Here is a 241,445-nt window from a genome sequence, read left to right on the forward strand (position 1 = left end):
TTTTTTTTTTTCGGTGAGGAGGATTGGCCCTGAGCTAACATCCATTGCCAATCTTCCTCTTTTTGGTGAGGAAGATCAGCCCTGAGCTAACATCTATGCCCATCTTCCTCTATTTTGTATGTGGGATGCCACCACAGCATGGCTTGATGAGCGGTGTGTAGGTGCACGCCTGGGATTTCAAACTTCGAACCCCAGTCTGCTAAAGCGGACCATGCAAACTTAACCACTACAACAGCCGGCCTGGGGACACTGCTCTTAATCTCCGTAGGCCGGGGGGCACTGGCTTAACTCAGCATAAGCCACCAACTACAGAGCTGGTTTGGGCTCCAGTGGAGACAGCCATGTAGGGGAGCCCCAGGAGAGATGCTCCACGGCCCACACTGGCTGAGTTGGGGAAAGCAGCTGACCTCGCAGGGAGGAGCTGACCCTGGACAGGCTTGCTCCCTGGTCCTCAGCTGGGAGAGTCTGTTCCCACAGGCTGGGATTCCCTAACTAACGTCTCTTCCTACCTGGATTGGCCTGGAGAGAGAGAATTACTGAGCATCCGCCTGGAGCCAGGTTGTGCTCAAGGATTCTGCCACAAGAGCACTTCACGCTGGCACATCTATGGCGAGTAAGCCGGGGCTTACTTATACTGAAAAAATTAATCCCTGTTTGTCTGAAATTCCAATTTAACTGGACGTCCTGTATTTTTATGTGCTAAATCTGGCAACCTTCGCTGGGGAGGGTTGGGCGGGGATAGCCCACTCTTCTCCCTCCTAGAGGGGTCTTGTCCGCAGGGACTTGGAGGCAAGATCCAGAGTGAGGGGCGTTCCCCAAATTTCATTAGCGCCCCCTCTTCCACCTCCCTGCGCTCAGGCACTCGCCACCCGCCGTCGCTGCGCCGGTCCCCGCCGCCCGCCTTCAGGGGCGCCGAGGCTGCGTGTCCGACCACCTCGCGGCCGCCCTGGGCGGGGGCAGCGCGGCCCTGGGCCGAGAGGGTCGTACCTGGCGGCGCAGACCCCCAGCCCGGGCGGCTAATCACGGACGGCCGCAGCCGCCGCCCCGCAGGCCCGCTCCTTCCCCCACCCGTGGTCGTCATGGCTCCGCAGCACCCCCCCCCCCCCCCCCCGCCCAGGTCTGCTCCCCACCCTCCCATCCCTCCTCCCGTGTCAGGGAAAAGAGCACAGCGCTGCCTCTTCCCTGAGCTCCCTGCTCTGCGGAAGCCGCATCCGCTCCGGAGCCTCAGTCTCCCCACCAACCCGAGGAGGGGGCGCCAAGGGATGGGTGAGATTCCAGCACCAAGCCTCCCCCAGAGCTACCAGCTGCCAGCTGTGCCACCTCGGGCAAGTCACGGAACCTCTCTGTGCCGCTGTTTCCCCATCCATAGAACGGGAACAATACGGTCTTTTGTGAGGGTTCAGGAATTAACCCGCATGCAGCGCTTGGGGACAGCGCCTGGCAGATACTGAGCTCTCAGAAATCTTGGCGGCTCTTTTCGTTCTTCCTCTTCTCTCTGCGCCCCGTGTTTCGGGCAGCGCGTTCTTAGGCGACCGGACTCCGAGCCTGACTTTGCGGGACAGTCTGTGGAATCTTTCTCTGGAGACCTTTCACATTAGGACTTGCCTTCTTCACCACCAGACGTTTATTAAACTGCAGAGTACGGTTGGCCCTTGTCCCAGGGTGGCTCCTTTTGCACACCGGCATCCTCTGAAAGTTTTGGAGTCAAGCAGCTTAATTCCTCCTTGGCACTTGGCGCCCTTTCTGTTCTGGCATCAGGGAGGGTGGAGTTTGCTTTTCTCGCAGACGCTCAGCTCGTGGAAGACGGAGCGCTGCCCTGCGCAGTCACCTTCTCGGCTGCGGCGTGTTTCACTCCCACCGGGCAGAGGAAACGTCATGGGTTGAGGGCTGAATAAAGGGCAGGATGGAGTCCAAGCGCATCTTCCCTTAAAATTGATCCCAGGTCAGGTCAGCCCCAAAGAACTGGGATTTTAGGGATGGATGAGAGAGTCCTGAGAGGCACATACGATGCGAGTTTCTCCTGGGGTTTGTTGTGCTCTGTTTTAGCAGCAGAATCTTTTACACAAACTCTAACCCAGAGCCCCGTGGGTAAGAGAGAGATGTGCAGGGCTGCTCTGGTTAGACCAGCCTCTGCCCCGCGGTGTATTTCTCTTCCTTCTCCCCCTCTCCCAGGGCGTCTCAGCCCTTGCCCTAAAAAACACGACCCTTGGTCCCTCTGCCTATTTTACAGATGAGAAAACAGAGGCCCGAGGAGATACAGGTCCTTTTCCAGGGCCACACGGGAGGTCAGTGTTTCAATTGATTCGACTGTGAGTTGGGCATAAGGCCAGTATCGGGCTGCAGGATGGCTGTAGGGACTACGTGGACCAGTGTATACAAAGGACACATCACCCTGGGTGACACCCATACTCTCAGTGACTGAAGGCTTTCTAGGGTCCCGGCGCTTTTTATTTTTAACTACTTTCCAACAGATGGAAAAGTTCCAAGAATAATTAAGAGAACTCCCACATACCCCCTCCTCAGATAAAACCATTTTTAGATATTTTGCCATATTTGTTTTCTGTCTCTTGGATTAGCCAAAATATGACACCTAAAGCACAGGCAACCGATGAAAAAAATGGGTAAGTTAGACTTCATCACAATTAAAATTTTTGTGCATCGAAGGACACTATCAAGAAAATGAAAAGAAAATCCACGTTTGAAAATATTTGTAAATCATGTATCTAAGTGTCCAGAATATATAATGAACTCTTACAGTCAAACAATAAAACCACAAACCCAATTTTAAAATGGGCAAAGGATTTGAATAGACTTTTCTCCAAAGAAAGATACAAGTGGCCAACGAGCACATGAAAAGATGCTCAACATCATTAGTCATTAGGGAAGTGCAAATCAAAACCACAATGAGACACCACTTTGTACACTAAGATGGCTATAATAAAAAAAAGGAAAATAACAGGTGTGGGTGACGATGTGGAGAAATTGGAACCTTCAGACATCACTAATGAGAATGTAAAATGGTGCAGCTGCTGTGGAAAGCACTTTTGCATTTCCTCAAAAAGTTTAACATAGAATTACCATACGACTCAGTAATTCTACTCCTAAGTATATACCCAAGAAAGAGGAAAACATATGTCCACACAAAAACTTGTCCACAAATGTTCATAGCAGCATTATTTATCATGGCTAAAAAGTGGACGCAACTCACATGTCCATCAACTGATGAGTGAATAATGAAAATACGGCATAGCTATATGATGGAATATTACTTAGTCATGAAAAGGATAATGTACTGATACACACTACAACATGGATGAACCTTGAAAACATTATGCTAAGTGAAAGAAGCCAGACACAAAAGACCATATGTTGTATGATTCCATTTATATAAAATGTTCAGAGTAGGCAAATCCATGGAGACAGAAAGCAGATTAGTGGTTGCCAGAGACTAGAGGGAGAGGAGAAACGGGGAGTGGAAGCTAGTGGGTACAGAGCTTCTTTTTGGAGTGATGAAAATGCTCTGGAATTGGTCATGATGGTCGCACAACCTTGTGAATATACTATAAGTATGATTAAAACAAGGGAGGTGAACTATGTCAATAAAAAAATTGGACAGCTTCCCTTAATTTTCTATGTTCTGAAACAATTAATGGAGCGGTGGGACTACCTGATTTTAAAACTGTGGTAGGATTTCCCCATGAAACCACCTGGGATGGGTTTTTTGTTTGTTTTGTTTTGGGTTTTTTTTTTTTTTTTTTTTTTTGCAGGAGTAGTTTCTGGAAAACTTTTCTGCCTCTTCTACAGAAATAGGTCTATTTAAATTTTCATTTTATCTCAGTTGCAGTTAATTTTGGAAAACCGTATTTCCCTAATAATTCATCTATTTGGTCTAGATTTTCACATTAATGTGCAGAGAGGTCTACAAAATAGTGTCTTTGGATATTTTAAACTTCCTCTCTGTCAATAGGTACAGCTTTCCCACCTCTATTCCCAACTTCATTCTAGTGTTTGCTCTGCATCTAAATACATTAAATACTCACCATCAGCCTTTTAACCTGCGTTTCCTCAATTCCCTCTTGGCTGGATCAAGCTCATCTTCTAGTCGATATCTCTGAAAAGGCACCTGTGAACAGTATTGCTTGAGTTCACACCTGTTCTTCAACACCCTTGACACTTGAAGGACAACTCAACTAGATAGAAAGTGTTTGGCTCACACTTCATTTCCTTGAGTCTCTTGAAGATGTTGCTCTGTCTGCTGTTGCCTTGGGATCTCTGATCGTAGCCTAATTTATTACCCTTATAAACAATTTGATGTATTTTTTTAGCTTGGGTGACCTGATTTCCTTCTAATAATTTTATCAGTATATGTCTTGGAGTTGATAGTTTCAAGTCAATTTCTCAGTTTTCTGGGAATTTGTTTTCTCTTGTTTCAGAAAGATTTTCTTGTGTTATAGTTTTAAATATTAATCACACCACATTGTTTTGTTTTTATTCTCCAGGGACTACAATGATCTCTGTGTTGGACTTTCTCTGCCTGCCTCTATTTCAACCACTTTTTTTCCTTTTTACCTCTTTGTTTCATTCTCTCTCTCCCTCCTTTCCTCGATATGCTTTTAAAATATTCGAGTCTATTCCTTCCTGGGCATCTTGTTATTTATTCTTCATTTCCAATATTATTTTGTATTTATATTCAACGTTTTTCCTGAATTCAAGCAACTTTCACTGCATTTCTTCCTGTTTTGTGTCCATTTTTCTTCTTAGTTTTAAAATTTCTGATTCTAGGATTTCAAAAAATTGTATAAACTAGGTTTGCTTTTTCATATTCCTGAGTATTACGTGGAGAAGATTCCTAGTTCAGGAACACCTCTTTCTGTCAGGATAGTGCAGTTTTTAAAGTGGATGATGTTGGGGGCCGGCCCCGGCCCTGTGGCTTAGCGGTTAAGTGTGCGCGCTCCGCTGCTGGCGGCCTGGGTTCGGATCCCGGGCGCACACCGGCACACTGCTTCTCTGGCCATGCTGAGACCACGTCCCACATACAGCAACTAGAAGGATGTGCAACTATGACATACAACTATCTACTGGGGCTTTGGGGGAAAATAAATAAATAAAAAAATAAAGTGGATGATGTTGGTATGGGGTAGGGGAAAGGGGAGGGGGTGGCACATCTTGTTTCTCTGCAGTTTTTCTGCAGGGTCCTGAATTTCCCCCACCCTCTATTAGTCTGCTAGGGCCGCCATAACAAAATACCACAGACTCAGTGGCTCAAACAACAGAAACTTATTGTCTCGCAGTTCTGGAAGCTGGAAGTCTGAGATCAAGGTGTGGGCAGGGTTGGTTTCTTCTGAGGCCTCTCCCCTTGGCTTGCAGATGGCCGTCCTCTCCCTGTGTCTTGGCCCCTTGTATCTAGGTGGCTCTGGGACTGTTTTAACTGGTAGAAAGTGATGGAGGATGCACAGTGCCAGTTCCAGGTCTGGGCTTTGAGAGGGCAGACAGCTCCCACTTGCTGTGGGAAAGCCGCCGCCACTGAGGAAGCTCGAGCTGGCCCAGAAGGAGAGAGATGTGATCGGCTGACCTCCATTGTTCCAGCCATCCCAGCCCAGGGAACAGGCAGGGGATGAAGAAGTTTCCAGACGTTCTTCAGTTCTCCAGTCTCAGCCACCATCTGATGACAGCCACATGAAGCTGCCCTCACCCCGAGTGAGAGCATGGCAGCTGAGCCTCCTCAACCCCTAGGACAGTGAGACACAATAAAATGATTGTTATTTAGGCCCCTAAGTTCTGGGGTGGTTTGTTATGTAGCAAAAGATAACAAAACAATAGAGAAGTCGTGCGGCTCCTTGGAGATGTGGCAGATAACAGAAAAAAGGAAGTGCGGGGGTGTTATGGGCTAAATTGGGTCCCTCTTAAAATTCATTATGCGGAAGTCCTAACCCCCAATACCTCAGTGTGTGACGTTACTTGGGAATAGGGTCTTGACAGAGATAAGCAAGTTAAAATGGAATCATTCGAGTGAGTCCTATGCCAATATGGGATATGGAAATATGGACACAGAGATGTGCGCAGAGAGAAGACAATGTGAAGAGATATGGGGAGATGACAGCCATGTACGAGCCAAGGAGAGAGGCCTGGAACAGATCCTTCCCTCACAGCCCTCAGAAGGAACGCTCCCTGCCAACACCTTGATCTTGGACTTCTAGTCTCCAGAACTGTGAGACAACGAATTTCATTGTTTAAGACAACTGGTCAGTGGTACTTGGTTACAGCAGCTCTAGCAAACCAGTACAACAGCAGAATGACGGGAATCTGTAAAAAGAGGAGGAACTGGAGGCCACCATCTTGGAGATAAGCCACCGTGTCTGTTGGGCTTCTCTCCCGGAAGCTTTATGGAGGCCGCCACCTTTGACCTACTCACTTGCAAGCCCCTTCCCTGGGGCTGGAGCTGTGAACTAGTGAGTCCCAGACCCGTGTTCAGTACATGGACACTTAGGTGGACGGACTCTTTCTGGGAATGACTTTGTCTATGACCTCTGGTTTCTCCTTCGCCTCCTTTCTTCCTTCTTCCTTCTCCTTCCTTCCTCCTCCTTCTTCTTCTTCTTCTTCTTCTCACTGAATCTTTTAAGCCTCCGCACCACAGACTCACCATGGCGGCGGCAGCTCTGTGGGAATCGGGTGTTTGGGGCTGACAGGTGTTGGCCGTCTGTTGTGTCCTCCATCTCCCAGCACGTTGAAGGCGCGGGTCACGTGTGGTTTCACTTGCATCCTTTGTTGACTTTGCATCTCTAGGAGAGGATGTGTGCAGAGATATGAATTCAGGTGGTCGACTTTATCCTCACCAGGACGCTTTAGGTGTATTAACTCAGTCCCTTGGATGGATACATTTCCTCGATAAATGGTGTTGCCTTTTGCGCTGGGAATCTTCAGTCTGCCCTTGCAAATCCACCCTTCATCCTTCACTCTGCTCAGTGCCCCAGAAGGCTGACTTTCATGGCTTATATGGCCTGGTTTATGGGCTCCCTGGTTTCACATTGGATTCGACCAATGGAGGCGGGAAGCAAAATATCGGAGGGGGTAAGAGAGAGGGGGGCCGGGGTGCTTTTTATGCCAGCTTGCCCTGCCCTGTCACTTGGGGTTGGCACCTGCCTCTTCCAGCCCTCTCTCTCTCAGGATGCTTCTGGCTCAGGAGAGATAGTAGAGTGGCTGCTGCTTTCCCTGGGCGCAACTCCCAGTGGTTTCTCTCTGTGCATGCCTTTATACTCTATGCCCACCTTCATAAACAGGCCCCTTCATTAAACTTCCTTGAATTATTCTGACGGTGCTGTTTTCTGCTACGACCCTCACTGATGCCCTCCATCTTCATCTTCGTCATCATTATAAAATGTTTTTGCGCGTGGGTGCTTATTCCTCCTGGTTACGGCTGAGGTGCCTGCTTTTCAGATGATTCTCATGGTTTGTCCAGGTCGGGGCTGGTTGAGCTGAGCCCTCTATGTGAGGAAGACAGGGGCATTCCGGGCCTGAAAATGGGGCAGGGAGGAGGCGGGACAGCGCTTCGGCCTGTCACCTGCTCTCAGCCACTATCTCCCACAAAGTTTCCAGGACCTGCAGGCTGGGAGGGTGACAGGTGCCGAGCTCTCCTCCCTGGCCCAGCTGGCTCCGGCCGGTGGCACTGGGGCTGGTCCATCAGGAAACCACACCCCTTTCCTGCTGGATGAGGCCGGAGGGGGCTTGGAGGCTCTAGGTGGCCACAGGTCAGGAGTGACTGGCCAGTCTCCAGTTCTGTCCAGGACAGAACAGCCCAGTGGTCTGCTCCCTGACAGGGACAGAGAGGGCAGGCCGGGCCATTCAGAGGTGAGCAACCATGGGCTCTTTTTCTAGTAGCTGCATTTAAGCTGGGAAAGGTTCTAATTCACTCATTCATTCAACAAACATTTATGGAATGCCTACTCTCTTCTAGGTTCTGAGGACCTAGAAATGGTCAAAAGAGAAAAAAATCCCTGTCTTTGGGGAGCTTGTGTTCTAGTGGAGGGGAGACAGACAACAAACCAAACAACTAAAATGTTTAATGTATTAGAAGGGGATGATGCTAAGGAGGAAAAATAAACCAGAGAAGAGGGAGGGGCGTGTAGGGGTTGTTGAGTTTTTAGCAGGAAGGTCAGAGAAGAACTCACTAGGGAGGTGATAATGGAGCAAAGATTCAAAGGAGGTGAGGAGGGTGCCTCAAAGATATCTAGGAGAAGAATGGGTCAGGCAAAGGGAACAGCCAGTGCAAAGGCCCTGTGGCACATCTGAAGTGTCCAGGAATGGCAAAGAGGCCAGCGTTGGGGAGCAGAGTGAGTGATGGGAAATGAACCCAGAGAGGTAGTGAGGGTCCCACAGAGCAGAGCCTTCTAGTCAGGACCCTGGCTAACTTTACCCCGAGTAAGCTGGGGGCCATTGGAGTGTTTAAGGCCCAAGAGGGATGTGATCTGACTTATGACTTGGCCTAAGTGTGGCCATGCCTGCTCTGGAGAGCTGGCCCCAGCCCTCTTCTGCTGCTTCTCCATCCTTCTCAGCAGTCTGGGTCCCAGCCCTGTGGGCTCCTCCTCCTGACTTCTAAGTTTTAATAGTTGCAACCTTGTCCCTTTGTTACCCCGGTCTGGGTAGCGGGGGAGTTACTTCTTGCGGTTTCTCCCTTCTTGACACCTACTGGTCTTTTTTTGTCTTTTCAGATTTTCAACACCAATTAACAATTTTATGGATTAAATTCTCTCAGTTAAAATAATTGGTACAGTTCCTGTCTCCAACACTCAGTGGTGGGCCTTCCGCTGTGAACAAGACCTGGTCCCCAGCGTCGAGGATGACCGGGAAGGTGATGGGAAAGAAAACGCCTTCCTTCCTATCCACCCCTACAGTAGTTCCCTGGGGCGACCATAACAAGTTCCCACAAACTTGGCTGCTTACAACAGCAGAAATTTATTCTCTCTCCGTTCCGGAGGCTAGAAGTCCAAAATTGCCTGTCTGGAGGCTCTAGGCAAGATTCCTTCACGGCCTCTTCCAGCTTCTGGTGGCTCCATGTGTTCCTTGGCTTGTAGATGCATCACTCCACTCTCTGCCTCTATCTTCACATCACGTTCTCCCCTCTGTGTCAGTCTCAAATCTCCTTCTCCCTTTCCTTTATAAGGACACCTGTCGTTGGATTTAGGGCTCACCCCATATCCAGGATGGCCTCATCTCAAGATCTTTAATTTAATTACATCTCCAAAGACCGTTCTTCCAAGTAAGATCACGTTTGTAGGTTCCAGGGGTTAGGCCATGGACCTAGGCTTCTGGAGGCCACCATCCCCCACTGCCAACTATTGGTCTTTATTGCTCCACATTCTCTGCTCATCTTAACCCAAACTTCCTAGCCAGCCTCACGAGGCCCTCCTGTGTCTCCGAGAGCACCTGTAGGAACCTCCACTGACAGTAGCGTAGTTATTCAGTGGCTTGTCTGTTTCCCCCGCTGCGGTGGGAGCTACTCAAGGGCAGGAGTCAGACTTCGTACCTGGAATGTCTGGTGCAGGCCTGATGCGTGGAGGGGGCCTCACCAGACGTGTATTGACTGAGCAATGCATAAATATGTTTACTTTTCTCTTTGCATTGACATCTTTTTTTTTTTTTTTTTTTTTTTTTTTTTGTGAGGAGATCAGCCCTGAGCTAACATCCGCCAATCCTCCTCTTTTTTTTTTTTGCTGAGGAAGACGGCCCTGGGCTAACATCGGTGCCCATCTTCCTCCACTTTATATGGGACGCCGCCACAGCATGGCTTACCAAGCAGTACTTCGGTGCGCGCCCGGGATCCGAACCAGCGAACCCCGGGCCGCCGCAGCGGAGCGCGCGCACTTAACCGCTTGCGCCACCGGGCCGGCCCCTGCATTGACATCTTTTAATCCATATATATATGCATTTTTAAAACAATTTTATTGAGATATAATTCACATACCATACATTTCATCCATTTAAAGTGTATGATTCAATAGCTTCTAGTATGTTCACAGATGTATGCAACCATCATCAGACCGTTTTGGAACATTTTCCTCCCCTCAAAGAACCCCCATGCCCTTTAGCCACTATCCCCTACCCCCATCATCACCTCCAGCCCTAAGCACCCACTAATCAGGGATCCTCAATCTTGGCCCTATGGACATTTGGAGCCAGATAAATCTTTACTGGGGCCAGGGGGACTGTGCTGTGTATTGTAGGACGCTAAGCAGCATCCCTGGCCTCTACTCACTGTATGCCAGGAACCCCCTCACCCAAATGTAGTAACCAAAAAAGTGTCCAGACATTGCCAGATGTCCTCTGGGGGAAAAATGCGCCTGGTTGAGAAGCACTGTTTTAGATATTTTACCCAGAATAAATGCCCAAGAGTGAGATTTACTGAATTAAAGGGTATGAGAGTGTTTACGGGTCTCAATGCTGATGCGTCGCTGGACCTCCAACAGACTGCAGCAGGTCAGCCTTTGTCACGGGGGTCAGGAGAAGGGAGTCAGGGACCCTCGTGGAAGCGGTGGGGGCGCCTGTGAAAGAGTGGACCTTACACACGGCGCAGAGAGTGCATTTCCACTGCTGCTGGCACACCTGCGGGGGCGCCGTTCACACCACAGACCCTGGGAGGGGCTGCGCAGAGCACGTCTCCAGGCAGACAGAGTTCATTCAGGCGACGCTGTGAACGCAGCCGCCTCCGCCTGGGTGGGGGTCGCTGTGAAGAATAAGCACATAGTGGCTGAGATCCTGTGGACTCTGGAAACGGAGTAGGGGAAGGAGGGAAGGAGCAGAGATCAGAGAGAGGGCACAGGAGTGGGGGAGCCAGCAAGCCTGGAGGGCCACACTCATGAATGGCTTGGAGTGGGGGACACACGTGAGGGCGAGCTCATGAATGGCTGTCCCAGAACGTCCGCATGAGGGATATTAATAGAGCTGTTGGAGAAGAGGACAGTCTGTGCCTGGGGAGGGTCAGCACAGGAGCAGGGCCGAGTGTGTGGGAAGCAGGCCCTGTGACCACCCCACCGCGGGAAGTGGGGGTGGCCTGGCAAGGCCCCGAAGGCCCCCGGCTGGCTCTTCTCCCCGGACGTTACTCCCCAGTGAAGGCGGCCATCCCACGTGGGCTCAGAGGTCTGTCTGCATCTCCTGGCGTGGTAGGGACCTGAGGCTGTGCTCCGTCATCTAAAAGGCTGTGTGGAACAGTGTGAGAGACTGGGAAGGTAGCCAGGGTGTGACAGGAAAACCAGAAAGGGGCGTTGTCCTGGGTTGAATAGTGTCCCCCCAAATTCATGTCCACCCAGAACCCCACAATGTGACCTCATTTGGAAATATTGTCTTTGCAGATATAATTAGTTAAGATGAGGTCATACTGGAGTAGGGTGGGCCCTAAATCCAATATGACTGGTGTCCCTATAGGCAGAGGAGAGACAGAGAGACAGACAGACGTACAGGTAGAAAGCCACGCAAAAACAGAGGCAGAGATTGGAGCGATGTGTCTACAAGCCAAGGAACGCCAAAGATTTCTGGCAACCGCCAGAAGCTGGAAGAGGCAAGAAAAGATCCTCCCCTAGAGCCATCAGAGGGAGCACGGCCCTGCCCACACCTTGATCTCAGCCTTCCAGCTTCCAGAACTGTGACAGAGGACATTTCTGTTGTTTTAAGCCCCTCGGTTTGCGGTGCTTTGTTACGGCAGGCACAGGAAAGAACATAGGCACCCTGCATTTGCAGAGCGTCTTTGGTCTGGGCCTTCCGTGTCCTTATGTTTACGCCTCAGGTCTCGGGGGGATTCAGCCTTTCATGGGGCAACACTGTGCAGTGAGGCAGAGATTGGGGTCCTGGGGTCAGCCTGCCTGGGTTCAAACTTCAGTCCCACCTCTTACTGGCTGTGGCAGACGAATCTCCAAAGATGGTCACAGGATCTCCCACCTGACTCTCTTCCTACAAGGGGTCTGTGACTCTCCTCCCATCAAAAAGCAGGTCCGCGTTCCCTCCTCTCGAATCTGGATGGGCTTGTGACTATGGCAGAAGTACATTCTGGAACTTCTCAGGCTAGGAGCTTCTGCTTTACTCACCAGAACACTTGCATTGAAGCCCTGAACCACCTTGTAAGGAGTCTGCCTGCCTTGAGGCCGCCATGCTGCAAGGAAGCCCAAACCAGCCACCTGGAGGAGTGCTGAGGCCACAGGAAGGGAGAGAAATGCCTGGCCAGCTCCTACATCTTCCAGCTCCAGCCACCGTCTGACGACAGTGGCACAGAAGACCCTGAGCCAGAAACCACATGAGCCATTCCCAAACTTCCTACCCGCAGAGATCATGAGAGAATAAAATGATTGCTGTTGTTCTTTTCAGCTACTAAGTTTTGGGCTGATTTGTTACACAGCAATTGATACCTGAATGCTAGCTGTGTTCCTTGGGCAAGCTACTGTAGCCTCTCTTTGCCTCATCTGTAATAACAGCACCCACCTCGTGGAGAAAGATTAAATGAGATAATATACACAAAGAATTTATCACGGGGCCTGGCACAAGTAAGTGCTCAAAACAAATTAGCAATCACGCCCATCATTACTACATATAACTATACAATATACAGTTATTAGATATAACTTCCACCAAGAAATCAGTTGTACCCATTTTGGGGGCCAGGAAAACTGATCCTCCACCCCAGTCAAGCCTTCAGAGATTGCAGGCCCTGTTGACACCCTGAGAGTGATCACCTGTGGAACCCTGCCCCAGAACCCCAGCTAAGCCACTCCCAGAGTCTTGATGCACACAGGTGGAGGTTGGAGTGGTGCAGCCCTCAGGAGCTGGAAGATGTGAGGAACGGGTTCTCCCCAGAGCCTCCAGAAGGAGTGTGGCCTCCGACATCAGTCAGCCCAGTGATACTGATTTTGGACTTCCGGCCTCCAGAACTGGGAGAGTTCTGTGGTTTGAAGCCAGCATGTTTTTGGAGATTTGTTCCAGCAGCTGCAGGACACTGACAGCGAGGGAAGGAGGAAAAGCACAGAGACGGGGCAGGGAGGCGGCGACGGAAGTGCGGAGTTCGGATTTTGCTCCTGGTGCATCTCTGCACCTCTTCTCTGGCTCACCCCCTCCCTTCTCCCTCTAATGTGCACCCCAACACTCCCCACCCCTTGTAAAATAATTTAACTTGTTGCAGTAAGCAGGCCTCCACTTTGAAACTGTAAACATATTTTTAAATCTTCGAAGGAAAGAAACATGGGAGAAAAGCAAGCCCGCGCTCCTCCCTTTCTCTCTCCTTCTCCCGGCCATCCTCTCCCCTCCTCAGATCTTCCTGCACCATGCGCCGCCTGCCTGCGGTGGGAACCGGGGGGCCCTGAGCAGAAGCTGCGCCCGGCCTGGCTCCTGGCTGTCAGCACCCGCGGCCAGCAGGATTGTTGCAAACTCTGTCACTCTAACGGCTGATAAAGCCCCAGGACCTGCTTGCCTGGAGCCTGGGCCTCTGGTCCTGATAAGCTGGGCCTGTCAGCACCGTGTCCACACCTGCTCCTGGCCGGGCCTCCCCGAGCCCACCCCTGCTCTGGGCTTCCGGCTGCCTGTTTTCAGCCAAGCCCCGGCCACCGTGCCTAGGCCAGGCCACAGTCACCTTGAGGTGACCCAGGGAGCCAGGCTCGCAGCAGCAGGACTGGGAAGGACAGTCCATTCAGGGTGTGGAGTGGGTCCACCGTGATGGAGAATTTCTGCTCCAAGTTCTGTTCAGGCCCCTATTTCCAGGTTCATCCATCTGAGGTTCCGATCGTACACGGAGGCTCAGCAGCACCCCGGCCCTTCCTAAGGCAGCAGCTAGACCAGGGCTGCGATCTTGACCCTTGGAGACACTTAGCAATGCCGAAGACATTCCTGGTTGTCATAACTAGGGAGAGAGTGGAGGCCAGGAACTGCTAACCATCCCACAATGCACAGGACAGCCCTACAGCAGAGAAGCTTCTGGCCCCAAATGTCAACAGGGCTGAGGCTGAGAAACCCCGAGCTGGACAGCACAGGAGGAAGCCTGAAAGTGAGGCCTCCAAATGCCCCACGCGGAGATGCAAAGCCAAGTCCAAGAACTGCCCAGGAGCCTGGGCATGGACCGGAGGTTGCCCTCAGCTCCAAACGGCTCGGGAAAGGCCAGACCATGCCAGCATCTCCCCCGGGCTGGCTCCCTATGCGCCCAGCAGGCTCTTCCCTTCCCTCGGGCATCAGATGCAGGTACTTCCTGACCAGGCAGCCTCTTGGCCAAGCTCATCCTAGGAATGACATGGGAAATAGCTGCTGTTTTCCTGAGCGCCAGCCGTGAGCTGGGCACCGTGCCGAGTGTTATTCTGCCTCCTAGTGTTTCTATATAGCAACTCCAGGAGGGAGGGATTGTTACCAACCCCATTTTACAGACTTGGAACTGAGGCTCAGAGCTGTTAACTGGCTTACCCAAGGTCACTGCTTTGGTCATGTTGAAACTCCAAACCCCAGGACCTCAGAAGTACCTTATTTGGAGATAGGGGCTTCACAGAGGTCATCAAATTTAAATGAGATCGTTAGGGTGGGTCCTAATCCAATATGATTGGTGTCCTTATACAAAGGGGAGATTTGGACACAGAGACATGCACACATGTGAACAGGAAGGCAGAAATGAGGGTGATGCTTCTACAAGCCAAGGAATGCCAAAGATTGCCAGCAAACTGCCAGAAGCTGGGAGAGATGCAATAGACTCTCCCTCGCAGTCCTTAGAAGGAAGCAACCCTGCTGACACTTTGATCTTGGACTTCCAGCCTCCAGACTGTGAGACAAGGAGTTTCTGTTGTTTGAGCCCCCAGTTTGTGGTCCTCTGTACAAGAGCCCCAGCAACTCACAGAGTCGCAAAGCTCTGAGGTTGGGCTCCAAGCGGAGCTCAGACCTTCCAACTCCAGACGGCCTCTGACCATGGTTCTGTTACTCCTTCTGGGGTAGGAATCCTAACACTTAACAGGTCCCTTCAAGTAAGGCTTCAGCTTCCAGAAGCTTCATTTGTTGCTGCTCATAATACCTAAAATAACGCTGCTAAATAACACACTTAATCAGTATAGGCAAGCACCATCCCAGGCTGTGTGGTGCTTGTCTAATGAATAATTTGGCTGGGCCCCATCATTAAGTAGCGTTGGTGAGTAGGTGAGTAGGTGAGTCCTTAGGAGTAGAACCTGGGCCCTGGAGGTCCAAATGGCAGACTCAGATTCAAATCCCGCACTACCACCCTTCAGTTGTGTGATCTTAGGCAAATTACTCAAGATCTTCCAGCCTCAGGTTTCCCAATCCATAAAATGGGTGTAACAATAGTGTCTAGCTCATGGGTTTTCATGGAGATTAAGTGACAAGATGCCTGTAAACTGCTCAGCACAACTCTTGGCACATTGTATCTCCTCAATTACTAGCTGTTATTATGATCATTGCTATTGTTGTGACTCTATCTTACGGTCCCAGGAAGATCGGTCGGGGGGGTGGCTATTGACGATCATTGAATTTCGTCTCCGGGGCCTCCCTGCCCTGTTTTTCGGCACCTGCTGTGTTTCTCAGAGCTGGCGCTAAGAGGACCTTGGAGATTCAGGAAAGGGGTGCTGGGGCCTGCCGGGCATACTTTTCTTCACGCGGTTCCCAGAGGAAGTCACATGGGCGGTCACACGCGGAGCATGAAGCGCTGTCAGCAGCCCTGCCACATTCCGGGAATTCTTCAACCCCTGCAGGACCAAGGGGAGTGTGCGAGCGTGCGACTGCAGTGCGAGCCTGAGCTGCCATCACGCAGGACGTCTTCGCCCTGGTGCAGAGCGACTGATACCCTACACGTGGCTCCATGGTCCTCCTATCCCGGTCCCAGCGGGCACTGCCAGCCACGCCTGGAGCCACTTCCACCAACCCACCAGAATCTGTCACAAGACTGGCCGTGTCTGTGCCCTGGTAGGAGAGCTAGAAAAACCGCTCAGAGAAGGGAGGCAGCCGAGGACGGACGCCCCTAAGAGATCCTCTGGGCCCTCCTGCTTCTGAGAGACAGGCTGGGTCTCCCCTGACTCCCCAGGACTCAGTGAACACCGACCATGAGCCTGACACTCTGCTGGGCAAAGGGGACCCCAAAATGTCCCTGCCCTCGAGGAATTTGCAGTGGAGAAGGAGGGAAAAACCAACACACTTTTTTGTTGTATTTTGCTTTGCTATGTTATTAATTACAAAGGCCAGACGTCACAAAGTTTTCCTCCAAAACCCAGAAATAAGTGATCATAAAGTAACAGAAGAGGGGCTGGCCCGGCAGCGCAAGCGGTTAAGTGCTCGCGCTCCGCTGCAGCGGCCCAGGGTTGGCAGGTTCCGATCCCAGCCGCGCACCGACGCACAGCTTGTCGAGCCATGCTGTGGCGGCATCCCATATAAAGCAGAGGAAGATGGGCACGGGTGTTAGTCCAGGGCCAGTCTTCCTCAGCAAAAAAAGAGGAGGATTGGCAGATGTTAGCTCAGGGCCAATCTTCCTCACAAAGAAAAAAAAGAAAGAAAAAAAGTAACAGAAGAGACAGTTTGAGCCATATAACAAAAACCTGCAAGTGCAGGCTAGGGGAAGGGGGTGGTAGATGACCAGCCTTCGGTTTCCTTTAATTTTATGTTTTGAGAAAAAGTAACACATGCTCACAGTAATGAAAAGGAAACTGAACTTTGAAGAGGGTGACCCATCCGGACCCCATGCCTCAGTCTGCTCGCCTCCCGACGCGCACCGATCCATTTCCGACACCTCCTTCCATGGGCCTCACGTCCACACACAAGCGCGTACGTGCCTGTGCCTGATGATGCATCCGGTATGTTGCATCTCTCACCTTTTTTACTTACGTTATTAAGCTATTCAATTACTAAAGTAAATTATCTTAGTGACAATTCTATGTGAACATGTATAGACCTAATAGCATAATCATGTAACACAAAGCCCAAACCAGGATGCTTCTGAGCGTGAAATGGGGGTGGTGTCAAAATCCGGGCAGCGGATATAAGCCAGGACCCCCGAGACACATGTGTCTTAGGAGGAGTTGGGAGGAAGTTGAACACAGCTCAACGATTGAGCACATCTTTTCTGAGTGTTCCACGCGTCTTCTAGGTGTGTGACAGGAGGCCTGGGCGTGAGAGACACCTTAGGCTGGGCTCTGAGCCCCCACAGGCTCTGAGCCATCCATCCTTACATCCAAGCGACTCCCAGGGAGACGGTCTGGGGTTCAGGGGGGCCGAATGCGCCAGGCTTTGGGGAAGACACGCACGTCATTTTCCTCAGGGCTTTCCCCTACTTCTGCTTCGAGAATTCCAGCAGGCTCCTCGTCTTTCAGAGTCTCCAGCAGGCCCGGCTACAGAGCAATGACAGGGGCGGGAAGCCCACTTGGGCTGGCCAGTAAGCAAGGAGTCACCTTGTGGGTAAGCACTATGGACACTGCCCCCAGGCCCTTTCCCGCTGCGCCCCTCCACCTCCCATCCTGCCTCCCTTGGTGGGCCCATCCTTCTTTGCCCAGGCGGCCCGTCTGCAGAGGGGCACTGCTACTACCCCGGGTGTCCAGGCCCCATTGCCCAAGAGTGACCAGGGCCCTGCCCTCACAGGTTCTGCCTCAGCTCCTCTCAAAGTGTGTTTTCGAGCACCTACTGTGTGCCAAGGCCTGGAGTTAGAGTAGTGAGGAGCTTCCATCCTAGTGGGGATCCACAGATACAGCGTGATGAGTATTAGCAAAGGGTCATACGGACACAGATGGAAGGAAACTTGACCTGGTGTCAGCCTGGGCAGGCCTTTCTGAGGAAGTGACGTTGAAGCTGAGTGAGTGGCGTGCAGCAGGGCAAGGAGGAGAGGGCAGCAGGTGGACAGGCCTTGGTCAAAGAACTTGGCATGTTGGAGACCCGGAGAGATGGTGTGTGGCTGGGGTGTGCGGTGAAAGGTAGGCAGGGCTGGACCTTGGGGGGCCTTCTGGGCTGGGACACCTGTCCCCTCACTGGCTCACACTCTCAGCCAGCCCCTGGAGCGCCAGGCCCCAAGACAGCAGCTTCTTCTGAGCATCCTCCTCCCTAAACACACACACACACACACCCAGAATGGAGCAGAAGGCACAGGAGACAAAACAACAGTCAAAAAAGGCAAAACGCAGCCGGGAAGGTCAGACCGCGTGGGGAATGGGTGGCTCTGCCCCCTGGCCTTCCCGCTCGCCTGGCGCAGACAGGAAGCGGCTGGAACCAGCTCCAGAATTTTGCAGGCGGGGCCAGCCCAGGGAGAGGTGCCCATGACCACCAGCCGTCGGGCAGCCCCATTGGTCTTGCAGGCTGACCTCACTGCCCAGGCCCGCGGGAGCCCTTCCTGGGGTCACATTCCGCGCTGAAGAGCCCCTCTCCAAGGCCTTGGTTGGCGCCAATGTCTTTTTAGGAACCAAGGGTTTAATTTTAGTGTTCCGGCCTTCGACACCTTCTCAAAATAGCTCCCTGTTTTCCCTCTTGTCCCTGCCCCTTCCTTGGAGAAGGTGAACCCCCTGCGTCCCCATGATCTGAGCTGGCGAGCACAGGCCCAAGGCCTTGTATGGGTTTCGGTGGAGGGACCCGTGTCCCTGCGTGTGTTCCGGGTGACCAGACCCAGAGGACTCAGCTCGGGAGAGGGCAGCGCACAGTGCCCGCCGTGCCAGGGGTCCCGCAGCAGCAGCAGCTGCCAGAGCTCGCCCCGCCTCCTCCCTGTCATCTGCCACGTTCAGGTCAGCACACACTCACGTGACTCTCATTCAGGTCCCCACACCCCGGGAAATCAGGCCCAACCCCAGCCTCCACTGTAGGAATCCCGGGTCAGCTGACACCTCGCCCCTGGGGAGCTGCTATTTTCCATTTTGCAGGTTCTGTGTCATTCTAGCATCAATAATAACAATTGCTAAGCTTTTTCTGAGCACTGAACATGGTGCCAGGTGCTTTTCATGCACGACTTCATTAAACTCTCTCAAGTGCCCTATGAGGTGGGAACTTGATTGGCCCCGTGGTTGTAGAGCCACCAAGGGGTGGAACTGGGATTTGGACTCAGGAAATCTGACCCGCAGCCTCTACTTCACTGTCCACACTGTGTCACCTGTGATCCTCACGCAGCCCTCTCTCCACAGCCTCTGTCCAGCGCCTTCCCCAGAGGACTCCTCTCAGATTCTTCTAGGCCTCCTAAGCAAGCAGGCCAGAGGGCTCGTCCTGCTTGCCTGAGGTCACACAGCACACTAGTGGCGGATGAAGACACCCAACAACGATGTCTTAAGATCCAGACGGCATTCCTGGAAGAAGGCTGCAGCTCTGCCTAGAAGTGATGAGTCTGAGGGACAGTCATGTGTCGGCCCACACCTAGACAAAGAAGGTGATTCCAGGAAACCGCCGGGCGTGTGCATCTGAGCCTGGGAAGGCTCGGCCAGCAGCCCTTTCCCTAATGGGCCGTGTACTCAGCAGCAGAAAACCTTTCTAAAGGGGCCACCAGCAGGCTGAGGGATTGGTGGCTGGGAAGCAGATTCGGCAGGCGCCCAGGGACACTGCCCATCGGGACTCATAGTCCTGCTGGGAAATGGACACATCACAAGGGAGAAAAGCCAGAGTGGGCCCTCCCGAGCCTCCTCTTGCTGCAGTCAGAGCCCGAACCCCACATCCAAGGGCTCCCTGGGGGGATTGTGAGTGGCAGGAGCTCCCTCCTGGTGCCCCGAGGCCTGGCTCCTGCGGTGGGCTCCTGGCCTGCACCCTGAGAGTCTGATCACGCTGACCACACTCGTCGGTGACCAGGGTGGGGTGGAGGGAAGGTAGAGACGGAGTGGATGGGGCAAGCAGTGCACTCAGTCAGATGGGACCGGCCTGCTGCGCCCACCCAGCCAGAGCATCAGGGCCTTGGGAAGCTCCTTCAAACCCCCAACTGTCTAGATTCGTCCAAGCAGCCTTTGACTGTCAGGATAGAAAAGTGCAATTTATTACCTGAGTGGATAAAGAGCCACTCTTCTGAAGGGAGCCAGAGACGGGCATCTTTCTTAAATGCTGCCACCTCCAGAGTCAGTGCTTGGTGCCAGGTGGGTGGGCACACATGTGGGGCTAGAGGGAGGAGCAGGAAGAAGAGGGGGCCTTTACTCAGCCAGAAGGGGTGCCAAGGCTTGAAATGACCAGAGGGACTAATGCTAATACTGTACTTCCCATGTAGACAATGCAGGAGCTGCGAACTCAGACACCTAGGGGGGCCACGTGGGTAGTGTAAGGAGCAAAGCAAGCCAGGTGACAAATAGCACCTGACCTTTGAACCAGGAGTTGGGGACATAACAGGGCATGCAGAGGGCTGTGGGGATCTGGAGACTTTGTCTGAAGGGAGCAGCTCGGTGTGCCTGAGTGTGGTCTTGGGGCAATGTATCTGTATTGTCAGATGCAGAAGTAAATTCAAAATCTTCTGTAAAAATCTGATTTTTTAATCTTGGCCAAAAATTTTAAAATATTTTTTTTACTGCTGAGAATTTCTAACAAAATGTGTCTGCTGGCAGTATCCAGCTGTGGAGGGGGCTGGGGAAGTCACATCTGCTGTGAGATTATGTTTTTCTTATTTACAAAGAACATTGTCTTGTATAATTGTCATCCCGACCCTGTGAGCAGACTGGGCAGGTGTGCTGCGTCCATCCGACAGATTAGGAAAACTGAGGCCCAGAGGAGTGGAGCACTTCGCAAGTGTCACAGAGCAGTGGCAGAGCAGGGACTTAAACTCAGGTCTCTCTGATTCCAAAGGGGTGCTCTTTCCGCTCAGCCATGGTAAGGCTGTATGGGGAGGGCAGGGGTGGGGCTGCCTGTGAGAATGGGAGCCACTGTCTGCACCTTTGCCCCAGGAGAGCAGACCCCACCCTGTTCCCTGAACTCCTAGCTCCCTGCTCTCAGCACCCCGAGAAAAGCTAAGGGTGGGGACAAGGTTGCTGAGGTGCTGATGGGGCATGTGACGCAAAGATTTTTGCAGCTCCAAAGACAGCCCCCACCCTCCCCAGGCCTGGCTGGTGGAATGCCGAGGAGAAACGTCCAGTGATGGACAGGGCGTCAGCGATGGACAGATTCCAGTCTCAATCCCAGGAGCCCCAGGCTGAGACCTGCCCCACCTCCACGTCCCCCTCCCCAGCCCTGGGCTTCCTGTGTCTCACTCGCCCTGGCTCCTCACCCTCCAAAGCATCCTCGCATCACTGGGGCCGGCCTGCCTCTTGGGGTCCTGCAGCCCTGAGATCTGAGATCCCCAGTGGGGGAAGGGCAGCCCAGATGCCTCCATGGGACTCATCTGTCCCATAGGGCAGGAGCAAACTGGTTTGCTGTGGCCCCTGCTTCGAGACTAGCCAGCATTCCTGGTGCCCTAACGGAGACGCAAGAGAAGCCTCTTGGGACCAAAGACACCTCCCCCCACCGGCTCAGCCCACTGATACAGCCTCTGAACACCCAGGACACACACACTTGGAAACACCTGTTTAGCGGCTTCCCTGACTCGACTCCTGGCTCTGCTGCCCACTCCCTCCCCTGGCTTAACTGCTGCTTCTGGGGTGTGAGCCCTGTCTCAGGTCCTGTCCCCGGTCCTGTCGCTCTCCCTGCTGGAGGCTCTGGCCGCCCATGACGTTTTGTTGCCCCTGCTCAGAAACAGATGCCCCAGGCACACACCTGTTTGCCGATGGGGCCAGACCCGGCCTTTCCAAGGGAACTAAACTGAAACCCCTCCCTGTAGGACTGGGTTTTGTTATTCTTTTAAAATCTTTGATCTTTTATATGTCCTAACGTCACTTATGAATATTATGATGTTTGCCTTGCCTGACTGTTTCTAGAAAAGCAATTATTTTTGAAGTAGAGTAGAATTTTCCCTCCAGCTCTGTTGTGAAAGCAGCAGGAGATATTGGAAATCGCGTGATGCATCCAAGTCCCCCCAAATGCAAGCAGGTACTAGTGTGGCTGTTAGTGGGCTTGAGGAGGGAGTTTCTGGGTCTTTCCTTGCCCCACCCCACCCCTCAGTTCTGTCTTACCAAGAGCCCAGTTCTGTCCTTGCTCAGAGAATGGTATAGACGGGCTAAGATATACAGCTGACAGGGACGCCAACACCAGGCCTGTGGATGAGGAGGAAACCAACACTGGCTGACCACCTGTTATGATTTGGTGCTTTTACATGCTGACTCATTTAGTCCTAACTTGGGCATTAGGAATCATTACCCCATTTTATTGGTGAGTAAACTGAGGCTCAGAGAGATGAAGCCACTTGCCCAAGGTCACACAGCCCTCAACAGGCAGAGCTGGGATTTGAATGGAGGTCTGTGTAACTGCAAAGTCTATGCCCTTTTTTGGGGCTGGCTCCGTGGCTTGGCGGTTAAGTGCGCGCCCTCCGCTGCTGGCGGCCCGGGTTCGGATCCCGGGTGTGCACCGACGCACCGCTTCTCCGGCCATGCTGAGGCCACGTCCCACGTACAGCAACTAGAAGGATGTGCAGCTACGACATACAACTATCCACTGGGGCTTTGGGGGAAAAATAAATAAATTAAAAAAAAAAAAAAGTCTATGCCCTTTTCAATGCACCAGGCACAACCCTCAGGGGAGATAGTGAGGTTGGCTCTGACCGCTGCGCAGCTGATCCCAGACAGAAGGGGGACAGGCCCTCCTTCACAGCCTAGGAATGCCCACACAAGGACCAGGATCTCTTACAAGGGTTCCCTTGCCTTGCCTGCTGGCCGCAGGCTGAGTCACTGCTGTTGTTCCAGTCTGAGCAGCCAGCTCCTTCCCAAAGCGAGGACAGAGCCAGCGTGTCACCCAGGTGAAGAGAGAGCCTTCAGCGCCACCTGCTGGAGATACAGTAGCAACATCTCCAGTGGACCCGGCATCCCCAGAGTAAGTCACCCCTGGCCACTGGAGAGAATGGGGGTGAGATAACGGAGGGCAGAGAGAGGGGCCAGCCTGCCTCTCGGGAGATTAGCTCCTATGCTTGACCCTATTAACAGCTGTGGATATTCCTCCTGCCAGACCTTAGAAAGTTGCAGCTGGAAGGTTTAAAGCAGGAGCCTGACCTCAAAAGGATAGATGGATGGATGGATGGATGGATGGATGGATGGATGGATGGATGGATGGATGGGTGGGTGGGTGGATGGGTGGGTGGATGGGTGGGTGGATGGGTGGACGGATGGGTGAATGGGGGGATGGATGAACAGGATGGATGGAAAGACGGATGGACAGATGGATGGAGGCGTGTCTGCTGCTGAGAGCCAGGCTAGGAGGAAGGCTGGCTAATTGCAGTAGCATGGAAACAAGGCAATTTTCTGCAATTTTCTGAACAATGCCCTGGCTGTTTGAGTCCAGAAAGGAGGAAGATCAGAGAGGCCAGCTGGGGCCTCATGTCATCCCTATTTCTGATCAGCCCGAAATTTTCATAACAATCATGACCATTAGTGAGCCTGTGGCCGCTGCCACTATAAACCTCCCCTATCAGGCCGGCCCCATGGCTTAGCGGTCTTAAGTGTGCGCACTCTGCTACTGGCAGCCCCGGTTCGGATCCTGGGCGCGCACCGACGCACCGCTTCTCCAGCCATGCTGAGGCGGCGTCCCACATACAGCAACTAGAAGGATGTGCAACTATGACATACAACTATCTACTGGGGCTTTGGGGGAAAAAAGGAGGAGGATTGGCAATAGATGTTAGCTCAGAGCCGGTCTTCCTCAGCAAAAGGAGGAGGATTAGCACGGATGTTAGCTCAGGGCTGATCTTCCTCACAAAAAAAAAAAAGAAAGAAAGAAAGAAAGAAACATACACAAAGTGTACAGCTTGATGGATTTTTACAATGAATCAGACAGATCAAGGTATAGAACATTCCCAGCCCCCAGAACCCTCCCTCATGCCCCACTGCCCCCCCGACCCCCGCCAAGGGTAACCGCCATTCTGACTTCTGATTAGTTTTGCCTGTTCGGGGAATTTACATAAATGGAATTACTCAGTACAGACTCTTTTGTGCCTGTCTTCTTATTCTCAAGATCAAGTTTGTAAGATTCGCCCACGTAATCGTGTGTACTGTGGTTCTACCTTCCTCGTTGCTGTTTATAAGATTGAATGTACCACAATTCATCCACTCTAATGTTGGTGGATGTTTGGGTTGTTTTCTGTTATAATTCTGCTGTGGACATTCTTGTCTGTGTCTTTTGGTGCCTAGGTACACACACTTATTTTTCTGGTTATGCACCTAGGAGTGGAGTTGCTGGATCACAGGGTATGTGCATGTTCAGCTTCAGTAGATGCTTCCACACAGGTTTTCAAAGTGACTGTTATCAACTGACACTCTCATCTGCAGCAGATGAGAGTTCCAGCTGCTCCACATTCTCACCAACACTTGGTATTGTCAGTTTTTCAACATTTTATCCATTCTGGTAGGTGCATAATGGTATCTCATTGTGGTCTTAATTTGCATATCCCAGATGACTAATAATGTTGAGCACTTTTCATACGCTTATTGGCCATTTGGATAGCCTCTTTTGTGAAATTTCAAGTTTTGTCCAGTTTTCTAGTAGATTGTCATTATCTTATTGATTGGTAGGAGTTCTTTATATATTCTGGATAGAAATCCTTTGTCTCATATATGTATTGCAAATATCTTTTCCTGCTTGGTGACTTACCTTTTAACTCTCTTAATAGTGTCTTAGGAGATCTTAATTTTAATGTAGTCCAGTTTATTAGTCTTTTCCTTTATGGAAAAGTGTTTTTAGACTCCTATTGAAGAAATCCCTCAAGATCATGAAATACTCTCCTAGTTTATCTTTTAGAAGGTTTGTTGTTTAACCCTTCACATTTAGGTCTATGATCCACTTGAAATTGGTCTGTGTGTATGGTGTAAGACAGGCGTCAAGGTTCTTTTTCTCCGTTTGGATATCAAATTGATACAGCACCATCTATTTAAAAATGCTTTAGTTGGGGTCCGGCCCTGTGGCCTAGTGGTTAAGTTCCGGCGCACTCCCCGTCAGTGGCCCAGGTTCGGTTCCCAGGCACAGACATACACCACCCGTCAGCAGGCACACTGTGGTGGCAAACCATATACAAAATAGAGGAAGATTGGCACAGATGTTAGCGCAGGGCAAATCTTCCTCAGCAAAAAAAAAAAAAAAAGCTTTAGTTACTAGCATATGTGTGGTTGTTGTATATCAGGTGACTACAAACATGTGGCTCTATTTCTGGACTTTCTACCTTTTCCATTTGTCTATTTGTCTGTCCTTGCACCATCCCACACTGTTTTAATTACAGTAGGTTATAGTAAGCTTTAACATAAACAGCTTTATTTTAGCCAATACCATACATCCTCACCAACATTTGTGGGAGTAAATATTTTTAATTTTAGCTCTTCTAGAGAGTATGAAATGGTAATTCCTTGTGGTTTTAGTTTCCACTTTTCTGATGAGAAATTATGTTGAGCACTTTCTATGTGCTTATTGGGCATTCATGTACCTTCTTTAGGGAAGTGTCCCTTCGAGTTTTTGCCCATTTTTTCTTGTGTTCTTTTTTCATCAATGGATTTGTAGGATTCCCTTATATATTGTGCATACAAGTCCTTTGCCAGACGCATATTTTGTGAATATTATCTCCCAGTCTGTGGCTTGTTTTTTCATTTTCTTGCTTTCATTTTCATTGACTTAATGAGCAGAAATTTTTACTGTTGGTGGAATGCAAAGTATAGATTTTCTATTATATGTAATTAATGCCTGTTGCTGTTCTCTATAAGTAAATTTTGTCTCCCGCAAGGTCATGAAGATATTCTCCTATGTTTTCTTCCAGAAGCTTTATGATTATAGCTTTGATGTTTATGTTTATAATCCATTTTAATCCCTACTTTGGAGTTAATTTGCTCTTCTTTTTCTAGCTTCTTAGGGTGGAAACTCAGAATATTTATTTTTAAATCTTTCATTTAAAGCTACAGACTTCCTTCTAAGGACTGCTTTAGCTGAATCTCACAATTTTTTTTTTTTTGTGAGGAAGATCAGCCCTGAGCTAACATCCGTGCTAATCCTCCTCCTTTTGCTGAGGAAGACTGGCCCTGAGCTAACATCTATTGCCAATCCTCCTCCTTTTTTTCTCCCCCCAAAGCCCCAGTAGATAGTTGTATGTCGTAGTTGCACATCTTTCTAGTTGCTGTATGTGGGACGCCGCCTCAGCATGGCCGGAGAAGCAGTGCGTCGGTGCGTGCCCGGGATCCGAACCCAGGCCGCCAGTAGCGGAGCGCATGCACTTAACCGCTAAGCCACAGGGCCAGCCCTGAATCTCACAATTTTTGATGTGCTAGTTTTTATTATCATTGAGTTTAAAATAGCTCCTAATTTCCCTTTTGATTTCTTCTTTGGACCATGGATTATTTAGAAGGGTGTTGTTTAATTGTTAAGTATTTAGGGCTTTTCTAGATAACTCGTTTTTTATTTCCATTTCGATTCTCTTGTGCTCAGACAATATACTCTGTAAGATTTTTGTGTTCTCCCTTTAGTTCTGTCAGTTTTTGCTTCATTGCATTTTGAAACTCCATTATTACATGAATAATCATGTAGGATTGTTATGTCTTCCCAATGAATTGACCCTTTTACCATTGTGAAATGTCCTTATTTATCTCTGGTGGTATTCCTTGTCTTCAAGTCTACGTGGTGTGATATTAAAATAACCACACAAGTTTTGTAATGATTGCTAGTGCGTGGTATATAATTTTCTACTCTTTTAGTGTCAACCTATTTGTGTCTTTATATTTAAAGTATATTGCTTGTAGCAGCATATAGTTGAGTCTTATTGTTTTTATCCTATTGGATAACCTCTGCCCTTTAATTAGAAGATTTCATTCATTTACATGTAATGTAATTATTGATACGGTTGGGGGTAAGTCTATCATCTTGCTATTTGTTTTCTATTTATCCTGTTTTTCTCTATTACTCCTTTCCTGACTTCTTTTAGGCTAATTGAATAATTTTACATTCCATTTTATTTCCTTTATCAGTTTTTTAACTATGCCTTTTTATATTGTTCTAGGGATTATAATAGACATTCTTAAGTTTCCCAGACCTTGAATTAATATTTTACCACTTCAGGTAAAAGGTAAATACTTTAAAACAGTATAATTCCATTTAACCTTCTTCTTGGTGCTATCAATGTTATATATTTCACTCTACCTAGGTTATAAACTCCCAAATACAAAATCATTAGTTTTGTTTTAAACAGCTGCCTGTTAAAGAAATTAAGAAAATAAAAGTTAGTTTTACCTTTAGCCACACGTTTACCCTTTCTGGTGTTCTCCATTCTCCCATGAAGATCGGTTTCCCCACTTGCATCATTTCCTTTCAACCTGAACTATTTCCTTAAGCATATCTTGTCATGCAGTTCTGCTGGAGACAGATTTTCTCAACTCTTTTTTTTGTCTGAAATAGTGTTTATTTCACCCTCATATGTGAAGGCTATCTTAGCTGAATATAGAATTCTGTGTTAATAGGTTTTTTCCCCAGCACTTTCATTCCATTGTCTTCTAGCCTCTGTTGTTTCTTCTAGTCATCAGTCTATATTCAAATTTCCCCAGTTGCCTCCAAAATGACTTTTCATCATTGGTTGGCTCAAATCAAGATCCAAAAAGGATCCTCATATTGCATTTGTTAATTATGTTTTTTTAGTCCCTTTTAATCTGAACAGCTCGTTTCCTGACACCTTGTGTGTGTGTGTGTGCACGTGTGTGCTTGTGTGTGATTGATTTTTTTTTAAGTCAAATTCTTTTTTTTCGTTTTAGTAAGATTGGCCCTGCGCTAATATCTGTTGCTACCAATCTTCCTCTTTTTCCTTTTTCTTCCCAAAGCCCCAGTACATGGTTGTATATCATAGTTGTAGAGTTGTAGCTCTTCTACGTGGGACGCCACCTCAGCATGGCTTGACAAGCAGTATGTAGGTCCGCGCCCAGGATCCAAACCGGCAAACCCCGGGGCGCTGAAGCAGAGCACATGAACTTAACTGCTACGCCACGGGGCCAGCCCTTCATTGATTTTTGAAGGACTGGGTCAGTTGTCCTAAGGATTGTCCCTCATCCTAAATTTGTCTGATTTTTTTCCCCATGGTAGGTACTTCTTCCTCCAAATTTAATTTATTCCTATATCCTCTAAACTTCCTGTAAACTAGACATCATCAGATCTGCAAGCCTGATTAGATTCAGGTTTGTCATTTTTGTATTTTATATCGTCTGACATTAAATGTATTGAAGACAGCTCTTCACCTACCTCAGAGGGTTGTCAGGGGGATCAAAGGGTCGTAAAGCATTCCTCAGCACCTGGCTTATGGCAAGTACACCTAAACCTAGCTTGTGTCATTATCATCATTCAGTCAGTTTTGCCAGAGATGACAAATGCACAGCCAACTGGTTGAATCCAGACTACCAGTGTGTCTGGTCTTGTTTTTTAGTTCTGAATTAATTCTCAACACTTAAAAAGCTGGAAATTTTATATAAAATTCTAGATTTCTGGCTTCTCTGGCAGCACTGGGTCCCTCTTTCTGCATGGCCTCAATCAGCCAGACCTGAGCTGCAGATGCTTCTCTCAGAGGGGACCCAATCGCTCCAGTTCGGTCTTTGCCCCCTCAGGCCACATGGGTTTGTAACTCCTGGTCCAGGCTCACCCGTGTCTTGTCTGAAGAGCAGGGACTATTTCTGGGGTCCTCTTCCTGTAGCTTCTGATCTTGGATCTTTAGAAAGGCCGTGCCTGCCACTGCTGAGAGGAGTCCATTTCAATTCAACCAATATTCACTGAGTCTTTACCCAATCAACTAAAACAACAAAGGCCATTCTCAGTAAGCATCCCGTCAGTATCCCAGGGCTCTCCAAAGGGTTCCATGGTTACTATTAAGGGCCAGGTGAACCAACACTTGGGAAGGAATTTTGACCAAATCACTGAAGACTTTAGTCTCTGTGGTAAGAAATGGACAAAGCTACCAGTTGGCCAGTGGTGGGGAAATAGGGCTCACTATGATTCACACAATTCATACTTGTATATAAAATAAGACCAAGATGTCTGTGTATCCTCATATCCCTACCAACACTGTTTCTCAAGAGGAAGGCTCACACATCAAAATTCAAACATTTGTGGATGAAAAACTCAATCCCCAGAGTAGGCAAGAGGTATCACTTGGGCAGTAACTCAAGCCTGATAATATTAATTAGTAATGAAGGAAAACCATATTGAAATGGTGTCAAGCTTAGCTGACTTGATCCAACAGGTCATGAGAGTTGAAAGAGAAGATGTTTTAAAATTTGAGGACATTATCTCTGCTTCTGAGAAAAGAAACCTACAACAGGCAGTAGATTCATGCACTGAAAAAATATTTTTTGAGCACTTATTGTGTGCTCAATTAGAACAGGTGTTGTTCGGGGCCCTTGGGGCATATCAGTGAACAAACTAGCCCCAAATCCCTGTCTTGGCACAGCTCATGTTCTAGGGAATAAAATCTGGGTGTTGCTCCATTGCCGAAATTAACTCTATGCAGAGGCTCAACACTGACTCTGATGTTATGAAAATACTGTATTGAAATTAACCATAAAAATCATATTAAATCCCATTATTTATAGAATTCCAGCTACAAGGCAGACACAGTAATGGACTCTGGTGACTGAGTGGGGCTCAGGACACACTGAGTCCCTTAGTCACACAGGGCAGACACATTACCTCAGGATAAATAGATGTGTGCCACAGAGACCGAGGGGGCTCCGGGAACTCATAACAGGCAGACAGACCACATCTGATCCAGGAAGGAAGTGGGCATGCAAGTTAGAGATGCACTGGAATGGGATCATATGTGGGCTGTTTGTAAGGCTCACTTGGCACAAGGGGAGGAGACAGCGAACTCACATGAACACATCCGCACCTGAGGTTGGGACTCTTGCAGGATGTATATATAAAGTAATCACAGAATCAACCTGAAGTGGACAGGTACCTACAGACTTTCCATTTCTCACCAGTCATAGCCACCACATTTTTCTTGCCTACTACCTATTTTGATAACTGCACTTCACTTTTCCTTCTGGGAAACCAATTCCTCCCCAACCCCAGTTCCTGTCTCTATGGTTTGGGTGGTGCTAACCACTCCAACAGCTTCTTTCCAGGCCAGGTCACAGAGATGGAACTTTTGCTGGGACTCCTGGGGAAAAGGCACCGTCTCTCCACTGGGATGAAATGGGATAAAAGGCTCTCAGGGAGCCATTCTCCCTCATGGAGTAATCCACATGCACAGGAAGCCCTCACGATGGAAGCATATGCAGGAGATGGAGAGACACAGAATCCCAATGACAGCACTTGAGCCCCTGGATCTAGCCATGCCTGAACCTGCCTAACACGTCTCAGTAACATGAGCCAATAAATCTCCTTTTCTGCTTAAGCCAACTTGAACTGGGTTTCTGTTACTATTCGGTAGAACCACGGTACCTATAAATGGTGCCCACTCCCTCCTCTCCATGGCCCAGGGTCGGAGTATGTCTTATAGTGACATTGGCACCCTCTCCATTCTCATGCCAAAAGGAGCTTCCCCTCCTCCCGGCTCTCCCCCTTTCTTGATGGCAGTTGCTTGCAGCCCCTCTTCCTCCTGAGCCAGCCTTGCCCCCCCTCCTTACCTGCTGATCAGGGACTGGGTGCCCCTGAGGGGCTTCAATCTGGGCTTGGGCTGGCCTCCAGTGACACGAGGCTGTCATCCTGGACACTGTAGTGCTTGTTCCCAAGCACCACGCTTAGGAAATACTCATGGAACCAACGAATGACCCACAGCGGGCTCTCAGGGCTCCCCACCAAACACGAGATGGGATGGCATGGACGATCCAGGGCCACAGATGATCCAAGAGTCTTCTAGATTTGTCTGGGCAACCTGTTACTATGTGTGCAGCCAATTGTCCGTCCCCACTGTTCTTGTCCTGTGTTATTACCCCAACCTAGTTCTCTGGGACACCCTGGCTGGGATTGGTAGGGGCATACGCTGAGGCAACCGGGGTTGATTGCATGAAAAAGAATGGTGGCCGAGAAAGAGAAACGCAGCCCCTGACCTTCAGGAGCTAACCAGGCACTCACAGTTGGGCCTTGGTGTCTCCAGTTGACCATAAACAATGTCACGGAACATCAACATCAGACAAGGTCCCTCTGGGACCACGTGGATCAATACCAAAAAAGATCCCCCCATAATCATGTCTGAACACAGATAAAACAGGAATATTGTCTAAGCCACAAATACAAACATCCCCCTCTCCTGACTAATGAGGAACTGCTATTCTTCACCAATGACAGCTTTAGCCTGGCTTTAGTCTCCCTCCCTACAGATAAAATGTGTTGAGACATCGAATCATTGAATTGTCCCTGCGTTCTGATAGCACCCAAGCCAGAGCAAGGCTCCACCTCCTCGGACCCTCCCCGCAATCACCCAGCCAAAGCCCCAATTCTCCAAGTCTTCTCTACCACCATCCTCCTGAAACCCCCACGTCCCCATGGGGTGCTCTCCTGCTCCACAGCGAGTAGGAAACCCAGCTTGTTCAATCCCGGTCTGTCCCTGGTTGTTTCTGGCTGGAGGGCCTTAATAGAAATGGAGGTTCCACTGGGGTCCCACAATGTACTCCACAGGAAATTGTGGAACAGCAGAGCGAGTTGCACAGCTTGTGAACTCTCTTCTGAAAAAGAATTAGCTTCAACCCACTGGGGTAGGAAAACAAAGGAAGAAGTCCAAGTATGAGGGTGTACCCTTCAAATGTCCCCCAAAAGTTTCTAGAAAGTTCCAGGAGACTTCTCTATGGAAGATGAGGACCCCACAGTCAAAGCAGGTCTTGCTTTTTGCCTACAACAAACCCTCACCTTGACCTCGATTTCCCTTCAGAGCTCAATCTCATAGGCATCATCTTTCATGAGGGTGTGGTATACGGCTGAGCTGATGTGTGTCTTCTGAGCAGGAGGGAGTAGAAGCTATTAGGAGGCTAGAACTCATCAAGAGGGAAGGGGCCTGGGGCAGAGAGGTGGTGTGCCTAGGGTGGCCTTCCTGGGCAGACTTCCCTCTGAACCTGGGAGGCAGACGACAGAGGAAAGATGAGGCGGGGTGCATCTGAGCTCACTGGGAAGGGGCAGCACCATGGACACCTGACAGCTGCCCCGTGAGCTCACACGTTCCTCACCGCAGCTCACGCTGCCCAGGGGCACTAAGCTGGTTTGAGAGGGGAGTCTGGGGAGAACTCTATCGGCTCCTGACCCTGGATTCAAACTCCAGTCTCAGACCCCAGAAGATCTGCTGGGCCGTCCGAGTAGGAATCAAGTCAGGAAATCTTGCTCAGTTATCTAGATCCGGCCTGGAGGACTGGGGGAGCTTTCCGGATGTGGAGCCCCAGGGCCAGGCCCTGTCAGCGCCCAGCCAGGACCCAGGTAGCAGGCTGGGGGGCAAAGTTCACAGACTGACCTCAACACTCATGCAGGCTGGTAGATTCCACCCGTGTGGATGTGTTGACCGTGTGGCTGAAGAGGCAGTAACAGGGCTTTTGTAACAACCACACCAGCAACACAGGGTCCTGGAAGAAACAAGTGGGAAGAGGAACCAGAGGAGGAGGGTAGGAGCTCCCAGAGCTTTCCCACAGGAGGCCACAAAAGAAGGGGTGGGGTTTGTGATAAGAGTGACCCAGAGGACATAAAGCTTGGACATCTACCAGGGCCCATCATCTCAGGGTGCAGAATGAGGTCTAGGGGAATGGGCTCTGACAGCAAGATGCCACCTGCAGCCACTACTCCTGAGTTCCCACTCTGTGGGGCATATTCTTAGTTCCCAGGGTACAAGATGAAAATGACATGGCTTCTGTCTTCCTCTCTGGGGAGACAGAACACAGCAGGAAAATATCAGGAATGCCAGGAAGCAGATGCTCCATGCCAAACTCAGTTCATGAAAAAGGGCATCTCAGCTGAAGTGCCAAGGAAGGCTTCCTGGAGGAGGAGACATTGAGCTGGGCCTCAGGGGAAGGGTGGAATTTAAATAGGAGCGAGGCAAGGGAGGGGCATTATGGGAAGGGAGAGCCGAGGCGGCAGGCAGGACCTGGAGCAGGCTGGTTTGGGGAAGAGCGCACAGTGCCATACACTAGCAGTGAAGAGGAGAGGGGACGAGAAGGCTGGGGTCTGCCGGGTGTGCATGTGGGAGCCCCGAGGACAAAGTGGAGCTCAGGAGAGATTTTTCTGGCAGTAGTGGCAGCACAGATCAGGATAGGCAGAGCAAGTGAGAAGGCCAGTGGAGACTGCCTGCTGGGGTTTAAGTTCTGTCTCCCCAGAAACGGAGCCATGCAGCTTAGGGAGGCACCGGTGAGAGCTTGAGGGCCTGTGTGAGTGTGGGTGGGAGTGGGAAGAACTGAGCAGAGGTCCCCGGGGTGGAAGTGGGCAGGTCAAGTCAGAGGAAGCCCCCCAGGAACTGTGTTCACAACTTCCATTAATTGAGGGTCTACTATATGTGAGATACTCTGCTGGGAGCTTTGGACGACTTTTCTCATTTAATCCCCGTATCAGACCCGTGAAATGGGCATTTTTATCCCAGATGAGGAGACTGAGGCTCAGAGAGGAGAAACAAGTTGTCCAAGGGTACACAGCACATGACAAAGTGGTTATTTTGCTGAAGTCTAAGGACTGTGGCTAGCAGGCGCAGGCCGGGGAGGGGGGACGCGCCGCGGCGGCAGGAGAGGTGGGAGCCCGCCTGACGGAGGCAGGGCTGCGCCACAGGAGCAGGGATGTGAGGAGGGCTGGCTGAGGTCCGAGCAAAAGGCCTCAGATCTCGGAGCACCTCGGGGAGTGTGGGTAAGATTGTCCCTTGCACTGTCAGGAAAGCCGCCTGCCCGGGTTCCCCACCTCGCCCCGCTCCCCATGCCCTCGCGCTCCGTTCCACCTGTGGGGATGCCCCTCCTCAGCTCCAGCCTCTCGCATGGCCTGTGGGGCACGGCGGCCACCAGATCCAGGACCGTCTTGGCGATCTCGTCAGCATGTCTCTCCCTGGTTCGCTCAGGCAGCCTGCTCACCATCACGTCCGCATAGCGGATGGCCTCCACCTGCGGCCGTGCAGGACAGGGCTCAGGAGGCCCTGCTGGGGCTTTGGTCCCCAGCACGCCCAGGCCCCTGTCCCCGCCTCAAGCCCCGCCTCTGGACCCAGCACCAGCCCCACCTAGTTCCCTAGCCCGGCCTCTGTCCCGCGCTCAGGCTCAAGCCCCGCCCTCAGGCCCAAGCCCCGCCCAGGTCCCTGGTCGCCTATGTAGGCCGGCCTCGGTTCCGTCCCCAGGGTCCGCCCCAGGCGGGCTCCCTTCCCCGCCCCGCTCACCTTGTACAGGTCGTAGGACCCGATGCTCTAGTCAGAGCACACGTACCGTGGAGCATCTCCACCAGCTGCAGGGATGTGCAGGGGGCCCACGATGTCAGAGAAGAAGATGGTCACTTGAGGAGAGACACGAGGCTGGACAGGACCTCACAGGCCCAACCCCTCTCAAAAATGGGGAACCTGAGACCCCACGAAAAACAGGAACATTTGCCCTAGGCCGCCCTGCAAATTATAGGCAGGCCTGGGACCAGAAACTGCGCGTCCAGACTCCCATTCCAGTGCTCGCTGGATTGGGCTCTGACTGGAGAGGCCAAGAGGAGAGACTTTGTCCGTTGTGCCCCCCAGGGACTTATGGGCTGAAGAAGCAGAAGTGAAACCTTTTAGATTATTGTTAAATTTTCGATTTTATGTGAATGTGGAGGAGTTTTAGCTTTCATTCACCTGTGCCAATCTTTTTTGTGTGTGTGTGAGGAAGATCGGCCCTGAGCTAACATCTGTCAATCCTCCTCTTTTTTTTTTTTCCCCCCCCTGAGAAAGACTGGCCCTGGACTAACATCCATGCCCGTCTTCCTCTGTTTTATATGAGACGCCTCCACAGCAGGGCTTGCCAAGTGGTGCGTCGGTGCGCGCCCGGGATCCGGGGCGGCGAACCCCAGGCCACCGAAGCAGAGCGCGCGCACTTAACCGCTTGCGCCACCGGGCCGGCTCCCTCGCCTGTGCCAATCTTTACAGCAAGGATTCATGGGAAAGTCAGGACGGTACGTGGGGGCCAGCCCCCTGCTGGCTGTCCAAGGGTTGCCCTGGCCAGGTTACATTTCCTCATCTACGAATCCCAAATGATAGCGTTTATCACATTGAGATGTGACAATTAAGGGAAAGGATCTGTGTAAAGGCCTTGGCCCATGGGAGGGGCTCCGCAAATGGGAATCTTTAGATTGTGAATGAGGCAGTGTAGTGTCATGGTTAGGGGCATGGACTCTGGAGAGAGACTCCTGGGTTCAAATTCAGGCTCTGCCACTTACTAGCTGTGGGCTTGCACTGCTCGGTGCCTCAGTTTCCTCATTTGTAAAGTGAGGATGGCAGTAATAGTGCCAAACTCCCAGGGTTTTTTAAAGGAGTTAACTAAAGATAGTTAACACTGATATGGTAATCCCAGTATTAGCTCTTATTCCCTCTTGATCTGAGAGTGATTACCAGCAGCCCCATCTCTTGAGGCATCTTCTGAGAAATGCAGAGGAATTCTCTTATCCGTTGCTAAACCAAATGTAAATAGGAAAGTAAATCTACTGCAGTCACGTCATGCACTTTCAAGTGAAGGCGACATGATTTAAATTCCCAGAGGTTAATGTTTTGCCCACTCTGTCCACATGGATGATGGAGAGTTAACTGGGTTAGCAGGTGGGAGTTGGGGTGGAGGGCGGGGAATGGAATGCAGAGGAGGAGAAGGAAGACGCCTTCTCCAGGATACCCAGTCGTCTGAGCCCAACCAGGAGAAGTGTAGGAGGAATGCCCACAGGACAACCCGAAGGAGCCATAGAGCGAGGAAGGAGCCCACTCGCCAGCCCGCGGCGCCCACACTCAGCTGCGCAAGGTCCAGGCCAGAGATTTGAATTTCGCCCGCTATTTAGGGGCCACCTGGGGCTGTGGCTGCATCTATTTATCTGTAGCTGGTCCATGGGAGGGCTGACTGGGGGAATCTGGGCTGTCCTGGTCCAGGTTCTGGCTCAGAGCGCTGTGGGGTGATGGAAACTGGGGAGAGCGTGGAATCTGGTCAGGGCTGCACTTGGGAAAGGGGACATCTCTGGAGAGGACTGTGCGTTTGGTGGCTCAAGGACTCCGTCCTCTCACCTGCTCTGGCCTCAGCTTGCCCTTAGGGTGTCCTTGCCGCCCTGCTGTCCCCTGGGCTCTTCCCTCCCCACCCTTCCCTGCGGGGAGTGGAGCCCCTCGCTTCTGTCTAGGCTTGGCCAAGCGTAGTGGGGAGACCAGGTCCATCATTGCCCCGACACCAGATCGCAGACCCCTCTTGGCTGTTTGGCTGGCACGTGGAGAGCAAGGACCTGCCTTGATCCGAGGGCGGCCCCTGTCCGCGGTGCTGGAACATGGCACCCGCAACAGGACAGGCCAAGGTCTCAGCTCTGGGCTCCCTGAGGCTCCCCATCTCCCCAGGAAGCCCCCATGTAGGATTTGTTTCAAGGGCTCAGACCCGCACGGAGCTCACAGCTCTTCTCTCAGCCTCTGTCCTTGGGTCATCAAACCTGCTTTCTGTTCCCTAAAATTGTCCCTGGTGCTTTCTGGGTTCCTTTCTGAGCAGACATCACAGGCTGCCCCACCGATGATCATTTGTACCCCTGTCTTATGCTCTATGAGGCCCCCCAGCTCTGCCCCTCGCTGTCTTTTTTGGGGGACACAAGTTTTTCAACCACAAGTGGGCTTTTTTTTCTGATTATAAAAATAATTCTTGTTTATCGCTGAGAATAAGTTGCTTATTATTGTTAATATTTTGATATTACTCTCAAGCTTTTTATATGCACATACATTTTTTCTACCTAATTGGAATATCTTTATACTTTTTTATCTTTCTTTTTTACTTAATGAGTTGTAAACATATTCATATGTCATTATACATTCTTTGGAGAAAAACATTTTAATGGCTTCAAAATATTCCATTTCATTGAGCTACCACAATTTAGTTAATTGTCTATCGCTAGATGTTCATATAGTTTCCAATTTTTACTTTCATTATAAAAAGCACATTTTTTGCACACAAATATTTTTCTGCATTTCTATTTCCTTAGACTATATTCCCAAATGTGAAATTGTTGGAAGTATATGAACTTTTATTTTACTCTTTTTAAAGCTCTAGTCACTTGCAGATTGTACCAATTTTTATTTCTACCTGCAGTATCTGAGTTCGTATTTCACTGTACCACCCCCATCTCTGAGTATTATAATTTTTTAAGTATTCGTTAATTTAATAGATGAGATGTGGCATTTCAGAGTTGGCTTATATACGGATTTCTCTGATTACTAGTAAGGCAAAACATGTTTTCACCTGTTTGTTAAACAAGTGTATTTCTTATGGAAATCATTCCTCTCCATTATCAGTTATTTTCTATTGCAGTTTTAGTGCTTATCTTATTAATTTGTAAGTGCTTTTTATATAGTACAATATTAACCCCTTGCTATCTTTATTGCAAGTATTGTTCTGGTTTGATGTTCACATTTTTGCTTTATTATTTTTGACATATAGAATTTTAAAATGTCAAATATGTTTACATATCTTTTTAGCTTAGAATGCTCTCTCAAGATCAGACATTCATCTATATTTTGTTATATGTTTGTGTGCATTTACATAGGTGTGGAATTTATATATTTAACTCGAATCTTTTTGGAGTTTTGATTTTGTCTCTGGTTCAGGGAAAACTGAAACTTAATGTTTGTCAAACATTAACCATCATTGTCAAACCCCATACCATTCACTGAACAAACCTTCCATTTCCCACAGACTTCTGGTGCCATGTTTATTTAAAAAATCAAACTCTTATATATACCATGGTTTGTTTTGGGTCTCTTTTTCTGAGGATTGTCATCTGTGAATTTTTGTGCCAGTACCTGTGCTTTATCAGTAGCCCGTTTTCTCTACCAGTTGTTGACTGTGTGGCCTTGAGTGAGCTACTTCATATCTCTGTTCAAATGCATTTTCTGCATCTCTTGATATGATGATGTGATTTTTCTTTTTTTAGCTGCTGGTGTGATGATGTGTTGTTGATGTGACGGATTACGTTCATTGATTTTTGAATATTGGACCATCCTTGCATACCTGGGATAAATCCCGCTGCACTGTGGTGTATAATTCTTTTTATATATTGTTGGATTCAATTTGCTAACATTTTTTTTGAGGATTTTTGCATCTATGTTCATAAGAGACATTTGTCTGTGGTTCTCTTTTCTTGTAATGTCTTTGTCTGGTTTTGATATTACGGTAATGCTAACCTCATAGAATGAGTTAGGAAGAATTCTCTCTTCTTCTATCCTCTGAAAGAGATTGTAGAGAATTGGTATAATTTGTTTCTTAAACGTTTGGAAGAAGTCACCAGAGAACTCATCCAGGCCTTGTGCTTTCTGTTTTGGCAGGTTATTAGTTATTGATTCAATTTCCTTAATAGATATAGGCCTATTCACATTGTCTATTTCTTCTTGTGTGAGTTTGACAGATTATGTCTTTCAAGGAATAGGTCCATTTCATCTAGGTTATTAAATCTGTGAGCATAGAGTTATTCATAATATTCCTTTATTATCCTTTTAATGTTCATGGGAACTACAGTGATGTCAAAATCCAACACTCATTCATTATAAAAAACTCTCAGCAAACTCGGAATGGAAAGGAACTTCCTCAACTTGATAAAGAACATCTATTTAAAAACCCAACAGCTAACATCATACTTAATGGTAGGAAACTTGAAGCTTTCCCACTAAGATCAGGAACAAGGCAAGTATATCTCCTCTCACCACTGCTTTTTAGTATTGTACTGGGAGTCCTGGCTAGTGCAATAAGACAAGAAAAGGAAATAAAAGGTATACAAATTATGAAGGAAGAAATAAAACTGTCTTTGCTCACAGATGACATGATTACCTACGTAGAAAATCCAAAAGAATTGACCAAAAAAAGAAAGAAAAAAACCCTCCTGGAACTGAAAAGGCATTATAACAAGGCTGCAGGATACAAGGTTAATATACAAAAGTTGATTTATTTCCTATATACCAGCAATGAAAAAAAAGTGGAATCTAAAATTAAAAACACATTACCATCAAGAGAATGAGGAGACAGGCCATAGACTGGGAAAAAATATTTGCCAAAGTACACATCTGATAAAGGCTTTTGATAAAGTTATCAAAGAACTCTTAAAACACAACAATAAGAAAACAAACAACTCCACTGGCAACAAAAGCAAAAGTAGACAAGTGGGACTACATCAACCTAAAATGTTTCTGCACAGCACAGGAAACAATCAATGGTGAAAAGGCAACCCAAGAATTGGAGAAAATATTTGCAAACCATCTATCTGATAAGGGATTAATATCCAAAATGTATAAGGAACTCCTACAACTCAACAGCGAAAAGAAAAATTTTAAAAATGGGCAAAGGACTTGAATAGAAATTTCTCCAAAGACATACCAATGACCAACAGGTACATAAAAGGTGCTCAACATCACTAATCATCAGGGAAATGCAAACGAAAACTACAATGAGATATCACCTCACACCTGCTAGGATGGCTACTATCAAAAAGACAAAAGATAGGGCTGGCCCTGTGGCTTGGTGGTTAAGTGCGCGCGCTGCGATGCTGGTGGCCCGGGTTCGGATCCCGGGTGCACATCGAGGCACCACTTCTCCGTCCATCCTGAGACTGAGTCCCACATACAGCAACTAGAAGGATGTGCAGCTATGACATACAACTATCTACTGGGGCTTTGGGGGGAAAAAATAAAAATAAATAAAATCTTAAAAAAAAAAAAAAGACAAAAGATAATAAATATTGGCAAGGAAAAATTGGAACCCTCATACACTGCTGATGGAAACATAAAATGGCGCAGCCACTGTGGAAAAGAGGATGGAGCTTCCTCAAAAAACTAAAAAGCAGGGCCCAGTCTGGTGGTGCAAGCAGTTAAGTGCACACACTCCGCTGCGGCAGCCTGGGGTTTGCTGGTCGGATCCCAGGTGGACACTGACACACTGCTTGTCGAGCCATACTATGGTGGCGTCCCATGTAAAGTAGAGGAAGATGGGCACAGATGTTAGCTCAGGGCCAATCTTCCTCAGCGAAAAAAAAAAAAAAGAGGAGGATTGGCATCAGATGTTAGTTTAGGACTGATCTTCTTCACAAAAAAAAAAAAAACACACTAAAAAGCAGAACTCCCATAAGATCCAGCAATCCCATTTCCAGGTATTTAACCAAAAGAATAGAAATCAAATTATCAAAGAGATATGTGCAGTCCCATGTTTATTGCAGCATTATTCACAATAGCCAAGATGTGGAAACAATCTAAACGTCCATTGATGGATGAATAGATAAAGATAATGTGGTATATCCATACAATGGAATATTATTCAGCCTTAAAAAAGAAGGAAATCCTGCCAAATGTGACAACACGGCTGAACCTTGAGGACATTATGCTAAGTGAAATGTCAGTCACAGAAGGACAAATATTGCATGATTCCTCTTACAAGAAGTATCTAATATAGTCAAATTCGTTGAAACAGAGAGTAGAATGGTGATTGCCAGGGGCTGGGGGGAGGAGGAAATAGGGAGTTGTTCAAGGGGTATAAAATTTCAATTATGCAAGATGAATAAGTTCTGGAGATCTGCTGGAGATCAGAGCATCGTGCCTATAGTTAACAATATTGTATTGTATACTTAAAAAAAAAATTTTTTTTTTTGTGAGGAGATCAGGCCTGTGCTAACATGTGCCAATCCTCCTCTTTTTTGGCTTAGGAAGACTGGCCCTGGGCTAACACCCGTGCCCATCTTCCTCCACTTTACATGGGACGCTCCTACAGCATGGCTTGACAAGTAGTGTGTCTATGCGTGCCGGGGATCGGAGCCAGCAAACCCCAGGCTGCCACAGCGGAGCACGCGCACTTAACCGCTTGCGCCACCGGGCCTGCCCCTTAAAAATTTTTAAGAGGGTATATCTCATGTTAATTGTTCTTACTGTAATTAAAAAAAGAAAAAAGAAAACAAACAACCAGATTAAAAAATTGTCAAAAGACTTGAACAGACACTTCACCAAAGAAGATATACAGATGGCAAGTAAACATATGAAAAGATGTTCAACATCATATGTCGTTAAAGAGCTGCAAATTGGGCCGGCCCCGTGGCTTAGCGGTTAAGTGCGCGCGCTCCACTGCTGGCGGCCCGGGTTCGGATCCCCGGGGGCGCACTGACGCACCACTTCTCTGGCCATGCTGAGGCCGTGTCCCACATACAGCAACTAGAAGGATGTGCAACTATGACATACAAGTATCTACCGGGGCTTTGGGGGAAAAATAAATAAATAAAAAATTAAAAAAAAAAAAAAAGAGCTGCATATTGAAGCAATGAGATACCACTGCAACCTATTAAAATGGTCAAAATCTGGAGACGACAACACCAAATGCTGGTGAGGATGTGGAGCCACAGGAACTCTCATTCATTGCTGGTGAGAATGCAAAATGGTACAGCCACTGTGCAAGGCAGTTTGCCAGTGTCTTACAAAACTAAATATGCTTTTGCCACATGATCCAACAATTGTGTTCCTTGGTTTACAATCAAAGGAGTTAAAAACTTATCTCCACACGAAAACCTGCACACAAATGTTTATAGCAGCTTTATTTATAATTGCCAAAATTTGGAAGTAACTGAGATGACCTTCAGTAGATGAGTGTATAAATAAACCATGGTACATCCAGACAATAGAATATTATTCAGCACTAAGAAATGAAGTATCAAGCCATGAAAAGATATGGAAGAAACTTAAATGCATATTACCAAGGAAAGAAGCCAATCCAAAAAGGCTACAACATACTGTATGATTCCAACTATGTGACATTCTGGAAAAGGCAAAACTTGGAGATAGTAGAAAGATTAGTGACTGCCAGAAGTTGAGGGGGAAGGAGGGATGAAGAGGCAGAGCATAGAGGATTTTTAGGGCAGTGAAACTATTCTGTATGATACTACAATGGTGGATATATGTCATTATACATTTGTCAAAACCATAGAATGTACAACACTAAGAGTGAACCCTGATGTAAACTATGGATTTTGGGTGATTATGATGTGTCAATGTATGTTCATGGATTGTAACAAATGTACCACTCTTATGGGGGATGTTGATAGTGGGGGAGGCTGTGCATGTGTGGGGGCAGGGGGTTACGGGAAATCTCTGTGCTTTCTGCTCAATTTTGCTGTGAACCTAAAACTGCTCTAAAAAATAATTTATTAATGTGAAAAAACCTAAAGAACAATTTCATACCAATAAATACAGGAACATAGTCAAAATGGATACATTTCTAGAAAAATATAAAAATGTCAAAACTGGCATAAGAAAAATAAATAAACTTTAGTAGATCAATAGCCAATAAAAAAATTGATATGATAATCAAAAAATTTCCATCCTCAGGGGCTGGCCCAGTGGCATAGTGGTGAAGTGCACGTGCCCCACTGCAGAGGCCCCAGGATTCGCAGGTTCAGATCCCGGGGCGCGCACTGACACATGGCTTGTCAAGCCATGCTGTGGCGGTGTCCCATATAAAGTAGAGGAAGATGGGCACGGATGTTAGCCCAGGGCCAGTCTTCCTCAGCAAAAAGAGGAGGATTGGCAACGGATGTTAGCTCAGGGCTGATCTTCCTCACAGGAAAAACAAGAAAAAAAATTTCCATCCTCAAAGCCTCAAGCCAAATGGTTAACGATAAATTTCACCAAACTTTCCAGGAATAATTATTCACCTGTCTTACACCAGCAATTCCAGCCATTTGGAAAAATATAAAATTAGATCCATAGCTGACATCATACACCAGAATAAACTTCAAACACACCAGAGATCTAAAGGTAAAAAAAAAATATATATATATATATATATATATAAGTATTAAGGAAAATATGAGTGAATTCTTTTTACAATATGTGTGAGGAAACTCTTCCTAACTATGATTGAAAATCTAGAAAAAATAAGTGATTGATAATTTGACTCTTCAAAAAATGCTTCTGCTTTGCAAAAATGAAAAACAGGGAGAAAATATTAGTGACTTACTTTGCAGATAAAGGATTAACATCCTTAATACATAAAGAGCTCTTTAAAATTCCAGGGAAAACCTTTCCTTTCTGCAATGTGCATCTGCAAGATGGTAATGCAGATTTCCAAGAAAAGTTGAGGGGAAATAAAAAGATGAAAACTCAACAGAAAAATGGGCAAAAGACATGAACTGAAAATGCACACAGAAAGAGGTATACGAATGGACTGTAAATATACGAAAAGATGTTCAACTTTACTTATAAGAAAGAGAAATGGAAATTAAAACTACGCTGAGGTACCATTTCTCACCTTTCAGGTAGGCAGAACTCCAAAGACTTGACAACCCCCTGTTGGCAGCTTCCAGTGGCCCCTTCCTCCATCCTCAAAGCTCATCACTGCCATCTCCGCTTCTGTGTTCTCATGTTCTGTGGTCAGATCTCGCCCTGATGCCCTCCTTACGAGGACCATCTCAAGATCCTTAATGTAATCACATCTGCAAAGTCTCTTCTGTCATATAAGGTACCGCTCACAGGCTCCGGAGGTTAGGACCTGGCCATCTTTGGGGGCTGTTATCAGTCTCCCACACCCACTACTATCCACGCTAGAACTGAAATCGGGGTCAGGGATCAGAATATGTCATAGAGACTGCTAATTCTCTACCTTGAGCTGTTTCCCCTGATTTTACCTGGGCACTGTGGTGTACTCAAAAAATGGGATGTTACACAGCAGATAAAATGCAGGAACTAGATCTACAAATATCAATACATATAAATCTTGAAAACATAATTTTGCATGAAAAAGGCGAGTTGCAGAAGGATGGATAAAATATGAGATTATAAACATTAATTAATGGGCCGGCCCAGTGGCTTAGCGGTTAAGTGCACATGCTCTGCTACTGGCGGTCCGGGTTTGGATCCCAGGCGCACACCGCCTCACTGCTTCTCTGGCTATGCTGAGGCCGCGTCCCACATACAGCAACTAGAAGGATGTGCAACTATGACGTACAGCTATCTACTGGGGCTTGGGGGGAAAGAAAGGGAGGAGGATTGGCAATAGATGTTAGCTCAGAGCCAGTCTTCCTCAGCAAAAGGAGGAGGATTAGCATGGATGTTAGCTCAGGGCTGATCTGCCTCACAAAAATTAAATAAATAAATAAATAAACAAACAAATAAATAAATAAATAAATAAACATTAATTAAAAAAACACAGGTGCCGGCCCAGTGGTGTAGTAGTTAAGTTCTGCCACTCTGCCTTGGCGGCCCAGGTTCACGGGTTCAGATCCCGGCCGTGGACCTACACATGGCTCATCAAGCCATGCTGTGGTGGTGTCCCACATACAAAATAGAGGGAGACTGGCACAGACATTAGCTCAGGGACAATCTTCCTCAAGCAAAAAGAGGAAAATTGGCAACAGACGTTAGCTCAGGGTGAATCTCCCTCACCAAAAAACAAAAACAAAAGACAAAAAAACCCCCACAAAATGAATGCCATTTGTGCATGACAGCAAATGAGATAGGGGAGGTGCAAATGCAGGCTTCAACTCTATGTATCAGATTTTATTTATTTTTAAAACAAACCTAAAGCACATCTGCAGAAATGTCAACACCTCTTAAATCTGGTTGTGGGGGGCAGGTTTGTTATACTTTTCTGTGGAATTAGAAATATCTCATGATGAATTTTTTAAATATTGACAGAAGTGAGAAAGTGGAGACAAAAAGAAAAATAAGAACCCTCTTTTACTATAGAGCTTTGTTTTATCTAATTAAAATTGCATATCAGGCCAGCCCCGTGGCTTAGCGGTTAAGTGCGTGCGCTCCGCTGCTGGTGGCCCGGGTTCGGATCCCAGGCGCGCACCGACACACCGCTTCTCCAGCCGTGCTGAGGCCGCGTCCCACATGCAGCAACTGGAAGGATGTGCAGCTATGACATACAACTATCTACTGGGGCTTTGGGGGGGGAAAAAACTGCATATTGAAGACTCTGGTGCTCGAATTAGCCTCAAGATTTGTTCAGTGTTGTTTAACTAAGTCATTTAGAAAAAGTCTTAGTGTGAGAATTAATTCAATATTGTACTAGTTGATGTAAATGTATTGACAGTAAAGGTTATTAAGCTTCTTTCTAAAGGGAAATCTCAGTGGAAAATAATCATTTAGAATGAATAGTTCCACTTGCTCTCTTGTGGCTTCAGGAAAGGTTTTTTTATTGTGGTAAAATATGTATAACAAAAATTTGCCATTTTAACCATCTTTTAGAATTATTTTATTGAGGTCACATTGGTTATAAAATTGTGTAAATTTCAGGGGTACATTATTATATTTCAGCTTCTGTACTGACTGCATCATGCTCACCACCAATAGTCTTGTTTTTATCCATCACCATATGTATATGCCCTTTCATTTCAACCATTTTTAAGTGTACAATTCAATGGCATTAAATACATTGAAAACGTTTAACCATCATCACTATCTATTTCCAACATTGTCATCACCCCAAACAGAAACTCTGCACCCCTTACCCAATCACTCCTTATTCCAGCCCTTGGCAGCCTCTAATCTACTTTCCACCTCTATGAATTGGCCTGTTCTGGATATTTCATATAAGTGGAGTCATACAATATATGTCCTCTTGTGTCTGGCTTCTTTCACTGAGTATGATGTTTCCAAGGTTCATCCATGTTGTGGCATGTGTCAGAACCTCATTCCTTTTTCAGGCTGAATAATATTCCGTTATACGACTACACCACATGGTGTTTATCCATTCACAGCTGATGGACACGGGTTGTTTCCACCTTTCGCCTCTTGTGAATAACGTCGCTGTGAACATTCGACTACAAGTATCTGTCGGAGTCCCTCTTTCCAAATCTTTTGGGCAGATACTTAGGAGAGCAGTTGCTGGGTCATAAGATAATTCTGCGCTTAATTTTTTGAGGAAGCGACAAATGGTTTTAGCAGCTGCACCATTTACATTCCCACCAACAGGGCACAAGGTTCTGATTTCTCCACATCTTTGCCAATACTTGCCATTTTCCTTTTTATTTTTACTGTGATTATGATTATTATGGCCATCCTAGCAGGTGTGAAGTGGCATAAGTTTGTTTTTAATAAAGCGATCTCTGACAGACTTTTTTTTCTGAAACAGAAATACAAAGTAAAGTTTTTTTCCTTTGTTGTGTTGATCATTATACACCATAAGAGAAAAGGGTGACGGGGTCTGGGGGGTTTTTCCTACTTCCCTTTCCGTCTCCTCCCTCCTTCTCCTTGGGAGATAAGGAAGCCCACTTGTAAGTCCAGGGGGATGACCCAGCAGGGTGGGGAGAGAGATGGTGCTGCTGAGGGGTCCACGTGGAAGGGGCAGAGTCTTCTTGGGGGTGGGGCGCAAAGCCCAAGTGGAGGGTCAGCCTTCCACGGGAGGAGGGCATTAGAAGGGGCAGATACCGGCAGGCTGGTAGATTTCGGGGTGGGAAAAGAAGGGCTTCTGCTCTCTCAAAGAAATCCCTTGGGAGGACCCGGCCTGAGAGTGAGTCAGGGAGGGGAGCATAGAAGCGAGGGGAGAAAGTTTAAAAGGGGCGTCTTGGGGGTGGGAAATGGAGCCAGTCAGAGAAATGTGAACAAATGTCGAGGGCCTCCTCCGAGGTTTGCTCAGTCGTCTGATTTTTCCAGCAGTTCAGCGCACAGGGCAGAGGGGCGGGGTCTTGCCCGCTGCGGAAGATGAGCGAGCTGAGCAGGGAGAGGGAGAGCCAGGCGAGAGCACAGAATGGGGGACGGCGCCCGACCCACCACCATCGTTGGGGTGGAGGACCACGTGCTCTCCCCCTTCCCCTCCTCTCCAGCTTCCTCGGAGTTGGGCGTCCCTCCTCTAACCGGAAGTCAGCATGGCCCCTCCCCATTTCCCATCCTACCCCCACTATTGCTTATTTCCTGTCACCTGCACCTTCATCCTCTCCCCTGCACTGCCTCCCCCATCAATGTTCACACCCCGTGGACACTCTCCTGATATCAAAGAAAGAAAAGCCCTCCTTGAGCCTCACGCCCCGTCCAGCTGGCCTGTCTTGAGCCTCCACTCTCCACCCCCACTCCTTCCCTCCCTCATCAGCGCCCCGCAGTGGGGCTTCCACCACCCCCACTTCCAGGAAACTCCCCTGGCCGAGGTCAGCGACTTCCCTACCGGGACATCCACTGGCCTTTGCCGTCCCCACCGCACTTGACCTCTCGTGCACGGTTAAGACGGTTAACACGACTGACGGCTCCTCCTCCTGCCCTTGATTCCCGTGCAGCCGCCACTCCTGGTTTTCCTCCTGCCTCCCCGGCGTCTTCCTAGTCTCCTTCACGTGCTCCTCGGGCTGCACCGCCCGCCTTGATTTTGGATAACAATCCTTTATCAGACGTGTCTTTTGCAAATATTTTCTCCCAGTCTGTGGCTTGCCAACATTCCCTAGGTGAGGTGGGGCCACTGAGTCGAGTCGAAAAAGAATTTTCGGACACGAGGCGCTCGTTCCTCCTTGCACCTTTATTTTGTGTTCAGCATGGGGACAGGACCCATGGGCAGTAAAGAGCTGCTTGGAAGTGTCTGTGTGGGGCCATTATATACGATTTTAGCTATTTTACTATTCTATAGAAGCGTCAAAGGAAAAAGTATTAGGTGGTCTGGTTAGTCTCAAAGATTAGGGCCTGGGGCAGATGAATGAGATGTGTCCTTGCATTCCAAGGTCCTGTATGCCTCAAGGAACACAGAGGCAGGAGATTAAAGTCATCGATCTCCTCCTGAGGTAAATTCCTTTGCTCCCAGCCAGAGGCGATTGAGTTAGTAGGGGCTAGTGAGACTGAGTGGAGTTCTCATGGAAACTGTAAAACGAGTCATAAGCAAGGTTTCGTCCACCACATCATAAGGATCTACCTAGACTTTTTTCTCTTCTCACTTCCCACCCTGTCCCAGGCTTTGCGCCCCCGCTCCTCCAGGCCGCCGTGTATTTCTCTCTGGTTTAAACGCTCAGCTTCCTAATTCGCCTCCCCAAACCTTGTCTCCTACGATCCCCACGTTTTGAACCAGAATGGACGTCCAGCAGTGGTTCTCAGCCCAGCCTGCACCAGAATCACCTGGAGGACTTGTTAAAACCCAGCAGCTGGGCGCCCCCCGCCCCCCAGGGTTTCAGCTCCAGGAGGTCTGGAGTGCGACCCGAGAATCTGCATCCCTAACTGGTACTCAGGTGATGTTGATCTGCCGGCCCCGGGGCCATGCGCCAGAACCACTGTATCCAAACACTGATCTGATCACCTTATTCTCCTTCACAACTCTTCCAAGCCTCCACTGCCCTCAAGGGAAGTCCAAGCTCTTAGCTCGGCATTGAAAGCCATCTGGCCCCTTACCCCCTCAGCACTATGCCTTCTGCCTAGAATGCCTCTCATCCCACTACTGCGGGTCCTGTAACGCTCTGCCCAGATGTCACGACCGCTCTGTTATCAGTGCTCATCACACACTCCTGGCTCACCCACCGCATAGAGAGCGCCTTGAAGATGACATTTTAGGGATGTCTCTCTATCCCTGGAGCCCAGCACAGGGTTTAACACGGTGCTCATTAATTTTTGTTGAATGAATGAATGAAGATAATTATTTTCAAGCTTTGTTTTTATTTTATTTTACTTTTTATTTTATTTTATTTTATATTTTATTAAGTCCAAAAGAAATTTTTATTTGGAAGGCCAATTATAAAACAGTCAGACTTTCTGATTAGATCAGGCTCGGGTCTATAGTCTGTAAATCTGGCCTTCACTCTGCCCCCTGGTGGTAGTCCCAATCCCAGCAGGAAAACGAGGGGACTATTTAAGGTATTTCCGGGAACCGGAGAGTGACAACGGAGGTCTCATTTGCATACCCACAATGCATTGCACACAGGACAATTTCTGACTTAAAAATGACTAGATTCTCATTTTTTTCCGAACTATTTTTTCCCAAAAATAACACTGCTCTCACAGAATTGTCTGGGGAAAAGACAGAAGTCACTAGTTCTTTCGGGTAAATAGTCGCCATTATAGAGTTAGGGGTAACAGTTACCCGAGGAATGTGTGCGAGGAAGATTGCTCATACTCTGGTTTCTCTTCAGATCGCATAAATCTTTCGCCTTTTACTAAAGATTTCCGTGGAGAGGAACAATTCTGAGTTTTTAACCAATTTTTTGAGGCCTTGCATCTCGCAAGGCTAATAATGGTGTTTAACAATAGACTTACTTTTCGGTGGTTTGGCGTTTTTATAGTTTGTCGTACTTACTGTGTTCTGTGACGTGATGGTGTTTGTCTCGTTGACGTGGGGTTTTTTTTTCTGTGCTGGTGTTTTTTTCTTTTTTTTTTGTATGTTGTGTCTAAGGCTGATGGCTCGCTAAAGAAAAGACTACGTTTCTGGGAGTCGGTTTTTTTCTCAGATCCGCTTCCCACGCCTGTGTTACCTGCTTTCTATCGCTCTTGACGACAATATCAGGGTACTGCTTTCATCACCAGTTTGGCTTCTGGCGCCAAGCTCTCTCCTGGGACAGAATAGGTTTGTCTGATGCAGGAGTGTAGGTTTACACGATGGAAAGAATCGTGGGCGATGCTCCACACTGCTTCCGGCCCCCGCCTCTCTGATATGGAAGCAGGCTGCCCACGGAGGGCGTCTCTGCCCAGCATTCCCACCTTCGGGGCAGTGTGGGGCGAGCACCTTGTCCTCCAACCCCGACGCAGAGCCGGGAAGGACGGGCCAGCTCGGAGGGGGCGCCCCTGCAGCCGCCGAGACGCCCTGTGCAAACCCAAGCCCTACTTGCTGAGCCACAACACAGTTAGAGGAAACTAGAACTTCATCGGGAAGTCTCCGAGTCTGTTGCTCCCAAAATGTTCGCAGCTGGGGACCACCTAGCCCCAAGCTGCGCTGCTCCCGGGCCTCGCGCGGGCCTGGCACAGATATTGCTAAATATAGACCACCCGGTTACCCTGGGTTTGCTAGGCTTCAGATAAAACTTTTTTAAAGACTCTTGGGCAGATCTATTCACAAACACTTTTCAAGGCAGTCAGTGTCAGGCAAGTCCCAGCACCTTTCTGGCTCCGGCTCTAAGTGTTGCACTTCCTGTAAGTTTTGACTGCTTTTTAAAATAACTTTAAAAAATTGATGTATAATTGGCTGCTTTTTATATATTTATAAATATTACTGTTTTTTCTGATGAGGTAATTTAGCTTTAAAACTAGAACTGGATCGTTTGTTAAAAAGAGGAAATTTGAGAAAGACATTGGATTTGATGCGACTCAAGAGGAAGTCAATTTTTTAGCCAATCCCATTGGGCAGAACTTAGCTGCGTGATGACGCGTAGCTGCAAGGTAGGCTGGGAAATGTAGTCTTTCCTCCAGGCAACCGTGAGGACTGTTAACGGTGCGAGATCCAGGAGGGAGAGATTGCGTACCGGGGGAGACGACTTGCAGTGTCCGTCCCAGTAAAGGAGGGAGGGAATCCATCCCGAAGTTCCCTCTCGGCTGCATTTCTCGGCCCCCCAGGATCCTCGCTGTGGCCAGCTGTCCCATCCCTGTGCAGGGCGCCTGGCCAAGGCTGGAACGGCAGCTGTGGGATAACCGCTTCCCAGGGCCTTTTGATGTTTTCCTGTGTAGATAACCATGACCCCAGGCTCAGGGAGCCTGAGGCCACCCCACGGTCCAGCCTGGCTCCATTGGTCCCGCACCCTGTGCAAGCCCTCGGAGGGTAATGTTCCTCTCCTTCCCCCAGGCAAGCTGCTCCTCGGTGACCAGCTCCGGTCGGTCAGAATTAAATGCTGGTGGCCGGTCCTTTCTCCCAGCTCTGAGGGCTGGGCGTGTATCTGAAGCAGAGGTTTTTAACTTGTTTATTCACCTTGGCAAACTGGTGACGCAAAAAAAAAAACAACCCAGGGTAATGAGCATGCCAAGCCCCCAGAGTAGTCTCCAAATACCATTCCCGTTCAAGGGAAGCGGGCTCCGGGAGAAACGGCTGACTCCAGGCCACAGCTGGGGACTACACCCCCTTGAAGAGGCTCCTGAGAGCCAAAGGTGGTATCATTGGACCATCAAGAAGATTCGTAAATTCAAAGGATCAAAACACATCAACTATGTTTAAATCTATGAGTTCATAAAAGTAATAAAACTAAACTAAACTAACTGGTCAGTGTGATGGTTAATTTTTGTTTTTCATCTTGACTGGGCTAAGGGATGCCCGGATAGCTGGTCAAACATTATTTCTGGGTGTGTCTGTGAGGGTGTTTCTGAAAGCATTTGAATAGGTAGACTGAGTAAAGAAGATGGCCCTCACCGAAGTGGGTAGGCATCATCTGATCCGTTGAAGGCCTGAATAGAGCAAAAAGGTAGAGAAAGGGCAAATTTGCTCTTTTTTTGCTTGAGCTGGGACATCCATCTTCTCCTGCCCTCAGACATCAGCACCCCCAGGTTCTCAGCTCTTCCGGCTCAGGCTGAATTACACCACCGGCTTTCCTGGGTCTCCAGCCTGCAGATGGTAGATGGTGGGACTTCTCGGCCTCCATAATCTCATGAGCCAATTCCCATAATCTCCTCTTATCTCTCTCTCTATATATATATATCCTATTGATTCTGTTTCTTTGGAGAACTCTGCCTAATACAGTCACATTACAGGAGGCTAGAGACAAGTTCATTATTTTGAAAACTGGTAAGTAAAGAAAAAGAATCAAGCATTTATCCTGCTTTTCTTATACAAACTGTACCACTTGGTGACCAAATAATAGGTGAGAGGGAAGCTTCTCATTACAGAAGAATTCTAGCTAAAAAATGAAAAAGGAATGATAGAATTAAAATGTCACCATTTTGTTACCCCTAATGCACTAAGAGATCTAGACATGAGCTGCTAACATCACAGAAAGAGAGAGAACTAGATATTGTATGCCTCCAGATGAAAAAACACACTACTCCTGTGAAGTAGTCTTGCCAGGAAAAATCAAACTTGAATTTGATCAAGCCTCTAGGGCTGACTCCCAGTTTACAGACGTGCAGAGCACAGGGGCGCTTATCAGCCACACCAAGAGGATGGAGGCAATCAGTGAAGTCCTGGCTTCGGGGAACACGTGATGACAAACCACCAGATTTCTTCAACAGATAAATTGCAAGAAAAAAAAGAGAGATAAAAAGGAAACCTATAGATTGAAAGAGACTTAAAAGACATATCAACTCACCTCACTGTGCAGAACTTATTGGGATCCTGGTTAAACAACTACTATTTTAAAAATTTATTACAGGGGGCCGGCCCTGTGGTTTAGCGGTTAAGTGCACGCGCTCCGCTACTGGCGGCCCGGGTTTGGATCCTGGGCGCGCACCCATGCACCGCTTGTTGGGCCATGCTGAGGCCGCGTCCCACATACAGCAACTAGAAGGATGTGCATCTATGACGTACAACTATCCACTGGGGCTTTGGGGAAAAAAAGGAGGAGGATTGGCAATAGATGTTAGCTCACAGCTAGTCTTCCTCAGCAAAAAGAGGAGGATTGGCATGGATGTTAGCTCAGGGCTGATCTTCCTCACACACACACAAAAATTTATTACATTTAAGAGACATCTTCATTTTTTAACCTGACTTGATATTTGATGATATTAAGGAAATATCGTTATTTTTTGATATCTATTATCATATTGTGGATATGTTTTTTTCTTACCTCCTTATATTTTGGAAGTACATACAGAAATATCTACAGATGAAATGATATTATGTCTTGGATTTGCTTCAAAATAATGTGAGTGCAAAAAAAAAAAACCCTCCAAAAAAAAAAACAAAAATAAAATTTTGTTCATGAAAAAAATAATGTGAGTGGGAGAGAAGTGGTTGATGGTTGTTGGGACTCAGTGACGGGCACATGGAGTTTCATTACATTATTAGGTCTACTTTTGTGTCTATAAAACATGATCCATAATTTAAAAGTTTTAAATATATTTTAAAAACAAATTTGTGATTGGCAACATATGTGCTTCTTTATTAATGGATTAAATGTTGGGATCTAGTGGCAAGTCTAATGACCACCACGTGGCCAAAGCCGTGTTGAACATGAGCGGTGTATCAAGACCTCTACAACACTGTCACCTGCCGTGAACATCTGTGATTTCTACTTGTGACAATGACACAAATGCCAAAGTGAATCGTGGAAGGAAATGCTAAATTTCAGTTAGAGGTTAATGATAATAAAGATGTTTTTCAACCCAAGTTTGCAGATCCCCTGCATTCTGTCCGTGGGCCCTGGTTTAGAAGCCCTGATCTGCATTCCTTTGCCTCCAGGTGTACGATACAAAGGATTCCCCTTGTGTGGGTAGAAGGTTTAAATTCATCAAAGCACATTCATACACAGTCATTTATTTCGTGGGACTCCTCACCACCTTGTGATGTTGGAAGGTGTTATTAGACCCATTTTACAGGTGGGAACCTTGAGTATTAATTCATCACTCACTAGTTTGAGGTTACACAATGATAACGACGGAGCTGGACGTGCTGCCCAGGTCCCCTGACTCCCAGCCCCGAGCTCACTCTTACATCCAGCTCCCTTCCCAGAAATGCTGCTTAGTTACGTTCCCCAAAGCTTTATTCTGAAAGAAGCCACAGCCTTTCTCATGAGCTCACCCGTCCTGTTTTGTCATCTCTCAGGATGCCCGCTGAGGGGTCACGTTGACTCCTGCGGTGCTTGCGGGCTTCCCGGAGCTATGATTTGTGTGGCTCTCCTTCACATATCAGCAGAGGTGAGAATTGACCTGCCACTGGGTGCCTGTCCTGCAAGGCCCTGAGTGAGCTCCCTGTGACCTTTGGCAGGTCACTCTCTTTCACTGGGTGTCAGTTTCTACTTTTGTAAAACGGTGATAAACTGTCCTCCCTTGGTTTTGGGGGAGGCTGTCAAGATTGGCTAAAATGATGACAGTGACCAGCAGGGAGGAAGAGATGTGTCTGTGGGAGGAATTATTACCTCTAATGCTATCATTGCCATGACTTAGGGCCAGAGCCCACCCACCCTCTGCCTTCAGAGGTCAATGATATGGATCCACAAACCCCAACCCTCTAACCTTGTCGCCCACTTCTTCCCTTCATGGATTCCACACTCCAGACAAACTGAAGTACTACCGCCCCCTTGCCCCCCTTAACTCTCCTACCTCTGTACGCTGGCTCACGCTCTGCCCACTGCCTTAGCCTGGCTGACACCCGTCACCCTCGAGGTTCCAGCTGGCAGGTTTCTGCTTCCTCCAGGAAGCCATACCTGGCCCTCCAGCGGAGGTTAGAGGTGCCAGCCCCATGCTCCCCCAGCCCCGATCGCTGTATAACTGTCCTATTTCTTATCCATCTGTCTCCCCTTTGGACTGTGCATTCCACGAGGTCAGGCACTGTGTCTGGGTTGTTCCCCCTTCCCAGTCAAAAAGATTACTAAAGGGGATTTGGTCAAATACAGGGGCTGAGAACCCACATCGGGGAAATGGGCTTGGAGGTAAGTACAGTCCACCATGTGTTCTGCCTGTCTCTTCAGAGGCTCCGCAAGCCTGCCCTGCCCAGAGAGACACCTGGATGAAAAAGCAACAACGTCTTCGCCCAGAAGAAATTGATACAGCTTCCAGGCAAATAGGCAAGTGGCTATTTCCAAAACGTGTCCACCATGACTTGGGCTAGGAGTAGGAGCATCTAGTTTTGAAGCTGGACCGACCTGGGAACATATCCCAGACTCCACAAATTGTGTGACTTGGGCCTAGTGCTCTATCGTCTCAGAGCCCCCACTTTCCTCATCTGTAAAATGGGAATGAAACTTACCTTGCAGGGTATACTGAAGACCTGCGATTTGCTGCCAAGCATCTATTCCTCCTCCCTCTTGATAAGAGCACCCCAAATTCCTTTGGGGAACCACCTCCTCCTATTATTCTATGTTCAGTGGTTTGAGATTGGCCCTATGCCCAGCTCTGAGGAGGTGGCCTGGCTGGCCTAACCTAATTAACATATCCCTTGCACCCTGACCAGAGTGATTGGCTCAGGGATGGGCTGTCCAGTGGGAGGTGAACTTCAGCACTTTGGCTAGGAGCACTGGGAATCAGACCCCACTGGCCTTGTGAGGAGGGCATCAGGCTCGTGATAACTGTGGCCATTTTTTTACCACAAGGGTAGCCAATCTGAAGATGGAAGCCAATCTACAGGAAGCAAAGCTAAGAGATGGATCCTACTGAAGTCACTTGAGTCCTAGATCAAGCCATTCCTGAAGCTGATACTGGGCTATACGGTTAAACGAACCAGTACTTTTCCTTTTGTTTAAGCCACTTATAATGAAGTTTTCTGTCACTTGCAACCTCAAAAGTCTTCATTGAAACACAAGGATTAAATGACATAATGCATACAAATGCAATTCAATGAGCATTCTTTGAACATCTTACCCTGCGCCAAGCATTATGCTAGTTTCTGGTCATCCAGAGGTGAAAAGACAGATACAGCCACTGCCTCACGGAACTGAAGCTAGTGGGGAAGTGCCAAGCACAGAGCAGATGTTCATCAAATGTAACCTTTCCCCCTTTGTCACCCAAGGACCAGAGGCATGGCCTGCTAGAAGATTCCCGCTGAACATTTACCGAACCAAATGATTTATCCGAAGCTTCCATGGCCCGAAGTCTAGAACAGAGGCTCCCAGGAACCAGGAGTGTCACTGTAGGGAGCTTGCTCAGGGTGAGGCTGTTTGCTCGGCCAGCGCCCAGCAGCTGTAATGACCCAACCTCCCGGAACCTCCCTTCTGTAGGGAGGACAACCGCCCCACAGAGAGTGGGGTGACCACCCAATCGCCAGACCCCTAACCAGACTCAGAAGCTCAGACCACTGCTGCTTCTTAGGGAGGGGTCCCTGAAAACAAGACCCCAAAGCGCAGGTTGTCTTGGTCTTAAGGTTTTTATAGTCAGGCATCCTTTCGAGAATCTGAGGAGAGCTACAGAACCTGTCCTCATGGGGAAAAAAACAAGTACATGCATTTTGCAATTCCAGTGGGTCACAGGTCCCTTGAAGCCAGATTACGAACACAAGCAAGAAAAGCTCTAGGGTTCCTTCTTCATCTGAGACCCTGTGAATCTCTGTATTCGTGGTTTGTTATCACCCCTGAAAAGTTCCATGCCTCCCCTGGAAGAAGAGCCCTGTCAGTCTGTTTTGGCTCCTGTAAGACCATCATAGACTGGGGGGTTACAAACAACAGAAGTGTACTTCTCATAGCTCTGGGGGCTGGAAGTCCAAGATCAGGGTGCCAGCGTGGTCAGGTTCCAGGGTGGGCCCTCCTTCAGGTTGCAGACCACGGTCTTCTCGTGTCCTCACGCGGCAGAACAAGGGCAAGGGAGCTCTGGGGGTGTCTTTTGTGAGGGCGCTGATCCTATTCAGGTGGCTCCACCCTCGTGACCTAATCACTTCCCAAAGGCCCCACCTCCTAACACCATCACACTGGGGGTTAGGATTTCAACATATGAATTTGGGGGGACACAAACATTCAGTCCACAGTGCCCCAGGGAGAAGCCAACTTCCTCTTGGAAAAATCATCCAGAGGAGCCCCGGCCTGTGGTTGGTGTCTCAGTCTGAGGCAGGAGCTGGATGCAGGTGGTCTACCCGGGAAGAGACCCCAGGACGGGAGTGGGAGACAGGGATGGTAAACCGGAGGACGGGCCACCACACCCAGGCTGCCTCATCTACCAAGGTCTTCCCCACTGTGGCGGCGCGGCCTGATCCCGCGGGGCCGTCTGAGGAACTGCAGAGAATGGCTCTCAGAATCGTCCACCCAGGGCCAGGGGAGGGGAGCACTGCCGCTGGCTCCGTCTCCCACAGCTGAGGGGCAGCGCCCAGCGGTTATCCTTTACCTGCTTCGAGGCTACACAGGCGCCGAGTGCCGAGCAGCTTCCTGAAGGTAGGAGAGAAGCGGAAGGAAGATGCTGTCGGGGACATCACCTGTGCAGAGCTGGTGGCTGCAGCCACGGCAGGGTAAACGTGGGCTGAGAGGAAGTAGACGGAGAACAAGGGGGATGCGGGGCAGGTAGGTGTTCAGGGAGTTAACGCACTTCCAAACCGACTTTCCAGCTGTTGGGAAGCGCAGGGTAGCATGTAATTAAATTTTCCATATCAGGTTTCCACCCCTGAAAAAGCAACTCGATAAAGCCTCTTTGTGCATCCAGCCCGAGAGGCTGAGAAAGCTCCTCCCAGTGCACTACTGGACTGCGCGAGGCCGACCCACTGGGTTAGTGCCCAGCTGCCTCCAGCCGACGCCCGCCAGCCTTTCCTCTCTGCGAGGGTGGCCGAACTGGAGGCCCTGCAGAGGTTCACGGCAGACACTGAGTCACCTTCAGAGTGGGCTGCTGATGCCATCCCTGTCTGAGGGGAGGGGAAAACGCTTGACCCCCATCCCATCTTTCTGAAGCCATCAGAGGAGTGGTGTGGGGAGAAATGAACCTTGTAGGGGCTCGGAGAGAGGCTGGGCCTACGCCAGTCCGAGCCGAGTTTGCATTCCAGCCCGGCACCGGATGGCTGCGTGGTCTTGGGCAGATTATTCAGTCAGACATCGAGGAGGTCGAGGAGGTCGTTTCCTCATTTGTCAAATTGGGATCTTAACACCCAGCAACCTCCTCCCCCAAGAGGCCACGTTCATGGAAGATACCTAACACATGTGCTCACTGAAATGCAAGCTGTAATTCACAAGTATTCGTTTATTGAAATTCCAGTCATTCAATGGGTGTTTCTCCGGCACCAGGTACTGGGTTCATTTTTACATTTATGAGAGCGGACAAGGTGCCTGGTTCCAAGTTAAACAGAGTGGGAACTATGAGATGCGGCTCTTGTTGTCAAGCACCTTCCAGCTTAATGCAGTAACTGGAGAGCATGCACACTGCACCCCATGAGGTCCCTGCTCCCCAAAATGGACAGGCCAGCCAACGGCAGGAAGGGGAAGGCATTTCTGAGCCCTGCACCATCCAGAGCAGGAAAGGAAGGTGCGTGGGACTGAAGCGACTGGAAAACCAGGGCCACTCGCAGCACAGCCTATGACATTTGTTTACTTCCTCTCCTGGCCATCTGCTGTGGGCCACTCAGCAACTTGGCAAGCAAATCAGGCTTGGTGAGTCATGCTGCTTAAAATGCTCATCTGGGAAGCCAGGGGAAGCCCCGAAACACTCAGGACGGCAGCCTCCCCCATCAGACTGCTGCGCCCAGCACTGCCCCTTTCTAGTCCCGGGGCCAGCCCCGCTCTACTCCCCACAAAGGTGGGCAAATTGAGGCTATTCAGGGCAGGCAGGGGGAGAGGGCGCTGTAGCACGGAGGGGACCAGGGTGATGCTCCTCAACCAGCCCACTTGGCCGGGCTACCCAGCAAAACCTCCAGGTGAGCAGAAAGGTGGCCACCTCCACATCTTCCGAGTGGCTTCCTCTGAAGACAACGTGTAGGAAAAGATTTACTGTCATTACAGCAGGGCTCAGGGGTTCACCCTTCTTCAGACACTGCCCAAGAGTCTGGTGACGGAGGAAGATATGACGTCTCCAGAGGTTTCAACCACACACAAACTGGTCATGGAAGTTTGAAAGAGATTTATTTAAAAACAGAACAAAAAAAAAGCTTTGGTATTTCAAAACCCGACAATCGTCAATCACTAGAAAGTTAAACACCTCCCCAAAGCCCAGAAGTACAAAACCCCAGCGTCCACAGGCTCAGGATAAGAAAGACAATGTGCAAACCCGAGGGCAGCCCAGACTTCGCCCTCCAAGCAGGCAGCATGGGGGCCTCCAAAAGCCACCGGGTGGGGCAGAGCAGAAATCACCACCAAGACTCACTGTTTAAAGTGGATGCAAAAGCCATCCAGCAAAATCTCAACAAAAATAAATTAAAAATTCATTCAAGAAAGAACACATTAAATTAGGAAAAGAACACAATTTTTCCTAGACGAGTCTTTTCAAAAGAGGATCTATTTCCTGGGACAGAAGAAAGGGGGAAAGTGGAAGGAGTGAGTTCAATTTCAAGTATTTTCCATATAGGTTCATTTTATTGAGTCGAAAGCTTACAAAAAGTCCACTGGCCCTCCCCTCCCGCTCCCCAATGCAAACTCCTGAACATCCACACGCACTTCTGCATCACTGGTGTCCCCAACAAGGCACAAAAGGGTGGCTGCTTTCAAAGGGCCCCTTGTTCGCAGCAGGACTCAGTGCTGGGTGTCTTGTGCAAATGGTGGCTGAAAGCAGGACTGTCGGTTCACTCAGACACTGGGATCTTCCTGTTCAATTAACAAAACAAGTCGTTATTGCTCACTGCCAACCCTCGTGGACAGCTCCAGAAATATTAAGGGAAGCAGGTGATGGAGATCACCCTGGTGGCACCCCACCCAGCCTCAGATCCGGCCTGGCAGACAGCTCCTGGCCCAGGGATGGGCTAGAACTACCATAGATTTAGTGGCCTGGGAGCCTCCCCAGGCTAATGCGGGGTGTTCACTCGGCTCTGCTCTGGGCGGGGCAGAGCTCGAGCATGAGTAAACTGAGGGACATGGGGCAGTATGGGGTGGCAGTTTGGCTTGTCCCCCTAAACTGCCAAGGGTGGCTGGGTATATGCCAGATTAAGAGCAGAGAAGCCCACCAAACAGTAGGGAAAAGCAGCCCACCTGCTAACAGAGACCGCAAACCCCATGCGTGTACACTGAGCATCTGTTCTAGCCCAGCTGGTCAAGAGATGGCTAACCCGGACAGCCGCCTGCACGTTTCTTTTTCGTCTGACTTTCCATTTGTTCTTCAGGCTTGAGGAGCTCACACCTTCCTCCCGCCCTTCTCCCACTGCTTCAGGTCAGTGCTACTTCCTTCTCTAGTCCTGCCCTCCAGCCAGAAACTAGACACCAGAAGTCACAAAGCCCTCTGGGGAGGTAAAGAGGCATTTCTCCTGAGTGGTCCCGGGCTCTTAACTTCTCAGGAGCACAGTCCCAGAGCTTAATATAGCTGTGTCCTCATGAAAGTGTGATGAGAGGAGAGGGAGACAAGCTCGGCTCCCTCTGCAGCCCTCTCCCCCGTGACTGCCCAGAATGGACTCTCGCCTGCTCTTTCTCCTGGAAGTCCTGGCAGTGAGGAAGCAGGAGCCTGGGCGGTAGGGCAGGGTAGCTGGCCTCTCCTGAGACACCAATCTTGAGCCCCGAGATATACCCCAGACGGGAGTCCCACAGCGACCGTGGTCAAAATCACAGCTTCCTGGGGCACAGAAATTTCCAGAAACAGGAGAGGAATAATCTTGCCCTGTGCTGACAAGATGACCGCCTTTGGCTGGCTAGCAAGGGACTGACCTCTGAACTGCAGTGAGCAGACCTCAGGGTGTGGGCAGGGGTCCCACCAGTCGTTTAGATAGAGGCTTTGGGTCAATCTAGGGGTTTGTTGCAGTTATTTTTAAACCCTGAGATTCATTTGCGGGGAGGGAGGGGACTGCCCACGGCCCTGGGAGGCCAGTGAACTCATCTACTCAGACCTGGACTTCCAGAGCTGGCCCTCCCTACGGTCTCCTTTCGGAAGGCACTTTCTGATGTCCTCTCCACACACACCTGCTCCCCTCTCTGTGTTGAGGGCTGGGAGCACTGGCTTAGGAGGACACCCCATTACTGCCCGGGCTTCACCCCGTCCTGGACAGGACAGACCACAAGGCCGGGCCTGGGGCTCTGAAGACACAGGGGCCTTATACCTTGCTCCTGAAGAAGGGCTTGGCTCCGGGCCCACAGTACTCGTTGTAGATGAGCTTGAAGAGGAAGAGGTGGAAGAGGGTGATGAGGGAGGCCACGCTGAACCAGAAGAGGAAGGGCAGCCCGGGGTCCTGCTGGGCCATGTGCTCGTCGTGGGCCAAGATGGCCTTGAGGTGCAGCGTGTGCCGCAGGTCCTGCAGGTGCGTGAGGTCGGTGGAGATGTAGAGCAGCGGCGTGATGGGCTGCGTCACCATGACTGAGAAGGTGTGGCCCTGCAGCGCCGCGGTCAGCTCCACGGGCTCGTGCAGGCAGCCCGCTTCGCAGGCGTAGATCTTGACGGGCTGGCCGCGGGACTCCACGGACACGTGCAGGTACGGCTTGCCCTCAGTGTCTGCGAGCACGGCCAGGTTGATGTGGTCGTTCTTGTAGCGGATGCCGTGCAAGGCGTAGCTGTTGTGCAGCACGTCGGGGTCGGCCTGGAACTGGAGGTGGTTCTCGGTGAACTGCAGCCCACCGAAGCTGAGCACCATGCCCTGCAGGATGCCTGGGGCACCCACCTTCACCAGCCCCTTGCAGCCGCGCTTCTGCAGGGTCAGCTTCCACAGGTCAGAGAGCTGCAGGATCTGCTGGACGGAGGACAGCCGGCCCGGCCAGAGGTTCTCGGCGTGCATGGTGGCGTGCCCGCTGAAGCAGTGATCTTCGTAGTTGAGCGTCGACTCCATCTGGTCTCGCTCCCTGTGGCTCAGGTTGGGGCTGAGCAGCGGGGCTGGTGAGCAGGAGAGCATGTAGTACAGCGTCAAGTTCACGGTCAGGCCAGACGGTGTATGGGTATCCGTGATCTTCTTCATTTCCACTCCTGTAACACCACAAAGGTCGCATGTTAAGGAGGAATGGCATGGCCAGGAGGCTGAGGTTACGAAACAGAGATCAAGAGCAGCAGAGACATGAAGCTTTTGTCCCTTGAGATGAAAACGGCAGTTCCAGTCTCCCTGAGTAAGGGAGAAAGTCAACTTGCCTGGCTTCCTCACGTGACCAACCAGAGCCCTGTGGGCCTGAAACCTAAAATCCTGTTAATGGGCAGTGGGGCCTCCTGCCAGAGCCCAGAACACAGTCCTAGCCAGGACCTGGTGCAAGTGAAAAGTCCAGTGCCCCCACACCAGAACACTGTCACCAATGCCCTGGCCAGTCCTGGGCTGCTTCTCCTCTCTGTCATCTCTCTCTCCAGTCCTGTAGCTTTAAATAACATCTGAACACAGGATCTCCAAATCTGTATGAACTCCAGACTCCAACAGCTAACCACCCACCTGGTGTCTCCACCTGATGTCTGACAGGCGTTTTGAACCTGACACGGTTTGAATTCTTCCAGCCCCAGACCAATCCCTCCTCAAATTATCTCCAGACACCTGCTCAAGCCCTCCCCCCAAATTCAGGAATCACCTCAAGTCCTCACTCCCCACAGCCAGTCCATGGAAAGTCCAGGTGGCTTCACTTCCACAAGTATCAGATGGCCACAACTCTGGTCCCGGCCACCCTCCTCTCTTACCTGGGCTCCTGCAAAAACTTCTCATCTGGTTTCCATGCTCCACTTTTGTCCTATAATCTATACTCTGCTAACAGCAGCCAGAGGGATCTTTAAAAACGTGCATCAGTTAGTGTCTCTGCCCTGCTTTCCATCTGCTTTAGAATAAAATTCACGGTCCTCAACAAGGTCTACAAGGCCCTTTAGGATCTGGCCTAGGATCTGGCCATCGCGACCCCCCCCTGAGCTCGCCTCCCACCACCCTGCCCTTGCTCACTCACAGCCACCCTGGCCACTCAACCACACTTGCTCCTGCCTCGGGGCCTCTGCCCTGCTGCCTCCCTCTAGGTCATCACATGGCTGGCTGCTTCCTGCTATTCAGGTCTCAGCTTAAGTGTCTCCTCCTCAGAGAGGCCTCCCTGACAACTGGAGCTAAATAGGGGCCCCACCCCCACACACTCTCACCCCCCACTCCAGTCACCCTCAATCACCTATTTTTAACTTTTCTCTTAGAAAACTTGAGAGTTCCTTAGTTCTTTAGTTCTAAAAAGCTATGTTGCTTTTTAGAATAAATTTGTGTTCCTCCCACACAGAATTTAAGCACCATGAGAACAGGAACTTTGTTCTGTTCACTTGCATATCACTCATGCAGAACACTCCCCAGCAGAAGCATTCAGTAAATACTGGTTGAATGAATTAAAGACTCTGAGCAACTAAACATGAGGATTCAGAAAACTAGAACCCTGGAAACCTAAATCTCTCTCTCATCTAGAATACGATTTTCTTTTCTGAAACAGTCAACGGGGGAAAGTTTTCATGTGACAAGAGCATTCCTGCTGAAGAAGAGACTCCACTCCCTCCCAGTGAAAAAGCTGCAGCCACAACAGTCAGGGCACACCTCAGCCTAGTGGCAGTCACGTCACGAAGCCCGTGCTTATCATCAGCCAGACTGTGGGGAACTGAGCAAAGAAGGGGGTGATTGGCCAGGCCTCTCTCTGCCTGCTGGTTTATCCTTTACAAATTGACCCTAAAAAGCACTCTGCTCAAACCAGGACTCACCTACAGGAACACATAACAACAAGACCTGCGCTTCACGCTCATTCTTTGATTAGAATCTCATAAGAGCCCACTGTGGCAGGTGCTACTGTTGGCACTGAATACAACTCCAAGGAGGTTAGGCGACTGTCCAAGGTCACTCAGAAACTAAGCGGTGGAGCAGAGTCAGCCTCCAGTCAAACGCCAAGCCCGAGTTTCCACCACCCCACTTCTCCCCTTTGGTGTCACCTCTGCAGACTCTGGAGGGGCATCTCCAGGGTGGATCGGGTTCACCCTGGTGCCAAGTGTGGACTGTGGACCAAGCACCGGCCAGGCCTCACCTGGGCTGAAGAGCTGAGCCCAGAGGCGCTGGTGGTCCTGAAGCAGCTCGGCCGCCGGCATCTCCAAGAGCTCCAGCATGTCCTTCCGTGCCAAGTCCTGGAGCACCTTGAGCTCCTTGGTTGCTTTGCTTTTGAGCACCTGGGGGTTAACAGGGCCTGAGACATGCACCACCCACAGCACCGTCTCGTCCAGCTGCGTCTTGGGAGCCACTTGGAGCCGGTTCACTAGCTTCTTGGCAGCCACCACCACCAGGTGCACCTGCCCCGTGGCACCCGGCGGGGATCGGCCGGAGTAGAGGAGGAACTGATGGTCTCCGACCTTCTCCAGGGTACTGGTGAAGGCCCCGGGGGGCGGGCCGGCAGTGGGCCCCACAGTCTGCAGCGCGGCCACGCGCTCCGTGGGGTTGTTGAGCTGGATGCGCTGCAGGTAGACGTGGGGCCGGCCCCGGTGCGCCAGAAAGTCTTCTTGCAGCAGTACGCAATCGCGGCTGGATCCCGTGACAAGGCCGGAGGCTGAGGCGAGTCCGGCGACGGCGGCCGCAGGGCCGGGCCCCGGGGTCCCGAGCTGCAGGCAACGCACCCGGCGCAGCAGCCCCTCCCGCAGCAGCAGCACTGACTCTCCAGCTTCGGAAAGCGCGCTCAGCGGGCGCAGCTGCACGAAGGGCAAGAAGTCCGGCGCCACGGTGGGCTCCCGTTCCCCAGGGGTCACCCACAGCCGGTTGGCAGCCACGTCCAGGGCCAGGAAGCCGTTGGCCACCAGGGCCGGCACTCCAGGGCCCAGCGGTACAGCCTCGCCGCGCTCCCGCAAGCCGCGCCAGGCGCGGGTGGCCGCCTCCAGGCAGGCAGCGCGCTCGGCGGCGCCCGGCTCGCCGCGGGCCCAGGGCAGCAGGTGCAGGCCGCCCGCCGCCCGCCGCGCCCCGGAGCCCGCGAACCACAGCAGCAGCAGCAGGAGGCCGAGCAGGCAGAGTAGGCGGCGGGCCCAGCTGCTCGACAGCAGTCCCGGCAGCCCCTTCAGCCGCTGCTGCAGCCACATCGGGCCGCCAGGCGCGGGCGCGGAGCGGGGGCGGCCGCCGGGCCCGCCGCCCAGCCCACCGGCCCGGCCGCCCGCGCCTCACTCCCCGGCCCGGACCGCGGCGCGCAGCCCGGCCTCCGCCGCAGCAGCCGCCACCGTCGCTTCCTCCTCCCTCTCGGTTGTCCCCGGCCGTCAAACGACGCCGGCCGTCAAGCGCTGCCCAGCCTTTTGCGACAGATGGAAAAGGAGAGGGCGGAGCGCGGAGAGGGGCGGGCCAGCTGGAAGGAGGCGGAGCCACAGCGAGGAAGGGACGGGAGCCGCCGGGGCCTGGGTCGCCCGTTCCCGGGCCAACGTATTGAAGTCCAAGGGAGGCCAGGGGTATGGGGAGGACAGGAAGCATCCAACTCACTTGTTAAAAAAAAAAAAAAAAAAAACTCCTCGAGGGGCCAGCCTGGTGGCGCAAGCGGTTAACTGTGCGTCCTGTGCTGCGGCAGGCCGCGGTTGCCCGGTTCGGAACCCCGGGCCGCACCATCGCACTGCTTGTAGAGCCATGCTGTGGTGGCGTCCCATATAAAGTGGAGGAAGATGGGCATGGATGTTAGCTCAGGGCCAGTCTTCCTCGGAAAAATTTAAAAAAAAAAAAAAAGAGGAGGATTGGCATCAGATCTTAGCTCAGGGCTGATCTTCCTCACACACACAAAAAAAAACCTGGAGCATGCCAAACTGAACACGTGTTGGGCCCCTTTGCTACTGATGGATTCAACAGCCCTAAGATTAAAAAAAAATAATAAACTTTTTTCTGTAAAAATGATCCTCACTGCAAAAAAACAGTACAGAAAAGTACACACACACAAAAAAAAACGAGAGAAAAAAGTAACCACTGTAAACCAGACGTCCTGGGATGTATTTTGTTGACAACTCTTCCAGACCTGTCTGGCTGCAGGTACAGTATACCAGACACAAAGCCTGGGACTGGCCAGTTCTCTACCACACCAAATTGTCTTTTGATGAGGACACTATAGTCTCACACTTTGAAAATGACTTTAAATTGTGAATCATCAATGCAAAAGAGAAATTGTGCTTTGTTTCTGGGGGAAAAATTCAGTATGAGCCTGGGGTTGGACAATGGGGCGATTGTTTCCACTTTGGTTTCAGGACATTCCAAAGCCAGACAGTGCTTCCCAGTTGTTGAAAATTAAACGGTCATTCAAGGTGGATTCTTGTGGGCTGAGAGCTGACACAGATGTGTTTGTTGAGTTCCAGGGCCAGCGCCCTGTGAAAAAGTGTCTGCCCAGCAGATCCTACAGTTTGCTTACCCTTCTTTTTTTCAAGGTTATTATCAAAACATAAACACAAAATTCTGAATTCCCAGCAGGAATTCACAAACCCCACAAAATATGTTCATGGATGCTCAAGAATCCTTGACCGACAGAGAGAGACAATCCATCTGACCACCTCAGGGAGGCAGAAATACTTGGGAGGCACATTGAGGTGAGAACAAAGGACCGGACCAGGCTTGATCCCACCTGTGAAAGGAGGATGATCAGACAACCTGCCTCGCGTGTTAATACAGGTAATGCAAGCAAAGTGCATGACACACAGTAAGTGCTCAGTAAATGTAAACCCACAGAATTATTTTTGGCCTTACAAACATCCAAGACATATATAATATATATAATAGACATATATCTTAGCCTACCTGTGTGAATGTTTCTGAGGGAGCAATTACCAGAAGCAGATTCCTAGGTCAAAGGGAAAGCTCATTATTCATGCTCTTAACTTCCTTGCCACTTTCAAATACCCCAGGGGGAGGGGACTCACAGCCAAAGGTCCCACATAGCCACAACAAAGCCAGGGGTCAAAATTAAGGACCGCCTGGGTTTTGAATCTTGGCCTTACCCCTTGGTAGAAGTCAACTAACTTCCCTGGGCCTCCGTTTCTCCATCCATAAAATGGGGATCATGAGACAGAGTAGGATTGCTCAAAGAAGCACGTGAAGCATTTTGCATCGTGCCTGGCTTAAAATAACCACTCGTCATTTAATTGATTTTTACTAGGAAACAGGAAACACGTACATGATACAAAATTTGAAATGTGCATGAGTGAAGATGGACAATTAAGTCTTCCTCTCTCCTGGGTCCCAGCCAATCTGTTCCTCTCCCTGGATGCAACCACTGCTACCCATTCCTTGGATACTTTTCCAGATATTCTATTCGCCTACAGATGTATAGACATATATCTACATTTTTCCTTTCACAGAAACTGTAGCACATGATGGACACTTGCATCTTGCTTTTTTCACTTAAGGGAACAGCTTGGAAATTCTATTAGTAGCAGCAGCAGCAGCAGCAGTAGTAGTAGTAGTAGTGTTAGCATTAACGGGGCCAAGTGCCAGTGGGACTAGCTGATGGGTGTAAAGAGGGAGGGGCTGAGGGCCGCTGACAGCCCATCTGGCCACACAGTGTGGCTGTCCACCGAGGCCAGGGCCAAGGCCGTTGCTCTTCCTCGGGCCAAGAAAGGAAACGGGTAAAAGAACATGCAAGTGAGAAAAGCCCCTTGTGGCACCGGATAACTGCCCTCCAGGCCAGCTGTCTTTTCTGCACCTTCCCAGGCAAGCAGAGTCCTGCGCCTTTAACTGTGCACAACACGTGCAGCACGTACCAGGAGTAACATCTGGGCGGCAGCCACCACCGGTTAAAGAGACAGGCCCTCCTTTTGGATGAAGTTTGAATTTGGACTGGGTTCAAATTCTAGCAGTTTAATGAAGGGAGCAGGAAATAAATACCAAAGGCGTGGAGGGCAGGCTTCCCTAGGGTGAATCCTTTCTCCACGGGAGGCCGGCAGCCTACAAGAATGATTCCCCCTCCTGATTTGCAATGACTCTGGGGACTTGGGCCCCGGGAACCTCACTGCCCAAGGATTTTTTCTGTCCACAGTATATAGCCATGGAGGTTCTCCTTGAGCCCTAGCAAACGGGGAGTTAGAACTGTGTTCCAAAGCTGCCTCCCCTACTGTGGTCCCACATCAGCTGTGTGACGTGCAGCAACCTGCCTCACGTCTCTGAGCCCCAGCATCCTCCATCCTCATTTCGCAAATGGGAGCCATACTGCCTAACTAGAAGGGTTGTTTTGAACATGGAATGAGACAGAGCTTTGAAAATTGAGCCAGCCCACATATGCTCATTCTCCTCCCCTCTGCTCATCCCTCCATTTCCTCCTGGAAGGATCTGGAATTTCAGTCTGCATCCTCCTGAATTCAAAAACATCCGGTGGATTCTGGCACCAAGTCCTGCCCCAGCTGTAGCAACTCCCCGCCCCGGGTCCCAGTTGGGTGGCTGAGGCCCTGGATTGGACTCAGGCCTCTTCCCTGTACTTGCCTTGTGACCTCGGGCTTGCCGCTGGTTCCTTCTGGGCCTCGCTTCTACCATCTGTACAGTGAATAAATCTCTGTACAATAAGATGGTCTCCCAGGTTCCCAGGGATTGTACCTGTCTTCTAAAAAATAACATGTGTTGATTTTGTTTGGTTTGTACAAATAGTATATATTCACTGTAAAAAAAATCCTAAAAGCACTGAAAAATATAAATAAGAAAAAAACTACCTGGCAATAATGTAGTATATAAAAATATAGATATAATAACATCATCCTACAACCTGGAAATAATCACTGTAAATATTTGGCTGTCATTTTCTTTTAGCATTGTGTCTGTGCACTGTATCTCTAAGAATATATTTTTACTGAATGGGGTCGTCCTGTATATACTGCTTTTGCGGCTTAACATCGTGTTGGTGGTGTATTTCCCCTGCCGAAGCAGTCTTAGAGGGCTGTTGGTTTCTTTTTTCCCAGCACCTCCGCATGGCCTGCTCTGGCTTCTTCACTGACATCATGATGTTCCTCCTCCCTCTGCCCTTTCCCTCTGTGGGGGGACCCCCACCCACCCAGGGTGGTGCCCACCACCCACTCCTCTGGAGCCTAATCTGCTGGAAAGAGGCTCCGTGATCTCTGTCTGAGGGTCTCTTCTAAGGAAGGGAAGGTTTTTTTTCCCATAGATGGATGCCGCTAGCTGACCTCTGCTCCGGGAGCCTGTTCTAGAGACCCTTGAGATGTTGGGCTTTGAGAAGACCCACGACTGTGAAGAGGCTCTTAACAATTTCTTTCATTCATTCATTTAACAATGCGACCTCTGGAGCAAGACCTTCCTCGGCTCAGAGGTTGGCCTCCCAGGGACATAGAGGCGGATTACGTGATGCACTGTCTGCATTTCCAGCAGCCAGGAGGGTCTGGGCAGGGGCGTGGATGCCTCCGAACACATTCCTGCTCCCCCCGCCCCCCACTCCGGGCTCAGACCCTCCCGCCTATGGGTTTGGGGAAGACTAATGAACTCCTGAGTGCTGTTCTAAGTGCACTACAGATAGCCAAGTCATCAACCCGGGCAAGACCCGATGACTAGATGCTGTCATCATCCCCACGTTTCAGGCGAGGACACTGAGGCTCACGGTTATTGACACCCTCAGGCCTCGGCGCGGAATCTAGGTATAGACGTTGTTGCCTCGCCCCCTCTCCCCCGCCTTCCTGGTCGCGGTGAAGCCCCCTCGAGGAGGGCGGAGGGCGGGCGGCGGAAGGACCCGGGAGCCGCGGGGACGGGCCGAGGGAGCTGCCCCGGCTCGCAGACGCCCCGGTCCGGGCAAGTCTGCAGGAAAACCCTTCCCCCGGGAGCGCCGCCGGGAAGGACGAGAGGGGCGGCGCGACACCGCCCCCGGGGCGGGCCCAGTGCGTGGCAGCGGGACTGCCGGGCCCCTCGCGAAGTTTCCAGCCTGCGAGCGCCGCCGGGCCGGCCGGACGTCCCAGACCTCGGCCATGCGGCCTCTGCTGCTCCTGGCCCCGCTGGGCTGGCTGCTCCTGGCCCAAGCGAAGGGCGACGCCAAGCCGGAGGGTGAGGGCGTGCGGATCGGGGCGGGAGGGCTGGTCTGGGGGCTGCCTTTCTAAGGATCAATCTGTGTGGGAGGCCTGGGCTTCCGAGGAGGTCTGGGTTCCGCTGCCTGACACTGACTCGCTGGTGACTTGGACAAATCACTTCCCCTCTTGGGGCTGCGGTGCCCACATTCGTGCAGCTGGGAGGGGAGGGACAGCCCAAGTCCCATTTAGCACTGAGAGGGTCGAGTGATAATAGCACTCACAATAATAATGACAATGCCTACTATTTATGAAGCACTTATGATGGGCCAGGCGTCTGTTAAGCATGATTGCAACCCTCGGAAGAGCATTCTGTTAAACCCGTTTTTCCGCTGGGCGAGCTGATGCTCCAAGGTTGATTCACTTGCCCAAGACCCACCAGGACCGACACCAGGTGTGTCTGGTTCCTGAGCCCAGCTTGGAGCCACTAGGCCTCACAACCATGGGGGTGATCAGCTGCTGGGCCGGGTCGGGGGTGGAGGTGGAATGAGTGGCTCACATTGCAGAGCCCTCTGCACTTTCACCTGTGTCCTCTGTGGTCTGCTCTGCCCCTGCCAGGTGGGCCTTAATCACTCCAGGTTGCACATGAGGAAACTGAGGCCCAGACAGGTGCCGTGACTGCCTAGGATTGTCTAGCCTTGGCGTGGTTGGTCTGAGGTCTGCTGGACTCCAGGTCTAGTGCTCCTTCTACATCCCCAAGGCAGACTGGATTTCAAAGTGGGCCCCACTATCCTGAGTGGGTGCTTCTCTTCTCCCTAGCCCTCCCTGGGCCGCCTCCAGGGCTGCCCGCTGAGCATCTGAGAGCACCAAAGAGGGCATAGACTGTAGGCAATCCCAGCGAAGCAGAGCTGAACTGGCCACACCTCCCATGGAGCCCTGTTCCCTTGGCCCACCCTCCAGGAGAACCTGGGAGCCTGAGGGGGCAGGGTGGCGGTATAGCAGACCCTTGGGCCTGGGGCAGGGGTGGGAACCATTTTTGAGTACCTCCTTTGTGCCAGGTTGTGCCCAAGGCCACACATCTCGCAGTGGTAAAGCCGGTGGTGCTTAATCTTCGTGAGGCTTGGTATTCTAGTCTGCAAAATGGTGCACTATACCTCACCCCTACAGCTCTTACAAGGAATCCATGGGATGAGGCCTGTTGGTGAGGCTTCAGCTCATTGCCTGGCTCATAAAGGCGTTTTCTGGGCCAGTGCTGCCAGCTTTTGGAGTATCCCAGCAGGGCAGTAAGACAGGTCAAAAATCCAGTGAGGGAGGTGCTGCGCTCAGGGCTGGGCTGGTGGTGTGTGCAAAGGGCCTGTGGCCTAGGTCCACTCACTGGCCAGGAGCCAGAAGTCCTGTTAATAGCCTGTTTTTTCCTGGGCCTCTCTTTCCCCTGCTTCTGCTGATGTGGGCTCCCTCCACCCCAGACCATCCCAGGAGAGAAACGCCAGCTGCCCATGACGAACCCCAGAGAGGTGAGTCAGGGAGGGACCAAGTTGATGACAAGGCTGCAGGTGCCCTGACACCCAGCAGGTGATGGGAGGGGGCCGAGTAGACACGAGGCAGGCCTCATGGAGGGTGCAGGATTCAGATGTTGCTGAGATAATCCAGCTAACGCACCTCGTAGACATAAGTAGATCGTTGATTGGTGGACGAGAGACAGCGGGTCCCCAGGCATGGGGCTAATGTCAGGAAGCTCTCATGTTGAGGCCCTGTGCTTCTCTTGCTCCATTCAGACCTTTTGATAAGTAAGGAATCATTAGCTCCATTTTGCAGATGGGAAGACTGAGGCCCTGAAAGGTTAAACACCTGGTCTCAGGTTGCCACAGCGGGTTGGAGGTGGAGTCATAGCCTGGGACTCAGACCCACTGATCCTTCCTGCTGACCCCCACTTCTGGATGGGGGTGGCTGTTGCCTGAAGGCGCTGCCTGGAGGAGCCTGCTCAACTCCCCCAGACTCAGCTGAGGAGGGACCCTCAGCCTGCTGGCTAGGAGGACAGAGTGGGATGGTAGTTTTTCCAGCAGGCCTTGCCCAAGCTGCCCACTGACTGGTGTCACCTCCCGCCAGCAGCCCCCGGAGAGGCCACCTCCCCTCCCTTCCCCTGCCGGGCGGGACGCCCAGTCCAGCACCAGGTGGCTGGGCTGGGGCAGCTGCTGAGGAGCGTTCCACTGGGGCAGGCGCGGGGACGGGGGCACGGCAAGGCCTTTGCTATGGGATTTGCTGTGGCGTCTTGGGGGGTGTGGTGGGTGGAGATGCTCGGCAGCTTGTCCCCCTCCGCACCTGAACACCTGTGGATTCGGCACATGGGGAGAAAGATGGAGTTTTCACTTTCAGGGGGTTCCCAGTCTGAGGGGGGACACAGAGCTCCTCACCTCAGTGGACACCCAATCTGATGGGGGAGACACACCCTCTGCTCCCAGAGAGCCCTGTGCCTGAGGAGGGAGACATTGCTCTGTCCTGGGGGAGCCCCCAGAGCAATGTGGGGGATGGAAAGGGCCTTCAACAAAAAAGCATCCAAATAAGCAAATTTCCGTCAAGCTGAGGTGGTGGGAGAGTCCAGATGCCCCACGTCCTTTTTCCCTTCTGCAGAGGCTTCTGGCTGATCCCTGTTCTCTCCCTGGGCTCACACCTTTCCCTGCAGGCCATGGTTTGGCCGTGGAGAGGGAAGGACCAGCCGGAGCCTGACAGCTGCTGAGATCCGAGGCTCCAGGGATGTGAGCTGGGCTCGGGTGGGGGTTCCAGGTCGTGCTGTTCCACAGTAGGAACTGGAAATGTCCCAGGAGTCAGGGAGGGCCCAGCTGGATGTGTGTGTGTCAGGAGGGGAGTCTGAGGAGACCGGAGGCAGCGGAATGAGTGGGAGGCCAGACCCAGGGGAGGCAGAGCTGGCTGCTGGGCACTGGGATCCACATCTGCCTTTCTGCCGGTCTCTGTTTCTGGCTTCTGTTCCAGCCCTGGGTGGGCTTGGAGGATGGGGGAGGGACTTCATTGATTCCCACCTCCCCAGAGAGCAGACCGGGTGTGTCATGACAATGCCTTGAGAGCCGAGGCCCCACACTGACTGTCCGCGCCCGTGCCTGGGCTGGCACTGCTTGGGATGGAGGGGTCGTCAGCCAGAGCACAGCTGAACCAGGCCTGAGTTCTGAGCCTTCTCTTCAGACCCCAGGGGGATGTCTGCACTCCCCACAAGCCCCCTAGCTCAGCCTCTCCACATCATTATTGCTCAGGAAGGCGGCTCCTCTCCATCCCCGACCACCAGGGGAGCACCTGCCTGCACAGCTCCCTCTCTTAGGGGAGGCTCCCTTTGACAAGAGCCCATGTGGCCGCCACGGCCAGGTACTGTGCTAGGCACTTGATGGACATTAGCTCATTTCATCCTCACGAGAGTCTCTGGAGGAAGGTACTATTATTGTTATTACTCCCATTTTACAGATGAGGAAACAGAGGCACAGAGAGGCTCAGATAGCGAGTGCCCAGCAATCTGTCTCTGCTATTCCCCTCTGCTGCCTTGTTTATCTCTGCTGACCCTGGGTCACGGGTCGTTGTCTGGGGAAACCACTGTTGGACTTGGGGTGGCAGGTCGGGAGGGCCGAGAGCGCTGCCCTCAGCCCGAGGCAGGCCGGCTGGACTGGACAAAGCAGGTGGGCAGGGCCCTGGTGCTCGGAAACCGAACCCTCCACGTTGTCACCCTGCTGTTGCCCAGAGCTCTGGCCCAGCCCGGCGGTGAGTCAGGGAAAGTCCTCACCCTGTGGTGGGAGCTGAGTGCCCACATTGGGAGGCTTGAGGAGGTGGCTGGAAATGCTGGACTGTCTGCATCCCGAGTCCCAGCATTCCAGGGTGGTGGACAGGGAAATGGGGAGGGTAGGAGCACGGGCATGTGGAATTCCAGCTCATTCCCTTCTCACTTCTAGGTTCCGTGACCTTAGGCAGGTTAGTTAGCCTCCCCGTGCCTCAGTTTCCTCACCTGTAGAAGGGGGGATGGAGGTATCACCTGCCACCTATGGTGTTGGTAGTTAAATGCGATAAGGAATGTATCATACCTCCCACAGCCCGTGGCATCTAGTGAGGGCTCAGCGATGGCAGGGCTTCTAGAATCACCTTCCCACGGTGCTCCCAAAGGCCAGGCAGTGTGCACCAGGCCAGAGTCTCACTCAGTCCCAGCCATGGTGAGGGAGAGGGAGACCAAGGAAATACAGCTGGGGGCCTGGCCTGGCGAAGGGAGAGGAGTAGGTTTGTACTGGTATATCATCTTCTGGACACACGGAGGCTGCACCAGCCGAGGACTGCCCAGATAAGAGATGAGATTAAGGAGGGCTTCCTGGAGGAGGTGGACTGGGGCCTCTCTAGGGGAAGGAGCGAGTTTTGCAGGCAGGACAAGGGAATGGGGTGCAGGCTGGGTTCACTGAGGCAGCTTTCGTGGGGGTGTTGAGAGGTAATGCCAAGGTCCCTTGGGGGCGGGGCCTGCCTTGAGTTCCCTTGCTGTGAACCATTCCCAGGCCCCTGCACTGTGGCCCAGAGTCAGGACCAGGTGATGAGGTGGATCAGAGGTTTCCAAATGCGGCTGACATCAGAAATCACCTGGGAAGTGAAGATTCAGACTCCTGGGCCCATCTCAGACCTCTGTGCCAGGGCCCGGAGTCTGGATTTCACAGCCTCCCTTGTGATGCTGATATGCAGGCAGGTTTGGGATCCTGTGGACTGGGTGATCTCGTGGGGTCCTTGGCCAGGGAGCAGGCGCTGTGTGGGCCAAGGAACCCAGGATTTGTTAAGGCCACAGTGGGGCACGTGGCGGCAGCCAGAACAACAGAGAAGAGACAGGCTGGGTGGGAAGAAGATGGGGTGTGGGGAGAGCCCTCCCCTCCACCTCAGCTAGACAGATGGAGAGACGGATGGCCTGGCCGCCGTCCCAGGCTGGGCAGTGCACGCAGAGGTTAAGAGAGGCGACTCTGGGTCCAGGCATCTGTGTCCAGATCTTGGCACTGCCACTTCCCGGCTCCCTTGGGCAAGTTACTTACCACATCTGAGCCTTGGTTCCTAACTGTAAAGGGGTGGGCTAGTATGTGTCAAGTGCTGAGAACAGAATCCAGCATGCCGAAGGTATTCAATAAAAGTGAGCCACAGTTTAGTGTTATTCAGAAGCAGGAACTCAAGAAAGGGGCCTCGAGACACACCACCCCATTCCCCGCTCCCTCGCCGCTGCCTGACTTCAGGAGCCCTGCTCCAATCAAGAATCCAGAATCTTACACAGACACACGCTGGCCTTTTCCATCATGAAATGTGACACTCTTCCCGTCCCTGGCAGCCCCTGTCTGTGACAAGAGGGCCTCAGAGCGGGTGGCTCTGGCTCTCCTCACCTAAGGGGAGACTTAACCATCCTGGCAGGAGTTGGGGGGAGCCCTTCCCCAAGTGTGAGCAGCACCCCTCTTTCCTGCATCCTAGGGTTGGGTGGTGAGGCCTCCTCTCTCCACACCTGCCTTCTGCCCCTGGGCCCGCCCCCAGTGGATTCCTGCCAGTCTCTGCTGGGCCGCCTGGCGCCAGCCCCCTGCTCTGGGGCCAGCAGCCTGGGCCTCTGCTCAGCCGGCTCTGCCAGGCTGGACCCCTTTGATCTTTTAGCCCAGGCTCCTCTGACGTCCTGGGTGGGAGTGTGGGAGGGCCTTACCTGCCTGTGCTGGCCTGGCCACTGGGTGGGTCTGTTCACCTGGAAAAGTGTTAAATCCTGGACCCCAGGGAAGTGAGGCTCGCCCCGTCAAACAGTGATGAGCGCTGCAAAGTGGGGTCCTGCCTCTGAGGGGAGAAGAGAGGTCGGGAGAAATCTGAGAATGCTTCAAAGAGGTGGTGCAGAGAAGGTGTCATCATCACTGGTCCTGGGACCTGGAGGGAGGTTAGAGAAAGGGCAGAGGGAGGGGTCCTGGCAGGAGGGAGGAGCCCAGCAAGGTGAGACTTCTGCCTAGAGCGGGGCCCACTCAGTGGAGGGAATGAGTGTGTCACCCGGCTGATGAGCGAGGGCCTTGAATGCCGGAGCAAGACGTTTGCCTCTCACTAATCAGCTCTTAGCACATGCCAGCGTCCCAACAAGGATCTCGTTTCATTAGTCCAGTAGCCTTGAGGAGCAGGTACTATTATTATTTCTGTTTTACTTTGGGAAACTGAAGCTCAGAAAGGTGACACAGCTGGTAAGGAGCAGAGCTAGGATTCTGACCAGGCAGGCCAGTTACAGAGCCTTCACTTCTGAGAAAACACAGCCTGAAAGTGTGGTCTGGGAGGGGCTTCCCCAGGGCTCCCAGAGATGCTGTCTGGGGAGTTGTTTCCAGCAGGTTCTATTGCAGAGGTGAAACCACACTACTGAGCCTGAGAGGTCCCTTGTTAAAAAGGTGGTACACCTGCTCTGGCCGAAGTCTGGAATTTCAAGTCGGTTTCCGCTCCAGGCTGACTCTCATTGGTTCTCACGGTGTTGGGAGAATCAAAGGCTGAGTGAGGCTCAGCAAGAAAGTCTGTTGGGATTGATTAGCAATGTCTGCCCTGAGTGCAGGCATGGAAAGTGGTGGCCATCTCTGGGCTAATGTCTGACATTGGCCAGAGAGGTCCTCCTGGTGTTCAGCATTCAGAGCGAATCCATCCCTCTACCCCTGTGCGAGGCCAGAGCCCCCTAAATCCAGAGAGACCCAGTCCCACAATGCAAGGTGCAGACACCTCTGCTCTGGACGCTTCCTGTCATGTTGGTCAGTTGCCAGGTGGACGGAGCCCTGGAGGAGAATCGGGACACCTAGGTTGTGTCCCAGCTCTGTCATTAACCAGCTGAGTGATCTTAGGTGCATCCCTCCCTGGGCCCTTGTCTGTAATGGGTTGACACGAAGACACATCCTACGGGGATTTGACAGGTCACTGGGAACGGCTCTCCTCATCCTCCGTTCCCACTCATTGCACCCTTCTCTGTCCCCAGACAACCTTTTAGTCCTCACAGTGGCCACGAAGGAGTCCGAGGGGTTCCGACGCTTCAAGCGCTCAGCACAGTTCTTCAACTACAAGATCCAGGTGAGGGCCCCCTGGGCAGGGCAGAGACAGCCGAGATTTCAGGAGCTGGGTGTCCGCCCTTCCCAGACTGACTTGGGGCCAGAGGGAAAGCTTCTGGAGCCTGGAAGATGACGAAGAGTTAGGAAAAGCCTGAGGGGGCAGAACGTGGGCAAAGTCTAGGAGGTGCTGGAGATGGAGAGCGTGTGGAGAGTGAGACTGGGGAGGGATGTGGTGGTGCTCACGTTAGTGTGCGAAACACTCACCTGGGGGGTGTGACTAGTGTAGAGGGCAGGGCCTGGGAATCTGCATTTCCACAAATTCCCCCCAGGTGATTTTGGGTTCGAGATCTTGCCTGTATAAACACTGCTCTAAAGAAACACGGGCTAATGCCCAGTCCTTCAGTGGCACGGGCTTGGTGTCCTCTGTGTGCAGTCCGTGGGGCTGAGCCCTGCAGGGAGACATTCCTCTATTCAGCTGAGTGTGTTGAGTGCCTCCTTGTGGCAGGCACAGTGGCAGGCACTGGGGATAGAATGATGGACAAGACAGACCATGGCACTGCCTACACAACTTGCAGTCTAGTGGCATTAAGCCAGAAAGAAAGTGTATCAGCTCACATGAATGAGGGTCAAAGCAGAGGGTGTCTTCAGGCACAGCTGTATCTAGAGGTTTGAGCAGCATGGTAAGGGCTTTGTCTTTCTATCTCTAGGCCCTGTTTTCATCTGCAGACATGCACTCTCTAAATGGTGGCAAGATGCCCACCAGCCACAGACTCACATGCCCTGGGTTCTTAACCTCAGCAGAACAAGACAGCCTTTCCTTAGTTTTAACAGAACAGTCCCAGGGAAGACTCTGATAGGCCGTGCTTGGGTCATGTGCTCAACCTTCTGGCTGTGGGAGGGATGGGACACTCTGATGGGCCAGGTGTGGTCACACGACCTCACCCATGTTGTAGGAGGTTTCCCCGCAAGGGAGGGAGGAGCTGGAGGACAGACAGAAGCAGAGATGATCACTGCCCAGGTGGGGGTGGGAATCTGCCTGGCCAGCTGGTTCTTTACCAGAAGCCCACGTTGAGGACCTTGCTCTGCAGGCGCTGGGCCTGGGGGAGGACTGGGACGGGGAGAAGGAAACGTCGGCAGGCGGAGGGCTGAAGGTTCGGCTGCTGAAGAAAGCTCTGGAGAAGCACGCAGACAAGGAGGACCTGGTCATTCTCTTCACAGACAGGTAGGTGGCTGGGAGCTTCCCTGGTGGGGCCCTCAGCAGAGAGATAGAAGACTGTTCTAGAATGAGGCCCTCCCAGGACATTGGGGATAAGGAGTGGGTCACTCTAGCTAAGGTTGCCTACAGTTTTAGGGGGTCTCTGGACCCCAAGAAAGACCCTGTGGTGTAGCCCATTCCCACTCTTGGTGAAAAGATGGGCAGGGGACCTGCCCAGGTGTGGCGAGCCATGTTTTGAGCCTGAGAAGGGCACGGCCTATGGGGACATCCCTGCCCAGGGTGGGATGGGAACAGGCGGGCAGGGCCAGAGACAACAGGGCAGATCCAGTCCCCAGATTGTGGGAGGAGGGGGATTCATGGGGAGCCTTGATCCAGGTCTCCTTCTGCCTGTGCCTCTGCTCACTTCTGCCCTTTCTTGTGTTCCCCCTGCTCCCCTCTGCCCTGCCGCATCTTCCCCCTGCTCCCCCTCCGCCCTGCCCTGTCTTCTGGCTCTGGCCACAGCTATGACGTGGTGTTTGCCTCGGGGCCCCGAGAGCTCCTGAAGAAGTTCCGGCAGGCCAGGAGCCAGGTGGTCTTCTCAGCCGAGGAGCTCATCTACCCAGACCGCAGGCTGGAGGCCAAGTACCCGGTGGTGTCTGATGGCAAGAGGTTCCTGGGCTCTGGAGGTGAGGAGCCCGGGTGCGGAGTGTGTGGCGGGGCCGGGCGGGCTCCAGAGGGGTCCATCCGCTGCTGTTGTGCGGATCCTCCCTTGCTTCGCATCCACGCAGACATCTCACAGGCCCCCAACACAAATGTCCTGAGTAGAACCCCGGATTTTTTAACCCTTAAACCTGCTCCCCTGCAGTCTTTCTCATCTCATGAACGGCCACCCATCTGCACAGGACAGGACTTGGAGTCACCCCTGATTCCTCCCTTGCCCTCCCCCACCTCAGTCTGTCGGCGAGTCACATCACTCCCGCCTGGAAAGATCTCTTGACTCTGCTCTCCGGTCCACACCCACTGCCACCTCCTCACCAGGCTCCTGGCCGTCTGCCGTAGACTGGGAACTGCTCTGCCGGCCTCCACGCTCACCCCCTTCCAGTCTGTTCTCTGCCAGCAGCCAGATGCAAATCCATACGCATCCCTCAATGGCTTCCCATTGAGTAGAGAATAAAATCCGTATTTTATTCTGGATTCGTCTGTCCAGCTATGGAAGGGGGATCTGCTCCCGGCAGCCACTTTTCCCCATTGGCCACGAGAGTTAGCACATCCAGATGGCCTGGCCTGGCCTTGGCCCAGGGGTGGAGGTGGCCCCTGGGGTGGGTGGCAGTGGGCCCTTTCTGGCTGTCTTCGCTTTTCCTCTTACCAGTCTGCACTCCAGCCAGGGAGCTGTGTGGGCTGTTCCCTCTAAGCCCCTGTGCACTGTGTGACCTTGGCCCAGCCTCTGCCCTTCTCTGGGCCAAGTTTCCCAGATAACTGTAGAAAAGGGGCTCCAAGCCTGTGCCCTGCCAGCTCTGCTCTCTAGGGCCTCCTGGTCTAATCCATTCATTCACCACCTATGTGGTGCCTAGCACCCAAGCTGGTGCCGTTAGGTGGGCACCATTGTCTTCCTCTCTGGGCTCAGGGGGAACTCCTCACCAAGTGGCATTAACTGGCAGGCCATTTCCAGCCTATAGACATCACCTCCTCTCAATCCAGGAGGACTTCTGAGAGGAGGCAGGGCTTGTGGGTAAAGCAGTGGGAGGTGGATGAGAGGGGAGGCTGGGAAGAGACCCCTGGCTTAGAGGACAAAAGCTAAGTGTCTATCTCTGTTTGTCCCCCCGCCGATCCCCAGGCTTCATCGGTTATGCCCCCAGCCTCAGCAAACTGGTGGCCGAGTGGGAGGGCCAGGACAGCGACAGTGACCAGCTCTTTTACACCAAGATCTTCTTGGACCCAGAGAAGAGGGTAAGAGGCAGCAGGCGGGGCTGGGAATCCTGGATCCCATGGGCCAGGCTGCACTGGAAGCAGCCCCCCGAGGCCTGAACCGCTGGGTTGGGCCTAACACCCCCATTTATCCATTCATCGATTCACTCATTAATTCAGCAGATATTTATTGAGAGCCGACTGTGTGGAAGACACTGTCAGGTGCAGGGCGGGGATATGGCAATGAACAAGACAGTCGAGGTCTCTGCCCTCATGGACCCTCGAGTCAGGGAGACAAGGAATTTACAACCGTGTGTCAGGTAGTGGTGATGAAAGGAACCGACAGGCTGAGCTGCCCCTCCCCCCTACCTGGGGAGGTTCCTGGGGGGCTGATGAGATCTTGACAGGCTTCTGAGCCTGTCTTGAAACAGGGATCATCGAGGGGAATGGAGGTGGCAGAACCAGGCCAGTGCAGCCCTAGACCCAGCCAGTGTCCCCTGGGCAGGCAGTAATCTTAGGGAGCCCTTGGAGGCCAGGATTCCTGGATTTTGCCCTATTTACCTCCCCAACCCCCATCCATACTGTGCTGTGTGACCTAGGGTAAGTTACTTCCCCTCTCTGGGCCTCGGTTTCTATCATCCATGAAATGATGAAATGAAGTGGTTGGACTTATGCAATGGAAAACTGTTAACTTGATCTTTCTGTTAACTCAGTCGTTCCTCCTTCCCCTTTGCCTCCAGTGACATTGCTTGCAGAAACACAGGGTCTAAAACGTAAGAGTGGAGCTGCTCTCGATGGAATGAGGGCCAAGCCTAGAGTGCCACTTGCCCTTCCTCAGCCTGGACTAGGGTTCCATGAGACAGTCATATCTTTTTTTTTTTTTTAATTTTATTTATTTATTTATTTTTCCCCCAAAGCCCCAGTAGATAGTTGTATGTCATAGCTGCACATCCTTCTAGTTGCTGCATGTGGGACGCGGCCTCAGCATGGCCGGAGAAGCTGCGCATCGGTGCACGCCAGGGATCTGAACCCGGGCCGCCAGCAGCAGAGCACATGCACTTAACCGCTAAGCCACGGGGCCGGCCTGAGACAGTCGTATCTTGAAGAGACAGCATTGTGCCGTGTACGGGGACTTCAGGGCCAAGCTGTCTGGGTTCAAATGCTGGCTTGGCCAATTACTAGCTGTGTGACCTTGGGCAAGTTACCCAACCTCTCTGTGCCTTGTTTTTTAACCTATAAAAGGCAATAATGATGGTATTTTTTCATAGGGATGTTGTCCAGATTAATTTAATTTATATATATGTATATATAAAATACTTAGAATAGTGATTGGCACAGAAAGTGCTAAACAAGCGTTTGTTATTATTATGGTTGTTGTTATTGTTGTGGAACCAGCTGTTTCCTTAGATTCCTTCCAGTTCTGAGAGTCTCTAGGTCTCTGTGAATGGAGCCAGTAGATCAGTAGATCCCAGGGGCTTGGCCACTGGCTGGCCTTCCCAGGGCTCCCAGCTGCCCTGATGTGACAGGGCAAAGCAGATGTGGGGAGAGGAAGTGGCAGAGGTGGGAGGGCAGGCTGCCCACACTGGGTGTGATGGAGCCTGTCCCTGCTGCAGCCTGGCACCCTCTTTCCTGCAGGAGCAGATCAATATCACCTTGGACCACCGCTGCCGTATCTTCCAGAACCTGGTTGGAGCCCTAGGTGAGCAGCCCCATGGGGAGGGGTGCTAAGAAGGAGGTGAGGATTCCAGGCAGGGCCTGAGCCCAAGGAGGAGAACTAGCTGGTTCCTCTCTGGCCATCGTGCTGGGAGGTCGCCCGCCCCATCCCCAGGTCCCCAGAGACCACCAGGACGTTCTGGGGCAGAGCTGTGTCTCTCTGGGGGTGGAGAAAGGAGGGCCACGAGGTCGGTCCACAGAGCCAGGGGCAGGGAGGCAACCGCTCAGCCTGGGAGGAGCTGGGTGATCCACACAGCAGATGCCCGACCCCTGCCCTGCGTCCCTGGTCCTTACAGGTGAGCCTGCTTCACCTCCTTCCCCTGCCTCCCACCTCCCGGGTGAAGGCTTCCTGGCCTGGGGGCGGACACGGAGCTGGCAGGGAGCTGATGGACCACTTGGGAAGCCAGAGGCTGCTTGGTTCTTGAAACCACAAATGCCGTTGGGCTGGCCCCAAGCCTGTGGCTGGTGGTGACATTGCTTTGCCACTCTCTTGCTGGGTGACCTCAGGCAAGTCACACACACACCCCTCGGGCCTCAGTTTTCCCATCTTTAGAAAAGAGAAGTTGGATCAGATCACTGCATGGTGATTTTATGGGGTAGATGAACCCCTTTGAGAATCTGCTAAAAGCTACGGCCCCTCTCCCGGGAAGGTGCAGAAACATTGCATCCTTTTGGCTGTGGTTTCTGTGAGTTCATGAGCATAGGTTAAGAAGCTGGGTCCAGATCACCTCCTGGGCAGGCCAGGAGCTTGCACAGAGGGGGTTCCCTCACAGGACCACCCACCACAAAGGCCTCCCTCCCCAGCATCTTCTCAGGCCTCTGAGAAGAAAAGGCCCCTCTGCATTTTGTAACTGTCGGACAAGGCAGCTTCCGCCCGTTGTCTTGAGTGCAACTAACAGGCTCAGAGCACGGGTAATAGGACCTGCCGCAGGGCTCTCTCCACCAGGACGGGATCTGTCCCCACCCTGCCCAGGCCTTCCGGTGTGGCTGGCTTATTCTCTGGGCTGCTCTGCACGCCTGTGAGAGCAGGCGCCTCCCAGGCCCTGCCCTTGGGGCTTCTCTGAGCTGTGTCTGGAGCTGGGATGGCTCAGGTCTTCACTTTCCCCCAGCCCCTGCTTCCGACTCTAACAAGTCATCACAATAAATTATAGGGGTTGCTGTGGATTCCATGTTCACGATGGGCTAGGCGTGGGGCTAAGAGCTTGCTGGACACGGAATCCTCCCACTCTTACCCCCATTTTACAGACAAGGGACTGAGGCTCAGTGAGGTGAAGTGACTAGCCCAGGGCCACCCCCTGGTCACTGGGGGAGAGCTAGGATTCGAGCCCAGCCCACGAGCCCCAAGCCTGGGCCTAATGCTGGACGGCTGTGCTTTCTAACCCCCAGATGAGGTCGTGCTCAAGTTTGAAATGGGCCATGTGAGAGCACGGAACCTGGCCTATGACACCCTCCCGGTCCTGATTCATGGCAACGGGCCCACCAAGGTAAGGAGGGGCCCTGGCCCCTGGGAGAGTGGGAGGGGGGCCGGAGCCCCGATTCTGCTCTCACTGTGACCTCACAGCTTCTGGGGTCAGGGCCACCCACCTGGGCCCCAGTGTGAGCTTGCCGCCTCTGACCTCACATCTGAGTTCAGTGTGGCGCCTTCCTTCCTTACTGTGGTGGTCGGTGATGCCCTGTCCATCCCTGCTGGACCACAGGACACATAGGAGGCCGCTGTCCCCATCCAGGCTTAGGCTGGGCTGCCCTGAGTCATCTGGACTTCATCACCCCAGGGCAGATTCATTTCTTCATTCAGCTAACATTTATTGAGTGTTTGCACAGGGCGTGAGGCATAGTCAGTCATGAACAGGACAGACTGGTCCCGGCACTCCTGGGGCTACAGAAGGGGCTGGGGTGCAGACCGGCCCGTGGGGAACTGGCCTCCATCTCACAGCACATTTCTCTGAGTGTGGTTCTCAACTACCCATGAATCATATGGACGGGAGAGGGAGGGGAGCGTGTTAAAAATGCAGATTTCCTGACCCCATCTAAGAGCTGCTCGATTGGAATCTCTGAGGGGGGTGGGGCCTAGGAATCTGCATTTTACAAGCTCCCAGGAGATGGAGAGATGAAGCACCAGAGCGTCGAGTCCTTCCTCTGCTCTCCCTCAGAGCAACTTTGGTGACCTCCGGGGGGACGAACACGCTCTCCAAGACCTGCCCAAGATAAAGTCACATTCCTGCCCCCTTAGGGGTGGTAGAGGGCTGGGGTGCGGGCCCACCAGGGGCCTGGGGAGATGTGACTCGGTGGTCCTGGGTGGGTGGGACTGGCCCGGCTTCTCTCAGACCTCTTGTCTCCCGGCAGCTGCAGCTGAACTACCTGGGCAACTATATCCCTCGCTTCTGGACCTTCGAGACGGGCTGCACTGTGTGTGACGAGGGCCTGCGCAGCCTCAAGGGCATCGGGGTAAGGCTGCCGGACACTGGGGGCTCCGTCCCCTGGGATGGGGGAGGACGGGTGATTCTAGAAGAGACTTGTCTTTGGTGGGAGGTAAAGGGGTCACCTCCCTGTTTGGGGTTGCTTCCTCCTCCTCACCCAGGCGCCTCCTCCTGGAAGCCTTCTCAGACTACACATGGCTCCAACTTCCCCCAGGTGCCTAAGTTCGGGTTTTTTCTGCCTGGTCCTTCAGGCTTTCCTGCAGCCCCCTCCCTCACCCCTCATTGTGAACCTTACCCTCATTCATGGTCCACTCCAAACCCTGTGCCAGCCAGGCTCTCGCGACAGCGTGCCATCCGTCACTCCAAGTCCAGGCTCATGCTGCTCCCCGTGCCCAGCAGGGACATCCTCCTGCTGCTCCCCTGCAGTCCCTGCCTCTGTCCACCTGCACATCCTGCTTGGAGCCCCTGGGCCAGGCCCCTTTCCTGCTAGTCCACACGCCTCTGCCTCTGGCTCTGGACCCCTCAGGCCACCCTTGGGGCTCAGCAGTGGCGGCACAGTGGCCGCCATCACTGGACTCTTGTGCCGCCCCTCCCCATGCAGGACGAAGCTCTGCCCGCAGTCCTGGTTGGCGTCTTCATCGAACAGCCCACGCCGTTCCTGTCCCTGTTCTTCCAGCGGCTCCTGCGCCTCCGCTACCCCCGGAAACAGATGCAGCTTTTTATTCACAACCACGTGAGGAGCAGGCACTTGGCGGGGTCGCTGTGTGGCATGGGTCAAGGGCCCAGCCTCACGAGGTGGCCTGAGATCCTGAGGAATTGACTGAACCAGGGTTATCTGGGCCAAATGGAAGTAGGCAGTGGGCTGTATCCCCCAATTCCTGAGTTGAATGGCCGGGTTTGAATTCCAGTGCCACTGCTTATATTGGCTGTGTGACCTTGGGCACGTTACTCAGCCTCTCTGTGCTTCAGTTTTCTCATTGATTAAATAGGGATATAACAGTGCTGACCACATAGAATTGCTGCGGGGGTTAGACAAGTTGACATGTGAAGTGCATAGAGTGCCTGGCGCATAGGAGACACATAGGAGGTGCTCTTAGCTGTTGTCATTGTTCTCCTCCCTGCCCCATCAGTCCTTCCTACTTTGATCTGGTGATAGTCAGATTGGTTTTGTTCCTTGAGGACCTTCTCGGGATTCGGGGAAGGCCCTGAGGGCTGCTGTTCTGTGGGGAGCAGGCCTGGAATCAGCATTCCTAGCTCCCTCCCTGTCCTGCCTCTCCTTCCTAGCCCCCCAAAGGCCCGCCTTTCAGCTTTTGCTTCTCCCGGTTTCCCTAACTGGGGTGCCAGATATACTCTCCAAATCCTACCTGTTCTCAAAGCTCTGGGTCTTCCTTAAAGTCTTCTCAGCTGCCCCATCTGGGGTCGTCCCTTTCTGAGACCTCTCAGCCCTGCAGTCTGCACCCCACCCCCCGGGACCCATGGCCCACACTCGACTCAGCTCTCTGCCTGTGTCACAGACATTCACTCGACTGTGCAGCGTGCCACATGGAAACGGGAAAGATATAGGCCCTGCCCTCGGGAGGCCCCCAGATTCCCTGGAGACATCAAACAGCATGCTTGTGAATTATGACTTTGTGTAGAAAGAGAAGTGTCACAGGCCGTGTTGGAGGACCTACTGTGTGCTCCGTCTGACTTGTCGACTTCTTATGGGGACCCTGTGTGGGAGGCATGATCGCCCTCCCATTTTACAAGGGAGGAAACGGAAGCTGAGACAGATGAAGAGACTTGTCCAAGGTCACACAGCCAATCACAGCAGAGCCGGGCTTCGCTCTAAATCCTGGGTTTTGTTCTAAAGACTCTGCTCTTTCCGCTTCCCCGTGCAGGCGGCCCTGGGTAGGGACTGTAGTTTTTCAAAGCGCAGTCCAAGGATCACCTGGAACGTTTTGTGCAAAGCGGGTGCCTGGGCCACACCCCAGACCAGGAGAATCAGCGATTCTGGATGTGGGACCTGCGGGGCAGGGGATGCTGTCCTGGTGACAGAGGCTCTTAAGAGGCCTGTGGGCCTGGTCTGGTCAGGGGAGGATGGTCAAAGGATAGTCAGGGAAGGGCACCCCGGGCAGACGGTCTGGCATAGGCAAAGGTCTGGAGGTAGGAAAGCAGAACCCAGCGATGTGCCGGGATGCGGGAGAGCAGCCTGCAGTGCCAGGAGTGCTGTGGTCTCTGATCTTCTGTCCTCATCCTCATCCTCCGTCCCCTCACCCCTCAGGAGCAACACCACAAGGTTCAAGTGGAGCAGTTCCTGGCAGAGCACGGCGGCGAGTACAAGTCTGTGAAACTGGTGGGCCCCGAGGTGCGGGTGGCAAACGCTGACGCCAGGAGCATGGGCGCGTGAGTTGGGGGCCAGGGCGCTGTCGTTATGTCTGCTGATGGTGGTGGGCGGAGGGGCACCAGGCCGGGAGACAGGCATGCAGAAGGCTGTGTCGTCTCCAGCAAGTTCCTGCCCCTTTCTGGGCCTCAGTGTTCCCATCTGTCAAAAGGGGAAATAGTCTCTGTCTGGCCAACCTAGGGGCTCCTGGGCTGGGCTAAGCAGCATCATTTGGGTTCAGGAAGCAAATCAGAGAAAGAGGAAGGACTGGAGAGCCAGAAGTAGATAACTGCTGACAATTCGAGAAACAACCTCTGATTTTTTTCCTTTATTAAAACAAACAAGTAGTTTTTGTTGACTGTAGACGCATTAGACAGTCCAGATCTGAGGTTGACAAACTTCCTATAAGGGCCCAGATAGTACATCTATGTAAATCGGCTTTGTGGGCTCTGCTGCGGCCGCTCGACTCTGCTGTTGCAGCACGAGTGAGCGTGGCTGGGCTCCAAAACGTTTTGTTTATGGACACTGAAATGTGAATTTCTTATGATTTTCACGTGACTTCTCTTGACTTTTTTCCCCAACCATTTAAAAATGTAAAACCATTCTTAGCTCAAGAGCTGTATGAAACCAGGCAGTGGGCCGGATTTGGACCATGGGCTGTAGTTTGGTGAGCCCTGAGCCAGATAAACAAAAAGAACATACATTTTTAAGGCTTTTGGTACAAGTTACCCAACTGCCTTCCAGAAAGGCAGAACCAGTTTACCACCACCACCACCCCCAGGTGTTGTAGGGACCTGTGTGTGGGTCATGCTCCCCAGGACCATGGGTTTCAGGGCACTTGACACTGATTGCCAAGGTCTGGGCTTTCATCTTGACAGCTTAGTGGCCCAGGATTTGGGTCTGAGAGTCGGGTGGGACCTTCCAGTCTGCTGGTCCCAACCTGCACTGGGCTGACCGTCTCTCTAAAGACCCTCTGCTGGTACCTGGTGATCATCAATATGGGCAAGGGAGGAGAGTGCACCCGCAGGGTGGCTCTGGGATCCTGGCAGGGAGGCTGGCACCAGAGCCCCAGCCCCGCTGACCCTGCATCCCCCTCCCTGCAGGGACTTATGCCGGCAGGACCGTGGCTGCACCTACTACTTCAGCGTGGATGCCGACGTGGCCCTGACCGAGCCCAAGACCCTGCGGCTGCTGATCGAGCAGAACAAGTGAGGTTGGGGGTGGGCTGCCGCAGGCTGGTGGGAAGGCCCTCAGAGCCAGGGCTCCCGGCCCAGCCCTGCTTACCATGGGCCTGGGCCCTAGGTGGGAGACCCTCTCCTGCCTCCTCCTCCTCCTCCTCGGCCTCACCTGTTACCCTGGGCCTGCCTCTGCCTGGCACCCTTGCCTTGGTCTGGGGTGTTCCCCACCTCCCTGCTACAAGCCCCAAGCTGCCCCTAGTCCCACCCTCTGTTCCTGGCTGCCCTGTGGGAAGGAGCATGTACCAGATGGGCCAGACCCCACTCCAGGCTCTGCCCTAGGGAGGTGCCTGTAGGTTGAAAGGCCTTCGCCCTGCTCTTCCCCATTCCTGGTTAGATCTGCCCCACACTCCCAGGGGGCAGAGGGACTCCCACTGAGGGCTCCCTTCCTCAGGAACGTCATCGCCCCGTTGATGACCCGCCACGGGAGGCTGTGGTCGAACTTCTGGGGGGCACTGAGTGCAGATGGCTACTACGCCCGCTCCGAGGACTACGTAGACATCGTGCAGCGACGCCGTGTGTAAGTACCTGCAGCATAGGGGGTACCCTCATCTCTCTTCCCCCTGGCCTTTCAGCACCGCCCTCCCCAGTATCCCTACCCTTATTGCCCTCAAATTCCTGCTGAACCCGAAGCGAGGAAGACTGCAGTCATACACACAGAAGGACTTCCTGACAATTATCCTGGGCCCATGTGCCCAGAGTAGGGGAATCAGATCAGCACTCTCGGGCCCTCCCAGCCTCTGACTTTCCTCTCCCCCTGGCCCTTGACCCCCAGCCTGTGACCCGTCACCACTGGCCTGCGGCCCCCTCCATCTTCTTCTCTCTCCTTTAGTGGCGTCTGGAATGTGCCCTACATCTCGAACATTTACCTGATCAAGGGCAGTGCCCTGCGGACTGAGCTGCAGCAGACAGATCTGTTCCACCACAGCAAGCTGGACCCCGACATGGCCTTCTGTGCCAATATCCGGCAGCAGGTCAGCCTGGGCTGGGCAGTCAGAAGACGCCCTGTTGACGGGGAGCCATAGGCCCTGGAGCTTCTGAGGTTCCCGCAGGGCTGCTCATAGGCTGCCAGGGCCCGGTGGGGGCACTTGGGGCACCGGGCATGAGTGCTGGTCCCCGGGGTCTGCAGGGATCATTGTAGTGGACCCAGTTTTTACACCATCTATTTTATTTACATTTTTGACAGAGCCTAAAGAAAACTAAACTTTCCACCTAAACATACTCCAAGTAATGTGCCCTTACCCTCTCCCAGTGCCCCACCCAATATTTTTTTGTGGCTATTTTTTAAATGTGACAGCAGGGTGATGTTTCCCCCCGTGCCCAAAACTTGAAGATTAGAACACCATCCTTTTCTTTTACACTTTCGTTCTTTCATTCCCATTCAGTCCTCCAGGAAGCCTTCCCTTCCCTGTCAGGCCTGGGCTGGCACTGGGGAGATGGGGTGACCTGCACTCTGTTCCCTGATCTTGTGAACTGGAACCTGGTGGGCAGAGGAGGCTGCAGTCCTGCCCTCCCGGGGCATGCAGGGTGGGGGAGGGTCTCGTACATCCTGTCCGCTCTCCGCAGGACGTGTTCCTGTTCCTGACCAACCGGCACGCCTTCGGCCACCTGCTCTCCCTGGACAGCTACCAGACCACCCACCTCCACAACGACCTCTGGGAGGTGTTTAGCAACCCGGAGGTGAGGCCCTGGGGGGTGGGCAGGGACCCCAGTGATCCTGTGGTCTGAGGTGCCTCCTTCTCAGAGCCTGACAATGGCTGGGACCCTGTGGGCCATCTGCCTACCTCTGCGCCCCCGGGCTTGTGGGGCAGGATTTGGGTCGCGAGAGGAGGGCGACTTGAGAGGCAGCGCCATCTAGTGGAGGAGGGACCGGGAGTCAGATCCTAGGTTTGTGGCCCATCGGCTGTGACTTCATTGAACCTCTCGACCTTTGGGGCCTCAGTTATCTTAGCTCTACAATGGGTATACTGTCCTAGCCTGACTCATCGCTGAGGGTGCTATGATGATCAGAGGAGGAGAAAGTTGTGAAGTGTTCCTAGATGTTGCGAGCTTGTGGCTGACCTGCACACAGACCTGTACACACATGCACACATGTGTACTGACACATGCAAACACCAGCTCCTGTGGGCACACTTGTGCACCCAGGCGGGCACACATTCACTCACATTGCACGGGGTCTGGGGGGAGGAACCTCTCTTGGAGCATCCATGGAGTTGAGCCAGGGGTGAGCCCCACCTGGCCTAGGCCAGGCCCGAGGACCCTAGCCCACTTCCCCTTCCCCACAGGACTGGAAGGAGAAGTACATCCACGAGAACTACACGAAGGCCCTGGCGGGGAAGCTGGTGGAGATGGTAAGGGCTGCGTGCCCTCTGGGAACGAAGCTGCTAGATTTCCACCCTGCACCTGCTCCGGGGATGGAGGGCGGAGGAACGAAACCAGCTGACCTGGGGGAGGAGGGGAGGCGCTTTTCTCTGCTCTGGCAGCGCTATGGGCAAGAGAATGGGCAGCAGGATGGCCCCTTCTGTTGGCACTTTCCAGCTGGAGTCTGCAGGGGCCTGAGGCTTCTTCCCTGGCCCAGGCAGGAAAGAAGAAAACATCCCCAAATGTGGTCTCAGCTGCGGACCATGGGCCAGGAGTGAGAAGCGGGTGCTTCTCTGCTTCCCCCGGAGCGTGGGGCCTCTGCTCCCTCAATATGCACATCCCTGCCCCCCTCCCACCACTGGCGCTGGGAGCTCTGTGACCTCGGCTGAGAAGGGCAGCTCTGACCTCTGCTTCCCTCTCCCTTAGCAGCTCGCTGAGCCCCTGCTCCATGGGGACACTCATGGGGACACTTGGAGGACTCACAGACCAGGGTGTAGGGCAGGGCATGGACCACATGAGGGGTCTTGCCTGCGGCGGGTTGCACAGAGGGCCGTGGGGGCAGAGGGAGGAGGCAGTGGTGGCACTGTGGACCCCCATGACTGAGTCCCCACCCTCCCCAGCCTTGCCCGGACGTCTACTGGTTCCCCATCTTCACGGAGACGGCCTGTGACGAGCTGGTGGAGGAGATGGAGCACTACGGCCAGTGGTCTCTGGGAGATAACAAGGTGGGGCCCCAGACGCCTAGGCTGGGGCTGCGGGAGGCTGCCCCTCCACTTGTGCCCACCCTCTGGGCTCTGTTCCTGGCCAGCTAGCCAACCTCTCTGGGACTCTTTAGATGGGAGTGCTGGCAGGGCTGACACTTAGGGGTAGAGGGATTGAGAAATGGGGTGGAGTGTTGGTCCCCAAACTGCCATTGCCGCTGGGTGACTTTGAGCTGCCTTAATCTTAAATTGCGAGGTTTCCAGTTCCTGGTTTGTTATTAGAATGATTTAGCTTCCTTCCCCAGATGGGCTTGGGGCGGGGGGAATGAGCAAGTGTGGGATGAGGAGGAATTAGGAAGTGATGTCAGTGCCCAGTTCACCAGACAGCAGAAGCAAGTGGCGTGGCAGATGTGAGAGGCTGTGTGTTCCCTGAAGGAGGAATCCCATATCTGCACTCATCTGGGAAAGTTCAGGAACCATTTTTAAAGGCACATGAGCCTCTGGGCCTGTGTGCCTCAGAGATAGGCTAACCTTTGACCTAGCAGCTGGACTAACCTGTGGTTTTGATTACCTGCTAATCCACATGCTTTGGTGGCTGAGCTAATCTCCAGAACCCAGTAGCTGGCCTAGCCCATGCGTTCTGAGGTCTGGCTAAGCCTTGTGCTCCAGCTGTCAGGCCAGCCCTGGGACTCCAATGCCTGAGCTAACCTGTGGCCCTCCGCATTGGTTTTCTATGCTGTGTAACAAATTAACACAAAGCTTAACAGCTTAAAACAACACCCATTTATTATCTCTGGGTTTCTGTGTGTCGGGAATCTGGGTGTGGTTTATCCAGGTCCTCTGCTCAGCGTCTCACAAGGCTGCAATTGAGATGTCAGCTAGGGGGTTAGGGTCTCATCTGAGGTGTCAGGTGGGGTTAGGGTTTCATCTGAGGCTCAGGGTTCTATTCTAAGCTCTTGTGGCAGAATTCATTTCCCCACAGCTGGAGACCTCACGGTGACTTGCTTCTTCTGGGCCAGCAGGAGACAGAGTCTCTCTCTTCAAGATTCTCATTTAAAGGCCCACCCAGGATAATCTCCCTTTTGATTAACCCAAAGTCAACTGACTAGTTATCTTCATTATATCTGCAAAACCCCTCACCTTTGCCCTATAACCTAACCTTATCCCTTGTATCCACAGGTCAGGGGGAGGGGATTAGACAATGTACACCAGGCAGTGGGCACCTGGGGGCCCATCTCAGAATTCTGCTTACCACACTCTCCTTGGTCCCTTCCAGGACAACCGCATCCAGGGTGGCTACGAAAACGTGCCGACCATCGACATCCACATGAACCAGATCAGCTTCGAGCGGGAGTGGCACAAGTTCCTGGTGGAGTACATCGCCCCCATGACGGAGAAGCTCTACCCCGGCTACTACACCAGGGTGGGCACGCCTGGGGGGCAGCCAGGACGAGGGCCAGGGGGGAGTGACTAAGGAGAGGAGAGGGGCAAAGGGGAGAGAAGCATTCCCAGCTTGGGGCAGAGGCCTAAATATTTGGTCTCCAGGCAGGAGTGAAGTCTCCCATCAGGAAGCGGGGCCTCTGGTGGCAAGAGTCTGGAGTAGGGGGAGGCCACTCAGCCTGGAACCTCTGACACCACCCCTTTGAATCTTTCCTCCATGTCCTCAGTGACTTGTGTGCCAGCTCACCAAACAAGCCCCCAGCTAGCTGGCCGGCATGCGCGTTCCTTCCCTCAGTTTCTCGGTAGCGCCGTCACCCGTGTCTGTTGACTGCCTGTTGTCTTTCATACTCCTTCCCTCGCTCGGTCACTTCCTCGTTCACAAGGATTTTCCTCAAACACCTGCTTCGAGTATGCCTGGGCCCTGCCTCAAGGAATCACCAGCCTAGATGGTTGCCAGAAAGGGCTTTGAGGGTTAGATTCATTCCTTCCGCCCTTCCTTCCCTTCCCTCTCTCCCTCTCTCCTTTCTCTCTTCTCCTCCTTTCCTCCACTTCCTCCCCTTCTTTCCCTTTCCTTCTCTTCCTTCCCTCCCCTCTGTCCTTCCCTCCCTCCCCACATTTTTTTTTTTTTGTGAGGAAGATCAGCCCTGAGCTAACATCCATGCCAATCCTCCTCTTTTTGCTGAGGAAGACTGGCCCTGGGCTAGCATCTGTGCCCATCTTCCTCCTTTATATGGGACGCCGCCACAGCATGGCCTGACAAGCGGTGCATGGGTGCGCGCCCAGGATCCGAACCCGGGCCGCCAGCAGCGGAGCGCGCGCACTTAACTGCTACACCACCAGGCCGGCCCCGCCCACATTTTTATTGGGAACCTTTCCTGTGCCAGGCGCTGTTCCAGGCACTGGAAACACAGCGTAAACAAGCCTGCCCTCGCGGAGCCGACACTCCAGCAGACTGGATGAGGGGCCCTTCTGTCCGCCCCGCCCGTCCCGGCCGTGGGTGGCCTCTCCTGATGCCGGTTCCCTGTCCCCCTCCTTGCCGCAGGCGCAGTTCGACCTGGCCTTCGTCGTCCGCTACAAGCCTGACGAGCAGCCCTCGCTGATGCCACACCACGACGCCTCCACCTTCACCATCAACATCGCCCTGAACCGGGTCGGGGTGGATTACGAGGTGAGCAGGGGCCGCCTCAGCCCAGGGGGCAGGCGGGAGGGCGGGCTGACTGGTGAGCAGCTTACAGGTTGGTCGAGGCAGAGGGGCCCAGCGGACGTCAGCGCCAGAGAACCAGAGAGAAAGGGCTCCAGGCCGTGGGGAAGGCTGCCTGTAAGGGGTGGGTTCAGAGCACAATTTGGTGGGAGGGAGGAGGCTTTAGGCGCAATAGAGCACGGGCCCAGGAGGTCTGAGGCCAGACTGCCAGACCTGGGTCCTGCCTCCGCCCTTACCAGCTCGGTGGCTTCAGGATGTTTCTTAGCCTCTCAGTTTCCTCGTATGTTAGATGGGAAAACTTAGAGCACCCTCCATAGACTCGTGAGAATTAAATGAGCTCCTCCAGGTAGTGGCTTACCTGGACCCACAGTAAGGACTCAGGGACTGATGGCTAGTAGTAATCAGGAGTTGAGGGTTTTCATCCTCGGAAGTAAGGGGGCTGCTTTGGGAATGGTGGGATGGACAGGGTGAGTCCGGGTGTGGAGGGGAAAGCTGGGGAAACCAGGGAGACATGAGGGTGGGGAGGGAGCAGGTCTGGGGGCCTCAGGGCCCCAACGGAGGCCTCTAGGTGTGATCACTTAGGGAGCCAGCCATTCGTTCACTCATTCACTTCTTAGGCTACTATTTTCTAAGAGGTTTTAGGGACCCAGTCCTGGGGCTGGGCACTGTGAAGGACAGCCATAAAAACACCTGTCATTTTTTTGGGAGTTTACAGTGTACCAGGAGTTCTCATAGGGAACGATTTTGCCCCCCCAGGGGACATTGGCAAGATCTGAAGGTGTTTTCAGTTGTCACAACTATGGGGGTGACACTGACATCTAGTGAGTAGAGGCCAGGGCTGCTCAGGACAGTCCCCAGAAAAAAGAATTATCTGGCCCATGGTGGTGATGGCTGTACAACAGTATGAATGTACTTATACCAATGAACTGTACGCTTAAAAATGGTTATGATGGTAAAGTTTATGTTGTGTCTTTTTTACCACAGTTTAAAAAAAAAAGAATTGTCTGGCCCATAATATCCACGGTGCTAAGGTTGAGAGGCTCTAAGTTCTTATTTGTATCATTTCATTTAATTCTCACAATCCTGTGCAGTTTAATGCCCATTTTCCAGAAAGGGAAACTGAGGCTCAGGTTGGTCACAAAGTTAGTGAAGGGGGTAGCCGACATTTGCCCAGGGCTGCCTGACTCCAAGGCCAGTGCTCTTGATCCCTGGGTCTTTGCTGAGTGTCTTCCTTAGGAAGCTTATGGCTGTCACTCCACAGGCCTCCCAGGCAGGCTGTGCTGAGGGCTGCTTGGCTGTGGTGGCTCCGATGGGAGAAGAGGGGGCAGTAGGGAAGGGCCCAGTTTCCATTTGGGAAACTGATGCTTCCTGTTGGAAAATTGACACTTCTTGTCTCCCAGGGTGGGGGCTGTCGGTTCCTGCGCTACAACTGCTCCATCCGAGCCCCCCGGAAGGGCTGGACCCTCATGCACCCCGGACGACTCACGCACTACCACGAGGGACTCCCCACCACCAAGGGCACCCGCTACATCGCCGTCTCCTTCGTTGATCCCTAACTGGCCTGGCCTGGCCACCTCGGACCTTTTCCTCTTTGCCAACAACCACTGCCCAGCAGCCTCTGGGGCCTCGGGGTCCCAGGGAACCCAGTCCAGCCTCCAGGCTCTTGACCTTCCATTGCTCTTGGAGCCGCCGTTGGAGAGATTGGGCCACAGGCCGGAGGCAGAGCACACCTCCTTGGCCGGGGCTTTCCTGGTGCTCTGGACCCAGCCCTGGGAGATGCTCTTCACTTTGGCTGCATTGTAACAACTCATCCTCTCCCACCCATCTTCCTGAAAAACTCAGTCCCCCTTCCTCTGCCTCATCCACGGGGCGAGACCTGTGCAGAAGCGGGGCTCACCCAGCTGCCCAGAGAGACTCTAGGGGTGGGAAGCCATGCCCCAGAGCTTCTCCCAGGCAGAGCTGCCGCCCCAGGGACTTCTGCTTCAAGCTTCAGGGTGGACACAGAGACCTGGATCAGACTCCTGTCCCCGCCTGGCCCCTGGGAATGCTGAAGCCCCTTCTTCCATGGCTCCTGTCATGAGAACAAAGCGTTGTCCCCTGGAGACGGTGACTGAGAAAACCTCCTGGGAGACAGGAAAAGCATTGATGCCACAGCTGCGTCCTCTACTTGACCTTTGCTGGGGGTGGGGGGGTGATATGTCCACACACTGCACTGCGTCACCCTGTCCTGGATGCCTCCGGAGAGAGGGCAGACAGTCAGAAACAGGGGAGTTTCTATTAAAGGTCATCCAAACCACTGAGTGGGAGATGCTTGGGTGGCGAGTGTGCATGTGTCGGGCAGTGTCCACAGGCAGAGGCTGTAAGAGCCCATGGTTGGCGAGAAAGGCTATGTCAGCAGACTCGGTGACTTGTGTCACACATGATCTCCATGTCATCTGTATATTCCGTAAATCCTTACTGTGACCCAGGCTCTGGTTGCCTGGGGCACACTTCCTATCTCTCAAGATCTGCATCAGGTGTCACCTCCTCTCTGAAGCCTTTGCTGACCACCCTCCCTATGAACATGAACATCAGAGAACAGACAACCTCTGGTGGCCCCTGCCATACCCTGGACAGATTCTTCTTGTAGCACTGATAACACATCAGGGCATTTATTAATAATAAGAGCTCACATCCCTCCATCCATTGCTGCGGGCTGGGCATTGTGCATGCCAGGCACTCAGCACACAGCCCTCTAGGGTAGGGACTATTATTTCCTTTTTATAGATGAGGAAGCAGGCTCAGAGAGGCCGAGTAATTGGCCTAAGGTCATGCAACATGTAAGTGATAGGGTCAGGAATTTGAGTATGATATTAGCAGGAAGCTGGTCCCTGACCCTGAGGCACCCTTGAGTCCAGTAAAGAACCCAGTGCGGTTCACTGTGGCCCAGTGTGATAAAGGCACAATGGCTGTAAGAACTGCTGTGGGCAGCGGGAGGGACCAGCCGGCTTGTGTAACACAGTGCTTCTCAATTGAGGATGACTTTGCTCCCCAGAGGACATTTGGCAATGTCTGAAGGCATTTGTCACAACCCGGGAGGGGGAAGTGGAATACTATTAGTACTACTGAGTAGAGACCAGGGATGCTCGTAAACATCCTACAGTGCACAGCACCCCCACCCCCGCACCCCTCCCCAGCCCCCGGCAACAGAGAATTACCCAGCCCCAAATATCAGTAGTGCTGAGACTGAGAAACCTGATAGCAGATGCTGTTTAAGGTGGGCCTTGGAGGGGGAGTTGGTTTCCAGTAGGCAGAGAGACTCTCCAGGTCAGATGGCTGGAGCCAACAAGGCACAGACAGGTGGGATCAGAGAAAGCGGGTCAGCTGGGGTGGGTGCGGTGGAGGGGGTCAGATTGTAAAAGCCCATTTTCCCAGGCTGAGGAGAGTGGGATTTTATCTAGGAGGAGTTGGGTTTTATTTAATAGGAGTCATTTGGGGGTTTTGCAGATGCATTCTAAAGATAATTTTAAGTTTTTGTTTTTTAAATTGGCCCACAGTATTCAGATAGCACAGATCTTAATCCCTTTCTCATCTCTCCCCGGCAGCCCAGTTCTCCCCAGAAGCGACCATACCTCATCTGTGTCCTGGCGTCCTGGGTGTCCTTTCTGAGCTGATCTGTGCACATACAAGCGTGTGTGCATGTGTCTTAGGGTTGTTTTTAACTGTTACTTTTTTCCGATTACAAATGCAATTCCTGTCCACCGTGAAAAAACCCATCAAAATAGAAATAGCTAATGTAGAAAAAAAAAGATGTCCTGCAATGTCACACCAACCCTGCTCCGCACCCCTCCCCGATGACGCTGTCAGCTGAACTGGAGGAGTCTTGTCATCAAGGGCTTGAAGTTGTATTTCAGAGAGAAGCCCCAGTGCTGGGTGGAGGGCCAGACCAGAAGGCTGGGAATGGAGGCCCAGGCTCCTGCAGCAGGCCAGGCAAGTGGCCAGGGCCTAGGCCAGAACTTGCGGGAGGGAATGGACAGGACAGATGTTTACGAAGGAGAACTTCCAGGCTTCCACCTGACTTGGGCAAGATTCTGCCAAAGAAGGGAAAGGAAATGGAATTCACTTCCTGCCCTTGGAGAACTGACAGTCCCCTTAGGGAGGCTAGGGAGCTTTGAGGAGGCAGTGAGTAACAGGACCCTGTGTGTGCTGTCCCAGAGGCCTGGCCATACCCCGAGGCAGCTGGGTGCGGTCTACAGTCCAGAGTCTGACTCGCAGGACACGAGGCTGCTCGTCCACTCAGGGCAGCACAGACAGGTCTGCTCCCTCTGACCAACCGCGCTGGGAACTGATATGCTGGCCAGTCCCTGGGTATCGATGTGCCTCTTGAGGTATCCTTGGCAAGATTCTATCACGGTTATAGAGCAATGCTGTCCAGCAGAAATATAATGTGATTACAGAGAAAAACTCTATTGTTTTCCTTTACACTCCATACAATACTCCACTTCTGGTCACCAAATGTGTGTGGGGGTTTCCCACACCAAGCAATTCAATTCTCAGCAGACACTGAAAGGGTGGTCTACAAATTTAACTCAATTCTGACACAATCTACTTGGAGATAGCGTCAGATCCCAAAGGTTAAGGACTCAGTCTTACAAGACTACCACCCCACCCCCACATTAAACACCATTGCCAGTCCACGTTGTCACCTATGCCACTGACCGACCAGTTATAAATTGGAGATTCCCCTCCTTCCTCTGGTTCCATTGATTTACTAGAGTGGCTCACAGAATTCAGGAAAACAGTTTACTTACTAGATTACCAGTTTATTTATTTATTTTTGGTGAGGAAGTTTGGCCCTGAGCTAACATTTTTTTTTTTTTAAAGATTTTATTTATTTATTTTTTCCCTCCAAAGCCCCAGTAGATAGCTGTATGTCATAGCTGCACATCCTTCCAGTTGCTGTATGTGGGACGCGGCCTCAGCATGGCCGGAGAAGCAGTGCGTCGGTGCGTGCCCAGGATCGGAACCCGGGCCACCAGCAGCGGAGCGCACGCACTTAACCGCTAAGCCACGGGGCCGGCCCACCTGAGCTAACATTTGTTGCCAATCTTCCTCTTTTTGCTTGAGGAAGATTATCTCTGAATTAACATCTGTGCCAATCTCCCTCTATTTTGTATGTGGGACGCCACCATAGCATGGCTTGATGAGCAGCGTGTAGGTCTGCACCCAGGATCGGAACTCAGGAACCCCGGGCCACTGAAGTGTAGCGTGCGAACTTAACCACTACACCACCAGGCCAGCCCCACCAGATTATTATAAAAGGATACAATTTAGGAACAGCTAGATAGAAGAGATGTATAGTGCAAGGTGTGTGGGAAGGGGTGAGGGGCTTCCACGCTTTCTCTGGGCCTGCCACGTTTCCTGAATTTCTACATGTTGACCAGCCCAGAAGCTCTTTGAACCCTGTAGTTTAGAGATTTTTATGGAGGCTTCATTATGTAGGCATGATTGATTAACTCATTGGCCATTGTGATCAAGTCAATCTCCAGTCCCTCTCCCCTCCCAGGAGGTTGAGGAGGTGGTGAGGGTGAAATTTCCAACCCTCCAATCACACTGTTGGTTCTCCTGGAAACCAGCCCCCATCCTTAGGGGCTTTCCAAAAGTTACCTCATTAACGTAAACTCAGGTGTGGTTGACAGGGGCTTGTTACGAATAACAAAAGACATTCATTTTGTTATCAAGCAAGGGCTCACTGCCGGATGCTCACAGAAGCCAATACTATGGCACCAGCTTTTAAGAAAAGCAAGAGCTTTATTTCGAGGTTGACCGGCAAGTCAACAAGGAGACAGAAGGCAAAGCTCTCAAATCTGTCTCCCGGATCCAAGGTTCAGGGAGAAATTTAAGGAGTTTGGGGCTACTAAGCTGTAGCTGGGCCCATGTAAGGTGACTGGCTAGTCTTGAATCAGTAATCAAGCTACTTGGGCTACTGGAAGCCAGATTTTTACTTTGTGTGTATGTGTGTGTGTGTGTGTGAGGAAGATTAGCCCTGAGCTAACATCTGATGCCAACCCTCCTCTTTTTTTCTGAGGCAGATTGGCCTTGGGCTAATATCCATGCCCATCTTCCTCTACTTTATATGGGACGCCACCACAGTATGGCTTGACAAGCAGTGCATCAGTGCACGCCCCGAATCTGAACCTTCGAACCCCAGGCCACCAAAGTGGAGCATGATCACTTAACCGCTATACCACCAGGCCAGCCCCTAGATTTTTCCTTATTGAAGGACTTCTTGCTTCTGGTGGCAACATTTCTGAAGATTCTTGGTTCCAGGGGTCATCCTGAGGCTATGGGTTCCCACCTGGCACATATGCGTGCTGTCTCTGTTATTGAGCAAGGTTTGATTAATCAAAAAATTTGTTTTAAGGATACAAAACTAGTTTAAGCTGGTCAATGTTTTATGTGCTGTTCAATTTCACAGGAACAGTGAATGAAGACCAAAGATATATTTATTACAACCCACAATATCTTAGCTAGCCACTTATGTAATTTTAGATTTTTTAGTAGCCATATTTTAAACAGCAAAATGAAACAGGTGAACTTAATTTTAGTAATATATTTTATTTAACTCAATTTATCCAAAATATTATCACTTTAACACATAATCAATATAAAAATATTAACGAGATCGTTTGCATTCTTTTCTCATACTAAGTCTTACAGCGCATCTCAGTGTGCACTAGCCACGTTTCAGGGGCTCCCTAGCCACAAGGGGCTGGGGGCTCCCTACTGGAGAGTGCAGGCTTGGAGCCTCCCCTGCTGTGGCTGACCATCAGGAGACCTGTTTACTGCTGTATCCTAGTGCCTGGCACGTAATGAGGCCTAGCAATCTGCCATATGTGAGCTGGGGTAGTCTCCCCTCCGAGCCTCCTGGGACTGTTGTGAAGGTTAAACAAAACGATGTATGTTAGGTATCCTGCTCAGTGACCTTTGTTGCTGTTCTTACCTCCTCAAAGTCAATTGAAGGGCAGCAGGCCCAAGTTTGCTTCCTGTCTTCCTCTTGAAAGCTATCTTCTAAAATTACAAAACGCAAGCTTAGATACCAGAGGGGCCTTGGGATCTGGCTCTGGGGCAACAAACCAAAGAGCGGAAACCCCTAATCCACGCCCTTATTTTTTTGCCCCTTGACAGCTCGAGGCCCCGCCCAGCCCTGACGGGCGCCCGGCGGAACTACAGCTCCCATGATGCCTCGGGAATGCCGAGGCTTACGCCATCGGCTTGGGTCGCCACCGCGGTGAGCGAGAGCGCTGAGACGCCCTCTAGGCGCTGAGCCGGCGGACCCCTGACCCATAAGTAGTGGTAGGGTCGTACCAGCTGAGCTCCGAGTCCACCGACTCGCCGGGGCCAGAGCGGCAGACCTGCGGCGGCTGGTGACGCGCGCGTCCTCCTTCCTCCTCTCGCCTCTCCCCAGGGTGGCGCTCGCTGGTGACGTCGGGGGTGTGATGGCCGCCGCAAGGCCGGGAAGGTGAAGGTGAGAGGGCGAGCGCGCCGGGGTGGTGGGGACAGGCCCGACCCAGCCCCGCGAGTCCTGAGCAGCCCGGCGTGTGCTGGTGGGACGCTGGGGCCCCGGGGGTTCGGGGTCCAGGCAGGCTGGCGGCCCCACGCTCCGGCCTCTCCGCGGCCCTGAGTGGAGGGGGCGGGACGCGGTAGTCGGGACTGGGGGGTAGGGTCCCCTCAGGCTCCTCGTCGCCCCCGCCTTCCCAGCCGCATCCCACCACTGCTCTTTCCCGTTCTCATCCGGTCCTCTATTTGCCGGCGTTCAGTCAGCACCTGACAGGTGCTCACGTTCGCCACCATCGCGCTGTGCTCTGACCTCCCTTTGGGCCCTTACTGCTCTGGTACAGGCGTCTGTTTACTTGTTTGACTTCTCACCGGTCGTTGAGCCCCTTGAGGGCAGGGACTGTTTTTGTCCATCCCTAACTCAAGCGCCTAGCACACACACAGACAAACAGAAGATACTGAATAATTAGCTGTTTGGATGCATGAAGCCAGAACTGCCTATCCCCCTCTGTTGTAATCCTTCACTGCCCTATTTCTTTAATTTCTCTATGTTCGCGTTTTCCCTCCTCCCAGAAAGGGCTCTGAGATCGCTCCTTCCCACCCCCACTGGTGGAGTAAGGCAACTTCACCTAATTGAAAACAAATGAGATTTACAGTCAGCGGGAGGTGGTATCTCAGTTCCCAGCTTGGTCACTTAACTAGCAGTGTGTAAGTCTTTTAAGTATTCCAAGCCTCTGTTTGCACCATAGAATTGAGAATTAAGTAAGATACCATAGAGCATCTGGCACATGTAGGCTTTCAATAATTTCCATTTCTCTTCCTCGCCCCCACCTGTCCTTGGTTCCACACTCCTGGAACCCAGTCCTTGTCCTGCTCCTTCCTGTCACTCCTCTGGATGTGCCTTTACCAGGGCCCCTGCCACTCACCAGCACGTGGCTGAACACGTGGGTGCACACCCAGGGTTGGCCGCACACCTGTGTGTTGTGTTTCTCCCCAGGGCACTTCCTCACATACCACCCCAGTAACTCACTGAGTCAGCTTCCCTCAGGGATGAGTTTGTTTGCCTTTTAAACCTGCTTAGACATGTTTGGCACACCAGTTTTTTTGCTGCCTGTTGACATGTCTCTTTTTTTTTTTCCCCTCAGTAAGTCAGAATTGGTGGAGTCAACACAATTAGTAACCAACTTCAACCTATATTGAAGAGGAGAACTCAAATTCTTTACGTCTTTTTGACTCCAGCCATGTCCATGATGCCCACCCTGTGAAGGTCTCTCACCATCCAAAAAGTAAGTGGTGGGTGTGACATGTGGCACCTTGGATCTGGGTTGAGTGAAAAGGTGTGTGCTCCTCTGGCTGTCCAGTGGCAGGTCTCTTGGATGGGGTCATCTTTGCACAGAGTCCGAGTTTTCCAGCCTGTGTTGAAAAAAACTGTGTCTCCTTTCTGCTTCCATGGAGGATTTCACTGGTTGCTGAGAGAGCCTGTTTAAAGGTTGATAGTTCAGAAAGTGGTGGGATCTCTGGGCTCCCTGAAGAATGTCTCTACCTCCCTTGTTTGTTCTCTGCTGTGCTGGTTCCTCCCTTCCCCTCTCTGCCTGGCAGAGGTTGGCTCCTTACCACAGCTCTTCCAAGTCTGCTCTGCCCCCTTTATCCTGTATACTCTTTTGTTTCAATCTCTCAGCTTCTCCTCTGTTCCAGTTGTGCCAGCAGACGATCCGTGGATCCATTTTATTTTCCCTGCTAGGAGTTGCTGTGCATAAAACTGGGTAAGGAGGTGGTGTGGATTCAGGGACTGTGCTTGGGATCCAAACACACCTTGCAGTGAACTTTGCTATTGCTATCCCTACTCCCAAGACACCTAATCCTCCTCAACTAATAGCCTAGGTTGAGGCAAAGCTGTTGATTACTTTGGAGTGCTAATAGCAGTTTCAGTTTAGAATTGGGTTTGATTCTGGTCTTAGGTTAATATCTGTTAATACTGTGCCCCCAGCACTTTTTTGGGGTGGGAGTAGGAGACTACCGGGATGAATGAGGCTTTTCCCAAAGTATGACCTTCAGGATTTTAAAAACTGTTACACAGAAGAAGAGTTTTTTCAGGTAAATTTGCCAAGTGGTACATTAAATACAGTTAAACTAATGTCTTTACAACAGGCCTTCCTTCCCAAAGTCTTTGCTGTGCTCATGTGCTCCAGTGGAGGGGGACCATAGCATATAGTGTTTTAAAAATTGATTCTACAGTGGAACCCTTTTTACATGGAACATTGGGTGCACTAGAGTCCTGGTGACCACACTTTGGCAAGTGCTGCCATAAACTATCTGAAACCGTAACTTCAAGAGCACTTTCTGGCAGTTACAACAGCTCGAAGCATGCTGCTTAGTGTATGACTGATATTAGAGCTGGACTCTGGCCCAGCTATGCCTGGAGGAGCGGCCCCACATGCCTGTGGTGAGGCCTGCAGAGAAGTAAGGACTATCAGAGCTTTCCAGAGGAGGAACAGGAACCCAGCTGCTTCTACCACTCTGTAGAGTAGGAAGCCAGCAGGTGAAGCCTCAAGATAGTGGGGGCCCTGTCTTGGCTTGTGTGCGTGTATTTTGCAACTTTGGTTTGTTTGCGCATGTATGTATGTCCAGCTTACTCTTTAGAAGGATTAAATTCTGGAATCTGAAGAGTTTATTCAACTCTCTTGACTCACTGAGCTCCAAATACTAAGAAACAGATGCTTAGCCAAAAGTTGCTTTTTAAGAAAAAACTAGGTTTGTGTATTCCAGGACTGGAAGTGTAAGAAGTCGTCTCCTTAAGGGTCATTCACTGACTCAAACCATGTCTCAGTTGTGGAGGAGGAAAGTAGAAATGGAAATAGGTAGTGACCAGAGACTGGCTTTCCAGAAGCTCATAGACTAGATGAGGAGACAGAGTGTGGTAAAAATGCTTGCGTGTCCTCCATGGAGACGTGAGGGAGGGCTGACGTTAGTGTTGGGTCTAGAAGGACAGTAGGAGTATGCCAAATGGGTGAAAAAGGAAAGAAGATTCCAGGCTGAGAGCAGCACGCGCAACACAAACACAGACTCGCAGCTCGGGAATGGACAGAGCCAGAGAAATCAGCCAGAGCTTAGAGGGGTTGGCGGTAGGTTCCACGCGAGAGGTTTGGGGCATGCAGCTGCCGGGCGGGGAATGGTGAGAGCAGGTCAGCTCCTGGACCCGCTGACCTCCGAGCAGACCTTGTAACCTTGACCCACTAAGTTTTTACTAGTGTGCATGCCTTTGAGTCTTGCACTTACTGAACACTAATGCTTTTGGTTTCATACCTTTGGGCTTGCAAACAATGACCAGAACTTGAAAACACTTGCTTCTAAAAGCTCAGCTGATCTCAGGGAACTTGCTGCCTGCAAGCCAGTCCCTTCTGGGGCCAGGCAGCGCTGCTCCTCACCCCTGAGCGGATCCACACGGCAGGGCTGGAAGAGCTGTGGCTGTGTTGTGGAGTTGCCTCTGCCCTTGCCTGAAGTCTGGGTGTTCGTGGGGAGAGTCTTGATCTTGCTGGTTTATTACTGTTGTTGCTTCATAACAGGTGAAGCTACCTTTGAGCTTGTACTATGTCTTCTTAGTCTCTGTGGTATCATGCTTGTTGTACACATGAAGAATCCAAGGCTCTGAGATTAAATAACTTGCTCAAGTTTATACAGCCCAGAAATAGTACAAGGACGATTTGAACCCAGCTCCATCTGATTCCAGAATCTACCATCTGCATCACTATTTCACACCTCATCCCAGACTCCTTTTCTTCTCCTTCCGATGGCTTTCCTCTTCTGCTTGTGTGCGTCCCCTATCTCTAAGGATCTTACTTGCTGGGCCACAGTAAGCCCGATTTCAGTGCACTCTCCTTTTCTGCTTTGGAGGAGCCGGTGGTATTTTCTTCCCAGTGCCCCTTCTCAGAGCTCAACTGTCTTTCTTATTTAAGCCCTTAACCTGTGGCCTCCATGCTAAGGAAATCTCTCTCACAGTTGTGGCGTTTTACTGAAGAGGAAGGTAGAAATGGATGTACAGTCACTTCTCTCTCTCATCTCTCTAGAAATCATTAACATCGCAAAATAATATGTAGGTTTAGGCAGAACATGTGGGTTCCCATTTCCCTGTGGGTCTGTCTATCTTTCTGCCCACTCTTTGGGATGGTTAGTTCCCAGGAGCCACTTTTCAGTTATGATGCACTTTTTCTAGATGTTCTTTCTGCTTCTCAGGAACTTGCTCAACACCCCTTGGCACCCTTTGCAAGTTTCTCCTGTATTTTGCTCATGAGCAGTGCCTTCTCAGTTCCCAGATAGAGCAGGTGCTGGGTCGGGTGGAGAGCTGTGATTAGGGTGTTGGGGAGGGAGTGGCTGACAAGAATTTGCTGGGTGTGGGAGAGGGTAGAACCAGGCACACACAGCTGTGCACGCTATCCATCCTCCTTGGAGGGGCCTTTTTTTTAATTGATGTCATAATAGTTTATAGCATTGTGAACTTTTACATTATTGTTTGTCAGTCACCATATAAATGCGTGCCTTCACCCCTGGTGCCCACCCCCTAACCCCCTTCCCCCTGGGAACCACCAAACTGTTCTGTCTGTCCATGTGTTAGTTTTCGGAGAGGCCTTTTTTTTTTTTTTTTTTTTTGACTTCCCAGGATCTGAGGGCTCTGCTGGTAAGGTAGTTCTGTGCATGGTGGGAACTCTGAGGAGCATTCACTCTTGGGACCAGAGATTCCTAGCCACCTCTGGGCACCACGTTCTCTGGTCTCTCAGCCTCTTTTGACTTCGACCAAAGATCTCTAGGACTTGGGAGTTAAGCCTCATGGCTCCTAACATGCTATTGCTATGTGAAAAAAATAGGCTACAAAGATGTGTGTGATTGAGAGCAAGAGAGCTGCCCACACAGAGACAGACTGGGATGATAAGCAGATGTAACAGTGCTTACCACAGAATGGTGGGGCTATGGAGTTTTTTTTCTTTTAGTTTCCACATTTTTTACAGTGCACACATTTATAGTGAAAGAGATCAATAAATGTTTTTAAGTAAATTGTAGAAGTAGACTTCTCTCATTTGAGGATCACCCTTCCTTGTCCACCCCCCAGCCGAAAATAAAAACACAAAAAAACACACAGATCTGTTAGGGGCATCGGGACCCGAGCAGCAGAGCGGCCAGGGGCAGGTGGCGGAGTCACTGACCCTGAGCGTCACCCCGCTTTCAACACTCAGTGCTTCTCCTTAGGTGTGTTACGTATAGGAGATACGTGAGGTTTCTGTTGTGCTTTTCTGCCTGAGGCTCAGAGGAGGGCTTCTCCGGGTGTCACCTCGTGATTCCTGCCCATCTCTTTCCCAGCGGACAAGGCAGGGCCTGTCACTGCTCAATAGGCAAGGGATGGCCAGTGTGGGGCCTGAACTCAGGGCCCTGGCTCCCGGCGTCTGAGCGCCCACACTGTATGTCAGGGAGACTGGCCTGAGTGTCCTGAGAGGTTGCTTCCTACTCTTGAGCTGCTGTTCTTATCTCACCATCCCTGACCTAGTCCTGGAGGGCCCCGGGTTCTTGATGGACCCCAGAGCTGGTCCCAGGTCCCCGTGCCGCACCCTGCCATACCCCTAGCAGAGCCTCCCGAGCTGGGTGTCCCTGGATTCACTCACGTTGTCTTCTCTTGCAGCGCAATGTCCCTGCTCTTCTCTCGATGCAACTCCATCGTCACAGTTAAGAAGGATAAGAGACACATGGCTGAGGTGAATGCTTCCCCACTCAAGCACTTTGTCACTGCCAAGAAGAAGATCAATGGCATTTTTGAGCAGCTGGGAGCCTACATCCAGGAGAGCGCCACCTTCCTCGAAGGTAAGACAGGCAACCTGCTCAGCCAGGCCCACTCCTACCAGTTTCGATATTGAGGTGGTGGGTCTTGGGGTGAGGAGGTATGGCCCTGCCTTTGGGCTGTCAGATGGGTTGTCACCTTCAGCAGTGCTCTGCTCTCAGAATCATGTGGAACTGGGCTCCAGGGAGATTAGGCCAGGAAAACAAGGGACCTGTCATTTAAGAATTTTATGTATTCTATTTCATTTAATTACAAGGGGTAGGTGAATCTTATCCCCGTCCAGAAGACAAGCAGATTGAGGTTTTGAGATTTGTTTGATACCTTGTAAGTGACATGGCGGGCCTTTACCCAGGTGTCTCTGACTCCAAAGCCCAGGTGTTTTCCTTGGCCAGGTTCTGGCCACCTTAGTACCAGGCACTGTCTGGCTGTTGATTGTCCCTGACTGGGGTGTTCTTTCTCTCGGATATTTTTAGATGACAGGACTATGGATAGGAAACTTGCGTCACTGACACCTTTTCCACTAGTTACTAATTTGAGCCCAACCTCTAGTTCCTGCTCTATCAGCAGAGAAGGTCTGGTTCCTGGGGCCCTACTCAGTCTGAGTACCAACTCCAGCCACTAGCTTTCTCAGGCTGCAGCTCACCTTTGCTCCAGGTCCTGGGATTGTCAGTGAAGACCCAGTATCTGAGTCTTATTTGCCCCTGGTTTTGTCATTTGTGAAAGAGTGGCTTAGGTGAGACCAGGGTTTTTCAAATTCTAGTCTGTGGAACCCTAGAAGTTCAGTGGAAGTGCCCCAGGGACACACTTCTCTCCACTCTCTGCTTTCCACTAGAGTGGCTTGCCTTCTGGTTGGTTTACATGTCAGGCTGCTACTTAAGGCGCCTTTTTAAGAAAGGGAGTATGTCCAGTACTATGGGCTGAATGTTTGTGTCCCCTTAGTCACATGTGGGAATCCTAAGGCCTGACGTGATGGTATTAGGAGGTGGGGGCCTTTGGGAGGTGATTAGGTCATAAGGGTGGAGCCCTCATGAATGAGATTAGTGCTCTTAGAAGAGAGACCCCACAAAGCTCCCTGGCTTCATTCTGCCATGTGAGGATACAATGAGAAGTCTGCAGCCTGGAAGAGGGCCCTCACCCAACCAGGCTGGCACCCTGATCTGAGACTTCCAGCCGCCAGAACTGTGAGCAATATACTTCTGTTGTGTATAAGTCACCCAGTCTATAGTATTTTCTTATAGCAGCCCGAACAGACTAAGACTAAGAATGGACTGTTTATGCCCTGCCCTTAGCATGGTGCTTGATGCAAAAGAAGTTGTTCCCTAAATGTTTGTTAAATTTAAAAATCTGAATGTTGTAAGATTGGTGGTTGACATTATTCTAGTTCATTACCCGTTTATTTAGCAGTAGTTGTGGTGTGCCTGGTTCTGTGCATGCAGAGATGGGGCAGAGCAGGCCACTGTCCTCCCAGAGCCCAGACTAACCCTCCGTGGTGCTCTGAGTCACTTACTCACGTGGTGCTGTGGACGAACACGTGCTTAATGAAGGCGTTTATGTGGTGGCATCAGGAATGGGTGTTTTGATTTCTCTTTTTATGAAAATATGAGGTGTTCCTGTTGGTGGACGGGAAGGGAAAGAACTAGAGTGATCCTGAGATGTGTTTGGGATTGCCCTGGCTAGGGGAGGGGATGGTTACTGCCTTGGGACTGTTCTCTTAAGAGCAGGTAGAGAGCTTGTCGGTCTACTGGCTGTTTCTTTCATTCATTCATTCATTCACTCATTCATTTATTTATTTATTTATGAACAGCATAGGATTATTAAGAATCTTTTCTTAAATGCAATCTTTATCACTCACAGTCTCTGAAAAATCATGGCTAGGAGATGTTTTCCTTCTGGGGTGCCCACTGATAAACTCTGCAGTATCCCCTGCTGCTCCCTGAACACATGCTTGGCTTGTCCTCGTCCGTGTGCTCTGTTTACTGGACTCTTTCTAGTGAACTGGGTATAACTTTTGCATTGGAAGAACCTGGAAGAGTCCACCTCTATGTTACTTCTCCTCTGCTACACCTCTTTGTTGTTGTTGTTGTTTTTGGTTTTTCATCCAAGCTCACTATCTGATATCTAGTCCAAATGCCCCCTAGAAGCACTTTGAATAATTCTTATTGATGCCAGGTCACAGTGCATTCTGAAAATAGAAAGGGCTTCTCAATGCAGAGATAGGGACTGTTGTATTATATAGAAAGATGCTCATGAGTAAACTTCTGAGGGGAACAAGCACACTTATTTATTTATTTTTTTTAATTTTTATTTATTTTTACCCCCAAAGCCCCAGTAGATAGTTGCATGTCATAGCTGCACTTCCTTCTAGTTGCTGTATGTGGGATGAGGCCCCAGCATGGCCGGAGAAGCGGTGCATCGGTGCGCACCCGGGACCCGAACTGGGGCCGCCAGCAGCAAGCGTGCACACTTAACCGCTAAGCCACGGGGTCGCCCATGTTTCTTTTAAATTTAGCGAAACATTCCCAACTTCCTCCGAGGTGTATTCCAACGGCCACGCCCACATATGCCCAAATAAGGGAGGAATGTTGATGGGTGGGGGTGCGTGTCACCAGTGGACATGGGGAGGCCTTGTTGGTTTGGTCACTTCTTTTCATGGCACCCGCTGCAGGGGAGCCTCACTGGGCAGTCACTGGAATGCCACTTATGCTCCGATGCTGTGGGAGTGTTCTCAGTGCTGGGGTCTGTCAGCCCAGTGGTTCAGAAGTGTCTTAGTCTGTTTGGGCTGCTATAACAGAAATACCATAGACTGGGTAGCTTAGAAAGAACAGAAATATATTTCTCACAGTTCTGGATGCTGGAAAGTCCAACGAAAAGGCACCAGCAGATTTGGTGTTTGGTGAGGGCTGGCTCCCTAGGTTGATGTCTTTTCTCTGTAGCATCACATGTAACCGCATGGCAGAAGGGGCTAGATGGCTCTCTGGGGTCTCTTTTTTAAGAGCACTAATCCCAGTCATGAGGGCTCCACTGTCATGACCTAAGCACCTCCCAAAGGCCCCGCCTCCATATACCATCATACCCTATACCATCGCATGGGGAGACATACACATAACTAGATGAGATGGGGGCAGGATCTTGCTCAGTTACCCCCTTCTGTCATAATTTGTTTTCCATCTGCCTGTCAAGGGCACTGGGAAAAAGCCGTGCAGCGATCCCAGTGTCCGTTCGCTTAGCAGACATTGTGCACCTGCTGAGCATTGGGTGCTGGCAGCAGACGGTTTGGCCCTCACACGGTACATGATGCAGTCAGGTGAGCTAGGCAGTTACACTATGGTGAGGGCAGTTACACTATGGTGAGGTCGGTGCTAAGATGAGAGAAGTACAGGGTGCTGTGGGAGCACAAACAAGGGGACCTGACTGAGGTTGGGGGGGTCGGGGAAGGCTTCCTGGGGGCCGTGCAGTCCAAGCTAGACCTGAGGCTGAGTGGAAGGGGCCAGAGCACCTGAAGGCAGTGCAGTTCTTCAGAGTGGGGGCAGGGGCTTCGGGGCGGCATCGAGCAAAGCCCAGGGTAATGGTGAGGCAGCATGGCGGTGTGGGGATATGGCGAGGTGACGTGGGAAGCAGGGGGGTGGCAAGAGACCCGGCGGGAGCAGCAGACAGGGCCAGATCAGGAAGGGCCTCGGGAAGGTGCACAGGGTGCTTAAGAGCCCGGACTCTGGAGCCAGGCTGCCTGCTCCCTATCCCGGCTCTGCCGTTTGCTAACTCTGTGACTGGTAAATGACGAGGAGTAAGTGAGACTGTGTTTGAAAAGTGATCAGAACAGTGCCTGGCATGTAGTGAGAACTTTGTCAGTTATTTGTTAAGTAAAAAGCATGTAAGTAAATGATGGCAGTTAACATTCGAGAATTCGTCGTGTCCCAGCCACCATTCTTAGCACTGTTTGTGTTTTAATTCATTTAATCCTTGCAGCCATCACATGAGGTGCATACTGTTGTTATCTCCATTTTAAGGGTGAGGAAACTAAGACCCAGAAAAGTTCGTTTGCCTGGGGTCACAAAGCTGGGAAGAGGTAGGAACCAGCACTTTCTTGTCCTGGAACCCAGGCAGCCTTGCTCCCAAGCCCTGCTCCTAAGTGCCACACTCCGGCCGCAGTAGGGAATCGGAACCTTCAGCCCGGCGATAGCAGGGAGCCGTGGTGGTGGACTCTGGCCCTCTCAGACTTGTGACTGTGGAACTCCTTTGACCATTTGGTGCCCCTTTTTCCATCTCCACCGCCAGACACCTACAGGAATGCGGAATTGGACCCTGTCACGACAGAAGAACAGGTTCTGGATGTGAAAGGTTACCTCTCCAAAGTGAGGGGCATCAGCGAGGTGCTGGCCCGGCGGCACATGAAAGTGGCTTTTTTTGGCCGGTGAGTCCTTGGAGCCCTCACGCCTTCTTTCTTCCCGGTGGGAGGGGTGGAGGGAGGGAGCGCCTTGTGCAGGATCACAGTCTGAGCCCCAAGGCAGGGAGCAGCTGGCGTGCCTCAGAGTTCATCGCTCTCCTTTGTTTTTTTAATTTTTAAATGTGGTAAAATACCCATAACAGACAATTTACCGTCATCACCATTCTGTTTTTTTTTTTGTGTGAGGAAGGTCAGCCCTGAGCTAACATCCATGCTAATCCTCCTCTTTTTGCTGAGGAAGACCGGCTCTGAGCTAACATCTAATGCCAATCCGCCTCCTTTTTTTTTTTTCCCCCCAAAGCCCCAGTAGATAGTTGTATGTCATAGCTGCACATCTATTCTAGTTGCTGCATGTGGGACGCAGCCTCAGCATGGCTGGAGAAGCGGTGCGTCGGTGCGCGCCCGGGATCGAACCGAGGTCGCCAGTAGCGGAGCTCACACCCTTAACCGCTAAGCCACGGGGCCGGCCCCCATCATCACCATTCTTAAGTGTACAGTTCAGTAGTGTTAAATACATTCACATTGTCGTGCAGCCATCACCACCATCCATCTCTAGAACTTCTTTATCTTGCAAAACTGAAACTCTGTCCGTTAAATGACAACTCTTGTTCCCTTCTCCCAGCCCCTGGCAACCACCATTCTGTGTCTATGAATTTGACTACTCTAAGGGCCTCATATAAGTGGAATCATACAGTATTTTGTCCTTTTGTGACTGGCGTATTTCACTTAGCATAATATCCTCAAGGTTCATCCAACTTGTAGCATTTGTCAGAATCCCCTTCCTTTTTAAGGCTGAATAATATTCCTTTATGTATAGATACCATATCTTGTTTATCCATGCATCCATGATGGACACTTGGGTTGCTTCCACTTTTTGGCTATTGTGGATAATGCTGCTGTGAACATAGGTATACAAATATCTGTTCAAAACCCTACTTTCAATCCTTTTGGATATATATTCAGAAGTGGAATTGCTGGATCATATGGTAATTTTATTTTTAATTTTTTGAGGAACCATATTGTTTTCCATAGCTACTGTACCATTTTATATTCCCACCAGCAGTGTACAGGGTTCCAGTTTCTTCACACCCTCCCAACACTTGTTTTCTGTTTCTTTGATAGTAGCCACGCTCATGCGTGTGAAGTGGTATCTCATTGTAGTTTTGATTTGCATTTCCCTAATGAATAGTGATGTTGAACATCTTCTCATGTGCTTGTTGACCATTCTTATACCTTTGGAGAAATGTCTATTCAAGTCCTTTGCTCATTTTTAAATTAGGTTGTTTTTGTTGTTGTTGACTTGTGGGAATTCTTTATGTATTCTGAATATTAATCCCTTATCAGATGTATGATTTGTAAATATTTTCTCTCATTCTGTGAGTTGCCTTTTCATTCTGTTGACTATGTCCTTTGCACAGAAGTTTTTTATTTTGATATAGTCCATTTTATCTGTTTATACTTTTGTTTCCTATACTTTTGGTGTCACATCCAAGAAGTTGCTGAATCCAATGTCGTTAGGCTTTTCCCCTATGTTTTCTTCTAAGTTTTATAGTTTTAGCCATCAGATCTCCTTCTTATTCCCCTTTGAGGTCTAGTAGGCACCTCTGAAATGTTTTCCACACCACTACCAATTGTCCAGTTCTCAGTGGACACTGACTGGGTGTCCTACAAATTGAACTCACTTCTGCACTATCTGCCTGGAAGTAGTGTCAGCTCCTGCAGGTTAAGGGCTCAGTCCCACAAGACTGCCCTCACTTCAGATGCCATTTGGAAACCTGAGCTTCTGACCGACTGACCATAAATCGGAGGTTCCCACGACCTGCCCCTCGAGTTTGATTAATTTGCTGGAGTGGCTAACAAAGCTCGGGGAAACATTTACTGACGTTTACCAGTGTACTATAAAGGATGTGATAAAGGGTACAGATGAACAGCCAGATGAAGAGGTCCACAGGGTGAGGTCCAGGAGGGTCCCGGGTGCAGGAGCATCTGTCCTCATGGACCTCAGTTGCAGCACCCTCCAGGCATGTGGATGCGTCATCTACCCTGAAGCTCATCACATCTCATTGTTCAGGAGTTCTTAGGGAGCTTACTCCACAGCCCCACTTCTTCTTTTCCCCCGAGGTTGGGGATGGGGCTCAAAGTTCCAGCCCTCTGATCACCTGGTCTTTCTGGTGACTGGCCCATCCTGAGGCGATCTAGGGGCCTCACCCTGAGTCACCTCAGCAGCATAAACAAGTGTGCTCAAGAGGGGCTCCTTATAAATGACAACAGACACTCCCATCACTCAGAAAATTCCAAGGGTTGTAGGAGCTCTGTGCCAAGAACTAGGGACAAAGACCAAATATGTTTCTTCTTATACCATAGCACCTTTAAAAAAATTAAAATCCAGTACAGGAAAAAAGGCATGGGGGCAGGTCGGATGCTCTGTACTCTGTGGGACCCTGAGGGGTAGGCGGTGTGCCTTGAGTCCTGCCCCTAGTGACCTGTGAGGTGTGGCCATCTGGGCTGTCCTTTCTTCATCCTCGTCTCAGAGGTGTGGCCCTCACTTTGCTGAGTCTGCTGAGTAGAGCTGTTTTCAAGAACTGGGATACAGAAAGGGGCCAGAGGGGCTGGCCCCATGGCGTAGCGGTTAAACGCTCACGCTCCACTGCTGGCGGCCTGGGTTCAGATCCCGGGCGTGCACCGACACACCGCTTGTCAAGCCATGCTGTGGCAGCGTCCCATATAAAGTGGAGGAAGATCAGCACGGATGTTAGCCCAGGGCCAGTCTTCCCTCGGCAAAAAGAGGAGGATTGGCATGGATGTTAGCTCAGGGCTGATCTTCCTCATGCACGCGCGCACACACACACACCACACACACACACACACACACACACACACAATAAATAAATAAATAAATAAATATTAAAAAAAAGGGGGGGGGGCCGGAAGGCAACAGTAATCTCCCCGGTAGCCAGCAGTTACCAGCTGGTTCTGCTGGGGTGAGAAGGAGCATGGTGGGAGAAGAGCAGCAAAACAGGCCTTTTGTGCAAAACCAAGGACATTGGGGTCATCCAGCTGTGGTCGCACCCTGGGGGTGAGTCAGTGGTTTCAAGTAGAAGAGGAGTGGGTTATCCTTCAGAGACAGACAGGTGGTCTCCATAGTGATGCTGAGAGGCTTGCGATCAGGGGCGGGCCTACTTGAGGACAGGTTAAGTGTCTGCGTGCTGGCACGGCGCTGTGTGAGCCCCTTACAAGTTCGTTTGCAGTGATGAACCAGGAGCACATGACAGGCACGGGCCAGTGGCGTTTGTCCATCCGTTTTCATAAACAGAGTGTCCACTCTGCCTGTCTGGGCACTGGTGTCACTGCAGAGAACAAGACTCTGGACTTCCAGCCGGTTACCTCGTCAGGAAAACCCGGAATGCGGGTGTGGGTAGCCTCACTGACAGCCAGTATCTGCTCATAGGACAAGCAATGGGAAGAGCACCGTGATCAACGCCATGCTCTGGGACAAAGTTCTGCCCTCTGGGATCGGCCACACCACCAATTGCTTCCTGCGGGTAGAGGGCACGGATGGCCACGAGGCCTTCCTCCTCACAGAGGGCTCCGAGGAGAAGAGGAGCGTCAAGGTGAGGTGCCGTGGCGGGAGCGTGGTGGGACGGTGCCCGTGTTGCATGTTGGCCTGACCTTCAGCCCTTCCGGGTTGGGTCCGGGCTTAGACCAGCCAGCATGCCTGTTGTGACAGGACCGGCAGGAGAGGGCAGTGCCCCTGCAGTGGATACAGGAAGCCCTGTTCTAGCCTAGCTGTTGAGGAGAGGCGAGTTCCAGGGAGGGTCTGAAACCCGGAGCATCAGCAGTCAGGAGTCTTGAGCTCTGTGTGTTGCAAAGCAGGCTGCCTAACTTCTCTTGGCAATGAAGGGAGTATGTGCCTCGTTCTTTTCTGGGATGTTGCCAGAGAGCGATTCCTGCATTTGCTCTGTGAGTCTGACATGTCAGCTAGGGGCTGGTACATTTTTATTTTACTGAGAGCCAGTTGCATTCTTGTTTGGGGCCAGATGCTCATTTTGGTCATAAAGAATTAATGCAGAACACCCTCAGCTTTAGGATGACATCCAAGAAAGACACTTAAAGGAGGAGTGAAGAATAGTTGGTTCTTATTGACAACTCCCAGTTCTTGACTTTTTATGTGTGAAATGAAAGAAAAAGGGGTAGCAGATTGGGCAGCACTCTTGGGCCACTGTGCCGCAGCCAGGCAGCACGGGCAATCTCCTGGCTGGTGGCTCTTCCTCAGCCCTGATCTGTCTTTCCCTCCTCCCCATCAGACTGTGAACCAGCTGGCGCATGCCCTCCACCAGGACGAGCAGCTGCATGCCGGCAGCCTGGTGAGTGTGATGTGGCCCAACTCCAAGTGCCCACTGCTGAAGGATGACCTCGTGCTGATGGACAGGTGAGAGGGAAAGTGCCTCCCTAGGAGGTCCAAACTGGGAGGGCACCAGGTTTCCATTTCTGGATCATCCAGGCCAGGGTCCCCCAGGCCCTGTCGCTGCTCTGCTTAAGTATTACTGCCTTTCAGTCTGGCTCAACCAAACCCTCCTGCCTCTTGGGTTTCCTCTAGGGTCCGTACTGTACCCATTGGCATCAGTGCCCTGAAAATGTCCCAGTGATGGTCTCTAGAGGGGTAGGAGGGACACTCAGAAGTTGGGAAGGTTCTCAGCCTCAGCCCACTGTTAGTATGTGTGTTGGCGGTGGGAGCTTATGGTGGTGGGGTCCGTGGGCTACATGTTGGGTTTTATTTCTCTTGAAGGAGCACTTTGCCCCTGCTTTGTGCACAAGTTATAACTATACTAAGAAATACAGTACTGTAATGTTTACTGGACTCACATAAATACAAATGTGATATCCCCTTAATCGTGTATCCCCAAAGTAAAATGACAAATCATTATGTTTTTATAAAAGTGATAGATGCATGTGGCAAAAAACACATTTTCAGACAATCTGGAAGGTTATGAAATAAAAAGTAAAAATTCCTCTGATAAGGACCAGGCCCAATTTCTGTCCCCTCTCTGGCTTTCTCCTCCTTTGCCTGGCTGCATCAGGTCTGTCAGAGCAAGAAAGGTAGGGCCCGTGCTCTGTGTGCCTGATGATGGTTTACCCTGTCCCCTAGCCCTGGCATCGATGTCACCACAGAGCTAGACAGCTGGATTGACAAGTTTTGCCTGGACGCTGATGTGTTTGTGCTGGTGGCCAACTCGGAGTCCACCCTGATGCAGACGGTAACCCCTCCTCCGCCTTTCCTCACACTCCTGGGGCCTCGGCTGGCACTGCGCCTCCTCCACTGAGGTCTTTCCCCTTGTCCAGGAAAAGCAGTTCTTCCACAAGGTGAGCGAGCGCCTGTCCCGCCCCAACATCTTCATCCTGAACAACCGCTGGGACGCATCCGCCTCGGAGCCCGAGTACATGGAGGAGGTTGGTGCCTCTCTTTTCAGGGCTTTGGGGATGTCGCCGCCTGTGAGCACCATCTACCCAGGGCCACTTCATCTACTCCCAGGCCACACGAGGTCTGTGACTCCCTGGAGGAATTTCATCGCCAGAGGTTTCCCAAGTGTTCCCTGGGGTCACTGTGGTTCTTCTGGTGGCTTTACAAACACTCTCTTCTCTTCTCCCATTCATTTTGCCGGACGCCTCTGCTCTTTGAGAGGCTTTCATCTGGGTCTGAAAAGCGTCCCCACCGCGTTAGCTTCACCTTTGTTTGGGGCCAGTGCTCGCTTTGGTTCATAAAGTACTAGTCATTAAGGAATAGGCTTGGCTTTAGGAAGCCATCCAAGAAAGATGCTTAAAAGAGGAGCAGAGAGTAATTCGTTCTTACTGACAACTCACAATTCTTAATGTTTTATGTGTGAAATGAAAGAAAAAGGAATAACAGATTGGTAGTATTGGATGCTAAAGTCTGCAGTCAGCAGGCTGACGCTGGGCATTGTGACTTTGGTAGATTCTTAACCTTTCTGGAAATTCGGTTTCTTCACCTGTGAGATGGATGTAATAAATAGAGTTGCTGAGAGGGTGAAATCTGTTAACATGGAGAAAAGCGCCTGGCACACGGTGGGTGTCCACAGCAGGCTGTTACCATTTGTAAGTTCTAACGGTAGAACCCTAGGGCTTCAGAGCTAAAGGATTGTCTGGTGGCCCCCACTCATTTTATAAACGAGGCCCTGGGAGGACTCGACTTGTCAGTATAGAGCCCAGGTTTAGGTTTCTTTCTTTCTGGGGCACCAAAATGAGACACTCTATAGGCTCTAACAAGAGGCAATTTGGGGCATGTTTAAGCATTTTTGCTTGTATATGCATGAAATATCTTTGGCAGGCTATAACCCAGAAAACCCCAGATATTGATTCTGGGGAGCTTCGTGGCTAGAGAACAGAGATGGTGGAGATGGTTTGTGTGTTTGTACCTTGTGAATACTGAACAATGTGAATATATCACCTTATTTTAGAAAAGAGGCAGTTGGGGGCTGTGGGCTCCATCAGGAGGGGCCCACCCACATGCCACCTGGTCACATGCACCTGTCTGCTTGGGCTCCAGGTGCGGCGGCAGCACATGGAGCGTTGTACCAGCTTCCTGGTGGATGAGTTGGGCGTGGTGGATCGAGGCCAGGCTGGAGACCGCATCTTCTTTGTGTCTGCCAAGGAGGTGCTCAACGCCAGGATCCAGAAGGCCCAGGGCATGCCCGAAGGAGGTGACGCTGGAATAAACTTCTCTTTTCCCTGATGTTTGAGACGTTTGGTCTAATGCTAAGTCAGCTGGTAGAAAATCGTTCTGAGATTGAGATGATGAGAAGGGCCTTGAGTGAGCAGCTCTTTGCTTCCTAGCCAGTGTTTAGCCAGGTGCCCAGTAGTCTTGGCTTTGGGGATTTTCACCATTTTCCTTCACTGCCAAGTTATTTCCAGACTAATGCGGTGCAATTCTCCTAGGGGGCGCTCTTGCAGAAGGCTTTCAAGTGAGGATGTTTGAGTTTCAGAATTTTGAGAGGAGGTTTGAGGTGAGTCCTTTGATTCTGGTATCTGGCGATTCTGTGCCTCCCCAGCTCTCACTGGCCATGAGCCTGGCCCTTTGCTGGGGACCTCTGGTGGCCTCGGCATCCCTCAGCGCCTCTTGTCTGTTCCAGGAGTGCATCTCCCAGTCTGCAGTGAAGACCAAATTTGAGCAGCACACGGTCCGGGCCAAGCAGATTGCGGAGGCAGTTCGCCTCATCATGGACTCTCTGCACATCGCGGCCCAGGAGCAGCGGTAAGGACCCGAGACCACGGACAGGCGGAGGGGAGTGCTGAGAAGTGCTGGCCGCATCCCTACCGGGGCTGTGCCCAGGTCAGAGCCCTGCCTGCTGAGCTGGGTTTCTGGGTTCCCACCAGGCCGCGTTAGGTCCACGTGGAGCAGCCTATTGATCAGGGCCGTTGGGTGCCTGTCCATCTCACCTGGCCTGTGCAGTGTGCTTCAAAAATGCCACCCCCACAAGCCCGCGTCGGAGGCCTCAGTCCAGCACCACATGGCAGCCCTTCTCAGAGCCTAAAGCAAAACACGTTTTTTTAAAAATAACTTTTTTTTGGAGAAATTAAAATAGAGGAAAGTACAAAGAATAATATAAAAATGCTTTGCTTCCACCACACGGAATTGATGTCAGTGTTTGCTCTACATTAAAGTTAAAATAGGGGCCGGCCTGGTGGCGCAGTGGTTAAATGCATGTGCTCCGCTTTGGCGGCCCATGGTTCGCAGGTTTGGATCCTGGGCGCACACCAACGCACCGCTTGTCAAGCCGTGCTGTGGCGGTGTCCCATATAAAAAAAATGTAGAGGAAGATGGGCAGAGATGTTAGCCTAGGGCCAATCTTCCTCGGCAAAAAGAGGAGGATTGGCATTGGATGTTAGCTCAGGGCTGATGTTCCTCACACACAAAAAAAATAAAGTTAAAATAAAACACAAGTGTTAAATACCCTTTGATTCTTCAGCGTCTGTCCCAGTGTCACTCTGCCCCTTCCTCAGAGGCAACTATGATCATGAATTTGGCATGTAGTCTTCTTTTTATTGATTTTTTTTTTTTGAGGAAGATTGGCCCTGTGCAAACATCTGTTTCCCATCTTCCTCTTTTTTCTTTTTTCTCCGCAAAGCCCCGGTACGTAGTTGTGTGTCATAGTTGTAGAGTTGTAGCTCTTCTATGTGGGACGCCGCCTCAGTATGGCTTGATGAGCAGTGAGGAGGTCTGCGCCCAGGATCTGAGCTAGCCAACCCCAGGCTGCCAAAGTGGAATGCTCGAACTTAACCATGACGCCACTGGGCCGGCCCCTGGTGTGTAGTCCTATCATCTCTTTTAAAAAGGACTTTTTATGTAAATCCTGAAGATTACATAATGTTGCTCTGTACGTGCTTTAAATGTACAGGTGGAGCATCATGCTGTATGTGCTTCTGCGCCTGGCTTTCCAGTCAGGGTCGTTTTTGCCCTTTATCCTTGCTGATACGTGTAGTTGGAGTTTATGGCTATTAACCACTATAGAGTGTTCCACTGTAAATATTTCTCTTTTTCCCATTGATGGATTTTTAGATTTCATTTTTTTTGCTATTGCAAACCCTGCTGTAGGGGACAGCAGTTTACGTGTCCCCTTGTGCACATTTGTGAGAGTTTCTAGGATTAATTCCTGGAGGTGGTACTGTTTCGTCTCAGAGGATATGTGTTTTCAGTTTTACCCACTTTGCTTTGTTGCTTTCTGAAACATCTGAACCCATTCCTAGTCCCACCAGCTGTGGGTATATAGCTGGAGCTCCCTTTCCCCAGCCCTCACTGCTACTTCAGACTCAGTGATGTTTGCCAGGCGTCTGGGCAGGGAAGTACCTCTTTTTAATTTCATTTTCCTGATTACTGGTGAGGCTGAGCTTTTTTCCCTATGTTAATTGGCAGAACTTGTTCTAAACCCCCTGAAAGCACCCTCCACCTCTGTCACCACCACATCTTCCAAAAGGAAGACCTAAGGGTGAGTGGTTGGCGCCACCTTTCCCTCCTGCCTGGGACGGGGAAGAGCACGCCTCTGCGTATATGTGTGGAGCTGCCAGGCCCCCCTGGGCTCGCCATGGCCAGGATCACAGCAGGGGCCCACGAGGGCTTTCTGGTGTCCCCTCTAGCTCCTCTGTAAGCAGCGCCCTTCCTCTCAGGGTTTACTGCCTGGAAACGCGAGAAGAGCGGCAAGAGCGGCTGAGGTTTATTGACAAACAGCTGGAGCTCTTGGCGCAGGACTACAGACTGCGGATTAAACAGATCACGGAGGAAGTCGAAAGGCAGGTGAGAAGCAGGAAGGAAGCACTTTGGGGAGATTTGGACTCAGGGTAGAGTCCAGGGTGCTGGGAAAGTGAAAAGCAGACATCCCCATCTTAGGGGGCTTCTCAGCCTTCCGGAAGGAAGTTGGGGCCCTGATTGAAGAATGTAGAGCCTGCTCTGCGTTCCTCGTTCCGTTGTGTGACCCTGGGCAAGTCCCCGCTCTGGACCTCCTCCTCCATATCATAGATGAGTGTTGGGCCAGCCAGTCTGATGTCCCTTCTGCCTCAAAAGGTTTAATTCCACAGCTGAGCTGAGGAAACTGCTGGTTTGAGAGGAAGGATATACCGTCTGTTAGAATCTATGAGACATTCTCCAGGTGCTGCAGAACTGAACCACATTCTTCCTTGATATTTAACAGCCTGCTTGCTTCTGCTATAGGTGTCCACTGCGATGGCGGAGGAGATCAGGCGCCTCTCTGTGCTGGTGGACGAGTACCAGATGGATTTCCACCCTTCTCCAGTAGTCCTCAAGGTTTATAAGAACGTGAGTCATTAAGCAGCAGGTGCTCTGGGCAGGGACCCCTCTTAATTCCTTTTGGCTACTGGATGGAATCACTGAGCAGACAGTGATTTAGCCCTTGCTGGTCCGTGTCAGGGTCCCTCACCGAGGGAGACGAGACCCAGACCTCATGCAGCCTTCTGCAGTCACCTGGTGGGCATGGGCTGCCCAGCCTCAGATTTCCTTGTCCGTTGGCTTCCCAGAAGGAACCCCTGATGGGGGATGCTGCTTTTCTTAACCTCTCTCTTCTGGTTGCAGGAACTACACCGCCATATAGAGGAAGGACTGGGCCGAAATATGTCCGACCGCTGCTCCACGGCCATCACCAGCTCCCTGCAAACCATGCAGCAGGAGATGATAGGTCAGTGGCGCAGGGGGACTCAGAACCTGGGGCTCTGGGCTGGCCAAATGGTGAGTCAACTCGATACCTTTGGGTTCTGGGTGTATGTTGTGAGTTCATCCCATATGTAGACTCCAGGAGCTGTGAGGCTATCATAGGCTGAGAGTTTGGCCTGGTCCTTAAATCTACACGAGGCTTAAATGTTAGCAGGTGTGGCGCCTCTGTCTGCATACCCCTGGGGAGAGCTGGGCAAGGCTGTTCTTGGGGCCCAGGAACCTATTCACTAGTGTGGTCTGAGCGAGGCACTCCCAGCCCCACAGGCCCTCTCATCCAGGCCTGGTTGGGCAGAACCACAGCGTCCTTGGCGCTAGCTGGCTTGGCGCTGGTGTGACACAGGGCTGAGCTGATGAGCATTCTCCGTTTTTGTTCCTGACAGATGGTCTGAAACCCCTCCTTCCTGTGTCTGTGCGGAGTCAGATAGACATGCTGGTCCCTCGGCAGTGCTTCTCCCTCAGCTACGACCTGAACTGTGACAAGCTGTGTGCTGACTTTCAGGAGGACATCGAGTTCCATTTTTCTCTCGGGTGGACCATGCTGGTGAATAGGTTCCTGGGCCCCAAGAACAGTCGCCGGGCCCTGATGGGCTACAACGACCAGGCAAGCAGAGTCCCTCCCCGTGGGCATTGTGGGAGGTCAGTCTGCTCTCTGCCTCCAGACACATAGCCGTTCTCGAGGTCAATAGCCGTGGCATGTGTGCCACCACGTAGACACCACATTCAAGGTTTTTTGCCACAAATCAACCTAGCCTTATCCTAAGAGCTAATATTTGTGAAATTACAAATGCTAGCTGTGTTTTTTCCTAATATATGTTAAAATATGTAACTGTTAAATATAGATGACTTACATCTATCCATATAGCACTGTTTTAAAATGTAGATTTTAAAACCCCCATCTCTATGCCTCTTGAATTATCACATGTACTGTTCTTGGCACACGTCCCACACTTTGGGGAACTGTGCTGAAGCTTTCCAGGATGGCCGCTGCTTGTATTTTGTGGTATCCCACAATGCTCACCATTCAGCTGGCAGGTCTGTTCTGAAGCTTAAATCCTTCTTTGCTTCGTGTGAAACTCATTTTCCCTCTTTTTGCCTTTTGGAAATTGAAAAGCCGTTCTCTGTGTCCCTGTTCTAGGACTCACAGCCTTGAGGGTTACTGAGGGTCGAAGGAGAGACCTGCCACATTCTTCTTACCCCTCCCCTTGTTTCTTTCTTCAGGTGCAGCGTCCTGTCCCTCTGACGCCAGCCAACCCCAGCATGCCCCCACTGCCGCAGGGCTCCCTCACCCAAGAGGAGCTCATGGTTTCCATGGTCACTGGCCTGGCCTCCCTGACGTCCAGGACCTCCATGGGCATTCTCGTAGTTGGAGGAGTGGTCAGTGACAAGCCCTGCTCGGGAAGGGGGCGGTGGGGTGGAGGACAGGCGAGTGGGGCCTGAAGGGCACAGTTCTGCATTGGCCCAGCGCTTCATAGTGGACATGGCCTTTCCATGGCCATCAGTGACTTTTCTCTTCACTGTGATCTCGTGGGGAGCTGTGCCACCTCAGCCCTTTAACATGTATTTATTGACTTAAGTCCCACTCAACTAACATGATGTTTAAATAGCACTATTCCCATTTTACAGATGAGGAACATCTGGGGATGGTTTGCCAAAGACACACAGCTAGGATTTGAACTCTGGCCCCGTCTGACTCTAAGGCTGTGTTCTTTCCTCTGTAGGGCGTGCACTACATGATGGGTAGGGAAGTGACCTGAGAAATTGATAAACCTGGGTTCTAGAGAGGCAGGCATGCCCAGGAGTTTCCTATTTGTAGGTGAGGAAACTGAGAGCAAAACTTACAAGGGTTTAAGACAAAGGAGGCCAGGCCGGGCCTTGAACCCTCATTTCTCCATCTCCTGGTTTTATGGCCCTTTCGTTTCCACCCCAAGGCCTGAGGTCGCAGGCTGCCTTGATAACTGGGGTACTCCCCTCGTCCTGCCTCAAGACACACTGCAGCCAGTGTCATTTATACCTCGAATTTTCTCGAGGATGTGGGCAAGTTCTCTCTATCATGGACGTTTGAGTTGTGGAGTGGTGGCAGAAAGTAACTGTAACAGAGGCGAGGAACTGCATTCCCAGCTGTGACTAGGGTGGTACAGAGCCAAGCCCCTCTGCCTCCCGGTCTGCAGGTAGAACGTGCTCTGGTTCTTTCTTTGTAGACAGTGACCTGGTGGAGGGTGATTAGCTGAGACGCTGACGCTTGGTGGTTGTGTAGCCCTTGCACAATATCTCGTTTTACCCAGACAACCCTGTGAATTGGGTGGAGACCGTTATGCCCATTTTGTGAGGAAACAGGTGTATAGAAACTCGCCCAAGGTCACACAGCCTGGATGGCAAGCAGCACCCGAGCCTCGATTTCCAGCTCTGAGTCCAGTGCTCTTTGACTATGACCACACTGCCTCGAACCAAAGTATCCAACCCAGACCAAAAGAAGCCGTCTGCTGAGGAATGCTGTGTGGAATTCTGCTTGTTGTCAGTGTCATCAGAATGGGGTGTTGCTTTAAGAATTCTGTATGCCTGGATCTGTGCTTCTGGTCCCAACCCCCATGCTTTGCACAAGTCCCGTCATGGAGCCAACGCTAAGTTTTCCTCATTTTCAAACTAGCGACAGTCCCTGCCCTTCTGGCCTCAGTGGGATCAAAGGTGTTCTGAGTAGAAACATAAGGGCTCCTAGACTGGGGGTCTTGGGAAAGTCCTGGCAGCCACAGGCCCAGGGGCTGGGCACTGGGATGGATGGCAGAGAGGCGGCGCCGGGTGACCGCTGTGCCTCTGCAGGTGTGGAAGGCGGTGGGCTGGCGGCTCATCGCCCTCTCCTTTGGGCTCTATGGCCTCCTCTACGTCTACGAGCGTCTGACCTGGACCACGAAGGCCAAGGAGAGGGCCTTCAAGCGCCAGTTTGTGGAGTATGCCAGCGAGAAGCTGCAGCTTGTCATCAGCTACACCGGCTCCAACTGCAGCCACCAAGTCCAGCAGTGAGTGGCCCCATTAGCCCGAGGGGCCAGCACCGGCTCCCAGGGTTCAGGGCTTCCCTCTAGGTTCCCTTCTTACCTGGCCTGGAAACCACTGGGTCCTGAGTATCGTTTGACCATGGCCTTCAGGCTGCAGTGCCAACTTGAGGCTAGGGATGGGGCGGGGCATCTTTCCAGAGACACCTATGTCCTGGGCTGGGACCAGGTAGGCCTCTGGTCCCTGAATGAAGGAAGACATGGGAAGACAAGGGACATTCCTGGTAGGAGTTTTTAAAGCTTGCCTTGCAGGGCCCGGGTAGTGGATGTAGCTTTGAAATTCTAAGCCACAGCCCGTTCCTCATGGCACAGCTTAGGTCCAGTGGGAATGGATCCTGTGATCTCGGTGGTGGGGCACGAATTCTAGCTGCCTGCCTTCTGTTGCCATGTGGCAGGCCCTTTGCTAGGCATTTTGCACCTAATTTTTCATTTTCTTTTCCAACCCTTTGAGGTGAACATTGTTTTTATTGGCATCTCCTTTTTCAAAATGAGGACATTGAGACTTGAAGACTTGAAGTCCTTGTCCCCTGCCACTCGGCTGATTAGCAGCAGAGCCAGGATCTGAGTCTTGGTCTCTTGTGCCCAAGCCAGGGCACACTGTTCTGTGCTCCTGGTTCTCACACTATAGTGATGCTGAGTGTGTGGGGTGGTTGTAATGTCCATGGTCTCAGCAAGGGTAGGGAAGATTGTGCCAAACCAGGACTGGCACAGGGCTGAGCCACCAGCAGGGGACAGATGGGCCGGCGGCTGCCCTGCGTAGGGCAGATTTAGCTACCGACCACCATGGTTGGTCCCGACTCTCTCCCCCCCAGGGAACTGTCTGGGACCTTTGCTCATCTGTGCCAGCAAGTTGATGTCACCCGGGAGAACCTGGAGCAGGAAATTGCCGCCATGAACAAGAAAATTGAGGTTCTTGATTCACTTCAGAGCAAAGCAAAGCTGCTCAGGTGAGGCTGGCCTGGGCGGCAGGAGGCGGTGGGCTCTGGTGTGCGGCCCAGGCACATGGGGAGCTCAGCCGCTTGTCTGCGTCTTGGGCGTGGACACCAATATCTCCGGGGGGGGGGTTTAGCTCACTCGTTTGTTGGACGTTTGCCAAGCACCTACTGGATGCCAGATGTGGTGCCAAGCGCTGGAGGTTCAACAGCACAGAGTCACTGCCCCCAAGGTGCTTGCAGTCAGGGGCGTGGTAGCAGCAGAGGAACCAGGCGGTGCGGTACTGGGAGGGTTACAGCTCACAGGCACCTTCTGCTTAACTGCAGTGTCTCAGGCACTTGACACGAGCTGTCCCACTCAACCTTCAACATCCCTTCCGAGTTGTCTCATCATCTCCACTTTATAAAAAGGAAAATTGGGGCCTGCAGAGGTTAAGTAACTTGTCTGGAATCCCGCAGTAAATGGTCAAGCCAGAAGCAGAAGAATCCAGGTGTGCTTGGCTGCAGCGCCCTCTGACACTGCTGATTGTCCCTTCTTGTCTTCTGTGTGCCGGGGACACTGGTTAGACCCACCATACACATCTTACTCCATTTCTCTTTGAGCTCAGAGGAGGAGGCATACCAGCATTTTTACCCACAGGGAAGCTGGTTAGGCAGCAGGTAACTGGCAGAGCCCACGTTAGAAGGCAGATCTGTGTGGGTCTCTGTTGAAACTCCGAGTTTGCGGGAGAGACTGTCCATCTCGGGAGTCAGGAGTCCTGGCTGCTGGTCCAGGCACTCGTGTTCGGTAAATTGCTGAGCTTTCCTGTGTCTCCTTGTTTTCCTCTGTGAAATGGAGTAAGATTTCATGACGCAGCCGCAGAGCTGAGTGTAGAAGTCCTCGGCCTGCTCAGCCGAGATAACACCAGTACACGGGGACCCTGCGCTTCCTGCCCTTGCCCCTGACGTGAGCACCAAAGAGGAGCTGCATCCGAGGGCAGCAGCCCCTCAGCTGCTGAGTGGACTTTCCCTTCCCCTCCCAGGCTGCAGATCTGCCCTCCCCGCCCACCTCCCTGGGACAGCCATTTTCTGGGGCCACACACACTGCTCATCTTCTGGGAAGTCTCGAGGTGTTGGGGGTGTCTGTGCTGCTTGTCAGCCACAGGGACAGAGTGAACCTGAAAAGGGCTGAGTGTCAGCAGCCCAACCCCTTTCTTGACAGGCAGGAAAACTGGGTTCCTGACAGTTCAGGGGCTTGTCCGTGGTCCTGGGGTAAAGCCGACCCGGAGCTTGAGGGTCAGAAAAGCCTGCCTTTCGGCTCCACCGCTGATTAATCGTGTGACTGTAGGAAGTTATTTACCCACTCAGGGCCTCATTTTCCTCCTCTGTAAGATGGGGGTTATCGGGGGAGTAAAGGAGCTACACATCAAGTGTTCTAGCACAGCCCTTGGCATATAATGCAGATGTTACCTATTATCAGTTATTACCGTCATGAACCATTTCTCTGCAGGAATAAAGCGGGTTGGTTGGACAGCGAACTCAACATGTTCACGCACCAGTACCTGCAGCCCAGCAGATAGTGGGCGGCCCGCAGCCCAAGCGAGCCTGCATGGAGAAGGGGCGGCACGGCCAGCCGCGGGGGGGGCCTCCCACCAGGGCCCCACGTAGCGCCTGTCTGTTGCTGCCACTGTGAGAGTTGAAAGCACCCACTGTCTCGTACTGTTTTGAGCCCTTAAATGCTAGTTATTTTTCCTCCTCCTTTCCCTGCTGTTGCAGGAAGATCCTCAGCTCATAACCCTAAAGGAGACTTTTTTTAAACGATGACTATGGACAGCGTGGTACTAAGGAGTTCAGTCGCATCTTTTCTCTGCTGTTTCAGGTTCACTTGATTGATGAGGTGGTGGGACCTGCCAGCATTGCAGAATGCCTGGTGGGAGCCTTTAAGGGTATCGGGCAGACACCTCCTCCTCTGGCCAACACTAACACCGATCCGTGCACACGTGCCCTCCTTGCACCCCAGCACACCCTCCAGAAAGGCCGCCTTAGGGGATGCTTGGATTTTCTTCCCAGATTACATCAGAAATAGTCCCAGGAAGGCCGAGTCCATCTCAGGAGGACTTGTGGCTTGTGTGGCAGTTTGATCCTTCAGCTTTCCTGCTTCACCCCTTTTGCAGAGCCTTCCCGACACGTCTTTGTGGTGGGGCTCAGCATGCCTGGGGTTTTCTGCTAAGGCAGGTGCTGTGCCACGAGGGCTAGGAGAGATGCTGCAGAGGCAACTGGAGTAGTGAGAACAGCTTAAGGGGGACGGTTGTGGAGGGGTGCGTCCTGACGTCCTGCTGTCAGGGCCGGTGGCCCGTACTGTGATGAGGAGGGACTTGTCTCCCTTCTCGTCATTGTGTCGCTTGTTCTAGTTTTGGTCCTGGGCCTCTGTAGTCTGTTGTTGTTATTGGTGAAAGATGGTTTGGTCCAGATGGATAAAGGACGTGGTAGAAGGAAAGGTGGTGGCAGGCTGAGCAGAGGGGCCAAGATGGCTGGAGAATGTGGAGTCGACGCAGAACAGGGTCCTCCATTTGACCTTGCTCTGTGAGGGGCTCGTGAGGTCTGAGAACTCCTGTCCCACTAGCTGGACTGCATCCCTGTTATGGGAACAGACGTGTTCCCACCCTTCACCCCCGCGGTGGCCCAAGCTGCCATCGGCCACCCGTCCTCTGGACTGTCTCCTGGCCAGTGACGCTGCAGTTGGCTAGGAGACAGTGTGGGCACCCCAGCCCCTGTCCTCTCACCCTTCCCGATCCCCAGAGCCTCCAGCTGACACTCATTTGGCCTGATGTTGACTTTGAGAAATGTTTCCCGTTGTTGAGTTTGGGGATTGTTACTGGTTGAAGTGGGGGCAGGTTTCTGTCTCCAAGGTGTTAAGTCTGGGGCAAGCAGCATTTGGGTAACAGTTTTTGCAGCGCAGGTCAGAGAACTTCCTAGAAACAAGCAGCACCTCTCTCCCAGAAAGAGGTGGGGCTCAGACCGAGAGGTGGGGCTTGTCCTACTCTTGAATCTACCCCCTTCGGCTTCAGGGAAGTGAGTTGGTGGCCTCCGCTCACTGGTGGGTGGCCGCGCAGGTGGCATCCTCTCCAGGCACCCGCTGTCCTTCACGCCCTGTCTACCCTGTTGTGTGGAACACAGTGACGGGCTTTGCCGAGGTCGGGTGTGGTAGGAGGATGCTCTGAGCATTTTGCCAGGCCTGGATGGTAGTCCCCACACACAGCGTGTCAGGAGAAATCAGCGTCACACAATTCCAATGAATTTTGTGCTTTTTGGGGGAAAAAATTACTTAGAATAACTAAACATATGAATTTTTTGAATGTAGCCCCTGGGCAATGAATGGAATTTTGAGCTTCTTATACAATAAGTAAAATTAAATTTATACCACCGAGAGAGAGACTCTGAAAGAAGTGTGGCAAAAAGCACTTTAATTTAATGCTGCTAACTTTGTTCTCTGTTTTTATGTTCATTTGCTGGAGTGCAAGACATGCTTGACACAGTGAGTTTTTTCTCCGATGTATTTAAGGTGATATATTTGCCTGAATTACTCCTGTATCATTGCTGATAATATGGGGATCTAAAATAAAACCTCATTGGAAACCCTTTGTAGGAGCTCCTCAGTTTACTGTTCTTGTGCAGACTCTCTTTGACAAAAGCAAGCCTGCAGGCTATAGCTCGCGATGACCTTAACTTTGTTTAGGGGAAGTTTCCGCTGTAATCTGCTTGTGGGTTCTTCCTGTGGGTTCCTCTTACTCTTGGAAGGAATCTGATACTCTTAGAAGAACAAAAGGCGCAACTGATCTTTAAGGACCAGGAAACCTAGAGTGATTTCTTTACAGATTTCACTATAACTCTAAACCATTCATTTTTCACTTAAAAAGTAATGACTCAGACTAGTCCACCCTAGTTTGCCTTCTGAGAACTTGGTTGTAACCTTTTCTTTCTTTCTCTTTTTTTTTTTTCAAGGGCCCTGGCTGCAGGCAGGACTAGTCAGTTTCCCTGGCCAGGGCTCTGATGCCGCCGGCGCCTGCACTGTTCATCCATTTCAGAGGCCTCCGCTTCTCGGTGGATGGCAATTGCATCCTTCCTGATTTCCAGGCCACAAACTTGGGGCATCATCTTGGACTCCACTGTTACATGCTGCATCTAACTTGTCAGTTTCTGTCTTCAAAAGATATCTAGGGGCCGGCCCAGTGGCGTGGCATTTAGGTGCGCGCGCTCCACTGCGGCGGCCCGGGGTTCGGATCCCGGGCGCGCACCGACGCACCGCTTGTCAGGCCATGCTGTGGCGGCGTCCCATATGAAGTGGAGGAAGGTGGGCACGATGTTAGCCCAGGGCCAGTCTTCCTCAACAAAAAAAGAGGAGGATTGGCAGATGTTAGCTCAGGGCTGATCTTCCTCAAAAGAAAAAATATATACCTAGACCCTGACCGCTTTCCCCTCCATCACAACCTCGGCTCCGACCCAGGTTACTGCCCCTGACTCAGCCCCTTCTCCCACCCTTGCCCTCTTGTGCTTGTTTCAAGGCAGCAGCCAGAGTGACCTGGACATAGCTTTGAAAAAGAACTCAGCTTATGTACTTCTCCACTCAAAACTGCTCTGAGTCCCACCTCGACTCACCCACTGAGTCGAGAACCCAGTCCTGGCAGTGGCCTTTGGGGTCTGTACTGCCCCTGACTGCCCCTCGCTTCCTGGCTCCCTCGGCTTTGGGCACATGGGTTCCTTGCTGCTTCTTGAGATGGCTAAGCACACACCTCCTTAAGTCTTGGCCCTGCTGATCCTCTGCCGGTTCCTCAGATGTCACCACGGCTAACTAACTCCTTAACCTTCAAGTCTGCTAAGTGTCATCTCATTGTCGGGGTCTGCCCAGACCCCCCACTTAAACCCCTCTCTGCTTCCCTGCTCCCTGGGGCTTCTGAGTACCCTAACCCTGCAACGTACGTAACAGATGTGATTTCCTAACAGTCATCCTGTAACACATGATGTTTGTTTTGGGTCTCCACCTGCTGGACCATGAGCTCTGAAAGGCCTGGAGTTTTTGTTCTGTTTGTAGACCAGTACCAGGTGCAGAATCAGAACCCAGTAAATACTTGCTGAATTAACGAATCCTGTCATGATAACAGTCCACACATTCATCAGCTCTCTAGCGTTGGAGAAGAGAACTTACAGATGCTACTAGAAACTTCCTATGGGCAGGCATGGCACTAGGACCCTTCAAATGCTCAAATCCAGCAGCTGGAGGGGTGATGGAGCCTGGCTTGGAGCCTAAGCCCTAATTTCCTAAAGCCCAGTGGCTTTCAAACTTATTCATTTAACCCTGACCTACAATTGGAAACATATCATGATCCAGTACACACACGTATGTGTAAGTGAAACCAAAAATTTTAAATCAGCTATTACCGTTTTTCTGCATACACCGGCATTTTCTCGTGAAGAAGCTATTTGCAACCCACTAAGTTGTTCACCAGCTTGTCTGGGGTGGTGACTTGTAGTTTGAAAAAGGCTGTTCTACCCCCTGTTGCCTCGCTCAGCACCACCCAGTGCTTTGTTCCCAGTCAAGGCCAGACTCATTCCTGTGGTTTCTCGACCTGCCTCATCCACCCACTGAGAGTTCTGGGGAATCCGCGAGGCTGGGATTTCTGGCCTCCAGTGACAGAGTCCCCATTTAATCACCAAGAGTGTGTAGCCAGGAACGTACCTCTCTGTTCCCAGCGCTGAGCACTCCAGGATGTCAGCTAAGTTCACTGTGTTGTCCAGGACAGGGTTGTTTGTCTCTGAGTGAGACTCAGGCTTGAGATTAGAACAGCCAGCTTTTGAGAGCTTAGCATGTGCCAGACATTTCTATGCGTGAACCCAAGTCCCCTCAAAAACTCAGTGATCTCTTTTCCTCTGTACAAATGAGAAAGTTCATTAATTCCACAAAATATTTGAGGGCCTACTATGTGCTATTAAGCGTGGTTCTAAGCATTGGAGGTACAGCAGTGAATACGGTGGATAAAAGTCCCTGCCTTTGTGGAGCTTGTATGCTTGTCGGGGAGGATGGACAACAGGCAAAACCAATTGAGTAAAAGACAGTGTGTGTCAGCAGGTAAGGCCTATGGAGAGAATGGTGGGGGAGAAGAGTGGGGGAGGCCTCACTGAAAGGATAACATTTCAATGAAGCCCTGTGGGTATCTGGGCCCGGCATTCCAGGCAGAGGGAACAGCATGTGCAAAGCCCCTGAGGTGGGAGCATGCCCAATATCTTCAGGGAACAAAATGAGACTAGTGTGGCTGGAGCAGAGGGAGGGAGATGGAGAGTAGTAGGAGGTTAGGTGTGAAAAGGAACTGGGGGCAGACTGGGATCTTGCAGGCCACTGTGAGGACTGGCTTTACTGTGAGTGAGGTAGATGTCATTGGAGAGCTTTGAGCAGAGGAGTCACAAGAGCTGACTTATAGCTTTTTTTTTTTTCTTTTTTTTGGTGAGGATGATTCACCCTGAGCTAACATCCATACCAATCTTCCTCTATTTTTTTTTTTTGGTATGTGGGCTGCCAGCACAGCATGGCTGCTAACACAGCAGTGTAGGCCTGTACCTGGGAACAAAACCTGGGCCGCCAAAGTGGAACGTGCTGAACCTAACCACTAGGCCACGGGGGCTGCCCCTGACGTACATCTTAATGGGGTCCTAGGCTGCTGTGTGGAGAGTAGACAGCAGAGAATAAAGATGGAAGCAGGGAGACAGGCAGGAGGCGACTACAGTGTTCTAGGGAGGAGGGGATGGTGCCTTGGACCTGGGGGTTCTGATGGAGGTGGTGAAGAGTGGTCAGGTTCTGGAGACCTTTGGAAGGTAGATGCCGGGTGCCGACAGACTGGCTGAGTCGTGGGTGGCTGAGGTTTTGTCCTGGGCACTTGGTGCGAGGAGGGAAGCTGTGGAGGAGCTGGTTTGGGGGATCAGGAGTTCCACGTTGGACATGTTAACTTCAAGGTCCCTCTTGTGTAGTTGGATATGCGAACTTGGGGCTCAAGGGAAGTCTGGCCAGGAGATACACACTTGGGAGTCAGCACGTGGATGGTGCCTTGGCTGGGGCTCCCCAGAAAGCAGCCTAAAGCAGAGGCTCATGCGCCCTCGTTTTATTCTGCAGAACAGCCCCAGAGAGGACTGGTGAGGGGGGGAGCGAGAAGTGGGAAGGAGGGAGAGCCAGCAGCAGGATGCATTATGGAGTTGGCCACCACTAAATGTGACTGTGGAATCAACAGACTGTGGCCCTGAGAAGCCACGTAAAGGAGTCTCGGTGCCATTTCTTGGTGGGGAGAGGGGGAGGAATTTATCCTGTTTTCCTCTTCCCACTGGTTGAAGATTTGCCCCGGGGGGCATTGACTCTGCATTTCTGGGTTGCACACATAAACGCCTGGGCGCCAAGTTGGGGCCCATGGTGGACGGTGGAGGTGATGGGGAGGGTGCAGGGGCAGGGGCGTGGTGCGGGCAGGCTGTGCTTGCATCAGATCCCTCGGCCCACGCAGAACTGGAAGAAAAGGCGAGTAAGGCCGAGAGGGTCTGAAGGGGAGCAGAAGGCTTGCGTGAAATAATCCACCCCTCCAACCGCGCAGAGCTGCTCTTGCCCTTCTCTCTCTTCCCCGAGAGGGGAGGACGAAGTCCAGTGGAGCAGAGTCCTCTTCAGGGTGGTAGCCAGCACGATCTCAGCCTCAGAGGACTAGTGGCCCAGGCTGCAGACCCTGCTGCTGCAGCCAGTCCCTCATCCACCCCTATTCTAGATTTCCCTTATCCCAGTCTGATGCCGCAGCTGCTCTGGTTGTTTCCTGGTGGGGTGAGCCAGACCTTCATCCCCCCGTCCGAGCCCTTGGTTGTCTTGCCCTGGTTGGGCTGTGATTGCCACAGTTGCCATTTACTGCTATCAGTGGGTGTGGAGACACCAAGAGACGCCCAAGGGGGTTCTCAGCAAGGCCCCGCCCCATTGCAGAGCAGCAGCCCTGACTCCTCAAGGGGATCGGAATCTATTCCCCCGGCAATAAGGCAACTCTCTGCCTGCTGGTCCACCAGCAGGAGGGGCCCAAAGACCAGGTGTTGGTGACACCTTCAAGTTTGCTGGGACCCTGGGACCCTATTGTGTCCCCTGGCAGAAGCTTCCTGCCCCCAGGCACTGGAACCTCCAACCTGGCAGAGACAGGAAACACATTCCACAAGTGGGTCACTAGGAGTAATGGGGAGAGGGGCCTCTACTTCCACCCTCTGCCTCCTGTACCCACGCATTTTAGCCATAGGGGACACTGCAGCAGAGGGTCGGTTTCCCGGAGAACAGAGCTGCGGGGTATGGCCTCTGAGCTCCGCCTTTGGCAGGCCATGCCACTTGGGTGCTGGGGTCCCTGGTAAGATCAGTGGATCTTCTACTCAGACGCCCATTGTCCCACCTGTTTTGCCAAAAACTGGGTCCTTGGTGTGACGCCGTGTGGTGTGGCATACCATGTTGCTACCTCAGGCGACCTAAAGCCCTCAGATGGTGGTGCGGGTGAAGGCCCTGCCGGCGGGTCAGGCGAGCCCATATCTGGAGGAGTGTCAGTGTCACTAAGTACAAATCGCTCCTCTCCAGGCTGGAAGAGGGTCTGATGCAATCGACCTGCCACCAGTAGCTGGCCGGTCTCGTGGAGATGGCACGTTGAGGGCTCAGCTTTGGTCCTGCTGTTGGCAGACCAGACGTTCAGCAGCAGCAGGCCCTCCCTGAGTCTTCAGGAGAGGAGCCCAGGCCACTTCACCCCCGTCATCAAGGCTGCTCTGTCCTTGGGCCCATTGCACCCACACTAGGGTGGGGAGGAGAGAGTCAGGCTGACATCTACCAGCTGTGTCATCCGTTCCAGCTGGCTGTTGACTGTCTCCCCAGCAGCGGGCATTCTCTGATGGACTTGAAACGTGAGACACAAGGATTTAATCCCTTGTGCCCCCTTCCGTTGTTTATCTTTGGTTCATCTTCCTGCCTTTTCCCCGGTTCCCCTTGGCCCCAGTCTTCCAAACTTTTTCTCCTAGGCTCCTGACCGCCAGCCAGCTCATTTGCCAACGCCCAAGAGATTGTGTGTATCTGTTCCTCAGAGCGTTCTTCCCTCCTTATGGCTGGATGACTGAGTGTACAACTCACAGCTCTGTCCACTGGGACGATCAGCCTTCGTCCTTGTTCTTCAGGGCCGCCCCTGAGAGGGTGTCATGACACAGAGTGACAGCAGTCCATTTCCAGCTAGGCAAACGTACTGCACCCAACTAGGCCAGGTTCTTGTTTGTTTGTTTACTTGCTTCACACACTTCATTGAGATATAATTTATACACAATAAACTGCACATGTTTGAAGTGTACAATTTGATAAGTTTGGACGTATGTATGCACCTGTGAAACCATCACCAGAATCAAGACGGTGAGCATATCCATCAGCCCCCAAAGTTTCCTCAGGCCCCTTCGTCATCCCTCCCTCCCACCTCACCTCCAAGCAATCACTGAACTTTCCATCACTATGGATTACAGTCATGTGCTGCATAACAACGTTTCAGTCAAGGACAGACCACATACGTGACGGTGGTCCCAGAGCCTCGGTGTGTAGTAGGCTACACCATCTAGGTTTGTGTAAGTACCATGGGGAGGAAGAAATTTTCCTCCACTCTTCTAGGTTCTTCCAGCTGGTCTAAGAATTAAATTGACAGACAGATTAACAGGAGAAAAACAAACAAAAGTTTAATAACATGTAAACATGAGAGAAATCCAAGAAAACTGAGTAGCTTGCCCAAATCCCCAAAGTCCTCACCTTAAATACCATCCTCAACTAAAGACAAAAGATGATGTTGGGAGTGGGGAGAGTCAGGGACTTCGAAAGGAAGAAAGGCAATTCACAGGTAGGTGAAAAGGAGCAAATGTTTGGAAAACAAGTGTCTGGCCACACAGAAACAGAAGAACACAGAGGGGAGCCCACAAACGGGCTTTTCTAGGTTCCTCTCTGTCCACCACCCAGTTCATCTGATGCTAAGGTGATAGCTCACTTCCTGAGACAGGTTTTTTTACCTGAATTCTTTTAGGCAGTTAAGAGGGGGGTAACAAAAAAACTTTCTAAGTCTTTTGTTTCTTCTAAATAATCAGCCTAAAATAATCCTCATGTTAAAGAGACAAATTTTGGGGTGGCAAATTTGTTCCGCTTCAGTTCTCTGATGTTCCCACAATGACAAAATTGACTAATGACACATTTCTCAGAACATATCCCTGTCATTAAAAGATGCAAAACTGCAGTTTACATCTTCTAGGGTTTTATGGAGATGGAAGCATACAGTATGTACTCTTCTTTTCCACTTGGCATAATTATTTTGAGATGCATCTGTATTGTATATATCAATAGTTCATCCATTTTTATTGCTGAGTAGTATCCATTGTATGGATATACCACAATTTGTTTATCCATTCACCTCTTGGTGGGACATTTAGATTTACAATATGGCTGCTATGAACATTCATATACAAGTCTTTGGACAATTTTTCTCCCCTTGGATAAACGTCTAGGAGTAGAATGACTAGATCGTATAGTGGGTGTATGTTTAACTTTTTAAAAAAACAGCTTTAGTGAGGTGTAATTTCCAAACCATAAAATTCACTCGTTTTTTTTTTTTTTTTTTTTTTTTTTTTTGTGAGGAGATCAGCCCTGAGCTAACATCCGCCAATCCTCCTCTTTTTTTGCTGAGGAAGACGGCCCTGGGCTAACATCCGTGCCCATCTTCCTCCACTTTATATGGGACGCCGCCACAGCATGGCTTGCCAAGCAGTGCGTCGGTGCGCGCCCGGGATCCGAACCAGCGAACCCCGGGCCGCCGCAGCGGAGCGCGCGCACTTAACCGCTTGCGCCACCGGGCCGGCCCCAAAATTCACTCGTTTTAAGTGTACAATTCAATCATTTTAGCAAATTTACAAAGCTGTGCAGTCATCACCACAATCCAATTTTAGGACATTTCCATCACCTCAAAATGATCTCTAGTGCCCATTTGTAGTAACTCCCTGTTCCCCACTCCAGACCCACGGAACCACTAACCTATTTTCTGTCTCTCTAGATTTGCCTTTTCCGGGCATTTCATGTAATTGGAATCATACAATATGGTCTATGTCTGGCTTCTTTCACTTAGCATCATGTTTATGAGACTCCTCTGTGTTGTGGCATGTATCAGTACTTCATTCTGCCAAATAGTTTCCACTGTATAGATACCATATTTAGTTTATCCATTTGTAAGTTGATGGACGTTTGGATTGTTTCCATTTTTTTGTGGCTATTATGAGTAATGTTACCAGGAACATTGTTGTATAAGTCCTTGTGTGGACATATGTCTTCATTTCTCTTGGGTAGACTGGAGTTGCTAGATCTTATGGTAAATTTATATTTAAGTTTTTTTATTGAGATCACATTGCTTTATAACATTATGTAAATTTCAGGTGTACATCATTATATTTCAGCTTCTGAATAGACTGCATTGTGTTCACCACCAAAAATCTAGTTTCCATATGTATGTGCCCCTTTACCCCTTTTGCCCTCCCCTCACCCCACCCCTTTTATATTTAACTTTTTAAGATACTGCCAAACTGTTTTCTGAAGAGGTTGTACCATTTTACATTCCCACCAGCAGTGCATGTGGGTTCCAGTTTTTCCTCATCCTCACCAACACTTGGTGTAATGAGTCTTTAATTTTCCATACCATCATTTGAGACATATAGATAATTATGTAGTGGCATCTGATCCTAGTTTTACTTTTCATTTGCCTGGTGAATGGAGCTGGGAGCAAGAGGGTACTCTGTGGAAAGCCAGACTGGGATGGAAGCTGGTGCTAGAGGTTCATGATGGATAAGGATGCTGTGTGGAGTCTCTGACAAGCCTCAATAGGAAAGTTTTATAATGTTGAGCATCTTTTCATGTGTGATTTGCCATCTGTGTCTCTTCTTCAGTGAAAAGCCCATTCAATTCTTTTACTCATTTTTAAAATTGAGTTGTTTGCTTTGAGAGTTCTTTATACAATATGGATACAAATTCTTTATTAGGTATGTGACCTGCAAATATTTTCTCAATCTTGTGGCTTGTTCTTCCATTAACAATGTCTTTCAAAGAGCATAAGTTATTACTTTTCATAAAGTCCAATATATCAATTTTTTCTTTTATAGATCATGTTTTTGGTGTCATATCTAAGAAATTTCTGCTTGATCCAAAGTCATAAAGATTTTCTCCTTGGTTTTCTTCTAGAAGTTTTATAGTTTTAGGTTTTACAATTAGGTCTGTGATCCATTTTGAATTAATTTTTACCTATAGTACAAACATACAGAGAGAGGGTTTTTAAAAATTTGTTTTGTTTTGTGCTGTGTGTGTTTTTGGCTTATGGATATCTAATTGTTCCCGCACCATTTGCTGAAAAGACTGTCCTTTCTCCACTGAATTGCTGTTGCATCTTTGTCAAAAATTAATTGGTCATATGTACATGAGACTATTTCTGGACTTTATATTCTGTTCCATTGATCTATTTGACTACCTTGATGTCAATACTACACTCTTTTGATTATAATAAGTCCTGAAGCAGGTAGTGTAGGTCGTCTGATTTTGTTCTTTGTTTTCAAAATAGTTTTGGCTACCGAGGTCCTTTGCATTTCCATATGAATTTTAGAAATTGTCAGTTTCTACAAAGAAACTTACTGGAATTTTTATTGGGATTGCATTGAGTCTACAGATCATTCTAGGGGAGAATCGATATCTTAAATATTTTGAGTCTTTCAATTTATGAACACAGTGTATCTCTCCAATTATTTAGTCTTTAATTTCTCTCAACAACATTTTATAATTTTTAATGTGCAGGTCTTGTACATTTTTTGTCAGATTTGCCCCTAAGTATTTCATTTTCATAGTTCTTGATGCTGTTTTAAATGGCATTTTTATTTGATTTTTATTTATTTATTTTATTTATTTTATTTTTTTCCCCCAAAGCCCCAGTAGATAGTTGTATGTCATAGCTGCACATCCTTCTAGTTGCTGTATGTGGGACGTGGCCTCAGCATGGCCAGACAAGTGGTGCGTCAGTGCGCGCCCGGGATCCGAACCTGGGTCACCAGCAGCGGAGCACACGCACTTAACCGCTAAGCCACAGGGCTGGCCCTAAATGGCATTTTTTTAAAAGTTCAATTTCTGATGGCTTATTGCTAATATATAGAAATACAAATGATTTGTATATTGATCTTGTATCCTGCAACTTTGCAAAATTCGTTAACAATTCTAGTAGATTTTTGTAGATTCCATGAAATTTTCTATCATCATGCTGTCTGTTAATAAAGACAGTTTTACTTCTTCTTTTCCAGTCTAGATGCCTGTATTTTTCTTTCCTTACTGCACCGGCTAGAACTCTAGTATAATGTTGAAGTGCTGGGAGCAGACATCCTTACCTTTTCCCGATCTTACGGGGAAAGCATTGTTTTTTGTCATGAAATATGCTGTTAACTGTAGGTGTAGCCTTTTATTCAGGATGAGGAAGTTCCCTTCCAGTCCTAGTTTGCTGAAAGATTTTTAAAAGTCAGAAAGGAACACTGGAATTTGTCAAATGCTGGAACATCTAAGGTAAAAGACAGATTGTGGGACTTCCACTTCCAGCCACTAAGAAAAAGGGACAATGCTTGATGGATTTTTCTGCATCTATTGAGATAGCTTTTCTTTCTTTCTTTTTATCTGTTAATTTGGGAATTACATTGATTTTAAAATGTTCTGGGCAAGTCGCTTCATCTCTGATGGCCTCGTTTTTTGTTTGGCCTGTAAAATGGGACAATAATACTCATCTTAAAGCACATTTACGAGGCTGGCATGCACTGGCATATGGAAAATACCTGGCGCATAGAAGGCACTCCTTATAAACTGCTCATATTTTACAGACTGGATTAAAGGCATCCGTGTTCCTATCTTCCCCACTGCCTCCTCTCCCGCTCCTCCGGGCAGGGACCCCCCCTTAATTCTTTCCTGCCTCCCAGTGCCTAGTACAGTGCCTCTTGACACAAAGTAGGCACAATAACTACTTGAAAGAAAGTATGAAAGAATGGGTCCTACCCGCCTCCGACTCGGGTCCCCACGCATCACACAGCTGCGTCCCACTGCTTGGAAGCAGCCTCAGACACAGACTCTGAAACTGCCGCCGCCGAAAGCGGCGTAGCCCGTGGACCCGTCCTGACCAATCGGAACCTGCCCTCCAGGGGCCCGCCCCATTCCGGAAATCGACCTTCCGCACGGCCTCCGGAGTTGACCAATCAGCTGTTGAGCCCCGCTGTTAGGCCCGCCCCAATGTTGAAACTGCCGCTTCTGAATGCGGAGTAACGCCCGCAAGAGCGTCCCGGTCCCGCCCCGCATCTGACCAATCAGGACGGCCGGATCGGGCCCCGCCCCCGGCCGGCGACGCGCGGGCTGGGCCGGGCGGAACTCCGGGCAGCGAGGGCTGCGACGGGCTGCGCGGTTCGGGGGCTTCCGGGCGGTGAGTGCGGCAGCTGCGGGGCCGGGGATGGCAGGAAGGGCTCGGCGGGAGGCCCCGCGTGCACCCCCGCGGAGGGTTCGGGGCCCGCGGTGGGAAAGGAGGGGGAGGCCGAGTCTCCCCTTCCCGGGGTCCGGCCCTGCGTCCTCCGGCGCTGCCTCTGTGCTCTTGCTGCCCCCTCTTTTGAACGTCGCCTGCCCGTTGCATTTGCGCAGCTTTTAGCTTTCTAAGCGGGAGCTGGAGGAGGGAGTGCAGGCTGTTCTCTTTAACCCCGTCCGAAAACGGAGACCCTCGGACTGTACGTAGGGCCGAGTCGCTGGATCAGATAAGGGCGGAGGCCGGGTCTCCCGGGTCTGCGGATCAGGCTGTTTGCCCCCCTTGTGTGCACCCCCACGGAGTCGTCTGTACTCGCGTCTTCACTGTCCGCCTTCCCTGAGGGGCGTACGTGAGGGGGTCCGGTGTAGTCTGACTTCTCTGCTTTAGCCCCTGCAGCCGGGCCCTAAGGCGGGGCCCCCGGTGTGGGCGGTCCACAGGTGGGGAGTGTGGGTGGCAGGGCTGGGGGCAGGGCAGGGCTGGGTTTCTGAGAGTAGGTTGTCTGATTGGACCAGGTGTTAAAAAGGGGTAGTGTGTGTCCAGGGAGACTGAGTTTGTGGTTGGAGGAGTCTAGGCCTGGGGCTCTGAGGGAGGTGGGAAGCCCCTTCCCCTAGCCTGCAGAAATCCCTGCCAGGGGCATCTGTGTGTGCTGAGCCTGGATCCCTGGGTGGCTGAAGGCTAAGAAAAGGAGGAGGCAGCTTCCCAGGACCCTCTCCACGCTGCTGGGGAAGGGCTGATGGGACCTTGGCCCCTGGAGCCAGATTCTGATTCAGATCCTGGCTTTGCCACTTACTAGCTGTGTGGCTTGGAGCAAGTTGCTTAACTTCTCTGAACTTTGGTTTCTTCATTTGTAAAAAAAAAAAAAAAAAGGGAAGAAGAAGGGAGGACAAGGGAGAGGGAAGAGTCCCTTCAGAAGCCTGGTTTGTGTTGGATTCACAAGTTGTAATGCTTTACATTTGTAGACTTGCCCTAATTGTTTTCTATAAATTAAATTAGTCTAATTCCATTGTTAAGGTTGTCAAAGGGAGAGTGCTCTCTTTTGGCACGTTAGGAAACACACCCTGGGCCAGTTGAATAATAGACATTTATTGAATGCTTACTGTGTGCCAGCCACTGTACTCAGATTTAACCTGCATTACCTTGTTTAATTCTTACAACAACCTTATGAGGTAGATACTGTTATCATCTCCGGCAGATGAGGAAACTGAGGCACAGAGATGTTAAATAACTTGCTGAAGGCTGCACACTTAGGGAGTATCAGAATGGGGATTTGAACCCAGGCCTCTGGCTCCACAGGGCAGCCTCCTCAGCCTGATGTCACACTGTCTCAGCTTCAGTTAGCAGAGCTGGGCCTGGAACCACCCCAGAGGGCGCTCTGCGGCCCAGGAGTCAGCAACACCACGGTGGGAAGCCAGAGGCTACGCCCGGGATGGTGGAGACCAGGGACCTGGTGCAGCTGCGTCAGCTCAGCCTGGAGCTCCTGGGGCAGCTGTGGGCTGGGCAGGAGGCCGTGCGGCGGTCGGTGGCCAAGGCGGCCTCAGCGGTGAGCGCCCACCTTGGGAACTCCAGCGGGGGGAGGAAGGGGCCGCCTGTCCCTCAGGCCAGAATCCAGGCCTCCAGCATCATCTCGTGCAGCGTGCCCATTTTACTGATGATGAGAAGACCGAGGCCCAGCGAGGGAAGGTCCAGCAGAGGCTGGAGCAGGGATGAGGAACCAGGCCTTCATGCCTCGTGCAGGCCAGCTGGGTGGGTGGCTGGGCTGCTCCCTGGGTGACCTGGCCTCTCTGTTCCAGTCAAACCTGGACTCCAGCAGCAGCTATGAGTCAGAGACGCCATCGTCCCAAGAGATGTCCTCAGCGGCCCCGAGAACCTCCTGTCCAGAGGATGCCCACCAAGGTGACCCCTGTGATAGATCCGGGCCTGGAGGGGCCAGCTCTGGGGTGATCTCTCTCCCACCTGCCAAGTGCCACCACCAGGAGGCCCTGGGCCCACTGAGGCCCCACTCGGCGCCCTTGCTGTCTACTTCAGACTCGAATGACCCGGAGCTTTCAGTAGAGCTGGACGGTCTGCCTCAGGAGGTGCAGGCCCTGAGGTCCGTCCCGGATCAACAAAGCAAGCTGCCCAAGGTAACATGGGAGAGTAAGGCATCCGTTCTTGGGAGTTTCCTTGAGCCTCAGTTTCCCTATCTGACAAATGTACTCATGGGCAGCCCCCCTTGCAGGGTGAGAGGCTTCCAGGAGGTACCCTGAGTCATGTCCCGCTCAGCCTGAGTGCCTGATGAGTGGTGGCCATTAGTTTCTCAAACAGCACTTTGGGAAGAAGGTGATGAGCCCCATTACACAGATGGGAAGACCGAGGCTCAGAGGCCAGACTTGTTCCAAGTCATACATAGAGGGGACAGGGGCCAAACTCTTGTGTTCCAGCTCCTATGCCCTCGGCTGAGCCCTGGGGCCCATGTCAGGGTGTAAGTTAAGACATAGCCCTCTCCTTTCCCCCAAAGTGGGGCCTCCTTTGGGCCGGGCCTGCTGGCCTAGCCCTTACTCCTCTTTACCTCCCTCCTCAGCCGAGAGTGACCTTCAAGAAGGAGTCTCCAGTGCCTGAGGGGGTCTGGCGCTTCCGACCGTACCTGGGCTACGACTGGATTGCAGGTGTGGCCCGCCCCCTGCACGAGCCTTGCCTGGGAGTGGGGGGTGGGGACCCCAGCTTGCTTATGCACCTGCCGGCGCCCCCACTGGGTGCTCTCTGTTTCTCTGACCATTCCACTTCCTCTGTTGGCCCCTGGCACAGTGACAGGCACGGAGATGGTGCTTGCTGAGCATTTGGAATTTTTTTTGTTTTTTTCCCCCCAAAGCCCCAGTAGATAGTTGTATGTCATAGCTGCACATCCTTCTAGTTGCTGTATGTGGGACGCGGCCTCAGCATGGCCGGAGAAGAGGTGCGTCGGTGTGCGCGCGGGATCCCAACCCGGGCCGCCAGCAGCGGAGCACACGCAGTTAACCGCCAAGCCACAGGGCTGGCCTGAGCATTTGTTGAATGAATGAGAGAACTGTCATATTGTGAGCATTTATCGTACGCGAGGTTCCTGCAGAGCTCTGTATGGGTATCATCTCTTTACATTTTACTTCCCATACCTGCCTCCCCTCAGCAACCTCAGTGGCCTCCTGGCTGGTCTCCCTCTGGCCTCTTTTGCCTCAATTACTGTCTATTTTTGACGTAGCAATCAGGATGAGTTTTAAACATGAGAGTAGATCATGTCACTCAGAGTGCTTAGCACTTAGAGTCAAATCCAAAATCCTTATCCAGACTTCTGAGGTGTGACCTGGCCTCTGCTGGCCCCGTGACATGACCTCTGACAGCCTCCCCCCGGCTCTTGGCTCCAATCTGCTGGCCTCTTCTGGTCCTGGAAGCTCCCATGCTCATGGCCACCTCAGGCCCTTTGCACTTGTTCTTCCCTCTGCTTGGAAGGCATTTCCCCAGTTCACACCTGCTGGTTCTTTTTCATCATGGAGGACTCAGCTGGAATGACAGGCCTTCCGTGAGCATAATGTCCTGGGGCCACACCCCCTGATCATTGCCTACGGCATCAGCCATTGGACTGTTCTTCGTGTCATTCATTCTCAGCAGTCGTCTTCTCTGCTTGTTTCCTGTCTGGCTCCTCCAGTAGAACATAAGCTCCCTAGCCCGGGGCCTAGCTGTCTTTTCGCCGCTGTGTTCCCCGAGCCTGAGCCTGGCACGGTTCCTCGCATAGTGGGCCCCCAGCCGACACTTGTCGAATGAAGGAGTGAGCGGTCCTGAGAGGTCGGTGCTGCTCGGATCCTCACGTCACAGAGGAGGAAACTGAGGCACAGGGAGGTTGAGTTACTGCCCAAAGGCAGGTGCTCCATGGGGTCCCTGGGACCAGTCGGGGGAGACAGGCCCTGTCCGAGGACTTCCCAGACTGCCTGCTCACTCTTTCTGGGAGAATGGAGGCTCCTGCCTCCTGTCCGCTCCCTCCTTTCCCCGGTGGACGTCTGTGCGCCCCGCCCGCCCGCCTGGCTCCCGAGGGTTTCTCTCCTTCCTCCGTCGTCCTCCTGCGCCGTCAGCACGTGAGCGCCCTGCGGTGGTAACAACCGACTTGACTGAGTGCTGTTGTGTGCCGGGCGCTGTGCCGGGCGCTTCCCTCCCCTAGCTCCTCTACTCTTCCAGTCATCGTGTTAGGCAGCTGCCGTCATTGTCCCGTCGACAGATGAGAAGGCTGAGGCGCAAGGGACGGAGAAGCGGCCCAGCCTCACGTGCGGTCCGCGGTGACGCCGCCCTCTGTTCTTTCCCTTCCCGAGGAAGCGTTCTCCCTTCATCCCGCGTTTGCTTCTAGTTACTAGTTACTGCCCATTTTCCCCGCTTTCCCGTATAGCAAAACTCCTCAAAAGGGTTGTCTCGACTCGCCCTCTCCAGTTTCTCTCCCCCACTTTTTCCAGATCGGGCTTCAGCCCCGACACTGTCTTCACCGGGTGCTCGGTGGCGGCCGCGTTGCCAGCTCCGGGCTCAGTTCTCAGTCAGCGAGGGCACGGCCGCCCTCCCTGCTCCCGCAACTCTGCCTTCCGTGACTTGCAGGGCCGGCAGCCCCCTCTCCCCCATCTCCCGGCTGCTCCTTCCAGTCTCCTCTGCGGGAGCCGCTTCCTTGTTCCGACCTCCAGACACCAGACGCCCCCGGCTCAGTCTCCCGGTTCTTCTCCGTCTGCCCTCTCGCTCTGACACCCCAGGGCAGAGGCTGTCAATGCTCTCTCTACCCCTGTTTTTATCTCTGGCCCCTGCCACGCCTCCAAATTCCAGATTTGTTTATCCGGCCGTCTTCTCTACATCGCTCACTAGGTGTCTTGGGTTAAACTCAACGTCCAGAATCAAGGTCTTGATTTCCACCCCACCTGCTCCTCCCGGGTCTTTCTGATCTCTGTAAATGGCAGCTCCGTTATGGAGTTAATGGTCATGACCTTGGGATCAACCTTGAGATTCCTTCTCTTCTTTTTGTGTCTTCCTCTTTCAGTCCATTAGCACATCCTGTTAGCCCTGCCTTTAAGGTATTTCTAGAATCCGACTACTTCTCTCCACCAGGATGCCTGCAGTAGCCCCCTAACTGGTACCTCTGCTTCCCTCATCTTGCAGTAGCCAGAGGGGGAATCCTGTAAAAATACATGGCCGATCTGACTGCATCACTGCTTGTCCCCAACCCTCCACCAGCTTCCTAGCTTCATCTCCTCCACTCTAGTTCCTCACTCCCCTCTAGCCACTTTCACCTCCTGGCTGTTCCTCAGACACACTGAGTGCACACCTGCCCCAGGGCCTTTGCGCTTACTCTTCCATCTGCCTGGGATGTCCACGTGGCTCCCTCCCTCTCTTCATCAGGTCTCTGCTCAGGTGTCACCTCCTCAGAGAGTTCTCCCCAGCACTCTTGCCCTATCAAGCTCAGTTCCCTGCCTCTGCTCTCTTACTTCCCAGCAGGTGTTACCAGTCCCCGTTGTGTCACAGGTGTCTCTGGTGACTAGTTTGTCTGTGACCACACATTAGAATGTAAGCCTCTCAAGGGCAGGGGCCTTGGCTAGGTCACTGCTCTCTTCCCAGCACACTGAATAGTGTCTGGCCCGTAGCAGGGGCTCTAAATATATTTGCATGGACAGTTGGATATGCGTCAGAGTAGACAGACACCGAGACACAACCAGCAGGGAGTGGAGGCCCTCCAGTCTGGGAGGCACGGTGAGGGCAGAGCGGGTGGACTGGGGCTGGCGCCGAGCATCCCCTCAGCCTTGGCCAGTGGCCGCACAGCAGCTCCCCTGGGCTTTGCTCACTCCAGGGTCTCTGGACAGCAGCTCTCCCGTCACCAGCAAGCCCGAGGCCTTCTTCTCGAAGCTGCAGAAGTTCCGGGAAGCCAACAAGGAGGAGTGTATTTGCAGTGAGCCCGAGTGAGCAGGGTGGGCGAGAGCTGGGCAGGGCGGCTCAAGACCCCGTCGCCCTGGCCTGCTCACCCCTCTCGCCCTCACAGCCCCCAGGTCCTGAGCCTGCATGAGAACGGTGGTGTCGAGGGAGACCACGAATGTGAGTGTGAACCCTCGCAGGCCGCGCCCCACAGCCCAGCTGAGGGCCTGGGGGCCTGAGGAGGCAGCTGGGGTGTTGGGGACTCAGGGAGGGAGGCCTGGGGTCTGGACAAGGTAGGGGGAGGCTTGGGTGGGGGGTAGGGTGCACTGAGGCCTGGCCTCCTGGGGATTAGGGCCAGCCCTGTGTCACGGCCTCACCCCTCCCCAGCAGCCTTCGTTTTCTTCCCAGCTGCCTCATTTTCCCACGTGGCCCCCCACTCCCACCCCCTCCTCTGCACGTGTCATCTCAGTCACGTGAGCACCTGAGTCTGCTGTGGGTTTGCATGTGCAGCACGCTGTGTGTCCATATGTGTACATGCATGTGGCTGTGTGAGGGTATTTGTGTGACATACGTGTGTGTGCACCCTGTGTGTGATTACAGATACAGGCATGTGCATGTGTGTCCACGAATGTGACTGTGTAAAGCTGTGCTTTGTGTTTGCGCACATGACATTTGCACGTGTGAAGATGCCAGTATGTGTCTGCACACACGTTCTTGTGTAGAAGCGTGTGCTCAGTGTTGTAGGTGAGCGCGTGTACGTGTGTGTACACGCGTGCGTGCCTGTGAGCGTGCCCATTGGGGGTGTGGGGGTTGGCGGCCTGTCCGGTGGGGGTGGGGGGGGCCCGGGCTCTAGGTGCGCGGCTGAGGGGGAACAGTGACTGCTACTGGGTCTCGCAGGCGTCTACTGTTACCGTGTCAGTCGGCGCCTGTTCCTGGTGCCTTCGGATCCCGGCAGCCCCTGCCGCCTGTGCAGGGTGCCCCGGGGCCAGCGGGGCCCTGAGACCCTGGCAGAGCCAGCGCAGGTCAGGTGAGTGGCGGGAGCGGACAGGACACCCGGGGTGGGGGTGGTCGTGGGGGCGGCCGCAGAGGCTGAGGCCTGCCAGTTCTGAGGGCGGGAAAGCTGCGCCTGGGGCTGGGTCCACAGCAGCGGGAAGCGCCAGCAGCAGTGTCCCCACTGTCACCCCCACCAGGGTGAGCGTCCCACTGTCCATCCTGGACCCCCCACACCAGTACCGCATCCACCGGCGGAAGAGCTTCGACGCCTCCGACACGCTGGCCCTGCCCCGGGTGAGCAGCCACGTGGGGCCAGGCTGGGGGCGGGCACGGGGCTGCCCCCAGCTGGCCCAGGTCTGCAGATGGATCCTGGGGCCCAGAGAGGGTCAGGGACGGTCCCAGGGCCACACAGTGGGGCTGCGCTCAAGGAGGGCGAGTCTGGAGTTCAGGCTGGGCCCCTTCTGTCACCTGTTCTCTGCTTGCTCCCCGAGGGAGGTGGGGCACCCCACCCACCCCAGGCTTCTGGGATAAATGTTGCCTGCATGTTGGCGTAACACGAATGGCCCTGGTTATCAAGGTCGTGTGTGCCTCGTGAGCAGTCCTTGGGAGGATTATCTCACGGAGCCCCCCAGCAACCAAAGGCACAGGTGCTGCTGCTGTCCCATTTTACAGATGCAGAGACTGAGGCGGAGGGGAGGTGACTTGTCCAGGGTCAGCCAGCTGGAGGAGCTGGGATATGAACCCACGCCCTTATGCTTCTGTGGTGCCTCCCACAGAGACAGCCTTGTGTCTCCTGGGGAGGACGGGGCTCGCTGGGGACCCCACTCACTCCCACTTGAGGCTGAGGTAGTTGGGGGTGGGGAGAGGAGAAGGGATGCAGAGGAAAGTTGGTTTGCTCGTCTATAAAATGGGTACAACATGCCTTCCTCAGGCTTGTGGGGCAGTTCAGTGAATCAATACCTGTCGGGCGTGGGGCAGAGCCCGGCGTGCAGGAAGTGCTCTGTTAGTGTCCACGGCCTTCCCTCTGCCCGTCTCAGGTCAGGCCCCGGGGCCTGGGTCAGCAGGGTTAGGAAAGGGAGGCCCAGGGGTGACCCTATGCGTGGACACAAGGCTCCTGCCCTGGGGGAGCCTCAGTTTGAGGGGGATACTGTGACTGTTTGGGGGGGCCCCGCCACTCTCGTGGGGGACACAGCCCCGTCTTAGCAGATGCTGCCAGTCCACGAGGAGAGGCACAGCCCCTGCCTGGGTGTGCCCAGTCCAGAGAGGCCTGCCCCAGGCCAGGCGCCTGAACCCCTTGTTCTCCACAGCACTGCCTGCTGGGCTGGGACATTCTCCCGCCGAAGGCTGAGAAAAGCTCAGCCCCTGAGAGCCTGGGTCTCTGGTCCTGTGTCTCCTCCAAGGCCCAGCACCGGAAGCTGTCAGCTGCCAGCCCTTCCTGCCTGGTGTGGTCCAGGCTGCCCCGGAGCAGGCCTGGGGACTGCAGAGTCCCCGGGAGCGGGATGGGGGTGGGGAGTGCAGGGCCTCAAAGCATCTCTTCACAGGGGCCCGTCCCCCCAGCCCTGACCCAAGGCACTCTTCCAGGGTCCACCACTCCCTGCTAGCTACCTCACCCCACCCAGGAGGGTGACCGTAACTCTAAGGTCCAGAAGGGGATGAGGCTGGAACTGGGGGCGACATGCTCCCAAAGTGGTCCCCTCTGACACCTCCTCATTCACCATCCAGGCCCTGCCAACACGAGTCCCGCCCCCCACCCCGATCTGGTCAGAATCCCAGGTCCCCCGGCCCTGCACCCCCGAGCTAAAGCCCTGAGGACTGGCCACCTGGAGGAGGACAGTGCCTCTGCCATCGTCTCTAGCCTCTCCCCTCTGGCAGGGGCACCCACGAGAGGGGATCCCAGCCCTGCCTCAGCTGGAGGTGAACTCAGGCCTCCCTTCCTATGTTGGGCAGGTGGGTGAGCCCAGGCTTGTCTCCTTGCTGGGGACGGGGCGGGGGACTCTGGCCTGAGGAGATTCTGTGACATGTTTGTAAATAAAGCTCGTGCGCGCTCTGCAGCTCCAGGTTCCCACGTGTCCTGGGTCTGTCCTGTGGATGCCCTCAGTGCTGAGGAGATGCCCCGGCTCAGCCTGCCCTCCCCTCACCTGGGGAAAGACTCTGACAACCTGCCCTGGGCGGGGTGGATCCAACGGCCTGAGTGTGGCTCTTTGCACAGCTCCCAGCTCTGGGTAGGTGGCCTCCCGGGGCGGGGCTGAGCGTCCCTGAGACAGGCTGAGGCCAAGGCCAGTGTTAAAAAGCGTTTCAGCGAGGGGCTGGGGCTCAGGCTGTCCGCCGTGGATGAGGGCAAAGCTGTGACAGCAGGGAGTGAGTGAGCTTCCCCTTCCTCTGGTCCCTGAAACCGGGGTCCATTGATAGAGGGGCTCTCTTGAAGTCCCTGGGCCAGGGGCTCCTCTATGCCCCTCTCTAGCCCAGCCCTAGAAGCCATGGTGATCCTGAGCTTCAGCAGGGACCGATGGGGAAACTGAGGACCAGGCTGTGAATCGGAGGCAAGGTTGGCAGAGAGCCCAGATCTCCCCTCCTGGATTAATAAGCAGTACCTGTCCTTTCCTCCATGGGTTAAACAGTATGAAATTCCTGTTTCTGTAGTAGAAAAATGGACTAGATTTTTCTGTGCTGCCACAATGGTGTGCATGAATGTCCTGGCTGTTGCTCTCAAGAGTATCCGCAATGCCGAAGAGAGAGAGGCAAACGCCAGGTTCTCATTAGGCCGTGCTCCAGAGTCATCATCTGGTTTCTAACTGTGATGGTGAAGTGTGGTTACTTTGGCGAATTTGAAATCATTGATGACCACAGAGCTGGGGCGGTTGTCGTGACCCTCAGCAGCAGATTAAGCAAGTGTGGAGTGATCAGCCCCAGATCTGATGTGCAGCTGAAAGATCTAGAAAAATGCAGAATAACTTGCTCCCGTCCCGTCAGTTTGGTTTCACTGCACTGACAATCTCAGCTGGCATCTTGGACCATGAAGACGCAAGACAAAAATGCGCAGGAGGGAAAATCCTGGGATTCTTTTTCTAGGGATGTAATGCATATGTGCAAATAAAATGTCTCAATGGACGATGGTGCTTCAAAAAATAGAATAGAGGCGGAACCAAAGCCCAGAGAAGGCGCGTGCCTTTTCTGAAGTTTCTCAGCTTAGAGGGGAGAACTAGGGCTGTGGTCTCCTGTGGCTCCACCTAGAGCTCGTGAAGCCAGGAACATCTTTCTCTTCCCGTTGTTCACAGCATGTGTATTAGTCAGGATAAGCGAGGTTATGCTGCAGTAACAAATTAACCCCCAAATCTCAGTGGTTTGACATAAAGACTTGTTTCTTGCTGACTTGCTCATGTTATCCATCATGGGTCACGTGGAGCCTCTGCTTATGACATCATCTCTCGGGGGCCCAGGCCAACAGAGGCTCCACCATGGGGGACGTCACTAGTTGCTTCAGCCCAGAATTGACACACAGGTCCCTCTGCTCATGATTCATTGGCTAGAACTAGTCACATGAGTATCCTGCCTGACAGCAGGGGGTCGGGGTGTGGAGGGGGCTCATGGGATATTTGGTGAGCATTGCAGTCCTCCATGTCCTGTTACCTTTCTTCCCCAGCTGTGTGCATGCAGGGCAGGCCCGCAGAGCTCCCGGGCTCTGGGCCGCAGAGGCCGTTAGCGAAATAACAGGCACTACGAATTCTTGCCTAAAGTCTTCCCTCACTTTACCTGGGATTCCACCCTCAAATGCCTTCAGTGGCCAGGCAGCTAAGGTGACCGGGAGAGGTGGGGCTCAGAGCCGCCTGGCGAGCACACGGCGCCTCCAAAGGCTTTCAAGTTCAAAGGCCTCTGATTCAAACTACCATGTCTGTGGGCAGATTCCGCAGCAGGTTGTGCTTTGCCACTTGATTCCAGGACCCGGAGAAACCAAGTCCCTTCCGCATGTAATTTTTTTTGATTAATTTTTAAAAATTTATTTTAATTGTGTAAATTATACGTGACAAAGTTTACCCTTTTACCGTTTTTAAGTGTACAGTTCAGTGGCATTAAGTACATTCCCCCTGTTGTGTGACCGTCACCACCATCAATTCTAGAATTTTTTTCAGCTTGCAAAACTGGAACTCCATACCAGTTAACAACTCCCCTTCCCCTCCTCAGAGCCCCTGGCAACCACAGTTCTTTCTGTCTCTGAATTTGACTGCTCTTGGTGCCTTATATGAGTGGAATCATACAGTGTGTGTCTCTTTTATAACTGGCTTATTTCATTTAGCATAATGTCCTCAAGGTTCATTTATGTTCTAACGTGTCAGAAGTTTCTTCCTTTTTAAGGCTGGATGTGTATACCCTCCTTTTCAGTGTGTGTGTACACCACATCTTGTTTATCCATTCATTGTCGATGGACACTTCGGTTGCATCCACCTTTTGGTTGTTGTGCATAATGCTGCTGTGAACATGGGTGTACAAATATCTGAGTCCCTGCTTTTAATTCTTTTGAGACTGTACCTACAAGTGGAATGGCTGGATCAGATGGCAATTGTATGTCTAATTTTTTGAGGAACCACCATACTGTATTCCATAGGAGCTGCACCATTTTCCATTCCCACCAGCAATGTAAAAGGGTTCCAGTTTCTCCACATCCTCACCAACACTTATTTTCTGCTTTTTTGATAATAGCCATCCTAATAGGTGTGAAGTGGTATCTTATAGGTTTTTTGTGTGTGTGTGTGTGAGGAAAGTCAGCCCTGAGCTAACATCCATGCCAATCCTCCTCTTTTTGCTGAGGAAGACCGGCCCTGAGCTAACATCTATTGCCAGTCCTCCTCCTTTTTCTCCCCAAAGCCCCAGTAGATCGTTGTATGTCATAGTTGCACATCCTTCTAGTTCCTGTATGTGGGATGCCGTCTCAGTGTGGCCCCACAAGCGGTGCGTCGGTGCGCGCCCGGGATCCGAACCCAGGCCGCCAGTAGCGGAGTGTGCACTTAACCTCTACGCCATGGGGCCAGACCCCCTTCTTATAGGAGTTTTGATCTGCTTTTCCCTAATGATTAGTGATGTTGAGCATCTTTTCATGTACTTATATGCCATTCCTATATCTTTTTTGGAGAAATGTGTGTTCAAGTCTTTTGCCCATTTTTGAACTGGGATTTTTTGTTTCACACGTAATCTTAAGTCAAAGAGCCTGTAAGAGTCAGTGGTTTTGTTAGAAATTCTTTGGCCAGAGGGAGAAGAGAATCAGGAAGCCATCTGTCAAACAAAGTTACAAAATTTACAGCTGAGATCAACTTATAAATTCAGCTGACACAGAATAGCAACAGTTGGAACAAGAACAGTTGTGACCAATGTTTCTTTTCCATAAAAGTCCAGGCTGCAGTCCTGGGTCCATTAAATCATCAAAGCAAGTGGTTTCCCTGGAAAGACAGTTCTGATGAAAATTTAGAAGGTTTCCGGCCTGTTTGCTTCCAGCTTCCAATTAGTTCCACGTGCAAGAAACCACACCCCAAGGTCTCCCAACACTGTTTCATCAAACCTGTGACACCCTGATCAAAAGACTCACCCTAACTTTGTACCACCAGGAAAAATGGTCCTTAACTCTGACACACACTGGCTATGAGATAGTGCTAATTTCAGAGATGTTAAAATGTGAGAGAATTTGCATCTTAGATTAATGAGATAAAAGAAGTCGTAAGCCTAAGAACTCTGGTCTTTTCTATATACTGACTTCTGGGCTCTGCACCCCCCGGCTAGCTCAACTGTGGTCTCCTTGGGGCCATCTGGAACAATCGGCTGGGGTGGGAAGACAGCAGCCTTGTCCTGATCTCTGCTGCTGGTCTGCCTGTGAACACTGCTAGGAGGTGCTTGAGAAAGTCTGGGGCCATGGGCTTCTGTCTTGCCCAGCCACCTCTCCAGAGCCAGTCTGTATGACTGCTTTGGTTTGGGGAATAGGCTTCCTCAAACCTAAGGGGCCCAAGAATGATGGTCACAGGCAGAGAGGCCCCTGAACAGAGCTTCATGTCTCCCAACCCTGCCTCACTCGACTCACGCCCCCCACTGTCCATGAATGTCACCGCTGCCCTCCCAGGCAGCTGCAAGCCCTTCCTCATTCTTCAGGGTCCTTCCCACCCTGTCACTCAGGATCGCCCACATCTCGTCTTGTACCCCACCTTCCTGCCTTCCAGCTCCAGCGTGCCTTCCACATCCCAGCTGGAGTGTCTCTTCTTTCAAGAGGCTTCCCTGCACCCCTGGACCCCTCAGATGAGCCCACCCCGTCACACAGTTACCTCCCTGCCCTTCTCCATCGCAGCCCTTAAAACGTATTATTAAGTTACTAATAGGCCATTGCTTACCATCTCTCTCCGCCGCTAGAATTTAAGCTCCATGAGAGCAGAGATGCTATTTTTGTTTTAGTTGGAATTTTTTTTTTCTGTTTTCTCAAAAGTAGTGGCTAAATTGTATTTCTGGATTTGGCTTTTTCCCCTAGCCTGGTTTCCCACCTGTGTCATGAAGGTGGTGGGAAGGATGCTCTAATTTCTCTGAACCAAAGGGGCCTTGTGGTTGGGCACACACCCTAATATGCCTTGCATGCTTCTTCCCCTCCCTCAAATTAATAGTGCTCTTTTTTTTGGTCCCCTCCAAGTATGTAGCATCAATCCCAAGGGAAGAAAGCAAGATCACCTACTTCTTCCAAAATTGATGTCTTGTGTTAGTCATTTAGAAATAACAACAGAGGGTCTGACTCCCGGTCGCCTGTATCACAGCATAGACACATGGACCCGCGCAGGTCATTCATTCATTCATTTATTCACCACATGTACATGGGGCTCCTACAGTGTGCCAGGTACTGTTCTGGACTCTGCAGACGCAGTGGTGAACCAGACAACAGTGACAATGGGACCTCTCCCCCCAGAACCCCCATGCCAGTGCTGGGGGGAGATCTGAAAGAAGCCAGCACGGCAAGTGTGTCAGGTGGTGGTAAGAGCTGGGCAGAAAGCCAGAGCAGGGCCTGCCCACCGCCTCCCTTTCCTGCATGCGTCTTTCACCTCCTCGCCCCTCACAGGCGAGGCTCCAGCCCTGCTGAAGCTTTTTCCTGGTTCTTAAACCTGCTGGCTCCCCCAGGCCTCCGGGTCTTCGTCCACGCTGTTCCCTTTGCCTAGAGCTCTCTTCCTCCTACCAAAGTCCTACTCAGGCCTCAGCTTCCCTATCCACTCCTCAGAGGCCGTCCTTGATCCCACAGAACTCGCTGAGGCCCCCTAAGTCTGAGGCCCCACCTCTGCTTACCCATCACATCCTCCGTTACACTCCACTGTAAGATCCTTGAGGGCAGGTGCCGAGCCTGTCTTGTCCTCAGCTCTGTCCTATTACAGCACATGGCATATGATCTGTGTTCCAGAAATAGATGTTGGACGCATGATTGAGTGAAGGAGCCCCAGGTCTTGGGAAGATAGAGGCCACACAGCCCTGGGAGCTGAAGTGAGTGTGTCCCAGGAATTTGGCCCCAGCGGTGAACACAGCTGCTGTAGCTGCTGTTGGTTTTCAGTACATCACGTTGTCCCACGTCTCAGGCAGATCACGAGGGTCTGGCCTTCTGGGACGGGAGGAGAGGAGTGACGGGACAGCTGTGACATCTCCGTCTTGGAAACTTCCTACACCAGCAGCTGTGGGTCCCAGTCCCTTGGCGTGCCACGGAGAGTGTGTGGAGACAGACGAACACCAGCTGGTCCCCCAAGGGACCCTTCCAACCTCCCTAAGAACAGAAGTGTCTCCTGATGGCCATCTTGGAGGGTGAGTCTCCCTGGAGGGGGTGAGTGGCCACTCATCTCCTACGTCTCTGTCCTCATGGAGGTGAGCCATGCATGGCCCAGAAGACACAAAACACTGGGTCTTCCAGAATTGTTTCCCCATGTGCCTTTTGAATGTAGTGTTCTGATGTTCTGAGAGTTTACAACATTTTGGTGCAATGAGAGTTCCCACTCAGCACCAGCCTTGGTGTTAGGCTCACCCCAAGCTTCCTGGCCCAAATGGGGAGCTGCTACGGAAGCCTGATCTGGGTGATGGGCACAGAGCGTGGCTTCAAAGAGACCTGGGTTCAGACCCCCTCCTTCACCGATTGGCTGCTTCCTGACTGTGTGACTTGGGCACGTCATCTGACCTCTCTGTTTCATCGTCTGTAAAGGGTGATATGCCAGCAAGAGGTAAGCAAGATCAGGCAGGCAGGGGCCTGCACGTGGGCTGACCCAAGAGGAGAGCGTTAAGTGATAAGACATCAAGATTGTCGTCAGCTGTCCCTGTCCAGCCCACCCCCACCCTGGCATAAGATCAACATCGCCTGGGTGTGCAGTGGCCTGCCCTCTCTGAATTCAGTCTTCCTCGCGTCTTCCCTGGAAATAGAGTAAGAAGTAAATGGATTGAAGACTTGCTCTCCCAGCCCCTTCGGGCAGGGGCTCTTGCTAAGAGCACGTGCAGGGAGCCAGAGCAGCCTTCTCACCAGGTTTATTGCTGGGAGGCTCTGCCCACAGGGCGGAGGAGGGGTCACATCGGCAGGCAGGGCTGTGGGTGACCAGGGCCCTCCCCGTGACCAGCACCTTGGGGGTGTGAGGGTGGATGGGTGGAGCTGTGCAGGAAATTGTGAGGGGGTGCCTGGGCCCCACGGGATCGTGCTGTGGCCAGTGGGGGTGGCATGAGGTTGAGCCTCAGTGGCTGGGCGCTTGATGGTGGTGTGTGTGGCCTTTGGGGAGATCCCCCTGTCGTGGCACCAAGCTGAGCCCTGGCCACAGGGTCCTCTCTCTCAGGCTCTCTTTGTCTGTGGCTAGAGGCCACAGGCCTTCTCTCTCCATCCCCAGAAGCCCCCAATAGCCTCTGAAATTCAACCAAAACCCCTCTGCCTTCTTCAGAAGGCAGGGCTTTTATGGCCTGCTTTTATGGCAGGGCACCAGAGGGACCCAGGTATTCTGGGCCCCAGCTCCTGAGGCGAAGAGACCATTCTTAGCCAGCCAGGGGTGGGGACACATGGAGTCTCAGCCCGGAGATAAGGGGGGGATGAGCTTTGAGAATTTTCCAGGTCTCAGATCTGGTGCAGGGGATCCTTCTTGCCCCCAGGGCTGGGGGATCAGAAAACCCCACCCCAGAGGGAGACCCAGCTGTCCCTCCTTCCCACTCCCCACAAATTCTGGCAAACTTCCCCTGGCTCCTCTTGCCAAGTCTGCTGGGTGAGGGAGAAGCAGCATGAAGGAACACCCTCCTGGATCTGTGTGGGGTCAATGCCAGCTGGGTGGGCCGAGCACTGGACCTAGAGCTGCGGGCCTGGGGTTCAGGGCAAGTCAGTGGGCCTCTCTGAACCTCGGTTTCCTCATCTGTAAAATGGAGATTATAATGCTACCTACCTTATAGTGGTGTTTTGAGGATTAAATGAGATGATCAGGTAATGAAATGCTTACTGTAGTAACTGGTGCTTAGTAAGTGCTTAATAAATACGCGATATTATTATTTGAAAACAAGGGCCCATGTGTGTGTTGAGAGATGGGGGTCCTGTCTTTGGGGAGGTCTACACACCTGTCCTGAAACACAGTAAGAAATGAAAGAGGGTGAAAGGGAAAGTTCTAGGTGATTTCTGCAGTAAATGATTGATGAAGGACTCTGTTCCCATGTCCCTGCTGGAATGGGCCTGCATGTCTGGGACAGTGGGGTAGGTGGGTGAGAACAATTCCTGCTGGGCTGGGGTGGGCGGGTGCGAGGCCTGGAAACCACTCTGGCCCTTCCAGGAATCCTTGGGTTCCAACTCTGGGGCGGGGACAGCACGTGACACAGCATGGGAGAATGGCAGGCTGTGGGCGTGGGGCTTACACAAGCCTCCATCTGTCCGCCTCCTCTTTCAGGGACTGTTCAAACCTTCCCTTGGTCCCGCTGCCTGGCCATGTGCACTCCCCCCATCACTTCTGGACGCCGTCCCCTACTGGGCCACGGTGTCGGCCTGCATCTTCCTGTGTCTCTTGAGCAGCCGGGTGGGCCCATTAGATCCTCTCGCCTTGCTGGGCTGGGGGCCTTCTGAAGGGCAGGGGTGCCCCAGGGACTGCTCGGTCCTGCAGGCCCCAGCTTGTCGGTGCTCTCAGAGGACTCCATGTCCACCAGCTTCGGGGAGAGCCAGCATCGCCTCTGGGTTCAAGAAGTGAGTTCAATGGTGGCCCCCACATATGTTCACCCAGAACCTCAGAATGTGACCTTATTTGGAATAAGGGTCTTTGCAGATGTAATTGAGGTAAAGATCTCGAGAGGAGATCATCCCGGATGAGGGAAGGCCTTAACTCCAGTAATGGTGTCCTTATAAGAACAGAAAAGGAGAGGCACACAGACACACAGAGGAGGGGCTGTGACGGTGGAGGCAGAGCCTGGAGCGATGCATCTACAAGCCAAGGAGCAGGAAGGACTGCTCAGGCTGCCGGAAGCCAGGAGGGAGGCTCGGAGCAGACTCCCCTCAGAGCCTTCAGAGGAACAAACCCTGCCGACACCTGGACTTCGGACTTCCAGCTTCCAGAACTGGGAGAGAGTCCATTTCAGTGGCTTTCAGCTCCCAGTTTGTGCTAATCGTATGGCAGCTGTAGGAAACTAACACAGGTCGTGGGGCGCTCGCCGACGGTGAGCACAGCCCCGTGCTGGGGCGGCCTGGGCTGTGACGGCTTCAATCCTGCCCAAGTCCCCAGTTTGGATCTTAGCTTCAGGAATTTGTTTTTGTGGGAAAGCAAAAACCTCAGTGTTCTGGGCTGAGTGTGCCCCCAAAATCCGTATGTTGAACAGTAACGCAAGTACCTCAGAACGTAACGGTATTAGGGGATAAGGCCTTTAAAGAGGCCGTTAAGTTAAAATGAGGTCTTTATAATCCAGTATGACTGATGTCCTTATAAAAAGGGAGGAAATTTGGACACAGATACGCACATGTACAGAGGAAAGGGCAGCGAGTGAGGAGGTCCATCTGAAAGCCCCTCACCCTGCCCACGCCTTGATCTCGGACTTCCAGCCTCCAGGACTGTGTGACAGTAAACTTCTGTTGTTTAGTCTGCTCAGTTTGTAGCACGTTGTTATGGCAGCCTGAGCAGATGAATACACTCTTCATGCCAGAAAGTTCCTCGTGGGGCTTGAGGAGGTGGAAGGGAGCTGGGGGTAGAGAACCTGTACAGGCCCCCTACCCGTGAACCCCGAACCCCAAAGCTGTCCTGGTCTGGACCTCGTTTTTTCTGCCTGTAAATTCGGTTTGTCTTCCCAGCCAAACCTGCCTCTCACAGACGACGCGGGGAGGAGACGGGGCCCCGGGCAGATGGGCGGGGGTGGGCAGCAGACTGGCCTGGGGATAGGGCCCCCACCCACACCTGCCTCTGCCCCCAGTCACCACCAAGCTGGGACTCAGCCTAGCCGCTCCTGGTGCTGGTCATTCCAGCATCTGGTTCATCCTGGGATTTTATAATCCTGGGGATTCACCTGTCCCGGAGTCTGTCCCATCCAGGAGCTCATTGCTCACCAACATCACTCATCGTGATCATGACAAGGATGACTTATGTCATGCTTATTATGTGCCAGGTGCTGTTCTAAGAGCTTTGGAGCTCTGAACTCTCTAGTCCTCAAAACCACCTGTGAGGTAAGGCTATTGTCCCCATTTTACAGGTGGAGAAGTTGAGGCACAGAGAGGTTAAGTGACTTCCCTAAGGCCACACCGCTAGCACATGACCAAACAGGGATTTGAACTCAGACCACATGAACTCCAGAGTCCATGTGTCTAACCCCTACCATGCACCCTCAGAGACAACCATCCTGGTATTTCTTCCTCCTGAGGCCAGCTTCAGGTTGGACTCCTGTTTCCCTTGGGCGGCAGCTCAGCGGGGAGCAGGGGCACAGCCTGGGCCTTGTCTGTGGTCCCCACACCAGGTCCACTGGCAGGTCACCCCCTGGCCTGAGCTGTTCTTTCCTCCCCTGGCAATGGGAGCATTTCTGCCCAGGCCGCTGTGAAGCTAGGGAGGGTCCTTACTGCTCTGCTGACCACACACACGTGCACACCTACACACCTTTACACACACACAGCCTCAAGCACACACCCCCTCACACCCGCACACATCCACCCTCACATACTTGCACGCACACCATCTCTCACATACACCCTTATGTACACACACCCTTGTATACCCATGTGCACACACACAATCGTGAGGGCACACCCCTCTCACATGCGCACACACACCCCCTCACACACTTGTGGGCACACAGCCTCGTGCTCACCCTTCTTCACTTGGGTGCACACACGCGTGCTGCCGGCGGGCCTGTCACTGCCACCGCGGCCCCAGCACTGAGTCATCTAACAACCCCGGGGCTGCGCGTCTTTCATGGAAGGTGGCGCCTGGCGTTTCTTTCACCGAGATCTTCTCACTCCATTTCTCTGTCTCACTTCTCACTCTGACTGGGGAGGACTTTTTTCGCTCTCTCTCTCGTGGTTTTCACAGCGCCGGCAGCTGTAGCTCAAACCCCTCGCCTCCCGAGTCACTCCTGCCTCTGCGAGGTGTCCACTCTGGGGGGACAGGCCCAGGACGGCCCTGCTTGTCTGCTTGTCAGCCCTGCCACCGTCCAGCCGTTTGCGAGACGGGGGGGTAGGGTAGAGAGGAAGGATGTGAGGATGAGGAGTGACGTCACCGTGGGGGCTGGGGTTGTGCACAGACCCCAGGAGTACAGCTGGGAGTTTCTGTGAGCCATCCGAGAGGCGCTTGGGCAAAGAGAACTCTGACGTCACAGCTAGGGCCCCGTCAGGGGACTGGGGGTCACCAGCTGATCACAGAGCTTCCCCGGGGGTGCTGACATCTGCCTGCCCCAGATGTGCTGCCCTCTCCCAGCTGTCACACTTGGGGGCTCCAACCTGGCATTCCACCCCCTTCCCTCAGACTCTGCTCGAGTCTAGCTTTGCCATCACTAGTGGAGTAACCCTGGCCTAGGCGCTCCATGCCCTCATGGACTCAGAGTTGTTACGTATGGAAAGTCTAGAACAATCCCTGGGAGAAAGCAGCCTCTTCCCGCTTCGAGACTTTTCAGACCCCAAATCCCATGACTCCCCTCTTCCTTTCCAAGTTATTTTGGAGTTGGGGAAGGGGGCACCAAGAAATGCGTTATTCACTGGAGTAGATGGACGTTGTGCTTTTTTTCTTTTTTCTGACGTGATGTCGGACAATTCACCTCCCAACTCAATTTTGTGTCTATAAATTAGCTATTATAATGCCTACCTGGGTGCGGGGGAGAATGGATGAGCTCAGGCAGATGAGGGCTGTTATAGACTGAGCTGTGTTCTCCCCAAATCTGTATGTTGAAGTCCTAACCCCTAATGCAGCTGTATTTGGGGACAGGCTATAGGGTCACACTTGCCCGGCACTGGCCTACGTGCCCTGTCTTAACCATGTGTCCTCTGGCCCCTTCTGGCCAGGATGCCAACCATCCGGTATTGTAGCTGTTTTTATCAAGGAACATCACATTCTGAGGGAACACAGAGCCCTTCCACGTGAGCTGCTGATCCTTGGGACGCTGGCTATACAAGGACGTCGTCTTGGCCAGCACATAGCCTTTGTTCTCCTGCCTGTATGAGCAACCCCTCCCTGTTCACGGCAGTGGTGCAGGTGCGCAACTCCGTCCAGCCAGCCGCTCCTGGACACTCCCCGTAAGTAAGACCCGATAGATCTCTATGTCTTGTACGCCGTCTCTGGGTGTTTTCTTCAGTCTCTCTGTAACCTATCCTGGGCGTGGGGCCTTTGAAGTGTAATAAGGTTAAATGAGGTCATGAGAGTGGGCCCTAATCCACTAGCACTGGTGTCCTTAAAAGAAGAGGAAAGGACCCCAGGGGTGCGTGCACCCAGAGAAGAGGCCCTGTGATGACACAGCGCCCAGGTGGTCGTCTACAAGCCAAGGGAGAAGACGCTAAGCCTCAGGAGACGCTTAACCTGCTGGCACGTTGACCTTGGACTTCCAGTCTGTGGCATTTTGTTACAGCGGCAGTAGCAAACGAGTGCAAGGGCTCTGACTGCAATCGCTGGCGTGCACACAGTCACTGCTCAATAGAGGGGAGTCGATACTAGTGTGGAGAGATCATTCTCCCTGGTGTTTCTACGTGTCTATGTCTGCTTGCGTCCTGGACAATCTTTTCAAGGATGTTTGCACAGGAAACAGCCTGGGGAGCTAGAGACACCGTCTCCCTGTGGGTCAGGGCACAGGTTTACTTACCGTCCAGCACGGCGGGGTCTCCCCCCGCCCCCACAGAGATGTGCTTCCATTCCAGGGTAATAAAGATAATGTCTTCTCAGGGCATATGTTGAGCAGGTGTGCCTTAGGAGGTTGGGGGTCTCCTAAAGTGTGACCCAGACAACTGTATGCTCAGCACTCACCAAGGCCCCAGCCACGTCACCCTAGGGGCCTTGAGGGCAAGGGCCCCCTGCCTGCTGCGCCTGCAGCAGGAAACCGTTGAAATCCTCCTGGGCTCCTCGTCTCCTTAGCAACTGAACCTATGGAACTGTGGCACCAAACTATGTGCTTGACGATGATTAATATTATTAACTCAGGAAGGCTCTATTCATTAATTCAACACAGATTAATTGTGTCAAGCCCTGGGGAATGAGGCACTGAAGACATTAGACAGAATTGCCTGCCCTCAGGGACCTTGCCTTCCAGCAGGGGCTCCTGAGACTCCAGGGGCAAGCGGGACCTGGGGGCCTGCAGAGAGAACGGTAGCCTCCTCTGTCGTGTGGCTGGGCCCTGTCTGCGGGCCGCATGCTTAGAATAGACCCCTGTCTTCGTAGTAGTGGGCAGTGAGTGTGTGAGAGCTTCCTGTGCACCCAGCACCGTGCTAAGATTTATCATCTCCTTTCATCTTCGCACAGCCCTCTGAAGTGGGTGAAACAGACGCCTGGGAGGTTAACCAGCTTGCTCCAAGTTGCTCAGTTTCGGCAGCGACAGAGGTGGGATTTGAACTTGGCTTCATCTGACTTTTCCAAATACTTTCTCTTTTTTAACAACACCTGGATACCTCCATTTACATTATATGAGTGCAAGGCTTTTTCTTTTTTTTTAAACGGAAGCACGTGGAAAAGGGTTTCTATGTGCTCTTTATTTTTATCTGAGGCCTGGGGAGTGATGAGGACCAGTTGCTGCAAGATAAAGTTGCCTCGCCACCTGGGGTTTTGCAAGGGTGAGCTCCTGGCACGGGGGCCCCGGGGGCTGAGCTCTGCCTGACCTGGTCATTCTGAAATCAGGGCCCCTCTGGGGAAGGATGCGGGCCGGGGAGAGCTGTGGGGCAGGCTCAGAATTGGCGCTTGAGATGACTCATCTGTGGCTATTTATTACCCGTCTCCATTTCTTGGTCTGATTGGGCTGCTCAAGGGCCAGGCCTCCCTCCTCCTGGGTGCTGAGTAAGCAGCCTGGACCAGCTCTGCCCATCTTGTGGCCTCGTCTGGAGCTCTCCTCGCCCTCAGCAACACTCGGGCCCCTTGGGGCTGCTGGAACTTCCCCCTAGCTGCCCTCATCAAGGCTTCCCAGCAGGTGGTTCTCATCCTTTTTCCCCAGTCTGCTCTTCCTCTGGGTCTCAGCTTAAATGTCACCTCCTCAGGGAAGCCCTCTCTGACCACCGTGCCCATGCTGTCGCAATCTGGTTAGGTGGCCCTTGCCATGTGCTTCTGCAGCACCCACCCCCACCAACAGTCAACAGTGGGTAATTAATTAATCACCCCATCCTCCCATCCCAGCTGAAGGCAACCCCATCCTTCCAGTTTCCCAGGCTGAACCCTTTGAGTTATCCTTGACTCCTCTGTCAGCAAATCCTGTCGGTTCCACCTTCAACGTTCACCCAGAGTCCGGCCCCTTTGCATCTCCCCTACTGCTCCCTCCTGGTCCGAGCCACCATCACCTCTCCCCTGAATGCTGCATCAGCCTCCTACCTGGTCCTCCTGCTTCCACCTCTCCCCCCTCCCCAGGCCTTCTATTTTCAATGAAGCAGCCAGAGTGATCTCGGAAAAACCTAAGTCAGGTCATGCTTCTCCTCTGCTCAAATCTCCTGAGCAGCCCCATCTCCTTCAAGGTAAAAGCCGAAGTCCTTACAGTGACCACAGGCCTTGCACAACCCTCCATCTTCCTCTGACCTCACTCCTGCCAGCTGCCAGGGCTGGCTCACCTCAGGGTCTTTGCACTGGCTGTTCTGTGCTCCCGTCTCTGTCTCCCCGGCTCACTCCCTCCCTCTCTTTCTTCACGTCTTTGCTCAAGAGTCACTTTCTCTGTGAGGCCTTTCCTGACCATTTTATTTAAATTTGCACCCCTCCACCCAGCACACCCCACCTCCCTTCTCTTCCCCTATTTTACTCTATAGCATCTCTCCCATTCTAATACACCTCGTACTTTACTCATTTATTTTATTTGTTGTCTGCCTTCCCTTCACTAGAATAGAAACTCTTCAAAGGCAAGGAGTTTTGACTCTTGAGTTCACTGATCCCCAGCACCTAGCCTGAGGCCTGGTACCCACACACCCATAATAAGGGTTTGTTGAATGAATGAATGAATAACAATTCCCGCCACTCACCGCTCAAACAGGTGGCGATGTGTTTTTTATCCAAACGTTCTTGTTCCTGCAGGCACCTTAGGTGCTGCAGCATGGGTAGGGCCCATGGGAAGCAGGCCTGGCAGAGTTTCGGGTCTTGGTGGGCACCCAGCACTCCTTGACATGGCATGCAGGCCTGGATGGCCAAGCTCTGGACCGTGGAGCACAGCAAGGAGGGGGCCTCAGGGGCTGGGAACATGGTGGCGGCCAATGGTTCCTATAGGTGTTAACAGTTTCTATACTTGGCTCAGTTCAGTGGCTCCTACAGAGCTGGAAGGCGGTGGCTCAGAAAGGCCCCTGGTACCTTGTGCAGGGTCCCTCCAAGCCTGTGCTGCTCTGGTTGCTACCAAGCACCAGCGTGGGATGCTGGCAAGTGACGGGATTTCAGGCCTCAAGGAAATACAAGGACGGGCTTCTGCTTTTGGGACACTGCAGCCAACCCGTGGGCATTTGAAATGCAAGTATCAGCCCACAACACCCAGACTCCCAGGAGGATGGTGCAGGGCAGATAACACCCCCATTTCTTATCCTCGCCAAGGCGTTTATCTCCCCAGTATCTCTTTGGCCAGATAACAGGACCGTTTCCAGACAGTGGGTGGCTAAGCTGTCCCGGGTGTTTGGGATGGCAGGCGCCTGGCTGGGGGGTGCAAGTGTGCTGGCATAGATGTGTGCGCGTGCATTCGTGCATGCAGCATTTAAACCAGCCGACTGCTCCCCGACCCCTGACATTCCATCAGTCTCTGCAGTCACAGCCAAGCAGACCCTCCGGCTCCCTGCCCGCCTCCCTTGCAGGGTCTGAAACTCTGGGGTCAAACCTTTGCTCTCTTGGAGAAGAAATAAGCATGATTAAGCAGGCGGTGGCAAAGGGGCTGGGTGGGGGTCAGAAGCCTGGGGCCTGGGGCTGTCCCTGTGCTAACATGCTGCATGACTTTGGCCTCAGGGTCAGCGTGAATCGGGTGGGGAAGGGGTTGTCAGTGGGGAACGGACTCTACTCTCCAGATGCCTCTCAGCTCTCCCACTCTGGGCCACCTTCTAATGCAAACCAGAAGCTAGTTAACGACGTAGCTGGCGGTTGTGGATGATAACTGTTGGTTTTCTCTTAGCCCAGACCATGGTCCCTGTCTCCAGCCGGGACCCCATGAGTCCCCAGACCTAGCTGAGGCCTGAGTTGGGGCCATGACACAGTTTTCCCAGATCTCCAGGATTTCATGCCTGGTGAGCCCCAGGCCCCACCAGGCCTTAAGGCCTCATGGCTCCTACTTGGAGGGAGGGAAGGTCTAGCTGCAGGGCTGACCCTCCCCCAGTGGCGTGGAGGGACGGAGGGGGAAAACCCAGAGGGATTTTCTGAATGAACTCCACACAGTGGTGGGCGGTTCCTGCTGGGAACAGGGTGCCTCCTTGCTGGGAGCACGGCCCCCCTCCCGCTTGCAGTGACAGCACGGATGATGGTGTGGACGGGGGGCAGCAGCTCTGTTCAGGGCCTCCCTTTCAGAGCAGCGTCTGCCCTTCCAGCCTCCGCACCGTGTCCCTGGAGGGAGCCCCGGGAGGCAGGGCTGACGTCCACCGTGCCGCCCAGGGCCCCTGGCCTTGGTCACTCAGTCATCCAAAAGATACGCATTAGGCCCAGCCCTGTTCACGTCAGTGGACAAGAAGTCCCTGCTTCTGTGAGCTTCCATCCAGGGGGAAGTCAGGCTACGGGCAAATTAACAGTTTCAGATGGCGGTGTGACGGGTCCCTTGAAGAGAATAAACAGCGTGAGGTGACAGAGAGTGGCAACAACAGCGGGGGTGGTCAGGGATGGCCTCTTTGAGGATGTTTCATCCAAGCCAGGACTCAGAGGATGAGAAGAGGCAGCAATTTTGAAATTTACTTTTTTACGGCCTTATTGAGGTGTAATTGACATATGATAAACTTTACCTATTTAAAGCGTACAATTTGTTAAGTTTGGGCATATGTGTGCCTCCATCACCACAACCAAGGCAATGAACGTAGCCATCGCCCCAAAAGTCCCCATGAAGGGGCAGCATTTTGAAGAGCTGGGGAAGTAGGGCTTCAGGCTGAGGGCCTGGCAAGTGCAGAGGCCCTGTGGCAGGGACAAGCTTGGTGGCCCCAGGAGCAGAAAGGAGGCCAGTGGGGGATGGGACAGGGGAGAAGGTCGAGGGGGGAGGGCAGGAGCCCCACAGGGAGCCTTTTTGGCCGAGGGGAGAAGCTCGGGTCTGAATCTAAGCGCTTCCTCGACTCTCCCTTGACTGGTGCGCGAGTGGCCACGTTACACTTGGCCGTCAGCCCCTCTGGCCCTGTTCTCCACCGAGGCTCTTCTGAGAAAACAGGCCATCTGGGGCGGTGACACCCGCTCATGACTTAGTAAGTAAGTGGTTTCCCCTAGAAATGATTTACATTTTAACTGGGGCCTTCAGTATCTCAACCCAGAGGAGTGAGTAATGGTGGACTCGCAGGCAGAGGGGAGGCCGGTGCATGGAGACTCGATCAGGCCCTCCTCGGGTCTCTAAGTTCTCAGTCTTCAGGAAAGAGAAGATGGTTTCTTGAATGTTCCGAGTTGTAAGTCATGATTTAAGGAACGGGTGTCTTGGGCCCCCTCAGATCCTCCAGGGCTGGTCCTCGGGAGCCGCCCCCCGGCCCACGTGGGAAAGCAGGGGAGGGGTGACAGGAAACACAAAGCCAATCCCTGTAGAGAACATTCCTGTACAGCTGACAGCTGAGAGCCGAGAGCAGGTTCCAGGGTGACCAGTGTGCAGGTTTCCCCTTGGCCTCAGGACAATAGGACTTGAGGACCCAAGTTACAGCAAAGGCAACCGCCACCCTAGAGAGGGGAACGGCTCCCCCTCCAGTCACGGACTTGGGTTTGAATTGTGGCTCTAGAACCGACTGACTGGGTGGCCTGGGCCGATTACTTCTCTGAGCATCCGTTTTCCCATGGACTTTTTTTTTAAAGATTTTATTTATTTATTTTTCCCCCCCAGAGCCCCAGTAGATAGTTGTATGTCATAGCTGCACATCCTTCCAGTTGCTGTATGTGGGACACGGCCTCAGCATGGCCGGAGAAGCGGCGCCTCGGTGCGCGCCCGGGATCCGAACCCGGGCCGCCAGCAGCGGAGCGCGCACAGTTAACCGCTAAGCCACGGGGCCGGCCTCCCATGGACTTTTTAAAAATTGTCAGTTTGCAAGGCTAATGTGCCAGGTACCCTGTAAGCACCTTGATTCATTCATTCTGCATTTCCACTGGACACCTGCCTTGTGCGGGCACCGAACATGATGGGCAAGACTCCTCCCCAGGTGGATTCTTCTCCTCCTGAGAAGTCAAGAGAACTTGGCCTCGATTTTTCCATCTGTAGGGTGGGGACAGTGCTCCCTGGAAGGGACTGTGGCTCCTCGGGATAGGAAGGGCCCTGTGAGGACTGGTCCTCTCCTTCCTGCGGAGCTGGCCCAAGCCCTTCCGTCGGGCACACAGCATCAGGACCCTGTTGCACGGACACGCCTGTGGGCACACATGCTCACCGCCGCCATCAGTTGCTTCTGTTTCCTTTTTACACCCAAGGCCTCTGATTCCGTGATTAATACTGGACTAGGCTTGGTTTCCTGAGTCTAAATGACTCACCCCCATTCAAAACGGCCTTGCTGTGCAGGAAGGTCTCGGGGAGACGGGGACTCCGTGACGGGGAGTCGCGGCCCATGGGGTCATCCCTGCTATGCTGTAGGCCTTGGCCAAGTCTCTTTCCCTCTCTGCTCTTGGCCTCCTCCCCCGTCTCTCTGGAAGGGGGAAGGAAGCATTGGACACTGGAAAGAACAGCGGGACTCCTCCCCCGCTACCAGTCCCAGGAGCTCTTGAGGATTAACAGCCTCCTGGGGCTCGGACTGGGAGAGCAGGGTCTCCCCATGGTGCTAGCCACACTAACCTATTTCATCCTCACTACCACCCTTCCCAGTAGATATCATTGCTCCCATGTCATGGATGCAGAAATTGAGGCTCAGAGAGGGTGAGTAACCTGCCTAAATCTGCACAGCTAGTAAGTGGCAGAGACAGGATTTGACCAAGGCTATCTGGTTCGAGGATCTATGCCAGCCTAGAAGACGGAGCCCAGATGGGACCCAGGCCTCCTGTCTCCCTCACTCTCTCTGGAGCCTCAGAACAAGGGGACTTTTAAGCAGATCATTGAATCCCGGCCCCTCATTTTACAAATAAACGTGCAGAGGCCCAGAGAGGGGAAGTCACGTGGCCAGATGCAGACCTGGGCTCGAACCTGGGCTCCAACTCTCTGTCTAGTCTTCCTACGCCTCTAGCTGCCACCTATCAAGATGGAGCCAAGCCCAAGCCCAAGCCCAGACCTGGGGGCCAGAGGCCTGGGGAGGCGTCCCTTCAGCAGCTGTGTGCCCAGGATGGCCTGTGCTGAGGCACAGGAGATGGTTGCCTGCCTGGCATCACTTGAGGGGCAAGGAAAGACCTCTGACCCCCAAGGTTCTCACCTGGTGGCCTGCCACAGTGCCCGAAAGCCCCGCCTGTGTCACCTCTCAGCTGGAATGGTGAATGCCATGGTAAACTCGTCCCCTGGGAAGGGGAACATCAGGCCATGAGCATTCCAGCTGTGGTCCGGTGTGGAGAGGTCTGGGGCCATAGCAGGGGCCTGGGCACCCAGTGGGAGTGGGGCCAAGGGCAGCGAAGCCCTTTGCATTCCTTCTCTTGTGTTCCAAAGAGCTGTCTGTGTTGGCTGTTTATTCAGGGCTCGTTGCAACCCTCAGGAGGTGCCTGGTCGTGTTAAAATCCACACCTGGCAGAGAAAGTAACATACAGCCCCATGATCCCCACCTGCCTCCTGGTACTCACTTTCTTGTGCGGTCCCCTCCCACACTGGGGAGAGCCAGCCTGTGTAGCCAATAACAGAGCTTGGAAATGATGAAGCGTGACTTCTGAGGCTAGATCATAAAAGACATTGTGGCTTCCATCTTGCTCTCTGGGATCACTTGCTCTGGAGGAAGCCAGCAGCCATGTTGTGAGGACACTCAAGCAGCCCCTGGGAGTGATGCCTCCTGCCCAGAGCCATGCGAGAGGATCATTTTGGAAGCAGGTCCTCCAGCCCCAGTCAAGCCTTCAGATGATGCAGCCCCAGCCGACCTCTTCACTGCAGCCTCATGAGAGACCTGGAGCCAGAATCACCCTGTCAATCTCTCCTGAATTGCTGACCCACAGAAACTGTGATACGATGTTTATTGTTGTTTTAAGCTGCTAAGTTTTGAGGTACACAGCAACAGATAACTAATACACTCAGAGAAAAGAAATGACTCGCCCACAGTCATATGGCCAGACCAGGACTCCCATGCCAGTGCTCTTTCTCCTGGGGAAAGCAAGAGCGACAGGGTCCTAGAGAGGGAAAAGAAGGCAGCTGAGGCTTGAGAGTCAGACAGGTTTGGAGCCAAATTCCAGCCCTGCCACTCTTAAGCTGTGTGACCTCAGGCAGGTTATTTATCTACTCTGAGCCTCAGTGTGTTCATCTATGAAGTGGGGATAGCAACACTGACTTGAAATCTTGTTGCCAGGATTAAATGTCTGGCCAAGGGCCTGGTATCCTGCTTGTGGGTGTGTGTTGCTGGGGTTCACCCAGGCCACTAGGACCCCCTAGTATTTGTTCCTTCCCAACACTGAGGAATGAACTCCCTGCCTTCAGCTCTCAGTGGCGGCTTCTCACCATCCTCTGAGTGACCAGGATCCAGCTAGTGTCCTGGGCCTTGAGACGGGGAGAGCTCTGGGGGCTTGAGTCGGAGGCAGCCTGAGGCGTAGGTCCTGCCACAGAGGCCCCCAAATGTAGAGACCTGCCTTCATCAAGGCTCTCGAGAAAGACACTCAGAAAAGTACCTTTGCCAATCAGAGGAGAAAGGTTCAGGCTTTCCCCTGCTGGTTTTCAGCCTCCTACCTGCCCGCTGCTGCCTGCGGCAGAAAGAATCCCTTTATTCGCTGAGGGTATTTTGGGGCCATTTGGGGCTGAGGTTCCCAGCTGTTGGGGAAGTCCCTGAATTTCCTGAACCATGTCGGAACTGTGTGTCTTGCTCAGCGTCCCTTTGGTGACACAGGTTCCCAGTTCCCTTCGGAGGGCTTCCTGCTGCACCCGCCTCCCGCCCCCTTCCCCAGAGACCAGGTGGTGCGGGGCCAGCACTGCTCGCCCTTCTGCCTCCCTCCTGCAGGCCTGGCACTTTGCTTCCACAGCTCGCTCTGGCAGCCGGGAGGCCCCCTGCCATCCCACAAGAGGGCTTGCTGCCGTGCCTCGCGCGGGGCCCAGGGACTTCCCCTCCAGCTCTTCAAAGCACTTTCACACGCGTTCAGGGGGTTCACGAACCGCCTGAAACCTGCAGAAGGCGCAGATGAGGCTCTGTCCAGTGCCTGCTGTGTACAGTCCCATGAGCTGCCATTTTCCTAGGCTGCTGCAATGTCTGCAGTAGAAGCCAAACTCGCCCGGGATCCGGCCCGTCCCCTGGAGCAGAACATGCCCTTCTCTCGCCGTCACTGGCTCGCAGCCATGTGCCGGCACTGTCTCAGGCTCCCGGCATCCTGGTTCTCCGGGAGCCCACAGCTTCCTGGGGCAGATGGATACATGAGCCAGTCATTACAGTCATGACACGATGAGATCAGTTCTAGAATTGAGGTACAGAAAACGACAGAAACGGCCTCTCTGACTGGGAAGACGACTGGAGGGGGAGGGCAGAGTGCCAGGAAAGCAACGAAGAGGAGGTGGCGTTGGAGCAGGTTCTGAAGATAAGCAGGAGTCTGGGGAGCGTTCCAGTGGAGGACCAGCATGGGCAAACGCACGCGGGGGTCAGCGGGCGTGGGTGGCTGGAGTGTGGGAAAGGGGGAGGAGCCGAAAGTGAAGCTAGAGACCAGGACCGAGCCAGGCTGGGAAGGGCCTGGAGCATCACTGGCTCTGGGGAACCCCAAGCCTAGTGGATTCACTGCTCTGTGCCTCAGTTCCTTGCCTGCAGAATGGGCACAAAAATAGGATCTTCTTCATGGGTTTCCCTGAGGATTCAAGGAACCAGTGCCTGAAAACTCTCAGCACAAAGTAATCACTCAAAGGTGGCTGTCATTACCATTAAGCAAATGATACCATTTTTCAGGAGATGAGAACCCCCACCCCCACCGGACCTCTGCAAGGGTTCTGTGCAGAGGAGGCTTGGTGAGGGTCCCTTGAGAAGCCCATGGCGGGGAAAGACAGGAGGGAGAAAGAGGTTTCCATGGCATAATTGTAATGTTCATTTTTAATGGATGTGTAGTATTCCATTAAATGGATGCACCAAAATTTACTTCACTATTCTCTGTAGTGATTCTTAGGGTATTTCCAAAATCTAGAAATAATGTTTTAGGAAACATTACTGTGTTTATATTTTTCTTTTTCCAGTTGAACTATTGCCTTAGTTATTCTTGACTAGGGTGAAATTACTGAGCCACTAGTTGTAAACATTTTTTGCTGGGGGGCTTTTGCTAAGAATTGACATATTGTTTTCTGAAAGGCGTTGTAACATTTACCAGCAGAGTATGAATGCATATTCTAGTTTCACCACAACTTTGGAGTGGATTTTACCAAAATTGTTTTTATAAAGGAAAAAAAAACCCTGGTGATTTAATAAGTCTAAAAGGGTATCAACGGTTGCCTTAATTTGCATCTCTTCAATTGCTAGAAAGGTGGAACTTCTAAAACTTGTAATTAATGTTATTTGTATTTCCCCTTGTGTCAGCTGTTTTGATGTTGTTGGGTTGTGCCTGTGTGTTTAATAAACAGTTATTTATTCAGAGCACCAGCAATTCTCTCGTAGAAAGCTCTGGACTGGGAGGCAGGCATCCTGGATGGCTCTTGGCCCTGCCTGGTTCTGTGAACATCATGGGGGGGTCATGTCCATAATAACTTACTTAATGGTTTAACATGGTCCCAGCTCAAACATCCCAGGACGCTGGGCCTGGTGCATCCAGGGGGGAATCCAGAAGTGGGTGTCCAGGGAGAGTGAACAATGTGGGCAGTTTTTCCAAGTGGAATCTGGGAACTCAAGGAGGGATGGGCAGCGGGTGGTCAGTTGTGGACCAAGTCTTGATGGGAGACTATTGTTGGTGGGCCAAGGAGATGGAGGTATTTCTGGAAGATGGGGCTTCACACCTTGCGGGAGAGAGGTGCAGAATCCTGAGGGTTGTTGGGCCATTCTGGGTTCAGGGAAAACAGCTGGCCATCTTTAATCAGAGCACCTAGGACTGGCTGCCTGTTTCTCGGTTTCCACATTTGAAAAATACAAACACAAGACAACAAATGAACCCTTGACCTGCAGCCTCCCGGTGGATGCTGAATAAATAAGTATGGAATGTAGAAGGAAAGGAGCAGAGAACCCGTGGGATGGAGAAGCACTGGAAGGAAAAATCACCCCCCTGCAAATGAGAACGTAATTAAAATGAGACTTGTATAGTTTCTTTCTTTTAGGTAAGAGCGCTAGGCTCCTCCTCTAGGCAGAAAACTCTCAGGGAGCAGGGAAATACCTGTAGATTGATAGCAAAATGCTTTATTCTTCTGTCCATCAGTGGCTGGAACAGTCAGTCCATCCACCTATCCACCCATCTACCCACATGCCCACCCATCCGTCCATCCGTCCACCCATCCACCTGTCCACCCATCCATCCTCCCATCCACCCATCCATCCATCTACTCAACCACCCTTCCACCCACCTATCAGTCCTTCCATCTAGCCACCCACCCATCCATCCATCATCCATCTACTGATTCATTTTACAGCAAGTATTTATGAATGGGAGTGAGTGGTTGGTGGTGGCTTTCTCTGCAGTCTCCTGACTCCAGCTGTCCCTCCCAAAGAATCTCCAGGACAGGAGAGAATATCTGGGTTGATGAGAGTGTCAGGAGCAGGAACCTACTCAGGTCTCTCCCTTCCTTGGGGCGGGGGTGGGGTGGGACCGTTGGGACCCGCTGGAGCCTCCCGATCTCCCCTGAAGCCCCCACCTGCAGCAGCCGAGCTGCCTTCCCGCTCCTCAGCCCAGCTGGGCGGGGCGGCAAACTCCCAGGAGCTGGGGACGACCCGTTCTGTCAAATACGGGGCGGGCCATTCAAACAGCGAAAGGGGAGCGTGGCTTGTCCTGAGTCATCTCTGCACGTGTTTGTCCCCTCTTTTTTTTTCGCTGCTAGTAGCCGCGGTCCTGGCAACAGTGCTGGGTACCCAGTGCGCCTCAGGGTGGTGGGGGAAGGGAAGAGTTAAGGCTGAACCTTCGGAGAAGGAGCAGCCACTTTTGAAGTGACTTGACAGCGTGCGGCTGGGGCGCCAGCGAGGTGCGCCGCGAGGTGCGCGGCGGAAGGTCTGCCGGCGCCTGAGGTCTACCCACGCGCGGCTCTGGGCCGCTGGCGCCGCACGTGGGCGCAGCGCGCTTCCCAGGCCGCATAGGTGGGCGCGGGCTGTGAACCCAGCCCTCCGCCCTGGCCGGCCGGGATGCGCGCCCTCCGCGCCGTGCTGGGACTGCTGCTCCTGGGGGCGCTCCCAGCCTCCTCGCAGGTAAGGGGGTGACAGAAGCCCGCGGTCCAGAGCCCCCTTATTCCCGCCGCTGCCCTGAGCCCGGGACAGTGTCGGGTGCATGGAGGACAGGGATGCTCCTCGCCTCATTCCCTGCCCAGCCGGGGTGCGGAAGCGCAGGTGACAAGCAGGGGGACCGGAATATGCAAGTATTTACAGGTGGGAGATTGGCTGATGGGCTAGTGGGGGCGCCCCCTCGCCGCCCTCGCAGAAGGCTATGGTTAGTCCTTCGTTCAACATTAACTGAGCAGAGGGGCCTGCCTGCAGGAGATAGGCTGTTTGTGGGTGGGCGTCATGGGCTGATCAAGGGAGGCGTAGGGGTCTGGGCAGGCCAGGTGGTCCTCCTTTGGTGAGTGCAGGCCCTCCGTGTGCACTGTCCCTGCTGCTCGCCCCTCTTCCCAGGCCAGGGGGGGCCTCCCTTGGCCAGAGGAGGTTGGTGTTGGGTCTCTCCCTGCCGCTTGCCCCTGGCCGGCTGAGGATCCAGGGAGGGAGAGTTGGGTGTGGGTGAGAAGCAGGGGTGAGGGTGCTGGATGAGACAGATTAAGACAGATTAGCTTCCGCCATCCCTGTCCAGCCAACCAACACATGGATTTCAAGCCCTGGAGCACATGGTGAGTGTCTGCCTCTGGAAGAAGTCAGCGGGGGACTGACCTCTGTTGTGGGAAGCCCCAGAACCTAATTTGGGGACTGCTTTAGGAAAACTGAGCACTTACAGTGGCCAGCACCGAGCGAGGCACAGGGTGGGGAGAACTCAGATTCATCAGACATGTCTACTGTAAGTGCTGGGCGCAGGGTCTGAAGGGGAAACCGTAATGCCCAGTGGACCCCTGCCTAGAACACAGTAGGTGCCGGTGAGTGCCTGCTGGATGTCGGTCCAGAGGGCAAAGGCGGGAACAGCAGTCTGTTGCGGGGAGGGGCAGGGCCCACTCCCTTTAATCCTACAGGAAGGGGGGCCCACACTGCGGAGTTCAGTCCTATTTATGACAAACTTAGGGCAGGGGGAGAAGGGAAGGGGAGTGGGCTTCAGGCAGGAGGAGGGAGAGTCTGGGTGGGAGAGGGGACAAGCTGATGTCCCCTTCCATCTTCAATGGGACAACATGAGACCCTCCCCACACAGAGGGCGGAGGGGGGCAGCTGACAGTACTACACCACAGAGACCCTGGCTTAGGGACCCCCTCCCAGCCCTCCAAGCCCTCTGCTGATGACCTGGGGGAGGGTGAGAGTTTGGGGTGCCAAGGTCTCGGGGAGATAAAGGGAAGGAAGGCATGTGAGAGGGGCTTGCGGGGTTTCGCTAGTGTTTGGTGGCTGGAGCTTTCGTGCTCCCTTTCTATTGAGTGAAACACCTCTTTAAATTAAAAAACAATATGTACTTAATTACCCAAGAAATATATCCTCAATGCAAAAAATTGAAACCTTACAGACAAAGCCAAACCTTTGGATATCTCCTCATCCTGATTTCTTTGAAAATATAGGTGCCATTATTGCTTTAGTGTTTCCTTTGCCAACCTTCATAAATGCATGTCCATGTTTATGTCGGTTTTATAAAACTATATAGGGTTTTCCATATACTATACTATACTATCCTGTATGGGACATGCAGTTCTCCATTGGCTTCTATAATGTCTGCAGCACGTCTTGGAGAGCTTTCTATGTTGATACTTACAGATCCCTCACATACCTCTAAAAATGCTATATAGTGTTCCACCAAATGGGGGTTCCATAGTTTATTTATTCATGTTCCTGACAGGGGTAGGTGATAAGCTTCCTAACATTGCTTGTCTGCTATCAAAATGTACACCCTGTATGGATGCTTTTGGGAATGTGTGTGCTTCTTTCCCAGAGAAGAAGCTGAGAAGAGAGCATCGAGGTGCAGGGTTAAAATGCATTCAAATTAAAAGATGCCACCGACTTGCCCTCCAGGGTGGCTGGACATTTACCCTCCCACCTGCAGTGCATGAGAGTAGCGACTTCCCCACATCCTAACCAACTTCTGATCTTATCAAAGTTTTTATTTTTGTCAATGTGACCCGTGGAAAGGGCCATAGCCCTGTTGCCTTAATTTGCATCTCCGCCTACTAGAGAGGCTGAGCGTCATGTGGGCTCAGCCACGGGGTCATTTCTTGGCAGAGATCTGCCTGCCCGGCTTGGTACTCCCTCTGACCCTTTGAGTCTTCTTCCACTTCTGTTGTCCCAGTAAAGATTTGGGAAGCTCATTATTAAAAATGAACAAACAAATCCCAAACCAGGGCTTGAATTGTAAATCCTTTCTTCATCACCATCTGATTTTAGGAGACACCATCATTTTGTGGTTGACGCCCTGAGGCAAGAATGCTTTCTTGCTGTGTGTCATCTTCTGAGAAAGAGATCTGGCCTCTGATGCCTCATACCGCAGTCTCCCCAAGAGTGGTTTTTACAATGTGACCCAGGATTACTCTGAGAGAAGGATTTGTGGCCCTAACAGCTCCCCCACACCTCCAACTTTCTCATCCAGGCACCCCGGGTGGAGGTGGTGGGGCAGGGAGGCCCAAGGCCTTTCCCTGAGCTCTGCAGATTAAGAATCTCCATAGTCATCGGCTTCAAGGCCAGTGCTACAGCTACAACAAGCCTCCCTCCCAGATCCATGGCCCCCCGCCCCCAATTCCAGCTCATGTTCCTCCAGGCAGATGTAGACCTCTGCTCTGAGTTAGTGCCCCTGCTGGGAGGTCCCATGGATGAATCGTTGCTGGGGTGACAAATACGTTCTATGTGTCACTCTTCCCACCGGGGTTAGCTAGTGACCCCATAGAGTGGTGTGCTCATGGTGGAATTTTAGGTACTGGGAGAGACTTTCTGGTTTCTTTGGAAAAGGGGGCTTTTCCAGGACTGCTCAAATCCTGCCTGGGGGCAGAATTTCGCCTTATGCACCAGGATGAGGGGACCCAGAGAGGGGGGCCCTTGATGTGAAAGGGGGATGGAGGTGCGGGCTGGTCTTCATCAAGGCCTGCCCTTCCTCGGAGAGGAGCCAGGGCAACTAGGAGAGCTCGGCGGGTAGGGGGCATTACTCAGTGTGAGAGCAGTCAGTGCTGGAAGGAGGCAGCGTTTACTGTAAGTTTCTGCCTCTGCTCCCAGTCATATCTGCCCTAGACTTGTTTCTTGACTTGATTGTGATTCATCCTTAGGCTCATAAGCACCTTCCCCAACGCCCCACTTCACCTCAGGAGCATCATCAGAGGGCAGATGAAGCTGAGGGAAGTCTGTGTCCGGACCTGGGGAGCCCCGGGAGGCGGGGGGTCCTCGGCACAGATAGTTCAGCCTGGCCGGGGCCAGCATGGCCTGGTCAGGCCCGTGCACTGACCCTGGGGGTGGCCCGACTGGGATCGTTGTCCCCATTTTCCAGACGAGGATGCGGCGGCTCAGAGGTGGGGGAGGATCCTGCCCACAGTCCCGGGACTGGTCAGAGGCAGAGCAGCACCAGAGCCCCAGACCCGTTGGACAGAAGTCAAAAAAGGCGGCTCCGGGCAGAGCCAGTTCTTCAGCTTCTCTCTCTCCTCCCCCTGCCCCCCGGGGGCTGTCGGCGTGGGGGTAGGAAGACCTCATTCTGGAGTCTTTGCTGCCTATGGTCAAAAACCATGGGGCGTCCTCAGTGGCCTCGATGGTGGGGAGGGACTTTTTGTACACCATGCCGTCCAGTTACTCATCGAGTGCCTAGATCTTCGAGGACATTCATCCAAATATTCATTCATTCATTCAGAAAATCTTATAGGAGCAGCTGCTCTGCTCTGGGCACCACTCCAGGGGCTTTCATTCCAGGCTGCTCCAGGTAATCACTCAGCCTCTGCTTGTAGGCCTCTGGGGACGGGGCACTCACTCCCTCCTGAGGCTGCTCATGCCGCCCTGGGTTAGCTTTGACATTTAGAAGTCTTTACGATGCACTGAAATCTATCTCCTCGAAGCTTCTACCCATTGGTCCTGGTTCTGGAAGCGGGGGTCATGTAAGCAAGTCATCTCCATCCTCCCCAGAAATGCCTCCTGGTGATGTAAAGACTGCTACCTGGGCCCCCGAAGTCTCCCAGCCAATCACACCACCCAGGGCCTCCAACATTTATTTGTCACGTGGCGTGGGCTCAAAGCCTGTTCTAACCAATTCATTCACCCCACAAACATTTAACAAGCACCTTCTCTGTCCCAGAGAGAGTTCTGGATGCTGCAGGTACATCCATGCACTGCACAGCCAGGTCCCTGCCTCGGTCCATCCACCTATCCACCTATCCACCATGTTGACAGACAGACAGTAAACAGACTCTTACAGTGGAGTGGGTTATAACTGGCTAGTGTGAGAGGGACGGGCGGCTTCCCTGGGTCGGGAAAACAGGCCGGCCTCTCCTCTGGGAGGTGGCCACATACGCATGAATGAAGTGAGAGGTTAGCAGAAGAGCAGTGGGGGTCCTGAGGAGCTGGAGGAACAGGAAGGAGGCCCGTGTGGCCAGGTGGAGTGGGAGAGGTGGGGAGGGGTGCGAGACAGAGGCAAGGAAGTAGGGGATAACGCAGACCTTTGTGGACTGCGGGGAGAGGGTTTGGGCACGGGAGCAACATCACCTGATATGTTGTAAATGTCCTTCTGTCTGTTGGGTGGTGGGGAGCAGGCGGGATGGGAGCAGGAGGCCAGGCTATTGCCGGGGTCCAGGGAAGGGGTGAGTGGAGATGGGAATATACTTTGGAGCTAGAATCAATAGGACTTGGGGAAGGATTGGGTGTGAACGCAGAGGGCAAGATGGGAATCGGGGATCCTGTCCAGATTTGGGGTCTCTGCATTTGGTTGAATGGTGGTATCATTTATGGAGGTGGGAAAACTAGGCACGGGACAGACAGGTGTTTTGGAGAAAAACTCTGTTCTGTTTTGCCCAAGTTCAAGTGTCGGTGGGGGATTGAATGGTGGCGTATGGAGCTCCCTACAGAACTCAGGCCCCAGATGTGGGTCTCTGGGACCAGAGGCGACTGCAGAATTCCTGGTGATGCCTGGGCCTGGGCCGAGGAGCATCAACACCTCTCTCACTAGAGCCACCTTACTTCTGTTGATGTGGCCCAAGACCCCATGTTTTTTTGGCCACCACATTATCCTGTCGATTCATTCCAGCCCAAAGGTGGGAACTTGCTTTCATCCTGGTTACATTTTATATTAGTATTCTCTTGCTGCTGAAACAAATTATCACAATTTGGTGGCTCAGAACAATACAAATTTCTTATCTCGTGCCTCTGGAGGTTAGAAGTCGACAATAAGTCAGCCGGACTGCCTTTCTTCTGGATGCTCTGGGGAAATATGTTCCCTTCACTTTTCTAGCTTCCTGAGGCTGCCCGCATTCCTTAGCTCATGGCCCCAAATCCCTCTGACGTCTGCTTCCGTTGTCACGTCTCCTCCTCTGACTGCCTCTCCCGCCTCCCTCTTGTAAGGAGCCCTGTGACTACATTGGGACCCACAGGGATAATCGAGGATGATCTCCCCATCTCAAGATCCTAAACTTAGTCACATCAGCACAGTCCCTATTGCCGCATAAGGTGACATATTCACAAGTTCCGGGGATTGGGACATGGACGTCTCTGGGGCCATCACTCCACCTAACCACACACTTCATCTTGTGGATTCTGGCCCATGGCTTTTGTCGAGTCTTTTGTGGGGGATGTAGAGCATCATGGTTAAGAGTATGGGCTTTTCGGTCAGCCTGCCAAGTTTATACCCTGGTGCTCTTGGGCAAGTTAAGTCACTTCTCTGTGCCTTGGTTTCCCCATCCATAGAATGGGGGTACTAACAGTCGCCACCTTGTAGGGCTGTTAGGAGGATTGTACACGATAATATGTGAAAAGTGCTGAGAGCAGCTCCTGGCACGTGGCAAGTGCTGGGTAAAGGTAAGCCGTTATTAAGCACCTGTTGTATGCCAGGATGTGGATGCAGGATGAAAGTGAACCAGTTACAGTCCTTGCCCCCGAGGCTGCAGCACGGGAAGAGGGATGTGGAGGACAGTGTGACCAGTACTGTGTGGGGAACTGTCCCAGTCTGCGGGAGCCCACAGGGGCCCGTCCTCACCTCCGCCTGGGTTGGTGGGGAAAGGCTTACGGAGGGCGGAGAGGAGGTGGCCAGGCTGCAGAGTTTGTAACAACAGATGCTGCACCACGGAAGGTGCCAAGGCCTCACCAATGTCTGTTCAAACAGCATGTCAGTGAGGGGGCTCTGGGCGGCCTGGCGCTTGCTCTTGAGCCCCAGTCAGCAGGTTTCACGCAGGGTCTCTGGGCCTCCAGGGGGCTGCGAACTCCTGGAATGCACAGTCTGTTGAAATGGTTCCAATCCTTCAGGACCAAGAGACTCCTAAAGCAAGCCTTCCCCTTCCCAGCTGGGACATGTGCTTTCTCTGTGCCAAGTCAGGAGAGGGGCCACGAGTTCTCTGTTCAAACAGTCCTGGGGGCTGGGTCTCTGGCCTCCCCAACGTGTGGGCTGGGAGGACGGAGATGTCAAGGAAACACACTGGCCCCTTCTAGCAAGTGGGCTGATGCTGGCGGAGGAGTCCAAGGCACCTCCAAGAGGGGACCTCCCTATTTTTCTTTTTTTTTGCTTGAGGAAGATTAGCCCTGAGCTAACTAACATCTGTGCCAGTCTTCCTCTACTTTGTATGTGGGTCGCTGCCACAGCACGGCTTGATGAGTGGCATAGGTCTGCACCTGTAATCCGAACCCGTGAACCTGGGCTGCTGACGTGGAGCATGCAAACAACCACTACGCTACAGGGCCAGCCCCTCTCCTTGTTCTTTAACGCCATCAAATTTTCCTCGGCAGCTGCAGGTGTCCCTCGGTGGCTATTGCTGCTGGGCTCTGTATTTCTAGGGCTGGGGGGGATTTTACCATGTCTGAGATATAGCTGAGTGTGCGCCCCGGACACTTGCTGCAGCCCCAAACTTTCAGGAAGACTATAATCTGGACGCCCGGCTCACGCAGCCAGCCCGGGATTTCTCTAGGGCAGGAGGGGGGTCAGTGGGAAGTGAGGAGTGAGCAGTTGCAGAATTTGGACTCTAGGCCAGACCTTGGTATTATTGACTTACTTGCCTCCATCCCGTCCATCTCCTCTCACATAAGTTACTCTACAAACTTTAGTGGCTCCCCATTGCCAAAGGCAACATTTCCCAAAGTGGCTTCCAGGGAATAGTAGTTCTAGGAGGAAAGGGTTCTATGGCCAACTAAGTTTGAGAAACATTTTGTCTCTCTGTTCCCCAACCTTTCCTTGGAGAATCAGTGAGCAAGTAAGCACATAAAAGGCTCTGAGAGGCCCTATGATTTAAGATGAAAACCTCTCAAATGGAATCCAGTGGTCCTTTGCTTGTATTTTGTTTTGCTTGACACCTGGTGACATCCTGCAGAGCCAGCAGTTGATGGAACCTATGTGGGAAACGACAAGTAAGTGCAGACTGTCTGGCCCTGAGTCCTGGGCCTCATCTCCTTCTGCTCCCACTGTCCAGCCCATCAAACCACTGAACTCCTGCCTCTGGACCTTTCCTTCTGCGGCCTTCTTCCTGGGATGCCCTCCCCTCATTTCCCCCAGTCAAGATCTTACCCATTCTTCCAGAATCAACGGAAGTGCTCCTCCTCTGAGAAGCTGTCGTGAATCCCCCAAGTTCGTTCTCTTTCCCTGCTTATTTCATGATAGTTATGTTACTCTGCTTTGCGTTAGTGATTCGTGTATTTTTCTGATCTCACCTACAGGGTTCCCATTCATTCATTCGTTCATTCATTCATTCCTTCCATAGATTGCTATTTTTAGTGTCTCCCACCCGCCTCCTCTGGGAGCTGTCTTCATGAGGCTTAACCATCTAGAATTGGCCTCTGCGTCGTCCCCAGCATCTGGCCCAGCATCTGGTTCGCGCTGGGCCTTCAGTGAATGCATGGCAGAAGGGGACTGGGGATTATTTCTTGTCTTCTCAGCCGGGACCTTGTTTTAGTTTCCTATTGTGGCTATCATTACACACCCTTAGTAGCTTAAAACAACACGAATTATTATCTTTCAGTTCTGTAGTTCCTGAGTCCAAAATGGTTGTCACTACGCTGGAATCAGGCATGGGCAGGGCTGCATCCTCTGGAGGCTCAGGGGAAAATCTGTTCCCTTGCCTTTCCAGCTTCTAGATGCCACCTGCATTCCTTGGCTCGTGGCCCCTTCCTCCATCTTCACGCCAGCTGCGTAGCGTCTCTCTGACCCTGCTTCCATCGCCGTCACTTCTCTTTCTCTGACTCTCTGACTCAGACTCTTCTCTCTCTCTCTTGCACTTTTAAGGATGCTTGTGATGACACTGGGACCATCTGGATCACCCAGGATCCTCTCCCCTCTCAAGGTCCTGATTAGCGGTCTTAGTGCCACCTTTGCCACGTAAAGTGACATAGTCATAGGTTCTGGAGATTAGGATATGGACATCTTTGGAGGGGACTGTTCTGCTGAGCACCGACCCCTTCTCACCTCCTTCTTCCCCCTGACATGGGAGATACTCAGCAAGGACGGCTACTATTCTCGTAAACTTCATCTCAGAGAAGGTGCTCACCTGTTCCTGGGGCTCCCTCCAGCCAGGGGCTCCAGGCTCCATCCTTCGTGGTTCTTTCTATGTCTGCTCTCTTTGGGTTTTATCTCCAGCCACGGGGCAGGGCTGCGCGGAGCCATGCACACTGCCCCTCAGCTCGCTGGAGCCCAGAGGTGGGAACTGGAGGAAGCTCCACCTGGCTCCTGCGCATGGGTGTGGCAGCCATGAGGGGTACAGCCTGCGGCCAGGGTCGACTGTGTGCCTGTGGCTGTGTTAAGGTCAGGGAGGAGGATGACTTCGATTTCGGGATGGTCTCTTGGTCTGGAGCTCAGGTGAGTGCTTGGGGTGGAGAGCAGGATTCAGATGTCCATCTCTAGGACTAGGAGATGACGAAGCCCAGCCTGTTGGCAGAATAGCCTAGTGGTTACTTACAAGCAGGGCTGTGGTCAGCAGAATAATGGTCCCTAAAATTTCCACATCCTAATCCCTGGAACCTGTGAACATGTCATCTTAACATGGAAAAGGGGAATTCATAGATGTGATTAAAGGTACAGACCTTGAGATGTGGACAGTGGCCTGGATGATCCAGGTCGGCCCACCATCCTCACGAGACCTTAAAAGCAGAGAAGCTTTCCTGGCTGTGTTAGAGAGAGATGACACAGAAGAAGAGGGAGACATGACAGGACAAGAACTCGACCCACTGTTGTGGGCTTTGCAGATGGAGGAAGGGGGCCGTAAGCCAAGCAATGTGAGCCCAGGAGTGCGGCAGCCTCTAGAAGCTGGGAAGGACCTTAGCTGACCCTCAGCAAAGAGACGGGACCTCAGCCTTGACCACAAGGAAATGGATTCTCCCCCAGAGCCTCCGGCAAGGACGTGGCCCCGCCCACACCTTCATTTTAGCTGGCTATGACCTGACCTGGACCAGGGTGATCAGGGAGGGGGGGCCCTAGGAAGTGGCGTGTGTGAGTGAGGTCCGAAGGCTGAGTTGGGGTGTGCTGGACGAGGGGAATGGGGTGGTAGGGGGAACAGCGTGCGCAATGTCGTTGGAGGGAGGGAGGGAGTGGGTGCGAGTGGAGAATGGGGTGCAAGTGGGAAGGGGAAGAAGGCTGGTGGGAGAGGACACACAGGCCAGCCGGGCCACTGTCAGGACTTGGGGCTTGACTCAGAGTTTAACTGGAAGCCATCTGAGCGTCTTCAACAGGGTGGAGGCAGGAGACTAGATCCACGTTTTGAAAAGATCCCTCTGGCATCCCTCTGGCAGCGGCACTGTGAATGGGGTATGGGGGACGGGTTGGATGTGAGGAGACCCTCAGGCAGCCACTGTCAAGTCTAGATGGCAGGGGTGGGGTAGGGGGTAAGGAAGAGCTGGCAGTTGTGAGGGTAGAACTGGAGGTTAAACAGACAGGACTAGTGACACAGAGCCTGGTGGATAAGAGCCTGTGCAAGACGGCTCTGGCCAAATCCTGTCTCTAACCCTGCCTAGCTGTGTGACTTTAGGCAAATTTCTTAACCTTGCTGTGCCTCAGTTTCCCCATTTGTAAAATGGGATAGATAGTAGGTCTATGGTGGGGCCTGGGATTCTGCATTTTTGAGCAAGTTCCCAAGTGGTGCCAATGCTGCTAGCCCAGGCAGCTCACCTTGAGTAATAGAGGTGGGGAATCCCTGGGGTGGGGGTGGGGCGCATGGCCCATCTCTGGCCCCTTTGGGTATTTTGCATTGGATCTGACTCTGCCCTCCGCCCCCAGCTCTGGACTCCGCGTCCACAGGTGTGGTGAGCTCCTATCCCTCTACGCTGCTGAGGCCAGGTGGGACTTTTTGAAAGTGAAATTTACCAGGTTTTGCAGGGAAAACCAAACCAACCTGAAAATAGAGAGGTTTAGAAATGGGAAGGTTTCAGGCCACTCTCTCTTTATCTTGATGCGCTAAGACTGGGCCAAGGGCCCCTGGTTGCATGGCTCGTCACCCTGTGGACACCTCGCTCTGCCTCGAACCTGTGGGGAACCCCACCCAAAAGCCCCCCTCCTAGTCCTCGGGCTTCCCCCTCCCACTCTCCCCTTCCTGACCCCTGTCCCTCCCAAGCCAGGAGCCAGAGCACGGCCCAGCTGTCTCTCTTTGCCCTGGGGCAGCAGGAGCTGATGGGCCATCCAGGGTCTGGGCCCATGGCCAAGGGGAATTGGTGGGACCCTGGCAATTCGGAGGGTCAGACTTCTAGGGGCTGCTGTGGATGCCGAGGCTGCCTTCTCTGCCAGGAGCGGGGATGGGCGGAGGGCCCATGTGAGTGGGCGGGGGTGGGGCGTACAGCAGGGTGATTGGGGAGATGGCAGAGGGAGAGCACGGATTGGGGCAGGGGTGGTGATGGCTGTGCCTGGGGCCTGAGTCGGGGCCATCCTTTGGGGACCACAGACAGTGCAGCACAGGTGAAGCTCAGGGCCCCGCATGCTGCCTCCCCCCAGGTTATGGGCTGGGAAGACCCTGGGAAGGTGGGGTTGTCTCCCCCATGGAGCAACAGCTCCTGGAGGGTGTTCTGGGGCCTGTTCAGCTCTCTAGCACACAGTAGGCGCTTGATGCCCTCGTGTACTGGTCAAGAGTCAGCAGACCTGCCACAGTGTGATCTTGGGCAGGTCTCTGACCTTCCAGAGACTAGTTTCCACGGTAACAGGGTCTCACAGGGCTGTTGGGTTCAGTAACTGCTGTTGTTACTTCTACAACAACATGTGTGCATTGCCTTGACCCCGTTTTCTGGGCGCTTATAAAACTATGACATCATAGGCAAAAAAAGAAAAAAAAATCCCCAGTGTCTCTGCCAGAGAAGGTCATCCACAGCGCCGGGGGCGTCGGGGGCGGATGCTGGGGGATGGGGCTGAGCTGTGCCCCACCTGGACTCCACCTACGTGTTTGGAAATGGCAGGGGTCAGCTGGGGTCCCGCATCTCCATCGGATTAGGGGGGCTAGCCTCTGCCCCCATAAGCCCCACGTGGGAACAGGGGACCCTACTCCTGTACTCCCTCCATGGGGCTCTGATGGGTTCGCGCTGGACATCCGGGCTGAGAGCCCGACCCCCTCCGGACAGCAAGAAGACAGCGCCCCCTGGTGGCAAATCACGGATTTACACAGATTTATTGAAAAGTTGCAGCTCCTTCCTGAGCGCTTAGGAGTCCTTGAGGTGCTGTTACTGACGTCTGTGGTTTTGTACCATTGCTTTATTTCTCCCTCTCTTTATGTATACACATATTGTTATTATTTTTTTAATTATTTTTTTTCTTGAGGAAGATCAGCCCTGAGCTAACATCTGTTGCCAATCCTCCTCTTTTTTGCTGAGGAAGATGGGCCCTGGGCTAACATCTGTGGCCATCTTCCTCTACTGTATAAGGGACACCGCCACAGCGTGGCTTGACAAGCGGTGCGTAGGTCCCTGCCGAGAATCTGAACGTGCGAACCCCAGGCCGCCCGAAACAGAGTGTGTGCACTTAACTGCTACGCCACCGGGCTGGCCCCTATACACATATTATTATTATTTTTATTATTACTATTTTCTTTTGCTGAACCGTTTGCAAGTTAGTTGCAGACATTTTGGTCCTTCACCCCTAAATATTCCGGCGTCTTTCCTTTACAACAAAGACATCTCTCCCATAAACAATTTACCAGATTCAGGCGTGGCACCTGGGTAGACATAATCCAATAGCAAGTCTGTATTCAGATTTCACCAGCTGTCTCAATATCTCCTCCACAGCAATACCCCCCCACCCTGATTCAGGATCCAATCCAGGCACGCCTCCAGTTGTCTTGTGTCTCTAGTCTCCTTTATTCTGGAACCTTCCACAGCTCTTCTTTGTCTTACATGCACTGGCATATTTAAAGAGTCCAGACCAGTTGTTTTGTAGAAAGTCCTTCAGTTTGGGTTTATCTGGCATTTCCTTATGATTTCATTCAGATTATGGACTTTTGGTAGGAAGACCACAGATGTGAGATGGTGTCTTTCTCAGCACCCTGGACCTTTTTTATTTTACAGATGGGCAGCCTGCGGCTCAGAGAGGGGGAGAGAACTGGAGACACAGTGACACTCAAATCTCCTCTCTACGCTTAGTTGCTGTGTGACCTTTGGTGGGTGACTGCACCTCTCTGAGCTGCAGTTTCCTCGTCTGTAACATGTGGTGGTGATCTGGCCCCAAAGGGCTGGGGATGGCGTACAGGAAGAGATATGTGACTCAAGGGGAGTGATACGCAATACCATGGGCTCCCTATTCTTCTCTGCACCTCCCACCCCTCCATTGGCCCAGGGTGTGGTGGCAGGAGGTGAAGGGTAAGCCCCCCTCAGCTGTCCCCCTAGGCCCCAGCAGAGTGAGCAGGGTCTGAGGCCATGGCCCCCGCAGCGTCCGTAGCTATCAATGGGATGCACACAGGCCAGGAAGGGAAAACGCAGGCCAAGACCAGAATTTCCCCCACACGCAGCAGGCCTAGCAGGGCTGAACCCCCGCACTCCCAGCACACCCGCCCATGGGCTTCCAAGCTCATTTGGTGAGATGCTGCGGGACAGGGAGAACCTCGGGGTGTCTTGACAGGTCTCTGCCCCTAGAGAGGCTCCCGGGAGCCCCTGGTTTACTTGAGAAGGACGAGATCCTGCTGGAGGGAGGAGGCTGGGCATGGGTAGGGGAAGAGAATGTCCTCAAGGCCCGGGCTCTGGATTAAATGAGAAAGGAGACACACAAGTGCCATGTGACTGGTGTTGTGCACATGTCAGGTTATGTTTATTATTTCAAATGTATACGGGGACGCTTCAGATGTGCAAAAAAAGGAAAAAAGAAGAATGGACCCAACACTCCGCGTATCCATTTCCAGCCACACTGGCCTCCTTGCTGCTCTCTGACAGTGATGGAAGTGTCTGTTGATTAGTTTTCATTGTTCCCTTGAGTGGAGAGAACAGAGGGAAGCCCCTTAAGCCAGCCAGGCCTCTCCTCGGGGCGTGTGTGTGTGTGTGTGTGTGTGTGTGTGTGTGTGTGTGTCTGCCCCATTCATCCCACAAGTGGCTACCTCTTGTCTGTGCGCCGTCTTGATGCTGAAGACAGAGAGGTGGGACACAGCTCCCTCCTGCCCTGTCTCCTCCCCTCCCTCCCGCCCTCCCTTCCTGGAGCTCCTCGTTAGGGGTCTGCCCAAAAATCTGCTTCCTGCTCTGCTTTCACTCTACCAGAAATTTCCTTCCCCAGGATCTCAGCAGACTTTCCTCTCTTGAACCTCCCATAAGAGGGGGCTTAACTTCCAAAGACCCCTGGAAACATGTGGGAGAGCTTGTTAAAAAAGCATATTCCTGAAGAAAGTGGGTCTTGCACGTATTTCCCACCATGCACCAAAATGAAACCTAATTGTGCCAGGCGAAGCCGGGTCATCTAGAAGGTAACGTGGGAGAATATCTAAATGACATTGGGCAGCAAATATTTCTTAAATAGGACATTAACCATAAAAGGAAAGATTGATAAATTGTACTTCATTAAAACTAAGAACTTCTGTTCATCAAAAGACTCCATTAAAGTGAAATGGGAGAAGATATTTGCAGCACATTTATTCAACAAAAATCTTGTATCCAGGGCCGGCCCCGTGGCTTAGCGGTTAAGTGTGCGTGCTCTGCTACTGGCGGCCCGGGTTCGGATCCTGGGCGCGCGCTGACGCACCGCTTCTCCGGCCATGCTGAGGCTGCGTCCCGCATACAGCAACTAGAAGGATGTGTAACTATGACATACAACTATCTACTGGGGCTGTGGGGAAAAAAAAGGAGGAGGATTGGCAATGGATGTTAGCTCAGAGCTGGTCTTCCTCAGCAAAAAGAGGAGGATTAGCACGGATGTTAGCTCAGGGCTGATCTCCCTCACCAAAAAAAAAAAAAAAGCTTGTATCCAGAATATCTAAAGAACTCCCACACATCAATAAGAAAGGCCAGACAATCCAATTTTTCAAAAAAATAGACAAAAGACTTGCATAGGCATCTTACAAGAGAGAATATCCAAATGGTTAATGAAGATGGGAAAAGGTACCCAACACGATTACTCATCAGAGAAATGCAAATAAAATACACAATGAAATACCACTACACGCACACCAAAATGGCTGAGATTTTAAAAACTGATAATGCCAAGTGTTGGCAAGCATGTGGAGCAGTTGGAACACTCATACTCTGCTGTGAAGTGTCAATTAGTGCAGTTTAGGAAACTGTATGGAGAAACTATCAAGGCTGAGCATGCACATACTTTACGACCCAGCAATTCCACTCCTGGATATATACCCAACAGGAATGTGTACATTTGTGCACCAAAATGTACGTACAGGAATGTTCCTAGCAGCATTATTCGTAATGACCAAGAAGTAGAAACAGCCCAAAGGTCCATCAAGAGTGGAATAGTTACATAACTTGTGAGTATTCAATGTGATGCCATACTGCAAAGCAATGAATTTGAATGAATGGTCACTATTTGCAACAATGTGGATGATTCTCATAATATAATGTTGAGTTAAAGAAGCCAGTTGCAAGAGAACAGAGTGTGTAATTCTACATATGTCAAGTTCAAAAGCAGACAAAGCGAATCTATGGTGTAGATGTCAGGTTAGCGGGGTCCTTTCTTGGGTAGCCGGTGGGAAGGGCCATGAGGGAGGGTGCTGGGGTGCTGGCAATGTCCTGTTTCTTGATCTGGGTGCTGGTGGCAAGATGTGTTCACACTGTAAAAATTCAGTGGGTATATACTTGAGATCTATTAGACTTCAACAAACAAGTTTACCAGAAATTCTCATTGCTGGGTCCACTCCAGAGGCTGGGTAGGAGGCAGCTGAATTAATGCAGGGGAGGGGGGACTTGGGGCTGGGACCAGGTAGAGGAGGTGGGGGTAATGGTCCAAAGAGAATTTGTTGATGGGTTGGATGTGAGCACAGAGGAGGAGAGAGTTAAGGGCGACCCCAGGGTTTTGGGCCTGAGGTGTGGAAGGCTGGAGCTGCCATCGCCCCTGGGGGAAGCCCAAGGGCAGAGTGGGTTTGGGGTGTGTGTCACAGATGTGACATCAGGAGTTTCTGTCCTGATTTCTCTTCTATGACATGAGGCCTGGCCGTGACCGCAAGTGGAGACCAGGCCTCCTGGGACTGAGTGGCAGGAGGGAGGATGGGTGTCTGGGACCCGCCTGGCCTCACCAGTTTGTCCCGCCCTCCAGGATGGAGCCCCCACGGACGCCTCTGCTAGAGACCCCAGCCAATTCTACGACGAGGCCACCGGGAGGTGGTGTTACCGGTGCCCCGAGGGTAAGTGGGGTGCTGTGGGGGACAAGGCGGGTTTTCATCCTCAAGTTACAGCGCTCGGGGGGATTGGGGAGTGGGAAAGACGGGAGCCAGCATCGTCATTGTCATATTGGCTCCACGTTTCTGAAGGCCATCCCTCTTCGAGTTTTTGTTTTTAATTAATAGCCGCCCCTCATTGGACACTTACTGTGGACACACTAGTCTGAGACCTTCACCTGCGTTGCATCATCTCCTCGGATCCTCACAATTGTCCCTTAGGAGTCTCATTTGGCAGATGAGGCTTTTGGGGCGCTGCAAGGTTAAGTAACTTGCCCAAGGTCACAGAGCCGGCTGAGGCTGGAGCCCAGGTTCCGTGACCCCAGAGCCTGGGCTGTGACACCCCGCTGACTGCCCCTCATTTCTGGGCCTGCAAGCCCTTCACAGTCCTCACGTTCTCCGACCCAGAGCATGCGTTCGTCCCAAGGCTGCCTGGACTACAGATCTCTCCGGAACCAGTCTCCCTGGTCAGAGGTCGCGTCCTGGAAGGCTTGCCCACCCCCAGCACAAAGATTGGCTCCTAGTAGATTATCAGGAAGTCCTTCCAGAACAAGGATGAGCCTTGGTCTTTCCACTTTGCAGCAGATGCTCAGGCCAGAGGAGGTGAGCAACTAGCACAGGCTCAGGAGGCACTGCCATCCTCTGTGGCTGTTATTGAAAGTCCCGAGTCACATCTAGTCGCCTTGACTGGGTGGGGCATGAGATAAAACTGAACTGTGGTCTCTGACCTCCGGAAACAGAGACTCGTGGGGGAAGAACGATATTAGTTACGCCAGCAGAGGCTGTGAGGACTCTACGTGACTGTGCATCATAACAAGCCATGGGGGTGGGTGGGGGTCTTCAGGATAGTCAGGGGCCCAGCTGCCCATCCTCTAAGGCTCCCAGCATTGCTGTCTGGAGGGTGGTGATGGGCCACGAGGTGCAAAGTCACCAAGAGTATGTGGCTGGAGCTGGGCGAAAACCCGGGTCAGCCTGTTCCGAGACCACAGGGGCAGACCGAGCCGTGCTCAGGCCACCAGGGGGCCGAGAGAAACATTTTTGGAAAGAATTTGATATTTTCTATTTCCAAAAATGGTTCAAAGTCGTCACTGTAGGGGAAAAGTAGAATTTTATTGGACTTTCGCACCTTTATTTTGTGGTTTAGTGTTGATTTTAAAGTGTATATCGGGGGGTCCCTGTGCTTTTTTCACTGCTTGGGACTCCAGTGCCTAACAGGCTGGCCACCTCCCACCCATGTACCTGCCGTCCAGTGGCCTATCCTTTCACCCACTCACTAACCATCCATGCTCCCCCCAACCCCCCACCCCTGTGTCCTCCCAGCCCCCTCCTCCCCCCTCCTCACCCCTCCATCCCCTTCCTTCCTCTCCCTCCCTTTCCTCCATCCCTCCTCCACCCCCCTCCTCCCCATCCCCCCTCAACCCCCGCCCCTCCCCCCTCCCCCCCACCCCCATCCAGTCCCCTCCTCCCCCTCTTCCATCCCCCTCCTCCCCCTCTATCCCCTCTCATCCTCCTCCATCCCCCTCCTCCATCCCCCTCCTCCCCCTCTATCCCCTCTCATCCTCCTCCATCCCCCTCCTCCCTCTCTATCCCCTCTCATCCTCCTCCATCCCCCTCCTCCCCCTCCACTCTCCATCCGTCTACCCATCTGTCACAGTCTGCTGGCGTCACCATAACAAACTACCAGAGACTGGGGGGCTCGAACAACAGGCATTATTTTCTCGCATTCTGGAAGCTAGAAAGTCCAAGTCAAGATTCCAGCAGGGTTCGGTTTCTGGTGAGAAACCTCTTCTTGGCTTGCAGACAGCTGCCTTCTCATGGCCGAGAGAGAGAGAGAGAGAGAGAGAGAGAGAGAGAGAGAGAGAGAGAGAGAGACAGAGAGAGACAGAGAGACAGAGAGAGAGAGAGACAGAGAGAGAGAGAGATCTCTCTTTCTCTTCTTCTAAGGCCACCAATCCTATCGGATCAGGCTCCACCCTTATGACCTCATTTGATTTCCTCCTAAAAGCCCCATCCCCAAATACAGTCACACTGGAGTTGGGGCTTTGACATATGCGTTTGGGGGGACACAGTTCAGTCCCTAGCACCCTACCCCTCCCATCCGTGCCCATCCCTCCCCCACCCCCTTCCATCCCCTTTTCATCCACTCGTCCACCCAACAACCATTTATTGCTCGTTCTTGTAGTGAGGTCACTTGTCACCTTTCCAGCTTTTTCTCCCTTGGCCTTTCTACAGGAACTGCTGTGCTTGGCGTCCTCTGAACCTACTGTGCACTTTCGAGTCTCTGGGCCTTTGTCTGCACCTGGGATGCCCTCCCCTACTGACTCCACCTGCTGCAGTCCTGGCACCCCTTCCTCCCTGAAGCCCTCCCTCACTGCCCAGTGCTGTGTGGCTGGTGCACACTGCCTCTCCCCAGGCCCACTGCAGCCAGGGTTCTGCAGTGGTGTGGCCCATGGTGCTCTGTGACTTTCCATGGGACCCACAATCCCAGCCTCGGGGAGAAAGACAGATACTTCCTTCCCGTGTCCTCTGGAGGAGCCTTAACGGGGAGCGGGTGGAGAGAGAGTGACATCCAGTCCCAGGCTCCCTCCACTTAGATGCTGTGACTGGGGAAGAGGGGGCCCCTCTCCAAGGCCCAGTGACTGGGGGTGGCACCTCATGCTGGTGTAGTGGGCGGGGCATTTTACTGGAGTTTTATTGACCCTGTGCTTCCGGGCAAGCAAGAGAGGAAAAATGAAAAACCCACAAAAACCCCTTCCTCGGTCTCTCGGGGAAATTTCTGACATTTTGCCCGCCCTCTGCAATCAGCGCTCAGCTGTGTGGCAGGGTTTGCACGGGGGCGGGTTGGTGGAGGAAGGAAACGGAGACCTTTGAGATTGAGAAGTTTAGATGTCATCAGATGCCTCCTCTTGCCCAGGCCTGAAATGCCCTTTCTAGCATGCTTGACAGCTGATCTGCAGCCCTCTGCTTACACACCCTCAGTGACGGGGAGCTCACTCATTGCTTCATAACAACGGCAAGGATTAACATTGGTGGAGCAGGCTCTGTGCCAGCCACAGTGCTGAGCCCTCTACCTACATCAGCTCATTGCACCGTGATAGGAAACCAGAGAGGAGACTCGGACAGGGTGGGGTTCAGGGGTTTCCCCATGGTCACTGCTAGTAAGTGGCTCGGCAGGGCTCATACATAGCCATCTAACGCAATTTGGGGAGGCAGCAGAGCATGTCAGTGAAGAGCCCGTGTGGGGGCTACAACCCCCTTCCCATTCTGCACCCTGCTTCCTGAACCACCCTCCCCTGAGTGTGCAGACTCATTCCTCCTAGGAAGGGGTCTCCCCTGGGGGTATGTGAGGCCTGCCCAGGTGTGGGGGGATGAGGTGAAGCCAGGCGCCGTGTTAGGTGGAGAGCATGGTTTGTTTGTGGCCAGACGGGTGTACCCCATCTTGTCCCAAGAGCTGAGGGTTTCTCCAAGGGCTGTGAGCAGGAGGGAAGAGGGGGTGGCCTCCCCTGCCCGCCCTGCCCTTGGCCAAGCTTGGCTGGCCCACAGTTCCCTTCCCAGTCTGCAGTTCTCCGTCAGGGCAACGGGAGGGACACTTGACAAACATCCCTCAGCCCCAATCTCAAAGCACAACATGAAAGCATCTGATGACTCCGATGAATCCAGATGTCCACCCCTGCTCTGGTTCCCCAGGGCCAGGATTGCCCTGGACCACTGCTAGACGGGGAGGGGTGAGATAAGCAGTTCTCCAAGAAAGGCAGCCTGTGGGCTGGAAAGCCCTTCTGGAATATGTCTGCTGCAACAGGCTGTCACAATCTGGGGTGTGCTGCTGGGAGCCATGGGAACACACTCCTGGGGACTGACCTGGTTGGAACATTCAGGGGGCTCTTCCTTGAGGAGGTGGCATCTAAAGGATCATGAGGATGAATGAGTTGGCCAGGCCAAAGTGGGAAGAGTGTGCTCCGGTTAGAGGACACAGAATGTGCCAAGGCCTGGAGTGAGCAAGGATGGGCCATTCCAGAACTGGCAGGGGTTCCATTTGGCCAAAGCACAGGGTGGGAAGGGGGAGCGTAGGAGGGGAGGCTGGAGGGGCTGGCGGCCCAGACTGAGTGGGGAGAGTTTCTGGGGCCAAAGCAGCTGGGGCCGGGTCTCCTGACAGCCCTGACTCTGAGCCAGAGGTGAGAGGCAGTGACGGGAATGTTCGGACAAACTCTGAGAACATCTGGAAAGGCGCTGATCAGAGACGGGGAGTGGAGTGCGGCTGGAGGCAGATAGGGTGGAGGGACTCTTGGGAACCAATTCTGAGAACAACACCACAACTCCAGGGGCTTTCTTGACCATTTTTGTTTCTGATTACAAAAGAGATACTCAGTGGAGAAGATCTCTGTGGAAAATGGGGAAAGAAGAAACTGGAAAGGAATAAACACTCATAATTCTTCTGCTCCCTCTGTGCCAGCCCTGGGGCCTGTCTGCTCTTTGCACAAGCCATGCTTGTTCCTCCTCAGGGCCTTTGCACCAGCGCTTCCCTCTGCCTGGAACGCTCGCCCCCAGCTGTCTGCACGGCTTCAGTCCTTCAGTCCTTCCAACGCGGAGAGGGCTCCGACCACGCTCTCTAGAGCCCCCACTCCACACCCCACCGCCTTTCTCTTGTAGCTCCTGATTCATTTTCTTCAGAGTTTGTATCCACATTGGAATACACTGAGGGGTGATCTTAAAGGGACCAGAGAGGGAATCTGGAGTGGGTCAGATGATCAGGAAAGTTCCTTGAGTGAATGGTATTCAGTCTGACCTGGCTGGATACGAGGGGTTCCCAGCAGCTGGGAGTGGAGATGGAGGGCCATCTTAGCCTGGGCAAGAGGATCTGTGTTAGTGAGCTCGGGCTGCGGTAACAAAGTAACGCAAGCTGAGCGGCTTAAACAACAGAAATTGGTTTCTCACAGTTCTGGTAGCTAGAAGTCCAAGATCAATGTGTTGGCAGGGCAGTGCTCCCTCTGAAGGCTCTAGGGAAGGTTTGGCCTCTCTCCTAGGTTCCTTGGCTTGTGGCAGCATGACTCCAGCCTTCAGATGGCCGTCTCCCTGGGTGTGTGTCTGTCTCCGTATCCAAATTTCCCCCTTTTTATCAGGACGCTGGATTAGGGCCCACCCTAATGACTTCATTTTAACTTGTTGACCTCTGTAAAGACACTGTCTCCAAATAAGGTCACATTCGGAGATACTGGGTGTTTGGAGTTCAGCATATCTTTTTAAGGAGGACATAATTCAACCCATAACAACATTCCAGGACATAGGAGCGGTGCTAGAAAAAAGACTGAGATGCCCAGATTGGCTGAAGTAGAGGGTGCACGAAGTGAGCTATGTACAATAATGCCAGCCCAGGAGTCTGGAGACAGAGAGAGGCCTGGGAATGCCAGGCTGAGGAGTCTGTGTTGATTAGGTTGTCAGAACACGTATTGATCAAATATGTGCCACGCCCTGCGATAGGGGAATCATTGGTGAGCAGAAATGGAAAAACCCATCCTTGAGGAGCTGACATTCATGTGGGGAATTCAGACACCAAGACAATTTATCCCACAAATAAGTGTGAGATTATAATAGGGTTAGGCGTAGGAGGGTGAGGTACATGGGTCTCTGATGGTTTGTAACAGGGGTCCTGACCAAGTTGTTGAGGAAGTGATGCCTGGACTATGATGTGAAGGCTGAGTGGGAGTTCATTAGGGGAAGGGGAGAGGAGCATTCCTGGCACAGGACCAGCTTGTGCAAAGGCCCTGGGGCAGAAGGGAGCATGGCCTCTTTGGGGAACAGGGAGACTCCAGTGTGGCTAGAGATTAGACAGCAAGGGGCAGAACCTCATTAACCATGGTAGGGACCTAGGCCTCTATCCTGGGAGCCTTGAGAAGACTTTGAAAGTTTTAGACAAGGGGTGATGGGATCAGATTTTAACCTCTAAACAACCACTGGGGAGCTACTGAAGTCTTTTGAGCTAAAGGGTGCCAGCCATCAAGCTAGTATTTTAGAGAAGCTCTTGCATGTTATTCTAGAGCAGGGCTCTTACCTTGGGGTCCATTGACCCCCAAGGGTCCACAGGTAGATTTCAGGGGGGCCGTGAACCTGAGTGAGTTCACTTGTTTCATTAGCCTCTAGCTAAAGTTCTCTTTGTGAACTCCTTCCAATATGGATTAAGGCAGCAAAGCACAGTAGTAATATAGTATCTGCAGCTTTTGCATCAGCAATCACATATTCTCATATTATATTACAACTGTATTAGTTGTTGCAGATAGGACCAAATGTTGTTTATGTCATCATTACTTTGCAACTGTGGTAGTTATGAGATCTTATTTAACGAGTTTACAGAGAATCACAGATATTACTATATCTTAATTTTGTTTAATGCTTTGATAACTGTATTTCAACATGGCTGGATTCCTTTGTAATCCTATGTATTTTATTTAATGCACTTAAAAACATGATTCTGAGCAGTGTCCACAGGCTTCCCCAGCATGACTAAGAGGCACATGAAATGTTGAGAACCACCCCCCCCCGCCCCGATTCTTTTGGTTGCAACTAACAGAAGCCTAACTCGCTTAGGCCCAAACAAGACAAAAGAGAAATAATTGGCTCAATAACGGAGAAGTCCATGGTGCCATAAATTCAGGTTTGAGCGATGTCCTCAGGTGGCCATTTCTCTCCATCTCTGGGCTCTGCTCGCCTCTGAATCGCCTTCTTCTCAGGCAGGCCCTGCCCCTGGTGCAGCAGCCACGACTCGCCAGCTCTGGGCTTAACTCGCCCTTTCCACTGGAAATCCAACAGCCAAGACAGGCTCTTCCCTGGCAGCTTTTGTGAAACTCTCAGAGATGCAGCTCATTGGCTGGCGTGGGTCACGTGGCCATGAACCAATCACAGTGGTGAAGAAGATGCACTCTGATTGGCCAGCCTGGGTCATGTGCTCCTCCCGGAAGCCAGCTGTGGGAGGCATGCTGGCTAGACCATCACTGGACAGAGAGTGGGGCGGGGCAGGTCAACACTTGTGCGGGCGTCCAGGACGCCCCGTACCCTTTTGCCCTGTACGGTCCGTAACAGCATCATGCGTCTCCCATCCGTGTACAGTGGGCGTCAGGGGCTGTTGGGAGATTCGGTGCCTCTCAGTCCCCAGGTTAGGCTCCCCGGTTCCTGCAGTGAAATAGGACTCCTGCCAGGAGTGATAACCAGTGCTCCTCCGGCGCTCGCCATGTGCCCGGGACTGCTGTAGTACCTTACTCGTGTGTCTTCACAACCCCTTTAATCCTGTCAACTGCGCTAGGAGGTGGATCCTGTTATTAACCTAATAGTACCCATGAAGTCATTGTAACTTGCCCACGGCCACGCAGCTGGCATGTGGCAGCCCTGGAATCCCAGCCCCAGCCACCACCCTCCCACCCTGTACTGCTTCTCCCACCCGCCAGGTGACGTCAGGCAAGGTCTGCCCTCTGAGGCGTCAGTGCCTCCATCTAGAGTTGGACTAACATGTTTGGGGGGTTTAGGGATGGATCTGGGAAAGGCTTCAGGGATGAGCGGTGGAGGGTGGGGAGGTGAGGCCTTTGCTAAGGTGGCCTGGCTTGGAGCTTCTCTGCTTCTTTTCCTAGGGCTGTCCCCGCAGCAGCCGTGCCCGAAGGTGGTATCTGACTGCCGGAAGCAGTGTGAGGAGGACTACTACCTGAATGGTGACGGCCGCTGCACGGCCTGTGTGAGCTGTTCAGGAGGTAAGGGCCTTCTCCCCTCCAGGGGCTCCTTCCAGGGAGGGGGTTCCTCAGGGGAGCGGCAGAGAATCTAGAAGGTGGGGAGCATCAAGATTTGGTGCCTGTACTCTGAATTGGCCCCCTGGTGCCTCAGTTTCTCCCTCTGGATTTGTGAATTGATATCAGCCTTGACCTTTTCATCCAAACTTTTTAGAGACATGTAGTTAACATGTTTTCTCAAGGGAGGGACTCACATTTATTGAGTTTAATCTTCAAAACCCACTGGGGGAAGATTCTTTTCTTATCCCCCCTTTGTGGTGAGGCAGCTGAAGCCTAGGGAGGTCAAGGGCCTTTCCAAAGTTACAAAACTCTGGTAAGCGGCAGAACTGGCTTCAGAGCTGATGGTCTGACACCAAGAGCTGTGTTCTTTCCCTAAGACCACAGCGCTTCCAGGACTATTTCAATAAGCACTTCTATTGCCAATTTCTTATTATGGTTAGTGAATGTGGTTTGTGTGCTGTCTGGTGTCTATTTTGCTTTTGTGTGGGTTTTTGGGGTGTGGGGTGGGGAAATTTGTTCAGATTTCTTGTGGCCTAATAACTTTCCATATTTTTTTAGCGTGTTTCATGTGTTTGGGGCAAAAAAAAAAATGTGTATTTTGTTTGTTGCATACAAAATTCTATATATACCTGTTAGACCAAGCTTGTTAATTGTGTTATTTAAACAACATACATCCTTATTTATTTTTGTCACTTTCACAAAGGTTCATTTTTGAGATAGATGTGTTACAATCTATCTCCCAATGTGCTTGTTTTTCGTCAGATTTTCATTGTGTTCTATCTATTTTTGCTTTATATATGTCAAAGCTATGTTATTAGGGACAGTGTTCACCAATATTATATTTTCTTGGTGGATTGGGCCTTTTATCAACATGAAATATACCTCTTTGTGCCTTATAATGTGTTTGCCTTAATTCCATTGTTGTTTGATATTAATATTGCCATTCCTCTTTGTTTACGGTAGCATTTCTCTGGTATATCTTTAAATTTTTTAAATTGACAGCATTTTGGGGCCAGCCCTATGGCCTAGTGGTTAAGTTCGGTGCAATCTGCTTCAGTGGCCTGGGTTCAGTTTCTGGGCACGGACCTACACCACTCAGCAGTGGCCGTGCTGTGGCAGCGACCCACATACAAAATAGAGGAAGACTGGCACAAATGTTAGCTTAGCGTGAATCTCCCTAAAGCAAAAAGAGGAAGATTGGCAACAGATGTTAGCTCAGGGGGAAAAAAAATTCAAGCAATACCGAAGGGTAAGGAAGAAAGCCAGCTCTGGCCCCTCCCACATCACTGAATGACTGACACTTCTCTGTACCTCTAAAGAGAAGGATGGTAGGTTAGTAGCCAGACAGACTATATGCATACAGAAAAAAGGAATTTTTAAGAGGATGGGATCATATGATTTATGACATTAAAATGTTTATATTTAATTTTATTTCAATGTATCAGAGGAAGAAGAAACTAAAGTGAAGAAATTTAAACTATCACAAGAAACTAGTTCCTTAAAAAAACCCTCTAAAATTAAGAAAAGAGGTTATGAAAATCAATAAGCGGTTAGGATCATTTAAGGAACGACTCTCTCTTGTGGTAAAGTCATAGTCTACCTCTTTCAATTTTGAGGTAGTATCGCGTAGCATGATTCCCGGTAATTAAAAATGAAGTAGTCAGCCTGCCGACCTGCCCCTCCTCTTGCTGACTTTTATTGCTTACATTATTTTTCCTTTGTCATAGTCCATGATGTTTATATTCTTTTCTGTAACCCGAAGTCCCTGGGCGTGTTAGCTTTACTTTGCTATTTAAATTTATCCATTGTGTACTCTGAGTACATTTACCACAGCTTCTCTGTTCCTGAAATTTTCGTTTGGATTTATCACTTGATTGGTTAGAGTTCACTGTCGTGGATTTTTCAGGAAGGATTCATCTTTGCACATTCCTGGACTTTCATGTTTGAGAATGTCTGTTGGCTTTATACTTGAATGACAACTTGGCAGGAATACTATTATTCCTGGGACATCTTTTCTCTGGAACTCAGCAGGCCTTGGTGCATTGTCTTCTTGTGATGAATATTGCTGTGGAGGGGTCTGGAGTCAGCCTTCTCTTTTCCCCTTTGTAGGTGACTGCAGGGAATAATGCTTTCTTTTTCCTTAAGGATCAAAAACTTAACCAGAATATACCTCAATACTAATTGTTTGGACCCAGTTCTTCCTGGTGTCTGGGGTGCCTTTTCTATCTGCGGATTTAGTTCTGCCATCATTTCAGGGAAATTGACATCGATTTTTATCTCTGCAATAGCAGAGATAAATGACTCCAGTCATCCTTATGTTTGATGGTCTTTGCCTCTCTTCCTTGTCTATCATCTTCTTAAATTGCATTAATTTCTTTGTCTTTTTACCTTGCATTCACTGGTATTTTCTCAATCTTTTCTCTATGCTATTAACTCAATTTTTTATCTTATCTCTTTTGTTTCTTGCCTCCTGGGTATCCGCAGCACCCCCAGGACACTGGTAATTTATTTCCTGGATTTCTCATGATGGTGCTGTGCATCTCAGTTTGTTTCCTTTAGCTCTGCAGTCTTCCTTCTTATCTCATCCTTTATTAAAGTCACCTTTTTTTTGAGCTCTTCCTTTATTGCATTTATGTTCTTATTAAGTTCCTTCATAGTGTGAAGCACTCCTGGGATCACTTCTGTTTGTTTTAGACTGGCTTCTTTGTCTTTGCAAACTATACATATTCCTATCATTTTTTTTTTTTTTTTGAGGAAGATTGACCCTGAGGTAACATCTATTGCCAGTCTTCCTCTTTTTCTTTTATCTCTCCAAAGCCCCAGTACATAGTTGTATATCCTAGTTTTGGGTCCTTCTAGTTTTTCTATGTGGGACCCTGCCTCAGCATGGCTTGATGAGTGGTGTAGGTCTGTGCCTAGGATCTGAACCTGTGAACCTCGGGCAGCCGAAACGGAGCATGTGAACTTAACTGCTATGCCACCGGGCCAGCCCCTACGTATTCCTATCTTTTTAAGATCTTTCTCTTTTTTTTTTGTCTCTCCCTCCCTCCCTTCCTTCTTCCCTGCTATGGTACATTTGCCGAGTTGCCTTGTTAGGTCTTCCTCCTTGCTCAAGCTTGGCAGGGGCAGCAGCCCTGGCCCTGCCCCCTTTCTGCCCTGGTCCAGTGTGAGTGACTCCTCCTTTACGCCTGCCCCACCTCACTGGGCTCTAGTTCGTCTTCTCAGCTCAGAGCTTCAGCTGGGGACTGAGTGTGACTTTTTTAAAACGTTGTGGTAAAATATACATAACATAAAATTTGTCATTTTAACCATTTTGGAGTGTACTGTTCAGTGGCATTAAGTGCATTCACATTTTCAGGCAACCGTCATCATCATCCAACTCTGTCCCCGTCAGACACCAGCTTCCCCTCCCTCCCCCACTCCCCAGCCTTGGGCATCCGCCATTCTACTCTCTGTCTCTATGAATTTGACTTCTCTAGGAAGTTCATATAAGTGCAATCATACGATATTTATCCTTTTGTCACTGGCTTATTTCACTGAGCATAATGTCTTCGAAGTGCATCCATGATGTAGCGTGTGTCAGAATTTCCTTCCTTTTTAAGCCTGAATAATATTCCATTGGATGGATCTAACACATTTTGTGTATCAGTGTGTGTCAATGGACACTTGGTTGCTTCCACCTTTAGCTGTTGTGAATGTGCTGCGGTGAACATGGGTGTGCAAACGTCTCTTCCAGTCCCTGCTTTCAGTTCTCTTGGGTGCACACTCAGCAGTGGAATTGCTGGATCGTGCGGTAATTCTGTTTAATTTTTGGGGGGAATCCTGAGTGTTGCCTCTGAAGCTCATTTTCGGAGCCTGCAGGCCAGCGGGGTGGTAGTGCCCCAGAGATGGGCGTCGTCACGCAGGGTTTGCGTTCCCCTCTGTCAGGGAGTCTGTCAGAGCTCCTGCTGCCCAGGAAGCAGTGGACCCCACCCCTAGGCCTTCTGCTCACTCCCACAATTTGGCCCTGCCTCCCGGAAGCTGGCCAGTCCAGGCAGTCATTCCCGCCTCTGCCCTGATGTTATGGATGGCCTCTGCTCTAAGGCTTTTGCCTTGAATTTTCCAGGGATGTCTACTCATTGCCCTCAGTCTGCCTCTCTCCAGATTTTTGAGAATTGTCAGGATTTTATTCTCTCCTCAGTACAGCTTCTGGGGTGCAGTTGAGACCTAGGGGCTATACCAGGCTCACCTCAGCAGGGAAGAGAGAGGGGAGAGTCTCCTGAGATGGTGTCAGGGGCCAGGCCTAGGAGAGCCTTTTATCATTTCTCCCCACATCCCATTGGCCAGAAGCCAGTCACATGACCCCCAACCCTACTGCAAGGGAGGCTGGGAAATGTAGTCTTTCTCTGAGCCCTTGTGAAACAGGAATTGATGAACACAGCATCGTGTTCAGGGTATTCCTTTTTACAGCTGAAATTTCCTTTTGCATCTCTGAGAATATTATAATTAATATATAATAATATATAAGAACTGATTCTAAAGGCTTGTTCTGTTTTCTGTTTTATCTGCTTCCTCGGGTGTTAGTTCATTTTGAGTTTGGGGCTCTTTTTTCTTGGTGCTGGTTCTCGCTCATGTGTGGTGACTTCTAGTTCTGCACATGTGTCTGATGCCTCGGGGGGTCTGCGGGCGGGGCTTGTGAAACCCACCTCAGAGCAGGTGGGGGTAAGCGGGAGGGGCGGGGTGCTGGGCAGGGTCTGGCTGGTCTTTGGTTCTGCAGGGTCCCTTCCCCCCGGGTATGGCCAGCCCCGGGGCACCGCCTGGCTCACCTCACCCAGGAGTCTCCTTGGGGGGCTGCTGGCTTCCAGCTCTGCGGCGTTAAGTGGGTGAGAGGCGTGGGGAGAAGGACCCGCTTGAGGGTCCGGCTGCACTCCCTGTCGGATTCCCTGGGGCCCGCCCTGCCACGCATCCACCTGGGGCCTGGAGCCCCCAGAGCCTCGCCCAGCATACTCCTCTTGGGCATATTTTGGGCTGCGGTCTCCTTTTTCCCTCCAATCCCATCTGCCTTCCATATTTCAGGAAGTCTTCATCATTTCGGGTTGACCAAGGATGCCCCTTGCTGTTTTCCAGGGATGTTTGCATTAACTAATTAATTACTTTTACCAGTGATTTTTTTCCGTTCACCTTTTAAAGTGTACAATGCAGTGGTTTTATTATATTCACAACGTGCAACACCACCGCTATCTAATTCCAGAATATTTCCACCTCCCCCCAAAAAAAACCCTTACGTCTCAATTCTGCCCTCCTTCCATCCCCTGGCAATCACTAATCTACTTTCTGTCTCTATGGCTTTGCCTCCTTTGGACATTTCATATAAAGGGAATCATGCAGTATGTGGCTTTTAGTGTCTGTCTTCTTTGACTTAGTGTGATGTTTTCAAGGTTCATCAATGTTGTAGCGTATATCAGTACTTCATTCCTTTTTATGGCTGAATAATATTGCATTGTATGGATATAACACATTTTGTTTATCCATTCTTCAGTTGATGGACATTTGGATTATTTCTATTTTTTGGCTGTTATGAATAATGCTGCTATGCACATTCATGTACAAGTTTTTGTGTGGACACATGTTTTCTGTTCTCTTGGGCATATATCTAGGAGTAGAATTGCTGGATTGTATAGTCAATCTATGTTTAGCTTTTTGAGGAACTGCCAGACTGGTTTCCACAGCACTGTACTAATTTATATTCCCACTAGCATTGTATGAGGATTCAAGTTTCTCCACATCCTCGCCAACCCTTGTTATTGTCTGTCTTTTTGATTCTAGTCATCCTACTGGATATAAATGGTATCTCAAGGTGGTTTTGATTTGCGTTTCCCTAATGGCTAATGATGTTGAGCATCTTTTCATGTGCTTCCTGGCTATTTGTGTATCTTCTCTGGAGAAAAGTCTTCTCAAATCCTTTGCCCATTGAAAAAATACTTAATAGAATTTTTTTTAGAGCAGTTTCAGATTTATAGGAAAATTGAGCAGAAAGTACAGCCAGTTCCCATATGCCCCCTCTCCTCTACCACTCTGCACAGTTTGGCCTGTTATCAACATCTTGGATTAGTGCGGTCCGTTGTTACAGCTGATGAACCAATGTTGGTACATTGTTAACTGAAGGTCGTAGTTTACATTAGGGTTCACTCTTGGTCTTGTACATTCTATGGTTTTGGACAAATGTAGAATGACGTGTATCCGCCATTGCAGTATCGTACAGAGTAGTTTCACTGCCCTAAAAATCCTCTGTGCCCCGTCTATTCATCCTCCCCCCACCCGCCCCCCCTACCGAACCCTGGTGACCACAGATCTCTTTACTGTCTCTGTGGTTGTGTCTTCTCCAGAATGCCGTATAGTTGGGATCACAGTGCGGAGCCTTCCTGGATTGGCTTCTTTCAGTTAGAAACAGGCGTTTAATGTCCTTCTATGTCTTTTTTGCCCATTTTAAAATCGGGACGTCGGGCCGGCCCCGTGGCGTAGCGGTTAAGTGCGCGCGTTCTGCTACTGGCGGCCTGGGTTTGGATCCCGGGCGCACACCGACGCACCGCTTCTCCGGCCATGCTGAGGCCGCGTCCCACATACAGCAACTAGAAGGATGTGCAGCTATGACATACAACTATCTACTGGGGCTTTGGGGGAAAAAAATAAATAAAAATTAAAAATTAAAATCGGGACGTAATTTATTTTTAGTACCATTTCGGTGATCTTGAGGGACGTGGGCTAGGAGGTGGAGGCGACCTCATGGAGCCCGCCTGCCTTCTTGCCCTCATCTCAGGAACATTCTGGAAGGAAAGGATGAGCATGCCAGCTGCCCTGTCTAGCGGAAGGCTACAGCAGCATCCTCTCTCATGTGCTGGCCTGTCCCTGGGGGTTCTCCACATTCCCTCCCTCGCCTTCCCTCTGTTCCCCGTGACCCTTCTCTGTGTCCCTTACAAGACCTCGTGGAGAAGAAGCCGTGTTCATGGAACTCCTCCCGCGTCTGCGAGTGCCAGGCTGGCATGTTCTGTGCCACATCAGCCACCAACTCCTGTGCCCGCTGCTCCCCCCACTCCGCCTGCCCAGCAGGGATGATTGTCAAGTTGCCGGGTAAGTCTCCCCACCCTCGGCCCAGGACTACGATCTGTGCCAATGCCGCACCCCTACACAGGGATCCACGTGACTTCCGACCTCCCACCTCCTCCTTCCTGTGGCACAGTTCGTGTCTCCTTTCACCATGACGCTGCGGATGCCCCAGGCACCCAGAGCCCCCTGCTGCCCTTCCCCACCTTGTGTCCCTGGCTCAGAGAGACCCTGGTGGCCCAAGGCATAGGCCTGGCTGGAAGAGGTCTTGGGTTAGTTTGAGGCTTGAAGCAGAAGTTCTCTGATGCCCAGTAGACAAGAAGGAAACCTCAAGTCTCTGTCCTGGTGGTTTCCCGGAAGATGAGGGCTTGTTTCCCTGTTTCACAGTCGAGGCATTGGGAGTTAGAGGAGCCAAGAGATTGGGCACCAGGCTCAAGACTGAGAAACTTAGGTTTCTTTTCCAACTTGCTGTGTGACCTCAGGCAAGTTCCTTACCTTCTCTGGGCTTCTGATTTTCTGACAATAGAAGGAAGGCCAGTGGCCAGAGAAGAGTTAAGGGTCACAGATCTTGTGTGGGTGGCACTGACAGTGCCTTTCAGGAGGGAGGAATGGGGAGTGGGTGGGCTTTAGACCACAGCCCGGAAGAGGTGCCACAGCCACACAGGGGACACGGGAGGGGGTGAGACAGGATCAGAGGGAGCCACGTCAACTGGGGAGAAAAGTGCCAACACCGAGCCCATGACCCCTCCCCCAAGCTGGTCCTATTCCAAAGCCCCATCCCCGCCACCCTCTCCCCCACCCTCCTTCCTTCCCGGCCCACCCTCACCACCTCACACCCAGCCCCCCCCCAGATTTGCCCCCCAATTCTCTCTCCCGTTCCCCCCCCCCAGTTCCTCCCTCATGGCAGACATCCAGAGCCACCCTTGCAAAACCGAATCTGATTCCTCTCTCTCTCTCTTTCTCTGTCACACATGCGCACACACACACACACCTGCTAAAACACTTGAGTATCCTCTCTTTACTCCAATGATGATGATGTGATCCTTTGGCAAAGGAGAAGAGGTTTTGGGGGGACTTCTTTTTCAAGCCTGCGCCCTTTGGCATTTCTGGGTGGCTGGCTTATTGGGCTCCCAGTCTGGGACATACGAGAAGGAAGAAGAGCGGGGGGCTGACCACCGTGTAGTTCCTCGGGTCCCGAGGCCGCTCGCCGATCCGCCCTCCCCCTCCCCCTCCCCCTTTCAGTCTTCCTTATGCGGAATGCCCAGGGCTTTGAGCTGCTCTCAGGGGAAGGAACGGGGGAGTGCGTCCACCCCATCTTCCAGAAGCAGGGTCTCGAGGACCTGATCCTAGACACGACCCTGCGTGGTGGACCCCTCCCTCCTCCGGCCGCAGCTCTTAGCTGCAGCCCCGCTCTCTGGGCTCCACCTGCTCTGTCTTCTTTCCGTTCTGTGGACCTGCGGCGCTTCTCCCTCCTACTAGGACTTTGCACTTGCTGTTCCCTCTGTCTGGGACACCCTTCCCTGCCCTCACTTAGTTAACTCCTACTCAGCCTTGAGCCCTCCGTGCAAACATCGCTTCCCCAGGTCAGGCGCCCCGACCTCTCACCGGGTCATGTCCCCATTGTGATCGCTCGTTGCACGGTGTCCTCCGCGAGCGTCGATACCTACGTTCTTGTCTGTCTTGGTTTGATCAGTGCTAGTCTCCCTCCCCAGGCTGTAGCTTCGTGGGGGCCAGGACCACGCCCGGGGTGCTCACGGTCACCTCTCCACCACCTTATTGAACGCCAGGCACAGCATCTGCTCTCCAGATGTTTGTTGAGTGATGTGGGGGCAGCGGGCAGGGAGATCAGAGCTGGGGCAGGAGGGGTTCACGTCTGCACGGATCCTCCCTGGGTCATGCACAACGCTCTGCTAAGGGACACGCGGGAGCCTGGCACCCGCCAGCAGGGGCAGGGTGTGGAGTGAAAAGCGCTCTGGACTGGGCGTCAGATACCTGGGACTTTGTACAGCTTTGCATCTGTGGGGCGTCTTCCCGTCCCTCTCTGGGCCTCAGTCTCCCCATCTGTAAAATGTGGAGATGTGACTAGAAGGCTTTGGGGGCCTTTCCAGCTCAGAAACTTGCATCTCTGTGAAAAGTAGCCTTGCATTCAGTTGTTCCAGCCAGGGCCTGTGGACCAGCCAGGACCAGCTCCCGCTGGTGAGGCTCTCTCAGTGGTGTTCCTGCGATTGCCACACGGTGGCGCCAGAAGCCTCTCTTTGCTGCCCCTAGACCTGCACTGTGCAAAGCGGTGCCACGGGCCACGCTGGCTGTGGAGCACTTAACATGTGTCCTCTCGCATGGAGATATGCTGTCAGTGTAGAATATGCACTGGGTTTCAAATACTTAGTATAAAAAAAGAATGTAAAACGTCTCATCATTTTTATATGGATTATCTGCCAACATAATATTTTAGATATATTGGGTTAACTAAATATATTATTTAAACTAATTTCACGTGTTTCTTTTTCCTTTTTTTAATGTGGCTACTAGACAATGTAAAATGACGTGTGTGATTCACATCGTATTTCTGCTGGAAATACGATGGCAGCCTTTGGCTGCCAGACCCTGGCTAACTCCTGGATCCCCTGTGGGCTCCCCCACTGGGCAATCTCAGGGCCTCAGTCTCTCCAGCTGTGAAATGGAAAGGAGTTTCTGCTGCAGATTCGGCTCATAGCGAAGCCCCACGCTAAGAGCTGTGTAGGCTTTCTCTCCTGAAATTCTCACAACTTGTAAGGCCGACTGTGTTAGCCCCGTTTTACAAGGGAGGAAATTGAGGTCCAGAGATGGCAGGTAAATTGCTCAAGACCACAGAGCAGGGAATATCTGAGCCACGGTTTGAATGTCACACCCAGCTCTTGTCACCCTACCGCACTGCAGAGACACAAGATAAGTCAGCATTGCTCCTACCTACCTCCGCTGAAACCTTCAGATCATATCCCCGCACATGTGATCACTTTCTAAGAAACAAGGCAAGAGTCCAGATGGGGAAAAGGACATGCAATTTGTTGGGCATTTACTGTATGTCACACAGTGTGACAGGCACGTTAGATACACTCTGTTTATCCTGACAGCAGCCTTGTGAAGAGTGTGTTCTTGTAATCATTTGACGTGCCCGGCACAGCTAGGACCTCATGGAGGTGGCAGGCAGACTCAGGTCCACTGGACGGAAAGTGCTGTGTTTTCCTCTCACCCTGCTTCCACCCAGATTCTTCAGGACGCTGGGTTATAAGTAACAAAATCTCAAATTTTTTGTCTCTTGGAACTGAGAAGTCTGGGGATAGCTCTGGATAGCGCCAGGCCAGGACCTCTGTCTTTTCCTATCTCTCATCTCTACTCCCCTGTGTGTAGGTATCTGTAAGATACTAGGCTGGCTTCCTGCTCAACCCCAGTGGAAAGACAGCTTCTCCTTCCTATATTTTCAACAACCAAAAACAAAGCCTTGAAATGGCATCTCATAGGCATGGTTTGAGTCACGTGCCCACCCCTAAACCAGTCCATCACAGCCAGAGGAATGGATTGGATTGATTGGTCCAGTCTGGCTCCATGGCTACTCCTGGAAGGGAGGGTCAGTCAGTCCCAGCCCCTAAACATAGATACTGAGATTGGGGAGAGTAATTCCCCAGGGAAAATCTGGCTGCTTTATCCCAAGGGAGACAGATGCTGGGCAGGCACAAACACCAGATGGCCACTGCGTTTTCCAAGTGCCCCATCCCCGACTGTGGTTGTGGTGGTAAAAGGTCTATTCCTGGAGTCTTCGGACTCCTCAGTACCAAGTCTGATGACATTGCTGTCCCCCTGCAGGCACAGCGGAGAGGGACACCGTCTGTGAGCCATCTTCCCCAGGGACCAGCCCTGACTGCAGCACCAGTCCCGAAGACTGCAGGGCACCTGCCAGGTGACTCCAGGCTCTCTCCCATCCCAATGACCTTAGTATAGGCTGTCCCACTCCCCAGGACGCCCCGGGCACAGCGGGGTTGGGGGTGCGGGTGGGGTTCAGCCCAGGGTGTCAGGACTCCAGGGTGCCTCTCTGCCACTCCCACAAGTCATTTGAGGCCCTACTGTGTGCCCAGCCTGCTGTGAGCACACAGGACACCTGGCCCTCACTCCCAGGAGCAGACAGTGGGCCTGCCAGGGGCTGTCGGCAGGGGTCTGGGGTTCTCTATAGAAACCGTCATCCCTGAGCACAGCCCTCCCTTGCCCCTCAGGAGGATCGACAGCCCCATCTCTGGCTCCCCTCCCAGCGGCACCACCCCGCAGGCCAAGCCCCGCCTGACCTCCCCCGCAAGCTCCCATGCCAGGACCATGCTTCTTGGAGGGGGCACCTCGGAAGAGGATTCCAAAGCGACGAGGGCTCCCAGCTTTTCCTTCTCTGCGGGGAAGCCCAGTCCAGACCCAGGTATTTCTCCAGAGAACCTGTGAACTGTCTTCCAGGGCAACGGTGTCTGATTGGTGGGCAGCCTGTGTGTGGCAGTCCGAGCGTGTAGGCACTGAGCTGTGGTCTTTCCCAGTGTGGGGACAGGAGGGTCTCAGGGTCTCCTGGAGCTGAAAGCATGGAGGGCCGCAGTAGAGAATGGAAGGACTCATTCATTTAACAACAGTTTTGAGGGCCCCCTGCATGCCAGACACCAGGTAGGTGTGGGGCATGCTGGTGTCGATTTGATGCCCTCCTGGTTCCCATGGCAACAGATTGGGGGCCTCAGTTCGCTCCTGTTTATTACTGAATAGCCTTCCACTGTATAGATAACACCACACTTTGTTTATCCAGTCTTTGGATATTTGGGTTGTTTTCACTTTTAGGCTATAATGAATAATGAAATGTTTTCATTTCTCATTTTTTTTTATTGATTTGTGGGACTTATAATTCTGGGTTTGAGCCCTGTGTTCAAAATATCTTCTCCTACCTTGTGGCTTGCCTTCTTCTTCTCTTTCTGGTGTCTTCCTGATAAAAAGATGTTCTTAATTTTAAGGTAATCAGAATGACCCCTCTTTTCCTTTATGACTAGTGCTTTTCATGTTCTGCTTTGTAAGTCTTTTCCTCCACTGCAGTCTCAGAGACAGGCTACATTTATTTTCTGGGATCCTTATTGTTTTGCCTTTCACATTTCGATCTGCTGTCCTCCGTGGCTTTTGTGTATGGTGTGAGGCAGGGGTCACATTAAAAGTGTCCATGTGAATATCCAGTTGAACCAACACCATTTATCAAATACATTATCCTTTCCCCATTGTTTTGCCTGCCGTCTTTGTCGTAAATCAAAGCTCCATATATGTGTGGGTCTGATTCTGGACTCTCTTCTATTCTGCTGATCTTTTTATGTATTCTGGGTGAATACCACACTGTCTTACTTACTATAGTTTTTGAATAAATCTTGATGGATAGTTGAGCAACATCTCCAACTTTGTTCTTCACCGGTGTATTGGCTACTCTTGGTAATTTGCATTTCCACATACATTTTAGGTCAGCTTTTCAGATTCCACAAAATGTCTATTGATTTTGATTGGTTTTGATTGGGATTGCATTGACTTTATGGATCGGTGTGGAGAGAATCCACGTCTTCACAGTATTGAGTATATAGTATAGCCCTCCATTTATTTAGGCCTTCTTTAAATTCTCCCATTAATGTTTTATTGTTTTCTGTGTAGAGATATTTACATCTTTTTGTTAGATTTCTAGGTATTTGATATTTCTGATGGTGATGTAAGTTGTATGTTTTTAAATATTTCATGTTCTAACTCTTTAATGTTATTATTATTTTTGAACCGTGTGAAATTGCCAATATTTGACTGTCTGACCTGTGACAACAGCAATTTCATATGGTTCAACCCAAATATGTAGACATTCAATTGATTTTGATATGGTAACATTTTATCCAACTACCTTGCTAAACTCACTTATTAGTTCTAATAGTGTGTCTGCAGATTCCTCTGGAGTATCTGTGTGCTCAGTGATGTCATCTGCCCATGACAGCTTGAGATCGTCCTTTCTAAACTTTACCACTCTTATTGCTTTTTCTTGCCGTACTGCATTGTTAAGGATGCCCGGTGCCACACTGAATAGAAGTTGTGATAGTGGGCATCCTTGTCTCATTGCTGATCTCAGAGGGAAAGTGGCTGCCACGGTTCTGAGGAGGCTGGTGACTGAGCAGTGAGCCTGGGGAGAAGGCTTTGGCTTAGGGAGATGGTGGATGGTGGAGGGGAGGGGCCGGAAGGGGGGGCAGTCAAGAGGCAGTTAGTGCTCTTCCCTGTGTGGCCTTAGGCACATTCCTTCCCTCTCTGAGCCTCAGGACTCGCTCTGAAGGACTGATCTGACATGTGCAGAGTTTGGGAGCTGGCTGTGGAGCTGGGGGGCTTCAGCGGTTTGGGGGGAAGTGAGTCCTCTGCCAAGGTGACCTGGCCTGGAGCTTCTCCACTTCTTTTCCCAGGGCCAACCCCACAGCAGCCGTGTCCTCAGGGGTCTCCCGACTGCCGGAAGCAGTGTGAGCGGGACTACTACCTGAATGGCGACGGCCGCTGTATGGCCTGTGTGAGCTGCTCGGGAGGTAAGGGCCTTCTCCCCTCCCGGGGCTCCCTCCAGGGAGGGGGTCTCAGGGGAGCGGCTGAGAGTCTGGGGGTGGGGGAGCCCCGAGTTGGTCTTAGACTGCTTGGCCTTCGGGAGCCTGGTTCACCTCTCTGGCATTTTCGAGCCGGCGGCTCCTAGTGACTCCCACTCACGACTGTGGGTTTTGATGGCGGTGACCCCTTTTCAGAGAGCTTCCATTTGCTCACTCTTTCCTGCAAGGGAACATCTGTTAATCACCTCCCTGTTCCAAACTTGTTTCATTTTTTTTCGTAACTACCCTACAATGCGTCAATGCGATTGTCCCCATTCTGCAGAGGAGGAAACTGAGGCTTTGGGAAAGGCCACAAGCTCTCATGAGTGGCAGGACTGGGGTTTGAACCTGGGGCGTCTGCCACCAGGTCCTGGGCTCTGCTCACTCCACTGTGCCACCTCTTAGAGCCTGCTCTCGACAAGCACTTACTGAGTGACTGCTGTGTGCACGGCGGGATGACACCCTGCCCGAGTCTTCCCTGCGGCCAGCTCACCGCAGCCCCATAGCACCGCCAACCGCCCTGTGACATCAGTGGGGGCCACGTGGGGTGGGGGAAGCTGCCTAGGCCTGGGCGCCGTGGCCATCAGCACCCCCCGACTCACAGAGGCCCCCAGGGAATGCGTGATTCCGTCTCCTTGTCCAGAGTCAAGGGAGGCCAAACACAGAGAAGAACACTGTGTCACTGGGGGCCACTGTTCCCATTACTAAGGCCTCGTAGCGAATTTCCTCAAAACTTAGTGGCAAAAAACAAACCATTCATTGTACTCGTGGATTCCATGGGTCAGAACTCAGACAGGGCACTGCAGGGTTGGCTGGTCTCTGCTCCACGATGTTTGGGGTCTCGGCTGGGAAACTCGGAGGCTGGAGGCTGGAGTATCTGAAAGCTAATTCATTCACGTGTCTGGGGGTCCGTGACAGCTGCTGGCTGGGGTCTCAGCTCCTCTCCATATTGCCTTCAGTAGGGCTCACTTTGGGCTTCCTCACGGCCTGGTGGCTGGATTCCAAGGATGGGGGTGGCAAGGAATCACACCCCTTTTTATGACCTAGCCTCGGAAGTCACACAGCGTAACTTCCGCTGCTCTGTACCTGTCGAGGCAGTCACAAGTCCCACCTGAGTCAAGGGAAGGAAAAAATCGTGCTTCTTGAGGGGTGAGTGGCAGAGCTCTGGAAGAGCAGATGGGGACAGAAATACTGCCGTGGCCGTTTCTGGAAAAATATAACCTGTCACAGCCGCCGTGTCGGATGGAGAAACGAGGGATGGCTCTGGGCCCAAGAATTCCTTGAACTTTCACAACAGAAGCCCCACGAGGCTGTTGAGTGGAGTACAGTGGCTGAGAGCATGGGCTCTGGAGCCCAAGTGCCTGGGTTCAAATCTCAGCTCCACCACTTGGTGGCTTATAAACTCAAGCAGGTTTCTTAACCTCTCTGTGCCTCAGTTTCCTCATCTGTAAAATGGGCTTAATAATAGTACTGTCTCAGAGTTGTTGTGGGAATTAAATAGGTTAAACTAGGTTAATCTGGGCAGAGTGCTAAGAATACTGCCTTGCACACACTTGATTATATTAATAGCTATAATAATGATTATAACTGTTATTGTCCCAAGTCATCTCACTCATGGCTGAGCCCACTCTTGCCCTCTGCACAAATTCTCCAAATCCTCCCCAGGTCTTGCTCTCTGGAGGTTGCAGGAAGAGACTGTGTGGTCCCTTATCGTTATCACATGAGATCTCTAAATATTCTGCCCAGGAGAAATGTTCTTATTGAGCTCATTTGTCACATTTGTCTAATCTACTGATGCACTAATTCTATTTTCACCCATAAATAGAGACGCAAAATATTCCCAAACATATATAAATGCATTATTATACTTTTTCTTTTACAAAACCTCTAACATTTTATTTATTTATTTTTTGCTGAGGAAGAGTCGCCCTGAGCTAACTTCTGTGCCAGTCTTCCTCTGTTTTGTATGTGGGTCACTGCCACAGCATGGCCACTGACAGACTAATGGTGTAGGTCCGTGCTCAGGAACCAAACCCAGGCTGCAGAAACGGAGTGCACTGAACTTAACCACTAGGCCATGGGGCCAGCCCCCACTAACATTTTATTTTTTGATTTTGAAAAAAAACTTTATCATTGAAAATTTCAAACATGTGCAGAAGTAGAGAGAATCAGGAATGGTTATGGACTGTCACCTGGTTTTAAAGAATTATCTAGTCGTGGCCAGTCTTGGTTCATCTATACCCATGCCCACTCACCCCCCTCTGGATAATTTTCTTTTTAACAGCTTTATTGAGATACAGTTGACATACAATAAAATGCACATGTTTAAAGTGTGTGATTTGATAAGTTTTGATATATGTATGCAGCTGTGAAACCATCACCATGATCAAGGTCATGAACTGTCCACCACCCCCAAAAGTTGCCTGGTGCTCTTTATCATCCCTCTCACCATTCCCCACCCCTGCTCCCATTCCCAGGCAATCATTCTGCTTTCTGTCACCGTGGAATAGTGTGCGTTTTCTATAAGTGGAATCATATAGTATATACTCCTCTTTTGTCTGCATTCTTTCGCTCGGCAGAATTATTTTGAGCATGCCAAGAGATCTGCTCAATGAAATAGTCAAATGAGCATTTACTCCTGGGCAAATGCTTCTCTGCCTTCTCAGGGGTTCTCTGGACCCCCCCGCCCATGCCATCCCAGATCCTTCCCCCTGACCTTTCTCTGTGTCCCTTAGATGACCTCGTGGAGAAGACACCTTGCACGTGGAACTCCTCCCGAGTCTGCGAGTGTCGACCTGGCATGTTCTGTGCCACATCAGCCACCAACTCCTGTGCCCGCTGCATCGCCCACCCCATCTGCCCACCAGGGATGGTCACCAAACTCCAGGGTAAGCAGTCTGCACCCCCAACCACGGGGCTGAGGTCTGTGCCCCTCCCTACAGGGCCCACCCCCAACTGGACAAATGACCTTCAACCCCGGCTGTTAACTAGGTCAGGTTTGGGCTTTGTTTAGATCCAGTGAGTGGAATAAAATCCAAATTTGGAATTTTGGTAAGAGGTTCTGATGATTCTTCTTCTTCTTTTTCTTTTAATTCTTCTTCCTGTAATTGTTGGGCTGGTAAAACCTTGACTTGTTTGCAAGGCTGTTTTATTGACCCAAGATAGATCAATATAAAGTTTATGAAGAAGCTTCCAAGTCAAGATGGTGGACATTTGCCAGAATGTAGGAAAGTATAAACCCTTGACAGTGGGCGAAAAAAAAGAATTCGTCAGCAGAAGAGAGATTTCAACTAATTTCTAGAAGGTAGAAAACAGATGGAAGGTTGGTAGCAAACGAAACCAAGTGGAGGAAAGCTCACCCCAGAATTCACCCCATGAGGGCTGCAGGAAAAGTGAGGGGTAACTTGCTCATAAGACCCCCCAGACGGGCCCTGGGCTCAGAGCAGACAAGGAAAACGAAGGATGGGAGTGAAGTGGGGAACTGGGAAGTACAGTGGGCTGCAACTTCATCTTGAAAATAGAAGTTTGTACCAGTGGTATTCCATGGGCACTGATCGGTCTGAACAGAGGCTGCCTGAGTTTTTATCCCCTGGTGAAAAGAATCAACTTTTTGGCTAAAGACACTGAAAGGATTGTCTAGGGACATCTAGGTCCCAGTGTGGTGCTGCCAGTCTGGTGTAAAGCCCTCTTTGTTTGTTAATTTGAGAGTATGCCCTGTCAGTAGGCTGCCCCCGCTAAGTCACCCTAAAGTGAAGGTGCCAGCTCACCCTCCCCACCCACGGCCGAGTCCCCAGCAGGCCTCCTCCTCAGGGAGGAGACCCATCCTGAACAGGACACACTAACACCACAGCAGGAGAAACCCCACCAGCTACTGGAATATGCAGCACAGTCCTTCCTTTAAAATAAATATGAATGAGCAGTAAAGAGCTTCAGACATATAATGAGAACCAGCAACATGAAGGAGAATAACAAGATACACAAACAGAAGAACTTGCTACAGATGAAGCAATGGTAAATCCAGGAAGAGAAGAGAACTTTAAAAAATTAAATTAGTGTCCTCGGAGAAATTGAAGAAGTTGTTACATCCTCACGGTGAGAACAGAACGCTATGAAAAAGAAACCGTAAGAGGATAGAGGACAAGAAAAGGCTTTTAGAAAGTGTGCTTGTTACCAGTCTGTTGCCTCCCAGCTCCCAGTTCACCTTTCAGTACCTGCCGTGCAGTCAAGGATCGGACTCGAGCATTTCTCCTTGTGAGCATGATGTTAAGCTTTGCCAGCAGAGGGCGCTGGGGGCCGTCGCAGGAGGAAGGAGGCTTCTCTTGGCGGCGTTTGCTTTTTCTTGCCCCTGCTGCACAGTCCCTCAGCAGGGCCTGTTGGGGGGACATCTGGTGGTGCCCTGCCCCAGCCCTGCTCCCAGAGTAGGCAGTCCCCCGGCAACCCCACAGCCCAGCCTAGGCCTGGTGACCACCTTGGTGTGGCCTTCCTAGTAGGCACACTGGCACGGTCCAGGCCTCAGGTCAGCAGAAGTGCCGTAATCCCCTCTGTGACCCCAGCCTTGGATCTCTGCCCTCCGTTTCTCACAGCCCTCTTGACATGGTCACTGTGTGGCCCAGGCCTTGCACCCACAGTGGTGCCCTGACTTTCCCTGCGTACCTGACCTGAAAAATATGAGACCCCAGATTGAAAGGACCTACCAAGAGCAAAGCAGGATGAATGAAAATTACCCACACCTAGATGTCATAGATGTACCACCATTTATTTATCCATTCACCAGTTGATGACATTTGGCTTGTTTCTGGTTTAGGGCTGTTATGAATAAAGCTGCTACAAACGTTCTTTTACAAGTGTTTGTGTGGACATATAATTTCATTTCTCATGAGTAAATACCTAGGAGAGGGACGACTGGGTCACTGTGCCGGCCACACAGAAGATCTTTGAGGGCCAGTTCAAAGCTGGCTGCCTGCGATCTGATCCAGACACTTCCTTTTACAGATGGAGAGAAACACAGGACCAGAGCTAGAGCTGGAACACAAGGATCTTGAGTCCCAGCCCAGAGTACTCTCTCCTGGACCACACCAGCTCCTTAGTTCTGAACCTAGAATTTTTTACTCAGCTAAAATACAATTAAGTTTGAAAGCAGAATAAAAACATTTTCAGATATGAAAGGGCAGAAAGCTTTCCCCCCATGTATCCTCTCTCTTGAAAGTTACTTGAAGATGTAATCCAGCTAAATAAGGGGCAAAAAACAAAAAAGGAGAAATCATGTAATCTAAGGAACAGTGACTCTATCCCAGGAGAGCAAGGAAGGGACGTCCCAGCAGGACAGCTGAGCTACAGACCAATTGACCAGATCAGAGCAGGAAAATGCAGGGCTCCAGGGAACTATTTGCAGGAATTAAAGGAAGAATTGCAGTAAATTTCGTGAGTGGTAGAGTTGAAAAACTTGAGGACATGATGAAGGCACGTTATTTTTTTTATCAAGAGGAAAAAGAAAAGCAACCGAAAACTCTAGGGAAAATAAAAAGCTGACACGAAATTTATAGTGCAAATATGATGACGAAAATTTCCTCTGATTTTAAGCAATTGCTGGATGTACAAAAAGAGAATCCATTTGATGCTAAGACCATTCTCCTTTAAATGGCCCAAGGATTGGGTGTTTGGGTTTAAAGAGAAATATTTTAGTCTGGTAAATAGTGTCTTTTTCTGGTTCCTAAATTGGGACTAAGAGGAGGTAGGTTATTTTTTTTCCTTCTTCAGTGGGCCCTTACCAGAGAACACAGGCAGGCTAACTAGGGGCTAAACGGTGTCTTCTGCTCACCTTGAGATCCAAAGGAGGAAGAAAAGGGGAGAGTCACTAACCCAGGGGGGAGGAGGAGGGTTATGGGTGAGGTACGGTGCGTACAGAGACGGGATGAGAGGCACCGGAGTGCTGAGGCTCCACTCGGAGGAGGGACAGCAGTTCTGTCCCTGGATTCTAGCAGGTGTTCCAGTGGCATCTTATACCCGAGGCTGCCTCAGAGAGAGGCCAGAGAGCTCTCTCCTCCTGGTGCCCACTGGGTGTAGCCACAGTGAGTGTGTTTGAGCACAAGAGCTCCTCCAGTCCTCTCAAAGTCAACTCTCATGAAACCCAGTGACCTTTCAAATACTAATTCAAATACTGATTTGAAAATAAATAGAAATTATCATAACAAATTGCATCGTCTTCCTCATAGCCTAAGGCCTCCAGGCTTCAACTAATTCAGGTTATAGTCTAGTGACCATGTGGAAAGACACAGCATCTGTTTGGAGACCCCCCCCCCAAAAGCAGGGTTCTTCAGGACCCTACTAATTCAAGAAGGAAATTAATCTTAGTCTCACTTGCTCTTCAAAGTGTTTCAGGAAAAATCTGAGAGGCATCATGAGAGGGGAGTGTGTCTGCTTGGGGTTTTGCCACCGTCAGGGATGTGGGGGCGGAGAGGGATAGTGGCTGGGCACGACCTACTTCAAATGTGGGCCAATTTCTTCTGCCCCAGAAAGGCAGTTAATCGTAGCTTTTAAGAAAGTGCTCATTCCCCGGGCAGGAGGCGGTGTGGTCCAACAGAGAATGTTCTGAGCTGGGACTCAGGAGCCCTACCTTCTGGCTCTAGCTCCAGCTCTGTGGTTCTCTCCATCTGTAAAAGAAAGTGGCTGGGTCAGATCAGAGGTGACCAGCTTTGAACCGGTCCTGAAAGACATTCAGTCTGGTCAGCATGGTGACACAGCCTTTCCCCCCTAGGTTCTCAAGAAAAATGAAATTAGATGTCCTCACAAAGACTTGTACAAGAATACTCATAGCTGCCTTATTTATAATAGCTTCAAACTGCAAACAGCCCAAATGTCCATCAGCTGGGGAGTGGATACATAAGTGGTGGTACATCTATATAGTGGAACACTATTCAGCAATAAAAAAGAATGAACTATTGATACATACAACATGAATGAATCTCAGAAACATTGTGCTAAAAGAAGCCAGACGCTAAATGAGTGCATACTGAATGATCCCGTCTAAGGAAATTCTGGAACAGGCAAACTAGTCCACAGTGACATAAAGCAGATCTGTGGTTGCCTGGGTGTGGGGGGAGGACTGACTGCAGAAGGGCACTAGGGAACTTTCTGGGGTGGTGGGAACGTTCCAGATCTGCAGTGGAGTTCCAGTTCCGTGGAAGTATACGTTCTCCAAAGCTCATCAGACCGTACACTGAGGGGACATTTTCTTCTATGTAGATTAGACCTCAATAAAGTTGGTTTCAAAAGAAAAGAACTTTAAAAATTGAGGCTACATTTAAATATCAGGAGATATTTAAATTTATTTATTATTTTTATTTACTTATCAGGCTTCTCTTACGTAAAATCAGGTCTAGAGTCACCAGGCCACCTTCCTGTGTGATCACAGTTGGCTGGAGGCGAGGAGCAGCTTTTCCACTTTGATCTTTTGAAACACAAATCTGACGATCTCAGCCAACTAGAGCAGCAGGAACAGGGCATTACAGGCAGCATTTCAGGGTTCGTGTCTCAGGCCTCCGTGGCTCGGCGGGCGGCTCTGCTGTCTTGCCTGGACTCCTCATGTTTCTCTTACTTCTGGGACGAGCGCGGGCTGGCTACCTACCCGGGGCCCGGTCTCCTTACAGCAATGGCAGAAGTGCAGAAAGGGGGCGAGTGGAAGGACAGACGCCTCTGAAGGCCCAGGCTGGGACTGGGCACGCTGTCTCTTCCGGCCCGTTCCACTGACCAAGTTCAGGCATGGATGGGGTGGGGGCACAGACACCTGCCTCCACCTGGAGGAGCTGCAGAGTCATCTGGCAGAGGGTGTGGGTGTGGGGCAGGGTGAGGAGATGGAACTATAATGCAGTCTATCACCGTGATCCCGTCCCGTTGCTAATTAAAATCATCACTTTGGGAAGAAAGACCCAATTTTACAAAACAGCTTTATTGAGGTATAATTTACATACCATAAAATCTACTAGTTTTAAGTGTATGACCCAATGATTTCTAAGAAATTTATAAAGTTGTGAAACTATCACCACAATCTAAGAAAACTTTTGCCCATTGGTGGTCAATCCCCATGCCCATCCCCAGCCTGGACAACCACTAATCTACTTCCTGTTCCTCTAGATTAGCGTTTTCTGGACATTTCCAGAATATGTGTTCTTCTCCGTCGGGCTTCTTTCACTGAGCATTATTACCTCTGAGGTTCATCCACACTGTCGCCTGTATTAGTACTTTGTTCCTCTTATTGCCAAACAGCCTTCCAGTGGACAGATATCCCACATCCTGTTTATCTGTTCACCAGCTGATGGACATCTGGGTTGTTGCCACTTCTTTGACTGCTAGGAATAATGCTGCTATGACCGATCCCTCTCCTCCCTCCCCCACCTCTGGGCCTCCTCACCTTCTATTTCCTCTGCTTCTATACTCCCATCCCCACTCACATCCCAGCAATCCCCTCCTCAGGGAAGCCTCCTCCGTCAGACGAGGTTGAGTCCCCCATTACGGGGACCCCACGTGCCTTCGTGTGACCCCTGGGTCATGTCTGTGAGCCTCAGAGAGTGGGGATCTTGTCTGTTTTGCTCACTACTACATCCCAGCTCCCTGCATAGTCCCCGTACACAGTAGGTGCTCAGTAAAAGCTGTTGCATGGAGGGAAGGAAGGAAGGAGGGAGAGAAGAAGGGAGGAGACGACACAGACCTGGGTCTGCCCGGCAGCAGTGTCCTTCTGGCCCCACTGTGCTGCGTCCCTGGAAGTCGCCAGTCCCTGATGGTAAGGCTCCTTGGCACCAATTCTGAGACCACTCCCTGCAGGTGCGGCTGAGTGGGACGCCACGGATGAGCCACCTCCTGCGGGATCCCACCCCAACTGCAGCACCAACCCAGAGGACAGAGAGGCGTCCGCCAGGTGACTCCCCGGCCCCTTCCCTCCATGGGGCCTGCCATGCCCTGGGGATGCCTCCATGCTGGGCTGGCGTGGAGGTGGGGCCTGGGCTGCATCTCTGTGCCAAGCCCAAAAGTCCCCTGGACAATGTGTGCTGCGCTCTGTGCTGGCACTACTGGAAAGCCAGAAGTCCTAGAAATCCAGTCCCCGCCCTCAAAGTGCCTGGCAGAGACTGGGCGGAGGATCTGGGGACTCAGGCCTTGTCTACACAGTCTCTATAGAAAGGGAATTATTCCTGAGCACACACTTCCCTTTTTCCATCTTGTGGTCAGTCTTACCTCTGGCTTCTCTCCCTGCAGCTCCACCCCCTCCCTGGCAGACCCCCAGACCAGTCAGGGGCATGGAGGGGGCATCACCCACGCCCGGGGGGACGCCTCCATCCTCACGAGTGCTCCCATCTCTTTCTCCTCCACGGGAAAGCCCATGCTGGTTTCAGGTAATCATTCGCCCCCAGGAGGCAGGGCCTTCCTCCCAGGAGGCCGGAAGGACAGAGGCTTCTCTCCCGGGGCAGTGGCATCCAGTGGGTGGGGGGCACCAAGGTTGACCTCAGGTTTCCAGCTTCTTGAGCTGGGGCTGTGGCCCTGTCACTGCTGGTGATTATTCCTTAATGCTTACGAGCTGGCGTTTTATTCACAGCTTCATCTTCATGGCCCAAAATCGCTACTCCTGAATGAACTCACGACCTTGACTAGTTCCTTAATTCTTTGAGCCTTGTTTTCTAGCCTGTGAAACTGCAGTAGCCTGTGCCCTGCAGAGGGGTCAGCAGTACCGCGCGTGGCGGCCAGCTCATTACCTGGCGCCTTGCAGGCATTCCCTCCCAAGCGCAGTTCATTTTAGGACCTGCAGTTCTGGGGTTGGACACTAGGTGGCGGTAGTTCTCAGGCCGGCTGTTCTCGAAGTGCCCCGCTGGACCTGCAGCATCAGCAACTAGCTGGAAAAACAAATGATCGGCCCCACCTCAGTCCTACTGAATCAGAAACTGAATTTTAACGTGGCCCCCGGAGATTCATATGCATTTAAAGTCTGAGAAGCACTTATGTGGCACATACTACTTTTTTAACATCCAAAAATGGACTTAAAAAACAATGACTAGAGGGGCGGGCCCCATGGCTTAGCGGTTAAGTGCGCGCGCTCCGCTGCTGGCGGCCCGGGTTCGGATCCCGGCGCGCACCGACGCACCGCTTGTCAGGCCAGGCTGTGGCGGCGTCCCATATAAAGTAAAGGAAGATGGGCACAGGGCCAGTCTTCCTCAGCAAAAGGAGGAGGATTGGCATGGATGTTAGCTCAGGGCTGATCTTCTTCACACACAAAAAAACAATGACTAGATATATGATCTTCAAAAGTGACAAAAGGAAAAAGGGAGACAAGTACAGTACTAAGATGTAAAGAAAAATACCCAGATATCGGGTAAGCGCGTGGGCACTGGCATCCCTGTGGCCTGACCTGAGCCAAGATTCTGCCATTTACCCTCAGGGTGACCTTGGACGAGTTACTCAACCTTTGAGAGCCCCAGTTTCCCTAACTGTAAAATGGAGGTAGTAGTGGTCCCACGGCTTAATTCGCTGTTGATTCGCTCATTCAGGGAGCCCTTGCTGAGTGTGTTTATTGCAGGGTAGACCCTGTGCCTGCCCCCATGGAGCCTCCGGGCTAGAGGGGAGGCTGGGAGCCGTGCCAGACCCATTTTAGCCTCCCCGCCACTCTGCCCGCCAGCTGCCGGGGGCTGCGCATCACACATGCCCTCCTCCACGGTCCCTGGACTTTGTTCTTTAGGACCTCGATTCCTTCTTCATTCTGGCTCCTTGACTCCTCAATTTCTTACCCTCTAGAAATGGTCTGCTCTTCTCTCCACCATTTAGCCGCCCTGATGGGCTTTCTGGAGCCAGGTGAGGGAGGGCAAGTGGGTGAGGGCTGGACCAGACAGAGACAGGGTCTGGGTTTCAGTCCTGGCTTGGGAAAGGACCAGGTCGTGGCAGCCACAATGGAGTCTGTGTCCCAGGAGAAGGAGGAGGTAGTCTGCACCAGGGCTGTCCTGTGTGGTTGCAGTGGGGCCCCTGGCTCACTGCCATGATGTAGACTTCGGGGGCCGCGAGCATCAGGGTGGAGAGTGCAGGGCTGCCTCTGTGTTCCAGGACCTGTGCTCTTCTGGGTCATCCTGACGCTGGTGGTGGTCGTCAGCTCCGGCTCCTTCCTCCTGTGCCACCGGAAGGCCTGCAGGAGGTGGATTCGGCAGAGTGAGTGGATATGTCTTTGGAGCCTTGTGGAGGGCGCCTGGCCTGGGTCCCTGCCCTGCCTTGCTCTCTGAGGCTGGCACCTCCAGCCCTCCCCTGCTGTCGTTTCAGAGCTCCACCTGTGCTACCCAGCCAGGACCTTCCGGCCCAAGCTGGAGCCTGGGTTAGTGGGTAAGTGTCCAGATGTCCGCGGGGCTGCTTGAGCCACATGGACATGCAGCAGCTCTCGGCCCTGGGTCTGGGGTTCCTTCGGGCCTCCCTCTGTGTGCTTCCCACAAGCTCCTCTGTCTACAACCTCATCTGAAATGGGAATATAATGTGTGTGGAGACTGTGTGACATGCCCTGGACAGCACTGGATGGAGTGCTGGCACGAAGGCTTAAAAATCCACCCGTCTCCATTCCTTCCTCCACAGCGCCCCCAGGAGAGGCATTCCTGATGCCCTCCCCTCCTCTCCTCTTTCCCTCTCCTTCCCAACCTCCCTTTTCCTTCTCCCCACCCCATGCCTCCTCACCACCCCCTCCGGCAGCGGAGGGGTATAGGGGTCAGTAGGGCAGGCAGATAGGGCTGGAATCCTGGTTCCCCCACTTATAAGCTACACGTGCTTGGGTGAGTCACTTAATTCCTCTGTGTCTCAGTTTCCTCAGCTGTAAAATGGGGACAGCGGGACCTAATTCAGAGGGTGCGTGTGTGGATCAATCGAGATGGGGCCTGTTAGGCGCTCTGCGGGGTGCCTGCACGCGGGGAGCACGCAGTGAACAGCGGCTGCTGTGCTGGGCGGCCGGCCTGTGACTGGGGCCTTTTTCCTCACCAGGAGTCCCAGGACTTCCTGAGTTCTAAGTTGTTCTGAACCCCTCCCTGTCCTTGCTCTCTGATCCCTGTTGAACCTCCGGGCCAGCTCTTCCAGGCAGCCTTCTGGAGCCCCTGACCCTCCCCACCCATCCTGGCAGGAGGTCTCTTCCAGCTCTCACCTGGGGGAGTGTGTGTGTGTGTGTGTGTGTGTGTGTTGGGGGTGGGGGCGGGTCCCAGCCATCTTGTGCTAAATGTCTTCTCTGCTCTGTGCAGCCCCTTTGGAGTCAGGGCAAGGTCTTCCTCAGCGCTCCACAAGCATTGACTGAGCACCTACTGTGTGCTGGGCTCTGACCAGCGGGGACGGAGTGAACGTGAATGGTCTGAGCTTCCCTTTCTGGTTCAAGGCAGGCTCCCCTAAGGTGTCTCACTGACCCAGGAACCCCAGGGGAGGCAGGGCGATGCTCTTCATTCTGTAAGGAGGAGACAAGGCTCAGAAAGGTAGATGACTGGCCCAGGGCCACACAGCCTGTAAGTGCCCCCGGGCAGACTCAGGCGCTGGTCCTTGAGATGGCAGGTTTGGTTTGTAGAGGGCTCAATCCTGTCCCCTCTTCCTCCCTCCAAGCTTTGTGCACCACCCCGCTGCCCGCCCAGGAGCACAGTGGTCAGCCTCAGGCCAGATCATGGCCCCCTTGCCTCCTATCCGCCCAGGCTCCTTGGAGAGACTTGCTGAAGCCCAACTTCTGACTTGGGCACAAAAACACAGTCCCTTGAGGCGTGTTTTGAACTTGATGAGTTTCACAAGCAGGTGCTCGTGTTCCCTTTGCAAGGGGGGTTTTTGTGTTTTGACAGTTTCAAGCCTTTTTCCATGAGCTGTCAGGCTCAATGTCTCATTGAAACTCGCGTTTGCTTTCTTGACATTTTTCTAGTATTAGAGTTTCCATTGCCGTCAGTTTATTTTTTTCTTCAAACCTTCGTGATAGCAGTTTTGTCACAAAAAATAAAAAAAGAGAGAGAGAGAGAAAGAAAGAAAAAAGAGCACCTTCCCTTGAGAAGCCAGACCTACAAGGAACCCAGCCCTGAGACTCAGTGGTGGCCATCCTGTTTGGGGCTGCTTCTGGCCCTCTGGCTTCCGGTGGGTCCCTGGGGTCTGGTTCCCAGGCCTGAGATGGAAGGAAAGTGACGCCAGGATAAGCACGTGGCGCGCAGCATGGGAGCGGACTGAGCGGGGTGGGTGCCCCAGTCCCTCCAGGGTGCTGGACGGGGAAGGAGCATTCATTCATTTGTTCGCTCGTTCATGTATTCAAATCATCATCACCGAGCCCTTCCTAGTGGCTCTGTGCTGGGTACAGAAACTGTCCTTGGTCTTCTGAGCTTTCAGAACCAGTGTCAGTTGCTTGAAGGGGCTAAATGTGAGCAGGATGGGAATGTGCGTCCCACCCTCCCTGTCTTGGAACTCCAGGGCTGGGAGGGTGCGCATCAGGGGTCCGGGCAGGTGCCCATGAGAGGATCACCAACCGTCTCTTGAATTAATTGGAATTGTGGCGTGTGTCCTTGGGGTAGGCGTTTGCAAAGCCGTGCATGTTCTCATTTCATTCCTCCCAGTGGCCTTGTGAGACACATGCTATTATTATCCCATTTCACAGATGAGAAACCAGAGGCACAGGAAGAAGGAACTTGTTTAAGGCCACTGGGTTAATAAGCAATACTACCAGGATTTGTTGTTATTGATGCTGGTGAGATGTTTCTATAAAGGGTCTCACCCTCGGCACTGTTGACGTTTGGGACTGGATCATTCTTTGCTGCGGGGCTGTCCTGTGCCTTGTAGGATGTTTAGCAGTTTCCCTGGTCTGTAGACCCACCAGGCACGAGTAGCACCTCTCGGCTGCGAGAACCAAAAATGTCTCCAGATGTCACGGAATGTCCCCTGAGGGGAAATTACTCCTGGTTGAGAACCGATGACTGAAATTCTTTTAATCTTTCATTTTAATGGACACTATTTATAGTTGTGACTTTACGTGTTCCTTCAGGCAGGTTTAAGTTGAAAAAAGAATTTTTGTTGTTTTGAAACAATTTCAAACTTGTAGAAAAGTCATAAGTACAGTACAAAGGACCTATTTTTCCTGAACCATTTGAGAGTAAGTTACTGACTTAACGCCTTATCATCTCCAATCCTTTAGTGTGTATTTCATACAAATAAGGATGTATTTTTTCCCACCTGTAGTAAAACCATCAAAATCAGAGAATTCACACTGATGCATTACCACCAACTGATTCTCGGACCCCATTCAAATTTCTTCATTTATCCCGGTGATAAATTTATAGCGAAAGAATCCGGTTCAGAATCTCGTGTCGCATTTGGCTGTCCTGTCTCTTGAGTCTCCTTCAATCTGGGTCAGTTCCTCCAACTTTTCCTTCATTTTCGTGACCTTACCACTTTTGAAGAGTCCACCAGCGATTCTGTGGATGTCCCCTGTCTTGGGTTTGTCTGATGCTTCCTCACGATGGGGGTCAGCTCGTGCATCTTTGGCGGGAAGATCCCGGGAGGGACGCTGAGTGAGCTCTTCTTGGGCATCCATCCTACCAGGTTTCATTTTGTCCCTTTCCTGGTGTGGTTCACCATGAGCACTTGATCAAGGTGGTGTTTGCAGGCTTTTCCACTGCGAAGTTACTCTTTTCTCCTTGGTAGTCGCTAAGTATTTTGAGGGGCGGTGCCTTGAGGCTTTGTGAATAACTGGTTCCTCGTCAAACTTTCCTTTTCTTCATTTATATATTTATACCTGTGTGGACTCATGGATTCCTCTTTGATTCTGCTACCATCATTATTTAATTTGATATTCAAATTGTCCCAGATTGGGCCAGTGGGAACCCCTTCAAGCTGGCTCCCCTGTCCTTCAGTTCCCATCCTTTTGTGTTTTGAGCACTTCTTTAAGACCTTCCCAGCTTAGCTTGTACCTTCCTGCCCCCGCCCTGGAATCGGCCATCTCTCCAAGGAGACCAGGATCTGAATCGAAGGGTGCCTGTGCCAAAGTCTGGCTGAGCCTCTGTGCCAGACTCCTTCCTGAAGTCTGTTCCGCTTCCCACCCACGGCAGCCAGATCCCAGGCCAGAGAGGGGAGGGGCTGAAAGGGGAGAGTGACAGGGACGGAAGGGTCTGAGAACTTAGCTCACATGCTCAGTGCGAGTGGCCCTCAGAGCAGCCCTGGGACACCATGCACCTGTCCTATGGGGGCCACCAATGCCCAGCATGTCCCTGGACTCCTGTCCTGGGATGCCGGACACGTTTATGAGAAGATTGTAGTTATTCCCAAAAAGAGGGAAATCAATAAATGAAGACAATGGACTGAAGCAACAGTTTTAAGGGAAAAGCACTTATGAAATCTGACCTCTGTGCTCGGTCAGCGTGATTTGTCCTGGGTCTTTATCAAGTACACACATGGGCTGGAAGCCAGCCGCAGGCAGATGTCAGGGCCTCCTGGATTCTGCCTTTTCCCCTTTATGTTAGTTTATGCTTATTTCCAAGAGTCAGTATCAAATGCTGATTATCTCTTGGTGTGACAGGGCACCAAGCCACGTGAGCGTCCAGGGACCCGCTATGTGCCAGGCAGCGTCCTGGGCACCTTCCCTATTTAATGTTTTAATTTTTTTGTTGTTGTTGTTTTGTTTTTTGGGTTTTTTTGTGAGGAAGATCAGCCCTGAGCTAACATCCATGCCAATCCTCCCCTTTTTTTTTTGCTGAGGAAGACTGGCCCTGGGCTAACATCCATGCCCATCGTCCTCACTTTATATGGGATGCCGCCACAGCATGGCCTGACAAGCGGTGCGTCGGTGCGCACCCGGGACCCAAACATGGGCCACCAACAGTGGAGCACAAGCACTTAACTGCTACGCCACGGGACCGGTCCTTAAAGTTTTAATTTTTAAAAATTTTAAATAGACTTCATTTTTCATAGTTTTAGGTTTACAGAAAATTTGAGAAGATAGTTCAGAGAGTTTCCATATACCCCACACCCTGTTTCCTCTATTCTTAATGTCTTCCATTAGCGTGGTGCATCTGTCACAATGAACGAACCAATACTGATACATTCATATTAACCGGAGCCCATCCTCTATGCAGATTTACTTGGTTTTACCTACTGTCCTTTCGCCGTTCCAGGATCCCCTCCAGGACACGTGACATTTAGTTGTTGTGTCTCCTTAGTCTCCTCTGGGCTGTGACAGCTTCTGACTTTCCTTTTTTTTAATGACCTTGGCAGTTTTGAGGACAGGTCAGTTGTGTTGTTGGATGCCGCCCTCCACTGGAATTTTTCTAATGTTTTTCTCCTAATTAGATCGGGGTTAGGGGTTTGGGGTTGGAAGACCACACGGGTACAGGGTCATTTTCATCACGTTGTATCAAGAGTGCATGCTCTCAGAGTGGTCGATCACTGGGCACCTCCACTTTTGAGATCTCAATCTCCATAAAAACCCTCCAAAGCTGGCATGATCCGTCCCGTTTTCCAGAGAACAGGACTGAGGCTGGGAGAGGTGAAGTAATGTCCTGGGTTTTACTGCCAGGAAGGCCTCCAGGACTGCTAAGCTGCCTCACTGTTTGGCATCTGGCTTGTTTTCAGTTTTTGAATTATTACAAATACCACCGTTGTGCACGGACTTGTTTTCTTTAGGGTTGTTTCCTGAGGGTGTGTCCCCGAAGAAGGATGCTGGGTCAAAGGGTTTGGGGATTTCATTGCCAGATAGTTCTGGAGAAAGAGAGAACCAGTCCGCAGGGCATGAGCAGCCGTGTTCCTGTTTACCCACGTCCTCTCCGAGACTGAGTTTTATCATTTTTAATTATTTTTGTCTTGTTACTTTGTCACACACTTCTTTCCCTCCTGGCTACCCCAGTGGCTTGGCGCCAAATCACAGTTGACTATTTGCAAAAACTCAAAATCACTTTCAAAGGTCAAAGATTTGGCTTCACTGACATCGTTTAAAAGAATGTGCCTCAGGCCAGAGATCATTTCTCAAAGCAATGGCTTGGGCAATGGACAGTGGCCGCCTCATGGGAATGAGCCACAGCCTCCCAAGGTGACCACTCTGCCGGGACCAGCAGTTCTCAGAGTGAGTAGACTCTGCGCGTTTGTTGAATCAAGAATCAGTGGTGGTGTTTCACCCCCGTGCTTCTTTCGGCCGTCATTCTGGTCCATTGCCCCACTGGACGCTTTCTGCCTGCTGATGGTCGTTTAAAAGGTACATGGAAGCGTGTTCCCCAGGCTAACCTAGTGTCCACATGGCGTGTTCAAACCACGTGTCTTATTTGTCTTTTCGTAGTCTCGGCCTCCTGCAGGTATTTCAGCGAGGATTCAGGGCTGTGGGTCCCCAGAACTGCTGAAATCGGAGAGGGTTCTGGAGGAGCTTAGCTGGCTTGCTGGCATCTTCGTGGCAGGTTTCTCTGCTCAGGTGTGCACAGCGGATAGCAGCGTCTTCCCGGTCTCCGTAGACGAACCTCTGTGAGAGTCGTGAAAGGCTGTGCGTCCCCAGAGGATAGTCTGGCCTGGGAGTTGATGTGCCCTGGGGTAGACCAGATGCCCGGGCACCACCCCCAGCTGTCTCAGATGCCAGTGGGCCCTGGTTAGATGTCAGCACACACTTGGCTGTGACCTGGCGCCCGACTTAACATGAGAGAAAACCTGGAGTAGAGGGTGGAGGTTTGGGGTGAGAAGGTAAAGGTTGTGTCCTAAGAATCGTTGCTTCAGCACCTCCCGACCAGCGAAGGGCGGGGTTGCAGGAGTGGGTGGCAGAGGAGCAGCTGTCCTGCAGGTGGCCACATGGGCTCTCTCAGGCACAGGTAACAGGAACTGAGCCCGGACCGGCCTGAGCCAGAGGGCTCCAGTCAACGGGCTTCAGGCATGTTCGGCTCAGGGTTCAGAAAACGTCCTCAGGGTCCGTCACCCACCCTCTATCACCCTGCCGTGAGGTCCTCCGTATGAGTTTCGCACGCAGCTCCGGGAGTCCTGGGCTCTCCAGACCCCAGGGGCTACCAGATGGTGGCAGCAGCCACAGGCAAACTTCTGACCCAGCGGAAGCCTCCCCAGCGCCATTTGGGGCATGTGCCTCCCCTGAGCCACTCCTTGTGCATGGGGGGTAGGCGAGGGAGGGGGTCCAGGGTGCTGACTGGCTAAGTGGCTGCAGGAGAAGGTGGTTCTCCAGTTCTCCAGCTGCCACTGGGGAAGTGAGCACCGGGAACTGAGCCCCTGTGCCCCGGGCCTGGGGGTGGGCACTGACCCTGAAACCCATCCGCTGCTCTCCAGCCCGAGGGCCTGACTGAGCACCAGCTACCACCACGTGTGGGCTGGGGCAGGACCTGGCAGCTGCCAGACCCTCCTTGGTGAAGTCTCTCCTCTTTTTCTTTTTGCAGATTCCAAGCCCAGAAGGAACTCGCCAGTAAGTAGCCCCTCCCTTCGCCCTGCCCCAGCTTTGCACCCCTAAATCTGACTCCTTCCCTGAGAGATCTGCTGGTCTGATAGCTGCCGGGGGATCGTTCCCCTCCCACAGTGCCTGGGCTGCGGGCTCCTCTGCAAGTTCAGGCTGGGTCTGCCCCATGCAGGGAGCTCTGAGCACAGTGGAGCCTCAGCCAGGCCCTGGCCCAGGAGGTGGAGCCCCACCCCCATGGCAGCCTCAGGCTCCTGGCTCACCCCGCCGGGGACTTCCAGAAGGGCCTGCCAGGCCGTGGATTTGGTTTGGGCCACTTTGAGTGCCAGGTGTGGTCAAAGGAAGGCTGTGTGTTTCCTCTTTTCTCCTTCACTCCTCCATGAGTCTCGTCCTCGCAGCTGGGATGACAAATCATCCCAGCTACTTTTCAAACGTAGCTGTCGTGTGTGGAGCACTTACCGTGAGCCAGGCACCCTGCTTCGTGCTTCCTCGAAGTTATCCCGGGTAGTCCTTACAACCCTCAGATGTTGGTACTGTCGTCTCATTTTATAACAGAGGAAACAGACGCCCAGACAGAAAAGGTCGTTCCACAGCTGGAAGGTGGATCAGCTAGGATTTGAGCCCTGGGTTGTGTGTTCTGAACTGTTACCCTCCTAGTAGGAACATCTCATCTGCCTGTTATGAAGTGCTCGCTTGCTGTGCGCAGGCGCTGGGCTGGGGGCTTTGCAAATGTTCCCCCTGATCCTACGACCACCCAGGCCAAGGGCCATACACCAGGTCCTCCCTGGGCTTGGCCTGGCACCCTGCTCTGTGCCCAGCCTCCCAGGGCCAGCGGGGTGGGGGGGTGGGGGAGAGCAGGGGCGTTGCCCTCCGGAGCTGAGGGAGGGGGCGAGCAAGTTACTTGACTCCTCTGTGCCTCAGTTTTCTGATCTGTAAGATGGGAAGGGGCTAATATTAGCCAGCTCATAGGGTGGTTATGAGGGTTTACATATGTCAATGGCCACACACGATAAGCACCGTATGAGACGCAGGCTACTGTCCTTGTTACTTAGTAGACGTTTAAAGCAGCATGACTTCACCCGGAAAGCGACACACGGGCTACATGGCTGAGAAGCCCGGGGTAGCATGCGGCAGCTGTAAAGCAGAGAAGAAGCCTCCCTGAGGTCTGCAGAGAGGGAGAAACTGGGGGCTTCACAGTTCAGAGACTCAGGGGAGGCCGGGGCACCCTGCATCCATGCTCCTTTCCTCTCTGCCCCCAGGAGCTGAAGAGGAGCGTGTTGGTGGCAGAGCCGGGCACAGAAGAGCTGGGGTTAATGAGCTCGCCGGCTGTGGAGACCTGCCCCAGTGTGGGGGCGGCCTGCCTGGAGAGCCAGCGGCTGCTGCAAGCCAGCCCCCCCAGCAGGACCTCATCACCCGTGGACCTTCCCGAGCCCCGGGTGACCACGGAGCATACTAATAACAGGATCGGTGAGTTGGCCTGTCTGGGGGGTCCCGGAGTGGTCAGGGCCAAGGGGGGGCAGGGGGGAGATGGGTGCTGGGCTCTCGGTCCCCGACCAGAACCAGAGACCCTGGGGCGGGAAGGCCCAGCCTGGAAGGGGCGTGGATTCTCCCACTGGCCCTCGTAAGTAGGAGGTGCTTTTGGTGCAAGAGTTGCACCACGCTTAGGCATATCACGCAGCTTGCCCCACCTCTGGACCCAGTTTAAATTTCCGTAAGAATAGGAATAGTAGTGGTACTTCATAGGGCCATGAAGTTGTCTGGGTGGGGTGGGGGTGGGGGGCGCCCCCTGCCTGGCGCCTGCTCTCATTAAAGTAAAAAGTGAATGCCACCCCCAGCCCCCTAGAAAGAGCCCCTGAGGGGGGCAGGAGGAAGACATGCCAGTAACAATAAGACCTGCCACTTGTCTGAGGCATTCCGGGCATCGTGCACGTGTCACCTTCCATTGTCACTCAACCTTCTGGAGTCTTCCTCTCCTTTTACAAGTGGAGAAACCACGGCTCAGGGGGGTGAAATGATTTTACCCGTCACACGGCTACTAAGTGGCAGAGCTGGGACTCGACCCCACGTCTGCTGGACTCTGAAACCCTTGGTTTGTCCACACCGCCACCCGGCCTCTGCGGAGGCACGGAAGCTAGCACTCTCCCAACTGCAGCCGCCTTCTAGCTCGGACAAACCTGCTGCTTTGGCCTCCCACGGGCATCCCTGCCTCCTCTCCTACTTCTCTCCACCCAGCACCACCAGAGCGCTTCGACCAAAGTGTATGCCTGTCCGTCTTACACCCTCACGGGGGCCTGCTACCTGCAGGGTGAATCCCAGGGTTCTTATTCCGGCATTCAAGGCTGGCCACGAGCTACCTCCTCGCCGGGCTCACCTGCCTCTTGACCCCACAGGTCTGCCCCTCCTGCTCAGCGGCAGTTTCCTGAGTTTTCCCAGCCCTCTCTCACTTCTAAGTTTCTCTGTGGGAGCTGCTTCCTCACCTGGGACAGCCACCTCCGCCCCCTTGAATCTAGATAATTGCTGATGTACTGTGGATCCTGCTTATTTGCCTCCTCCTCCTCCAGGAAGCATCCCTGCCCTCTCCACTCTCCTGTCTAGACTGGTGTCCCTCTGCTGTGCTCCCCCAGACCCCAGGCCTCCCCCACCCAGGGTCCTTAGCACCCTGCAGTGTGGCTGTGTTTACAGCCTTCTCCCCACCCCCACCCTGCCCTCACCTAGCTGTGAGCTCCCTGGGGCAGGGCCTCAGTGGGCTCCATCTCTGTCTTCTCTGGAGGGTTAACCATCACTGGAATGATACCAAAGAGGCGTTTGTAATTGTTCTACACATTTCTATGGCAGGCACCAGTGGATAGAGCTCTTTGGGCAGAGTCTTTCTCACCAAACTGAAACCTTTGGAATTGGAGCTTTCAGCAAGTTTCATTTGAAAAGAATGTATTTTGGGAAATACCACCAAAGGCATCTCCTTTCAATTTCCTAAGTTCTAATTTGAACGTTTGAGTCCACGCTGAGGGCTGTACCTGGAGCTGTGGGGGTGGGGCTCCGGGAATGTTGGAGGGGAGGATGGAGGGGGGGTACCTGGCTCCCAGGATGGCTGGGGCGTGGGCAGCCTGCCCAGAGCTGAGCCAGCCTGCAAGCCTTGCAGGTGAGCAGGGTGGTGGGGAGGGAAGGCCTTGGAAGTTTTCTTGGGGCACCCAAGAGATGGTGAGCTCTTTGTCCTCCCGACAGCACTCCAGAGGAGCACCCTCCTTGTCCGGTTCCCAAGGGGGACCAAACTCTAGCCTAGGCTTCATCTTTCTTCCCCTGGGCACCAGGCAGGGGCAGCCCCTTCTCCCCCCTCCCCCCCACCTCCCCAAGACAACGTCTCTGGATTCTGGAGCCCTGGGTGGGGCAGGAAGTCCCAGCAGCTTCTGGGAACCCTGCGCCTCCCAGCTGGGGGGTGGGCAGCCCTGTGATGGGGTCAGAGGCAGAGGAGTCAGGCCCCGAGGGATATGAGGGGGTGATGGCCGGGCCCAGCTTTGGCTGCTTCTCCCTAGACGAGCCCACCCCTGCTTCTCTGCCCCCCTCCTCTGTGCCACTCTCTCATCTCCTCCAGCCCTGGCTAGCCGCCTCTGCACTCTCTCTCACCTCCCAGGCTCCCCTCTCTCTCACCACCTCTGGCCCCCGTCTTTTGCCAGCCCCTCTGGTCAGGTTTCCAGGGTGAGGGGCCTGCAGGCCTTGATGGAGGGTGTGTGGCTGGGGCCCAAGGCCCTGCTCTCTCTTTCGGGGTGTGGCGGGCCCAGCCTGCAGCTGTCTCCCTGTCTCAGCCTTCCCTCCAGTTCTTGCTGCTATTTTGAACACTTCTCTCTTTCCTGGGGGTGTAAAAACCAGAACAGAAGAGCCGGCATTGTGCAATGGGGGTGAGGGCGCAGGGGCCCCGAGACTCTTTTGAGGGTTCCTGAATCAGAGAGCTGTAACCGGGTTACCCAGAGAGACAGGGATCCCCAGCTCCCTGCCCCACCCAGCTCTCAGGTTGCTCTTGAGCTCCCCCATTCAGGCTCCAGAGTCTTGGGACCGGGCAGCTGGGAGCTGGGACCCTTCCCTGAGCTCGAGGCCCTCAGAAGCTGGGAAGTAGGGTGCCTGGAGCCTGCTGACCTGGGCGAAGGCCAGGCTCCCCACTTCCCAGCCTCTTGGGCCACTTACTTAACTCCCCTGAGCCTCCGAAGCCCCCGAAAGCAGACGGTGGTGAGGACCCTGGGGATCAGGCCTCGAACGGGCTGAGCTGGCCATTCGTCCAAGCGATATACACAAGCGATCCTACCGTGTGCTAGGCAGGCTCAGCCGTGAAGGCCTCAGGTGGGAGATGGGCAATCAGCAAGGAACAACGAAATATACTGGCCCCGAGCACAGCTGTCTGAATCGCAGGCTGCTGGTGATTACCGACAGGGCTGAGGTTTCTGTAGGGTGGGGCCGACCGTCTGGGTTTGCCTGGACCCAAGAGGTCCTGGGACCCAGGACTTTCACTGCTAAAATCAGGAGCATCCCGGCAAACCCGAAGAGGTTGGTCATCCCGGTTTTTGCTTCAGGCACGAGGATAGGAGCAGAAAGGGCAGCCAGGCGGGGCGGGAGTTTCTTTTGGGATTTCTCCTAGCTACCTGGTGACCTTGGGCAGGTCACTTAACCTCTCTGGTTCAGGTTCTGTATCTGTAATTAGGGATAATAATCAACTGTCCACCTCGCAGAAGGGACGTGAGGATTCAGGAGCAAATGTGGAACAGCGTCCCCTGGCTAGCACAGGCTAACCTCTCCTCGCGTCCCCTGGTGCTACAGTTCTCCATGTCATTACCTGCTTTCTCCCCATGCTTCCTTTCTCCCCCGACCCTGTTCTCTTCTTCCCTACCCCATCCCTGCAGAAGTGCCGAGAAAGGCACAAGCATCTCCCATAAGTAGCAAGTGGCCCAGTCCTTAACTCCCCGGCACGCAGTTCCTAGCTGCTTTATCTCCTTTGAGGCTCAGGACACCTGAGATTGGCAGGCTTACTGTGCATCAGAGAGGTTGTGGCAGCTGCCTGAAGCCACACAGCAGAAGTGGCAGAGCTGGGCACTCCCCTGCCTCCTTGCTTCCATCCGGCTGGGGCTCTGTTCCTCTCACCTCACCCATGCTTTTGCTTTGCAGAGAAAATCTACATCATGAAGGCCGACACAGTGATTGTGGGGAGTGTGAAGACCGAGGTGCCTGAGGGCCGGGGCCTGATGGGGCCAGCGGGGCCCGAGTTCGAGGAGGATCTGGAAGTGGACCATGCTCCCCACTACCCGGAGCAGGAGACAGAACCACCCCTGGGCAGCTGCGGGGACGTCATGTTCTCAGTGGAAGAGGAAGGGAAGGAGGACCCCTTGCCCACGACCGCCTCTGGGAAATGAGGCCTGGCCTGCCTGCGCTGGGGCTGAGAGGGCAGCTGGGTGCCCCCTGGGAGGCCAGGGTGGCACTGGTGGCACCAAGCAGGTGACAGAGGCCCATCTGGCCTGAACTTAGGTTCCAGCATCCAGTGGTCAACCAGCCTGTCAATGTAGGAGGGGTTCTGGTGGTCTCTACCTGTATCCTCACCCAGCTGCCCCCCACCCCAACCCTAGGGAAGCCGGGCTTGTGCAGTACAGACGACCAAGGGGTGATCTGAACGGCGACATTTGTTGGAGCAATGGATGGATGGCAGGGACTGGGCACCCCACCTTCTGTTCCTGCCCAGATGAAGATGCTCCCAGAGCCCTGGGCATCCACACACCAGCAGGGCCGGAGCCCACCTGAGGCGGGGGCCAGGAGGCCACACCCCTCTCCCCTCACCTGGGCCTCAGGAATGACGCCCATTGCGCCTTACTGCCGTGCCAGCAGCCCCCGGTTACTGTAAATGTGGACCCCCGTGGGCACTGAGCCAGCGCCTGTGGTTGTTTCTCCCGAGTCAAAAGGGAAGTTGAGGGATGGGGCGTTGTTGGCTGGCCCCATCTTGGCTGCAGCCGCTGCTCTGGGCTCTGTGCCAAGGCGAGCGCCCAGGCTGGCCTCCAGCTCCACTTGGGCTGAGGGGGACCTTTCTGGTGCAGCCAGCCCTTCCCTGTCCTGCAGCCCCCACAGTGGCCCAGGGCCTAGGATCAACTCAGTCGTCTCAGCGTGTCCCCCCAGTCCTCACAGTAGGAGGCATCTCAGGACCCAGGTGTCTGCAGACCCTCAGCAGCTGCAGTGCCCGCTGCGGCCGGAGACCCTGCTCCCAGCCGCTGCCTGGAGAGGGGCCTATTCTGCTTTGCCCAGGGGCTTCCTCCCCGCATGGAGAAGGGGAACCGTGGGCCCTTTCTGGTCCTTGCCTGCTCTGTGGGCACCACCAGCCCTGTCCTGGGAAATGCAGAAGCATCTCCCCCAGATCTGCCACGCTCGCAGATCCCCATGGCACCAGACCCTGCCCTCTGGCTCCAGCTGCTCAGCACCCATAGTTGGGAAGTGGATGTCAAAAAGCAGCACGGTTTCACCCAGACATACTGCCTTATTCTGGACTGTCAAGAGAGAAGAAGCATTTGGTAGTTTGCTCTGGATTTCAGGTTTTTTGCATTTCACTCTGAGTAGTTACCCCAATGTCATCTTCTGGCTTGCTCTCCTCAGGGCCTTCAGACTCTGCAAAAAAACAAGTGGCCTTGGAAAGGGACCGGGGCACTGAGTCGCAGGCAGCCCGGAGGCTCCTGGAATTACCCAGTGGGAGCCGGGCCTGGGAAAGCCGCTGTTTACTCACCAGCCTGCTCGCTCTCTGGAGGAAGTGGGGCTGGGTCAGGACTCACAAGGGTAGTTTCTGAAACTGCTCAGATGTTTTGGGGAAAGCTGGAGGCTGGGGCACCGTGAGAAGCGGTTACACCAGAACCTGAAGACATTTACATGGGATGGACGATATTTGCCAAAATGCCTTATGCCAGGACGGTGTGGGCGTGCTCTGCGCCCCTGAGCACCCTGCAGGGTGTCTGAGGACGCCACACACCCACTGAGGAGCGGCCCAGGCAGACATGACCTGAGGATATGGACCATGTTTCATGAAGTGAGGCACTCACTCGCTCAAGGGCCCTTCACAAACCTTTTGATCCATTAAAAATTCCTAAGTTCCCTTAAAAGTGAATCGTGAGGCTATGGGAACTCACTGAGATTTGAGATTTGGGAACCTCTGAGCGGAAGGGTCCAAGCAGTCTCTCTCCCTCCAGGACAGGGGCTGCCTCTTCAATCCTCTGCCCCAGACACCCAGGTGGCCAGCCTCTGGGGACAGGGAGCCCGCTGCCTGCTGGGGCAGCCCTTCCTCCTGCTGGAAGTTCTTCCTGAACAGTGGAGGCAGATCCTTCCTCCATGTAACTCCCACTTTCTGGTCCAAGGCCTGCCCTTTGAGCATACTCAGAATAAACATGCTTTTGTCACAAGGCTCCCTTTGGGTCTTTGCAGCAAGGGATCCCCGGCCTCCGCACGGCCTGCCTCCCTCTGGGCTGGGCTGAGCAGCCACAGCTTGGGCAAAGGGAGACAGATTAGTAGTGTGAATGCTGCTGCCTTGGAGGGCAGGGAAAGGACAGGGGTGAATGTGAGCCTGGGGCTTCCTGCCTGAGCTGGGAGGGGCCCAGCCCGCCTCCCCGGTCACAGCTCGGGGACAGTTGGGGGCCTGCTCCCCACCACAGGCAGCCAGCCTAGAGCCCCTCTCTGACTATGGCTCCCCTGTGGGGTGGAGGAAGGGGGGCCGTGGTCAGCCAGCACCCACCCTACCCCAGGACTCAGCTTATTCCCAGCCCTCACAATCAGCCCCGCCGCTGAACCAGTCACGCCTGCCACGTGGTGGGTCTGAGAGCCAGGGCGAATCTCCCTGCCCTGACCAGTGTTGCGGGGCCCCTTCTCCACCTCTGGCCATTCTGACGTCCAGGTGGGCAGACGGACAAGGACCCTGTCCCTCAGGGTAGCAGTTCCCAGGCTGTAAGGGACTGTCCCCCACACGCACACCTCTCTTCCTGAACAGTTGTAGTCACAGAGTGACATAAGTGATGTGTCCTACGGAAGCTATTGCATTCAACGAAAGCCCATTGTTGCCCAAGGCAGTCTTGTAGGTTGTAGACTATTCTAGGTCCTTAGAATCTCTAAGACCAGGGCCACTCCCTAAAATGGAACTAGAAACTGAATCTTCAGAGCATTTCTCTCTTTCTGCCCCCCACTCCCCAGCAGTGAGATCCTAAAGACCCAGGATGGTGTCTGTGTCCTCTTGTCCCACAGGCACTGGGAACTGCTTTGTTGGGCTGAACAGAAGTGAAAATCTGTGCAGAGACAAGAGGCGGCTCTGGGCTGCAGTTTCTTGGGTGCCGTCTCTCCTCCACCCACTTCCTAGATCTTCCCTGTCCTCGAACAGAGAACAGTGGGGGCAGGTGGGGGGTGGGAGGGACCAAATCCACAGGCAGCGCTGGGAGAGTCCTTACATGTGCATAAAGCTTGACTGGAAGCCAAGGTGAGAATGCTAAAGGCTGCAAGCACAGCTCCTTGGGCCTATGGAGAAGCTGACCAAGCCCACCTTGGGCTCCGGTGCCTTCCCCAGGCCCCTGGCCCCGGGCCAGCACCCCGAGCTGGGCGCACACTCTGGGGCCATGCCCAGGCCGACCCAGAGGAGCAGGTTTCGGTGGGTGTGAGTGAAATGCAGGGCAGAGAGGCCCTGCCCACCGCTCTCTGCGGTCCGGACACAGGACAGCAGCAGCGTGCAGATTGGGATGGGCTCTGGGGTCAGACTTGGGTTCGAATCCCAGCTCTGCCACTTACCAGCTGGGCGATCTTGGTTCTGTGCCTTGATCTCCCTAAAGCTCGGTTGGTCTGGTCTGTGAAACGGGGAATCAGTCCCTATCTGAGAGGGTCGTGAGGTTCCCTTAGATGCCACCTGACACGTGGCTTGTGCTGGCCACATGGCAGCTTCTGTCCTTGGTCCAGCCTGGCAGCTACTTGCCAAGAGCAAGCCCTTGCTAGGCCTGCAGAATTGAGCCCCCTCTGACTTACAAACAGGAAACCTTCAAAAGGGCATTGGGCTTGAACACTTTTCTCCCGGAGAATCCACATTATAATTGGTGGTTGTTTCCGGGGCTGGCCCAGTAAAGCCAGCATTAGCTCTCATAGCGTTAACCAGGGATCTCCGGCCCTCCCTGGCCTCCTCCCTTGGGGCCAAGTTCCTGTGGGAACCCGACAGTGGACAGACCCCTTCTTGCTATGTGGGGTGCCCTGGAGAACCCCTCAAGTCAGCCGTAGGACTGGCTGTTTATTAGTCAGATGTCTGTAATTCTGGACATTTGTGAAGGGCTGCGGGTCCCTCTGCAGGGGACATCCTGCTCATGATTCTAGTGTATTCCAGGCTGCACTGCAGTGCTGCTCCAAATCTTTCTTGAGTGACTTCCTTCCCTTCCTCCCTTCCCTCTCCCTTCCTCGTCCCTCCCTCTCTCCTTTCTCCCTCCCTTTCTCCCTCTTTCCCTCCCTCCCTCCCATCCTTCCTTCCTTCCAAAAACACCTATGATGAGCCAGGCCCAAGTCTAGCTGCAGAGGATGCACTGTGCTCTCGTGGGTCCTGTCTCTAGTGGATGAGATGGATGGTAGTGCATAACCAAATCAGTGAACAAGGTCCTTGCAGAGTCAGATGGTGCCCTGTGCTACCAGAAGCCCCAGTCAGGGGACTGTGGCAGAGTGTCTGGAGGCCAGGGATGGCTTCTCTGAGAAGCTGCCCTTTGATCTCGACCTGAGCAACATACAAGTGGAGGAGGTGGGGACCTAGGGGCAGAGCATTCCGGGAAAGCAGGGGGCTGAGGTGGGAAGGCTCCTGGCCTTGAGATTCAGGAAGCACAGCACCGGTAGAAGCACAGCGAGCAGGGCGGGGAGAAAAAGGAGGTGAGCGAGAGGCCAGCGGGCCAGATCCCGGAGGGCTGGCGGGCCATTGTAAGGCACTAGGTTTTATCGTAAGAACATCAGTCTCGGTTTCTTTCCATTTTCCTCCTATTAGAACAATAAACATCCTGCCATTATCTCAGCAATGGGCATGAAAGCCAAACCAGGGGCAGCAGAAGTTGTTTTAGCCTATTTCAGAGGGCAGCCGGGGAAAGAGGCAGCGGCTGCTGGTAGCCAGGAAGCAGCGGGGTGGACTTTCTCAGAAAGGGCAGAGAGCTAAGACAACATTCCCGGTGAATAGCGCAGCGCTGGGCCCTCGGCTGATGTCACTGCAGGAGGCCGGGAGCCAGTCGGTCTAGGTTCCCTTTTCTTTGGGTGTCTTCCAGGAGAGCAAAAACCAAAGCAAACAACCCTGGGAAGCTGGAGGCCTTTGTGTTTTGCGCTTTCAGCCGGACGCTTTCCTCCTTAGCCCTCCAGCACTCGCCTCCGTCCCATTTTATTACCAACTTGGGTTTCCTGATCTGCAAAGCAGACGTGATCATTACCTTGAGAGATGGTGGTGAGGCTCAGCAGTAACAGGATGACGCGCTTGGCCTGGTGCGAGGCATATTCCCTGTTCGGTACCTGATAGTCATCATAAGCAGTATTTTAAGACCTGTAGAGTTTGCCCAAGGCTTTCTGCATTCTTTATGCATTTGGGCTTCATAATAATAACTGAAAGGCAAATAGGCTGAATATCAGCACTCTTTTACAAATGGAGGCTCAGAGAGGCAAAGCAACGGCCCCACTGTCACACAGCCAGGAAGTGCCAGAACTGGACTTCAACCCCCAACTGTGTGATTCTAAATGCACCCCCGCCCCGTCAGCTGGCTGCCTCTGTGGCTGGGGCTGTGTTTGTGTCACAGTTATCGTCTGGCAGTATGCCCTCTGGACAAGTTTCCTTTTACCTGCAAGTCACCACAACTGGGAGAGAGGAAGAAAGCCGACTTTATTCCTCCTTTTACGGGGAGGCTGGGACACTTACAGGAGGCTGGGTAATCCGCCCGAGATTAAGCAGCAGCCCAGGTGTGGCTTTCTGATTCCTCTGACTGGGCAGAAAGGACGCAGAGCTAACCCAGCAGCTTCGAAGCTGCTTCCTGGAAGGTGGTCTGGTTCGGAGGTCAGGGGATACTCAGGGCTGAAGGCCAGGCAGGACGGCAAACTTCCGCTGGAGAGCTGTCTGATGATTGCACTTCGTTTTGCATTCTCAGTACCTCCTCGTGTCCCGCTCTCTGCCCCATCCCAGGATCCCTGGAAGGAAGACAGGTCAAGAACCAGCCTCCCCATTGTACAGACGGGAAAATTGAGCCCCGTAGAGGGAAAGCGGTTTGCCTAAGGTCCCAGCTTGGTGCTGTGTGGCAGAGACAGCTCTAGCTGTAAGTTGGGACTGGAGGTGGGGGAATCACTCTTTAGTTCAAGTGAACGGTAAAAATTACTTGCTGATTTTCATTCATCCTTTCTTTTTTTTTAAATTTGGTATTAAAGTAACCACAGTAAGGGAGTTGGGTTCTTATTTATAAGGCAGTTTTGTAAGAGCCAAAGCGGCCCCATGATCAGCTAGACAAGAGTATTGCGGGAGCGGGGTGCCACGGCTTCACGGCCACATGACCTGTGCTGTCACACAGGGCCCCCCGCTTAGAGGGGGGTTTAATGCCCTGCTGTCACCATCTTAAAAATTATTAATAATTTTGAACAGGGGGCCCTGTGTTTTCATTTCTCACTGGGTCCCACAAATTATGTAGCTGATCCTGCCTAAGGGGCAGGGAGATGCTCTGTTAGGAATTTACTCAGCGCCACAGCAGGTTGGCACTTAACCTCACAGTGACCGTCATCATGCACGAGCACCCTGCTGCTCATTTTCCAAAGGTGTTGACTGGCTAGTAACTGACCTTAAGTGTTCTGGTTATCTCTTGTGTGTAATACACCACCTCAGACTTAGTGGCTTAAAACAGCACCAGTTGTTTATTTTGCTCACACGTCTGCAGTTGGCCTGGGCTTGGCGGAGCAAGCTGTCTCTGCTCACACAGCACCGGCTAGGCAGCTCAGCGGCACAAGGAATGCCCTTCTGGGATGGCCAGCCTGTTGGTGCTGGCTGTGGGTTTCTCTCCACGGGCCTGTCTCAGAGAGGCTTGGGCTTCCACGCAGCTAGTGGCTGGGTTCCTAGAGCCGACGGCCCCAGGGCTAGGAAATTGAAACCGCCAGGTTCTTCAAATCTGGGCCCAGAAATGGGCACGGCATCACTTTTGTCACATTCCATTGGTCAAGCAGTCACAGAGCCCACATTCAAGGGGGGGATACACGCTCCACCTCTCGATAGGAGGAGTGTCAGAGAATTTTGAGATCTTACTCTGTGTCAGGCGCCGTGCTTCCCTCTTCACATATGTTCTCGTTTCATCCTCCAGATAATCCTACCATTATTGTCCCAGAGTTGCCTCAAGGAAGCCCAATAGCCTGGCCAAGGTCACCCAGCTGGAATTTGCATCCAAGTGTGTCTGTCTCCACAGTGTGTGGTCTGGGCCACAGGGCTGACCTGTGCCTTCAGGGACCCACGCAGTCAGAATTCAAGGGCCAGAATTCAAGCCCACATCCGTCTGATTCGAGCACACTTGAGGCTTTCAAAATAATCAGCTCCAACATCCTAGTTTTCCAGATAGGGAAACTGAGGCTCAAGAGGTCTTGTTGGCCCTAGCCCAACAAGGGGGCAGAGTCGGGCACCTTCCAGGGCAGGATGGGGCCCCCCTGGGGCTGCACAGAGCCTGGTCAGGAAGTCACAGAGAGCCGTGGGCAGATTATGCAAGAACAGGCTGTCGCCGGGACGTTGTTTTTCACCGCGATTACTCTTCACTCAGCAAATACCCACGGCTTCGGCAGATGTCGAGGGAGGGCTCCCCACCTCGGATGGAAGACCCCCGTGAACACTGGAGTGCTCTTGAGGTGAACCAGGGAGGGTCCCCTGGGCCGGGTTCATTCATCAACAGTTCCCTGAGAGCCAGTCTGTGCCCATCTGAGTTGGGCTCTGACACGAGATGCAAGAGGCTCCATCCCTGCCAGCTGGGAAGTCACACATTCGTTCGAAAGACGATAAGAACT

General features: G+C 52.2%; 5 protein-coding genes, 1 long non-coding RNA gene, 1 other non-coding gene and 1 pseudogene across 19 annotated transcripts; 7 read left to right on the forward strand and 1 right to left on the reverse strand.

Annotated features, from left to right (window-relative positions):
* The first annotated feature begins 49,135 nt into the window (after positions 1 to 49,135).
* LOC131413255 (U5 spliceosomal RNA) lies at positions 49,136 to 49,252 on the forward strand. Its single transcript, XR_009221919.1, has one exon. It is a non-coding gene; the product is annotated as a U5 spliceosomal RNA (small nuclear RNA).
* A 9,348-nt stretch (positions 49,253 to 58,600) lies between these two features.
* Positions 58,601 to 64,804, reverse strand: KIAA2013 (KIAA2013 ortholog). The gene is made up of 3 exons (XM_058552911.1): positions 63,625 to 64,804; positions 60,732 to 61,585; positions 58,601 to 59,295 (listed from the first exon to the last, which is right to left on the reverse strand). Exons 1-3 carry the CDS (start codon positions 64,655 to 64,657, stop codon positions 59,278 to 59,280), a joined length of 1,905 nt encoding a protein of 634 aa, XP_058408894.1. The 5' UTR covers positions 64,658 to 64,804; the 3' UTR covers positions 58,601 to 59,277.
* Positions 64,805 to 69,335: 4,531 nt separating this feature from the next.
* On the forward strand, positions 69,336 to 95,401 carry PLOD1 (procollagen-lysine,2-oxoglutarate 5-dioxygenase 1). Of its 2 annotated transcripts, XM_058552913.1 has the most exons (20): positions 69,336 to 69,569; positions 70,996 to 71,043; positions 76,506 to 76,597; positions 77,664 to 77,797; positions 78,293 to 78,456; positions 79,605 to 79,717; positions 81,311 to 81,374; positions 82,775 to 82,872; positions 83,732 to 83,833; positions 84,407 to 84,538; positions 86,069 to 86,190; positions 87,271 to 87,375; positions 87,797 to 87,922; positions 88,235 to 88,376; positions 88,969 to 89,082; positions 89,688 to 89,753; positions 90,384 to 90,488; positions 91,741 to 91,887; positions 92,947 to 93,072; positions 94,506 to 95,401. In XM_058552913.1, the coding sequence occupies exons 1-20, from the start codon at positions 69,494 to 69,496 to the stop codon at positions 94,659 to 94,661; spliced, it is 2,232 nt and encodes a 743-aa protein (XP_058408896.1). In that variant the 5' UTR covers positions 69,336 to 69,493; the 3' UTR covers positions 94,662 to 95,401. The 2 variants fall into 2 exon arrangements, with proteins under 2 accessions (XP_058408896.1, XP_058408897.1); XM_058552914.1 differs by lacking the exon at positions 70,996 to 71,043 and having other exon boundaries at positions 69,337 to 69,569.
* A 4,966-nt stretch (positions 95,402 to 100,367) lies between these two features.
* MFN2 (mitofusin 2) lies at positions 100,368 to 128,748 on the forward strand. Of its 4 annotated transcripts, XM_058552916.1 has the most exons (19): positions 100,368 to 100,612; positions 101,787 to 101,927; positions 106,307 to 106,485; positions 110,735 to 110,870; positions 114,352 to 114,514; positions 115,208 to 115,332; positions 116,050 to 116,158; positions 116,244 to 116,351; positions 117,466 to 117,619; positions 117,855 to 117,922; positions 118,049 to 118,170; positions 120,081 to 120,207; positions 120,622 to 120,726; positions 121,000 to 121,102; positions 121,518 to 121,738; positions 122,356 to 122,511; positions 123,952 to 124,148; positions 124,994 to 125,128; positions 126,603 to 128,748. In XM_058552916.1, exons 3-19 carry the CDS (start codon positions 106,311 to 106,313, stop codon positions 126,670 to 126,672), a joined length of 2,274 nt encoding a protein of 757 aa, XP_058408899.1. In that variant the 5' UTR covers positions 100,368 to 100,612; positions 101,787 to 101,927; positions 106,307 to 106,310; the 3' UTR covers positions 126,673 to 128,748. The 4 variants fall into 4 exon arrangements, with proteins under 4 accessions (XP_058408899.1, XP_058408900.1, XP_058408898.1 ...); XM_058552917.1 differs by lacking the exon at positions 101,787 to 101,927; XM_058552915.1 differs by lacking the exons at positions 100,368 to 100,612; positions 101,787 to 101,927 and adding an exon at positions 102,118 to 102,404.
* A 10,806-nt stretch (positions 128,749 to 139,554) lies between these two features.
* MIIP (migration and invasion inhibitory protein) lies at positions 139,555 to 148,653 on the forward strand. Of its 4 annotated transcripts, XM_058552922.1 has the most exons (10): positions 139,647 to 139,918; positions 141,045 to 141,256; positions 141,507 to 141,839; positions 142,277 to 142,361; positions 145,538 to 145,646; positions 145,727 to 145,779; positions 146,497 to 146,626; positions 146,790 to 146,886; positions 147,900 to 148,034; positions 148,315 to 148,653. In XM_058552922.1, exons 2-10 carry the CDS (start codon positions 141,143 to 141,145, stop codon positions 148,399 to 148,401), a joined length of 1,143 nt encoding a protein of 380 aa, XP_058408905.1. In that variant the 5' UTR covers positions 139,647 to 139,918; positions 141,045 to 141,142; the 3' UTR covers positions 148,402 to 148,653. The 4 variants fall into 4 exon arrangements, with proteins under 4 accessions (XP_058408903.1, XP_058408905.1, XP_058408904.1 ...); XM_058552920.1 differs by lacking the exon at positions 139,647 to 139,918 and adding an exon at positions 139,555 to 139,623 and having other exon boundaries at positions 147,900 to 148,405; XM_058552921.1 differs by lacking the exon at positions 147,900 to 148,034.
* Positions 148,654 to 149,114: 461 nt separating this feature from the next.
* On the forward strand, positions 149,115 to 149,700 carry LOC131412823 (small ribosomal subunit protein uS8-like; annotated as a pseudogene).
* A 3,203-nt stretch (positions 149,701 to 152,903) lies between these two features.
* On the forward strand, positions 152,904 to 161,574 carry LOC131412824 (uncharacterized). The gene is made up of 3 exons (XR_009221856.1): positions 152,904 to 154,392; positions 160,055 to 160,285; positions 161,499 to 161,574. It is a non-coding gene; the product is annotated as an uncharacterized LOC131412824 (long non-coding RNA).
* A 10,939-nt stretch (positions 161,575 to 172,513) lies between these two features.
* Positions 172,514 to 235,842, forward strand: TNFRSF8 (TNF receptor superfamily member 8). 6 transcript variants are annotated; one of them, XM_058552924.1, is made up of 15 exons: positions 172,514 to 172,744; positions 188,472 to 188,559; positions 196,206 to 196,322; positions 203,316 to 203,465; positions 207,279 to 207,372; positions 207,683 to 207,873; positions 209,897 to 210,013; positions 212,800 to 212,952; positions 218,882 to 218,975; positions 219,311 to 219,447; positions 221,141 to 221,242; positions 221,351 to 221,410; positions 228,424 to 228,449; positions 229,697 to 229,904; positions 233,586 to 235,842. In XM_058552924.1, exons 1-15 carry the CDS (start codon positions 172,682 to 172,684, stop codon positions 233,828 to 233,830), a joined length of 1,845 nt encoding a protein of 614 aa, XP_058408907.1. In that variant the 5' UTR covers positions 172,514 to 172,681; the 3' UTR covers positions 233,831 to 235,842. The 6 variants fall into 6 exon arrangements, with proteins under 6 accessions (XP_058408907.1, XP_058408910.1, XP_058408908.1 ...); XM_058552927.1 differs by lacking the exons at positions 172,514 to 172,744; positions 188,472 to 188,559 and adding an exon at positions 195,553 to 195,652; XM_058552925.1 differs by lacking the exons at positions 172,514 to 172,744; positions 188,472 to 188,559 and adding an exon at positions 195,578 to 196,040.
* Positions 235,843 to 241,445: the final 5,603 nt, after the last annotated feature.

This window comes from Diceros bicornis, chromosome 13 (assembly GCF_020826845.1).
Source record: "Diceros bicornis minor isolate mBicDic1 chromosome 13, mDicBic1.mat.cur, whole genome shotgun sequence".
Lineage (NCBI taxonomy): Eukaryota > Metazoa > Chordata > Mammalia > Perissodactyla > Rhinocerotidae > Diceros > Diceros bicornis.

Excerpts from the sequence above, each read along its gene's own strand:
- KIAA2013 (XM_058552911.1), bottom strand. The coding sequence starts at position 64,657 with ATGTGGCTGCAGCAGCGGCTGAAGGGGCTGCCGGGACTGCTGTCGAGC. Across the intron at positions 61,586-63,624 it reads GGCTCAGCTCTTCAGCCCAG|GAGTGGAAATGAAGAAGATC; the intron begins GTGAGGCCTGGC and ends GTGGTGTTACAG.
- PLOD1 (XM_058552913.1), top strand. The coding sequence starts at position 69,494 with ATGCGGCCTCTGCTGCTCCTGGCCCCGCTGGGCTGGCTGCTCCTGGCC. Across the intron at positions 84,539-86,068 it reads AGCTTTTTATTCACAACCAC|GAGCAACACCACAAGGTTCA; the intron begins GTGAGGAGCAGG and ends CTCACCCCTCAG. Across the intron at positions 89,083-89,687 it reads AGGTGTTTAGCAACCCGGAG|GACTGGAAGGAGAAGTACAT; the intron begins GTGAGGCCCTGG and ends CCTTCCCCACAG.
- MFN2 (XM_058552915.1), top strand. The coding sequence starts at position 102,175 with ATGTCTCTACCTCCCTTGTTTGTTCTCTGCTGTGCTGGTTCCTCCCTT. Across the intron at positions 121,103-121,517 it reads CATGCAGCAGGAGATGATAG|ATGGTCTGAAACCCCTCCTT; the intron begins GTCAGTGGCGCA and ends TGTTCCTGACAG. Across the intron at positions 124,149-124,993 it reads TGCAGCCACCAAGTCCAGCA|GGAACTGTCTGGGACCTTTG; the intron begins GTGAGTGGCCCC and ends TCTCCCCCCCAG.
- MIIP (XM_058552920.1), top strand. The coding sequence starts at position 141,143 with ATGGTGGAGACCAGGGACCTGGTGCAGCTGCGTCAGCTCAGCCTGGAG. Across the intron at positions 145,780-146,496 it reads TGTCGAGGGAGACCACGAAT|GCGTCTACTGTTACCGTGTC; the intron begins GTGAGTGTGAAC and ends TGGGTCTCGCAG. Across the intron at positions 146,627-146,789 it reads GCAGAGCCAGCGCAGGTCAG|GGTGAGCGTCCCACTGTCCA; the intron begins GTGAGTGGCGGG and ends CACCCCCACCAG.
- TNFRSF8 (XM_058552924.1), top strand. The coding sequence starts at position 172,682 with ATGCGCGCCCTCCGCGCCGTGCTGGGACTGCTGCTCCTGGGGGCGCTC. Across the intron at positions 207,874-209,896 it reads GAAGCCCAGTCCAGACCCAG|GGCCAACCCCACAGCAGCCG; the intron begins GTATTTCTCCAG and ends TTCTTTTCCCAG. Across the intron at positions 218,976-219,310 it reads GACAGAGAGGCGTCCGCCAG|CTCCACCCCCTCCCTGGCAG; the intron begins GTGACTCCCCGG and ends CTCTCCCTGCAG.